Here is a 288,358-nt window from a genome sequence, read left to right as displayed (position 1 = left end):
CTGAGAATATATGTCTATATATAATATAAAGAGTAAATCAGAGGAGGAAAGAGAGGCAAGAAAATAACTGTGTATAAAGGGGCTTTTTAAAAATATGATGGGATGGCAGGAGGGTGGGGAGAAATTGAAGCCACGAGTTCTATCCCTGGTGCCACCCACACACACTAAGTGTGATCATGACAGCTCTGCTGCTTGGAACCCTTGCACCCCAACAGTGTGCAATCTCTGACACACTGCAGCCAAGCACCACACCTAGAATGTGTACCACACTCAGAATGTTCACAAGTAACACAACTAAAGCTGCACAACTCCCATTGAGCACCAGCACCAGGCAGGTACATGACTCCTGGCCATCACAAAAACAGCAAAGGGAGAGGAGGGGAAAATTAAATAAAGAGGGAAAAATAAAATAAAACAGAAGTTTGATTTTGGTCCTGAAGGAGATTCAAATCTTCTGGGAAGGATACATGTGCAAATGAATTTATTACAAAAAAAAAAAAACAGAGCTACAAGGAATAGAAATGAAAGAGTGAAAATGAAGAGGAGATGTAACCAACTCTGTAGAGGAAAATGAAGGGTGGTTCTCCTAGATGACGGCTAGAATTAGGAGACTGAATGTGGTAAATTTGAAATAAAGCCATGCATTTGGGATACACCTCCTTCTTAGGGATGGAATTAATTACACCCCTCATGAGTTTGGATGGAATTAGTGACTCATCTTGTAGTGACATTAATAGAATATGGTGGAAGAGACTGTGTGGGCTGCACCCAGGAATAAGCCATCAAGAGCATTGTGGTCCTTACTTGCTTACTTGCATCATTCACTTGAGGGAAGTCAGCTGCCATGGCTTGGGGACACTTTTTAAAGTGTCCTATGAGGGACAAAGAGGGCTATGAAAAGGTCCACATGGGCAAGAAGGCAAGGCCTCCTGCCAAGAGTCAGAGGAATGAGTCATGTTGGAAATGGCTCCTCAACTCCTAATCAAGTCTCCTGATGACTCAAACAACATCCTAACTGCAATTGCATGAAAGACCCCTGACCTGGACCACACAGCTAAGCCACTCCTAGATTCCTGACTCTAGAAACTGTGAGATAATAAATGCTCATTATAGTGCTGGAGTCACTAGTTTGGATATAGCTTGGTATTCAACAAATTCCTAATATGCATTTTAAGTGTCAGCATGGCATATTGGCAACAGAAGGCATCCAAGTAGAAGTACTTAAAGGACTGTAATGAGAGGTTGAGTGTGGTTGGCATATAGGACATGTGTGGTGCTTCCGAGCTTTTTAGTGTGCTGAGAACTTCCTCAAGCCACCTTGAACATGGAATATTTAAAAATATACTTTATTGATTAATTTTTATAGGGGTTATGCCCAGGAGTGTTTTGGTGGCCACCAGGACCATACCCAGAGGTGACTGGACAGGAACCATGTAGTGTGGGAATCAAACTCAGGCCTCACACATTCAAGGCACGTATTCTACCACTGAGTCACTAGGCCCTAAAAATTTTGCTGTGGGGGGGGGGGCACTTGGGGGCCACACCCAGAAATGATCTTGGATCTGTGTTTAGAGATCATTCCTGAAAGTTCTTAGGAACCATATGTAGTGTTTGAGATCAAACTCAGGTGGCCACATGCAAGGCAAATGCTCTACCCACTGTACTATCTCTCTGACCCCTGGCCCTGGAATATTTTTCAAGAAAGAAATCCTATTGAATATGAATTTCCATTACATATAGGTTAAAAAAACTAAATTCCTTGCTAAATGACTTAAAGATAATTTCTCTGGCTTATTCTGGTAACAAACAGTGCCCTAGGCTCATTACACCTTAATCACACTGCTTCCATCAGTTCCCTGATCCCAAGAAAATTCCCCCTCGCCCTCCAGTAGTTTCCTCTACCTAGAATTTTCTTTTTTTTTCCTCTTTCACCTTTGGCTGATTCTGTCTCCACTTAAAAGACTCAGTCTGAGCCAAAAAACTTCCATTTTGACCATCGAACCATTGTTCTCTTTCATAGCCTTTGTTTCCATTACGGAAAAGTTAGTCCTATTATGTTATTTGTATCTATATTTTTGTTCCTCTTTCTCTCAAGGAAATACCTTCCACCGTGGTGGGAACCATATTTATTTTGTTGTATCTCCAACACTTGGCACAATACTTTGTGTGTATAGGTGATAAAGCAATATGTATTGTGGTTATCTACTCTTTAGGTAACATCTGTATTTGCTTTTCTCATCTTAAAACCATTTGTCCCTGTTGCAAATGTTGTTCTCAAAGAGAAACAAATGACATTAATATATACAATAAACTTTGTGAGGGGGAAGCTGTTTTATCTTATGTAGCATTTGATTAGCTCATCTCCCATATATTAAACACTAACTCATGTATTTAAGAACAGAAGATCATAAACACTTTTTATCCTTCTCCCAGTGAAAGCATTCTCTACATAATGATGAAATATTTTAAATATATTAAATAGTATAAAATAGTACATTGAACACTGATTGGTCTCTGATAAATAAAAACATTCTTCTGTGTGACACACTTAACAAATTGTCAGGGTCTCCCTAGATCCCCAGTTTTCCAGTAGCTTGGCAGTCACACCCATAAACTGCCCCCAGTACTATGTAACCTCATCAACAGCAAAGATCCAGAGACTATAAACTAAAGCTCCTGGAGGAGAACAACACAGAATTTCCTGGGCATTATATTCTATCCATAACAAACAACACAAAACAAATTGTCTAGCATTGCCTTTTGGGCAGGTTTGAGTGGTGGTGGGACTGGTGTTGAAATATCGAATGTAACCAAAGTAGAGAGAGAGTATGGGGGAAATTGTCTGCCACACAGGCAGGGGAAGAGTTGGAACAGGGGTGGGGTAGGAATACTGGGGATTTTGGTGGTGAAAAATGTGCACTGGTGAAGGGATGGGTGTTTGATGATTGTGTGACCGAAGCTCAAACCTGAGAGCTTTGTAACTGTATCTCAAGATAAATCAAAAAAAAACGGGGGGGGGGGGAGGGAGGAAATAATAATAAAACAATAAAATAGAATTAACATTCTGAATAAAAACAAGTAAAGTGGAGTTCATGCCCAATTCAATCAGCTTAATCAATGACTGAATAAATAGCAGTACTCCTACATTATAAAAAAAAAAAAGAAATTGTCAGGGTACACTCATTTGTGGAATAAAATTACATAATATGAGACTGACACCCAAGGACAGTAGACACAAGGGCCAGGAATAGTGTTCCATAGGTGAAAGCCTGTCTCATGAGCCGGGGGAGAAGGAAGCTGAAATAGAGAAGGGACCACTAAGTCAATGATGGTTGGAGGAAACGTTCAGGATGAAAGATGTGTGCTGAAAGTAGATAAAGGATCAAACATGATAGCCTCTCAGTATCTATATTGCAAACTATAATGCCTAAAAGTAGAGAGAGAATAAGAAGGAAATTGTCTGCCATGGAGCCAGGAGGACTGTTGGAAAGAGGAGGTGTACTGGGGACATTGGTGGTGCACTGGTGAAGGGTTGGGTGTTGGATCATTGTATGACTGTAACTCAAACATGAAAGCTTTGAAACTGTATCTCATGGTGATTCAATCACTTCACTTAATCACTTAATCCCCATTATTCATCGATTTATTCGAGCGGGTGCCAGTAACGTCTCCATTCCTCACGGTTGCGTGCTAGCGTAGCCCAATGGTATCTGTTCGTTTTAGGAACATGTAGAGCCTCAAACCGATCATTTAGGGTCTTGACGAAGAAGTCTGACCATCTTATAGGTGGGCGTCCACGTGATCTTTTGATGTCTCGTGGAATCCAATCAGTAATGGCTCTAGTCCAGCGGTTGTCTGTAAACCTCATTACATGTCCAGCCCATCTGATTTTTGATGTCTTGGCAAATGAGACAGCGTCTCTGATTCTTGAGCGTTGACGAAGATCAGAACTCCGGATTCTATCTCTCATTTGAGTGAATCGTGATATTCCAAGCATAGTTCTTTCGATTCCTCTTTGAGAGACCCGAATAGTGTTCTCATCCTGTTTTCGTAGGGTCCAGGTCTCTGAGGCATATGTTAATGCAGGAAGAATAGTGGAATCAAAGAGATGTGCTCGTAGTTGGAGGTTCTTTGTCCTTTTAGTTATTTCTTCAATGCTCTTGAAGGCATTCCAAGCCGCTCTCTTCCTCCTGCGTAAGTCAGGTGCCAGGTCATTCATCATGTTGATTTCTCGACCTAAGTATATATAACTGTTGCATTCGGAGATGGTGGTTCCGTTGAGAGCGAATGGAGCGTCAGGAACAAGGCTGTTTCTCATAAACATTGTCTTCGTAAGATTCAGCTGTAGTCCAACCTTTCCACACTCACGGTCAAAGTCCGCAAGCATTTGTGCTGCTTGGCTGATGTTTGGTGTTATTAGAACTATGTCATCAGCAAAGCGGAGGTGGTGTAGTTGCCGACCATCTATCTTCACTCCCATGTTTTCCCATTCTAGTTGTCGCATGATGTTCTCGAGGGTGGCACTGAAGAGTTTTGGTGAAATGGTATCACCCTGCCGAACCCCTCTCTTGATATGGATGATTACTTCTTTGTAGAATGGTGAGATCTTGGTAGTGAATCCGCAATAGAGCTCACGAAGGATCCTGATGTATTGAGTTTGTACGCCCTGATTGGCTAGAGCTTCCATGACCGCTTCCGTCTCAACAGAATCAAAGGCCTTCTTTAAATCAATGAACGTTAGACAGAGCGGCATCTTGAACTCCCGAGATACCTCAATGAGCTTGGTTATTGTGTGGATATGGTCGATGGTACTGAATCCTTTTCGGAATCCAGCTTGTTCACATGGTTGTCCTTCATCTAGTGTTCTGCTAATCCTATTCAGGATGACTCGAGTGAATAGTTTGTAGATGACAGACAATAGGCAGATTGGGCGATAGTTGCCAATGTCGTGGATGTCTCCTTTCTTGTATAGTAGTACAGTCTTGCTGGTTTTCCATTGGGATGGAACCTTGCATTCAGACAGGTAGCGTGTGAAGAGTCGAGCTAATGTATTGATGAGTACTGATGGTAAGTTCTTCAGGTGTTCAGGTCTGATCTTGTCTGGGCCAGGTGCTTTTTGTTTCTTTACCGACGAGATGGCATGTTGGATTTCGGAAGGGAGAACATTGGGAACGACATATCCATCATGTGGTATGTGGTATGTGGGCAAGTGGATGTGGCTATTAAAGAGATCTGAGTAGAATTCATGAATAATCTTCTCCATTGCCCTTCTGGAAGATGTGATAGATCCATCATGATGTCGGAGGGCAGTCATCTTGGTTTTGTAGTTGGTGAAGGACAGGCGGGCATTACGAATGTTTTTCCCAGCTTCTGCTGCATCTACCAGTACTGCTGCTCTCCTGTTTTTGAGGTCATCCTTGATGGCTTTTCTGCACTGTTTTGCCAGTTCGGACGTTTGCTTGTGGTTGCCTGAGGCACGTGCCACGCCACGTTGGCGAATAAGTTCAAGAGTGTTCGAAGAAAGACGGTTCTTTGTGGTTATCTCTCTCTTGGCATTCCTTGCACAATCATGGAGGTGCTGAATCATTCGATCGTATTCCTCATCAATGTTGTCAATGACGGCATCTTCCCATGTTGCTGCAACAGAGCCAAAGAGTTCCCAGTTGGTGGTTGTTCTGGGAGTCTTCTTCTTAAACCTTGCATTCTTTTCTCCTCGTTCTGTGAGGTAGAATTTTGCACGAAGAAGACGGTGGTCTGATCCCGTTTGGAATTTTGGGACAACAGCAACATCGGTTAGGCAAAACCGCCGATTGAATATGATGTGGTCTATTTCATTGTGGAACCGTCCATCGGGAGACTCCCATGTCCAACGTTTAGATTCAGCCTTTTGGAATTGTGAGTTACCATGGAAGGTTTTGGTTGACATGATGAACTCAGACAGTCTGTCACCTTGTTCGTTCCATTCCAGGCCATGGGTTCCGATGTGGAGTTCATCGACTGATCTTCTTGGTCCTATCTTGGCATTAAAATCACCAACAATGATCTTGTAGAAGGTGTGATCTTCTTTATAGAATTTCTCCAGCTCCATGTAGAATTTCTCAGTTTCTTTTTCACCATAACTGGATGTTGGTGCGTAGACAACAAAGATAGAAACTGCCGGTAGTGAGCCACATTTATTCAAGTGTAATCGTCCGATTCGGGTTGTTAGGCATTCAAATGAATCAATGCTTGTGACTAAGTTTGTGTTGACAAGGATACCGACACCACCGACGCCTCTTTTATCACATGTTCCAAGGAACAGTTCTTCTCCAGTGTCGAAAACAGCATGATGGGATTGATGTCTTCTCGTTTCGGTCAGACCAATGATGTCGTACTTGATCTTTCGTGCTTGTACCATAAGGTCTTCAATGGATGCAGCAGATGCCAGCGTACGAGCATTAAAAGTACAGACAATCATTTTTGTTTTTCTGCGTTTTGGCAGCCCATGTCTGCCTTGGTGTTTTATCAGCTTCTCCTTCCATATCCTTCTCGACTCTGCATAATCAGGGCTAGGGGAATGAGATCCATTTATTACTGGATTTGGCATATCAATTTGGTCTATTTGGCATAGATCACGGATAGCTTGCCAGGCTCTGCCGTGTGGGTTGGATATTTAAGGATATTTAAGGTATCCGGAAAATTATTAAATAAATAGTCGCGCGGCCGCGAATGCGGCCGCGCGCTCCCGGGAGCTTGTTGTGATAATCTTTGGATCCTGGCCTTTGTTGGGGTTACACGGCAGTTGGAGGGTGTAACTGTTTAGCTACTGACAGGTCCAGTCCCAAACCGTGCAGGCTTAGAGATCTCAGTCCCGGGTCCCACACACCTGGGTTCCTCTGCCAGTTCGGTTATGTCTGAGGCTTATCCAAGTGTGTGGAGAGTGGCTCCAGTAAGGCCTTGGTTGGGGCCTGGAAGTCTTCAGCTGTTGGGCCCTGGCGAGGATAGTCAGACACAGGGTAGGAGACTCTGCCTTGTGCTCTCCCGGGAGCTTGTTGTGATTCAATACAAATAAATAAATAAATAAAAGAAATTGTCAGGGGGCCAAAGAGGTATTATAGCAGTAGTATGCTTGCCTTGTGCACAGTGCTTCTGAGTTTGAGCTTTCATACAACCCAGCAATTTCACTTCTTGCAATATACCCTAAGGGACACCCTCTCCAAAATGCAGAAAAAATATTTTTGCTCTCCTCTGTTTATTGCAGCACTGTTAACAATAGCCAAAAACTGGAAACAAGTACTCAAGAACAAATGACTGGATAAAGAAACTAACATACATACACACAACGGAATACTACTCAGTTATAAGGAAAGATAAAGTCAAGCGATCTGCTGCTACATGGATGGATCTGGAAAATATGATGTTGAGTAAAGTGAGTCAGAGGAAGACAGACACAGACTGACCTCTCTTGGTCACTGTCACTGTCCTCCCGTTGTTCATCAATTTGCTCGAGCGGGCCCAGTATCGTCTCCATTGTGAGACTTGTTACTGTGTTTGGCATATGGAATACCTCATGGGTAGCTTGCCAGGCTTTGCAGTGCGGGCAAGATACTCTCAGTAGCTTGCCGGCCTCTCAGAGAGGGGCGGAGGAATGGAACCCGGCTCGGCAGGGCTGGCTGTGCGCGAGGCAACTGCCCTACCTCTGTGCTGTGGCTCCAGCCCAACCTCCAGCCCAATCTCATATGCAGGATATAAAGAAACATAACAGACGAATAACAAATCCCCAGAGGAAGGGTACAATAGGACACTAGTGGAGGGAAGTGGTCACTCTGAGGAGAACACAGCATTGAAAGGATGTATAAAGCACCTATCATAGAGGCAGACTGGGTGCAACGGTGTAAGGGCATTGGTGAGGGAAGTGGACACCGATGAAGGGCTTGGTTTTGGAACACTGCATATGAAACTCAATCATGAAAAACTTAATAACTTTGTTAATTTATGATGGGTGATTCAATTGATTTTAAAAAACAAGTATCTGGAAAAATGATAGTGCAAGACAAAGTAAAATGTTTCAAAAACAAAAATCATGAAGAAAATATGAGTATGATAAAATAAAATATATTTTTGTTTTAACCTTTCAGGCTCACTTTATTTCTTGTATGTTTGTTTGCTTATTTTGGGGCCACACAGTGAGTTTTGAGGGTTACTCTTATCTCTGTACTCAGGAATTACTCCTGGCTGTGCTTGGGGTACCTTAATGGATGCCGGGGAGTTGGTGCAAGCAAACCCTACTCTTTGTACTTTTGCTCTGTCCCCTCACTTTTATTTTTTATGTTGACATTTTAAAGACAAATTAGAGACATAATGATATTCCACTTAAAAATAATTCCACATTCATCAAAAAGGAGGACATTTCTCTTCGTACTTAAAAATAACTCGCTGAACAAAGTTAACTCCTAAACAACACCTAATTTTTAACTCATGCTCCAATTTTTTTCTAATAGTTGAGTATATACTTTGAAGAGTACTTTTCCAAACCACAACATAAACTAGAAAAACATGTCTTTAAAATCTTTTGCCGAAAAAAAAAATAAAAAATAAATAAAATCTTCTGCCAAAAATAATCCCAAACTCTAAAATAGTATACTGTCTTAGATACAGGCTTTCCCTTTTAATCTTACTAATTTAAAGAGAAATATTCTAGTATAGTTATTGCAATAAATAGCCATCACATTGCTTATGATTAGTGTACTTTCAAGTTCTTTCAGTTCTGAAATTTGCACACTGGCAACATCTATAGTTATATGATCTTAAAGTCCTTACTAGAAATAAAGAAATTCGGCCTACCTGGGTTTGATTCCTCCGCCCCTCTCGGAGAGCCCGCCTGCACGGCAGAGCCTGGCAAGCAACCCGTGGCATATTCGATATGCCAAAAACAGTAACAGCAAGTCTCACAATGGAGACATTACTGGTGCCTGCTCAAGCAAATCGACGAATAAACCAATATAAGATATAAATATGCTTGCTGATAAACTGAGTCAGGAGAAAATCCTGCTCAGTAACTTCTATACAGAAGCAGAATCAACAGCCCAGCAATAAGTACCATCTCCAGAAAAGAAAGAGCAGTTTTATAGTTAAATACAGGAGAAGGCCTCAAGGATGAAAGAAACAATTTATTTAGATTTTTCAGGCAAAGAACTTTTATGTAAAGACTTGCAAAATTGTTCTCTCTATAGTGACACTTTTACCTTTCCACTCCAGGAAAGGCATGGATCTGATTGCTCAGAATCTATTCACTTTATAAAAGAATAAAAGAGTATTTATTTCTCAACCATTTGCTGTCAGTGTATGAAAATTTGCAGGTCAATGATAATATATTCAGGAGCCAGAGCAATAGTATAGGGGAGAAGCCATTTGCCTTGCACACAGCCACCCTGGTTTGATCCCTGACATTCCATACGGTTTCCAAGCCCACCAGGAGTGATTCCCAAGGGCAGAGCCAGGAGCACCTCCTGAGGATTACCAGGTGTGGCCCAAAAAACAAAAAGAAAAAAAGGAAAAACAAAGATGTTATATTCAAAGGGCAAAAACATGTATTTTCCATCACTCTATGTCCTAAAAGATTTGAGCTCTTAGAAAATAGTAAGCTGTGTTTTTATTTTCCTATTATATTTGATGAATAAGGAAACTTTTTTATTTGAAATGTTTTCATCTACTTTTTAAAATATCAAGACCTGTGTTATTTAAAAGAAACAAGGTAACTGATGCACAATTTTTTAATTTATGTCCTTTTGATCTGAATGTTTATCATTTTCTTGATCAGGAACATTGAAATATGTCGTGATCATGTTTCTTCAATGTAGATCTCTAACTATAGAAGGTTTTTGTAAGTTTTATTTGTTTACATTTAATATTGGTCACTTTGAGAAAAGAAGTTAAGGAGTGAAAATTAATGATACACTAAAAATTCCATGAGTCAAAATCAAATCTGGGGGCCACAGAAATCATACAGGGGTAAGGCACTTGCCTTGCTCACAGCTGATATGGTTGAATCTTTGTACCATAATCCTCCAGGACTGATGCCTGAGCACAGAGCCAGAAATAAGGCTGATCTGGACTAAATTTTGATCTAATCAAGATCTCAATAGTCTACTTTAAATCTTAAAGACCCTTTGTTCTTCTTATACCACTGTTATTGAACTACAATGTTTGAGTGTCTGACACCGAGGTACTGAGTCCTTATTTCTTATTATATAATTTCTTATGAGTATAAGAATGAATGAATAAAAGGTATGGATTATTTGCCTGTTATTTTTGTGGTGTTGGCTTTTTTTTTTTCCCCTTTATTTTATTTTATTTTTTTTAAAGTTGTAGATTTACAATTTTTTGTGCTTTGGTTTCAATTATACAATGATCAGATACCCATCCCTCCACCAGTGCCCATTTTCCACCACCATGGATAATATCCCTCCCACCCCCATCCCCCCATCCCCCCTGTCTCTGTGGCAGGGCAATCCCCTGTGTTCTCTCTCTCCTTTTGGGTGTTGTGGTCTGCAAAAGAGGCATTGAGTGGCAAACATGTTCAGTCCATAGTCTACTTTCTACATGCATCTCCCCTCCTGGGAGGATCCTCCAAACATCCTTTATTTGGTGCTCCCTTCTCTATCTGAACAGCCCTTTCCTCTAGGATACCCGGCTGGCCTCTAAGTTATGGAGTAATCCTCCTGGTGCTGATCTCAGCTATTCTTGGGTATTAATCTCATACTTTGTTACTTTATATCCCCCAGATGAATGCAATCTTTCTATGTCTATCCCTCTCTTTCTGACTCATTTCGCTTAGCATGATACTTTCCATATTGTACCACTTGTATGTAAATTTCATGACTTCATCTTTTCTAAGGTGTTGGCTTTTTTTTTAGTGATTGGAAATACCTGGAGACATCATCAAGAACCACAAAATAAATACACTGATAATTTTTATCATTTATTGTTCTTTATTTAAATTTAAAATTGGTAATAGTCTTCAAAACTCATAGGAGCTCATGCCCACAAAAGTATAACACAGATTACTCCTTCCCTGCTTCTAGATAGCAGCCTCTATTATATTGATTTATCTTCAGAAACATCTTGTAATATAGGTGCATCTCAGCTATTATCTAAAATCTGTCTGTAAAGATGCAAAAAAAAAAGTTTTCAGCCCCCATTGCAGGTCTGTCAAAAGTCCAATAACATCCTGACTATTTCTTTTTTTTTCATGCATGATAACTTTTTCATTATATAGATTAATACACGTGCTTTTTAAAATTATTTTGACTATATAAATAAGCAAGTAATGACAGGTCTTTTTAACATATGTTAACATAAATTTGGCCACCCATGACAAAAATTTTACCAGCATGCAAATACATATGCTTCATTGTGATATCTTTTTTTTTTAAATTTTTTTTTTTATTAGTGAAACACCATGAGGTACAGTTGTAGATTTACAATTTTTTGTGCTTGGGTTTGATTATACAATGATCAGATACCCATCCCTCCCACCAGTGCCCATTTTCCACCACCATGGATAATATCCCCCCCACCCCCATCCCCCCATCCCCCCCTGCCTCTGTGGCAGGGCAATCCCCTGTGTTCTCTCTCTCCTTTTGGGTGTTGTGGTCTGCAAAAGAGGCATTGAGTAGCAAACATGTTCAGTCCATAGTCCACTTTCGACAAGCATCTCCCCTCCTGGGAGGGTCCTCCAAACACCCTTTATTTGGTGTTCCCTTCTCTGTCTGAGCTGCCCTTTCCTCTAGAATGCCCGACTGGCCACTAAGCTATGGAGTAATCCTCCTGGTGCTGATCTCAGCTATTCTTGGGTATTAATCTCATATTTTGTTACTTTATATCCCCCAGATGAATGCAATCTTTCTATGTCTATCCCTCTCTTTCTGACTCATTTCGCTTAGCATGATACTTTCCATGTTGTACCACTTGTATGTAAATTTCATCATCCTGACTATTTCTACAAATTTTTCCCTGGTGGCAGGTGAAGGTAAAGGGTATTTGGAGGGAGTATTACGTGGCTACCCCAACTCTTTTCTAGCCTCTGCTAATACTGCGCTCTGCTCTGGCAGCCTCGGTGTGTTTTGTGCGGTCCTTGCACAAGAGCCAGGCATTACTCTAAGTTGTAGGAAATGGCGACAGTGATAAATGTTTTACTTCAATGTAAAACACTTACATTAGAATATTTAATATCCCTGTGCTTTAACTCTTTTAACTTTTTTAAAAAACGGACTTTCCGTTTGCTGAACTTTTACCATTTTTCTGAACTCTTTTTACCCCACTCACTGGCCTACCCTATACAATTATTTTTTAAAATTAATTTTATTTTTATAATACTTACTATTATAGGGGCTGGAGCTATAGCATAGCGGGTAGGTCATTTGCCTTACACGCGGACAACCCGAGTTCGATTCCTCTGCCCCTCTCGGAGAGCCCAGCAAGCTACCTAGAGTATCCCGCCCCCACGACAGATCCTGGCAAGCTGTGACATATTCGACATGCCGAAAACAGTAACCACAAGTCTCGCAATGGAGACTTACTGCTGCCCACTCAAGCAAATCGATGAACAACGGGAGGATAGTGCTACAGTGATACTATTCATATTTATATAAATTTCTAATTTGGGGAGATGACCTAAATTAAAATCCAGAATATTGACTGAGAATAAGCTATCTAAAGCTAAGATTTCTTGCTTGCAAGATATTGAAAGAAATCTCTTTAAGGCCAGAGAGACAGTACAAGAGATAAGGCATTTGCCTTGCATACAGCTGATCCCAGTTCAATACCACCCACCATATGTAGCTCCTCAAGCACAGCATAGGGTTACTCCTGATCAGAGTTAGAAGTCACCGAAGTACTTCAGAATGTAGGTGAATCCTGGAATTCTTTGCCCCCACCCCACTCCCCCCCCCCAAAAGAAAGAAAGAAACTTTTTCACAGGCAAAGCATTTAGCTTTGGCACATTTGATAACTATGAACTTCTTTCATCTCAAATGTACAAGGTATGGAGCCAGAAAAAAATGGTCTAGACTTCTGTTGACACATCTTTTTAGTAACCAGAGCACTTACAAAGAAGACTGAGGTTTGGAGATCAAGAAGACAATTGAGGCAACAGCGCGATAGTACAAGGATTAAGGTGTTCACCTTGCACATGGTTGACCCTGGTTTGATTAATCCCCAGAACCAAAGTTTCATAACCCCTCTGGGAGTGACCCCTAAGTAGAGAGCCAGGAGTAAACACTGAGCAGTTTCAGTTGTAGGCCATAAATAGAGAGAGACAGAGAGAGAGACACAGAGAGAGAAGAAGAAGAAGAAGAAGAAGAAGAAGAAGAAGAAGAAGAAGAAGAAGAAGAAGAAGAAGAAGAAGAAGAAGAAGAAGAAGAAGAAGAAGAAGAAGAAGAGGAGGAGGAGGAGGAGGAGGAGGAGGAGGAGGAGGAGGAGGAGGAGGAGGAGGAAGAAAGAAAGAAAGAAAGAAAGAAAGAAAGAAAGAAAGAAAGAAAGAAAGAAAGAAGCAAGCCCAATTTAGGTGCACTCCATCACTCCATTTCAGCTCAGTGTATCTAATGTATCCTTATTACTAAATTTATAGGATTCTCTTTCTTTCCCCAATATTTTAGAGTCCTTTTTAAAAAGAAAATAACAAGAAATAGTTTAACATTAGAATGCTCATCATCTACAGTATAATGGGGATACTGTCACATGTAGTATTCTCCGGATACATACACTGAGCTGAAATTTGGGGTACTAGTATATATTAGGAACAAGCATCTGTGGAAGGAAGAGGAGAAGAGTGTGGGATTGGACTGAAGTGACCAGCCATCTGGTTTGCTTAGGATGAGGATTTATTGGGACACAGAACTTTCTGTGCCAAAAGCACAACAGTACCAGGAAGACTCAGATGGTTCATCACCTAAATGGGGTAGAAGCAGAAACGTGATACAGATTCCTCAAAGCTCTGCTAACAAGGCAGCCAGCTCTAGAGTGATCATCACTTATCAGAATTGTCCCAGTTGGGTCAAGGTGGCTGAATCTTTCTATTTTCTCTCCCTGTCACTCTACACAAGCTACTTGGGGAAGACCATGAGCTTAGGTCTAAGTGCAGATGCAGATTCTGAAAACACTGACAGACAGAGGCAGCTACACAGAACTTACTTCACAGGAGGAAAAGTCTGTGATTCCCTTCAGCAACATTTGTACCTCAGTGTCCTTATTTGCAAAGTGAGGTTAGTAATGGTAAATATCTAGTAACTTTGTTGTGAGGATTTAATGACTTCAGCTTTGTCAAATGATTAGAATGACATCCAAAACACAGGTGTTTCGGGTTGGAGAAATAGCACAGCAGGTAGGGCGTTTGCCTTGCATGCGGCCGACCCAGGTTCGATTCCCAGCATCCCATATGGTCCCCTGAGCACTGCCAGGGATAACTTCTGAGTACAGAGCCAGGAGTAACCCCTGTGCATCGCCGGGTGTGACCCAAAAAGCAAAAATAAATAAATAAATAAATAAAAGCACAGGTGTTTCTGAGTATTAACTTTTTCACCAGATCAAGTGTCTTTCTGGTGTTACTATTGGGTCATGAATTGTTGTGTCTCCTTTGTCAAGCCACATACTAGCATTCATTATTACCTGTTTGGATGTAATACACAGTACCAATCTATAACTTCCTTTGTTGTATCGGATTGAATTTGGTTATGTTCTTTTTTTTTTCTTGATTACATAAAAAAATAATGGGGGCACTAGAGTTTCTCACTTCCTAGTTTTGGCTTGAGTTAAGCAACCTCTTCAGTTCCTTGAGCTATTCTATTTCTGTGACTGAATAATGGGAAGGATTAAGTGGGAAGGAAAGTAAAGGCAGAAGTCGGAATTTTTAAGTTAAAATCATCTTTCACAAGAATCAATTTTAGCTTAAGAATTTAGAAACAAAGGAGCATAGTATTATTGGCTGAGTGACAACAAATAGTTTCAGCCTAGGTAAGTTTTCTAGTCTGATAAAATAAAATAAATAAAATAAATGTTCCTCAGCCTAACTTCCCTTTTCCTCCAAAATAAACCATGTTGTATAATTCTACTGTACAGCCACTGGCTTGCTGGTTCTTCCAATCTGGAGAAGCTAATGATACTAAAATTCACATGAATCATTTTATGAGTGATAGCAGGAAACATCAGTAAGTTAAAATTTGGAGTGTGACATCTACAATGGTAAAACATTTCCTGCTCCCAAGAGCTGGACTCAAACTACTTTTCATAAATGCAGTTGGCTTTTCATTTACCCAGAAGGGAGATATGTAGTAGCAAGTTTCCACACCCTTTTTTTTTTACCTGGATGATGACTCTCTGTGTCATCTAAACTGATGCTACTCAGAACAAGAAGACGGGTTATTTATTCCTTCATCTCATCATACGACCTAAAAACAAGAACGCTAATAAACCAAGCAAAAGGGCAATCTTAGACGCCATTTCAAAAATGCTTACAAGATCTCTCTTGGCTTGTTCTTTCACTGAATTCCAGGCATTATTTGTGTAGATTCTCTTGACCTAACTGTTGGCACAAGGGGTGCAATTTTATCCTCAAAGCAGGGTGTTCCTTGGGCACGGCGCCAGTGCAGTTGGCTCATTTCACTTCCTTCTCTGCTGCTTTTCTTCAAGGCGTGCTACATGTCAGAAGCCCATTATAGTATGATTCAGGAGGGGATACAGGAAGCATTGTTCTTACTCTGAGGTTAGTTGCTCACCTCTTTCTAGCTGAAACTGGTTTGCTTCACCAAGAAAGCCACAGAGTTTCCTTCACCTAAGTTCCTTTTTGATTGCATAATTATCACAGTGGAAATTCAAAATACAGAAGAGTCTTTCTTGCAAGAAAGGTGACTGGAACTTGCACCCCATAAGGACTCGGGGCTGTTTACACTGGAGTTTACCGAATTTTGAATACTTGTACTACTGAACTCCTGTTATATAAGGTGACCCAACTGAGCCAGGTGACCCAGCTGAGGACATTCCCTTGTGTCACTAGTGGAAGTAACTGCATCATTCCCACCAACATTCTTACTCCCCTGGACCTCCTCCAGAACTACAGCATTCATCTTCTGTTGTTCTAGAATTTTATGATGTGAGACACCTGGCCTGAGCTAAGGATACCCACTCTTTTCTCTTTCCAGGAATCACATGATGACCTTGGTCTCTGGGTACAGCTAACTGCACAAGCCATTCCCAGGAAACCTGAAGGTCACATTCCTTTGTGTCATAAAGTGAAACAGAAACAGGCTAACCTGCCTGTTACAGGTCAGCAGAGACTCAGGGTTCCCATCCGAAAGGCTGAGGAGGTCTGCACTGGAAGCTTGCAGGCAGAATCACAGCAGAGGAACTCTTGTGTACAAAAAGAGTTCAAGAAACAAGAGAGGGGAGAAAGGGAGGCCAGGCTGCGGGTCCAGCTCTCCCTTTCATCACACCACTCAGTCATCATACGACTCAAGGATCTTCTTACCAACCAAGGGAGGCCTGGCTGAGGCTTATTCGTGACACATGAGATAAAATGCATGAACTGGTGCTTGAGAAAATGACACAGTCATCTTTTATCACCGGAAAAACAAAAAAAAATGTGTCTTTCTATGCATAATGTGCTTTGTCCTTTCATTTTTCTAATAAAAAATGGCAAAAATGAAACAGAAAGTATAATATCCAGGAGATACCTTGCTTTTATGTGCCTCAGATTCAAATTTTATTTTGTGGGGTAAAAAATCAAAATCACATCTAATATTATTATACACTTCTTGAGGTTCACAAATGCATGCATTTTTAGATTGCAGATTGACCATATATCACAAGACTTTATATTTTTTTAGCTGAATTATTTAATATTATTTTCTTTCACTTTTTTCACTACACACGTTCAACAATCACTGCTAATATGCTTTAATGATGTGCTTTATACACTTGAAAACATGATGCTATGTTTATATTCTGTTAGTACAGATTTGTATTTGTATATAGCCCTCCCTCTGGAAGTTTTTTAAAAAAATGGTTGCCAGTAATATAAGAAATGAGTATACTTGATTGCAATGAGGCAAACAGATAGGGATGAAAGAACCATCTTGTCCCGGTAAGTCAAACTAACCCTCATGTACATCATGAGTCATATACCTCCTCTAATCATGACTCCTTATCCCTTCTCATATAGCTTGTCTTCCTACCCATACTAAAAATATGTCTCCTTTCTCCTTTAGGATTCAACTGGAGATAGGAGAAGTAAACTGAGATTCTGGAATCCTGTTTCAAGGGTCAGAGCTCCCCAGAAAGCATATTTGCATATTTACTTGAAATTATGCAGAGGGTTTATGTCTTTCTTGGTTTATCTCTTTCCCTTCATTCCTTTTGGATCAGTTTGGCAACCTGTAAAATGTCTCTCTCTCTCTCTCTCTCTCTCTCTCCCTCTCTCATTGAATGTCCCCCTTCACGTTCACTATACAGAAGCAAACTGTTTCCTAAAGGAATCATAACACAGATTCAAACTGCAATGGAAATCTTGTCCATAAGGAATTCTGGGGCATTTTTGAAAAGTTTTAGAGGAAGGCATTTTGGAATATGATTTTTAGGACTCAATTTGTGAGCATAATATTGCTTTGTGATCTTTTATGAACCATAAGCAAGAATTGTTAAAATGACTACAGGTGGACAGGTGCCAAATGGCAAAGCTAGACTGGAAAGCAGTGGCAAGAAGGGATTTTTTTATGGCTCTATTTACTCACACACACAAAATAACTCCACCCAATAATTTCTGCAAAGCAAGACTATCATATACTGAATCCTCTATTGATCTCTAAAATTTTGAACCTCTGAGTTAGGGCAAATAAAATATTCTGAAATCATTAAGCTAAATGCTGCACAAGTTCCCAGGGAAAATTGGCAGAGGTACTGCTGAGAAATTCCTTAATTGTTCCATTTTCCTAAGACTCAGAGCTTGTGCTGACATTCTGAATCTATTTGCCAAAGAAATTGTCTATGTTCTGTTAATAGACAAATACCCGAGGTTTCAGGGAAGAAGACATCTGTAAGAAAGTAGCCTGGCAAAGACAGGCTGTGTCAGCATAAATTTCACAAAGGAAAAAATAAACTTTTTGGGGTAATGCTTTTCTACTTGTTGAAAAATAGCAAGATAGCAACTGTAAAATGTTGGAAAATAAAAAGAATTCTTCAGCAGTCCACCGGTTTGATGCTAAACTGTGTCCCTTTGAGGAGATGGAACAAAGCTTAAATGATGAGTTAAAATTTGACAGCTATTTGCAGATGTGTATTTGCATGAGTTTATTTGCATATCAGGAGAGGAAATGAGAGGAGAGGAGAGTCTGTATATAGGAGATAGACCAAGGAAATAAAAAAGACTGATTCCTCTCTTCCATCTCAGGTATTCAGTGCCAGCCTTAGGAAGAAGGATTTTACCTAGTCACTATAGGAATTATTTTCATATAGGACACCTGTAAAACAAACGGACAACAGCTGTAGTGTTTTGGGCCCATGAGTTACATAGAGTCAAAAAAGCATTTGAAGCAGCAAGATTCTACATGGGTATTGGTCTTATCCTGATTTATATGCAGCCACAAATAGTCTCTTAGTTCACGGCTAATAACACAGGAAACAGTAGAGAAGAACATGAGAGAACCGTGAGCTTATCAGAAACAACCCGAAAAAGTCTGTAGAGGAGGCTGGAGCAATGCACAGTGGGTAGGGCGTTTGCTTTGCATGCAGTCAACCAGGGTTCAATTCCCAGCATCCTATATAGTCCCCTCAGCACTGCCAGGAGTAATTCCTGAATGCAGAGCCAGGAGTAACCCCTGTGCATGACCAGATATAACCCAAAAAGAAAAAAAAAAGTCTGTAGAGACTCAGGATGAGACTGGAAAACTGACGTTGTACAGATGTGTAGAAGAGCCCATAAAATTGCACTGACTTCTTGGGACTGGAGAGACAATACAATTGGTAAGTTTGGCCTTGTATGAGGCCAATCCAAGTTTGATCCCTGGCACCTCACACTGTCCTGAAGGAATAAGCTGAGAGCACCACAGAGTATGGCCCTCAAACAAAGAAAAGCATTTCACTAATCTCACCTGAATTTTATCTACAGTCTGGTGAAGTGCAATGAATATGGAAAATAAATTATTTATAAGTCACTCTACATAATAAAAAATCATGAAGGATGGTTTCTGGTTCACAATCTTTGGAGGCACACAACAGAACTCACGCTTGCTGGTTTAAAAACAAAAGACACCAGTGGCTAGGAATGGGAGGGGACATTGGTTGGAGGGAAGCAAGCACTCTGGCGATGGGTGTTGTTGGGTGTTGCATGTGATGTTGCATGACACTATCATTAACATATTGTAATTTATGCCTCATCAATAAAAGTGGGAGGAGAAAAATTTTGATACAAATAAAATACAAATACAAATAAAAAGTAGCAAAATAAACTGGAGGATGAAGGACAAATAATATATGATCTCACTCATTTGTGGAATATAGAGAAACAAAACAAGGATGCAGACTATATCAAATGTTATCAAATCCTTGGCTCTGGAACACAAAATGGAGAATACCAAGAGGATGGGCATGGGTGGAGCAATGATAAAGTGGACTAGAAGTCACAGAAGGACATTGGTGCATAATTTGGGGCACTTTGGTGGCAGTGAGGTACAGTAACTGTATATCAAAGCCATAAACATTAACACGATTGTAAACATGTGACCTAACTATAATAAAAGGTAAAAGGTAAAGGTAAAGGCCCTCCCGTTGATCGTCGATTTGCTCGAGCGGGCCCAGTAACATCTCCATTGGAGACTTTGTTGTTACTGTGTCTGGCATATCGAATACTCTTGGTAGCTTGCCGGGCTCTCCGAGAGGGGCGGAGGAATCGAACTCGGGTCGGCCATGTTGGCTGCGTGCAAGGCAGACTATAATAACTTTTTAATTTTAATTAAGTCATGCAGCTTGCTGCTTCATGGATGAATGTAGAGGGTATCCTGTTGAGTGAAGTCAGTCAGAGAAAGAGGGACAAATACAGAATGATTTGTCCCTCACATGTGGGATATAAGTGGCCTGTAAAGAAAGAAAATAAAGGAGAAAGAGTGAGAGAGAAGAAAAGTGCCTGCCATAGAGGCAGGTTGGGATGGGGGGAGGAGGTGGGAGGTAATGGAAGGGAAACTGGAGACATTGTGGTGGGAAATGTACACTGGTGGAGGGTTGGGTGTTGGAACACTGCTTGAATGAAATCTAATCATGAATAGCTTTGTAAGGGTCTATCTCTCAGTGATTCAATTTTTTAAAAAATCTATTTAAAAAGAAGAAAAAAGATATTGGGAGATTATCAAAATAGTTTCAAACAAAAGTGTAAGATATAACCTCATTATGTAGCAGAAGATAGATTTGCAGCTAATTATTGTAATTTCAAAGTCATGATGAGCTCTCAAAATATTCTGAAATCTCCATGACAACCATGACCTTGTATGAAAATACCTGTGCTTAAAAAGAAAGAAATATAATAGAGGAATAGCAAAGGGTTATTGAAAACAGACCCAGACAATCAGCCTGCAAAACTGAGTTTGCCAAGAGGGTTGGGTGGGAGGCCTGGGAGGGGACCTAGAGACATTGGTGGAGGCATGTGGGCCTTTGTGGTGGGTGTGGAGTTGCGATATTGTAACCTGAAACTTTATCATTAACAGTATTTGAAATCACAGTGTCAAGATAAAATATATGGAATGTTGTAAAGGACAGTTTAGATAACATGAATTGTTACACTAGAGAATCACACACTCTGAGGCTATTTGGCAAGAAGTTACAATCCAAAGACAACTGCTGGGCTCTGCAGCAGGAATTGCCATGGCTATGAATACTGTGGGGCTGCCCTCACTACCCCATTTCTGTCTCTTCCTACCTCTAAAACTAGCACAAGAAACTGAATTTTCCTGACACTGTGAGAAAACTGCTTTCTCACAGCTTTCTCCTCTGCTTTGTCATGTATATGTAGGCTGCTGGGCCATACCTGGAGATTATAGGAGTTTACTCCTGGCTCTCAGCTCAGGGATCTCTTCTGATGGGGATTGGGGGGGACCCTATATGATGCTGGAGACCAAACCTAGGTCAACTGCATGCAAGGTAAATGCTTTACCCATTGTTCTATCTCTTTGACTCCTGCTTTGTCATCTTACAGGACTGCATCTGACTGTGGAACCTAGATCAACTGTTTGTACTCTGGTCAGAAAGAAAGCTGGAATCACGAGTTCTAATTTTATCTTAAGCAGGGCTGGAGCAAGAGTGTTGAATGGGTACGGTACTAACCTTGCATGCTATAGATCCGAGTTTGATCCTCAGCACCCCAATATGGTCCTCTGAGTCTTTCAGGAGTGTCCCCTGAGCACAGAGCCAGGAATAGCTCCTGAGCACTGCCAGGTCCACCCCCCAAAAAGAAAGGAAAGCGGGACTCATAATGTGTACATCTCCTTAATATGGGACGAACATTCAGAACTCTTCAAGAGTGCCCACAAACATAATGAATGTACGCATGCCACCATTAGGCAACCAAACTCTGTAAAGAAGCAAGAGACTGGAGCTGGAGCCATAACAGAGCAGGTAGGGCATTTGCCTTGCATGCAGTTGACACTGGTTCGATTCCCAGCATCCCATATGGTCCCCCCCGAGCACCGCCAGGAGTAATTCCTGAGTGCATGAGCCAGGAGTAACCCCTGTGCATTGCTGGGTGTGACCCAAAAAGGAGAAAAAAAAAGGCAAGAGACTAATGTTTGACTTCTGCTAACCAAGGAGACTAGTCTTAGAACAGGAAAGAGAGTCTGGTGGGATTTAATCTATCCTTCTTTTTCCCTATTCCAACACAAGAAAAATTGTACTATCTCTCCCTGTCACTTTGGAAGAAAACAGAAAGAGTAGATCGTGAAAATAATCTGAACAAGCTATGTGGTACAATGCAAAGGTCTTCATAGAAGACTTTAAATAACTAAAGATAGAACAATAAAAATCCTTCCATAATCATGAGGGTCATGCCAGTTGAGAGTGCACAGAAGTGGGTCAGCACAGAGCCAAATAAACACGAGAAAAAGTCAGGATCTGAACCATGGGAGCAGCTTTTTATAGTCAAAATAATTTACAATAGAAATGTCCTATAAATTTTATCTTACATTCCAAGATTTGCAAATTGGTTGTGACCCTCAATTATCCAGTTGAGGGCTATATTAAAAAAAAACATATGAAATTTTTTCACATAGTTGAGCCCTATAACTTTGTATTCTTTTCTTCTCATATCCAATCATAAATATCTTTCCACATTGTTTAATTTTGATAGTTATATTTTCAAATACTTAGCATTTCATCAACCGTGGAATCAAAGCTTAATTACTTCTCCGTTATTTTATACTTAAATTTGTTCTAAGAATTGTAGAGGATATGCTGGAGTGATAGCACAGTGGTAGGGCGTTTGCCTCGCGCACAGCCAGCCCTGAGCCAGGTTCGATTCCTCCACCCCTCTCTGAGAGTCCAGCAAGCTACCGAGAGTATCTCGCCCACGTTGCAAAGCCTGGCAAGCTACCTGTGACATATTCAATATGCCAAACACAGTAACAACAAAGTCTCACAATGGAGACGTTATTGGGCCCGCTCGAGCAAATCGATGAACAACGGGAGGACAGTGTGATGTTTTTTTAAAAGACCTTTCCATTATTCTAAAAAATTAATGCATGAATAGTACTTAAACTTTTCTGGATATGGCCCCTTTCAAGGTCAGTTGACATTGGATTCTGCAGATTTTACATATATATCCAAAGGAAAAGAAACTTTATAGCAGAACAAGCTAAACCCTCAGAAAATTTAGGTGAAAAGACTTCAAGAAAATCTTGACATATATTCCCAAGGTTGCATCTACTTAACTCAATTAAGGACCTTATTCCTGGAGAGAATTTTTCTTGAATACACTGAGAGAAGATCCAAGTAGAGTTAACTCCCATTTGAAGTTCTAGAAACTACTCACCTGGAAATCTTGGTCCCCAAGAACTGCATGGTGATAAGAAATTGTTAAAAATAAAAAACCACTCAACCCATGATGAGTTTGAGATCACAATTAAATTCCCAATATTTCATAAAGAACAAAACATTATTTCCATCTGAAAATATGTCCGCTATAAATCGTGGAATATCTTAGAAAGAAAAGAATAGAAATAGATGAAAAGAAAAGAACTCCACTTAGCTCAAATGAAAAGAGCATTGAAAGCCAGCAAGATACAGAGGTTAAAGTGCTTGCCTTGCACACAGCTGACTCCAGATTGATACTCCGCAACACATACAGTCCTCCAAGCACCGCCTCAGGAGTGATCCCTGAGGACAGAACCAGGAGTAAGAGAGAGTACAGGTACTATAACCCCAAAACCAAAAACCAACAACAACAATAACAACAACAAAGAAAATGCCCCACAAAGATTGATTGGAACTAGAGAGATGTGTTGGAGACTGTGACTTACCTGCAGGAAGCCCAGGTTTGATCCCCAGCACAGAATGGCGTATTGAGCATTGTTGGAATTAACCCCTGATCATTGATCTGGAAATATCTCCCAAGCATGGTAAGTGTGCTTCAAAAAACAAAAGGGGTTTATTGAAAGACAGAATTTATTATGGGGTGGCAAGAGATCATAACAAGAGATAGAGCTTGAAGTCATAGAACCAAAGGGAGAACTATGCAGATCTCTGTCTTTCTATCGCTCTACCTTTAGAGATATGCACAGTCTCTATTTCTGGGCAGCTGCCCTGTCCTGCTCTTCTCTCTGCAGACTGTCTTTTTCTGCTGACTCATAGTTTCTCAGCTTCCCCTCACTGGTTAGCATGAAGCCTTGGCTTGCTATGGCAGTCCAGATGGCATGACCTTGCAGTTTAGCTCTGCACAGTTCAGTGACTCAGACCTTTTGTCCCTATTCCAAATTCCTGAGAGAGAACCAATCAACCCAGCTTAGATGAGATGGTTCTGTGACTTGGATCTGTGACTGAGGCTGGCAGAGCCCAGTCACATGGTATGTAGAACCATCCCTCCCTGAGCTATGCATAGGACAGTATTCCAGGTAGAATGTAGATAGGGAGAAAAGAATGTTTGGCATCTCTGAGCTAGACATGGTTCTGAGAAAGACATGCCAAGCTTAATAAAAAGAGCAACAGCTTTGTATAAAAGAAAAAAAAAACCCAAAACCTCTGCCATTCCTTAGTGAAACTAAACTAGACAATACTCCTAATCTTTTGAAGACTCATTTCCTCATATGTAACCCAAGAGATTTGAACAAGATGACCTTCAAGCTCTTACAGTCCACGATTATTAGTTTCATCTTCAGAATCTCATAATGTAAGAAACGACCAACTCTAATATCAACGATTTGGCAAGTTTTATAGGAACAATCATTCAAAAAGCTGTCTTTGCAATAAGTCCAGCGGTATATTATCCCCAGCATTACCATTACTGTAAACATTTTTGGAAGGCCATTATATGCTCTAGCAATGTTGAAGTCCCTAGGTAAGCATTCAGCAAATGTTTCTTGCTTAGAATGAAATTCTAAAAGAAGAGAAGAAATAGACTTTGTTCTTAAATAGTTTGCCTGTCAAAGTGTTAGAGTACTGAAAAAGTAATATGCTAAAATTCACTCAATTGGAATGCTGTTGGTGAACAATGCTTTCAAATGCATTATTGGTGAACTGCCACTGCAAATAAAGACAAAAGATTCTGTTCGCTGAAATTGTTTTACATCTATGTCAAATTAATACAGCTATCCCACAGTGCATAAAATTGAAGAATTCGTGGAAATTGCACACACAGCAAGATGAATTTTCCCCTATTTAAATCCACTGTGTGGTGAAAAAACAATGACTCACATTTATTTATTTGGGGGGCTTTTGCTGTGGGGTCCACAGCCAGCAGTGTTCTGAGGCTATCAGAGTCAGGGCTGGGGATCAAACACGGAGGCTCATATATGCTTTGTACACGTGAGCAGCATCCCTGGGACCACAGCTGACTTTTTAAATATTGATCATGTTACCATTTAAAAAGGGAGTAGCACTGTAGCACTGTCCTCCCATTGTCCATTGATTTGCTCGAGCGGGCAATAGTAACGTCTCACAACAAATTGTGAGACTTGTTTTACTGTTTTTGGTATATTGAATATGTCACAGATAGCTTGCCAGGCTTTGCCGTGCGGGCAAGATACTCTCTGTAGCTTGCCGAGCTCTCCAAGAGGGACAGAGGAATCAAACCTGGGTCAGCTGCATGCAAGGCAAACGCCCTACCCGCTGTAGCTATCGTATAGCTCCAGCCCCAAAAAGGGAGTATCCAAAGGAAAACATTTCGAAAGTAATAACAGTCCTGGGGAGGATTCAAATTTCTCAACCAATTCATTTCTTTAAAATGTTCCAAGCACACACAGATAAAGTATAAAAACACACATATAGTTATGTACATTTTGTATGCATACTCTAAATACTCCAAATATTGTATGTAGTTCAGTGTATATATATAATATTTACTTATGTGTTTAACAAACTCAGGGTATTATCTTTTTTTCTGTGGATGTGTTTAATTTATAGTTTTCTGTGTACTTCTTCTATTTGTTTGTTTTTGCTTTGTTTTGAAGCCACACTTGAAAATGCTTAGGGGTTACTCCTGGCTCTGTACTCAGGAATTACTCCTGGCAGTGCTCAGGGTACTATATGGAATGCCAGAGATTGATTGAACCCAGGAAGGCTGTGTGCAAGGCAAGCACCCTTACCTGCTGTATTACTTCTCCAATGCCTTGTATACTTCTTACATATGAATCTTTCTCATGCTTCATAAAATGACCTCTCAGCATTCCTTGAGTGATATTTATGCTCTATTAGGAGCATTTATGATGTTATAAGTTGTTCTTCTACAATATTAAAAATACTGCAATAATGCACATATATGCCTGTGCACATTCTAATTATCTCCTTAGGATAAATTATCTTCTTAGGATAAAATGACTGAGTTAAATGTGCACATTTAAAACACTAAAAAGGGCTGGAGAAATAGCACAGCGGGTAGGGCATTTGCCTTGCACGCGGCCGACCTGGGTTCGATTCCCAGCATCCCATATGGTCCCCTGAGCACTGCCAGGAGTAACTCCTGAGTGCAGAGCCAGGAGTAACCCCTGTGCATCGCCAGGTGTGACCCAAAAAGCAAAATAAATAAATAAATAATTAAAACATTAAAAAACTTGTGCACATTTAAAACACTAAAATACTACAACATAATATAATATCCCAAGAGTACACCAGAAAAGTCCTATTTTCCTGCAATTGCCTTTTTCATTATTGCCAATCTGATGCTCTAAAAAGAAAACAAACATTATTTCACATTGTATGCTCCTTTTTAGTTTTGTTTGTTTGTTTTAGTATTAATGAAGATGTGTATCTTTTCAGGTGTTTTGCTAGCCATTGAATATTCTGTGAGCTGTGTGAATCTGTGTCCATTCACACAAGTTCATTCCTCTTCTTCCTACCACCCTCTACGTACTTTTGGTTGATAACAGCAGGTATAGATATGTGAAAGGGGCCAGGTACAAGAGGGAATTTGGATCTGAAAATAGGGCACTTCTAGGCTGCTGATTTAACTCACAAATTGATGAAAAGTCAGGCAAGATCAGCCATTTTTGGTTATGTTCACCAGAAGGGAAAAAACCATAGATATGCAGAGAGAAAAGAAGAAAGTAGGCATACCTTACAAGCAGTGACAAGCACCTGTGTCTAGGTCTTTCAGAAGACTAATATCACAACAAAGCAATTGCCCCTGAGGAAAAAAAAATAATGGACTGGAACAATAGTGATGTTGGTGGATCCTGCGGGTGGCTCACATGAGTTGGGAGGAGAAAGATGGTCACTTTCTCCCGATCTGCCTCTTCCACTGGAGACCCAGGGTTACTGGGTTCTTGTCTCCCTCACAGTAAAGAATTTCAGGAGTAGGCAAACAGTGAACTAAAACAGATTTTATTTGGAGGGTTTTTTGAAGAGAAGGAGGGAGAGGAAGTGGGAGAGAGTGGAAAGAGAGACAGAGTAATGCACTCAAGAGAGAATGTGAGCTTCTCCAAGGGCGGAGAGAGCTTCTACACACACCCCAGCATTAAATAGGAAAGCATAAAAGTACACATCTCAAGTGGGGAGGTGTGGGTGACATATGTGCTCAGGCACCACATGTGCTCGGGAACGGGGACACAAGCAGCACATGGACTCGGGCTGGATCACATTTTAATCAGATTGTGGGAGAAGTATGAGGGTTTGAGGAACTTCATGGGAAGGGGTCCAACCTCCTCAGATATTGCTGAAGGTCTTGTCAGGTCTGTTTTTTTGTATCCACAAGGTGGATCAGTCTTAGGATTTTCCTCCCAGAAGTTCTGTTGACCTAATTTTTGTTGCCAAGGGCCTTTCCCTAACTACCTGCCTATATCAATAGTACCATGCAGGAGACCGACCCGGGTTCGAATTTCTAGCATCCCCAACCACTACCAGAAATAATTCCTGAGTGCGGAGCCAGGAGTAACCCCTGAGCATCGCCAAGTGTGACCCAACAAGAAAAAGGAAAAAAGAGAAAACTAGAGGCCAGATTTCCCTTAACTGCAGTGTTTCTCACTTCTTGTGGGTGATTGTGAAGAAGAATAAAGACAGAAGGAGATTAGAATAGAAAGGCATAAAACCTCGAGCTGAGACATAACATAGGGGATAGGGCCATCCTTTTACACATTGCCACCCTGTTCAATTGGCAGCATCCCATATGGTCCCTGAACCTGTCAGTTCTAATTCCTGAGTGCAGCAACAGGAGTAACCCCTGAGTATTGCCCTGCCCTGTGTGTGCCTCCCTCCAAAAAAAAAAAAAAAAAAAAAAAAAAAAAAAAAAAAAAACCTGCCAGGGTTTTTTTATTATTATGTAAAAATAATAATAAAGGAGAAGTTTGGCCTGAAAGGGCTCCAGGCTTTCAATTGGGTCATCTTCCTCCCATGATTCCCTGCTAAAGCAGAGAGTGTTACCATGGCTTGGAGGTCAGCCACGCATGCTGAGGGAGAAGGCAGCTCATAGAGAGGGAGCAACAAGTAAAGGGTGCTGAGAGGAGTCTCCCAGGATGAGAGATGCAGGCTGAAAATAAACTATAGCCACTCATTGCCTCTTTTGCAAACCACAGCACCCAAAAGGAGAGAGAGAACAAAAGGGAATGCCCTGCCACAGGCATGGTGTGGGATGGGGGATGGGGTGGGAAGGATGCTGGGAGCATTGGAGGTGGGGAATGGGTACCAGTGGAGGGATGGATATTCAACCATTGTATAACTGAAACCCAAGCACAAAAATTTCTAAGTCTACAACTGTACCTCATGGTGTTTCACTAATAAACATTTAAAAAAATAAAGGTGTTAAATAGATGAATATACATTAAAATGTTTACTTAAAATAACAAAAGCTAAAGAGATTGTTCAATGAGCTTCTTCTCTTTCTTTCTTTCTTTCTTTTTTCTTTCTCCTCCTCTTCCTCCTCCTCCTCCTTCTTCTTCTGGCACACTTGGCAGTGCACAGGGATCACTCCTGTCTCTGTGCTCAGGGATCACTCAAAAGACACAGGGAATCATATTGAACAGGGATTGGCCTTGTGCAACCGTGCAACGAAGTGCCTTAACCCCTGTATCATCTTTGTGGCCCTCAGTAGATTATCTTCACATACACTCAGACCTGGTTCAATCCCAGGCACCTCATGGCTTCCTGAGCATCACTGGGATCAAGCCCATGTGCAACATGCAATAAAATTGCCTGAGTACTGCTTCGGCAGCACATATACTAAAATTGAACCAAAAAAAACACAAAATAAAAATGACAAATTCATTATGTTAACATAGTTTTTAAATTTAAAAAAATTGCTTGCAAGTAGTTCAGTAAAATAGGGAGTGAGTGAGGTACACTTGAGGAAAGAGTGCTTGCTCCTCTGCTTGACTCACCTCAGCCACCAGTGCTCAGGTAGCCTGATCTAGATCAGGTCAGTCCTAATCTCAACACAGGCCTTGTGAGTTCAGGAGGAGGTAAAATGGTAAAGCAAGAAAGGTTTCTATTGAGACTTACTTAGAAGGGAGGAGTGGAGAAATACGTGATCAAGAGAAAACACACGTTTCTCCAGAGTCTCCAGAAAATAAGTAAACAAAGAAACAGAGGGACAAGCAAGTGAAATACACGTTCAAGGGAGAACATGGTCTTGTAGAGCAAGCCCTGAATGGCTTCAGGAAGAAGCTTTTTTTTGTTTTTCTTCAAATTTTGCTTTATGGGTCACAGCCAGAGATGCACAGGGATTACTCCTGGCTCTGCACTCAGGAATTACTCCTGGCTATGCTTGGGGGACCATATGGGATTCTGAGAATCGAACCTGGGTTGGCTGCATGCAAGGCAAACCCTAACTTCTGTGCTACTGCTCCAGCCCTAGGAAGTACCTTTTATACAGTTATTCCAAATGGATTTTTCTGGATTTTTGAGAACAAAAGAGTTAATCTTGGGCATTGTCACAGGAAAACCCTGCATTGTTGAGGGTTTTCTCGTAATCTCATGAATTCTTTTTTGGCTTCTCCTTTTCTGAGAGGTCCACCCTTCTCTGGGTGGGTCCTTGGGTTTCTGCCTCTGGGTGGTGCCTCAGTTTCTCTTCTCCAAAGAGCTCTGGATTTGCATGTCAAAGGGATTGTGGTCTTTGTGCCTTTGGGCTACTTCAGAGTTTAGAAATTTCTGCAGAAGTGTTTATTATCATTTATTATTACTGTTTCCCAGGGCCCCCCTTTCTATCTATCTGCCTACAACAATCCCATGTTTTTTAAAATATAGCTTTGGATTTGTTTGGGTGTTTGTTTGTTTTAGTTTTCATTTGTTTTTTACTTTGGGGGTCACAACAGTGGTGCTCAGGAGCTACTCCTGACTAGGTAATTCAAGGATCATTCCTGGTGTTACTCAGGATTATGCGGTGTTAGGAATTAAACCAGAGTCTCCCACATGCAAAAGAAGTACTTCAGATCTAAGAGCTATCTCTCTGGTTCCTGAAGAAGGATTTAATGGATAGAATGGCATTGTTTAAGTTTTGCAGGGACTCTAGAGATAGCTCAAAGGGCTAGATCCCATGCTATGGATGTGGGTTCAATCCCCAGCACTGCATAGTTCTTTAGCACCACCAGGCCTGGTCCATGACCATTGTGCCAGGAGTAGACCACCCACCCCAGCACCAACAGGTATGGGTTTCCTTCAAATCTGATTTTGGAAACTTTTGTTAATGTCTTGCTTAATAGAAGGCAGCTGGCTTCTCATGCCTGCCTTAGTATTCAGTGTGTTATGATCTGACATGTCATGTAGCCTTTAGAAAACTACATATGGGAGTAAAGGAAAGTGAGAGACAAACAACATACTAATATTATGATAAAAATCTCTGTACCTGGAGGGTATCCAGAAAAAAAACACACTTTGAAAACTGCTATTTTAGACTCTGAAGTACTGTGAAAGAGAGCTAAAGCAAGAGAGATATGCATGGTTGCCATCTAAAGAGGGTAGTGTGTACTAGAAAAAGACAATCATCCTGATGATGTCGGTGGATTCCACGGATGGCTCATATGAGTCCGGAGGAGAAAGACAGTCACTTTCTCCCAATCCGCCTCTGCCACCTGGGACCCAGGGTTACTGGGTTCTTGTCTCAATTGCAGAAAAGAATTTCAGGAGTAGACAAACAGTGAAGTAAGACAGATTTTATTTGGAGGGTTTTTGAAGGAAAAGAGGAAGTGAAAGTGGGAGAGAGTGGAGAGTAAGAGAGACAGAGTAATGCAAGAGAGAACGGAGGTTTGTCCAAAGGCAGAGAGAGCCCCTACACACACCCCAGCAATAGATAGGGAAGCATGAAAGTACACATCTCAAGAGGGAAGATGTGGGCAACACATGTGCTCAGGTATCACATGTACTCAGCCACACGGGCACAAGCAGCACATGGGCTCGGGCAGCATATGCATGCCCTTCCTTTGTTCAAGGTGGCTTTTATAGGCTCTTTGTAGGTTGTCTTGATCCGGAGCAGGCTTGGAGATCTCAGCCCCGGGACCCGCATGCCTTTGTTCCTCTGCCGGTACCTTCATGCGTGTGGAGAGGGGTCTCAGCATGGTTGTGACTGGTTCTGGAGGTCTTCGGCTGCCGGCGCTCTGCTCGGAGCAGGGAGGGAAACTCAACCCGCCCCCCTTCAAGGAGCCCTGGCAAGGACAGCTAGGTGCGGGGGCAAGATGGGGGCTGAGCATCCTCCACCCAGATCTTCCATCTTCCAGTAGGCAGGGGTCACACCCACCAACTGACCCCCAGCACCGTGTAATCCCATCAATAGCCAAGATGCAGAGACTATAAAACCCAGCATTTGCGGCCGCGTGACATCTTATTTTCTCATTCTTACTTTGGACAACCTGGCAGGCTACCGAATGTAACCTGCCCACATGGCAGAGCCTGCAAACTCCCCGTGGCATACCCAATATGCCAAATACCAGTAACAATGATGGGTCTCATTCTTCTAACCCTGAAAGAGCCTTGAATATTGCACTTTTTAAAATCTCAGGGCTAGGATGAAGGAGACTTTACTGGTGCCTGCTCGAGGCAATCGACTACCAACAACAGGATGATCGTGATCTTGATCTGGAAGTACTGGAGTTTCCCTGAGGCTGAATCACTAAAGTTGATTGGATTCAAGGAGACTTCTGAGGATTTTTGAGGAGAAGAACTTCATAGGGAGGGGTCCAATCTCTTCAGGGTCTGCTGAAGGTCTTATCAGGTCATTGTTTTCCATATCCACAGAGTGGCTCAGTCTTAAAATTTTCCTTCCCAGAAGATTTGTTGACCTAAATTTCATTGCCGAGAGCCTTTCCCTGTCTACCTGCCTACATCACTGGGACAGAACACCTCAGGTTTTTCTTCACCTTTCTAACGTCATTAGTCATAACTTTAGCCAAGTTCATGGAAGACCTTTAACCTTTTTTTATACTTTACTTTTAAAATACACTTATAGGGGCTAGAGAGATAGTACAAAAGGTAGGGCGTTTTTCCTTGCATGTTGCTGATCCAGGTTTGATCCGTGGCACCTATATGGTCCCCCAACATTGCCAGAAATAACTCCTGAGCATTGCCAGGTGGGGCCCCAAAACAAAGAAACAGGCAAAATTAAAAGAGGTTTTCAAAATTAAAAACTAAAATACGCTTTTAAAGGAAATGAATAGTCTTATTATAAATGGGTGACAATTTGCCAAACATGGAGGTTTAATAAAAATTAAAAATATGTTATTGCCAAAAAATGTGTTGGCTAAGACCTGGTCTAATTTTATAATAAAAGAGGAATTAATGTTTGAAAGGTATTTAAGGCCTGCACCAAAGGCAGACTCTGCCAGATGTGATTCAAAGGAGTCAGACCTACACAAGAATGACTTTATCATGATGTGATGCAATTTGATTTCTGCCTGCCCAGGCACCATTCTATTATCTCCCAGCTCCCTGAAATCATTTATTGTATCACCTCACACTTAGGACACACTGAGGTCATGCACTTAGCTCAATGCCTGGCACAAGATAAGGACTCCACAATGTGGGGTTTATTATTTTTCCTCCTCATTCTTCCTTTCCATCAACCCTACAGAAATTTAGTGATTCAGTCAGGTCCATAGTTATTTGTTGGAAGACTTTGACTATGGTGCCCATCTGTGACTACAATGTCCCCTTACAGTAAGAGAATGGAATACAGAACTGGACTTTGAAGTCATCACACCTACATTTTCCTATGAGAAAGAATTGATATTTGACACTAAAACCTAGCATAGGAGTTAGTACATATAAAACATAAGCATGCTGAAAGTCGACTATAGACCAAACATGATTGCCACTCAGTGCCTCTTTTGCAAACCACAACACCCAAAAGGAGAGAGAAAACAAAGGGGAATGCCCTGCCACAGAGGCAGGGTGGGATGGGGGGGATGGGGGATGGAAGGGATACTGGGATCCGTGGTGGTGGAAAATGGGCACTGGTGGAGGGATGGGTATTTGATCATTGTTTGATTGAAACCCAAGCACAAAAATTTGTAAGTCTACAACTGTACCTCATGGTGTCTCACTAATAAAAATTTAAAAAGTAAAAAGAAAAAAACCCACAAGCATGCTTGGAAGTTATATACATGCTAGCTAATAGCAATCTTTTTTTCACGACACTGGTGTTGACACAGCAATAATTAGTCATGGGCAAGTGACCCTAGAGAAATTTCTCTCATAATGTTTAAGGTGAAGAAGCAGATTTCCCCCCTAACTCATGTGGATCAATAATGTACACAGAACAAAAATGAACTGCAAAAAAGTATATAATGTGGCTCACACTTTAATTGGATTCAATAAACATATGTCAATAAATGTAATCAAAAAAAGCACAGAAAAAATTATCAAAATGTGTACAGTGTATATTAAAAGGCCTAAGTTAATAGTCTTAGGCCTCTAATTTCTTTGTCATTCACATTTGTGATAAAACAAAAATGTATAATGGAAATAGAAATCCATATTAAATGTTGACATGCATATTTGAAACAGAAGTCTTTGTATATTAACATTGAAGTTTTATGTGATAAGTGAGCTTGCTTTTTGCTAATTAATCTAGATTGGATAGAAGACAGCATTCCTACACAGAAGAGATCATGTACCTCAAAAGCAGCTTTTATGTTTGTTGTAATAACATTCAGAGTTGAGCAATAAAAATTAAAAATATGTTATTGCCAAAAAATGTTTTGGCTAAGACCTGGTCTAATTTTATAATAAAAGAGGAATTACTCCTGGCGATGCTTGGGGGGCCATATGAGACTCTGGGAATCAAACCCGGGTCAGCCAGGTATAAGGCAAACGACATATGTTTATAAGAGCAACTCTGAATGTTATTACAACAATATTATAAGAAAAAGAAAATAATTTATAACAATTTCCTGGGGCTTGAACAATAGTATAGTAGGTAAGACCTTGCACAAAGTCCACCAGGGTTTGATCCCAGCATTCCATATGGTTCCCTGAGTACCACCAGGAATAAACCCTGACCATCGCCGGTTGTGACTCCAAAACAAAGTCAAACAGAACAAACCAAAAACAAAACAAAACAAAACAAAACAAAAAACCCAACAACCAACGTCTGCAAGCACCAGACGTACATTTTTTTTACTGTTACTGAAAATGAAGCACATGAAGTATATTCAACATTTAGTTTCAGAAATAGTACAAGAGTTAATAAGCTTGCCTTGTGCATATGACAAACCATGGTTTGATCTCTGCCACCACATATGGCCCCAAGTTTCATTGGAAGTGATTCCTGAGCATAAGATCAGGAGTGTAGTCTGAGCACTACCAGATGTTACTAAAATAAAACAAAACTGATCCTTGAAGGTTCAATTTTGGATCAAAGAGATAGTACAGTGGGTAAGGTGTTGGTCTTATATACCACCAGCCATGGGTTTCTTTGATCTCTGGCAACACATACAGTCTTTCAAGAAGTGTCATGAGTGATTCCTGAGTGCAGAGCCAGGAGTAAGCCCTAAACACAGCGAGTGTGGCCCCAAAACAAAAACAAAAAGATCAACTTAAAAGGGCTGAAGAGTTAGTGCACGAGTCACTTTCACTTGCCTTGCACGTGGTTCAAATCCCAACACCTAAGAAGTTATGGGCACCTAAACACTGCCAAGCATCACACATTAGCACAGAGCCAGGAGTAGCTCCTGGGCATTGTCAGGTGTGAACTTCCAAAAGTTCAACTAAAGTTATGTTTGATTTAAAAAAAATGAACAAGGGGCTGGAGCGACAGCACAGTGGGGAGGGCGTTTGCCTTATACCCGGTTGACCCGGGTTTGATTTCCAGAGTCTCATATGGTCCCCCAAGCACTGCCAGGAGTAATTCCTGAGTTCATGATCCAGGAGTAACCACTGTGCATTGCCAGGTGTAACCCAAAAAAAGAAAAAAAAGAAAGAAAAAGAAAATAATTGAACAAGATAAATTTTGGATTGTATACTCTATATAGTTTCAGTTGATAAATTGACCTTAAAATATCTATGGGGAAAAAATATCTATGGGGAAAAATATCTATGGGGAAAAAATATCTATGGGGGGTGGGGCAAAGCAATAATAAAGCAGGTAAATCACTTAATGCCTTTCACATGGTAGATCCAGAATCGATCCCCAGCATCTGATGCATATGGTCCCCTGAGCACCTCAAGGAGTGATCTCTGAGCACAGAGCCAGGAATATGCCCTGGGCACTGTTGGGCATAGCCCCCAAACAAATAAAATCTATTGGGATATCTAGTATACAGCTTGTATCACTTATACTTTTCAGCTCAAGACCCAAACTCCCCCTATGTCTAAGTTTATTTAGGTACTATTATGAAATGCCATAAGACAAATACCATGAGTGGATTATACACAACAAACATCAGAAAGATACTGAACAGATTAAGGCACATATTTGAATGTCGCAAACCCTGGTTTGATCATAGGCACTATGGGCTTCGTGCCCATCACCAGGATCATCTCTGAGCATAGAGCGAGGAATCATCCTTGAGCATCAGTTGCTGCTTAAACTTCCCCCTCAACCAAACAAACATAAACTGGAGCAAAAAGGAAAAAAAAAACCCACAGTAGAGAGGTTAAGGCACATGCTTTGCGTGCAGTTGACCAACACTGCATGGTTCTCCAAGCATTGGCAGGTGCATGCCTGGAGATCTCTGAATACTGCTTAGGAGATTCCTCCCCAAACAAACAAAAAATTAAAACAAACACTGGAGTCAGAAATACAGCTGGGAGGCCCAGACTTAACCCCCTGCACTGTAGGATCCCCCCAAAACTGCAGGGAATGAGTTTGGAGCATACTGGCATAGCCCCCAAGATTCAGAAATGACCTGAAAAAAAAAAATACTCATAGTTCTTTTTTTTTTTTTTTTTTTTTTTTTACTTTTTGGGTCATACAAGTGATACACAGGGATTAATCCTGGATCATGCACTCAGGAGTTACTCCTGGCAGTGCTCAGGGGACCATATGGGATGCTAGGAATCGAACCAGGGTCGGCCGCATGCAAGGCAAAAGGCAAATGCCTTACCTGCTGTGCTATCACTCCAGCCCCAATATTCAAAGTTCTTGAGTTGAGTTAATACTTTTTCATACTTGTGAAAGAACAAGGAAGATCTCTGGGTTTCTTATATCAAGATGCTAATCATGTTCATAAGGGTTCCACTCCCCAGAACCTAATCACCTTCCCAAAGCCATCCTCCAAATACCATCAACATAGGGACTGGGTTCCAACCTACGAATTTTGGGGAGACACAAGCATTTCACACATAACATCCTCCTATTCAATTCCTGGTCATCCAGGAATACCCTTGTATACAGTGACAGTTTGCTATAAAAGTTTCTAAGCCATCATTGTTGACTTCTATACTTATCTTGCTGTGGCTGGGAACAAACCCACAGACGACACTTGGAGTAGCACTGATACAAGGAGCACAGTGCTGGGAGGATGAGTTGCACAATTTCAAGAGAAATATTATTTGGATGACAGATGATGCTGCATTTTTTGATCAAGACTATTTCCACTTTCGAAGAAAGTAGCATAGATGCTAACAGAGTTTTAGAGAGAAACCTTTGAGCCACAAAGGTAATATTACAATGTTTGCAGTAGGAAAAAAAAAAAAGCAGTGAAAATTACTTTTTTCTTCTCCAACTGCAAATCTGGTCTTACTCATTACTTGAGTAGTAATTGTTCATCCTTCCCTCTAAGCACCCTGAAAGCTGATAGCACAAAGTTTTAAACTATAACAGAAGATCCTTCCACAGATAAGAAGGTATTACATGTAATCATTGTTCTTTAAATGAGAGAATTCTCTGAAAAGTTTAGCTTTTTTCCCTCTTCTCTCTGTAGGAGTGTTCTGGAGGGATAGTTACTTAGGAGGAGAGAATAGTTTAGCAGTAGGGGTGATATATGCATCTTTCCTTTCTCTTTCAACTACTTTCCTGGAAAAGCAAACTTTTCTTGAAAAGCCAACACACCATTTAGGGGTATCTCCATTAAAAAACATTCTGATCCAGGCAAACACTTTTAGATTTCCTAGACCTTTTTTTGTTTCTTTGTTTGATTTAAAATTCTACTTTCTATTATAGGACCTTGTCTTTTTTAACTTGGTTTGACTATAGCCTTACAAGTGGCCTGGCACACACCTAAGGCATAGTGTTATTAGCACATCTGCCAGGCAAAAGCAAATGATCTGGATCAGAGCTCTTAAATTCTAAGTGTTTGAGGGGAGGGTATAATCTTACTTAAAACATCTGAAGCAATTTTGTGAAATTCAAATTTAAATTTTATATCCCTGAGGCTAGAGAAATAGCACAGCGGTAGGGCATTTGCCTTGCACGCAGCCAACATGGCCGACCCGAGTTCGATTTCTTCGCCCCTCTCGGAGAGCCTGTCAAGCTACCGAGAGTATCTCGCCCACACTGCAGAGCCTGGCAAGCTACCAGTGATGTATTCGATATGCTAAACACAGTAACAACAAAGTCTCCAACGGAGATGTTACTGGGCCCACTTGAGCAAATCGATGAACAACGGGAAGACAGTAGAGTCACAGTAGAGTCACATCTCTGGGTAGGTATCCAGGTGATGGCAAGTCTTTTATTGTTCATGGGTCAGATCTGAGTAGCAAATGAGGGGAAAAAAGAATAAAAGGAACCTGTATTTCTATCTGATTACTTGTCAAAGTAACATGTCAAAGATGTGGTCAATATGATTGAGGGATAATTTTTAGTTATCTGTAATTAGCAGTTTTAGAGATAAAAGGAAACATGTTTTGGGTAAGAAAAATAAGTCATATGGGTCACATGTGATTCCCTCCAATTCACTGGGACTTTCAATTGCCTTCTAACAGAAAATAACTATCAGTCATCTTTAAAGATTGGTACTCATGTATCAGGTTCTAAGGGGTAAGGGGATGCTGGACATTTGCTGGAACATAGTTAACCCTCTCCTTTAGTACATGTGCTGCCAAAACATGATACTTTCCTTTTAAAATTTTGTTGATTAGCTGTTTACTATTTATTTCCATGTGATGTGTTATAAAATGTAAATTGATCCACTCCACTCTTTCTGGATTTCTTCACTGCCCAAGTCAATATAGTAGAATGTAAGGACATATATTTGGGTGGGATTTTATTGTCTTGAGTAATAGTCCCAACTCTAGCCCATTTAAAATTCTGTGACTTCGGGCATGGATATCAAGTTCAACAGTAAAATAGAAATAACACTTTTATTCTTCCCAAATATTGCTAACCTAGGCTCTAATTCACCTTAGTGTTTCTCAGCGGGCTTAAAGTGAGGCATGACCTTTAATTCAACTTCAGTGATTTAGAACCTAGATCTTCTATGAGTTCCCTCCCAGTGAAAGAAGGACAGTGGGTGGGGAAAGGTTAGCATCCAGTAAATTTAGCTTCGGGCAACCTCAGGACAAGAAGATAATTTGAGAGATTCTTCCAACCACCTCCTTGGCCTTAGAAGAAGCTTGGTCTTAGCCTCGGCATGATAATAATTCTCTCTCTCTCTCTCTCTCTCTCCTTTTAAAGGGAAGAGAAAATGATTTACTTAAACTTTATTCATTCAGACTTTTTTTTTTTTTTTTTTTTTTTTTTTTGCTTTTTGGGTCACACCCAGCAATGCACAGGAGTTACTCCTGGTTCTGAGCTCAGGAATTACTCGTATCAGTGCTAGAGGGATTATATGGGATGCTGGGAATAGAACCTGGGTTGGCCGAGTGCAAAGCAAATGCCCTACCCTCTGTGCTATGGCTCCAGCCCCAAGACATTTCTTGTAAAACATCTCTATATTAAGAATTCAATGCCAATGCATGGAAACAAATATTGATACATATTAATCAAAATATAAGCCTAAATTTTACTGTTCTGTGCTGTAAATGACATATTTACATCAAATAATTATAATAATAGCCTCTTACTATGGATTGGGCTGGAGTGATAGCACAGCGGGTAGGGCGTTCGCCTCACAAGCGGCCAACATGGCCGACCCAAGTTCGATTCCTCCGCCCCTCTCGGAGAGCCCGGCAAGCTACCGAGAGTATTCGATATGCCAGACACAGTAACAACAAAGTCTCCAATGGAGACGTTACTGGGCCCGCTCGAGCAAATCGACGATCAACGGGAGGGCCTTTACCTTTACCTTTTACTATGGATTTATTATGTACTAGTACTTTTAAAAATTTTTAAATCTTTCCTTTTAGACTAATGGTGTTGAAGTGACTTATTCTTTCCCCCCAAATTTTATTTTATTTTTCAAATAGTTTGTAAAGGAGATTTTGGTAAAAGAATCTTCAGACCACCACATAAGGTAAAAAAGTACGATTCTTTGAGGTTGAAAAACTTTAAACATTTATCTTGTTTCCATAGGCATTTTTAGGGTTCCACTGCTCAGAGCTAAACTCTGTTAAGACTTCCAACTGTTTTCTTTAAGTCTAAGACAAGAACAATTCCTTGAACTAATCATGTCAAATAAAATAACTGGAATATAAGATAAAATCTAGAAGATTAGTTGTCACTGTCCCCTTCATAGCAGCCTCAAGGGCTATATAATTCAACAATAATTGTTCCCGGGCTGACACTTGTTATCAGTGGGTACAGCTGAAAAAAAAAATCTGCTTCTAGGGGAAGATGAAGGCCTGTGTCTTCATTTTCTTCACACATATATCTGACCCATATATGAATGAATTTACAGAAGGAAGTGCAAAATATTGGGCAAGTGTAAGCATCATTTCCTGTTCTCAGAAGGCCTCAGCAGAGAAGGTGCTGGGTGGCGTCATAGGAGCTCAGGATATAAGCACACAGGGAATGAGAGTCTGACATGGACGATGACACCAACTCTGAGTCACATTTGGGTTCAAGTAGGACAATAGAAGTGACCTGCAGTGTGAAGAAATTATAAGATTCAATGATCATGAGGGGACAGGCTTTCAAGACTTGAGGTGCCCCACCACTGGGAAGGGAGGAAGAGGTGTGCTAAGCTTTTCACAACTCATTTCATGTTTATTAAGTGTTTATTTTATGCCCAGTACTTTGTAGAAATTTTAATTTTACCCAAAGTATTTCATTCAAATTAACTTTCCTGACCACTAAGAGGTCGTGGTCTTCTTCTTCTTCTCCTTCTCCTCCTCTTCCTCCTCCTCCTCCTCCTCCTCTTCCTCCTCATCTTCATCATCATCATCTTTTTTTGCTTGTTTGTTTTGAGGTTCCACTTTGCTGTGCTCAGGGATCACTCCTGGGGGGGAGGGGTTCTGGGGACCATATGCAGTGCTGGGGATCGAACCAGGGCCAACCATGTACAAGGTAAGTAACTTAACCCCTGCAACTATTTCTCAGTCCTATTTTTCTTTTATCAGAGACATTGAGCAGAACATTTTGTAATATCATATTTGTGACAGTTTTTGAACTGAACACTGAGCATAGTTTGTGCTGCGTTGATACCTTGAGGGTCACAGTCTCATTTAGGGTTGCCAGAGAAAATACACATAGCCAGTAAAATCTGAATTTCAGAAAAGCAAAGGCAATATCTTGGACTCACTTAGATAAACAAATTATTCTTGTTTATGTGAAATTCAAATTTAAATGGGCATCTTCTACTTTTATTTGTTAGACTGGCCACCCTACCATTATTAAATGCTATAATCATAGAGTCAAGCCTCAGGTGTGGTGGAACTGAAGGAGCTCATTGTCTTGATATTTCAGTGCCTTAATGTTGTGCTTTCTGAATTTTGTAATTATGTTTCAGTCACTCTCCTTATTTTTTAATGAATGTATTGCTTGTTGTTTTGGGGTCACGCACAAGCAGCGTTCAGTGGCTACATCTGGCACTGTGCTTAGGAGTTGTTCCTGGCAGGGCTTGAAGAACTACGCAGTGCCAAGGATCTAAGCAAGGCTTCCTACAAACCACACTTGTGCTTACCCCTATTGAGCTATCTTTGGGGCCCAAAATGAATTGCTTGTTGTAGCCAGTGTAGAGTGTCTTCAATTCCCTCACCATCTACTTGATTTTTTTCATTGGACTGGATTGGGTAATAAAATTCCCAACTGTGATTGAAACTTCTGAAAATAAAGAGCCCATCATTTCCTAATAAGAATAGAGGTAATTTAAGGGGACAAGTATGCAAATTTCAAGGTAAGGGCTTAATAAAAAATGTATGTTGAATGCCCAGGGATTATGCTGTGGTTTTATCAAAGTCTCTCAGTATAAGTGAATAATGGCTTATTTTCCGGAACACACAGTTTTTGATAGAAAATGATTCAAGTAGAAATCAGCTTCTGATGGAGAAGAGGTTAAACGTAGATATATGAGAATGGGCAGTCACATTTTTATACTTGAACAGGACTTCTGGATGTTGTTTCCCCCAAGGCTGAAAAAACTCAAGTAAATACTGATTTGGCTTAGGAAGTTTACATCTAATAATCATATATAACTTAAAGCTGATGCTCAGACCTGACTACATCATCTCTTTATTTGAATAGGGTCAGCATTGGTGGGGCGGGGTGGGGGGGGTAGGGAGGGGCCCCCAAGTAATGTTCTGAGACCTGGAAACCACTCTCAGCTATCCCCAGGGATTCAATGTATAGCACGCAAATTCAGCCCTTTCAACTATCTCCCCAGTCCCTTCTTCTTTTTTTTTTTTTTGCCCCTTCTCCTTGCCCTCAATTTGCCCCACGTTTCTTGAAATCATTCACAAATTATGACTTTTCTTATTTCATGATCTATCCAATCAATCCAAAATAATGACATGTCAAAATGAGGAAATCAAAGCAACACTCAGGTCATAACTATAAAGAAAAAATGTGCAGTCTACAAATGACTTTTAGAAGATTCCAGCCAGCCTACAAAATCTTATGTGGAAGGAATTACAATGTCTATTCTTCTCTACTGCACTCATTTGCACAATGGTTAAAAAATTTCCCCCCACCCTTAGGCAATGCTTGTTCTGAATATAGATTTGAAGTGACTCCAGAATTAGCACTGCTGTTTCTTAATGCTGAGCCTATGATTACTCAAACACAGCATGCAAAGTCAGCAACCATCTCTTCACACCTTTCAGGTTTGCATTTATCTTTATTGATGTCACAACAAATTGTTTAAAAGTGATTAGAGTAAAAAAAAAAGATCTTCAGGTTCATCATGATGAGATTTTTTTTTTTTTTGCGTGTCATCCAACTATGTCTAGTTTTACTGGCTTTATTCAAAGAATGACTCATCAAAATCAGATGCTGGGGAATATTTTGGGAGGTGTTAACAGTCCAATACTCAGCAAAGACCAGCATGCTTCTTCAGTAGTTTGATTTTCTTCAAAGACATGTAAGATTTTGCAAATTAGAAAATAGTTGCTGGATTGTGACAAACCTATTCTAAATATGTCAAGCCTTTAAAAGCTGTTATGGATCTTGTGGTTATAAAGAGTAATTTGGATCTGTGCAGGTCACTGGAGTCATTAGCTCTACTAAACACTTTATATTCACATGATTTGATTCAATTTGTCAATGTGTTTTCTTTTCTTGATCAATAAAATAAAAACTCCTAAACTGTGTTAAGACTTAGGGCTTTGAAATATTATTTTTATTTTTAAGTTTAGTCTAAGAAATATTTTAGGTTACTTTTTTCCCCCAACAACTTTCTTCTAAAAGTGTCACAATCCTATTTTAGCATATGTCTTAAAAGTGAAGGATAATGTGGACTGTATACCGGTTATATACGGTATTTAAAACATGTTTTTAAACATTAATTTGTTGGAAAGTGGCAAAGAACATATGGTGAAAGAAACGGAGTGAATTACAATACGATGAGGGTAGTGAAATATAAATCTCGAGCATAAATCTATAAAAATAAATTTACCTTTGCAGCATTAGGAGTCTTCTGAGAGGCTATAATAGCTAATCTGAAGATAATTTATAATCTATAATTTATAATCTGAATTTTAAAAGGTAAGAAGTCAGGTGGGGAATGGGAGGATTAACCTGAGAGAGTACAAAGAGGTGACTAGGAAAATTTTTCTTCCCCTTCTTCTGGCCAGGCTCCTAAATTATTGGTAGGAGAGCTAGCCCCATCTCTGTCACTGCTAATCTTACAAAAGCCTATGTGAGTATGCTATGCTTGGTGATCACATGGGCAGCCATTATGACAAATGTTAAGTCTCCTAGCTATCTCCCACTGCCTTTAAACATAACTCTTTCCTCATTTGCTATAAGCCAGTATATCTCCATAACCAGAAAATACCTCTAACTTGCAAGGTTTAAAGAACAGAACTTTATTATCTCAGTACAGGAGACTTAGAACTCTGAAAAAATTTATCAGCAGGATTATTCCTTCTGTGGACTTGAAAGGGAGATTCTGCATCAAGTTTTTTAGTTCCTGATATTTTGCTGGCAATCTTCAGCTTTCCTTGGCTATAGGCCAACATTTCGACCTTTCTTTTCATGTTCATATATTATTCTGCCTAATTGTGCTCCAAATTTTCTTTTTCATAAAGATTCGCCCTACTGCCATATGACCTCATCTAAACGAATTATATTTGAAATTGTGCTATTATCAAATATAGTGACATTCTGAGGTACCAGGGGTTATTTAGAATGTATTTTAGTACATAAATTTTGAGGAGACACATTTCAACTCATAGTACTCTCTGATATAATTCCTACAACTTAAGGTCAGGTCTTAATATCAGAAAAGATTTACTAGGAAAATAAATTACTTATATTCTATGGGGTAAGCTTACTTTTCCTACTCACACAAAAGGTGTGTATTTGTTCATTTTACAATGCATTTCATGAAAAGTTTAGAACCTAGTGAAAATGTGTCAGACTTAGGCTGATATAACATTAAAAGCTGATTTTTTTCAAAATCAAAATTTGCAATTGTACTTCCTAAAATAAACATAGCTTAGTCTTTGATACTAAATGTGATCAAGATTGCTGATATGTGAGGTGCTGGGCAATTCCATAAAATGAGAATAAAAATACACTTTCCGTCCAAAATTGTAGACAAATTTATTTTTTTATTTTTGGCTTTTGGGACTCTCCTACTGGTGCTTAGGAGCTGCTCCTGGCTCTGCACTCAGGGATCACTCTTGGAGGTTTTAGGGACTATATAAGGTGCTGAGGATGAATTGGCCTCAGCATTGGCCAATTGCTGAACAAGTGCCCTACCCGCTGTACTATCACTCCCTCCCCAATAAACAAATTTATATAACAAAAATAGCTTTCAGCTAGTGAGTCAACAAAGAATAAGCACTGGAAGCCAATGTTTGATTTCTACTATCATTTGATAGTATTGGCTGTTTTGGACTGGTGGAGGGCTTCCATAGACAGAGAACTGTAACATTTTTATATAAATTTTAGCTTTAGTTAGATTTCTATTTTAGGGACATGAATAAAATAACAGCTTTGTAGAAAGTTTTATTATTTTCTAACAAAATGGGTCTATATCCTCTACATGTTTTATTGTCTTTTTACCACTCATAAGCTATACACTAATCTTCATCAGAAATAGTTCAATTTCTGGTATCACTCGCTTATTTATCCCAAACAAAATACGATTTCATGTGCATCGTACATGTCCAATTCATTTATAGGAAAGAGCTGGCTTTCTAGAATGTACTAACTGGGCACATTCAATTACCTGGGAAGGGCAAAGCATCGAGTTTCAAGGATCCTAGCTAAAACCAACTATTATTACTGTTACTCGCTCTCGTTGTACTGAATAGATTCCATCATCTCTATTTCCTAGCCCCTCCAGGAGAAAGGTTTTGTTTTTGACACTCCTATTTACCCAAATTAACCGGCACTGGACTGTGAAATTGGCTTAGTTTTCTATTTCTCGGTTGTTAAATCACTGTGGGAACGTATCAGCTCAGCAACGTCTTGAATTTTAAAGGTCTCTCTTTTTTGTCTTCTAAGCCGGCTTTCCCCACGGTCGGCTTTCCTCTCTCACTCCCGGAGCCCTTTCTTTTTTTCTTTGGCTTAGTTCCTTTTCCATACAATCTGTGTAGGGGGATTTAAATTCCTACCCGGAACTCGGAATCACACGCTGTGAATGACGGGAGTCGTAGTTTCCCTGGGTCGCTCTTAGCCGCCTTTCGAGCGCAGGCCTCCCTGCAGCGAAACACTACAACTCCCAGAATGCACCTTCGGGGAGGGCGACACCGCCCCCCTCCTGTGCGCACGCGCCTTGAGGCCGCAGGATTTGAATCGGCGGCGTTGTTATTGACGCCATATTGGGGCCGGCGGCGGGTGGAAGAGTCGTCTCGTGGAGGGGGAAGCGCCCGGACGTGCCTGCTGCCGCTCCTGCCGTCACCACCAGCCCTCGCCGCCTCTCCGCACTGGTCGCCGCTCGCTAGCTTCCGACGCTCCTGGAGAAGTCTTCGGCAGCTGCGTCCCAGCCTCCCGGTTGGCGGGGCCGCTACCGACTTCCGAAGGGAGCGGGGTCCCCGCGCCGGAGCCACCTCGGGCGCGGCGCCGAGCTCGCTCGGACGGCGGCAGCGGCCGGAGCCTCCCCCGGGGGAGCGGCGCCCGAGCCGGCGGAAGAAGCCCCCCCGCCCCGGACGCTGTCGGGCGTGCGCGGCCGCCGCCGCCGCCGCCCCTCCCGCTCCTGCTCCCGCCCGGGCCGGCCTCGGGCCACTGCCCCTGCCGCGAAGGCAGCAGCAGCCACAGCGGCGGCCGCGGCGGCGTCGCCCCTCTCCGCGCCCCGCCGGCCCGTTGGCGGCTCTCGGCTCGGGCGCTCGGGCGCTCCGTGCCCACCGCGGCCCCGGCCATGGCGTGCGGAGCCACGCTGAAAAGGACTCTGGATTTCGACCCGCTGCTGAGCCCGGCGTCCCCGAAACGCCGGCGATGTGCGCCATTGTCGGCGCCCGCCTCGGCCGCCGCCTCCCCGGCCGCCGCCGCCGCCGCCGCTGCCGCCGCCTCCTTCTCGGCCGCCGCCGCCTCGCCCCAGAAGTATCTCCGGATGGAGCCGTCCCCGTTCGGCGACGTCTCCTCCCGCCTCACCACAGGTGGGACCGGGACCGGGACCGCGGCCGCCGGGAGGGCGGGCGGGGCAGTTCCGGGCCGCGGGATGCGGTCGCCGGTGGGGCGGGTTGTGGGGTACAGCCCGGGCGGTCTGGGGTGCTGCTCGTTTCCTCGCCGGCCGAGCCCGCAGGAGCCCCGATTCGCTGCCGGAAGCACCCCCGTGTGTCCCTACCCCTCCTCCTCCTCCTCCGCCTCGGAGGCACAATAGGACCGTCCCGGGGTCCGCGGTGTGTGTGGGGCTGCGGGGACTGCGGGGAAGGCGGCAGACGAGCGTGTGGCTCGGGGCGGGGTAGGGGCGGCGGGGGGCGCGGCACTCGGAGCCGGAGGTGGCCCCCCGAGACGGGCGGCGTTGGTGGCTCGAACGTCGCTGGCCGGGGCCCGGCGGGAGGGGGCGGGCGGGGCGGCGCTCGGGGCCTGTCATTAATCAGCCGCGGGAACGCCGCTGGGGCTGAGTCAGGACCCGGCTCCCCGGCACGGGCGGCAACAAAGGAGCGGCGGGTGCGGGCGCGGCGCTGGGAGCGCGCGGCGCGTGCGGGACCTCCCCCCACTCCCCTGACCCCCCCCCCCCCCACTACCGGACCCTGCGGCTTGGGGAGGGCCGGGTCTTCCTTGGCTGCGGCTCCGCGCCCCCCCGCCGCTGTGCCTCCCCCCCCCACCCCGCCCCCCGGTGCCCGCCGACTGAGTCCGCCCCGGGGGCCCTGCAGCATCTCTCGCCCGCTCTCCTTTGTGCGCCGCCCGCCGAGGTGTGGCTTGCGGGACCTGTAGACCCGGGTTTGTCCCGGCTCGTTTTGATACTGGGGCTAGAGAGTTCGATGATGATGATGATGATGATGGTGGTGGTGATGGTGGGTTGGGTGACTGATTCTACGCCGAAAGCAAGTGTCCTTCCTTCTACCGGGCTTTACCTTCCCCCTCTTCCTCCCCCCCCCACACCCAGGTTAAGAGTTTTCACGTAGTCTCCAGATGCACCCTGGGGGGAGGGGTTTCGAATGCCTATACTACTAAATGGGTTCTTTTATATGGTTTTTGCTACTGGTGTTTGGTCTCACGAGCCACTGTCAAAGAGTGCGAGTGTTCGGAGGAAATTTCCCGCATGATTTCAGTACCCAGACATTCCTATTGTAAAGATTCTGATTTAACGCTTTACATTAGACTTTTTTGGAGGGGAAAAAAGCGACCAGTATTAAGCATTGGTGACTTGCATTGTAGTCGTTTTGATGTAATTGTATAAATGAAGATTGAAATGATGGCATGGACTCTTATTTTAAGAAGGCCACTTAAGTAGCTCTAACCAACCAGCAGTAAATTTCTGTGGAGGTGGTGAATTCAGAGTTAGGTTGGGAGTTAGAGTTACCAAACTAAAATCTTGTGAACTTATATGAAACGAGCTGGGGTCTATAACACTTCTATTCACGTCCCAGGGGACTTCCCCAGAAAGAATTGATGGATTTATCTTTGCATTGATTATTTGTAGGATTGGTTAACGCAGCATTTTCTCCAATTTCAGTTAAGCTGACACAGTAGTAAAATTTTAGACTGGGATTATTTGAGTTTAAGCCTGATGATTCAGATTTACATTTTTAAAAATACAGCAGTATTCTCTTTTTCTTTCTTGCAGTATTCTCTTCGAAGATTTTTTTATAACTGCTCTGGAAGTTTGATCATAACTTGAATTGTAACATTTTATATTGATTGAATCTGGTAAAAATTAGTTATTTTTCGTTTAATAGCATAAAATTTACTTCCCACTTTTTATGTCACCAATCTTTAAAAAGTAATTTTCTCATGCAACTAGTTTATAGATTTCTGTTATGACAGTGGTGACTCTTAAACCTGAAAACAATGGCTGAGCCATACTTCCTTTGCTGATATAAGTAGCTAAGGATTGATTGAAGTGGAAAGTAATTTACCAAATTGACTTGGGCTCTGAGGAAACTCATTTCTGTGAGTTTTAATTTTACAATATATACATTATAATTATTAATGTTCTCAGGGTACTTAAAATTAAAAGTCCTTTGATCTGTAGCTAAGGTCATGTTTCAGTATTACTAGAAGTTTCAGGAACTTGGGCATGCTTTAAACCCTAGTTAAAGTTTGACCTGATAACTCTTAACTGGTGTTTTTCAGGTGGGGGGGGGCGGGTGTCAGTATTTTATTGAAACAGCGTGCTTTTTTCTTTTTTTCTTTTTTTTCCTCTATCGTTCATTGGAGTTTTCAACAGACTTAAGTAATGACAGACTTAATTTTCCCAAATATTTACTGTCTGTCCTTTACAGAGAGATTTGCCTGTCCCTGGGCTAGAGGTCTCAGCAGTGAGGTTTATAATATTCCTGGAAGTGAAAGGGAGAGAACCAAAGAGGAGGGTAGACACAAGAAGCCCTGAAGCCCTGACCTGGAAAATAGATGTCTCAGTTCTGTCAGTACTCAGTATTCATTCTGGTTAGATTAGTTGAAAACAAGAGTTTTCAGTTTTCATTTCTCAATTCTTTATTGAAACATCTCAGATTATTGCCATTTAGTCAGAAGATTGTCATGACATTCCCAGGAGCAAAATTAATTTTAAAAGATTAAAAAATATTTGTCAGGAGAAAACATTCAAACCGTACACATTGTTTTTCATTATAATATAGTGAATTTGGTCGGTGATAGTGAATTTGGCTGAGATCGTTTTGTCCCGGACAACCTTTTTGAGTTTATGAGGCCCTTTTTATATATTGTTTATGTTTTGTTTGTTGCCATTGCTCTGGTCTTAAGAATTGAGTTGTATGAAGAGTTAAAATTCCTTTGTAAGGACTCATTGTATTTGCTGGAAACTTGCCATTAAAAATGGAAATTGCAGCTTGTGAATGGGGAAGGGTTTACAGGAACTTAGATTGTTCTGTCGACATTGATGCATGCCTGCAAACAGAGACACCAGCTGGCTTAAGTGAAGTATAAATGGTTCTAGGCAAACAAATGAGATGTCTGTTGGAGGAGGCAGCATTTCAATTTCACTTAAGATGTCATTTATATTGAGCCAGAGTGTTTTTAATATTTTGGGCTTATTTAGACAGCTGTTAGTTGCTTCTAGCTTCTCAGTGGATTTGGCAAATAAGCTGTAATGGTCTTAAAATTTTAAAACCGATATTTTATTTGTGCCTATATATGTAAGTTGCAGTTATTTTATGTCTGTTAATTACCCACTTAAAATTCCTGTAAGTTTACATTCATTTGAAAACTGTAGCACTGTCCTCCGCTTGTTCATCAGTTTGCTCCAGCGGGTCCAGTAATGTCTCCATTGTGAGACTTGTTACTGTGTTTGGCATATCGAATGAATACTTCACGGGTAGCTTGCCAGGCTTTGCCGTGCGGGCAAGATACTCTTGGTAGCTTGCTGGGCTCTCCAAGAGGGGTGGAGGAATCGAACCCGGGCAGTGTAGTTATTTGTTACTATTTTGTTTTAAAAATAGAAAAGTTAAGTCTTTTTCAGAAACAAGGGAAGAGTGAGTAAGCCTCTCTTTATCATAGATGGTTGCTACAGAGACATAATCTGTCATGTAAAGCAAAATCATAAATTCCTTGAATAGTTTTCAGAGGAAAAATAAGCTGTGTGTAACTTACATAGATCTTTCTTTAGTGTTTATATAGACCCACGGAAGGGAAAGGTTTTTTTGTATACTGAAAGGTTGAAAAGATTCAGGTGGAAAGTTCAAGTATTTTTTATATTTGAATAGGAAATTCTCCTTTGTTAGAAGAATGCAGAATAAAAGCATCGGTTTAAGTTCAACTTCTTTAAATTACAGTGTTGGGTTTTTTCAAATACCTATAACTGAATTAACCACCAACTTGTGCTTTCTGCAGTTTTTGTTAGCACTGTGCTAATAATCTTGACTCTTGGAGTGTTCTCTATAAGTGAAACCACAGGGAACTTCTTTCCTTTGAGAAGACTACCTACTTTCAAGTCTATGAAGCCAGGTGTGATACTGGTACCACAGAATGATCACTTAATGCAGAGCCAGGGGTAAAATCCCTGAGAGAAACTGGGTGTGGCCACAAAACATAAAAATTGAAGTCATCAGTAATTGTCATAGGCAGATATCCTGATAAGTACTTGTGCTTCGCAACATTTTGAGTTTATTTAAATTGTAATTTTTTCATTCATTGATAGACTTGTTTAATTTTTAATTTCTAGGACTATATATGCAGGCTTTTGTTTTGTTTTGGATGACATCAGCCAATGCACAGGGCTTACTCCTGCTTTGTGCTTTGATGTCATTCCAAACCAGTCTTGGGCACCCTAAGTGGTACTGGGGATTGAACACAGGTCTGTTGTATGCAAGGCAAATCCCCTACCCACTGTACTATCATTCCTGTCTCTGTACAGGCTTTTCTTAACACTTAACAGTCTACATACCTATTACAAAGTCACACGAACCTCATTTTAGTACTAGATCCTTAACTGCTGATTAGATAAGGAAAAAGACTAAACTGGGTGATACTGTCACTGTTGACAGTATCAGGCAATTGAATAGAAAAAATTGTAACCTTTATGGTTTCTTTGTATACCTTTTTTTACTTGCGAACTTTGTTTACATCACTATTGAAATGGGCTGATTAAAATCATAATTTGGCTCCTTGAAAATTTAAAGAAAAAAATTTAAATGGTTATTGAAATGTACTGGCTCTGATGAAGCTGAAGTCTGTGTTGTCTGTGGTTTAGCATTCATTGTCATTTCATGTTAATTCTTATACATTCAGGAAAAAAACTGAAAGAGCTGGCTTTTTTTTGTTTGTTTCTTTTTCAAAAGGCGGAAAAAAGCACTAGTTGAACTTTATACAGGATAATAGGATACAGTGGCGTTTGAAAGATTGCAGAAAAACAATTTTCAAACATTACTGGCCTTAAAATTTTGCTTTTTTGTTGTAAATTGCTTGTTCCTATTGTGGGTAAGGCATTTACCTTGCACCTGGCACACCTGGGTTCTATCCCCTGTATACCCCATATGGTCCCCTAGTCTGACAGAAGTGACCCCTGAGCGCAGAACCAGGAGTAACCACAGCACCACTAAGTGTAGCCAGAGCATACAAACATGGAAAAGCTTAAGTGGCAAAACCAGTTCAAAGTATTAAACTATATAGTTTGAAGTGTATAGCTTTAAGTTTTAAGTTACAAAATGGGAACCTGATGCTCACTGTAAAAATTCCATCGGTGACCCAAAGTACATGTACATTGTTAGCTCAGATCCTCATCAGTTCTATATGGATGGGGATGCTTACCTAACTGCTTGCTTGCTTGCTTATTTGTTTATTTTGGCTTTTTGGGTCACACCTAATTATGCTCAGGAGTTACTCCTGGCTCTGCATTCAGGAATTACTCCTGGTGGTGCTCAGGGGACCATACCGAATGCCAGGGATCAAACCTGAGTAGGCCAGGAGCAAGACAAATGCCCTGCCTTCTGTATTATCACTCTGTCCCCTTACCTAACAATTGAGAATAATTCTTCTGATTAGATACTGATGCCTAGCCTAAAAGGAGGCGGTTCCTTTATATAAGTAAATGGATAGAGCATGAAGATTTCTTATGACTGGTTATAATCAATTATTTTAGTTTCAGGACTTCACTGCCTTCTTGACGGTCATAGTTTGGAAGTTTTTTTTTGTTGTTGTTGTTTTTAATTTTTATTAGTGAAACACCATGAGGCACAGTTGTAGACTTACAAATTTTTTTGCTTGGGTTTCGATTATACAATGATCAAATACCCATCCCTCCATCGGTGCCCATTTTCCACCACCTTGGATCTCAGTATCCCTCCCACCCCCTAACCCCCCCATCCCACTCTGCCTCTGTGGCAGGGTATTCCCTTTTGTTTTCTCTCTCCTTTTGGGTGTTGTGGTCTGCAAAAGAGGCATAGATGCATTAGCATCTGAAGTATCAGTGTCAGTCATCCCTGTTTTGTAACATGTTCTTTTAAAACTTAGCTTTATTGTGGTTTGACTTTTGGTACTTGCGGAATACTGCCTAGATGTGAAAATAGTACTGGAAAAGACAGTTGATAGATGTTAGGTCAGGCTTTGCTGAGTTACATCTATGTGACATTTAGGAGACAAAGCAAAGCCTAATTTTTCTCACCTAGAAATTGATACACATAATGACAGCATCTGTCTCCTATTTTTATTATGACAAAAATGTTGCCTTCTAAAATATATAGAAGCCATCAAGTAATGGTTTTTATTTAAAAAAGGAATTCTTAATTGGATCTTTACCTATGACTTTAAATATTTTCAGTTTCCCTTTGTATTTAAGTCACTCCTATTTTCCTCTCAAGTTGCCCAGATTTCTCCACTTTAAAGTCAGAAAGTTTCTAATTATATTTGCTTCCATTCAGTTCTCAACTCATTCCTAGAGTTTGTGCCTTAAACAGTTGTCAGGTCACCCATGCCTTCCATGGCAACATAGTCAATAGTCAATCCTCTTTTTTTTTTTTTTTACAATATTCATTCTGCTGGCTCACTCACTTTTTCATTTTCAAATAATTCCTGGGACAGTACTGTTTTCCCCTGCTCTGGCTACTCTTTGCTTCATCTGATCCTTAAACTTATGAATTCCTTAGTTTTTGTTTGTTTGTTTGTTTGTTTGTTTTAAGACCACACCTGGTGCTCAGGGTTTAGACCTGGCAGGCTTGGGGACCATATTGGGTGCCAGGAATTGAACCCAGGTCAGCAAGTGCTCCACCTACTCTACTATTGCTGCGACCCTAAATGTTCCTTAAATTTTAGATTCAGTTCCACAACTACTAAATAACTTCCTAAGCAGTCATGCATGCATCTGACTTCAGTTTCCACTTAGAGATGATGCTCTGAAACAGTCTTTCCCAATGTGGTGTGATACTATCCCATCGGTAGAAGGAGGGGTGCTATTTGTTTGCTTAAAGAGATTTTTCAGAAGAGCATTTAACTTTTTTTTGAAAAGGGACAGTGGGTCAAATAAGTTTGTTTTATTTATTTTTTTTATAAGTGAGACATCATGAGGTACAGTTGTAGACTTAATAATTTTTGTGCTTGGGTTTCAATTATACAATGATCAAATACCCATCCCTCCACCAGTGCCCGTTTGCCACCACCACAGATCCCAGTATCTCTCCCACCGCCCATCCCCCCCCATCCCACCCTGCCTCTGTGGCAGGGCATTTCCTTTTGTTCTCTCTCTCATTGGGTGTTGTGGTTTGCAAAAGAGGCAATGGGTGACAATCATGTTTGGTCTATAGTCTACTTTCAGCATGCTTCTCCCATCCTGGGAGGATCCTCCCAACACCTTTATTTGGTGTTCCCTTCTCTATCTGAGCTCCCTTTCCCCCTAGCATGTGTGGTTGGCCTCCAAGCCATGGAGTAAAATTCCTGGTACTAATCTCGGCCATTCTTGGGTGTTAGTCTCCTATTTTGTTGCTTTATGTTCCCCAGATGAATGCAATCTTTCTATGTCTATCCCTTTCTTTCTGAGTCATTTCGCTTAACATGATCCTTTCCATGTAGTACCACTTGTATGTAAATTTCATGACTTAGTCTTTTCTAACAGCTACATAGTACTCCATTGTGTAAATGTACCAAAGTTTCTTTAACCAGTCATCTGTTCTCGGGCACTCAGGTTTTTTTCCAGATTCTGGCTATTGTAAAGAGTGCTGCAACGAACGGGTTTGTTATTTTTTGCTCTAGTTCATTTATCTTGGTTATGGCAAAGGGGAATATGAACATTTTACTATTGCATTTTTTCAGGATCCTTTTCTGCCAAAGTCAATTTTTTGTCCTATTTCTTGACTTCTATTTTGGTTTCGGGGACACCTGGTGGTGCTCAGGGCTTTACTTCTTTCTGACTTTGTGTTTGGGACAACTGGCAGGGTTTGGGGACCATATGCAGTCCCAAGGATCAAATCTGGGTGGTCCACATGGGAGGTAAATGCTTTACCTCGCTGTATATACTATATGTACCCAATCCCATATCTCAAATTTTAAATATAATTTTCAAAATATGTAAGATAGCAAAAGATCTGAGGGGGTGATCATAGTGTTTTCTGCAACATATGTGCATTTTGCTGCAGTATGTGAGAAGTGATCTTAATTTAAAGCAAATAGTGAAGCACACAAATTTGTTCACTGTTACATGATGACGGTCATGAATTTTGATATTTTTTAAAAGGATAAATGAATGTATGTTAATGTCATATGCTGAGTCTGCTAGTGTAGGTTCATCAAGATTTTAAATGAATTTATGGAATATTTTCTGGCTTGGGAGGGGTAACATAGAAGAGGCATGCTAGTGAGAAAAGGCAGAGTGAATTTAAATCACTTTTTAAGTTCTGGGCTTGGAATAATGCCAACTCTTACTGCTTTAATTCTTCTTACCTCCATTTCCCGGTATGCCCTGTAATCAACCAACCTACTAAAATAAGCTCATAGTTGTAGTATGAGCTAGAAGTTAAAGGAGGTGGTGGCTACAAGTAAATTATAGCCATGCTAGTGACTGGCAGCATCTCCTGCACATTCTTGAGAAACTTAAATGCTTAGGCTCTATCCCCCAGAATCTACATTTTAACAGCTCCCTAGTGGTGCTGTGTACTAATGAGTCTGCACTAAGGTTTACAATGTTCCTCAGTCTTTTTTCCTACCATTGGCCCTCTTTCAACCTTGTTTCTGGTTCCTCATCCCACCAATTCCCACCCCCACTCCAGTCTTTTACCATAGCCCTCTGCATTTATAGTATTCAAAACTGTTTCCCCTTGGAATATCCTGGGGTTCCACAGGATGGACCTATTAACCATATGGCCCACAGGGTGTTACCAGTTCAAAAACACGTTTAGAGCACTTAAAAACTTACAGCCACTCGTCAGCTGAAGAGTTTTACCACTTTATGTAAAATCACTTAATTTTTTTGGTGGTGTGGAGTCAGGGAGGGTCCCAGACTCAGCAGTGCCCAGAAGTCAATAATGGTGATACTCTGGGATCGTGTGGGGAGCAACCTGAGATCTCTCTCATATAAAGCCTCCACATCAGGTGTGGTCCAAAAACTAAAAGAAAATAGCAAGAATGAATGGAAAATGTTGACAGCTGATTCTCTGAAAAATCAGTTCTTGTCTACGTAAGAACTGTTCAGTTTTTAAACAGATGATCCTGGAAAATGGTCTATTAACAAAGATGGGTTTCAGTAGCAATTCAGTTGAGTGTTTTCAATTTACAAAGTAGATATCCTCTTACTGTTTGGTATTTGGGCCACATCCCACAATGCTCAGGGGTTTCTCCTGGCAGTGCTCAGGGGACTGTTTGGATGCTGGGGATTGAACCAGTTAGCTATGTGCAAGGGAAGAACCCTATCTGCTTGCTGTATTATGTCTCTTGCCCAACATGCCCATGCTTAAGAATTTAGTTCAGAGTTCTAGATTTGGAATGTTTTGTTTCGGGTTGGGGGACCACACCAGTGCTTCTAGAAGAGTTAAATCCTGGTTCTGTGCTCAGCGGTCCCTCCTGGGGATTTGGGAGATGTTAAGCTGATCAGGTGATTGAACAAACCTGGGTTGGCTGCAAGGCAAGCACCTTACCACTATACTTTCTCTTTGACCCTAAATTTGTTTATTTGGAATGGTTTCTTTGATTTTCAAAGATACTATAAAGAAATGAATAGCATAGGCATATAAGGTATTAGGAAATGGTTTTATACCTAATTTTAAAACTGTTAATGTGAAATTAATGTTTGCTCCAGCAGTTATATCAGTAAGAACTCCAAGGCTGTACAACAGGTGTGGAACAAAAGTTCATTTTCACATATCATTTTTTTAGACATCTGTTTGTGCTCAAGGAAGGTTTATTTCCCTTTCCCCCTTATACCTAATATTGTGCTTTTCTCTTGAAATACATATTTTCAGTAATCTTGTATTGTCTGGGCTTCCTGAATCAGTGACAGCTAAAAAGTAAGAAAGTTTGGAAATGGGCTTATTTCTATTGTCTTAAGCCAGAAATTTTCTTTCTAATTATTATTTTTTTAAATTTCAGTTTAAGTGATATGTTTAGAATGGTAAAAGTTTCTGGTGCTGATGTACAATGCCCACCATTGCCACCAAAGGGCCCACAACCCTCCCTCATTACTGTGTCCACTCCAGTTCAAAGTTCCTTCCCTCCCATACATGCCCCAGTTAAATGACGGCTATGGGTTTGGTGCTACTGTACTTAACCATTGCTTACCATACAGTATGTATTTCTCTGGCAGCCTATTTGTGTCATGTGTGTATTCGTCCCCATCTCCGCCCCTTCCCAGCATTCCCAGGTCTGCATTCTCTTAACTTAAGGTCAAGGTCAAACCAGGGCTTTCCTTTTTACTTTTTTCAAGGCGTTTTCGTTGATTTATTTTATTATTTTATTAAGAGAGTGAGTGCTGACATTGATATTTCCTGTTTAAGGTATTGGATTTGGGGGAATTATTTTGGTTCTTAGGTTTTTTTTTTTTTTTGCTTTTTGGGTCACACCCGGCGATGCTCAGGGGTTACTCCTGGCTCATGCACTCAGGAATTGCCCCTGGCGGTGCTCAGGGGACCATATGGGGTGCTGGGAATTGAACCTAGGTTGGTCATGTTGGCTGTGTGCAAGGCAAACGCCCTACCCGCTGTGCTATTGCTCCAGCCCCAGGTTCTTAGGTTTTGAAAGTCCAACCATTTCTGAGTTTATTTTGTTTGTTGCCAATTCTAACTGCTTCATAAGTCAAATAGGAAGATGTATGACTAAAACCTGAACGCACAACTGATAATATAAATGAAATACTTTTTTTTTTCTCATAGACTACATTTACAAATGGTGTAATACTATTAGGTGTAATGGATGGAATGAATAAGTTACTGTTTGCTAGTTTTATGAGAGTTGGTTAGATTTAAGTAATTTAAGCTAAAAAAGATACAGAAAACTTTGATATGGAAGGCTGTATTACCTAGAATAGAAGCAACTTAGGTCAGCCTAAAATGAGGTTGTGTTTAGAAATGAATTATGGAATATAAGAATTGGGGAATTCTTTAGTTACAATCTTTTAAATTGCTTATTAAAAACTGAACTGAGATTGAGGTTTTCAGTTAACGCTTTGTTACTGAGTTCTTAGTCAAATCAAATTGAACCCTTCATCTAACATTGCTAATATCATGTTAGGGACATTTCCACAGTATAAGGCACACTAAGGCTTAATAAAAAGCAATACAGCAGTACATTCACAATCTTTAGTTCACAGTTTTAAATGTTGGCAAAGAATTGAAGCAGGTGCAACTTCCATGTCGCTAGTGGGGATAAAAAATGGTAAAACTATCTGGGAAATGGTTTATGAATCAGCATTTAGCATATTACCAGGCCATCTAATACCATGCCTAGAAAATTATTAAAGAGAAACAACTTGTCCACTTAAAATTTTTCTTGATTATTAATAATAACCTTATATATAATAGCCCCAAGAGAAATAATCTAAATTTCATTTTCAAAAAAGGATGGGGGTGCCAGAGATAAAATATGACATGTAGTACAGCTATAGTATAGTATAGTTCTGCCTTTTGGGTTTGATTCCTGCACGGCATCTGAACCCTTGATCCCCTGCTGCGGGGGAGCACTGCTGAGCGTGGCCTCAAAACTAAATGATGATAATAACAATAATAATGATGAGTAAAGGACCAAAAGATAGCTAAAGGGGTAAAACTTAGCTTGAGGCACTGCATGATGTAGGCCTGGTGTCTCCCAGGAAGATGAGGCTCAACCAACACCATTATGCACACACATGGGCGGAATTTCACTGGGAGTCTTCTCTGGGGCCCTAAAGCATTACTGGTGTGGAGCTCACCCCCCCAAAAAAAAACAGTGGGGAAGATAAGTTTTGTGAGTTTTTTATCTGTGTACTTATACACTGGCCGCAGTGATACCATAGTGGGTAGGGTGTTTGCCTTGCATGTGACCAACCTGGGTTCGATTCCTCTGTCCCTCTCGAGAGCCCGGCAAGCTACCGAGAATATTCCACCCGCACAGCAAAGCCTGGCAAGCTCCCCATGGTGTATTCGATATACCAAAACCAGTATAAAGTCTCACAAAGGAGACGTTACTGTTGCCCGCTCGAGCAAATCGATAAACAATGGGAGGATTTATACACAATAAATAAAAATGTGATCATAAATGTGATTTATACACAGAGTGGAATGACACTAATAAGAATGGGATTCGATTTTTTACAACATAGTATGACTCTCAAACACTGTTACTTACACTTTGATTCCATCTGTATGAAATTTTAGAAAAAGAGTAGTGACAGGATATGGTTCTAGTGAGGGTGGTGTATTGTAAAATTAGCAAACTCCTTGGGATGATACAAATTTATAAATGCCATTCTGATTCAATATGTATATATCTGACATTCATCAGATTGTACTTTGAGTCAGTGAAATGTTTCTAAGTTTTATCTTAAAGAGTCTACTGGAAGGGGTAGAGGTTTATAAAACTAAATTTAAAAAGTCTCTTAATTTTAGGTTAGATCTTGTTTGAGGATATCAGTTTGTTACCACCATTCTTTAGGTACATCTTTGTTGTGCTTTGGTTGATTTTTGTAAAGCACAAGGAAGACTTAGTTATTTGAGAACAATGAATAATTTACAAAAGATGTAAGAGTTAGATTACTCTTGATGTTAGAGTTAGATTACTACATTTATGACATTTGAGTCAGGATGGTGGTATCAGTGAAAAGAAAGTGATAAATGAGTGAGACTTATTACCTGTAAGCTCAGAACTCAAAGCCTTTTAGAATGCTTGTTTTGTTAAATTTCTGTAAATGTTATATGTTTGTCTTGATTGCATCTGATACTCTACTAGTTTTATCAAACCATGCCCCCCCCCTTTTTTAAAAGAAAATTGGGTGATTGGAATCTCCCAGGAGGTGTGCAGTAGGTCATCCAGCCATTCTAGTGACCTCCAGGGCCAAACCATGTGGTGCTTGGGCGCAGGGGCACCATACAGTGTGCTGAAGATTGAACTCTGGGGTATCTACTTCATGCATGCAGTTGCCTTGACCTCTTATTTTCAACACCTCAAAATCTTTGGAAACCTGTTTGGAACGTGCTTAACTGTTTGAATAGCTTTTTCATTTTCACTGATAGAAACCACTTAGTGGTTCTTAAGGGTTACTCCTGGCTCTGCACTCAGGAATCATTCCTGGCAGTGCTCTTGGGATCATAAGGGATGTCAGTGACTGAATCCAAGTTGGCATATGCAAGGCAAGCACCTTACACTGGTAAAGTTTTTAAATCACAAACTATTTCATAAAAGAGATCTGAAGGTGATTGTTAAATAATAACATCCTCAAAAATATTGAAGTGTGGAGTTCATGCCCAATTCAATCAGCTAATCAGTGGCTGAATAAATAGCAGTACTCCTACATAAATAAATAAAAACAAAAATAAAAAAATTGAAGTACTCCTCATCATGATTAAAAAATTTTCAACATGCCCCCTTTGCCTCTTACCTGCTCCCCATCTCCCTTCACCACAGCTAAAATAGTGCATATTCTGGAATATTTAGGAATCTAGTTGATGGTCCCCCAGAGACCCTAAAATCCCTAAAGTTATTCTGTACTAGGGAAACAGCATAAAGTGAGGAAAGAATCTTGAGAATGAAGTATACTAAGGAAACCACTATTATTTCTAAAGAGGATTGTTGTAGCCCTCAATTGAATTTTGAGGTGGCTATTTGGGGGTGTTGATTTTGGGACCACACCCAGCAGTGGCAAGATGGGTAGGGGAGGGAGATATTCCTAGCTCAGTGCTGGGAGTCGGGGAGGGTGAGAGGGGGATCATGTGGTGACAGGGATTGAACCAAGCCTCCTGCTTGTGAAACATGAATTTAGCTGTTTGAGTTCTCTCTCCAGGCCTTGAGTTCATTATTAAGTGAATAATATCACTATAGAAGTGATAAAATTCCACCTCACTTCAGTATGCTTATGAATCATTTCATTGCTTGGCCTGTTGGTTCCCATCTTAAATTTAAAAAAAAATTATTTTCATGGTTTTTGGACCACCAAGCTGTGTTCAGGGCTTCCTACTGGCCCTGCACTCAGGATTCACTTCTGGTTTGGGGGTCTATTAATCGTTATTGGGGATCAAACTCTGATCACCTGCATATAAAGCCAAGCACCTTACGAACTGTACTCTGTCAGACCCACTGAATTTTCATCTTTAATCTTGTTTTGGATTTAGTTTATATCAGCACTTGAGTATCTTGTATACCACGCATTTTCTTTTTTCTTTCCTTTTTGCTTTTTGACTCTGTGGGCTGGAACGATTGCACAGTGAGTAGGGCGTTTGCCTTGCACAAGGCCGATCGGGGTTTGATTCTTCCACCCCTCTCGGAGAGCCTGGCAAGCTACCTGTGACAGTAAACAAGTCTCACAATTTGTTGTGAGACGTTACTGGTGCCCACTTGAACAAACTGAACAACCCGATGACAGTGATACAGTGACAGTGATTTGACTCTGCACTCAGAAATTAATCCTGGCAGTGCTCCGGGGATCATATGGGATGCCGGGGATTGAACCTGGGTCAGCCACCTACAAATTGAATGCCCGACCCGCTGCACCATCTCTCCGCCCCACCCCATACCAAGCATGTCATGTGCACTTTTGCTCCCCAGTTCACTTTGCTATTAATGATACAAGATTCGTAGCTTCTGTTGAGTTTAATGTTAATGATCATGTAATGTGGTTCTCCCCCACCCCCCTTGATCTACTGTGTGCTTATATGTATATATTCTTCCCTTTCTTGGAAAATATTTCTACATATGTTGTGATGAGTAAAAATGGAGCCTTAAATTTGGGATTTTCATGAGATACCTGTTTTAATCCACAAATTACCTTATTTTTAATCAGTGCTCAGAAAATTGTGTAATAGCTGGCAAAATGCTCTCAGAATCTCCATTTTCTGGATATTTGAAGATAATTCTGGCAAATTAGCTCTTAAATAATTGTAAACGCAGTATCATTTTTTTATATTGAAAATTCTTATTTTGCTACATTAATTTTTTTTTTCTTTTAGAACAAATTCTGTACAACATAAAACAAGAATATAAACGCATGCAGAAGAGAAGACATTTAGAAACTAGTTTCCAGCAGACTGATCCCTGTTGTACTTCTGATGCACAGCCACATGCATTTCTCCTAAGTGGACCAGCTTCACCAGGTAATAAGAAACCTCAGTAAGTGGAAGAGTCCCTTACTGTGGCAGGGGAACAAAGTAATCCAAGTGTGTTTTGTGTTCAGTGGTCCAACATATAAAGTATGCGTACCAGCCTTCGAGTCATCACCGTGGCCCCCAAGTTGCTTGTGTTTAGTACCAAAATAACAAACACTGTACATATCCGCAAATGATCCCCTCCAACCAAAGGTAGAAAAAGAGACTTTGAATCCGCTCGCGCCCCCATCCCTTCCCTTTTTTTGGGTGAGGTCTGGTGGCTTCTGATCCACCTCTGAATCAACTCGGTATACTCCTAGCTTAGGACTTTAGGGTAATTCTTGGTTGTACCATGCATTCCACATGCAAAGCATGCATTCATCTCATTGAACTATCTTATCTGGTCCCTCTTCTGTTGTATTATAAAACAAATTGTATGTGGTGTCCTATAAATATTATGCTTAAAGACCTTTATATAATACTCCCTCAATGGACTTGTAGAAGTGTTAGTCTTAAAACCTAGATTAAAAATTTCTTAGTTAATACACACATACCTTGCTGTGTACTGCAAACTGTTTTATGGATTCGCTGTAATAATAATTAGGACTCAGATTTCTCATTAATATATAGAAGAATGTCCCTGAACAGATGTACTCATTACTTGATAGAACAGATGCCTAAAGTATGGATTATTTTAAGTCCTGTTTATGTCTTTTTTACCTTTTGTTAGAGGGGATCATTTGCATTTATGTATAGTGTTTGTTATTTTGGTACTAAATACAACATAATTAACTGGTCCTAGCCATGCATGTTTTAAAGAGGAAGTGAGGGGAGGAACTGGGGTACCAGAGGCAGGTAACAGCAGGACAAACAGTTGATAGCAAATGGGTGTGTTTGCATAGAGTGCTGCCAGTAGTCTCTAGTAATGATTAGGGTTCTCAGGGTAATTTCAATTTCCTTACTGAGGATGTTTTTTGAAATACAGCATTTTATGTTCAGAGACAATATGTTTTTGAAGAAATTGTGCATGAAATGGCTCACTGATAGTGACAGGTAGATTTATGATTTGTATGAACTCTGAACTGTTAAAATTTAATGTTGAATGTTAGTCATCAAAACCCAAATTGTTAAGATTTGTGTTTTGTAGTTCTTTTCACTCTTAGACATTTTCTTTGTATTTTAGTGGATTCATCTTACTGTGTTTTTCCAGTCATAATGTGTATTGGGAATAAGCCTTAGACAAGACTGCTTAGACAAGATAGTAAGGTGTTACGACATTTACCTACTATGCAGCACCGTGTATGGTCCTGAGCACAGAGCCAGGAATCCCTATGTACCACTGGATGTAGCAAAAAACAAACAAACAAAAAAGAACCACAAATGGAAAGTAGAAAAACTTTAAAAAACTGGTTTTATATTTTGAACATTGAAGATTCAGATAAAAACTTCATCAGTTAGGAGATGCTTTCTGTGATGGCTCTAAATTGAGGGATTTCCCCCCCCCCCCCCCCCATAGGGACTTCATCTGCTACATCCTCACCATTGAAAAAAGAACAGCCCTTATTCACCTTACGGCAGGTTGGGATGATATGTGAACGTTTGTTGAAAGAACGTGAAGAAAAAGTTCGAGAAGAATATGAAGAAATACTGAATACAAAACTTGCAGGTATGAAATCAGTCTTCCAGAAATTTCATGTAAGAAATGCATTATTCTCTGGGCTACATCATGTCAGTTACATTCCATGTCTAGGGACTGGAACAATTAGTACAGTGGGAAAGTGGCTTGCCTTGCATGCAGTCAACCTGGGTTCGATCCCCAGCACCCCATATAGTACATTGAGCATCACCAGGAGTGATTACTGAGTGCAGAGCCAGGAATAACCCCTGAGCATGGCTGGGTCTGGCTCAAAAACAAATTCCATTTCTGTACATTGTATCAGTTGTTTTCTGAGAATTTTACTAGTGTCCTCAAGAGTAGTATTAACTTTGTAAGTCAGCAGCGGTATTCTTCATTTTGATGGAATTCATTCTTAAAACTTGGAAATTTTGCTGATCGCAGTTTGATGTGGATTTTATTCTTTAACTTTGCTATTGTATTGGTCCAAGTCACTGTTTCCCAGAGCAGGTGATCCTGCTCCGTAGTGCTTGCTGGATGGGTAGGGGTGGCTGGGACGTTAGTAGACTAATTAGGATAGTCTACTGGCTAGCTGGTGTAGTCTGTTTCTTTAAGTTGATTTCCTTTTTCTGAAAAGGGGCAAGTATGCCATTCAAGTTTTAGACTTGAGGATCTCTGGTCTAAAACTTAAATGACCCAATTATGTTGTGTATGTCATTTTGGAGTATTCTCTTATTTTGTCTCCAATAGTAAAGGTTTACAACTTGAATGCAGGAAGTTTTGTTATTCTAAACTTTTTGGCTAGTGAGGAGTAAAATCAAGGTGCTAATGTAGACAAGATAATTTGCTTATTTATAGAACATCTTTACAACATCTGAATAGCCTCTAGGTGGATCGCCCCTCTCCCTCCAACACACAAACACACAATTGTATTATTTTTAAATTGCAGTTGAGGTAATATGGTTACAGTAGTGTTAATAGTTGTGCTTTTGGTATAGTTACTGCTTCTCTGCCACCCATGTGCAAAAGACCACCTTCCACCATTGTTCTTTGAGTGGGGGAGCTAAGCAGGGTTGTCTGGGCCACACTGGCGGTGCTCTGGGCTTATTCCAGGCTTTGCTCAGGGCTTGGGGAACCCTATGGGATGCCGAGAATTGAACTTGGGTCAACCACAAGCAAGGAAGCACCTTTCCTGTTTCATTCTCTCTCTAGGCCCTCAGTGTTCTTAGTGTCACTTCCAGTCTGCTCATCTTTCCTCCTCACATCCCCACACTCACCCCAGCTGCTTGGTAAACTTGGGTTTATCATCATTAGTTTATGTTCTCTTTGCATACCTAACCTCTGAGATTATCCTAATTTCCCTTTTTCTCTCTGACTTACTTTGCTTAAAATGTTTGTTTTTAGCTTTGTCGTAACTAAAGGCAAGATTTTATCTTACAGCCAAGTAGTATTTTATTGTATGTAATAGCACAACTTTATCCATCTTGTCTTGGCTTTTGTAACAGTACAGTGAACACACTTAATGCATATATTTTACAGAGTTATGCATTTATCTTATTAAATGACGGGCTGGAGCGATAATACAGCGGGTAGGGCATTTGCCTTGCACGCAGCCAACATGGCCGACCCGAGCTCGATTCCTCCGCCCCTCTCGGAGAGCCCGGCAAGCTACCGAGAGTATCTCGCCCTCTCCGCAGAGCCTGGCAAGCTCCCCGTGACGTATTCGATATGCCAAACACAGTAACAACGAAGTCTCCAATGGAGATGTTGCAAATCGATGAACAATGGGAGAACAGTGACAATGATGGGGTCATATGGGAGTATTAGTTAAAATTCTTTGAGAAGTTTCCATACAATTTTCCATGGAAGCAGACCTATGTATATATTCTACCAGTAGTAAATGGAGGTTTTTCACTGCAGCCCTACCAACGACTGGTGGTTTCCACTGGGGGAGTGGGGGGGTGGTATAGGCTATTCTCACAGGTGTGGGGTGATTAAAAACCTGTTAGTTTCGATTTGCATTTCCCATAGGTGGATGTTTCTGAGTATTATCTTGTTAAGTTTTTGCTGTCTGATTTCCTCTCACTGTAGTAAATTTCTATTTTTTTATTTTGATCTATAAGGAAATAGGACTGCAGCCTTTTAAATTTTCCTTAGATGAAAATTAAGCCCTAAACTCGTTTTTTTCCTCATTGTTCTTCAATAACACAGGTTTTGTGAATTCTGATGAGGATTGATTCTAAAGTATTGCCTTTTTCAGAGTTTATCTGGTTCTAATATTGATTTTTGCTAATGATGTCATTGATACGTACTTTATTTATAGAACAATATGATGCATTTGTGAAGTTTACACATGATCAGATAATGCGACGATATGGAGAACAGCCTGCTAGTTGTAAGTATTTCATCTTTAACTGAAAACAAAAGAATCTTTTAAGGAGAAGACATTAGAATTATATTCATGCCCAAGAAGAGAATTTTAGTAGACAGCTGTAAAGAAAAAGCCCAGAGAAAGTAGGAAGAAAATAGTTGTTCCTCTTTACCTGTAGTTATTTAAATGCCACAGTAGTATTGGGTTTGAAGATGTTAAGGGTTGACCTCTGACTTGAACTTGACGCTAATTTTGTTTTTTTCCCTTCCCCTTTAGATGTCTCATGAATCACGTTTTCTGCATTTCTGGGCTGCCTTGTTCCTTGTTGAGTTGTTGCAAGAGGTCCCAATTATGACATGCAGCAATGCCAATACCCCCCTGTGAATACAGGTTATTTCAAGCTTTGTCAGTGGCAACCACTCTAAGGCAGCAACTGGTTTTGGAAATTTCCCTGATGTTAATATCGCCTGGATGTGGACCTTTGCTACCTGTATAATACCAGTGGCCTCATTTGCTGTATCATTACAATTTGGCTTCTTACGTTGATATGTTTGAAAAGGATTAAAGCTGGTATTCTAAGAACATGCCCTTCACTGGTTGTGTAAATAAAACTGTAGAATGACACTTCGGATGAAGTTAGTGTGATTTTAATTGTGCACTACAACCAAGCTGTAACCAGTTATTAATAATTTAGACTGTAATCCCAGGACTTTATTAAGCAAATAGCCTACAGTGCTTCCTTTGAAATAGTGAAGGAGGAGGGCATTTCTGTATTCCAGGACTTCTTGGGGTTTCAGAATGGGTTTATATGATTTTTTTTGGGGGGGGTAGTTTTTATTTATTCTATCGGTCTTTTTAACAAATGTTTATTGCTGCATTTTTTTCCCAGTGTATCATTGTTTTATTGCCCTTGTAGTACTGGAATTTAGTTGAAAGAATAAAACATTTACTTCTAATCTGCTTGGTTTTTAATGTACAGATGGATTGGTGTTTGAATAAAGCAAGAGTTTTTTTTTTTTTTTGTAAAGCATAAGCATTCTCCGGACATTTGAAGGATGTCAGTGTTCTGATAAGATTTAACTTCAGTCTGAAAAGATCTAACTAGGATAGCAATCTGGTAGTTCAGTGGTGCAAGAGCACAAATGTTGCATCTGATGAGAGGCCTAGGCTTTTGATCTACATTCCCCACCACACTATGATATTGGAGCCATGGATAGTATGCTCAGAGCTGGAGCATATGCCTGGCATTTGGAGGATTCAGGTTTGGTCTCTTAAGTGTACGGTGTCTAACCTTCCTCCCCCATATATGTATTACATATTAAAAAACATTAGTCAGACATACTGACATATTGAATACTCTCGGTAGCTTGCCAGGCTCTCTGAGAGGGGTGAGGAATCGAACCCGGCTCGGCCAGGCTCCAGCCCCAGTTCTACTACTTTAAACCAATCACAAACATAGTAGACTGTATAGTGGCTAATGGGTACAAAAGATATTTACACGACATGGGGCTGGAGTGATAGCACAGTGGGTAGGGTGTTTGCTTTGCACTTGGCCTACCCGGGTTCAATTTCCAGCATCCCATGTGGTCCCCTGAGCACCGCCAGGAGTGATTCCTGAGTGCATGAGCCAGGAGTAACCCCTGCATCGTCAGTTGTGACCCAAAAAGCAAAAAAAAAAAGATATTTACAAAACAAAAAATGCTAATTTTACCAAGGCCAAACATTTGTATGGAGACTTTTGATGCTTAGATAATTCATGCATATTGAGGAACATTGGTAAAACAAAGTAGCAGTAATTTGAATATTGCCTTATTTTGTTTTGGGCCACACCTAGGTAACTCCTGGTTCTGTGTAGTGGGATTTGGAGGACCATATGAGATGATAGGACTCAAACATGTGTCCTACCTGCTGTACTGTTTCCAGTCCCCAAACTGTTCCACCTTTTTTTCTTTCCTTTTTTTAAATTGGTTTTTTTTGGCCCACACTTGGCAGTGCTCAGGGCTTACTCCGGGCTCTGCAGAGATACCTCCATGTGGAGTTTGGGGGGGCATGTGGGATTCTGGGAAAGGAACTGGGTTTGACCACATGCAAGCTAAAGTGCCTTACCTGCTATACTGTCGCTCCAACTCCTGATGCTGCCTTGTTTTAACAAAATAAAAATTCTGAGACCCTGAGGCACTATTTATTGGCAATTTGTGCCAGATCATTCTTGCACCCATTTTTATTGAATCACTGAGATATACAAAGCTTATTTGTGATTGGGTTTCAGTGAACTACAATGCTCAATACCAATCTCTTCAGTGTACTGTACATTATTAGAGACGGTCCTTGGCTTGTACATTGTTCAGTGTTTCTGACCCTCTACCGGTCAGAACCTATACTCTTCTCCTTCACTCCCACCCCATTGTATTTTCCTAATGCCAAAGTCAGAAGGGGGGAGGGGTGAAAATAGTTTCCAGTTGAGAACTATTAGTATTGAATAGATTTTTAGAATATAAGCAGTTAAGTATGAAGGTGTGTAGTGTAAACTAATTTTTATCTTTAGCGAAACAGTAAAGGTAAAAGAAAGTTTTAGTAGGCATGTGAACTTCCACATACTTTATTGGAGGGCAAGATATTAAAAAGACTATCAGTGATGGCAATATGAATAGAATTTGTACAAATTTAAGTGATGTTTTGATTATCTAGATTCATTTTAAGCAAATTTTTCCCATAAGTTTTTGCCTATCACCTTACCAAAATCCTACATTATGGAATTTTTAACTGGTTTTAAGCAGTGATGTAATTTTAGGAACAGAAAATTATAATGACTTCTGAATTTGTAGTAACATGGGCCCACTAGTTAATTGATGAGGACGCCATCTCAGTTTTGGTATTAAATCCCCAAATACCTCTGAAACTTTTTATTAATACCTAAAGAACTTAGTGTGCTTATGATCATCTTACTCTTAGTAAAAGTCAGTGCCAGTGTAGTGCTGTATTTCGGTCACTGTAAAGTGTACCTTAGTACACCTAGCTAGGTATTTAATTACATATTTCTGGGGGAAAGTAGTCATAGGTAACCTGGACAAAAATGGTTGTTCTAAAATGTCAAAGCTTCTGGCTATTGTGAATAGTGCGGAAATGAATATAGAAGTGCAGATGGTGTTTCTGCTGTGAGTTTTTGGACCCCCAGGGTATAATCTGGAAACAACCTGAGTGCCCAAGAACAGACAAAGGTAAAGGTAAAGGTAAAGGCCCTCCCGTTGATCGTCGATTTGCTCGAGCGGGCCCAGTAACGTCTCCATTGGAGACTTTGTTGTTACTGTGTCTGGCATATCGAATACTCTCGGTAGCTTGCCGGGCTCTCCGAGAGGGGCGGAGGAATCGAACTCGGGTCGGCCATGTTGGCCGCTTGTAAGGCGAACGCCCTACCCGCTGTGCTATCACTCCAGCCCAAGAACAGACAAATGGTTAAAAAAAATTATGGCACATCTACACAATGGAATACAATGCAGCTGTTAGGAAAAATGAAGTCCTGAAATTTGCCTACAAATGGATGGACATGGAGAGTATCATGCTGAGTGAAACGAGTCAGGAGAGGGACAGAGAATGTGGTTTATGAAAAATAGAAGACTAATATGCATGGCCAGGGAAAACGACCCAGGAGGTCTGGTCAGTGTTTGGAATCAACCACGAGTGTGTGTGGGACCAAAGACAGGTGGAAGACTGAGAAGAGACCAGTATGAAAATAGCTGGGAATGATCACGCCGGACAAGATGAGTGTTAATAGTAGTAAAGGTATAAGCACTGCACTGTCTTCCCGTTGTTCGTCAATTTGCTCTAGCAGGCCCAGTAATGTTTCCATTATGAGACTTGTTACTGTGTTTGGCATAGTGAGTATGTCACTTGCAAGGCTTTCGCACAAGATACTCTCAGTAGTTTGCTGGGCTCTCCAAGAGGGGCGGAGGAATCAAACTCAGGTCAGCCAAGTTGGCCATGTGCAAGGCAAACACCCTACCTGCTCCAGCCCAGTAAAGGGATATTCTTGATAAACTTTCACTGTAAATATTATAAACCAGAAGGAGAAAGAATAAAAGTGCCGTCCTTAGAGGCAGGCTGGGGGATGTGTGTGTGTGGGGGGGGTGATGGGAGGGAACCTGGGGACATTTGTGCGGGGAAAAGTACACTGGTGGGTGTTGGAATATTGTATGACTGAAATCCAATCATGGACAGCCTTAGTAATGGTCTATCACAGAGATTCAATAAAGTAAAATAATTTTAAAAAAGTCAAAGCAGTCTTTGACAAAGATAGCAAAAACGCATCTCCCAGATAAGTGGTTTCTAAGAGACATTGTAGTACCTAAGAGCTTTTTGGAAAGATTTCCAGGTCAGGTCCACTCAGGAGACTGCTGTAGTAGAAGGGTGGAGGTGGGGAGAACTGCTGGAATCTATTTAATACGCTCCTTAGGTGATCTAAACAACTTAGATCTAGATCTCTAGACTAAACAACTAGAGCTGGGAATGACTTTCACCTCAGATTTTCTTTATTCACTTCAAAATTATATACTGGGTGTTAACTGAAACCACTCTAGCAATCAGTCTGATCCTATATTTGCCCTAGGTAAGAGGCATCATTTCTGAAACCCATCTTAGATATGGTTCACTCTGATAGTCCTCTCCTGCACTATTTTTCTCTCTACAAGAGCATTCTCATAAACATAATAAATATGCCATTAAGAATCTTTTGATTATCGCACACTATTGCCCTATTTTTTTTATTTTGCTCTAAGTTCTATGGTTCTAAATCTATTCTCATCTTTGCCTCTGCTCCAGTTTTTCTTAGGGAAAAATTCAGACACAGTCCAGTAATACACAAAGTGAATTACTAATTGAACATACAGTCTATATTCAGATTTTCTCATTTGTTCCTAAAATATATCTTGTACTTTCCCCTCTTTGTAAAGTAGGATCCAATCAAATTTTTCTGATTTGAACAAGGTCTATTGTCCACTTCTGTCACTTTGAACTAAGAAGTGAGGGCTGAAGTCTTTGTTTTGGGGCTACACCAGCAATGTTTGGGGGTTATCCCTGGCTCTGAATTCAGGAATTATTCCTGGAGGTTCTTGGGGGACCATGTGGAATGCTGTGTCGCCCTCTGCAAGGTGAGCATCCTATCCACTGTACTACCATTCCACCCCAAGACTGAAATTTTTAGTAGTTTCAATCTGAGGCCTTTTATGCAAGTTATGCTATATCGTCTTCAATCTTATGCCAGCCAAGTCTGCATTTTTCTGAACTTTAAAACAGGAATACCCCAGAGTTCAACCCTTGGGCTCCTTGGCTACTTATATACCCATAACCTACAATCGCTCTTACCCTTATCCAAGATAGCAATTACCTTTACTCCTAATTGGTCTCCTAATGGGTCTTTCTTTGTCTTGCTTCACTTCCTTCCTACTATCCAGCCTTATCTCAAAGCAGTCAAACTGAACCTTAAGTCAAAAAGCCTTACAAAGACCCAAGAACAAAATGCATGTTTGCACCTGGTCTTTGTCTTGCTTCACTTCCTTCCTACTATCCAGCCTTATCTCAAAGCAGTCAAACTGAACCTTAAGTCAAAAAGCCTTACAAAGACCCAAGAACAAAATGCATGTTTGCACCATGTAGCTGACTTGGTTCGGTTGACTTTAAGTTCAGTCACATGGATCAGTCCTAACAGTCCTCCAAACATAGGAGCAAGCCCTAAACATCGCAGTATGCCCTGCAAAAACAATATGAAAAACCTTACAAAGGTCCATAGAGCTTTGTTACTGACACTTTACCCACCTCATTCAATTTTCTTTTGCTCACTCTACCTATCCTCTAATTAGACTACCTTCGTGGTGGTGCTTACCTAATTTCCAAGTTGAAAGCTTTTTGCATGTATGTACATTTGCTGTTCCTTCAGTGCAACTTGCATAATCTTACCTTACGGTCAATCATTTATCAAAGTTGGCTTGAGTAGGCCTACTGTAATAACTTTAAAATTGCAGCACCATATCCTGGATAGCCCCTCTGCCTTTTAACATTACTTCCTCTTGGAAGAATACAGTGAAGACAAGTTCCTGGAACAGTGGCTGGTACATAGTATGTTCTCAGGAGTTTTTGAATTTCAGAGATGAATTTAAAATTGGTATTTAAACCAAAAACTTGGTGGATTTACATTTGTACAGTAGATAATGAAATTTTACTGTAAAATAATTTGGTTGAAATTATACTGTAAAGAAAATCTTAATATAGGTGTGTATCACTTAATATAGTGATGATACAGCAGACAGGATGCTTGTATGTGGTCAAGCTAGGTTCGATCCCTGGGACCCCATATGGTCCTCCAAGCACCACCAGGAATGATTCCTGAGTACTTGGTTGCTTGGTGTGCCCCTCAGCAACCCCCTCCCCCCAGGAAAAAAATCTGAACACAGACCTGAGCTGTTAGGCTGGTTTGAAGTTTTGTGCTCCACAAGTGAGCTTTACGTATAAATTTTACGGTATTCAGTGTGAAAAAAAGGCAGTTTGTGTCTCATAGTTTAAACCTACAGAAGGAAAACCATGGTGGTTTAGTGCAAGACATGTAGTTAGCATGAATTCATGTTATGAATTATCTACAGCCAACTATAGATAAAAGTAGGACTAACATTCAGGGAACCTGGACCTCAGAGAGGCATGAATCTACTGCTCTGAGGTTGGTACCTTTACAATGTAATAAGCATTTTGCTATAAGAGTCTCCATTTTTTTGATTTGGGGGCCACACCCAGCGATGCTTAAGGGTTATTACTGGCTCTGCGCTCAGGAATCACTCCTGGTGTGCTTGGGGGACCATATGGAATGCAAGGGATCAAGGGATTGATCCCCTGGTTTGTGTGTGGCATGAAAGGCAAGCACCCTATCTGCTGTACTATCACTGCAGCCCTTGTTACTTTTTTTTTTTTCCCTTCTTGGGTCACATCAGGCGATGCACAGGAGTTACTCCTGGCTCTGCAGTCAGGAATTACTACTGGCGGTGCTCAGGAATGCTAGGAATCGAACCCTGGTTGGCCGCGTGCAAGGCAAATGCCCCATTTGCTGTGCTATTGCTCCAGCCCCTTGTTACTGAGTTTTAAAAGCAGTTTTATTTAATGCTTGTCTACCTTTTTGAAAGCTAATGGAACCATACATACCAATGGTGTCATTAACAGGATGGAGATTATCAGAAAACCTTTCCCACACTGCTGACTGCATCTTTAAAAGAAGACAACTGATAGGAAAAAAAATCCCCCAAATCAGCTACATATTTTACCCGAGATTTTATTATAGTTGTCATATATAGTTATGATTAGTTGTCATATTATTTCCAAAGGGGTCATATCCCATTTTGTAGACTGCTCCATCACTTCATAAGATGACAGACTGTGTTTGAGAGGGAGGTTTTGAGCCACATCCTGCAGAACTATTCCTGCAGGAGTGTGACTTCTGGCAGACCATATGCAGTAGTAGCGACTGAACTGGTGTCACCACGTGCAAGGCTAGCAACTTACCTCTGTTATTATCCAGCCCCAGAGGTGCCTTTGATACGTGAATTCCAAGATGTTGTAAAACTTATATTCAGTTTCTCATGGTGGTGTTTATCATAAATTACCCAATTTCCAAGTTGAAAGCCTTGTGTGCATATGAGCATGTGCCGAAATTTTGAATAAATCCTGGTATCTTTCAATGAGAAATTCAATCTGCCATAACTATTTCTCTAAGGTCTGTCGACTAGGCAGTTTCTGCTCTAGCTTGCAGTTAATTGCTTTTGGCACCTTGGGATTTTCCATTTTAACCTCACAGCATCTTGACAATTTGTTGAGGATATATATTTCCTAGTATTTTTTTGGATGGGGGAGGGTTGTGAGGGATAACAATCCACAGGCTCAGTGCTTATTCCTGGCTCTACTAAGGCATCACTCCTGTCTGTCAGTTCTTGGAAGACTACATGGGGTGCCAGGAATGGAACCAGGCATAGCAGCATGCAAGGCAAGCGCCTAAATCTCGACTATCTCTCTGAACCTCATCTAACATTTTTGTTTTCAGAGGGGAATAAGAGCCATTAGTTACTGATTCAGTGTCTCTTCTTTATACTCCCAAATTAACAAGGTTTAAGTTATATATCAATTTATATTACACTGAAAAATAATTTAACATTGGTCCTCAAGGTATAAAGCCTGATATTAGGAAGTGGCTGGGGTACCATAAGGAATGCCAGGGATCAGAGCGAGTCCAGTTGCATGTACCCTACCTACTCTGCTATCTATCTGGCCCTTGTTTAGGTTTTACTGTGAAGGGAATTGAACCCAGTGCCTTACACATGCAAGCTTGTATTCTACTGAGCCACATCTCTGGCTCCTGTTAGTGAATAAAGACAGCCCAGAAGTCTCTGAGGAATAGGACATTCAATAATGAACTTGAGATATCTTTGTTTCATTATGTCTTGGTGAGTTTTTGTCAGGGAAGAGATCTGAATGTCTGGACTTTACAATTTCATCTGGACTTTACTTTCCCTGTCTGGGTTATAAGATTGAATTGTAATTGGCAAAGACCATGAGTCTCCAAGCTAGGTCATTCTGAAAAAATGTTTTTTGCCTCCAAATGTAAAAGTCAAACAACTTAGTTGTTTTTAATTTGTAAGACTAAAGGAAGTGCAGCAGAGCAGTTTTTGAACCAAAATAGTACGAGGAGAAATAATCCTACATATTTAATTTCACAGTTTACAAAAGAAACCAAGAAGCAGAATAAAGGAACTTATTACATTTATACATTTTTGTATTGCCTTGCAAGCGGCGGCCAATACGGCCCACCCAAGTTCGATACCTCCGCTCCTCTCGGAGAGCCCAGCAAGCTCCCCAGAGTATCTCACCCTCAGGGCAAAGCCTGGCCAGCTACCCATGCCCTATTCGATATGCCAAACACACAACAAGACGTTACTGGGCCTGCTCGAGCAAATCAATGATCAATTGGAGGACAGTGACATTTTGTATATTCAAGAACAACTTACTCATAACTTAGTAATGACTGTGAAAATCACAGTGATACCAGGAAAGACAAATTTTAATTAAATGTAAGCGTTTTATTTGTTGGATTCAAACTACTCCAAAGGTTTTTAAATATTATTTCTGTGGTCATCACTCTAAATTCCTGGTTGAACATCCCATGTAGATTCACAGTTCTTGCAAACCACATTTCCTCTAATGGCAGGTAAACAGAACTGGTCTTGTCTTTCTCTCAAGTTAAATGTGATCATTTCGGCTTCCTTAATTTACTTTCTAGCAGCCTCCCCATGTTAACCTTGCCACATGGTCAGTCTTCTGTTTGGTAGGTTTTATAAATCCTAAAAGTTCTAGTTCAGAAACTGCTCTGATAAATCGAGCACTGGAGACTATAGCTAAGGAAATTCATCATGTAGGTTCTGACAAAAAATTTTTAAATTCCACTGGTTAAAATGTTAGTTGGTACACATAGTATAATAGACATTCCTCCTAAGTAAAGCTATAATTGAAAACATTAAGAATTAGAATCTACTGTAAGACATAACAAAAAAGTAATGCTTCTCTAATTGTTATCAAGTAACATGAAAACTGCTTCCCCCTACATCTACTAATAATTTTACCAACTTTAGTAAACTTTTAATCTTAGAAGTTTTAAACCAGATAGTTTAGATTTAGTGTCATTTAAGACTAAATTCAGAGTACTTAGAAATGAATTCTGGGTTGATGTAGTTACAAGTGTTAAGGTTGTGTGGCGCTTTTTTTTTTTTTTACAAAAAAACCTTTTAATGTATTATCAGGAGAAATGACAAACTTACATTCTAAATGTACTTCAAGTGTCTGAGAACTTGAGTAGTCAAACTGACTTTAAAAGGATACTGGATAATTTCATTCCTTTCTTCTGAGGTTACAGAATTTACATCCATTTGTTCAGCAGCTGTCACAACTGTTGCAAAAGCCTTTTAAGAGAAAAGACAATAAAAATCTCCAGTTGCCAAACATCTTTTATTACACTACCTTGATGGCTGGGTTAAGCCAGACTAAGCAATGCTATTCCTGATAGTTGGTACATTTTGTTTATTAGACCAAACTTCAAATTCTCAAAACTGCACTATGCTACTTTAAATGAAATACGTATTAAAGAATAATGGAACTGTTCCTGAATAATCATGTTTCAGAAAACCAAGATGCGTGAAGAGGAAATCAAGAAACAAAACTGGTGAAGGCTAAAGGTCCTCCATTACAGCAGGAAAAAGCTCTTCCTAGAAGCAGTTGATTACGCATTTCCCCCCCAAAAATCAAAAAATTAAAACCCCAGAATCAACCCATTTTCCCCCCCTTGGAATGAACTAGATTATGAATATTTTTTAAATGGTGACAAGACATCTGTTAAATAGGACTTTCTGTGAGTTGTGATCTTTTTAACAGTCTTCTGAGGGAAAGAATAGTTATTTAAAGAAATTAACTGCAGTTGTCGATTGCCTTGCCAAATATTCTTTGTACTTCCTGACTGCGAAGCCTGTTGTGTAGTCATTCCAATATCCATTTTTTTCTTTTATGTAATAAAAACAATAATACAACTTTTGGGGGCAGGAGGTGAAATAACAAAGAAGTAACTTAAAACTATTTAGCTTTTGCTTACTGTTGTGGAGTTAGAGCATATTCTGATCTGGCACGAAAAGTGAACTGGCTTGGTTGAGGAACGCGTGCACAGGGCATAGGAGTGGGAATATCCAACAGTTAGCTGCTTTTCTGGAAGAATTTCTCAAGTATAGTATTTCTCACTTTCCAAAAGGCAGGGCATTAGAAAGTAAAGCATGAGTTCCAAAATGCAAGAAGTATAAAAACATCCTAAGAAAGTTGTTAACGGGTGATTAAATACACAGCCTGTTCTTTTCCCCTGACCTACCTCTGACCAGTCCACAAGGTTGATTAGCCTACTACATTCTAGGTGCAGTTTATATGCTATACAGATGTCTGGGGCAACATTTGGAATGCAGCCTTCTTCAGTTTTCAGTGCTTCATTCTAAAAATAATAAATTAATGTTCAGAAATGATTAGGGTCTTCTAGAAATAATTAAGAATAAAATTAGTCATTCATGAATTCTCTAACCTAATGTTAGTAAGTCAGTAAATGCAACCTTACACTTCTTTTATTGAGATGCATTTATTCTTCAATTAATTAGTTCTTATTTATTATTAATTAGGTCTTGAAGGAAAAGCACAAAGTGCTAGAGTATGTGCTTTGCATCCTGGAACACTGGGATCAATCCCCAGCTCCCAGGGGTCCTTGGAACAACACCTAAACATCATCACCATGTGTGGCCCCCCCCAAAAAAACAGAACAAAGGTTTGGTTCTGATCACAATCCCCTTGGGTTCTAAACATTAGCCATATGATTAATCATTACATGCATTAATGCATTTCTGGTTTCCATTAAAAGTTTAGCTATTTCCAGTATCTATAGTTATGCAAATTCTATCATATTCTCTAATATCAACATACCACTACCAGGATTATCTCAAATACTGTGTTGTGTACCCTGAAGATCCTAACCCGTATGAAAACCACCAAGTGGTTTTTCAATCTCTTTGAACTATATGGTACTTATGGAGAAACAAAAATAATTTGTTATCTCCACATCAGCAGAGAGATTACATTTCCCATAATCTAATACTGTCGCAGCAGGGTTCTCTGGTAACATGACATCAAGCATGAAGACAGATTTTTAAAAAGATTTTAATTTGTGGTTTCTATCATAAAACTAATGTTTTTAAATAGGATATAATTTAAACTCACCACAATCACCATCAATGAAAATCACCAGTCCAGTGATTTTTTTAATCTTCCTAATTAGTATCTTTTGTTTTGCCTAATCTGTTAAGTCTGTAAACCTCACTGGAATGCTCTTCATAGGTTTTGTGAAGTTACTCCTTAATCATCCTTTGTAGAAATAATTCTAGGAGCTTAACTGAGTTAATAACAAATTATTTTATGTATATGTAGCTTACTGAAATATCGTATACTGAATGCTTAAAGTGGCTATTTTATAAGAAAGCTTTAAAATTCTGACTGTAGAACTCTATTCAAAGAACTTACTAGAAGTACAAATTTGTCTAGATTTCAGTTTTATCCCCCAGTGTTGGTTATCTTCCAAACTCTAACTCTGAAGACAGTCTTTCAAAGTAGATCTTTCTTTTTTAAATCCCAGATAAAATCCCAATGTCTGTATTTTGCCACTGAGAAACAACTATTTGGAGCTTTTAAGTAATTTTATTAGGCCATCTGACCTATTTATTTGGTCTGTAGGAAACATTTCCTTAACTTTAACAGGAGTAATAGTAGAATCTCAACTTTCTGTGTCCTTCATCTGGTTTTAATACATTAAAGCAGACACTGACCATGTGGACAAGAAGTGGGCAGCATCAACTAGTTGCTGATAAGTATTTTGACTAGATTAGGAAATAACATGGAAAATCAAAATAATTTTTAAAAATTGAAAGAGGTAAAAACCTGAGATTCCAACTCTGTTCATTAAAATTACTAATGTACCATATCTTTGTGACAAATGAAGCCAGAGACCTGAACATAAACTCAGAGAAATGACTGCTTCTTACCTTGAGATAATAATAAGGGTTGTTGAGTGCAGTGTGGAGGGCGATTCTCGGAGCAGCATTCAAGTGCTCACGAAGGACATGAGCTGCACTGAAGTATACAACCTCGTGCAGAGGCTGAGTCTCGGGGGGCACAAGGTGTTCTCTGAAACAGCAAAGCTATGAATCAGCTTTTAGATAAGAAGAGATTTATTTTCAATGCAATATTTTTGTCACTCTGGGGAGAATTGAGCAATTTATTTAACAAGCAAAATCAACAATGAGTGGGACGAACGGAGGGAGAGAAAAAGAGGGAGGGGAAGAAGGAGGGAGGGAAGAAGAATGCAGGAATGGTTTCAGTGATGCTGTTTCCAGGATGGGCAATTATCCAATTGTAATTCTTAGTATTTTTGTTGTTGTTTTCGGTAACACCTGATGGTGCTCAGGGGCTACTCTGTTCGGGGTTATTCCTAGTGCTACTTCGGACCTTGTGGTGTTGGAGGTCAAACCCTCCATATTAAAAATGCACCCAAGGGAGCTAGAGTGATAGCACAGCGGGTAGGGTATTAGCCCTTGCACACGGCAGACCTAGGTTCAATTCCCAGCATCCGATATGGTCCCCCGAGCACCGCCAGGAGTAATTTCTGAGTGCAAGAGCCAGGAGTAACCCCTGTGCATCATCGGGTGTGACCCCCCCCCCAAAAAAAAATTATGCACCCATGCTACCTCTATAGTATCCCCACTTATAATTCCTGACCGTAACTCCCTCATACGCCAAATTCATTAAAGATCATACTGAAATTCCTACTAAGCATGAGGACTGGAAATCTAACAAGGCAATTGATAGTAAACTGCAGGAAAATTATTTTCATTAAAATCTTATTACTCTAGCACAACGGAAGGGCATTTGCCTTGCATGCTGCCGGCCCGGCCGATTCCTCCGCCCCTCTTGGAGAGCTCAGCAAACTACTGAGAGTATCTCACGCGCACAGCAAAGCCTGGCAAGTTACTCGTGATGTATTCAATATGCCAAACACAGTAACAAGTCTCACAATGGAGACATTACTGGGCCCACTCGAGCAAAATCAATGAATAACGGGAGGACTGTGTTTGTATATTTAATGTTTACAAATTCAGATCATTTTCAAGGCAAAAAGCACTTTTAGGATGTCTTTAGAGACCATCCACCAGTGGAAACATAAAATCTGCCTGAACTTTATTTTCACTGGACTACATTGGTTGAACAGTGACAAAACATCATATATTATTAGCATTTTTGTTCAATATTTTTGTTCAGATATATTTCTTCACCATACATTTTTATTTACATATTAGCAATTTTGTTCAAATTATTATTTCAATAACTTTATTTCTACTGGCACAGAAAAGTACTTCTGCAAATTATTTGCCTAAATCCTAATCCAAAGAAAGCCCCCTAAACTATGGTGATAGACAGTGCTCTTCTGGGTCATAATCCAGAACCAATGTTCTCTGGGAAAATGCATGACTTTTAGCTTTAAGTTCAGCACACTCACCTCACTAGGCTGTCAATGAAGTTCACAACTTTTTCTCTGAGTACTTCAAACTTGGTCTGTTTCTTACTTGTTCTTCTTAACTCTTTCATTTCCAGTAGGGACTATGGATGAAAGAACATACTTTTTCTGGTGATACTGAAACAGAAAAGCTCTCAGAGGGGCACTCTGTTGCTCGGGCAGAGGCAACCTAAATTCTTTCCAGGAGAGAAAATATGCACAGAAAGACCACATCAAAATAAATTCAGGACTGCTGACTTGTAGAGTGCATGCTTTGATTTGCATGTACAAGGTCCTGGGTTCAACCCTGACACCCCCCAAATAAGTTTATTATTTGTCCTTAAGATCTAACACACAAAAAATGAGTTTATATTTATTCTTAAGATCTGGAAAGAATTTTTCTTCCCATGCACCGAACTTGAAATACATATCAAGTGTATTTTCAGGGAAAGAGGAAGAAAGCAGTTCACTTCACTACTAAACTAGATGGTGACGTGTTCACTCTCCAATCTACTTCTTCATTTAAGAAGGAGAAGAAAAAACTACTCTTGAGACATACTAAAAAATAGATTCTATGAGTTTTGCTTTGATGGGAATTTTATTCTACATTTATTGTAATCTGATATTACAGTACAAAGAAGGTGCTGCTACAATCAATGACAATCAAGAATTTAATAGAACAAGTGAAAATTTGCATGACGTACTGTGGCTCATTTTTTTTTAAAACTTTTTTTAAAAAATTTTTGGGCCAGGGTGTTGCCCCATTCGCCCTCTCCTCTCTGGAAAGAAAGATGGCGGCCACATGGGAGCCTTGTGGACAGCAGGTATGAGCCGGGAGTGTGGGGGCAACTAAAACCTCATGGGAAGGGGGGCGTTCCGGTCCGTCCTTCACGCCCTACCGAGGTCACCAGTTGCCCCCCACGAGCGGCTCTCCAGCACGGCCACAGCCCCAGAAGCACAAGGGCTTAATGCAGAACCCAGCAGCTTGGAGCAGAAAAGTGAACGGACTATGCATTGATCCAGGCCATCAAGTCTGCCGGAGGGGAAAGGGTGTTGCCCCATTCGCCCTCTCCTCTCTGGAAAGAAAGATGGCGGCCACCTGGGAGCCTTGTGGACAGCAGGTATGAGCCGGGAGTGTGGGGTCGACTAAAACCTCATGGGAAGGGGGGCGTTTCGGTCCGCCCTTCACGCCCTACCGAGGCCACCAGGTGCCCCCACGAGCGGCTCTCCAGCACGGCCACAGCCCCAGAAGCACAATGACCTAATGCAGAACCCAGCAGCTTGGAGCAGAAAAGTGAAAGGACTATGCGTTAATCCAGGCAATCATTTCTGCCCAGAGGGGAAAGGGTGTTGCTCCCTTCCGCCCTCCTCCCTCTGGAAAGAAAGATGGCGGCCACATGGGAGCCTTGTGGACAGCAGGTATGAGCCGGGGGTGTGGGGGCGACTAAAACCTCATGGGAAGGGGGGCGTTCTGGTCCGTCCTTCACGCCCTACCGAGGTCACCAGTTGCCCCCCACGAGCGGCTCTCCAGCACGGCCACGGCCCCAGAAGCACAAGGACTTAATGCAGAACCCAGCAGCTTGGAGCAGAAAAGTGAACGGACTCTGCATTGATCCAGGCCATCAAGTCTGCCGGAGGGGAAAGGGTGTTGCCCCATTCGCCCTCTCCTCTCTGGAAAGAAAGATGGCGGCCACATGGGAGCCTTGTGGACAGCAGGTATGAGCCGGGAGTGTGGGGGCGACTAAAACCTCATGGGAAGGGGGGCGTTTTGGTCCGCCCTTCACGCCCTACCGAGGCCACCGGTTGCCCCCCGCGAGCGGCTCTCCAGCACGGCCAGGACTCCAGAACACAGAAACCAATTTCTTAACTATCTGACTTTCAGTAGAAATACTTCCAGGGTCAATAGGTAAAAGAGCAGAAATCCAAAACCAACATTTAATTCTTGAACCCAGCCGTAGAAAGCAAATCACTTCACAATGCTTTTTCAGCATGTCTGATTTGGGGGGGGGGGGTAAACTCTAAATAATAGTGGTGAATCTTTTATTGAAACAATGAATCTAATCAAAGCAGATAGAGTGTTAACTAGAATTCATCTGCTTCACAGGGACGGGGAGGGGTGGGGGGTGGGGTTTTATTGGGGTTCTTCATGGGAAAAAATAAGTATTGGTAAAGGGAAATGTGTTTGATATTTGCATGACTGAGACATAAACCTGAAAGCTTTGTAACCTTTCCCACAGTGATTCAATAAATAAATTTAAAAAAAAAAAATTTTTTTTGGGCCACATCTAGCAATACTCCTGGCTCTGCACTTACTCCTAGCGTGCTGGGGGAATCATATGGGATGCTGGGAATTAAACCCAAGTTGGCTATGTGGAAGGCAAGCACTCTACCTGCTGTGCCATTTCTATGGCCACTCACTTAATTTTTACTTATGCAGTTAAAAAAATCAAGAAAGGGGCTGGAGTGATATAGTACAGTGGGTAGAGAGTTTGCCTTGCACATGGCCAATCCGGGTTCAATTCCCAGCATCCCATTTGGTCCCCCAAGCACCGCCAGGAGTAATTCCTAAGTGCATGAGCCAGGAGTGTTGGGTAAGATCCTGTGCAGTGCTGGGTGTGACCCCCCCCCCAAAAAAAAACAAAACAAAACCAAAAAACCAAGAAAGTATCTAAAACTTAGTTGCTGAAACAGAAGAAAAACAAATACCTCAGATAAATAATTAGATTCCTTTTTGTAATCTTTTCTCATTTCTTTTCTAAGCTACAAGAACACTTTCCACCTATGCCAGCAGACTGTACACATGTGAAGGAATGGCAGTGGGACTAACATGTTTGATTTATAAGTGAGTTCCCAAATCCACTTTGTTCCTGGTATTGTCGTTTAAAACTGAAAACAAAACACTGAGATAGAAAAATCTAGAGCACAAACACTAAAACATGGGATTGCCACCGGACCAAGCTGGAAGGAAAAGAAAGTGGCCTGACCTTCTGAAGATGATAGAGGTCTGTCCTCTGAAGCCCCTTTGACTGTGACCCAGAAGAATCTTCTTCCTCTTTGGCATCTGCTTTTAATACAAAACCAATAAATAGTAACTTGAGTGAGCCCTTTCAAGTCAAGAGAACAAACATTTCTACTACTCTTAGGGGAAATATAGTTTCAGAGTACTTATTTTTTAATGTGGCAAGGGACCAAGATTCCATCAGATAAATGATTTCTTCCAAAAGCTGAAGGTCAATAAACATTACATGAATTATTTGCAAAAATGGCCTTCAAAAATGAACTCTAAATTTTAAAAATCTGACAAGGAAACAAAATTAAATACAAATTTTTGCCAAACAAAAAGCCACAAATCTTGTGGTTATAAAAAGCATTCATTTATAAAACAGCCAAATATATTTAAATTGTGTTCCTTTGACCAGCCCAGATTTTTAAAAAACATAAACCTAGATCTCATCTTAGTTTTGCAGATCATGATTTTTGTCACAGTGCTTTTACATATGAAGATGGTAATGTGTAATAATTTTGGGAATAATTTACTAAAACAAAATGCATCATGGTTCTTTAGAAAAGGGAACAGAAAACTATCTGGTAAAACTTGTAGCTGTAATATGAGAGAACAAGTGGCTTTAAAATTAAAACTCTCTTCTTAATGCAGAACAAGTTTAAGAAATGTCACAATCAAAGTCCTCTTTGACCGAAACAAGAGAACGCAGCTCAATAACTTGCAGCTTTCAAAAGAATTTCCTTTTACCATGAATTTGTTCAATAAAGACACAAACTAAAGTTAAAAAATGCTTCTTAAAAATCTTATTTAATATCCAAGAAAAAAATCTCATTTCATTTAATGTAGTAGAGCCTTAAAAATAAATCTGGCCAGGGGCTGGAGTGGTAGCACAGTTGGTAGGGTGTTTGCCTTGCACGCGGCCAACCCAGGTTCGGTTCCCAGCATCCTATATGGTCCCCAGAGCACCGCCAGGAGTGATTCCTGAGTGCAAAGCCAGGAGTAACCCCTGTGCATCACCAGGTGTGACCCAAAAAGCCAAAATAAATAAATAAATAAATCTGGCCAGACACAATGATCTACTTTACCACAATATTGTATGTAATTTTGTTTGGTTTCTGGGTTATACCCAGTAGTGCTTAGAGAATATTTCTGTTTCTGTGCTCAGGTGTTGCTCCTTACAGTCCTGGGGATCAAACCAGGATCAACTGCATGTACAGCAAGCAACTTAACCTCTGTACTATCCTTCTGGTCCCTAAATAAAAATTTAAACCCAAATTATTATTAAATGTTAAGGAACAAGACATAACATGTAATCAAATTATTTCTATTTGTCTACTGCAGGAGATTTTAATTTTGTGTTATTAGTAATGTATCACCTTTAGAAATAAGAGAATTACAGACCACTCTTTAGATAACTTCAATTTGTAAAAATTTTTAGGGTGTTAATTATCTTAGACTCCAACCTTGTATTTTCTAAAAATGAAATTAATATTTAATACCAGCACATTATATATTTAATATTAGCATATCACAGAATTTATTCTCTAGCTTGTTATATAAACTAATTAAAAGTCAGGGCCAGAGCATAGTAGAGCAGGTAAGGTGCTTGCCTTGAATGTGGCTGACCTGGTTCAATGGACCCACTTGTGGATATGATCCCCAAGCCCACTGAGTGTTACCACTGGGTATGGTCCCCAAATAATGTATTTCTTTTTACAAAAATCAAAATCTAACTTGGTAAAGACTGAAATAAATAAAAATACCTATTTTATCATATAAACTTCTAAGTCTTTTTTTTTTAAATTGAGTCACCAAGAGATACACAGTTAAAAAGTTGTTCATGATTGGGTTTCAGTCATACAATGTTCCAACTTCGCCAGTACACATTTCCCATCACCAATGTTCCCAGTTTCATTCCTGCCACCACCCCCTGCCCATCTTCTAAGTGTTTTATTCTATTTTTATCCTAAAAGTATCCTTCACTGTCCTAGCAGCCATGTTTAAGAGGCACTTAAATTTTAAACCAGTGAGAAAAACAAAACATAACATATAAAGCAGGTGATGAAGGGCTCCAGCATGGTTACTACTAGTAGCCAGCTCTGGAATCATTATCTAGTTTCTCTTCTGGGACTTTAGTTTTTGATTTTAGCTGGATTTTTTAGTGATGTCTATTTCTAGTCCTTCCTAAGCATAGTAAAGATCAATGTGGACATTCCACGTGCAAATATTCTTTGTACCAAGATACCTCTGTACCAGACGCCAATAAAATTTTTCCTAAACAGGAAACTAAAAGGTGGACACTTAAAAAAAAAATTCCACACTTCAAACTAAATACCCCCCCCCCCACACACACACACATACAGCAAGCGAAAAGGTTCATAGTCTGTATTGTTCCATGATGCTCCATTATAAAATGAAGCATTAGGGATCAGAACATGGTTACCTATACACAACAGGGTTCTTGAGCACTTGGTGAATATAAATGACCCTGTGGAGGTCATGTAAAATAAAGGAAATTGTAACCTTTCAATCCAAGCATTTCTCAATGTGATTAAAGCAAACCTTATACAATATTTCGGGAATCAGCATACCAATGAGCCTGACTGTGAAAGTCGTTCACTGCTATTAATTTTTCAGACTTATAAATGATTAATGCAGTGTTTTTAAATCTATAAAGAACTTGATGAAGAGCTTAAGATACATAAAGGAGTCCTTAATATGATTTCTTCCTAATCTTTCCAAAAATTCTTTTGTTGCCATTTCCCTCTCAATAAGGTAGTTTCTTTAAACTGTCCATCTAGAAAATGAATTTCTTTCACATCATTTGGGATAGAGGCAGGAAAATCTGGAATGAATCATTTTGTCTATTTTTTATTATACAGATGTGATATTCTAGGACTCGGTATAGCGGACTAATTCTGAACTCCATCTATCTCTTTATTTCTCATCACTTCAGAAAGAAGGGGTCTTCCAACCTGTTTTTTTGTTTTTTTGCTTTTTGGGTCACACCCACCGATGTTCAGGGGTTACTCCTGGCAATGCTTGGGGGACCATATGGGATGCTGGGAATCGAACCTGGGTTGGTGGCGTGCAAGGTAAATGCTCTACCCGTTGTGCTATTGCTCCAGCTCCTTCCAACCTATTTTTAAAAACTGCCTCTCTCAGTCAGTAGCACAGACAAGAAAGTGGTTGATTCTCACCATCAAGGCTCTGAAACTGGGCCAGAAATTCTTCTATTCTCTTTGCTGTGCTGTCAAGATGCTTTTCAGAAGACAAGTTAAAAACCTCGGAACATTTCTCAAGTATGGTCATCAGTTCATCCTTTGCCAACATCCTAGAATAGAATCAGTGACGAGACATAATGTGACAAGAAAATTAAAAAAAAAAATAACACCATCTATCAATATTGCAAACCACAATGCCCAAAAGGGAGGGGGAGGGAGGAGGGGAGGGAGGAGGGGAGGGAAGGAATAAAAGTGCCTGCCAAAGAGGCAGGCAGGGAGTGGGGGTGGGGGTGATAAGAGGGAACCTGGGGATACTGGTGCTGGGAAATGTATACTAGAGGAGAGATGGGTGTTGGCATACTGTATGACTGAAATTCAATCACGAATGGCTTTGTAATGCTCTAAAAAAAAATAAAAAATGAATCAGGAACAAAATTTTAGTTGCTACAAACCTTTTTTGCACATAATTTTTATTTTAAAATGAGGTATTCATTATTGAAAATGTATTAAATTCCCTTAGCAAGCTAGGAGTTAACATACCTTTTTAAAATCTGGTAGAAGTTTACCATATGCACCATTAGTAAGTGCCATGCTCAATGCCACGTTGCTACCAACTTTTTAAAAGATTTTCTTTAGACTGGGGTGATAGCCTTGCATGAGGCTGACCTGAATTCAACCCCCAGCATCCCATATGGTCCCCCAAGCACCGTCAGAAGTAAATCTTGAGTGCAGTGCCAGGAAGAACCACTGAGCATTGCTGGGTATGACCCAAAAATTAAAAAAAAAATCTTCCTCAATATATAGAACATTTTTTAAAAATATTCAGTAGAGGAGCCCAGGAATTAGCTCACTGAAAGACTACCTCCATGAAGGATTGGGCTATATCGTGGCACTGCTGCACATCCCAAGTGTAAACACACGAGTACTGCAGTTTGTGATTCCTGAAGCCACAGAGTGACCCTTGTTATAAACAAATATCACAACCAAGCATGTGACCTCCTCCCCCCTCCAGTTAGTACAACAAAAAGAAAGGAAGGGTGGAAAGTATTTAAAAAAGCTCCCATGATAAGACTCAACTAAGAAAATTTTCAAAGATCTGGGTGCACAGCCTAGTTTCTACACTATACTTGTATTAAAAGACCAGTTTTCTAAATAGATCTGGTCCTTGGTTTCCTTGTCTGTACAATGATTACAGGAATTCACATTATTTCGCAGGTTAGAATGAGACCTTAAGAGAAGATGCAGGGCTGAAGAGATAGGGCACACAGACTGACCAAAGTTCAATCCCTGCCACCCACCTGGGAGTGATCCCTGGGAGGGGTGGGGGGGGGGGGGAGGGGTTGGAAGGGAGAGAGAGAGGAATAAAAGTATAAATGTCACAATCAATTTTTAATTATTACTATTTTAGTTATGTACATATCTATGGACTTTACAATTATCAGTCAACATCTCCACTGAACTTAAAACAACAAAAACAATTTTACTTGTTTCACAAAATAGTTAAAAATGTTCTTTAACTCATTTAAAAATTATGATGGAAATCTATTAGAAATGAAGCTGGCTGGAGTGATAGTTTGCCCTGCACGCATAGGATTGAGTTTGATTCCTCTGTCCCTCTCGAAGAGCCTGGCAAGCTCCCCGTGACGTATTTGATATGCCAAAAAACAGTAACAAGTCTCAGGATGGAGATGTTACTAGTGCCCACTCGAGCAAATCGATAACAATGGGAGGACAATGCTACAGTGCTACAATCATGTTCTCAGAATCCTTATTTACCAGATCTTGCCCCTAAGATCATATTCAATAACACAGAGAACTGAAATTAGATCAATATAAGGAATAATTCAGAGTACACAAATTATTCCTATCAAGCAGACCTGAAGACTGAAATGATTCAAAGTTCTTATACTGATTATGAAAGACAAATCCAAAATGTGGGACATTATGCAAGATTAACTGCCACATATTTTATATTTTTCCTAATAACAAATCTGGACAAAACATCAAAATTTATTTTTTTAAAAAAGATATAGGGGCTGGAGCAACAGCACAGCGGGTAGGGCGTTTGCCTTGCACGCGGCCGACCCGGGTTCGATTCCCAGCATCCTATATGGTCCCCCGAGCACTGCCAGGAGTGATTTCTGAGTGCGAAGCCAGGAGTAACCCCTGAGCATCGGCGGGTATGACCCAAAAAGCAAATAAATAAATAAATAAATAAATAAGATATAAAACTAAGTAGACTATGACTACTAAGAAAATAAACTGGCTACTTTAACTTTATTTTTTTGGGGGGGGTCACACCTGGTGATGGCGATGCACAGGGGTTACTCCTGGCTCATGCACTCAGGAATTACCCCCGGCGGTGCTCAGGGGAGCATATGGGATACTGGGAGTCGAACCCTGGTTGGCCGCATGCAAGGCAAACATTCTATCTGCTTTGCTACTGCTCCAGCCCCATATTTTCCTGGTTTAAAAAAAAAAAGTATAAAAATCTTAAAATTTTTTAAATTTAAATTTTGAGGTGAGACCCAAATAGTGTCTGGGTCATATCTGGCCTGGATGTGCTTGGCGAACCAGAGCTTCCTGCAGGCAAAGCATGTGCTCTAGTCCTTAAGACCATGTCCACCACCCCAAAGTACAAAAATCTTATCTTCCTTTATCTTCAATAATGAGACAATTATTCAAACTGTAATCTTTACTTGGAATTGAAAGGCAAGTAACATGTCAAAGAAAACTAATCCTACACATAAAATGTTTCATTACAATTGAAAATCTAGTTTCCTGTTGGCCAGATTAAGTTACACTGAACTCAAAACACCCAACCAACCTGTGACCTTTAATCCTATTCACATGGACAAGATCAGCATTGCCAGGATCTAAGGGATCATTGGATAGTGCTGGCTATTGAAAAGGGGCTAACAGTAAGGAGGGAATGTTGGTAGATGTCTAACTCACATATACAGTTCCCTGTAGACTAGTTTTCTAGGTAAGAGGCAGCCACACTTCACATCTATTTGCAGCCTACATAATTGGAAATTGAGAAAGCTGAAGCCAACCCTATTCATTTTTATACTATAAGAAAAAAATGTCATGGGGCTGGAAAGATAGTACAGGCAGGTCACTGATAATGCTGACCAAAACAGCTTTGATGAAAGACAAAAGACATAAAAAAAAAAGCAAGGAATTGGAGACAGTGTGATTATATTTTAAAATTTGGTTGATTCATACAGCATTTTTTCTTTGCAAGAAAAGGAATGAAACTAAAAGAATGTCAGATTAAAAAGCTTGAAAGTCACTACACTAAATTAAGGACAAAAGGAAAAAAATACAAAACCTAGGCTAGTTGCATTATTGTTAAAAAGAAGTGGTTTTCTTTAACCAACCTAAGTGATTATGTCACTATATGGTAAATGACTAAAAAAAAAAACCCCGTTAATATTTAAATGTATTAAATACTTTATAAATTCTCATAAAATATAAATGTTTCCTTAACTAAGACAGAAAGACAATCATTTAGTAATCATTAAAGGCAATCATCCGGCAGGTCAATAGAGGGAGTGTTCTGCTTCATCATGCAGAAAGCCAGTAATTTCTGGTTAAGAACTGATTACATAAACGTGTGACTGAGACAGGCTATAATGACAAGCTGGTCAACCCACAGCTAATACAAAAATCTTCGAAGTAAGTTCTCAATTTCTAAACCAACATTACAACTATAAAGCAGCATTAAAAATTAATCAGAAATGCAAGCCCGCATTTGTATGGCTTTATCAATGAAGGCAAGAATTTTAAAAGCATACAAAATTATTCAGATTGTCTTCTTCAAAGACAGCATAAAATAAGCCTTGATTGTAAGTGAAAAAGAAGCCAATTAGGCATAATTCCAAAGCCTTGGTATTTCATCTTAGACACACCGCTTCTGAGAAACTATCCTATCTCTCAAATGGAAGTTCATCGTGCAGTCTATTAGCACCTTAAATCTCACTCTTCACAGCACTTATTATTCTGTATTGAAATTGCCTGTCTACCTGTCCACCTTAATCTTTCACAGGGTCTAAATTCACTGTAGATAGGGTCAGCCTATTGTCACATCAATGGTTCCATATATCAAGCACCAAAATTTTTTTGAAAGGACAAACAAGCTAATGGTTATGCAATGAAATGTTCCAACTAAGTACAGAATCATTTCTCTGTTCTCCCACTGGTTTGTGTGAGGGGAGCAACTAGAAATCAAGGTTCCTTTTGTGGAATACCATGCTCTTTTCAGTTTGTCAAAATGGATCAATTTCATTCTATCATATAGTTAAAAATGACTTGAGTAAGATCAAATATATGCATATTTTAACTGATGCATCATATTATCTTGAATTACAAGAAAAAATGTTGATAATACATGTCAGAGTTGATTCTATTTGTGGGGAGAGATTTGGGCGACACTTGGTTGGTGCTCATGGGCTCTTATCTTCAGTTATTCCTGGCAGTGGTCAGAGCTGATTCTTTTTTTTTTTTGGTAGAGAAGAGTCTTTTTAGGACTACAAGTTTTTTTGTTTTTTTGTTTTTTAAAGACAAACCTGAAATTTTTTGGTTAAGAACACAGACTCCAAAGGCACTGCATGACAATTTACAGGAACTGGGCTTGTGAGAAATACAACGGCTCCTTTAATGATATCATTTTGTTTCATTCAATACTGTTTCATTAAGATCATGAAAGAATCATTTCAATGTTGAAAGAAACTGCGTTACTCTAGGACCTGCTTTGTTATTAAGTGGTTTAACCTAATTCCTGTTTCTAGAACATATTGGATTAGGATTTACTAAGTACTTATTACTTATTTATTCTTTGTTTTTGATGCTTAGTGGTAGGACTTATGAGCTGATCTTGATGCACACTAAAAAAGCCTTAAAGCTCACTAACCTAAAAAACAGTCATTCAGTGTCTTTTGTTTTAAAATGAGTCTTAACAACTCAAGTTATTGTCTGATTTTACTGAAAACCCACAGAACTCTATGTTGTTATTGTTTTTTTTTGGAGTCACACCCAGATTATTCCTGGTGGGGCTCAGGGGAACATCATGTTCATCAGGGATACAGTTTTCTTGTGGTGTCTTTGTTTCCTTTTGGTATTAGAGAGATATGGGCTTCATACAAACTGTTTGGAAGAGTTTCTGTTTCTTCAACTTCCTGGTAAAGCTTGAAGAACTGGCAATAGGTCCTCTTTAAATGTTTGCAAAAATTCGCTAGTGAATCCATCTGGACCTAGGCTTTTGATTTTGGGAAGACTTTTGATTACAGCTTCAATTTCCCTGATGTTAATAGGACTATTCAGGTATTCCAGATCTTCTTGACTCAGCCTTGGGAGATTATAGGAATCCAGGGATTTATCCATTTTTTCTAGGTTCTCTTGTTTCGTGGCATCCAGACTTTCAAAGTAGTCTCTGATGATCTTTTGAATTTCTTTGGTTTCTGCTGTGATATCCCCCTTCTCATTTCTGATTCGGTTTATTAGGGTTCTCTCTCTTTCTTTGTGAGTCTTGCTAGTGGTTTATCTATCTTGTTTATTTTCTCAAAGAACCAGTTCTTGGTTTCATTGATCTTTCGAACTGTTTTTTTGTTTTCCATGTCGTTGATTTCTGCTCTAAGTTTTATGATCTCTTTCCTTCTGCCTGGTTTGGGCTCCTCTTGCTGGTCCTTTTCTAAGATCTTGAGCTGTGAAGTCAAGTTGTTTATGTCAGCCCCTTCTTCCTTCCTGAGAAATGCTTGCAGAGCTATAAATTTTCCCCTTAACATGGCTTTAGCTGCATCCCATAGGTTCTGGTAGCTCGTGTCTTCATTCTCATTTGTTTCCAGGTGCAAGACTACATTTTTAATAGTATCTTACCTCATCTTTCCAAAGTGACATTCAGGGACCATTTTAAGTTTACTTTCTCTGATGATCTGACTTGTTCCACATAAGAGAATGTTTCAAGATAGATAAAAACCTTATTTTCTAAACTCAGATAATGCCTATTATGAGCACCTAAAACCAAGCAACATCCCTTGCTCCCCCAAAGTCGGAAATCCAGTGTAAAGGTTCTCAGATTCCTTTCTTCTGCTGTGGCTACAATCTAGCTTGTCCTTACTTAGGTGCTTAATCCTCAGTACCATTTTTTTTTTGCTGGGGGAAGGGGAGAAGCGCAGTGCACAGGTTGTCACTCCAGCAAAGTTCTGGGGTTACTCCTGCTCTGCACTCAGGAACACTACTGGTAGTAATCAGGGGACTACATAGAATGCCAGGGGTAGAACCATGGATGGCCACATGCAAGGTAAGTGCCAAACCTCCTGTATTCTCTATCCCCCCTTCTCAGTACTTTTTATTTCTGACCTCAGCTTAGCAAAATCACTGAAATGTTACTATCAACTTCTTTCTTCTGCATAATTCAGACGTGCCAAATCCAGACTGTACCTTAGTAAAGAAGTGAAAAGTATCATAATTTGAAATTAGACCTGGATTTGACTCCTATACCATCCTAATTTAAGAGATCTTAGGCAAATCAACTTAAATCCTCACTATACATAGCTTCCTCTGTGTAGTGTTTCTAACAGTATCTACTGCAAATATGTTCTTTATTGCAGAAAAATGAAGTTATTAACATAGTGTGCTGCAAGCCTCCATAATAGGAAGTCACTACTGTCACTATTACTATTATTGGTCCTGTTTCCCTACCCTACTTTAGATTGGTGTGTGTGTGTGTGTGTGTGTGTGTGTGTGTGTGTGTTTTAGTTATTATAACACTGTGATTTACCAAGCTGCTCATAATACAGTTGTTCCAGGCATTAATATTCCAACACCAGTCCCACTACCAGTGTTTCCTTCCCTCCACCAATATCCCCAATTTCCCACCCATCACCGCAGACTACCCCCTTGCAGGCACGATCAAATTTACTTTATAGTATTTGCTGCAACACAAAGACAAACAGAATTATCAAATCTTAGATCAAAAAGAATCAATTTGTGATCATTGTTACATGTCATAAATGATGTTACTAAAGTCACTGTACAATGTTGGTTAGTGCAGGTTGAGCCTCTATATTATTGTTTAGGTTCATTGAGCTAGGTGGTCCTTTCCAGTCAGATTTTCTGTGATCCTACTGGACTGACAGAACTATGAAATTTTGAGGTGTTTATGTTGCTGCGAGATTCTGGAACTTTAGATCTGGAATACTCTGGTGTATTGATGAATGCTTGGCAGTTTGATGAGATTCAGTAGTGGATCTGGGCCCTTTCAAAGTCAGAGGCTGTGTGATGCTGGGCCTTCAGGCAGAAAGGGGAATCAGCCTGCTCCCATTCTGAGTTCTCAGCTGGATTAGTCTACCTAGGAAGATTTGGGAGTCTCATGTCCTTTCGGAGACAAAATGCTGGGCCATTTCCTAAATTGGTGTACTATCCCCTAATTTGTACACCAGGGATACCAAAATCAAGAAGCAGAAAGAGAAAAACAAGTTCATTCCTGAAGAAGAAATCTATGAATTTGGGAATATCCAGCTAGATAAGGAAGACAATCACTAATCATAAAGGTTAAAAGAAACCCAGCAAGAACCAATGGTGAAATATTTATAATGACTTAAGTGAAAGCAAAAGGAGTCTCAGAAATATTTCAGCTGAAACATACAAATACATAGAAACTGACATTTAGAAAATGAAATGAAGCATGGTTTTCAGTGGCAACTAGTTTCCATGGGGAATAGCATGAAATTAGTTTTCTATCTTAAGCTGCACCTGCTTGATCACTTTGTATTATTAATTCACTGAACTTAAAAGTGTTTTCCATGTGCATTTTCCTCCTACTGTGTCCATCTGTTCTTTTCTTGTGGGCCCAGGGAAAACCAAGACTAAATATTCAGTTCTCAGATTTCTTTATAATACTTTCATATAAGCACTTACATCAACTGGGAAAAATTTAAAAACTGTAGGCAGATATTTAGCTCAAACTAAATTTCCCTTTACTCAAGATCCAAGCAGTCAATATTTTTAATGGAAGACTAAAAAGTTACCATATACATAAGTTAAAGTCAAGGGGTTACAATAGATTATAACTTTGATAATAACACAAAAATAACCCCAAGATAGTTTATTCCTATAATATTAATTTATGAATTATTCAAAGCTAATGTAAACAGAGTTAGCCCATGTAGGGTAAATCATCAAGGCAACTGCCTACTTAAGGATGCTATTCATCAAGGTCAGCAACAACCTCCTTCAAGGATGCAGTCCATTCCTCCATAATTCTGTAGAAACAGGATTATTTTTACTCAAACAGATCAAGGTCATGATCAACTCCCTTTCTGTGACTAATTCCCCTGCTATGTCAGGCTGGCTGAATTAAAATGATCCATATCCCAAGCTCTCTTACTACCACTAGATTTTACACTGGTGGTATAGGGCTATTCAGACCCAGTTGTGCTAGGAGACATCAGGGCAACACTGTTTAGTGCTGTGAGAGGACCATCTGGAGAATTCAGTGCCTCCACATACATAACAGGCAGGCACTCAGCCCACTGAGTCATTTCCCTGGCCCCGTTTTCAAAACTTTTTAACACTCAGAATTCTGGAGGAAGGTGTTACTTTGGCAGGCTTAGAGAAAACCAAGAAGAAAAAAATAAAACAAAACTTACCTCAGCAGCTGTAAAGCTGAAGCATATTCTTCTGATTCCCATATGTTTTTTTCTAAACATGTGCAGTACAGCTCTCTGATCTGTAAGTAAACAGCACATTCATGAGGAACCATGAGTGATGCAGTGTTTGCACATTACTGGTTTGGCAAATAGTTAAGACAAAAAATAATGCTATTAAGACAACCATTTCTTTCAGATGACAAGAGCTTTAGCATATGACAGAAGGTTCAAGCGTCATAAGAACTATTTACAAAGAAGCAGAATGAGACCCCTAGGACTGGCAATTATCAGTTACTTTATAATATGAAAATGGTAACAATAAAAATGTAGGAATTATTGAAAATAAGCTTTAATGTCAGAAATAATCTAATAATGGTATCATTATTTTATCAATCCTTAACATAATTTTATCTATCCTTTAAATCTTTGGGTGAAGAGGAGTTAGGCTTATAGAATTCTTCTATTAATATCTACTCTTCAGATATTTCATACATTTATGGTATGACGCAAATGACAAAAGCATAATTTTCAAAGGAGACATACTAATTTCCTTTTAGTTCTTGGTGTATTGCAAGGTTAATTATTAAGCATATTCCTTTTCCCAAACACTACAGTGGAGAAGCAGCTCTCAGTAAAAAAGATAAAGAAATATTAAACTTAAAATGCCTTAGTGCAAGTACACTGTAGGAGAAGCAATACCACCAGGACTCTGGTTCTTTCAAGTTGTGGACATCAAAACAATAAATACTATTTCAATCATCAATAATATGTGTTGCTGAAAGGGACCTAATTTGTGGTATTATTACAATTTTGGATCCATTTCAAATTCTGTTAAATCTAAGTACAAAACTACTAATATTCTCATTTCATAGATTGTAAATGAGGAAGTTATGTTTACCTGTCGACCTAATGGGTACTTGGGAAGAGAAGAGGTGAACTTATGAAGACATCTCAAAACCAGGAAGTAATTTGTATGGTAAACATGCAGATTTTCTAGTAATAACTGTGTTTCCTCCTTTAAAAAAAATCACAATATATTACAAATATGCAAATCAGTAACAAATATATAATAAAATTCACATATAATTTCTGAAAAAAAAGTTCAAAATTGCAAATTATTGCAAATTAGCCTTCATATGCCCAATACATAAGGTTTCAGTTGGCCATTTATAATTTAGTATCAAGTCTGCGAATATTTTCCACATCAGATTTAATGTGAATTTTCTCCTTTATAGCATTGTCACAGCAACTCAGCCCCTCCCCCATAAAGATGTGCAAAAACCTTGTTGGATGCATACTGATGTCAGTCACCCTGAAGAAAGCCCATTATTAATACCCTCACTTATAGTCCTTGCAAAGATGTGGAATTCATCTGAGAGCTCAGTACCAATGTACTTAAGAGTTGCTGAGGCACTGCTTATATCTATCCTTAAAATACTACTCGAGTTTTAACTGGGAATAGGAAAGATTATAGAAGAAACATCACAGATATTCTAACAAATGCCTGTCCTTTTTTTTGGGGGGGGGGAAGGGGAAGGAAGAGTCATACACTTAAATATTGGATGTTGGTTTTATTCACTTTGCCACTTTAAAAAATTTTTTAAAAAATCTGCGGCCAATAAGCTTTATAATTTAAACTCTACCAAGTAAGATATGAAAATAGTGAATTTTCTCCTTTACAGCATTATCACAGTAACTTAATTTGTATGTTAGAAATGTATAAATGACCACTATAAATGAATCAATATGAAGAGTACTATTATCTTTTTTAGAACATTCTAAAAGAATTAACTTTTTTGGTGGGGCACACCCCACTATGCTCTGGGATCTGGGCTTACTCTGTTTCTGTGCTCGGGATCACTCCTAGAATTGACCAGGGGACAGTGTCAGGACTCAACCAGGGTTTGTTGCATGCAAGGTAAGTACCCACCCCTATACTATATCTTTAGTCTCAAAAACTTAAGAAGTTATTTTAAAACACTACATCCCACCGAGTACTCAAATACTTTTATAATTGCTTATTTCTATAAACTTTTTAGAATTATTTCTAGAAATGTTTTTAAAGTGGGTTTCAAACACAGCAAAGAGTTAACTGCTATTGTAGAGATCTGTGGCAAGGTCTTCAACTTTTTCCTCCCCTGGTCAAATAAAAGAGTATTTAATTTAGGGGCTGTCTTGTTTTTGGTATTTCTTGAGTAATGGCTTGAAGAGATCTTTTATTTTTAGCATTAAACCATGTAGAAAATAATCTCAGCTATAAATAAATTTCAGTAAATCTAACTGATATAAAGTAACAAATCTGATACATTTTTCTAAACTCTGACTTATAAATCAATGCCTTGGTTAACCATCCATTAGTCATTACTTGAAAGTATAGGGCAAATGAAAGAAATATTTTTAGTATTGAAATGTTTTTTCTCCCATTATTTGAGTTGGCTAGTAATTTGAAAAATTTTGGTCTCCTAACAAAATAATAGTAGTTACGCTCAGGTCCCAGAGGACCGCAGGTACTGCCAGGGCAGTTCAGGTAATCCCTAGCACTGCAGGGTCAAAGTAGCACTGCATCCTTGGGGAACTGCCAGTCCAATTGGCCAAAAAAATCACCATGAGGACCCCAGGCCTCCTTGAGCAGTGTTTGGAAGATTCCAGTCCCAGCCCCAAGGTAATCACATCAAAGAATAGTTTAAACCACCTCTATTTGGTTTGTTATTGTTTGTCTTGGTATGTGATTAAATAGTTTTTCAATATAACAATACTCTTAAAGAAAAGAATTTGGGGATGGGTGTCAGAGCAATAGTATAGCAGGTAGGGTGTTCGTCTTGCACACCGCAGGCCTAAATTCAATCCCTGGCATCCTATAGAGTCCCCCAAGCACTACCAGGAATAAATTCTGAGTGCAGAGCCAGGAAGAACTCCTATGCACTGCTGGGTATGACCCAAAAAGCCAAAAAAAGAAAAAAGAATTTGTTACTGCATAATTATGACAATTCATGCCACTTATCCTTTATAATATCTATTACTTTAGTTTTGTGGAGCAATTATACAAGTAAGTGGTATGCCAGAAATCGAACTCGAGTCAGTCACATGCAAGACAAGCACCCTACTCGCTGTACTATCACTCTGGTGATAGTTACTCTGGAATTGGACTTTCTTATAATTATTCTGGAGTAGGTTTCAGAAAGAAAGGAAAAATTCTAAAGATACAATTTACAGCTATTTCTTCTCTATACAACATAGATTATTATATATTTTATATTGAGTATATATAATACACAAGATAAAAATTATCTGCTTGTAGTTCTTTATTAATCTTTTTTTTTCCCTTTTTGGGTCACACCCAGCTATGTACAGGGGTTACTCCTGGCTCTGCACTCAGGAATTACTCCTGGCAGTGCTCAGGGGACCATATGGGATGCTGGGAATCAAATTCAGGTTGACCGCGTGCAAGGCAAACTCCCTACCCGCTGTGTTATTGCTCCATTTATTTTTATCAAGGTAAAAGAAATACATGTTACAATGTCATAAAATATAACAAAGTTTGGTAAAGGTAAAGGTAAAGGCCCTCCCGTTGATCATCGATTTGCTCGAGCGGGCCCAGTAACGTCTCCATTGGAGACTTTGTTGTTACTGTGTCTGGCATATCGAATACTCTCGGTAGCTTGCCTGGCTCTCCGAGAGGGGCGGAGGAATTGAACTCGGGTCGGCCATGTTGGCCGCTTGTAAGGCGAACGCCCTACCCGCTGTGCTATCGCTCCAGGAGCGATAACAAAGTTTAGGCATTATAAAATTTTTATTGTTCTTATTAATCTTTTTGCTTTTTGAATTATGCCTGGCAATGCTCAGGTTACTCCTAGCTCTGCACTCAGGAATTACTCCTGGTGGTGCTCAGGAAACCATACAAGATGCCAGGGACCACACCCCAGTCGGCCGCATGTAAAGCAAACCCCTACCTACTGTATTATCACTCCAGCCCTTTATTGTATTTATGTAAGGCAAGCTCCCTGCATTTTATACTATCTCTCTGGCCCTAACCTCACTTGCTGTATAGATAACTACTAACTTTCAAGAGTCTCATACTGAAAAATTCATTCCATTTTAGAGAAAGGAAATTGAGGCTTTAATACAGTGAATTTCTTAAGTAGATATAAAGTTGGAAATCAAATGCAAGACTTCTGATGTTGATAGTATATTCCCTGTATCACGCAGTGCTACACTTATTACCATATAGTCTTTTCCCCAATTAATCTTCTGTGGTAAATTACATATAGAATTGACTACCATATGTTTTTCCTAAAGTACAGAAAAAAGTTATAAAAGTTATACTGGGAGCAAGAGCAATAGTACAGCAGGTAGGGTAGGGCATTTACCTTGCAAGCAGTTGACCCAGGTTCAATCCCCAGCATCCCATATGGTCCCCTGAGGACAGGGAGGAATGATTCCTGAGTGCAGAGCCAGGAGAAACCCCTGTGCATTGCCAGGCATGGCCCAAATACCAAATAAATCCTGTCCTGTACTGTCCTGTCCTTCCGTTGTTCATCGATTTTCTTGAGCGGGCACCAGTAACATCTTCATTGTGAGACTTGTGACTGTTTTTGTCATATGGAATACGTCATGGGTAGCTTGCCAGGCTTTGCTGTGTGGGCAGAATACTCTCGGTAGCTTGCCAGGCTCTCCGAGAGGGGCGGAGGAATCGAATCCAGGTCAGCCACGTGCAAGGCAAACGCCCTACCCACTATGCTATCACTCCAGCCCAAATAAATAAATAAGTAAATATTAAGTAGTTGGAGAGAGTACCAAGGGTAGGGTAAAACAGCATGCTTGCCTTGCATGCAGCCACCTATGTTCTGTCCCTGGCATCCCATATGATCCCCCAGGGAAACGCCAGGAGTGCAGAGCCAGTAGTAACCCCCCAAGCATTACCTCGTGCGGTCCAAAAAAACAAAAAATAAAATACATTAAAAAAAAATTAAAGATACTGTCACTCACAACTAGAAAAATGAGTCAATACACTTGTTTTTTCATAAACATCTTCTGCCCTTTGACTAAGGCAGGCATCCTCAGGAAACCTTTTCAGAATAAGGGAGCAAATTTGTGTGTTCTTTCACCTTTCTCATTTGTTAAATCAAATGTTATGACTTTACATTGTTGGTGCATCCTGAGCCTTCTGGTGGTGTAGTAACTAATACCTCAATTTAATCATAAATGTTAACACTATTATAAACATACTACTTTAACTACAATAATCAAGTATAAAAAGAAACCATGCCTTTAAAAATATATGCAATCCTAAATGAATATGGCAGACAGTAAATAACAAATAGCTAATAAGAGTAACAAGAACAAACACTACGTAAATAAAGGCAAAAACACAGAATAAAAAATGTAGAAAGTCACTGAAAAGTTTAGAAAAATGTCAATCTCTTTCTTGAAGTACAGTCTAAAATATAAAATCACCTTTTTTATTTTTTGGTTGGGGGGGAGGTGGAAGGACACCCACTAGTGCTCAGAGCTTATTCCAGCTCTGAACTCAGGGACCATCCTGGTACTATTCAGGGAGACATATGTGGTGTTGAATATAAAACTGTACTTGGCAGCATGCAAAACAAAAGTATTATCTCTTCTGCTCCCTCTCTCTGTCATCTTAAACGTTAAAGTGCATTTAGAAAATATATTTCTGGCCTTTTACTCCTTTGAGTCAAGACAAACTCATGCTTCTTGTGATCATCGTATGACTTAATAAACTCTCTTTCCATCTTGAAAAAAAAATCTATTCCTGGCTTCTAAAAATACACTCTTGACAGAAAGCCCTGGCAGGAAATGCACCTGGCAACCAGCTGACTCAGCCCTAATGTATCTAATCTTAAATGACACAGTAAACAAGCACACAACCATTTCCACTGATTTCTAAGTTTTCTCCCTACCAAAATTACCCGCATTAGGATTTCAGGATTTTCTATATTACTCTCAAAGGTTAAAGATAATAAAAATGATTATTAAACCAAATAACATTATCGCCCAGGACAGATTCTACATTACAAATAATATTTGATTAAAGCTATTCACACATGAAAAAAACAATCCCGTTCACAATTGTGCCCCAGAAAATCAAGTACTTAGGAATCAGCTAAACTAAGGAAGTAAAGGACCTGTACAAAGAAAACTACAAAACGCTACTTCAGGAAATAAAAGAGGACATGAGGAAATGGAAAGATATCCCCTGCTCATGGGTCAGGAGACTTAACATTGTCAAAATGGCAATACTACCAAAAGCATTGTATAAATTCAATGCAATCCCTATAAGGATACCCATGACATTCTTCAAAGAAATGGAGCAAACACTCCTGAAATTTATATGGAACAATAAGCCCCCACGAATAGCTAAAGCAATTCTTGGGAAAAAGAAAATGGGAGGAATCAACCTCCTGAACTTCAAACTGTACTACAAAGCAGTAATAATTAAAACAGCATGGTACTGGAACAAAGGCAGAGCTGCAGACCAATGGAACAGGGTTGAATACACTGACATCTCCCCTCAATCATATGATCATCTAATCTTTGATAAAGGTGCAAGTAATGTGAAGTGGAGTAAGGAAAGCCTCTTTAACAAATTGTGCTGGCATCACTGGACGGCTACATGCAAAAAAATGGGCTCAGAACTCTGCCTAACACCATGTACAAAAGTAAGATCAAAATGGATTAAAGACCTCAACATCAAACCAGAAACCATAAGGTACATTGAAGACAAAGTTGGCAAAACCCTCCATGACATTGAAGCTAATGGTATCTTCAAAGATGCCACGCCACTGACTGAGCAAGTGAAAACAGAGATAGATAAATGGGACTATCTTAAACTAAGAAGCTTCTGCACCTCCAAAGAAACAGTGACCAAAATACAAAGACAGTCTACAGAATGGGAAAGGATATTTGCCGAATACACATCTGACAAGGGGTTGATATCCAGGATATACAAAATACTGGTTAAACTCCACAAGAAGAAAACATCCAACCCCATCCAAAAATGGGGCAATGAAATGAACAGAAACTTTCTCAAAGAAGAAATCCGAATGGCAAAAAAGCACATGAGAAAATGCTCTACATCATTAATCATCAGGGAGATGCAGATCAAAACCACAATGAGATACCATCTCACACCTCAGAGACTGGCCCACATTCAAAAGAACAAAAGCAACCGATGCTGGCGCGGATGTGGCGAGAAAGGGACACTTCTTCACTGTTGGTGGGAATGTCGACTGGTTCAGCCCTTCTGGAAAACAGTATGGACGATTCTCAAAAAATTAGAAATTGAGCTCCCATTTGACCCAGCAATACCACTCCTGGGAATATATCCCAGAGAGGCAAAAATGTATAGTCGAAGTGACATCTGCACTTGTTTGTTCATTGCAGCACTCTTTACAATAGCCAGAAACTGGAAGAAACCTGAATGCCCAAGAACAGATGACTGGTTAAAGAAACTTTGGTACATCTACACAATGGAGTATTATGTAGCTGTTAGAAAAGATGAAGTCATGAAATTTACATACAAGTGGTACAATATGGAAAGTATCATGTTAAGCGAAATGAGTCAGAAAGAGAGGGATAGACATAGAAAGATTGCATTCATCTGGGGGATATAAAGTAACAAAATATGAGATTAATACCCAAGAATAGCTGAGATCAGCACCAGGAGGATTACTCCATAGCTTAGTGGCCAGTCGGGCATTCTAGAGGAAAGGGCAGCTCAGATAGAGAAGGGAACACCAAATAAAGGGTGTTTGGAGGATCCTCCCAGGAGGGGAGATGCATGTCGAAAGTAGACTATGGACTGAACATGTTTGCCACTCAATGCCTCTTTTGCAGACCACAACACCCAAAAGGAGAGAGAGAACACAGGGGATTGCCCTGCCACAGAGGCAGGGGGGGAAGGGGGGATGGGGGTGGGGGGGATATTATCCATGGTGGTGGAAAATGGGCACTGGTGGAGGGATGGGTATCTGATCATTGTATAATCAAACCCAAGCACAAAAAATTATAAATCTACAACTGTACCTCATGGTGTCTCACTAATAAAAAAAGCAAAAAAAAAAAAGCTATTCACAGTATTTTTTTAGAATTTATTTAAAAAAAAGGTCATTAGTATTTAGAACTAAACAAATGCCCTCTAGGAACAAAAATTATTTTATTCAAAATCTAAAAATAGTATGTTACCAGCAAAATTCATATTTATCATTAGGGTTTACTTTGAATCTCTATTGTGCTGGAGCGATAGCACAGCGGGTAGGGGGTTAGCCTTGCATGCAGCAAAAATGGCTGACCCGAGTTCGATTCCTCCGCCCCTCTCGGAGAGCTTGGCAAGCTACCGAGAGTATCTCGCCTGCACAGCAAAGCCTGGCAAGCTCCCCGTGACGTATTCGATATGCCAAACACAGTAACAAGTCTCACAATGTTACTGGGCCCGCTGGAGCAAAATCGATGAGTAACGGGAGGACCATGACCGTTGAATCTCTATTAATTTTATTAGAAATTCATAACTACTTTTTCCTTAAAAATGCCTAAAGAGTATGAAAATAAGTGTGGCCTTTTTCTAATATTCTATCAGTGAACAACTTGTAAAATAAAATGAAGATAGCCAATAGAATGCTATGCCAGTCAATCTCTGGTTCAAACACAGAATGTTTCCAAGATAAAGTGCATAACAAAATATAAGAAACCAGTAACACTGGCTACATCCCAGGGAGGGGAAGTAGGCAATGGAGGCAGAAGGGATGTGGAGGCAGTCTCTGTACAGTATAATGTCTTTGCTTCTGAATTATGTACATTGTCCAAACATTATTTATTCAAAAAAGAAAGAATATCCATTTGATAGTCCTTTGTTGCAGGTATAACTCATATTTTCTGAGCCTATTACTTCATTTTCTGGAATTACCAAGTGTAATTTTTTTTTTTCAAGTCAATATTTACTTAGCAGTGGGTCTCAAGCTGCAGGGTTTCTATGTGTTTTTATTTATGACAATCTTTAAAAGAACATTAAAATGAGATTGCACACAGATTCTGAAATGCTACATGAAAAGACGAAAAATAAAAGTGCTTTCCAAACAGACCTCAGGAAAAAACCAGTGTTCTAGTTAACATTTTTTCCTTGATTTAAAAAAAGTCTAATATTTCAGAACTAGACTTTGTGTGTCATCTTTTAAAAGTAACATTCTGTAATTATGAGACCTAGAACCTCATAGTTCAAAATGTGTCTCAGTAATAGAAATGTTTTATATGATTAATTCAATATGCAGTATGTGCATATTATTTTTCATGAAGGAAAACATGCAAAACAAACATAATTACATTCCTACCTTCAAAAATCTCTCACCGGTCAATAGTGCCACTTGTTTTTCTGTAGCTTGCATTTCCACGTGCCTAAAATTTTTACCATCCCATAAACAAAAAGAAAATTAAACATTCTAAGTATTTGAACGGCATAAAAAGGAGAAACCTAGATTGGTTGCCACATTCTTTTCTTATCTTCTCAAACATTATTCAAAATTACAGTCATGATTAATGGTAATTTTTAATTATGTCTATCAGCTGTACTTTATAATCCAAGAGACTAGTCATAAACAAAAGCCAAAATCCCCAGACTATTACCTACAGAAGTTAATAATGAACATTATATCCCCTTTTAAAAACACTTCTCTTTATGCCAAAATTTCAAATACAACAAAAAAAATTTCACAAATACAAAAGAAATTAAGTTTGCTCCAAGCAAAATAAAAAGGCATTTCTACTTTCCTTTGCCCCAAACTCTATTAGAAAATGTGTAAAATGTGCACTTCTTGTTTTACCTTCTGAATGATGGAAGACGTCGGATATTTTCACATTGATTATCTGATAAAAGATTTATTCTCCTTTTGGCCTCTGGAAGATTACAGCACAGAACACTGAGGGGCTGAGAATAGAAATGCTCTAATAGAGAAAGCTGAAAGAAATGTGAAAATTAAATATGTTATGTTTTTATCAGTATATCTTTCTTTTTTGGGGAGGAGGGGCCACATCTGGCTGTGCTCAGGGCTTACTCCTGTTAGTGTTCAGGGGACCTATGTGGTGCTGGAGATCAAATCTGGGTCAGCTTGCGTGAAAGGCAAAATGCCTTACTCACTATAATATCTCTCTGCACCTCAGTAAGTCTTTTACACTATGTTTCAATATTTTATATTTTGGGGTTTTTGTTTTGGGGCCACACTCTGGAACACTCAAAAATTACTTTACCTTGCACACGGCTGACCTGGGTTCAATTCCCAGCATCCCATATGGCCCCCTGAGTACCACCAGCGGTAATTCCTGAGTGCAGAACCAGGATTAACCCCTGTGCATCGCCGGGTGTGATCCGAAAAGAAAAAAAAATTACTTGTAGCTATACACTGAGAAATTACTATGGACAGTGCAGGGGATTGAACCTGGGTCAGACACATGCAAGGCAAGTACCCTACCTGCTGTACTTTGCTCTGGCCCCTCAACATTTTTTCTAACAGCAAACATTTAAAGTACTAATGTATGTAATACTGCAAACTAATGTATAAACAGCTTTTCTTGTTTTAAGACTGTACCTTTATTGTTTTAAGACTATAGTTTTGCAGACAAGGTCAGAAAACTATAATAGCTTAAGTATAATTAAAAAAATAAAACAAAAATAAATAAATTAGTCACCTGCAGAAGCAATTCAAAATCACTGTTAATGTGGCAGTGATCTAGGACCTAACAGGCGACCTTCTTAAATTATGGTAGCAAATCTAAAGGGGATCATATAACTGAATGTAGGAAGCTCCTGAAACATTTGGCAACAGTAAAATGTTTATGAACATGTAACAACCAAAAAATAGCTCAAAATTAAAAGCACAAGGAACCAGAGAAATTTCTGGAAGCATTCACCAATGTTGCCCTTTTCAGGGTCATCAGTAGACAAGATTTAAATAGTACTGGTCAAATATATATTCAAATACTCATAAAATCCTGATCCAAAAATCATTGTAAAATTAAACTGCTAAATAATGTTATGATGGTAGAAGCTTCGGCTACTTGTAAAAGCACAAAGATAAGTGAGAAATGGTTAATAAAAATGTATTCTTTTAAATTTGGTTTTATCCCAGGGAAAAAATATCATACAGTATCTAATAAATGTATTCTAGTTATTAAAATGTAGTCTCTATAGTTTAGGAGGAGATAGCTTTCCAGATTTGACCATAATTGGTAAGATACACCTTACACAACTGTCCGAATGTCAAAAAACTCTGATGAGCAGTTTAGCTTTTCCATATACCTAGATACTGATGAGACATTTCTTCAGATTGTGTGTGGGTAAATCCTAGTCACTTCCTCATTTCAAATTTAACAAAATATGTTAGGGTATATATAGACTTAAGAATCTGGCTGACAAGAATCAGCAATCTTGAATTTTACCTTTCCTAGGTAACCTGATAATGAATTACTGTACTTGCGAAAGGACCAGATAGCCAGAGAGAGGGGAAAATTATCCCAAAGAGTCTATTCTCTAAGGCTGTAGGGCAAAAAAAGTGATAGTCTAATCCCAAAATAAAACAAAGGACAAAACAGAAAGCAAAAGTTCATTTGCAAGAAATGCATTATTTTGGGGCTGGAGCGATAGTACAGTGGGTAAGGCATTTAACTTGCAAGCAACTGACTGTGTTCGATTCCCAGCATCCCATATGGTCCCCTGGGCACCGCCAGGAGTAATTCCTGAGTGCAAAGCCAGGAGTAATCCCTATGCATTGCTGGGTATGACATACAAAGAAATGCATTATTTCTGCACAATTTATCATCTTATTATGTCTTCAATTTTATTAATGTGGTAATATTTTTGCAATGTTAGCACTTTGGGAGGGTCTTCCAACCAGTACTTAGGGGCCCTGGGGACCATTTTCAATGACTCATGGCCTTCAAACTGACAGTTCAGGGCCGGACTGATAATACAGCAGGAGCGGTGTTTGCCCTGCATGTGGACAACTGGGGTCGATCCCCAGCATCCCATATGGTGCCCTGAGCAACGCCAGGAGTAATTCTTGAGTGCAGAGCCAGGAGTAACCCCTGAGCATTGCCAGGTGTGACCCTCCCCCCAAAATAACAAAAACAAAAACAAAATAAAAAACCTGGCAACTCACTACTTGGGCAAGAGGATGTAGTGCTGCTTGTCCTAGGACCACTAAGGCCACCCCAGCACTGCTCTAGATTTACACAGCAACTGCTAGGATTATACGGTCTAACATAATGATCTCTCTGATCTTCAGTGAGAAGTTTACCACAGGGAGGGGATGTGGTGTGGATAGAACTGGAAGGCGGAGGGATACTGAACAACAGTGGAAGATGGTGGAGGGTGTGGTGCTGGAATGTGTTATTCATGAAACCCTGCCATTAGCAATATTGTAAACCATCAATCCTAAAATTAAAAAAAACTGTATTGTCCAAGTATGTTCTCATTTTTTTTTTTTTTTTTGCTTTTTGGGTCACACCCGGCGATGCACAGGGGTTACTCCTGGCTCTGCACTCAGGAATCACTCCTGGCCGTGCTCAGGGGACCATATGGGATGCTGGGAATAGAACCCGGGTCGGCCGCGTGCAAGGCAGATGCCCTACCCGCTGTGTTCTCATTTTCTAACAGGATAATTAACAAGGTAGTTGCCAAATATGAAACCAGGACTCACATATATCTCCCACTAATGATTAGGAAAGATGGATGAGAGGGGTCTAAAAGCTCTGCTACTTGTTAAGTATGAAGTCTTGGCCAAGCTACTTTACCTAAGTCTCTTCTTCAAATACAAAGTGAGAATAGAACATATTAATAGAACAGTGTAAACAATTGTTTTAGTGCCTGGAAAAAGCAGGGAAGTCTTTGTCAATGATCAAAATCTATAAAATCATCTAATCTTATCCCTTACTTTACAAATGAAACTAAGACCAACAAAGATTAAGACATCTGGTTAATGGTCCTTTTCTTTACTCACTTCCTCAATATTTGAGATTACAGACTTACATTTCCTGACTCTTTTTTCACTTTACTTCTAAAGTGATTTAAGTTAAAAAAGATATTCTATTTTTTTATTGGCTTTCTTATTGACTTTAGCTTTTTATATAGCTCACTCCTCTACAGCAGGGTGACCTTGGGATTCCTTATTTAATCAATTTTTTATTTATCTGGGTGATTCATCCACATAACATCAACAACCATCTTTGATATTTGTAGTACAGATCTTTCACCCAAATACCAAGATTTTATATCCAACACAGCCTTAAATTAACTATGCTCAAAGAGAAACTCATCCTTTCCTAACATTCATTGGCATTGTAAAAGTAGTACACTTAAAAAAAAAAACAAGTGTCAACTGCTAATAAACCTGTCAAGCTACTGTGTGTCTAACATCCTCTTACACAGTCTATCATCCCCTTAATCTCAGGTTCTTCTGACTTCACATCCTTAAATTTGTTTCATCCTCTCTAGAATAATTATCACTAGTTTAATTTAGCCTTTTTCGTATTTTGTCTAGAATTATAGAATTATTACAAGAGTCCTCTAATTGAGGCCAAGACTGTTGTCCTAAATTGTATACCTCTTGTGTGAAGCCCTGGTATTAGTCCCAAACCCCCATCCCTCCTCCCACCTCCCCATCCACCGATTCCCCAACACACACACACACACACACACACACACACACACACACACACACACACACACACCCCCCACATGGGAGCCTTCTAATACAATAGAATTCTCCTTCTCTGTTATTGCCTTTGCCTGGAACGCTTTTCTAGTTTCAACCTGCTGGCCAGCAGGTGTCAGACACTTTGTGAAACACTGTTTTACATACACCATTTCTGCTGTTCTTTTGCAGCAGAATGTAGAGAACACATTATTTAGGATATCAGAATTGAAAAAAAAGAGCTATCTCTACTCCAGTGATTCTGTTTTTTTCTTTTTCTTTTTTTAAATAGAGGCAACTACCTGTGGTGCTAGAGGAAGGGAAGGGGTCATTCCTGGGGCCTGATATAAGTGTTCAGCCTGGTGGTGGTGTTTAGACTTGGCCATCTGGTCGAGCAGTGCAGAGAGAACACCAGGACTGTACACTTCTATTCTGCTATGGAATTCCCAGGTAAGTTATCTTCAAAGCACTGACAACTGAGAACTATGAATGTGGCCCCCAGGGCCCCTAAGTACTGGTTGGGAGACCTTCCCAAAGTGCTAACATTGCAAAAATATTAGCACATTAATAAAATTGAAGACATAATAAGATTATGATAAATTGTGCAGAAATAATGCATTTCTTTTTATGTCACACCCAGCAATGCACAGGGGTTACTCCTGGCTTTGCACTCAGGAATTACTCCTGGCGGTGCTCAGGGGACCATGTGGGATGCTGGGAATCTTTTGTCTCCTTCAATGAATCCGCTTTGCATATTAGAAGTTCAGGTCCTACAGATCCTCAGTATTGTATGATTACCAAAGAACCACTGGTAAACAGAAAGCCAGGGCTAGGCACCAAGCACCACTGGCTATGTCCTAAACACCTCCCCCCCACCCTATTAAAAACAAAACAAAACAAAACAAAAAACTTTTACTCCTTACTGATAAAATAATCAAGAGCCTCTACAGTGAGGGCCTGAGAGATGGTGCAAATGAAAGAGCACTTGCTTAATATGTGAGTTTCTGTATTTGAGCCCTAGCACATTGTACACCACCCTGCTTCCCCCAGCAATTCTAAACATCAATGGGTACAGTCCTGGTGTTCTCTCTGCACTGCTCGACCAGATGTCCAAGTCTAAGCACCACCACCTGGCTGAACATTAAAATATTAGGCCCTAGGAATGACTATTTCTCCACCATCACAGGTGGTCACCTTTATTAAAAAAAAAATCACTGGAGATAGCTCTTTTTTCAATTCTGATATCCTAAATAATGTGTTCTCTACATTCTGCTGCAAAGGAACAACAGAAATGATGTATCTAAAACAGTGTTTCACAAAGTGCCTGATACCAATCCCCTGGTTGGGAAGGGCCTCTGTAACAATCCAGGGGCACAGGAGTCATCTCAGGTGCAATTGGGGGATGTCTGTTCCCTTAGAGAAAGTAGATTTCCAGGGGGTTGCTTAGTCTCTCTCTCTGTCTCTCTGTCTCTCTCTCTCTCTCTCTCCCCACCCCTTCCCTGAAAACAGGGTGGTAGGTCAACTAAGTTTGGGAACTTCTGAAATGAAAAACAAATTTACTTAATTGTACACATGCCATTTACAATAACTTAATGATCACAGTTAGGATAGAGAAAGGACCAGTATAATAATGAAAACAAACAAACAAAAATCCCCAATAACTTAATGATCACATGAAATAACTTGTATATGCTACTTAGAATTAGTTTGTGAAATTTCAAGTCCATTAATGTCTTCTTACCTGAAGTCCTTTTATAAAATTCTGAATTGAGAAATCATGATACAAAAAAATGTTGGTCAGAATCTGTAACACTTTTTCACTTAGTTTAAAGGGAAACTGAGTTGTAAGAAGTAACTGAAAGAGATAAAAGGGTGGGATAAGAATACTCATTTTATTCTTCAAAAATTAGGCATAAACAAGATAATACTATGACACATTAACTATAAAAGCTATAACAGGGGCTGGAGCAATAGCACAGTGGGTAGGGTGTCTGCCTTGCACATGGCTGACGCGGGTTCGATGCCCAGCATGCCATATGGTCCCCTGAGCACCGCCAGAAGTAATTCCCGAGTCCAGAGCCAAGAGTAACTCCTGAGCATTGCTGGGTGTGACCCTCCTCCCCAAAAGCTATAATAGTTGCTTGTTCTTTAACGTATCAACCAATTTTAATTTCAACAATAACAAAATATGTCATCTACATTACATCTTCAGAATCAAAGACGGTTATCATTCTCACTCGATGCTTGATGCTTAATAATCTTTTTTAATCCTTAATAAGTAATCCTTTCTTTTTCCACCAGAAGAGACTAAGTTACAGATTTGGAGGATGGGGAAGGAGGCTGGCCAGGGCAGGCAGGGGGTGGTGGGGACATACTATGGTGCTAAGACTTCTGAGCCTGGGTAGATCATATGCAAAGCAAGAGCCACCTCCATTTTCTCTTTGGCCCCAGAAGCTACAGATTTTGATAGTTCTTGTTATCCCACAAAATTTTCATCCATAATTATGCACATTAATAAAAAGTAACACATTTTGTACTGTATCCTGAGAAACCCAAAATTAACAGATGTCTACCTAAAAATATATAAAGCAGTTGAGTTTGGGACTGGAGAGATAATTTAGTGGGTTAGAGCATATGCTTTACATTCAGTAGGCTTGAGTTTGATCCCTGCACTTCATGGCCCCCCAAACATTCCCATGAGTGACTTCCGGCAATGAGCTAGGAACAGCTGCTGAGCAGGACCAGAAGTAGCCAAACAAAACAGAACAAAGTTGAATTTGTATTATTCAGCTAATTTCCATAGCTAAGAATAATGGTTTTACAACAAAACAGTGGAAAAAGGTTAATAGAATTTGGCCATGATGAATAAATACTATAAACAGACTTTTTCTAAAATATCAGTAAAATGATAGATGCCACTTTTATAAAACACACACACATACACACACATTTTTAAAAGGTAGAAAAAAATTAGTAAAACGAGGGAAGGTCGTGATTATTTTACCTAACACAAGCATAAAGAACACCTCAAAGGAGTCAAGACTAGCAACAACTTATGGAATACTAAATTCAATACTAAAGAATCGTATTTCTGGGCTACAGTGGTAGTATAGTGGGTAGGGTACTTGCCTTGCATGTGACCTACTTAAGTTCGATGCCCAGCACCCCAGATTGTTCCCTAAACCCTCCAGAAAAGATCCCTAAGTGCAGAGTTAGGAGCAAGTCCTGAACATCACCAAGTGGCCCCAAATCTCTCTCTCTCACACATACACACATACACACATCACACTTCTGGGGCTGAAGAGATAGCCAAGTTGTTTTGCTAGCATGATGTCAGTTTGATCCTCAATGTGTCATGGTCCCCCAAGCACCAGTGAGAGTAACTCACAAGCAGAGCTGGGAATAGCTCCTGAGCATCTTGGGTGTTGCACAACCCCCCTTATCCACTCCCAGCCCCATATCATATTCTATTGAAGCAGAAACATAAACCCACATTGTAGAAAAATGTTAGTATGCATTTTTTACCATTAGCAGCATAACAGGAAAGAGTCCACCTAAAACTTCTAATCATTTTACATGAAATAGAACATTAAAACATCATTATAGAAATTAAATTCTATAAATATTTATTTAAAAAAGATTTTTTAACCAAGTACTGATAAGTAGATGTAGACAGATATGATGATTCTTTTCAAAAAGTTTATTATCTTAAGAGGAAATACTGTATTACTATAAAAACACTAAATAAAAATATTTAAGCATGGAGTAAATTCAACATATTATGGAGGAATATAGTAATCTATCACCATGATTTTGTTTTGTTTTGGGGCCACGCCCAGTGTTACTTAAGGATTACCTCTGCCTCTGTGCTGAGGGACCACTTCAAGAGATGCTTGGGTAAGCAATTGTGGTGCCTGCCAGGAATCAAACCACAGTTGTCCATGTGCACCCTACCCTGTTGTATTACCACTCCAGTCCCGTATGATTTGTTTTTACAACGTATTCTAGACACATTTCATCTTGTTTCACTGGAAAATTTTTTTCTTTTTACCTTATTAAGAATTGTTGTCAGGTGCTCCTTGCAAGACAATGACTGAAATAATTCTATACATAAGAGAGATGACACTGCATGAGGAAGCAAACGGTGGATGATAATAGGAGATGTAGCAATTCCAAATATGAGTACTAGTGGAAATTCATGTAGATGCTGACTAAATTCCAGAGAAAGATACAAAAGTGAAATTTCTTTAGGAAATAAATTTCAGTTTACTATATTTCCAAATAAGACAAACTTCATTTTAATGCTTACTTTATAAGACACTGCTTAGTTATATCATTGTAAATATTAAAAAAAACTTTTCTAGGATATGGAAAAAAAGTAGTTTCTCACTGTAAATACTGTAACAGATATTACTACATAGAAAATACTCTTAGTAGGGTTACATGCAATTAAGTCTCTATAGAAGAACAGGTTTGAAATATGATTCAGAAAAATATCTCAACCTGGAACTGATTCAGTTATAGGTAAGTAAAAGACAATCTTGGTAAGAAATATTACATTTTATACTACCTCATTATGCTTCTAAAATTTGGTTAACTTTTGGGTTTAGAATTAATATTCGTTTTCTTCAAAGAAATAAAAATGTGATAGGTCTCCAAATATTCAATTACAAATAACTAAAAATCATGTTATCTGTCACTCTCTGAAAAGGATGGCCTAATAAGAAAAAATTATAGCTTTTTTTAATAAAAAGAGAATTGTGTGCAAAAGTCATATGGCAATACCATGTACCTGACAATAATTATGAAATCTTGCAGCACTTTTGTGGTGAAACTTTCCATATCCTTTAAGATAAGCACAACAGGAGGAGACTGCCATTGGCTAGATAAAGTTCTTTTTTTTCTTGGTACTTTTAGTTCTGACTTCTTTTATTCCATGTGGAGGGAAAAAGAAAAAAAGAGTTAAAATTAAGCCTTGGAGCCGGACCAATAGTATAGCATGTAGAACATTTGCTCTGCATAGTGGTCAACCCAGAGATCAATCCCCAGTATCCCATATGGTCCCCCAAGCACCATCAGGAGTAATTCCTGAGTGCAAAGCCAGAAGTAACCCGAGTTACACCTGAGCAATGCCGGTGTTGAACCAAAAAGCCAAATTAAAAAAAAAATTAAGCCTTATCAAGCAGAATAAATGTTATATTGCAGTATGCTATTATTTGTCCTTTCATATTTCACAGTAAATCTTTATTTCTTTCCCTCACAGGATAAAGAGAAATGTTCCAAAAATTGTTCAGAGTCTTTCCATATTTGACACAGAAATTATCATTAGGAAGAAAATAAGGTTCAACAAAATCTGTAGCTGATAAAAATACTTATCATTTTCTGTTGAAGAAATGTTAGGGAAGCATTTGACCCAGCAATACCACTCCTGGGAATATATCCCAGAGAGGCAAAAATGTATAGTCGAAGTGATATCTGCACTTGTTTGTTCATTGCAGCACTCTTTACAATAGCCAGAATCTGGAAAAAACCTGAGTGCCCAAGAACAGATGACTAGTTAAAGAAACTTTGGTACATCTACACAATGGAGTACTATGTAGCTGTTAGAAAAGATGAAGTCAAGAAATTTACATACAAGTGGTACTACATGGAAAGTATCATGCTAAGCGAAATGAGTCAGAAAGAGAGGGATAGACATAGAAAGATTGCATTCATCTGGGGGATATAAAGTAACAAAATAGGAGATTAATACCCAAGAATAGATGAGATCAGTACCAGGAGGATTACTCCATAGCTTAGAGGCCAGCCGGGCATTCTAGGGGAAAGGGCAGCTCAGATAGAGAAGGGAGCACCAAATAAAGGGTGTTTGGAGGATCCTCCCAGGAGGGGAGATGCATGTCGAAAGTAGACTATGGACTGAACATGTTTGCCACTCAATGCCTCTTTTGCAGACCACAACACCCAAAAGGAGAGAGAACAAAAGGGAATGCCCTGCCACAGAGGCAGGGTGGGATGGGGGGATGGGTGTGGGAGGGATACTGGGATCAATGGTGGTGGCAAATGGGCACTGGTGGAGGGATGGGTATTTGATCATTGTATAATAGAAACCCTAGCACAAAAATTTGTAAATCTACAACTGTACCTCATGGTGTTTGACTAATAAAAAAAAAATTAAAAAAAAAAAAAAAAGAAATGTTAGGGGCTGGAGCGATAGCACAGCGGTAGGGCGTTCGCCTTACATGCGGCCAACATGGCCGACCCGAGTTCGAGTCCTCCGCCCCTCTCGGAGAGCCCGGCAAGCTACCGAGAGTATTCGATATGCCAGACACAGTAACAACAAAGTCTCCAATGGAGACGTTACTGGGCCTGCTTGAGCAAATCGACGATCAACGGGAGGGCCTTGAGGGAAGTATAAAACATTTCCTTTAAAGTTAGTTTTTTTTATAAGGTAGAATGATATATTATGATTCAGGGTGAAAATTAATGTTATTAATTGAAAAGTACAATGATTTACATTACTTCTGGCTCTGCTATGATTAAATACAGCTGAAAAGCATTTTAAATATCAAATGAGTCTATCACAATCTTTTAAAAATATCTATCATAAAAAACTTGAAGGATCTGATTTCTAAAGTATCGACACTGAACCAAATCAAGATCATATGTTAAGTATTCGACTCAATTAAATTCTTACATGATATAAAATAGAATTCATTTATAGTAACCAGCAAGTATGTACATCAGAAAATGTCAACTTTTTTCACAAATCCTCGAGGCAGTAGTTTTATGTTTAATATTCATTATTCCACTATTCTTTTTAATTTGGGCTACACCTGAATATACTCAGTGCTTACTCCTGACTCTGCACTTAGGGATCACTCCTGATGGGGCTAGATATCATATGGGATGTCAGGGATCAAAACTAGTATGAGCTGCATACAAGACAACAAACCTACCCATGAAACTATTGCTCTGGCGCCACTACAGATTTTTAATAGAGACTGTCATGGTAGACCAAAACTTTTTTTTACTTATTTAGTATAATTTATTTACAGAGCATTCCAGAACACTATAGAAGAAACTTTCTTATATGTATATATGACTATTCCTCATATATATAAAATAGCTGACAATGGGTAGCAGCAAAACATTTTGCTGACTATCTGACTATAAGCAAATACTGAGGAACATAAGGCATGTTAGAATCATAGCCACTGTCAAAGACTCTGCAGTAGAATGGATTACTAATGCAGGTTTTGTCAATAGCTGATATCTCCCACAAACAAAATAGCCTTGTAAGATGATATTCTCCCACAAACAAAACAACTCTGTAAGAACGTAAGCACTTATTAGAAATTAAGATGTATAACAAAAGAATTCTAGCAGGTATTACAAAAATAACTATTAATAACTCATGCTACATTAAGATTTGGTGGGGTAAGGGAATAGAGAGGGGATCTGGGCCACACCCTGCAATGTTCAGGGGTTGCTCGGGGGACCATATGAGATGCCAGGGATTGAACCCGATTTAGTCATGTGCAAGGCAAGCAAGCACCCTACCTGTTGTAGTATCACTCTGGCCCTACATAAGAATTTTCTAAGAACAAAGAGTACTATGTTTAAATAACAGGAAATCTCTTTAATATTTTCATTTTCTGTTAGAAGATTATTATTTTATAATTACCTGTGTGACATTCATGTACCAACTGGTAAGAAAATCCATTGAACAATGTGACTTTTTCTGGGTGACCTGAATACTTCCCCCTTCTCTGGATTCTTTATCTGCACACCAGTTCATTAACTGGGAAACCATCTTTTGCAAAATATGTTTTACATCTGTTGAAAATAAAAGATAAGAGAGCTAATCTGTCCTTAAAACAAATCTAAAATCTCTGTAATTTATTCATCAGTATGGCACATTTTTTGGATTCAATGTGTCATTCTACACTTAACATTGATACAACAAAGTATTAAACATATTAACAATTAATGTTCATTAGTATACTCTCCTTAATATTTAAATTTCATTAATTTCAACCAATGAAGGCCAAAGTTTATGTGCATTACATATAATTTTTTGTTTTGTTTTGGGGTCATATTTGGGTGCTGTGCTTAGGCTAACTCCTGGCTCTGTGGCTCAGAGATTACTCCTGGCAGTGGTTGGAGGACCATAAGCAGTGTCAAGGATCAAATGAGGGTTTACTACATGTAAGACAAATGCCTTACCCACTGTGCAATCCTGTACTATCTATCTCTCCAGTCCAAATACTGTCTACAATTAAAGTGTATTTAAATTACACAAGTGTATAAACATAAAATATGTAAGTTATATTAAAAATAATATGCATTTCAATTATACCAGACAATAAAAAAATTTAGGGCCACTAATAAAAGATTAGAAGGGCTACTTAAGTTACTGGTTTTCCTGATAAGTTAGTTTTAAAGATACGCTAAATCTTTTAGTTACAATCAGTTCATGAATGAATGATAATGTGGGTCCACATGCTTTTGTATCAACTAAATCTAAACACATTTGTCTGTCAGTGCCCACATCCTTTGTGATAGAATGGCTTCAGAGTCTGACAGTAAGAAGTTCTACCAAAGGACTATTTTTACCATGGTGGCCTTTCAAAATGGGACAATAAGATAATTTGAGACTATAAATATATGACCTATGTATTCTATTCTCCTTTTGAATTAAATAAGAGCTCCCCACAGTTTCCTATAAGGCTTAGTTTCCATAAGCCTTCCTCGATACTAAAATTCCATTGAATAAAGAAACATCCCATATAAGATGCCTGGACTATTCCTGGAAGTGAAAATGACAGGTTGAAAGAAAGGTCGCAGGACACAAAAATCAAGACCACTTACTGAAGAACCTTGCAGCGCTTTAAAGTGCCATGGTCACCTCACAAGTTAAAGAAATTAGGTGGAAAGGAGGGGGAAGGAAGCTGGGGTAGGAGAAATTTTAAATGTCTCAACAAAGTTATGATGGCCTTTATACTTTACCTGGACAATCTTTAGCTTGCAATGAGACTACATATGGTGTCACATTATGCTGAAGGGCTTCTGTCAGACTTCTGAATGTTAAATCATGATCTGTTACATTCACACCTAAAGAGTAAAACATCAGTATTATACCATCATTTGTTTGTTTGTTTCTGAGCAATGCCTGGTGACGCTTGGGGTTACTTCTTGCTCTGAGCTTAGCAATTACTCATGGTGAGGTTCAGGGGACCATGGTGTGCTAGGGATAGAATCTGGGTTGCTAATGTGCAAGGCAAACATCACACCCTTTGTATTGTATTGCTTTGGCCCCACTGTCATTTCTCTTAAAATTTAACACCAACAAAAAGTGATTAATGTTAAGTGAATTATTCACTGTCACTGTCACTATCCTCCCATTGTTCATTGATTTGCTCAAGCGGGCCCACTAATGTCTCCACTGTGAGACTTGTTACTGTGTTTGGCATATTGAATACATCATGGGTAGCTTGCCAGGGTCTGCTGTGCAAGCGGAATACTCTCGGTAGCTTGCCATGCTCTTCGGGAGGAGCAGAGGAATTGAACCCAGGTAATAATATCTACACAACGCAATACTACGCAGCCATTAAGAAAAAATGAAGTTATGACATTTGCTTGCCCATGAAATGAATGGACATAGAGAATATAATGCTAAGTGAAATTAGTTTGAGGGAGAAAAGCAGACATAGAATGATGGTACTCATTTGCGGAATATTTGGGGAAAAAAAAAGAATGAGAATAACAATACCCAGTAGAAGCAAGGTACAAGGAACTAGTCCATAGCAGAAAGCTTGCCGCAAATTGTGGGGGAGTGCAGTTAGGACAGAGAAGGGAAAACTGTGACAATGATAGTTGGAAATGATCACTCTGGACAAGAACAGAGTGCTGAAAGAAGGTAAAGTGATACACATAATAACCTTTCAGTAACAGTATTGCCAACCACCAGCTGGGATCATAGGGGAGAGGGAAGGGTGGGAGGGCAACTAGGGACATTGGTGGTAGGAAATGTACAATGGCGAGGGAATAGGTGCTGGAACACTGCATGACAAAAATCCAATCATTGACAATTTTGCAACTGTGAAAAAAAAAAGCACCTCTTGTAGAAGCAGACAGGTCACTGAGAAATAAATGGGTATGATAGGGGGACTGGTAGAAGCAAGAGAACTCAGAAGAAGATACTGGTGTTGAAACATCGTATGCCTGAATCCCAACTGTGAATAACTTTGTAATTTAATGGTGACTAAATAAACATAAAAAATTAAAAATACTTCAGTAAGAGAAAAAAGTATGATTAATAACAGAAGTCAAGACATAATGCTGCATAAATGAAGAGTTCCTCATTAACCTAGAAGCACAATCTATATTCCATTTTCATGATAGGTATTTGACACAATTTATCTAATAAAAAACTACTAGAGGAGCCAGAGAGAGTGTTGCAGGTAAGGCACTTGCCTTGCACATGGCTGGCCTGGATTTGATCTGCATATGGTCCCTTGCTGGAGCGATTGCACAGCGGTAGGGCATTTGCCTTACAAGCGGCCAACATGGCCGACACGAGTTTGATTCCTCCGCCCCTCTGAGAGAGCCCGGCAAGCTACCGAGAGTATCTCGCCCGCACGGAGAGCCTGGCAAGATACTTGTGCAGTATTCGATATGCCAAACACAGTAACAAGTCTCATGATGGAGACGTTACTGGGCCCGCTCGAGCAAATCAATGAACAACGGGAGGACCAGGACCAGGAGCAGGATCATGGTCCCTTGTGCCCACTAGAAGTGATGCCTAAGCAGAGCCCGAAGTAAGTCCCAAGCACTACTAGCTGTTGCCGCAAAACCAAACAAAACAAAAAATTACTAGAGATGTGTAGATAACTCTGGAAAACATCTTAGGAATAATCTGATTATCTTATTATTCATAAAGAATTCTTTAAAAACAATTATTCCAAAATAGGTATTATGAATTTCTGCCTTGCTGTTACCTAAATTTAACTGAAGAGAATTCAATCTTTAAACCTAATAATGATCTCAGTACAGATACAACAGAGAAATTCAGTGTACACGAAGCTGATTTCTACAGAAAGAGTCTAAAATTATTTAACAAACCCCTAGTTCTTATGACACCTATCAACAAGTAAATGCTCTGCAAGCACTTATCAGTTTAGAGAAAATCTCCCTCACTTTGGAAAAATTTCTATTAATTTATATAGTTCCTAATTCCATTATCTAGAAAGTGTTTAGGCATGTATCAGCAGTGAGCAACTTGAGCTTTGCTACTTTAAAATGTGCATTACGGGGTTGGAGTGATAATACAGTGGGTAGGGCATTTGCCTTGCATGCGGCCAACCCGTGTTCAAGCCTTGGCATTCCATATGGTCCCCTAAGCACTGCCAGAGGTAATTCCAGAGTGCAGAGCCAGGAGTGACCCCTGAGAATCACCAGGTGAACCCAAAAAAACAGAAACAAAAACAAAATAAAATAAAATAAATGAAATATAAATATATTGATGGTATGGATGATTCGGAACCTTTTCCTTTTCTTTAAAATAATCTTGAAAGGAAAAGGGAAGGTTCAGAATCATACATGCTATCAATACAATTACATATCCCCCCACCCCCGAACAGAAATATAAAATGTTAGCAGGTTATTTTTAAATAACAAATGCCAGGGCTGGAGAGAGATTACATTGGCTAGGGAGCTTGCCACATGCCCCCCTACCCCCAGCACTGCCAGAAGTGATTCCTTAACACAGCCAGGAGTCAGCCCTGAGCATTGCTGGGTGTGGCTCCAAAACAAAAATAAATGAACAAAACCCACACACATATAAATGAACAAGTATCTTGGAGACCAAAAAGTGTGTAACTGTGTAGCTGCAGTGATTTCCCCTCTACCCTTCACTGCTGTGATGCCTGAGGTATTACTTGTGGTGCTTACACACACTTGACGCACTGTTCACGTACTTGGTTGCAGTACAACAGGAATCACATACTTGTGGTTTCAGGGACCTTAAGAGCAGTATGGGTATTCATTCTGCACTGTATGGCAGTCCATGGGATCAAACAAGGCTTCATAAATATAAGGTAAGTATTCTACTGAGCCACATCCTCAGGTCACAGAGATGTTTCTTATAGTGTCGCCACTATATATATTCTAGCAGGCTTTATGGTTTATGATTATGATACAAAGCACCTGTGAACAAATTTGGTACTCTGATAAAACACATCTTTCATTATTATATAAGCTAGTTAACACTATATTCCTTAAAATGATCAATTTGTTGCTGAAACAATAGCTTCAACAATAGTTTCCATTAGAAAATGATCTAGATCACTGACTTCTTAAAAACATAATTTCTATTAGCTTCTTTTTGAAATTTGGGTAGCAAGAAGAGAAGGGATTTAAATAGTGCTCTCACAATAAAATATCAGGTCATTATCCCTTTTGATGATATTTGCCCTGTTTCATCTCTAATAGCTAGAATCTGGCAGTAATAGGAAAAAATACAAGAAAGTCATCCCTAGGCCTGTTTCTGATCCATAAAGAGAAGAGGTTTAAAAATTAAGGGGAGGGCTGGAGAGTGTTAATCAGGCTGTCCTCAGGCTTTGCATGCAAAGGACCACTTTTGACCCATAGCACAATGGTCCCCTGAGCACTGTCAGGAGTGACCTCAAGCTCAGAGCCAGAACATGCTAAGTGTGGACTCTTTCATCCCTGCCAAAAAACTGAGTAAGGGCAGGGGGTATTGTAAAGCTCATCCAGAGCATTATAAAACCCATTCGCAAGAGTCTTACAACTTAAGAGTGATCCTGGAATCAGCAGTGTTGGCATTTCCTAGAAGCCTATAAGAAATGCAGTTTTAGGCTCCAGCCAAGATATATTAAATAAGCTGATATTAAGAACCCCTAGAGATCACTTGTAGGCATATTAAAGTTTGAGAAATGATGCCCTAAGTAACAGAATTGAATAGCAGGATTATTACAGTATTAAATAGCACTGTCCTCCCGTTGTTCATCGATTTGCTCGAGTGGGCACCAGTAACATCTCACAACAAATTGTGAGACTTGCTGTTACTATTTCTGACATATCAAACACGTCACAGGGAGCTTGTCAGGCTTTGCTGTGCGGGTGGGATACTCTGAGTAGCTTGCCGGGCTTTGCTACCTCATAGCCTACCTGTAAAACAAGCCTTAAATAACAGCTTGGAAGTAAAAGAATATATCTGAAATTCAAATAAATTGTTTTCTTTTCAAAAGAAATGAAGAAAATGTTAAAATTCTGAAGAAATTTTTGTTATCCTTTAATTCAGATTTAAAAAAATTAGGATACTAAGGGTCAGAGGAATCTCTCAATGGGCTGGAGTGCACACTCTGCACACAGGTAACCCTTGTTCAACTCCAGCACATATGGTCCCCAAAGCACTGAGGCAGGAGTAGATCTGAGCACTGCTGGGTGCGGCCCCCATCATCCACTCTCAAAAAGGGTTATTATATTCAACTATATAAGAAGTTGACAACTGGAAAGCAATTTATACATAATTCATCCAACTCTTCCACTAATAGTTAAAAATAGTTTTTAAAAAACCAAGATTGATAAACTAGGCAAATGAAAAAATAATTAAGATCACAGAGCAATTCTTAGGAAGATCTGCTTTTTTTTTTTTTTTTGTAAGTATAAAAATTTAATTTGTCAACATACTGGTAGTTTTTTTGCTTTGTTTATTTTTTAGGTTTTAAGGCTACACCCACAGAGCTGTAGGATGGCAGTTTCTTTCTTACTAAATAAATCTCACATAAAAGAAAGAGCAGCACAAATACATCTCCCTTTTTAAACGCTAGATGAAATTCTTTTTTTTGTTGTTTTTTGGACCATACCCAGCAGAACTATAAATTGATAGTTTCTTTCCTATAGATTTCATATTCTCATCATTAAAAAGGGTACCATAAATACATTAGCATAAATACAACATCCTTTTCCATTTTTTTGACAAAAAGGTGAAGAATGCACAAAGCTTAGGGTCAAATTCTTTTTTTTTTTAATTTTTGTTTTGGGGCTACACCCTGAGATACTCAAGGGTTACACCTCACTCTGCACTCAGAAATCACTTCTGGCTATGCTTGGGAAACCATATGGGATGCCAAAGCTTGAACCGGGGTCAGCCATGCTTTACCACTGTACTATGTCTCTCCAGCTCCTCAGATTCTTTTAATTTATAGATGTCTGATCAGTAAAAGGAATTTTTGTTAGTTTGAAAGTATGCAAAGTCAACTATAATTGGTTTAATTTTATAAGAGAAAAAAAGTTTATCAAAACTGGTTATTCCAAACTATTCTAAAAACAAAACAAACTACAGCCCCATATCTAACAGACATACCTAGAACAATAGCTGCAGTTGGAATTTCTCTGGTTTTTATTTGACAGCCCCAGTCTTTTGAGTTCTTCTTGTAATTAGAATGAGACTTGTGCAGAAATTCAATTAGATTGTCAAACAGGTTTTTATTTAGTTGCTCTTGTAGTCGCTACAAAGAAAACGGAAGTTTATGAATCATTGTTAGTAGTAACTGATGCTCCTTTCCAAGTTCAGAAAATAGTATTGTCATACCCTCTATCCTAAAGACCACATGAAAAATAATGATGAAATTAAAAACATTTTTTCCTTAAATATCCAGTAATTAGTGCTTCCTCTCCTCCTTTGTTTATTTCAAATTTGGTCAGTGGTGCCACATAGGCTAGTGACTGACCTGAAGGGTCTGACATGGGAGGAATATCAGTTAGAATCAAAGTTAAAAAACACAGAACTCCATTTATCCATTCAACATTTACTACCTCCGAAATGAAAGATAATCACTAAAAACAAAGTGAAGAAAATTAGAAAAAACACTAACAATTATAATGTATTACACAATGTGCTATAATAAAAAGCACAGATTAGGATCACCAAGTTTAAGGTCAGAAATGTACTTGAGTCAAAGTAAAAGAACATAAGATGTAGATGAGAGTAGGTTAAAAAAAAATTAAAAGGAATGGAAAATGAAGGAGGCAAAGAAGATAGAAAGCACCAAACAACTAAACACATACAGTTAAGCATAAAAACATAAGAGTTTGAGGAAATGTAGACAAATAAGCATGGTGCTAGACCAGCTGTTCTATTTAGGGGGCTGGGGGGCAGAGGTGAGGGGAAAGAGCATTCACTACTTCCTGGAAACCTTTTTATCACCAGGTTTTGGGGTTATACATGGCTATGCTCAAGATTACCCTTGGCTCTGTGTTCAGGAATTACAACTGGTAGTGCTTGGGGAGCATACTGTGCTACTGAAATCCAACCCAGGTGAGCTGTGTACCAGGTATTGTTTCTACAACCCACACATCTAACTTTTTTTGGGGGGGGTGTCACACCTGGCGATGCACAGGGGTTACTCCTGGCTCTGCACTCAGGAGTTACTCCTGGCGGTGCTTAGGGGACCATATGGGATGCTGGGAATCGAACCCGGGTCGGCCGTGTGCAAGGCAAATGCCCTACCCACTGTGCTATCTCTCCAGCCCCACATCTAACTTTTTTAAAGGGAATAAACAGAAAGTTCCCCCAATTACATATGAAGTACTATCATCTCCCTCAACAGGGCTAACATCCCAAAGGGAAACATTGGACTAGACACCAACCCCCACCCCCATCACTATCATGATCATCCTGCTGTTCGTCGATTTCCCTGGAGCAGGCACCAGTAACGTCTCCTTCTTCCTAGCTCTGAGATTTTAAAAGAGCCATTTCAATGCTTTTTCAGGATTAGGAGAATGAGACCCATCACTGTTACTGGTATTTGGCATACTGAATATGGCAGAGTCTTCTGCCCCCGCGCCTGGCCGTCCTCACTGGGGCCCCTTGGAGGGGGGAGGGTTGAGTTTCTCTCCCCCCCACCCCCTGCCCCAAGCAGAGCCCCAGCAACTGAGGACCTCCGGAGCCAGCCACGGCCATGCTGGGACCACTCTCTACACGTCCGGATGGACCTCATGCATGAAAGAACTGGCAGAGGAACCCAAGCATGCGGGTCCTGGGGCTGAGGTCTCCAAGCACACTCGGACTGGGACTGGGCCTTCTCCACCTAGACCCTCCATCTTCCAGTAGGTAGGCGTCACATCCACCAGCTGCTGCCAGCGCCAGGTTGGTTCCATCAACGGCCAAGACGCAGAGACTATAAAACCCAGCTCCTGGAAGTGTGCGGCCGCATTTGCGGCCACACGACACCTTATTATCTGATTTTTTTCTTTGGAGAACCTGGCAGGCTACCAAAAGTATCCTGCCCACAAGGCAGAGTCTGGCAAACTTCCCGTGTTGTATTCAATATGCCCCACCCCCATAAAAATTCATGATGCTAGCGGGTTTAGATTTTAATCTGTGAGAACCACTGAAGGTATCTGAGATATAATTAAATTCAGGTTAATAAGGATTAATCTGGCAGCACTATGAGGCTTGCTTAGAGGAAATCAAAGAGGTTGTACTGGCAGAGGTTGTAGCCTGGTATAGGGTTGAATCACCTCACAGAACTTTTCAAATTTGGTCAGTGGTGCCACATAGGCTAATGACTGACCTGAAGGGTCTGACATGGGAGGAATGTCAGTTCGAATCAAAGGTAAAAAACACAGAGGGCCTTAACTACAAATTCAAACACCTTCACATGAAATACATGCCACTAAGTGTGAAGTAATAAAAAGTGGTAGGAAGAAGCAATAAGCTGTTGAGTGTGTGAGTCTCCTGAAGGTACTTAAAAAAATACAAATACTTGTTGAACAAAGCAAATCCATTCAAAATTCTATCTCTAGAGCTATAATTTTACTATAACAGAAAAATTACCCACTATGTATCTCTACAGTCCCAAAATCTTATAAAAGATTTTAAACAGAAAGTTCGCTGGAATCTCAAGGAAGGTAACTATCCATGAGGAAAAGAAGTGATTTCTAAAGCACTTCATTTGTTAAGTAACTGAAAGCATAATTTAAAGAGTTTATCCTTTAAAAGCTGTGAAGTTATTCAAAGGGTCTCTTATTTCAGTAGCTATTATTATAAACAACTGTTCCAGTATTTGAATGCTTAATACAGGGAACACAATGTATTTTTGGTTCTTTTTTCCTTCTTCTTAAGAATATACAGTTTAACAAGATTGACACCCAAGCGCAGTAGATACAAGGGCTAGGAAGACTGCTCCATAGTTGGAAGCCTGCATTATGAGCGGGGTGAGAAGGCAACTGGAATAGAGAAGGGATCACTAAGAAAATGATGTTTGAAGGAATTGGTCTGGGTGGGAGATGTGTACTGAAAGTAGATAAAGGACCAAACATGATAACCTCTCAGTATCTGTATTGCACACCGTGATGCCCAAAACTAGAGAGAGATTATGGGGAATCACGTTTGCTCTGGAGGCAGAGGGGAGTGGGAAGGGGGGGGTATACCAGGGATACTGATGGTGGGGAATGTGCACTGGTTGAGGGATGGGTGTTTGATCATTGTGTGATTATAACTCAAACATGAAAACTTATAACTGTATCTGGCAGTGATTCAATAAAAAAAAGTGTTCTTCTGAAAAAAAAAAATATATACAGTTTATAGTTAAAGAATATTATACAGTACCTTGAAAATTATTGGAAAGAAAAGTGGAAAGCAAAAAATATGAGATTAATGGTATTAGAGAAATGTTAAATTATTTTTCATATTTACCTCAATTTCAGATTTCATCTGCTGCCACATCAACTGGTAAGTTTCAAATCGAAGTTTACTGTCCTCAGATTCATTTTTCCCTTTATTAAAATAGTCCTCTAAAAGCAGAGAAAAAAATAAATTATGCCCTTTTTTATAACTTTTTTTTTTAAAAAGTCACATAGTAGTGGCAGAATTTTTTACAAAGATAAGCTTGGAAAAAGCAACATTCAATAATCTTTTAGTTAACTATATAATTTTTTCATATTAGTTGTATTCTTGAATATGTATTAACTATGTACTTTTAATTTTTAGGTTATATTTCCAACACTTACTTTTTAATACCTAAGTTTATTGGGTACTGGAACCCCATCCACCAATACTCAGGGCTTACTCTTGGCTCTGCACTCTGGAATCACTCCTGGAGGAACTTAGGAAGTCATACAGGGTGTTCAGGATTGAACTTGGGTCAGGTGTGTGCAAGGCAAGCACCCATTCCACTGTACTAACACTCTAGCACCTGAATTTCTAAGTTTTTATTTGATCATTTTGCCTAAGGTATATATGTTAACTAGTAACGTATTTTCATTATTTGCTCTTATTCTATGGCCTTATTTCTAACACTGTTTATATTTTTGTTTCACTGGGGGCCAGTACAGCAGGTAAGACATTTGTCTTGCACGCGGCTTACCTGGATTTGATCCCCAGCCTCCATATGGTCCCTTGAGCCCACCAGGAGTGATCCCAGAGTGCAGAGCCAGGAGAAAACCCACTCTGAGCACTGCTGGGTACCAACCCCACATCGCAAAAAAATAATAATAAAAGGGAGTAAACCAGGGTTTCACACATTCGGGACATGTATCTCATTCACAGAATTACATACCTGGTCTCTCTAGTCTGCTGTTTTAAAACTACTAAGATGACCTATTAAACTAATTTCACAATTCATAATTGGATTAACATCTTAATTTTCAAAAAAGGCATTTATTGAATACATTTCTGATTTAAGATATTATTTCACTGTCCTGTCACTGTCCTCCATTTGTTCATCAATTTCCTTGAGCGGGCCCAGTAACGTCTCCACTGTGAGACTTGTTGTCTCTGTGTTTGGCATGTCGAATATGTCACGGGTAGTTTGCTAGGCTTTCCCATGTGGGCAAGATACTCTCGGTAACTTGTCAGGCTCTCTGAGAGGGGTGGAGGAATCAAACTTGGTCTCCTGGGTCGGCCATGTGCAAGACAAACACTCTACCTGCTGTGCTATCACTCCAGCCCATATTATTGTTTAAAAACTAATATATACTTGAACTATTTTTAAACTGTTTCTTTTATTCTTCTAAATCCAACTTTATTCCTGTACCAGTACCTAAATGTTTCCACTACTATAGCTCTATAGTGGGCTAGAGCTATAGCACAGCAGGTAGGGTGTTTGCCTTGGACACAGCCGACCCGGCTCCCCCAGATTCTATTTTTCTGGCCCTCTCAGAGAGCCAGGCAAGCTACCGAGAGTATCTCACCTACACAGCAAAGCCTGGCTAGCTACCCATGATGTATTCGATATGCCAAATATAGTAACAAGTCTCACAATGGAGACATTACTGGGCCGCTTGAACAAATCGATGAACAATGGGAGGACAGTGACAGTGACAGCTCTGTAGTAAACTCTAATATTGATGAGATTCTGGTCTTCCTCCAACCACCACTAAGCATGTCATTCAGATTAATTTTGTCAAGTCCACTAATATTTAACTGAATAAAATTAATTTGTAGACTGATTTGAAGAAAAATACTCTTTAAATTTTTTGTTATAGTTTAGGTTATACATTTACTTAGTGTTGACATTTCCAGTTTGGGTACATCTCACCTCCTACCACCAAAATGCACTAGACTCTCCCCACTACCTTCCTACTCCATGATCGGAGTCACTTTCTGTTCATCTACTCCCCTTTTATGGGGCTGTTTTATTCTAGTAACTAGGGATTATAAGTAATACAATCTGCCCTTCCTTTGTTTCCCTAAGAAATGACTCATTTAATACAAGAAAATTCACATTCCTAAGCACTACGTGTTTCTTGCTTTAATCAAATAGTTTACATTGCTTATAGTTTCCTATTTTCTTTCTTCGTTCTTATTCTTTATTTGCTGTGTATGTCACTGCAACAGAATTTCACACTATTAAATAACTAAAAGTACACATCTACTTCGGGCTTGCTCTTCAAGTGTACATTCTCCTTTGAACATGTTATCTTTGTTGGCTTGCTTTTTTATTTTTTTTCCCTCCCACTTTGGAGAAGCCTGTATTCTTCTTGGAGACAGATTTCCTCTTTCTCTATCCTATGTCTTTCTAACTAAATTTCAATAAAAACTATCTTACTTCACTATTTTGCCTAAATTCTTTTCTGTGAGGAAAAGGTGACAGACCCAGAATACCTGTGACAAGGTTAGGACTCACTTTTCTTTCCTACAAGGAACAATTCCTCCCTTCAGCCTGAGTTCACAACTGCCAGAGAAATCAGGCAGCGGGGATGATCTCCCATACCGTGCAGAACAAGCAGACTCCAGGAACAGCTTGATGGCTGCCTCCTGGGACTGGTGGAACATAAGCAACATTGCTGTGTAAGTACTCATAGCAGACTTAACTAGTCCTGACCCAAATAAGAATTTCCCAGGGTGGCCGAAGTGGTCCTGCTGAAAAGTGGAAGCACTATTTTCTCAAGGCTATCTACCTTCCCACCAACTTTACCAAGCCACCAGTGACACAACCAGGCATGTGCAAATACCAATCAATTCCTGGGCAACATGACAACAGAGAAGGGATAGTGTGGGGGTCAGGGAAAATATATACATTTACTTCTTCCTTTGCTGAGATATTGCTAGTTCTCTACCATGGTTTTATTTATTTTTGCTTTTGGGGGGGGGTCACACCCGGCGATGCACAGGGGTAACTCCTGGCTCATGCACTCAGGAATCACTCCCAGTGGTCTTTGGGGGACCATATGGGATGCCGGGAATCGAACTGGATCATCTGTGTGCAAGGCAAATGCCCTACCTAGCCCCTCTACCATGATTTTTATGTTAATGCATAGTTTGGAACAGAAATTCTCTTTTGTGTTAAACAATTCCCCGTAAACTCATATTTGACTCAATATTTTTAAAACAAATATTACATTTTACCCAAAACAATGGGAGGGCCTTTACCCAAAGCCTCACATGTATGAAACAATGGTAGGTAAGATTATAAATGAGAAGAGGGAAGTGAGGAGATATAATATTACTGGCAAAAAAGCTAAACAGGCTGATTTAAATATAAACAATCATTTTTACTTTGATAATGACTAAAATCATAGTAATGTTATTAGAAGAAAATCAGCACATAAATTTTTATCTACTGAATAAAACTACCAAATGTATAGTAAAAACAATTATTAGAAAGTGGGATAAAAAAAAACTAGCATGTTACTTTTCTCAGTCACTAATAGAACAGATGGGTCAGAAGCAGGAATACATGGAGGAGCTAAAGAATGTTGTCTCACTATTGTCAGGTCTCCTCTGGCTCGCAGCTCACAGTGCTATATAATTCAGTGTGAACCCCTACAGTGCCTGCGCTACTTGCTGCCAGTCTCTCCCCAATACTCCTACCCTAGCCCACTAGTTCCTGCCCAGCTGTTTTCTAAAATGTGCAATCAATCATCCACAGTACATTGAGAAGAGGGAGTGTTATCAGTAAGTGTTAAGTCAAGGCACAGATGGTAGACAAAAGGCAGAGTATCTTCCTACTTCTTTGGAAAATCTGGCTAAAAACTGAAGTCAGTGAAGGCAAGTGATAAAATCTGGGTATGTTTTTCTCGTTTCTGCTCCATCTGTCTTATAATCAGGGTCAATTCCTCTAAAAATCTCCTAACAACTTCTGCTGGTCTTAAGTGAACACAACGAAAATTAAATATATATGTGAGTGTCAAAGTATACATTTTTATTAATATTAAAAACAGTCAAACAAATTTTAATACATTACAGGTGAAATTCAATATAGTAACTTTTTTTTTCTTTTTGGCTTTTTGGGTCACACTTGGCGATGCATGGGTTACACCTGGCTCTGCACTCGGGAATTACTCCTGGCGGTAGCTCAGGGGACCATATGGGATGCTGGGAATCGAACCTGGGTCAGTCACGTGCAAGGCAGACGCCCTACCCACTCTGCTATCACTCCAACCCCCTCAATGTAGTAACTTTATAGCAAAACGAATTATCTCATATTATGAGAGAAATTATTAAATAATGATTAGAATTAGACCCTGGACTCCAGAATCAGGCAACCTGGATACAAATACCAGTTCTGTAATTTATTATCACTATTACTGACAAAGTTCTGTGAAGTGGCCAAGCAAAAGCCCACAAAAAGAATTCCCTAATCTAAAATGCCTGACAGCCTAAAACTGTTCCTGCTAGTACAATCAGTTGTACTGCCCCTGCTCACATATCAGCTGCATTTAGAAACCCTGCTATAGCTCAATTTGGTAGTTCAGTTCCTAGAATTGGCCCATTCACTCTCTTCCTGAAATAGGCTCAAAACGGTTTATGTACATATTACTTTCTTCTCATGACTGGCTCAGAACATTTCATATCTTTGGTGGTGAGGGTGTTGACCACACGTACTGGTGCTCACGGTTTACTCCTGGCTCTGTGCTTAGGGATTCATATACGGTGCTGGGAATAGAACCCAGGTCATTCAAATGCAAGGCAAGGGCCTTAGTAAGACTGATCTGTATGAAGAAATCAAGAACTTATTAACTTGATAATATTTGGAGATAATATTTATTTCTTGGAGATATTTGGAGATAAGTGAAGAAAGTGTCTTTAAAAAAACCAATTCAGTTCTTTAAAGTTTTAATAAAATATTCCCATCTTAACAGATATATGTCCTAACAAAATTGTATATTCAGGTAACCACTCTAAATCTAAAACACATTTCTATCTTGCCTTCTGCCTTTTTCCTTTTGCCTTTTGTAGGCAATTTCCACACTTGACCCTGTGAAATTACTGAGATTTTAAAGATAACCTCTTTTAAAGAATGGTGACATTATCTTTACAGGAAACTTAGTTTCTGATTTGTCATTTGCAAAATATTTGAATTTCCTATTAGATCAGAACCCTGAGTTACTGTTTCTTTCACCAAACAAGAATTAGAACATTCTTTGGCCAATACCTGCAACATTAACATAGTAAGTCAAGCTTAGACAAATTTATTTTGTCTAAGTAAATTCAACTAAGATTAGGTTAGTTCTTAAGACTTGGGCAAGAAAAAGGACAAAGTTGATATTAAGAAATTTTACCTAAGGGAACAGATATCTTTCTCTTCTTGAAGTTTGGCCTAAACACAAAGCAGCCCTAAAAACAGAAAGGGAAAAAAAAAGCATTATGTCAGAATTGTCATCAACCAGGGCATAAAGCTACTATAAGGTAAAGGTAAAGGCCCTCCCGTTGATCGTCGATTTGCTCGAGCGGGCCCAGTAACGTCTCCATTGGAGACTTTGTTGTTACTGTGTCTGGCATATCCAATACTCTCGGTAGTTTGCCGGGCTCTCCGAGAGGGGCGGAGGAATCGAACTCCGGTCGGCCATGTTGGCCGCTTGTAAGGCGAACGCCCTACCCGCTGTGCTATCGCTCCAGCTATCGGCTATCGGCTGGAGCGATAGCACAGCGGGTAGGGCGTTCGCCTTACAAGCGGCCAACATGGCCGACCCGAGTTCGATTCCTCCGCCCCTCTCGGAGAGCCCGGCAAGCTACGGAGAGTATTCGATATGCCAGACACAGTAACAACAAAGTCTCCAATGGAGACGTTACTGGGCCCGCTCGAGCAAATCGACGATCAACGGGAGGGCCTTTACCTTTTACCTTTTACCTTATGTCAGAATAGTCAATAAGAGAAAAATAATCAAGTAGATGCAGATTTTTAAAAGTTCATAGAAATCACATCTGAGAAAAAAAATCTAAGACACAAGGGAAGAATTCATTTCTTTTGTCTATTTCCTATGTGAATGGTGGTAGGGGTAGCAGGGGATGCATAATGGTAGGTCCAAACCCAAAGCCTCACACACGCAATGCATGTACTGAATCTGAGTTGCATACTCATCTTTAATTTTGTTCGTTGGGACCAGATTTAAGTAGCAAAGTAAATAAAGCTGATAAAATTTAAACCCAAAAAAGTTTCATTCTTTAAATTTTTTTTATTTCAGATAAAAACGAACATTAAAAATACCAAATGTGGGTCAGAAAGATAGCTCTAAAGGTCGGAAAGCATACTAGCAACCTGGGTTCAACACCTCTATGTTACATGTTAGAGCTCCAAATTTGATTCCCAGCACCACATGGTCACCTGAGTAGTACTGATAGTAACACACCACACCACCACATGCCCTCCCCCCCCAAAAAAAAACCCCAACTATTTAAAATTTCAAAAATAGTTATGGCTCAGTGGTAGAGCACTTGTTTTCATGTTCGAAGTCCTGGGTTCAATTTTCAGCACATCTTGGCTCTACACTCAAGAATCACCATGGTAGAGCACTTGTTTGCATGTCTGAAGTCCTGGATTCAACTTCCAGCATCTCCTGGGATGACTCTATACTCAGAGATCACTCCTGGGAGGGCTCAGGGGACCATACAGAGTGTGGGTGATCAAACCTGGGTCAGCTAAATGTGAGGAAACCATCCTTACCCACTGTACTATTGCTCTGGCTCATCCCCATGTTTTTTATTTTAAAAGGGAAAAAAAGGGGTGGCTGGAGCCAAGACTAATCCCTGAGCACAGTCAGAAATACCCCTAAACCAAAAAAGAAAACAAAATATAAAGAAAGAAAAAGAAAAAAGGAAAATTCTGAGTAGGGAAGGTAGAAATTAGGTTAGGTTTTAAAAAGTGGTTGTTCTTCTATGAACTACTGATACAGCCCTTAAAGATATATAAATGTTTTCATAAAGGCTACTTCATAATCATTTCAATGTGTTAAGATCTCAGAAATGTTTTGGGGGGGGAGGCATTTCTGAAATAAATACAAAGTTAAAGCATATGAAACAAAAGGACAAGAGCACAGACTACTCACAACCTATGAAACATGTAACTAGGCAAAACAAAGCCCCCAAATTAAAAAAAAATACTAGCTGTGTTATATCTCTTCTGAAATTTGCACCAAGCATCACATAGAAACCTTAAGTACAATGGCTTGAATTTCTCCCCAAATATATAGTTTTGGAAAACATGCTTCTTTTCATTGTAATCAAAACTAAAAAAATCAAATTCATTGTACTTTTTTTTTTTTGGATAAACAACTGCAACACAAAGTCTTGCTGTTTCTACATTCTACATTTATTACAGAGCTACCAACTAACCCCAGGGCTTTCTGAATTGCTCTCATTAGTATCAACAGTTGGTTTATAATAACATCAGCCAACAGGACTTTCATTACTGGTGAAATACTACCAACTTGCTGGTATGGAGGGTGGTGGTCAGCATGTGGTCATGTGGTCAGAGTGACGAAGACGCTGAATTCTAAATGTCATTCAATTTTGCTCTACTTCAACTCAAACTTCAGTAGTCGCCTATTTCTGGTGTCTCTGGGGCCTGCTGCTTACCAACTACACGGGCAATCTTCACTAGACTTCTAGAGCGTCCGCGCTAGGTCCTTCTCTGCACCTTCTCCCGTTCTCCCTCTCTCTCGAGCCCCTGCACGACTCATTCGTTCTCATTTTTCTTAAGAACCGCTTCCTGTCTCGACTAAAGAGACTACGTTTCCAGCTCCTTTAATGTGCCATTTTATTTCTATCTTCTGGGCGAAAAGATATTATTCCCTCTGCCCAACCAACCTCCCTTCCTCTCTCCGAAGTAGCACTCTTTTTTTTGTTTGTTTGTTTTTCCAAGTAACAGCTAAAAAAAAAAAAAAAGTCCTTTTTCTCCCTAACGCCGGCCCTAGGTAAAGTGGCGTGTTCGTCTCTCCGCCAGGTACTCCTTTCCTGCTAACCCTTTGGACCAACGTGACCATCAGGAGCTATCCATTGCTTATTCTCTTTTGTCAGGCACAGGGATCGTGTCCGTTTTTGTTGTTTACGATTGTTGCTCGGTGGTTACAGGGGTGCTTGGCGCACAGTAAATTGGGAGGGAAAAGAAAAGCGGAAAAAAGAAAAGGCTGGGCAACATTCTCGGGGAATCCGACCTCCACAAACCAAAACCTAAAAAAAAAAAAAAAAAATCCCCCTGAAAACAGATCTGCATCTCCGCCCCGCAAAAGGTGGCCTGGACGGGACCGGGGTTGAAGACGCCCGCACTCTCTCCCTTCGAGACCTAACACCGACGCCTGCAATTTGTTCCTCCTTCCCGGAAGAACGACACGCGGCGGAACCCCGCTGTGCGCCGGCCCCCCTCACGTACCTTGGACACCGAGGAGGTGGCCATAGTCTCAGCGGCCCGCCAGCTTCCACACGCCCTCACGATTTCCCGCGCACCCTCGCGGGAGCAGGGCAAAGGGGTCGGGCGGGCTGCTCGGCCCCGTGATTGGCCCGCGGCCCTCTCCGGGGCGGGCTTCCGGCGCGGGGGGGGCGGGGCTGCCGGGAGGGCGGGGCGACATTCCCGGTTCCGCGGCGGGAGCGCGCTTCGCGGGAGCGGCCATGGCGTGCGGCTTCCGCAGGTCCATCGCCCGGCAGGTAAGGAGCCGGGAACTGGCTCGAGGCGCGCCCCCTCCACCCGGAAGCCTTGTTGCCCCTCGCGTCGCCTTCTGGCTGTGCTTGTGGAGGCTTCCAACGGAACCCTGGTGTGTGCCGTCCGCTTCCCCGCCTTCCACTGGCGGGGTTGCTGAGGCAGACCCTGTCTAGGGCTGCGCGTTTCTCAGAGAAGAACGGCGAGAGGCACGCGCTGACCCCGGTCACACAGCTCGATGTGTCCTACCCTGGTGGATCGGCCGGGGGCCGTCGTCAGAACCTGACCTGGAGAAGTTCGCTCCTGGGTGAAGTCCAGGGGGAATCAGATTTTATTCACGGCATCGAGTTGTTAAAACCGGCCCAGGCCACAGCAGCCAGCAGGATCGCCAAGGACAGCAAGAGCGCCGGGATTCAGTCAGATCCGACCGGCTTTGTGATGAGGAAGGGAGTTTAAAACCAGAAACAATCACGACCTAAGGCCATAGACATGATACCGCGGGTAGGACATCTGCATGCACTGCATGCAGGCCTCCCATATGGTCCCTGAGGCCGCCAGGATGATCCCTGAGCACCGCCATATGGGACCCCCCCCACACACACCCGATGCCGTCCCTCACAACAGCAGAAAGCTACGCCATAGAATCCAGAATTCACCAAATGAGTGCCCACCTGTCCCCGTTGCGCCTTTGCAGGGAAACTTTCCTTCCCTGTTAGCTCTTTTTCCTTCCTCTTGGTGACCCCGATCGTCCCAGAAAAGCACAGGCACGGCCTGGACAGCCTTTCCTGGTAGTGGCACGAGGACGTCCACCAGCGCAGGCCAGAGGACAGGAGGAACGATGGTACATCTCGTTCCTGCGCTCGTCTTTCGGGGCGCTCGTGCTCAGGGAGCAGCCAGCATGGGCCATAGAGTGGTACACAAAGAACATGGGGCGCATGTAGAGAAGGTGGTGGAGAAACATCTTTGCCGTGTGTTTAGTAAGGTGAGGAGCAGAGACTGAAATGGGCCCTACCGCCCACTCGGTGGCTGGCTGGTGCTGTCCGCTGGGGTCCAGCAGCGTTCTGCTTTGGCCTCACTGAGCCCATTAACACCAATAGATTGCAACAAACGGATAGAATGCAACAGGGGCAAACTTGTCGGGAAGATGTCATGCCCTTCCAACTACATACCCTGAGCTAAGTGATTTGAGCTTTAACTAACCCCAGAGAGTCTTGAATTGTTTAGGAAAGAGAAGGGGCAAAGTTGCAAAAAGCTTTGACAATGTACCTGTTTTATCTGATACTTTTCTGCGGTTGGTACAGTATGAGCTTTAGGGGAGGTATATCTTAGGCAATGCCTGCTTCTTCTACATGTACTGCCCCGACCACTGCTGACTTCCCAGATGTCACCAACAGGACCTTTTGATAATGACAAACCTGATTTTACAGTTTCTTGGGGGTAAGGAAGAAGACCTGGACAGACTTTTTGATAGTGTTGTGCATTGGGAAGGCCATGTCATATTTTTATTGAGAATTTGCATTGTTAGCCCTTAAAGTTCAGGAGACTATTGAAATATATGCTCATTTGGAATCAAGAAATTGTAGTTGGAGTGCAGGTTCAGAAGTAGAAGTCTTTTTTTTTTTTTTTTTTTTTTTTTGGAGGGTGTGAGTTTGGTTCCTTTCCCTTTCTTTGGCTTTTCATTCAGGTCACATCCAGCAATGCCCAGGAGTTAACTCCTGACTCTGGGCACAGGGATTACTCCTGGCGGTGCTTGGGATATGGGATGCCAGGAATTGAAACTGGGTTGGCTGCGTGCAAGGCAAATGCCCTACCCCACAGGTTTAGTTTAGAAATCCAATGTACATCAATAGAAAGGTCCCAGAATCAGGAATAATAGAAAATAAAGGAAGAATGAGTTAGTGATCATGTGAAGGAGTTTCAAGATAAGATGATAAATTTAACTATCAGCTTTTCAGACTGAATATTCTCATTGGTAACTCTTGAATGTCGGCTTTATTAGCCTAGTCAGGGAGGAGATTTGGGGAATGGGGACAGAGTGTGTGTAAATTCTTACCCTGAAGAATGACATGGGCAATCCCTTGGTTGGGGGCTTTAAAGATTACATACACAGAATTGGAATGCAGTCAAGCTGGGACTGGACCACTGCTAATAAATTTTATTGTAAAATTTCATTTGTAACCTCAAGGAGCAATTAACATTAACAGTTGTCAGCTGCACTATTTATATTGGAAAGACACTCCTCCACATGCAAGTGGACAGTAGTATTCACTGAAGCTATTTGATTCATTTCTGACCTGTTCTCAGACACATCAGCATTCTCTTTTGCTTAATGCCACAGGTTCTACAACAGATGTGCTAAATGTCTAATTGTAGATAATAATATGGCTTTAAAGACATTTGTGAAATTCTTTTTTAAACTCTGAAGTTTCCATTGTTGCTACTTGGGCTAATTGCAAACCTGTATCTGAAGAAATCTTATTCAAATGTTCTTTGCCTCTTGGTGATAAAAAATTTATAACCTGCCCTAGTTATATTAGGGAGTCAGAAATGAAGAATAACCAGAGGTAAGTGACAATTTAAGTTTAGATCTGGAAGAGTGATTGATAATCTTTTCAAACACTTAAAGCTCAGACCACAGGGATGGCTGGGTAGTCACCTACATTGTTTGCATAAGACTAAGTTAGATCCCCTGTGCTGCTCCACACATGCAAGTGTTGACCACAAATCCTTTTCTTAATTCACTGGCTTTCTTTATGGATAGAATTTTCTTTTCCCTTCCTCCTACCCACTCACTGCTTTGTTGTTACTGTGATGATTAGGGTTCACATACACACCTGATTGTGTTCACATACACACCATTGAGAGTCCCAAGCAGCATATCTCTTTATCATAAGGAGTAGTATGGTCATAGGATGGTCTCTGAAGACTAATGTTGCACTTTAAAGTAGTAGACATTCATATCTATGAAGGCAGTCTCCAGTATGTGTTATAAACTCTTACCAGGGAAGAAGTAAGGAATATAACTTGCTCATTCTTGTGGAAAGCACCAGTGTCTGAATTCTGTTTCATGTTTGCAAGAAGGGCACTTTTGCCACTAAGCCATCTGCCAACCCCATAAGTAGGTTTTACAAGGATTTAAAAAAAAAGACAATTAGATAATTGGCTAGAACCAATAGTTAGTAATTTTAGCTGAATGATTAAATCAGTTTTCCTTTATCCTTCTTAGAGAATCAGTAACCAACTTTGGATAGCCAAGCTAATTAAGCATGTTAACACTAAACCACTTTAACCACTTTTCTCTTACTCTTCCCATGAAAACCACTATCCCTTCAGGGGTACATTTTAGGTTTTCTGTCAAAAAAAGGTGTGTGCTTGAGTTTGATCCCAGATGAATGCACCTAACCTTTTTCATTGCTTACTAGATTGTTGACAAGAGTATTATTACTGAAGTATTATTACTCCTCAAGACACTAGTTTTATTCTTTTCCTTTTGGACAGTTGCAAACACTAGAAAATTTCTTTTTTGTATCTTATACTTTTCCTTTTCATACCTACTTTGCTCCCTTTCCTTTGCTTGTTAATTGTAGAAGGTACATAAAAATTAACCATAGAAGAAAGATCAAGATAGTTTTAAATTTATTTTATCTTTTTCATGATTTCATTTTCATACATTTCTCAGAGTATATAAATGTGACATTAGGAATTGAATGTAACCTCTGCTTTTATTTATGTTACTTTATTGGGCAGCAGGTGCTCCCAAGCAGTTGTCAAGGGTATAAAGGACCCCTTCCAATAATTCTTAGCCAATACCAGCAGCTCAATGCGGGGTCCAAGGTGCTGTTGGATCCTGAAGTGCCATCGATTACTCAGTCCACTCCAGGAGTACTTGTGGACCACATGATATAGGAGATAGAATTGGTATTAGCTCCATGCAAAGCATGTACCTTAACCTTTGTTCTACATTTCCAGCCTCCTGACTCTACTTTTGAGATTTCAGAGGGGTCAAAATTTGCCACCCCAAAGTCTCTTTATCATAAGGAGCATTTCATAGGACGATCTCTGAAGACTAATGGAGGTTGCCCTCTAAAGTGGTAAACATTCATATCTATGAAGGCAGTTTCCAGTTATGTGCTATAAAATCTCTATCAGTGAAGAAATCAGGAACATAACTTGCTGTATTGTGGTCATATCTTTGTGCCTTTATTCCCTACCCCAGCATTCTTTGTCTTTGAAGTTATTTAAGGTGGTAACATAAGCCATTTGGTTGAGTGGCTGTTTTATTGAGTCTCTACTATGTATACAGGAAGTATATGTTATTAACTTCATTGTTCTTTCTCTTTGTAAATCTGCCCAGTGTGAGTTTTGACTTGCCAGCTTATAAGAATCCAGAGGAGAAGTGTAATCAATGTTCCCTTTCTCCCCGTGTTTACATCCCAGATTTTCCATTTAAGCAAATTAGATAAAGTCTACTTCAGTTTTATCCATAAAAATTTAAGACATGTTAGGTTTGCCTGGTATATTAAAAACAATATCCAAATGTCTCCTCCAAAGGACTTTAAGTTCTTTTTTTCCTTCTTTTGTTTTTGTTTTTGATTTTGTTTTGGGACCCATATTGCTTAGCGCTTACTTCTGGGTCTGGGTCATATACAGTGCTGGGGTCAAACCCAGGTTGCTGCATGTAAAGCAAGCTGTTCTATCTCTCCAGCACTGAACTTCTGATCAGAGTAATTGTTCCCAATATTGACTCTGCATCGCAATTATTGTAGGAGGTTTTAAAAATATAATTGTTGCTCTCCTCAAGAACTGGTGCTGAAAAGAAGTGGAGTGATATGTATAATACCTTTCAATAACAATATTTCAAATCACAGGACCTAAAAGAAAAAAAGAAGAGAAGTAACTGTCATCGAGGCAGACTGTTAAGGGGGTTGATGGTGGTAGTGCAGAGATGCAGGGAGAGAGAAACTGGGGGCATTGTTGGTGGGAAATGTACCCTGGTTAAGGGCTGGAATTGAAACTCAATCATGAACAACTGTAATGTAAAAAAGAAAAAAAATCAACAGGATTATTTTATGGAAATAAAAGTGTAGAGGCCAGAGTGATAATATATTGGGTATGGGTTCAATCCCCAGAATCCCATTTAGTCCCCAGAGCACCTGCAGGAGTGGTTCCTGGGTGCAAATCTAGGAGTAAGCCCTCAGCACCACCGGGTGTGGCCCCAAAACAAACAAAAGTGCCCCCATATCTGCTGATCTAAATTACTGGGCTTGGGGGTCACATAAAATTTATCATCCAGGGGACAGCGATAGTACAGCAGGTAGATCATCTGCCTTGCATGCGGCCAAAAAAAAAAAAAAGTAACCACCCAATAAATAGTTTCTGAGTAAATAAGATGAATTAGTCCTTGGTCCTTTAGTGGCTGGCTCATTCATAAAGACGGTGTTTTGTTTCACTTTGCTAATTTGAAAATATAAATGCTGGGGGGGGGGAATGGAGTGATAACACAGCGAGTAGGATGTTTGCCTTGCATGCAGCCAACCCGGGTTCGATTCCCAGCATCCCATATGGTCCCCAAGCACCACCAGGAGTAATTCCTGAGTGCATGAGCCAGGAGTAACCCCTGTGCAGCACCATGTGTGACCCAAAAACCAAAATATATAAGTAAATAAATACTTAGAGATACAGTTTAAAGAACTGTGTATAAATCTTACTTGACTATGTATCATTTTAAAAATTACACTGTTTTTATTTTTTCCTTTCTCTACCTTTGTATTATTGAATCACTATGAGATACACAGAAAGTTGTTCATGAGTGGATTTCAGTTATAAAATATTCCATCACCCATCTCTTCACCAGAGTACATGTGCCACCACCAATGACCCATTTCCCACCAACCCCCCATCCCTTCTCTAGTCTAGCTGTTCTACCCCCCACACCACTTGTGGCAAGCTTCCAATTGTGGACCATTCCTTCTGGCCCTCCTTTCTACTGTCCATGGATATTAGTCTCATACTATATTTCTTTTGTATCCCACAAATGAGTCCAATCATTCTATGTCAGTCCCTCTTCCTCTGACTCATTTTATTGAGCATGTTACTTTCCATGTTCATCCATTTATATGTGAATTCTATGACTTCATTTTTCCTGGTGGCTGCTTAGTATTTCATTGTGTAGATGTACACTAGTTTCTTTATCCTTTCATCTGTTCTTGTATACTCATGTTGTTTCCAGATTCTGGCTATTGTGAATAGTGCTGCAATGAACAAAGAATGGCAGATAGCTTTTCTGCAGTATGTTTTTGGGCCCCCAGGGTATATTCCCAGAAGTGGTATTGCTGGGTTATATGGAAGCTCAATTTCTAGTTACTTGAGGCATGCCCATATTGTTTTCCAAAAAGACTGGACCAGTCAGCATTCCCACAAACAATGGAGGAGAAACTCTTTCTCCCCACATCCACATCAGCACTAGTTGTTCTTGTTCTTTTGAATGTATGCCAGTCTCTGTGGTGAGCTGATATCTCATTGTTGTTTTTCATTGCATCTCCTTGATGATTAGTGATATAGACCATTTTTTCATGTGCCTTTTGGGCATTTGTGTTACTTCTATGAGAAAGTTTCTGTTCCTTTCTTTTCCCAAATTTTTGATGGGGTTAGATTTATTTTTTTGTAAAGTTCTACTGGTCCCTTGTATGTCTTGGATATTAACCCCTCATCAAATGGGTATTGGATAAATAATTTTTTCCATCTGATGTCTTCTTGGGCTGGAGCGATAGCACAGCAGTAGGGCATTTGCCTTACAAGCGGCCAACATGGCAGACCCGAGTTCGATTCCTCCGCCCCTCTCGGAGAGCCCGGCAAGCTACCGAGAGTATCTCCCCCACACGGCAGAGCCTAGCAAGCCACCCGTGATGTATTCGATATGTCAGACACAGTAACAACAAAATCTCCAATGGAGATGTTACTGGGCCTGCTCGAGCAAATCGATGAACAACGGGAGGGCCTTCTTCTTCTTCTTCGAGATGTCTTCTTGGTCACTGTTTCTTTTGAGATACAGAAACTCCTTAGGTTAAGGTAGTCCTGTTTATCTTGTTTCCACTTGTTTGACCAGTGGTGTGTCATCTTTAGCTTTAATGTCACGGAGGGTTTTGCCCAAAAGTTCTGCTCACATTTTCCTCCATGTACCTTTAGGTATGATATAGAGGTCTTTAATCCATTTTGATCTTTTGTGCCTGGTGTTAGAGAGGGGTCTGAATTCTGGGGGGTTTTTTTTTGTGTGTGTTTTTTTTGCAGGTAACTGTCTGATTTTCCCAGCACCATTTGTTAAAAAGGGTTTCCTTGATCCACTTCATATTTCTTGTTCTTTTATCAAAGATTAGGTGAGCATATATTTGAGAGTCGGTGTCAGGATATTACACTCTGTTCCATTCAGCTGAGGGTCTGTCTTTATTCTAATACCATGCTGTTTTAGTTACTACCACTTTGTAGTACACTTTGAAGTTGGGGAAGGTGATGCCTCCCATCTTCTTTTTTCCCAAGGATTGTATTAGCTATTTGTGGTGGTTTATATTTCCATATACTCTTCAGGAATGTTTGATCTGTTTCTTTGAAAAGTGTTGTTGGATATCCTTACGTGCATTGCATTAAATCTGTATAATGCTTTGGGGAGTATTGCCATTTTCACAATGTTAATTCTCCCAATCCATGAGCAGGGGATGTGTCTGCATTTCCTCATGTCCTCTTTTATTTCTTGAACTAGAATTTTGTAGTTTTCTTTGTACAGGTCCTTTGCCTCTTTAGTTAAGCTAATTTTGAGGTACTTGATTTTCTGAGGCACAGTTGTGAATGGGGTTGTTATTTTAATGTCACTTTCTTTTTTATTATTTGCACATAGGAAAGTCCTGAGCATTGGGGTACTGATTTTGTAACTGACCGTTCTACTGTACAAATCTATTCATTCTAGAAGCTTTTTGGTAGAGACCTTAGGGTTCTCTAAGTATAGTGTCATCTCATCTGCAAATAGTGAGAGTTTGACCTCTTCCTGTCCTATCTGAATGCCCTTAATAGCAGATGAAGTTTTAACTCATGACTGAATCATTGTTTTACAAATGTCAAATTAAGTCAACACCATATAAATTTGTGTGTCTGGTTTATGTCACAGCATAATATAATTTTGATTTATTCATCTTATCAATGATTTATTATTATTAAAAGTAATCACTCAAATACTTTTTTTTTGGTGTGCCAAAATTGAACCCAGGTCAGCTGCATGCAAGGCAAGTGCCATACCTATTGTACTATCTATTGTACTATCACTCTGTTCCCTGTTGTTTGAATGAATAAAAATTATCACCCCACTGTATTTGAAACAAATATATTAATGATTTGCTCTATTTTATCTTCTCAATGCAGCTTTCCAGAGTGTTGGATCTTCCTCCAGAAAACTTGATCAAGTCAATATCTGCAGTTCCAATTTCAAAAAAACAGTTAAGTAGACATGCTGTTAATGTTAATGTTGGGGTTCATGGAAATACTTTACCATTCTGGGTTCTTCTCGGGCTGGGCAAAACAGCATCAGATAGATTAGCAAAAGAAAATTCAATTTAATAACACATAGGAGAGTACCAGTGAATATGTAGGTCCCCACTTCAATCAGGCAAGAGTATAAATCCTGTCTGAGGTAAGGGGTCCAGGGGTCTCAGGAGAAAAAAATAGGATTTCACATGACAAGGAATGGGTGGCTTCATGTGATAAAACCTTGCCTCTGGATACTCTGCTTTAAGGTGGGTTAGTTACTCCCGTGAATAGCTTATTTCAAGAGAGTTCCCTAGATAATTTGCATTATTTAAGTAATGATAACAGGGCTTCAGTTGACAATTATTTTTACTAAGGTACAAATTGGAAATGGCCACTTGAGCATTTTGGAAAAGACCAATCTAATCCCCTTTGGAGAGACCAATCATATACTGACCCTGTCAGTATATAAGAAGGAAGAATAAATTGTTACCCCTTCAATTTATTGCGTTTTCATTTTTTGGGGAGGGGGGATGGGGCAGGACACCTGGCGGGGTTTGGGTCATGGCTATGCACTTGAGGGGGTCACTTCAGGCAGGGTGAGTGAAGTCCAGAAGGGGTGCTAGGTTTAGAATCCAGGTAAGTACATGTAAGGCAAGTGCCCTGCTGGTTGTACTCTCTCCCCAGCCCAGAATATTCCTTTGAAATAAGTATTTTAGGATTGAGGATTAAATTTAATCTGGATTACAAATAAAAGAACTAAGGTTGTTGTTAGAATGTCAACTTTTTTTGTTAGCTTTTCTCTTTTTTCTAAATTTTATTTGGTTGTTGTTTTGTTTTGTTTTGTTTTGGTTTTGTTTTGGGGCCATACCCGATGGTGCTAAGGATTTATTTGTGCTCAGGGATCACTCCCGGTGGGACTCGAGGAACCACCCCATATTGGAAATGCTCAAGTGGCCATTTCCAATATGGGGTGCTGGGGACCGAACCCTAATCAGCTATGTGTAAGGCAAAAACTTACTAACTGTACTATATATTTCTACCCCTTCGAATGTCAAAGTTTTTGATGGGATCTTGAAGGTTATATACCTGTCTGATACTTGAATAAAGGTACCACCATATTCTCCAGGTGGTTTTTTTGTAGTTGGAGGAGGCAATGTTTATTTTCCTTTTTGAGGAAAGCTAGTGATAGAAACAACTACATACAACAACTAGTTCCTTTTTTGGATGAAGTTCCTTTCTCTTTATGTATTTGCTTATCGTTTTTTTGTGCCCAGAACTTGAGTACTTGGATAAAAATGTTTAATTAGTATGGAAAGAATTTAACTACATAGTTGACATTTAAGCCATAAACCTTTAGAAATATTTTAAAAAGATGTAATTAACAGTAACATTAAACCATTTGGGGATTAACTATTAAGTTTGGGGCCAAATTTAATAGTGTTCAGGGTCCACCGCTACTGGTGCTTAGGGGGTCATATGCAGTGGCAGGGTTTTGAACTGGTCTTGGTTCAGAATGTAAGGCAAGTACCTTAACCCCTGTACTAACTTTTTGACCCCATAGTTCTCATGTTGTTTCCCCTTAACTGTTTCAGGTCTTTAAGCTAAAGTAAGATGAGTAGTCATGCTTCCAGAAAGGAATAAAGTGGTAAATCAAAAAGGGAGAGAAAGGCTATATATAAGATCTTATGAAAGAGAGCACTTTATAATGGCCAATTGAAACAACTCATTGAAAGAATAAGTTTTAAAATATAAGACTTGGGCCAGTTACATTGTCAGAGGAAACACCATTGAGAGTGATAAAAGTTTTAAAATTAGCTAGACCCCAGTTTTGGAAATGGGCAGTTGCAGTTTCCTCGAAATGAAACAATCAGTCATCACAAGACAAATTTTGGGACCCAGTGGGAGAACCCGGCCAACACCATGCCCCGTATCAGCACCTTGTGTGCCAAGAATAATGACTGTTAGACCACAAAGTATGTGCAGCTTATGTAACCATATGCTATATAATGTGTGCTAAAACTAGAGTCGGGGTCCTTGTCCTGAGACCTGTTTCAGTGGGAACTTGGACCCTAGCTCAAGCTAGCAATAAAATTCCTTTCTTTTGCATCATGAGAGTGGTCTCTTTCCTTATCCTGATTCCTTGCGTAACACTGTATTGAGTTCTAAGAACTGAGGTAAATATTCATTTGGGAGAACCTCATAATTATATATAAGTTGATAATGTTTCATACGACTGACATATTCAATAAAATCTATACATGATATTTTGCATAAAGGGCATACATTCGTTTCAGAGGTCTTTATGTAAGAGTCCTTTACAAAAGGCCTGACCCTTTTTTTTTTTTGGTCACACCCAGTGATGCTCAGGGGCTACTCCTGGCTCTATACTCAGGAATTACTCCTGGCTCCTGGCAGTGCTTGGGGGACAATATGGGATGCCGGGGATCAAACCCAGGTCAGCCACATGCAAGGCAAATGCCCTCCCCACTGTACTATCACTCTGGTCCCTGACCCATCCTTTGTTTTATTTGTTTGTTTGTTTGTTTTGGGGGGGCACACTGGTGATGCTCAGGGGTTACTCCTGGCTCTGCACTCAGGAATTACTCCTGGCGGTGCTTGGGGGACCATATGGGATGCTGGGAATCAAACCTGGGTCGGCCACATGCAAGGCAAATGCCCTACCGCAGTGCTATCATTCCAGCCCCTGACCCATCTTTTGAATACAATTTTCTTCACTTGCCTGGAGCCCTTGAGCTGCACCAATAGTCTTAAATACAGGTATTAAATAGTCTTAAATACAGGTTTATAGAAAATATGCAGAGACCTCAGTTTCTTTAGTCTACAAGTCAAAAAATCTGTATGTCGAAGCCAGAATGATAGAACAACAAGTAGGGTGCTTGCTTTGCATGGGCCAATACAGGTTCACTCCCCAACATCCCATATGGTGCCCCTAGTTCCTCTGGAGTGATCCCAGAATGCAGTTAGAAGTAATCCCTGAGCACTCCCGAGTGTGACCCAAAAACAAACAAAAAAGTACATTAAATTTCTGTAAAACAAACAGAATACACCACCATAATAAAGTTGAGAATGCTTTATAATACTAAGAACAAGCTAACTTGTATTTCTAACTTTATTCTAAAGTGCTGTGCCAGTAGAATTAAGAAATACTATTTTTATTAGTTTCATTTATTTAATATGCTGTGAATAATTTTCTCTAGTTTCCCAATTCTCTTGAATAGGTTATAACTATGGTGAAATTTACACATAAAACTGATTAGAATAGACAAGACTAATAACTTTGTTATAAGACAGTAATCCTCAAGAGTATGGGATTCACTCTTTTGTTTTTTAATGTAGGAGTACTGCTATTTATTTAGCCACTGATGAGCTGATTGAATTGTGCATGAACTCCACCTTACTTTTTTTTATTTTTTATAATTCTATTTATTGAATCACCGTGAGAGCAGTTACAAAGCTATTGGGTCTAAGTCTCGGTCATCAAATGAAACACCCGTACCTTCACCAGTGCCCATTCTCCACCCCCAACAATCCCATTATACCCCCATCCCACACCCTCCCCCTAACTGTGGGGCAGATGATTTCCACATTACTCTCTCTCTACTTTGATCACATTCAATATTTAGACACCAGACCCACCATTATTATTTGAGATTTTACCCCAACACTCAGATATACTGAAAAGGCAACAGGAGACAGTGCTACAGTGCTACCCCACCAGGGAAATCTGTCCTTTAAGAAAAACAACACAAAGTTATTCCCCAATTGTTTCCCAGGCTACTGCCATCCCCTTGGATCATTCCAGCACCCCCCAAAGAATGGTGTTTGCCTATTCTGGGGACACTGTAATCTTACTCTAGAAGAATATGTGATATAAATAAGTTGTGTTTTTAATCTTTCTCCTTAAATCTTTGAAACCTTTTTTAAAAACATGGTAAAAAACTACCATCTGGGGCAGATTGGGTAAATCATTTGCCTTGCATGTGTCTGACTTGGATTTGATCTGATCCCTGATACTATATATGATTTCCCCCAAGCTCCACAAGCTGTAGCCCAAAAAACAAAAGCTACTGTCTATGATTTTTCAACCCTTTTCCCTTGACCTTGTGCCTTTTTTTTTATTTTGGCAGATTCTTTTAGCAAAGGATAAATGATAAAGGTTAACAACCTCTCCTCCCCCTACATTGGTGATCCTATAAGTAATTTTCAGTTCTGCTTTTATATATAATTTACACTCAAGAATTCTTTAAATTATCAAAAAAAATCCCTTGTGAATATATACTTTAAAGCTCTGCAAAGCAAAAACTGTGAATTCACACATTCAAAAGAACAAAAGCAACCAGAGCTGGCGTGGATGTGGGGAAAAAGGGACAGTCTTTCACTGTAGACGGGAATGCCCACTAGTCCAGCCTTTCTGGGAAACAATATGGACAGTCCTTCAAAAGCTAGAAATTGAGCTTCCATATGACCCCACAATACCACTTCTGGGAATATATCCTGAGGATGCAAAAAAAGCACAGTAGAAATGACATCTGTACCTACCTCTTCATTGCAGCACTGTTGACAATAGCCAAAATCTGGAAACAACCCAAGTGCCCTAGAACAGATGACTGGTTAAAGAAACTTTGGTACATCTACACAGTGGAATACTATGCAGCTATTAGGAGAGATGAAGTCATGAAATTTGCTTATAAATGAATAGAAGTGGAGAGTATCAAGCTAAGTGAAATGAGTCAGAAAGAGAGGGACAGACCTAGAAGGACTGCACTCATTTGTGGAGTATAAAACAACATAACATGAGGCTGACTCCTAAGGATAGTAGATACATGGGACAGGAAGATTGCTCCATAGCTGGAAGGCTGTCTCATGAGCAAAGGGGAGAAGGCAGCTAGAATGGAGAAGGGATCACTAAGAAAATGATGGCTTGAGGAACCAGTTGGGAAGGGAGATGTGTGCTTAAAGTAAAGGACCAAAAATGATAACCTCTCAATGTCTGTATTGCAAGCCATAGTGCCCAAAAGTAAAGAGAGAGCATGAGGAATATTGTCTTCAGTGGAGGCAGGGGGAGTGTGGGAAGGAGGGGGGGTGTACTGGGGATATTGGTGGTGGGAAATGTGCACTGATGGAGGGATGGGTGTTTGATCATTGTGTGATTATAACCCAAACATGAAAGCTTTTAACTATCTCATGGTGATTCAATAAAATGTAAAAAAATACAAAAGTGGGAATTAGGTTAAGTCAGTTGATTTTCACTCCCAATCCTGAAAATATTTGCTTTTCTCTTTGCCTTTTTTATTGGCAAATGCATCACATAATTTCATAAAACATACTTTAACTATATCTAGCTTAATAAGTTGGTATTACTAAAATGGGAAAAAATATTTTCATTCAATGCATCAGGTAAATGTTTAATATTCAGGATATATAAAATACTCAAAAAGATCATCAAAAAATAATTGAAAAACCCTATTAAAAAACTGGGGAGAAGAAATTAAGAGACACGTCTCAGAGAAGACAGGTGAATGACCAGTAGGCACATGTAAAGATGCTCAACATCACTTGTCATCAGAGAAATCTAAATCAAGACAACAACAAGATACTACCACACATCAGTGAGAATGGCACATATCAAAAATTGTAGGAACAATCTGTGTTTTTCACAATAGTGAAAAAGGAACTCTCATCCACTGCTGGTGGAATGTTGTCTGGTACAACCCCTTTAGAAAACAGTATGGAGAATTTTCATTAAACTTAGAATTGAACTGCCATATGCCTAGCAATTCCATTTGGGGGCATCTACCTCCAGGGCATAAAAACACTCTTAACAGGAGATATGCACACAGTTATTCATTGCTACACTCGGTGTAGTAGCTAAGATATGGAATCAACCAAAGTGTCCAATGACAGATGAATGAATCATGGAGATGTATTATATATACACAATGCAGCTGCAGGGAATGATAAATTCATGCAATTTGCTATAATGTAGATGGAACTAGAAGACATCATGTTGGATGAAATAAGCCAGAAGAAGAAAAACACAGGATGATCTCAGTTATCTTCAATATAGAGAATACTGAGTTAGGAAATGTACTACAACAAAAGAGGGATGCCTGGATCACCCTTCACCGTAGTGTTTAGAGTGAAGAAGGATAGAGAAAGAAAGAATCAAGGGGGGAAAGAGAATGGAAAGTAAAGGATAGTATGCATCAGTACTTCACTTATACTGGTGATATGGGTAAGTGGTAGAGCCGTATATCCAAAATACAGACTCAGCAAAAGTGAAAACTTGAGATCTAAGCTGCAGACACTGAAACTTTGTAATGTGCCTGTCAAGTTGACAGGTGGGGATAGGGCAGGTGTTGGGTAGGGAGGGAATATGGGAATACTGGTGGAGGAAAGTTGACACTGGTAGTGGGATTGGTGTTGAAGTACTATATGTTTAAAACACAGCTATTAGTAACTGCAAATTCGGTTCTTTAAAAAATAAAATACTAAAAAAATAAGTTGGTATTAGTCATTATTAAGAGATTAAAAGAAAAATTTTCACTTGGTCCTTCAAATACTGAACTGATTGGAAATAATGTGATTCTGTTGAAATCATAAAAATTTTTAATTGAATTAGTTTCATTTTTCTTTTTCTTTTTAAATTTGTATTTTAAATTTGGGGTTTGGCGCCACACCCCGCGGTGTTAAGGGGTCACTCCTGACTCTGCACGCAGGAATTACTCCTGACAATGCTTGGGGAACAGTATTGGATGCCAGAGATTGAACCTGAGTCAGCTGTATGAAAAGCAAACACCTTACCTGCAGTACTGTCTCTTCAGCCCCTATATTTCATGTATAATAAATTATGTGTGCCTTCTGCTATTTACAGTTTTTTAAGTTGCTTGCAGAAAATCATTTTGCCACATTGTGTTTCCTGGATATTTGAAAAACCTGTAGATCTAGATGTTTTTTCTCTCTTATAAACCAATATTTTCTCAGTAAATGAAATTTTTTAAAAATAGTAATCCTAGAGATACCGAAGAGTTAGTTCAAAGCATATTTTTTATGCAGAAAATGTCGGCTTGATACCTAGCACTGCATCGTCCCCCAAGCAACAAAAGCCAGGAATAGCCCCTTATTGCTGTCTAGTGTGTTCCTGTCTCCCCCCTCCCCATTTTCCACACCCACCTCCCGTGAAAGAATTTTCGTCAAACAATAACAAAAAACGTTTTCTTATATTGAAATTCGAATAACATTGCAATATTTAAAATATCTTTGTTTTGATCATTTGGAAATCAGTAGAAAAGATTGAGAGGAATCAAGTATTTAGTGGAAGAATCATAATTTAAAAAATCAAGATCTGACCTTTTGAGTCTGCTTATTAATTGTGGTAGGATTTTAAGGGAAACATTGAGCTTTTCGTATATTGATCTCTTTAAAATAAGTTGACTACTCTAATTCATGAATTTCATAAAGCTACAGTTGGGAAATAAATATGTAGGAAGATTTTGTAAGATGATACAAGATAAAGTTTTAAATACATACAAAAGTAACATTTCTAATTTATTTGCTTAATATTTTGAAATAATAGAATATTCTACTGGTAAAATTGTGGAGAAACCATGTGATTAGTTCTTTTTTTGTTGTTGCACTAGTAATGTTTTTAATGTAACAATAACCTTTCCTTATTTCAATGTCTGTCTAGAGAAGTAGCTGATTTTCAGCTTTCTGTGGATTCTCTATTAAAAAGCAGTGATGACCATTCGAGACCAAACATTCAAGATCAAGCCATTAGATTGGCAGAGAAGGTACTTTTAGCACTGTTTCTATTTTGACATTACAATAAACTTATTATACAGAAAATAATACTCTGCAGCTAGCTTTGCCATAATAGCTTAATAATGTTCTTTGTTCAGGACACTCTGAAAAATATAATTTAAATTCATTTTAACCATGTATTGAAAGCTTAGGATGTTATTTCAGATTGGTAATAAAGGCATTCTTTTTCAGCTGACATTATTCAATTTTTAACAGCTTGCAGGAGAACTGAAGTGTTAATTAAATTTACAGATTGAAGCTGAATGAAGTTCTGAATTTAGGAGAACAAGCTTGATGAATAAGCACTGGGTTGCAGTTTAAAATGAGTTTCTGAGATGAACATTAAATATGAGTAGCAGTGATTAGATATAAATAGAACCATGATTGCAGAGAAGTGGTTAAATGCTTTAATAAATCTCTCCATTTCTAATTTCTCTGATGGATTTATCATCCAAGAGTAATTGAAAGGATTATGGATAATGACCAACTCTAACTTGTTAGTGTAATACCATCAGAAAAGGCAGATGTTGGCTCAAGTATTTCTTCATAAATTGTTATTACATGGGATAGAGGAGGTCTCTGGGTATTCTGAAGAACTTGAACAATAAAAGTTATTATCAGAAAAATATGTAGAGAACTAGGGTGTGGCCCACTGGAAGACTGCATGTGTAAGGCCCACAAGAGCAGTCCCTTGCACTGGGGGAGGTGAGGAGTGGGGGAGGAGTGTGAACAGGGAAGGGGCTAAAGATTGAGCATGATTAAATAGAGTGGTTAAGTACTAATTTGATTGCAAAATTACTACAGATTTGTAATAAGTACACCAGAAGTCAAATTATTTACATTATTCAAGGAGAATTATCTTGATTATAATATTTAATTTTCTTTCCTTCCACCTTTTGTGTGTTCTCTGATATAAAGACCAGGGGCTGGAGAGATAGTACATGGGTTAAATACACACCACCCCTACACATGGCCTATCCCTAGTTTAATCCCTGGCACTACAAGGATTGATACCTGAGTACCACCAAATATAACCCAAAGCCTTCCCTTAAAACTTTTTTTTTTTTTAAGGAGAAGACTAGTGACTCTTTACTGGAAATAGATACCTCTTCAGGTTCTGCAGGTTTATTTGCTGCTTTGAACGTTTTATTAAAATTCTAAGGCATATTCATTAAAGAAAAAGCACTTAAATTATTTACATTTGTGCCAGAGAGATAGTACAGGGAGTAAGAGGTTTGCCTTGCACTCAGCTGACCAGGATTTAATTCCTGACACTGCTTGTTGTCCCCTGAGCCCAGTCTGAAGTAATCTTTTAAGTGTGGAGCCAGGAGTAAACCCTAAACACAGCTGGGTGTGGCCAAAAAAATCCCCCACCCCCTGGGAAAAAAAAATCTCAAAGTAAATTATTATTTTAGACACAATCTAACAGACTGCCATGTTCTGTGGTTGGCATGAAGGGTGAATAAGGTAGAGTTTATTACAGGTCAGGGTACATAGGATAGAGATGAAAACAAGATCAAGAATTTGAGGTGAGAAAAATGAGAAAAGGGGAGAGAAAATTTGCCTTCTAGTCAGAAAAAGAAGAGAACATGTTTCCCTAAATAGAATGAATAGAACAGTGGCTGGCCAAAGAGGCTGGCTGTGGCTGGGTCAAGACAGAATGGGAGAAAACACATGAGACTGAGATGAATATGAGATGCTTCCTTTTTACCCAAATTGATATTAGAACTATAGATTTCATAGGATCTATTTTCAAACTCACTATTTTGTTTGATATCTTTTTAGCTAAAATGTGATACAGTGGTGAGTGAAATAAGCACTGGTGAAGGAACTGTAAATTTCAAAATAAACAGAGAACTATTAACAAAGGTAAGAATGGATTATTTGGGGTCTCAGACAATAGTACAGGAGTTAAAGCACTTGCCTTGCTCACAACTGACCCCAGTACAACCCCCAGCACTTCATATCGTCCCCTGAGCAGTTCCATGAGTGATCCGTTGGCACTGGGCCTGAGTGTGACACAGAAACAAAACAGCAAAACCCAAATATTAACAGGTTGTTTGATTCCCCATTCTGCATATGGTTTCCTAAGCTCTGCCAGAAATGAATGAGCTCTGAGCACCACTGGATGTCACCCCCCAAAAAAAAAGCAAAAACAAAAAAGGTTGGATTATTGGATACCCAGCATTGCGTTTGTTATCCTGAACTCTGCTAAGAGTAATCTCTCAGGGTAGAGCCAGGAGTAAGCTCTGAGCATCATTGGTGTGGCCAAGCCCTGCCCTCACCCTAACAAGAAAAAGAATGTTATGTTCCAGCTGTTATATCGTAGTTCACTCTCTGCTTTAGCTATAAGTGGTCTTCCTCAGTTCTTCAATCTGTGTTGTCTCAAAAATTTTTGCACATTCCAGTCCTTCTGCCTGTAGTTCCACCCAAGTCAACGCTTAACTCATCCCAATAGTGCTTTTTCCTTAACATTCTTTTCTAACCCCTTCATTTGTTTGCCCACAAAGCACTGTTTCCCTCCTTGGCAAAACTTACTGTAATTACAATGATCTTACATTGTTTTTCATTTAATTAGTTCACCAAACAAATCACAGTGACAAGATAGAAGCTTCCTTTTTTATTATTGGTTTTCTTTCTTTTTTTCAATTTTTGCACCACACCCAACAGTGCTCAGGGCTTACTCCTGGCTTTCCACTCAGAGATCATTCCTGGCAGGGCTCATGACCACATGGGGATTGAACCCCAGTTGGCTGTGTGTAAGCAAGTGTCTGCCTGCTGTGCTATCTCTCTGGCCCCAAGGGAAGCTTATCTTGAAGTTATTGAAATGTATCTACAGGTTGTCTGCTCTTGATCAGATTTCATGTCAACTTACTAAACAACTGAGTCGAATTAAGTATTTTGAGATTAGTGACTTTGCCAGTTGTTATCTCAGGTGTTTTTATTTATTTATTTATTTATTTATTTTATAGCCGTGAAATGCAGCTTGACAAAGTGCTTTTCAAACTACTCGTAGGCAGCGGTATTTTTCTTGAAATAGGAAAGTGCCTGTGATAGTTTTTTCTTTTTAGTCTGCTTAATTGAGAGAGCTATGGCTTATATTTCAAGGCGTGGCATTTATATTAAATTTTTAATTGACCGTGAATTTTTATGCTTTTTTTTTATTTTAAGGATACCCATAGCTCATTTTTCAAATATATTCACAATCCTTCTATGACAACAGAAGAGCAGAAGTCAGAATTGCGATTCTTTTGCACATGAAAATCTATTTTTAACTGTGTCCTTGATTATCTGAATCTATTACTTTCATTGGGCTGGAGCGATAGCGCAGCAGTAGGGCGTTTGCCTTGCACACAGCCAATATGGCCGACCCGAGTTCGATTCCTCCGCCCATCTCGGAGCGCCTGGCAAGCTACCAAGAGTATCTTGCCCCCACGGCAAGGCCTGGCAAGCTCCCCGTGACTATTCGATATGCCAAACACAGTAACAGCTGTCACAATGGAGACGTTACTGGACCCGCTCGAGGAAATAGATGAACAACGGGAGGACCGTGACCGTGACTTATATTACTTTCATTATAGGAACAGATTATCCACTGTGCACTCAGCAGGGCTACTATGAGTAAAAATACATTCCAGAAGCAGTGATGACCCACTGTTTGAAAAAGGAGTATTAAATGTGCCTCTATTATGTGTATATGTATATGTGTGTGTGTGTATATATATATATATATATATATATATATATATATATATCAACATATATGTATGTCTATAAAAACCATGTATATATGGTTTTGGGGGGCCACACCTGGTATGGCTCAGGGCTTCCTCCTTGTTCTGCACTCAAAGATCACTCCTGGCAGGCTCAGGGGACCAATGAGTTGCTGGGGATTTAACCTGGGTTGACCATATGCAAGGCAAGAGCCCTACCCACTGTACTTTCATTTCAGCCCCAAGAATGTAACTCATGGGTAGAGCATATTTCTTACATGCATGAAACACTGGGATCTATCTCTGAAACCATAAAAAAACAAAAAGTATATGCTATAAAACAAATACATGCATAATTACCTCATCACTATTACCAGTAAGTAAAATCATGAACTATGTGAACTCTATAGTAGTTCTGTCTCAACAATTAATATTAATCTGCAATGTATTCCGGCAGTTCTGTGACATTGCCTTGGTTTTTCACTTATTTGGCCAGCTGACATATTTTTTTCTACCATTGTTTATGACTATTAGTATCATAAAAGTGGCAGTAGTAGTATTAGTTAACAGATGAACTTCAAAGAAGTGAGAAAGATTTTTTTGACATGACTTAAATAGTTTGACCTTGGATCTTGAGCAAGTTATTTAACTTCTCTGTGTGTCTGTCTCCTTTTTTAAAAACAAAAATAAAACATCTCTGAGTTGTTGTGGAAATTAAATGAGTTAACATAAACTATTTACAGTAGTGCCTGGCACCTTTTGTTTAATAAATACTATGTGCTGCTACTGGTTTTACTGTTAATACTTGCTGTTGTACTGGTGTTTACCCTCTTAAACTTCAGTTTCTTCATCTTTAAAAATCTGTTATCTTGGGTTTTTATACAGATAAATAGACATGACATAAAAGTACACAAATACCTCCCTCCATTGATTAGTTCATTACTACCATTTTGACTAACATTAACAACAGAAGGTAGTGCAGCTGTCAGTAATGTAAAGTTCTTAGTTCCTTAAATTAGGGTGAACATAATTAAGAAAATTTAAATTGACTGTCATTAAATTCCATGCCTTTTGCTTTTTCAGACTGTGTTACAACAAGTAATCGAAGATGGCTCAAAATACGGATTAAAAAGTGAGCTTTTTTCTGGTCTTCCTCAAAAAAAAATTGTGATTGAATTCAGGTAAGGGTTTAGCCATTTTATGTGTTGGTTAATTGAGCTGGCTGAGTATGTAAATGCATTCATTCATCATTATTATCTGGAGTCTCATGAAGCTACATGTAGAAAATTGAAAAGCAGTGAAAGTGTATTTTCTTAAAACCACAGAGAATTGATTATTAAACTTTAAATTAAAAATTTGGGGCATAGTTAAAATTTGGACTAAAATAATTATGTTTCTTTTTTCTTTTTGGCTTTTATTCCCTCACCCCTGCAGTCCTGGGAATTGAACCCAGAGCTTCTCATAACATGTAATGCAGGTGCTTTACAACTGAACTTACATCCCTGTCCAGTTTTCAAAGTTTTAAATTAGATATTTGACAGTCACTTTGTTAGAAAAACTTCTTCATTTTGATAGGTGTTTGCAGAGAGATAATATATACTACAGGATTTAGAATTTTAATTTGATAATCAAAGAATACCACTTTGTATTTTTAATGTAATTTTTATTTCTTTTTGGGTCACACTCAGCAATGCCCAGGGGTTACTCCTGGCTCCTGCACTCTGGAATTACTCCTGGCGGTGCTTGGGAGACCATATGGGATGCTGGGAATCAAACCTGGGTAGGCCACATGCAAGGCAAGCACCCTACCCACTATGCTATCACTCCAGCCCCCTGTAAATATTTTTTTCTTTTGTTTTTCCCTGTAAATATTTTTAATGACCTAAAATACACCTTTAAATAGTCTTCATTGGGACTGGAGTGATAGCACAGTGGGTAGGGCATTTCTCTAGCACAGCGGCAGACCCGGGTTCGATTCCCAGCATCCCGTATGGTCCCCTGAGCACGGCCAGAAGTAATTCCTGAGTGCATGAGCCAGGAGTAACCCCTGTGCATCGCCGGGTGTGACCCCCCCAAAAATAAATAAATAAATAGTCTTCACAACAAACGTGTAAATTAAGTCTGGGGACAGGGGCAGCCACAATCAGCAATATTCAGGAATACTCCTGACTCTGCACTGAGGAATTACTCCTGGCATTGCTCCGGGCACCATATGGGATACTGGAGATTAAACATAGGTCATTCATGTGCAAGGCATGCGCCTTACCCTCTGTACTATCTCTCTAGCCCAAATTTAGTCATTTTTTTAATGAGCCACGAAAGAAAAGCAAACACTTGCATAGTATACTTGGCAGGGTATCAGCTCATGAAAATTATCAGAGTTATTATATTTGCCTTCCTAAGAGCTGAAGAAAAGTCTTGATGAACTTATTCCACGTTAAAAAAGAGAATTTGTCTTCAATGTACCTTATGGTTTCTGGTCTGATGTGGAGGTCTTTAATCCATTTTGATCTTACTTTTGTACATGGTGTTAGGCAGAGTTCTGAGCCTATTTTTTTGCATGTAGCCGTCCAGTGATGCCAACACAATTTATTAAAGAGGCTTTCCTTACTCCACTTCACATTACTTGCACCTTTATCAAAGATTAGATGAGCATATGATTGAGGAGAGATGTCAGTGTATTCAACCCTGTTCCATTGGTCTGCAGTTCTGCCTTTGTTCCAGTACCATGCTGTTTTAATTATTACTGCTTTGTAGTACAGTTTGAAGTTCGGGAGGTTGATTCCTCCCATTTTCTTTTTCCCAAGAATTGATTTAGCTATTCATGGGGGCTTATTGTTCCATATAAATTTCAAGAGTGTTTGCTCCATTTCTTTGAAGAATATCATGGGTATCCTTATAGGGATTGCATTGAATTTATACAATGCTTTCGGTAGTATTGCCATTTTGACAATGTTAAGTCTCCCGACCCATGAGCAGGGGATATCTTTCCATTTCCTCATGTCCTCTTTGATTTCCCGAAGTAGCGTTTTGTAGTTTTCTTTGTACAGGTCCTTTACTTCCTTAGTTAAGCTGATTCCTAGGTACTTGATTTTCTGGGGCACAATTGTGAATGGGATTGTTTTTTTTCATGTTGCTTTCTTCTCTCTCACTGTTTGCGTATAGGAAAGCCATGGACTTTTGGGTATTGATTTTATAACCTGCAACTTTACTATACGAGTCTATTGTTTCTAGGAGTTTTTTGGTGGAAGTTATTGGGTTCTCTAAGTAGAGTATCATATCATCTGCGAATAGTGAGAGCTTGATTTCTTCCTTTCCTACCTGAATGCCCTTAATATCTTTTTCCTGCCTAATCGCTATTGCAAGTACTTCCAGTACTATATTGAACAGCAAACCCTCCATGACATTGAAGCTAATGGTATCTTCAAAGATGCCACGCCACTGGCCGAGCAAGTGAAAACAGAGATAGATAAATGGGACTATCTTAAACTAAGAAGCTTCTGCACCTCCAAAGAAACAGTGACCAAAATACAAAGACAGTCTACAGAATGGGAAAGGATATTCACCGAATACACATCTGACAAGGGGTTGATATCCAGGATATACAAAATACTGGTTAAACTCCACAAGAAGAAAACATCCAACCCCATCCAAAAATGGGGCAATGAAATGAACAGAAACTTTCTCAAAGAAGAAATCCGAATGGCAAAAAAGCACATGAGAAAATGCTCTACATCATTAATCATCAGGGAGATGCAGATCAAAACCACAATGAGATACCATCTCACACCTCAGAGACTGGCCCACATTCAAAAGAACAAAAGCAACCGATGCTGGCGTGGATGTGGCGAGAAAGGGACACTCCTTCACTGTTGGTGGGAATGTCCACTGGTTCAGCCCTTCTGGAAAACAGTATGGACGATTCTCAAAAAATTAGAAATTGAGCTCCCATTTGACCCAGCAATACCACTCCTGGGAATATATCCCAGAGAGGCAAAAATGTATAGTCGAAGTGACATCTGCACTTGTTTGTTCATTGCAGCACTCTTTACAATAGCCAGAAACTGGAAGAAACCTGAATGCCCAAGAACAGATGACTGGTTAAAGAAACTTTGGTACATCTACACAATGGAGTACTATGTAGCTCTTAGAAAAGATGAAGTCATGAAATTTACATACAAGTGGTACAATATGGAAAGTATCATGCTAAGCGAAATGAGTCAGAAAGAGAGGGATAGACATAGAAAGATTGCATTCATCTGGGGGATATAAAGTAACAAAGTATGAGATTAATACCCAAGAATAGCTGAGATCAGCACCAGGAGGATTACTCCATAACTTAGAGGCCAGCCGGGTATCCTAGAGGAAAGGGCTGTTCAGATAGAGAAGGGAGCACCAAATAAAGGATGTTTGGAGGATCCTCCCAGGAGGGGAGATGCATGTCGAAAGTAGACTATGGACTGAACATGTTTGCCACTCAATGCCTCTTTTGCAGACCACAACACCCAAAAGGAGAGAGAGAACACAGGGGATTGCCCTGCCACAGAGACAGGGGGGATGGGGGGATGGGGGTGGGAGGGATATTATCCATGGTGGTGGAAAATGGGCACTGGTGGAGGGATGGGTATCTGATCATTGTATAATTGAAACCAAAGCACAAAAAATTGTAAATCTACAACTTTAAAAAAAATAAAATAAAATAAAGGGAAAAAAAAAAGAGAATTTGTTAGAGGCTTTATTTTTGTATGGCCTTTCTCAGAGCTTACCCCTAACTCTGCTCAGTGTCATTCCTGGCAAGGCTTAGAAGGGATCATATGTGATGCCATGAATAGAATGTAGTTGCCTATACACAAGGTAAGCATCTCACCTGCTGTATTCTCCAACCCCTATATGTTTGTATTTTTGTGTAGGATTTTTTTTTAATTCACCGTGAGGCACACTAACAAAAATTTCATGTTTGAGCTTCGATCATACAGTCATCAAACACCCATCCCTTTACCAGTGCACGTTTTCCACCACCAAAATCCCCAGTATTCCCCCAACCCCTCCATTCCACACCTCCCCCTGCCTGTGTGGCAGACAATTTGTAAAATACTCTTTCTGTACTTTAGTTACCTTCGATATTTCAAAACCAGTCCTCATACCTGCCAAAAATGCAATGCTAGACGGTGTGTGTTTTGTATTGCTTGTTACGGATTTAATATAATGTCTCTAGGAATTCTAAGATTTAAATACTTAGGATCTGAAGAAATCGCTGCAGCAAGTTGCTCAGGTCCGAGATTCATTTGTGTGTCTCTGGATCATGGCTGTGTGGGAGCTTAAGTAGAACATGGGCGGATGTGGTGTCATCTCAGAGTCCCATCTGGGCGGGGGGTAAGAAGTGCCCACTCCTACCCAGTCCTATGAGACTTGGAATTTGTAGTCACCACGACTCATACCTGGAGCTTCTGGCTGACTTTTAGAAAATGGCAGCTGCCAGAGCTCTTAGAGGGCAGGCAGGGGAACAACATCTGCCCCCCTCTGGAGCAGCCTAGTGGAAAAGGCCTATTGCAAACTCCCGGACCATCTCTGCAGAAAGTTGCTTGTTGTGTAGGATTTTAAAAATGGGTATGAGAAATTATAATTTATACTCATCATAATTTTTTATTGCTAAAATAAACTTGAGCCATGATTACCACCTGAATATTTGACCACCTGGATATTCAGAAGAATATGTTTTATGGATTTTACATTCACACTGTCTCTGCCATTGACTTCTGTTCTCGGATAGGCAGGGCTTCCAAGGCTTTGTTAATGTACCTATTTTTTTATAAGAACCAATTGCTGAGTGAGCTTATTCTTCTGTAGAGCAGAGAGATATTATGAATATCTATTATGCAACTTGTGCACCTCAACTGTGATACCTATAGTTGAGTTTAAAATTACGTATTGCATTGGAACCAGAGAGCTCAATGACTGAGTACATGCTTCTTATGCCAGAGGCCCTGATTTTATCTCTAATACCTCATAGTTCCTTGAGCACTTCTGGGAGCAACAGAGTTGGGAATAGCACCCAGCGCGCCAAGTATGACGCAAAAAGTCATAAATATTTTTATAACAGTTTTACTAGGCTTGTAATATTTTCTATATATTATCTTCAATTGTACTTGAATACAATTTAACAGTTAAGATGAAACTAGATAGTCTGCAAGTCTAAAATATTTTCTTACTAAATAGCTCTTTGAGAAGATATTTAGAAACTCCTAAAAAGTGTCTTGAAACAATAAACATTTTGATGTTGATAAGTTTAATGAGTAATGAAATAGGGATGTGGAATAATGAAGATGTAGCTCATTGGTTTGTTTTATTTAGTTGGTTTTTGGTTACCTGTGGTTGATGATGCAGCTTTGGTAATGTAGAGACGATGCTGGATCTTGAAATTTAGATGGCTTATATATTTGGTGGTTCTGACCATATTTCTTAGCAAAGCAAGATTCTCACACACACACACACACACACACACACACACACACACACTCACTCTCACTCTTTTTGTTTTCTCTCCTCTCTCTCTCTTCCTTCTCTCTTCTCTCATCTCTTTGTAAAGATGCTCAAGACTCCAAGCAAACAAAAAAATAAAATATTTGATTTTGAAACAGTCATAATATTAATTCTGATAATTTCTGTTGGTCAAAGAAAGTCATAAAATTACTCTAGATTCAGGGTGAAGAAAAGTAGATTCCATTTCATAATGGCAAGACTGGCAAAGAATTTGTGACTGTCTTTAATTTCTCATAATTTACCTCTGTATATTGAAGGATGCAACTCTTAAGGAGGATAATTTATACTATAATAGTCTTATGTTCCTTTCTATTACCTATCCAGCAGCTAAGGAAAATCAGGAAGGGAGCATAGTATCTGTTGCCTTGCACTCATCCTTACAATAATGCCATTACAAGTTATGAAAATTGAAAAGCTGTAATCAATGTTTACTTTTAACACCTTACCTAGTTGTTTCACCCTCACCCGACTGAACTTACACCACTTAAGACCTCTCTCTGTCTTCCTTATCCATTCATCCATTGATTCTCTGGCTTTCTCCCAAGATTTTATTTTCCATGTAATATTTTATTTGCTGATCTTAAATGTTTTTTAAAAAACTTTTTTTGGGGGCGGGGGAGCCCAGACCTGGTGGTGTTTAGGGCACCATATGGAGTGCTGGGGATTAAATCCGCGTTAGCCACTTGCAAGCCAAGAACCTTACCTGCTATACAGCTTTCTGACCCAAAGGGTTTTATTTTTTCATTATATGCTTTCGTGTATGGGATGGAGCGATATCACAGCAGGTAGGGCATTTGCCTTGCACGTGATTGCCCCAGTTTCGATTCCTCCACCCCTCTTGGAGAGCCCAGCAAGCTACCGAGAGTATCCCACCCCCATGGCAGAGCCTAGCAAGCTCCCCGTGGCGTATTTGATATACCAAACACAGTAGCAACAAGTCTCACAATGGAGACGTTACTGGTGCCCACTCGAGCAAATCCATGAACAGCGGGAAGACAGTGCTACAGTACTATAGTGCATAATTTCGTGTGTGTGTGTGTGTGTGTGTGTTTATATATGTATTAAGGCTTTGGAGACAAATCAAAGTTAACTCTAAGTTTTGCACATTTCGCTAGTATTTTAAGTTAATTTATATTTTTAATACTGAAAAACTTTATAGATTTTCATACATAGGTAAACTCATAAGAATAGTATAATTTCCACCGACTAGCACCCATATTCAAGGGTGATAAGGAAATTATAGCATTTGCTCCAATATATTTTCCTTCTTACCTCGGTTCCCTCATCTGTAAGATAATAAATGAGAGATTTAATACATTTATCAGAGATGTGATAAATGTATCATTTGAGAATTGGAATAGTGAATCAGTTTTCTCTGATACTATAAATATTGATAGACATTAGCATATAAACAAAATTTGAAGGGTCATCAAAAGTTTTTAAGAGGATAAGAATTTGAAAATTGGTACCCTAAACTTTATTCTTAATAATTAACATTATTTGTTCAGAACAGTAGCTGAATTATTTTATCTTTATCAACCCTTAAATGTATCTGCTTAATAGGTATACTACTTTTGTGTATGGCACTACTTCATAAGTCACACAATTAATTTCACTAAGGATATCTTCTAACTTTTATTTCACTTTTATTCTAAATTTCTCATTTTTAACTTATCTTTACCCTAATTAACAAAGGCCTTATTGCCAATTATATTAAAAATATGGAAGTATGACCTAGTTAATTCCAGAACTCTTATTCTTCTAACAAAAATAACATTTTCATTTATTTGTAGTTCACCTAATGTTGCCAAGAAATTTCATGTTGGACATTTGCGTTCTACCATCATAGGTAAGTGAATTTAGTTTCACAGAAAATACTAAACTTGCCTTTGGGGTACTGTGTAAGGATAACGAGCAATGTGTACTAATATAATTAAGTAACAAAAGAACAGAAACCAGAAAAGTTTTAATGTACATGAGTTTGATGTAAGTAAATGTAATTAAATGTTACATGAAATTGGGAAATTGTTTTAGAAGTGGAAAAATTAATATTTCAAAACTGAAAGATTATCTCAGAAACCAGTTTCAACTGGTGTATATAATGAATCTAACTTTTAAGGAATATATATGCATATGAAGAACTGAAAGTTGTGAAAATCTGTCATGTAGTGATGATAGTAATTCCCTTATATTTTTCATTTTTGTTTTTTAAAAATTCTCTTATCAGTCATTTGTGAACTGAATATAGTGATCAAGAATGGAAAGTGAAATGACTATTTTAATAAAGAGAGATTGCTCCAATACTTAATAGTCCTAATACTTTAGTTTTTATACACACTTAATATTTTTATTTGCTTAAAACATAGCATTATGCAACTGCCCAATTTAAAAATCACAGGGACAGGAGCAATAGTACAATGGTGGATGGCGTTTGCCTTGCACATGGCCACCTATATTCAATCTCCAGCACTCCATTTGGTCTCCAAGCATGTCAGGGGTGATCCCTGAGCACAGAACCAGGTATAAGTCCTGATGTCCTCCCACCCCCCAAATGAAAAACACTCTCAGGGCCCAAGTTCGACAGCAGTTAGGCATGCACCTGACCCGGTTTGATTTCTGGCATTATATGTTACCCTGAGTATCACCAGATGCAGCTCTGTAGGTCCCATGAAGCACACCTGGCAAAGCGTGGCACCGAAAGAGCCCGGCATCAGCAGAGTGGTCCAGATGTGTCCAGCACTGAAGGGCCAGAGCAGTATTGCATTCTTGAGCCCTTGTATTGAACTACCAGCCTGGTTGGCCACGAGTTGCTGATGGTGCCTATGGTATCACCTGAGTACCCACCCCACCCTAACCCAAAAAAGGAGAAGTGTACTGTATAAAATAAACTGCATGAGTTAAGATAAATTGCAAGATTGACTTCAGAAAAATGTTTAGTGGGGTTTGATAAAAAGTTGTTAATAAAAAATATTGGAACTTAGAATTAAGAATATTTATTAAATACATAATACTGCCTATTTATTATCTACCATGTTTTTAATGTATTATCTGTTTCACAAACAGCTCTGTTTCACAAGTATTGTTAACTCTTACATATGGGCAAGGAAATTTAAACACAAAATTGTCTTTGCCTCAGAGGTAAAGTGATATGCATGAAAACCTATCAACAGTATTGTAAACCACAGTGCCTAAAAGGAAAATAGAAAAAGGGCAAAGTTTCCCTCCTAGGGGTTCAGGAGGGAAACTGGTGACATTCAGTGACACTGGAAGTGGAAACTGGTGAAAGGATTGGTGTTGGAATATTGTATACCTGAAATCCAATCGTGAATAGCTTTGTAATTCACAGTGATTGAATTTTTTTTAATTTCTTTTCCTAAGTGGCAGATACAGAACCAAGATATGAAATTAGTCAGCCTAAATCCAAAAGTCCCAGTTAAGTCCTTCAGCTGGATTTGGAAGATAATAAAGTAACAAGACAAAATAGAAAGACTTTCATGAGTGCCAAATAAAGTAGTTCCTATTAATAAGAGGTGTTTATTTTTCTTTTTTTTAATTTGCTGGAATGGTATATTGGGGAAAATCTAGAAATAGGCAGTCTGGAAAATAAGTTGGTGCATTAATTTGTCAGCTATAAGGAGCCAGACCCAAGTTTGAACCCTGGCATCCCGTATGGTCCCTGGATATGGAGTGAGATTCCTGAGCACAAAGTCAGGAGGAACCCATAAGCATTGCCAGGTGTGGTCACCCACAGATAAAAGAGTAATTGTCAGCCTTGTATATTGGTGAACAATTATTAAGAAAAAATTTAATTCATTCTAGTAAAATAAGGAAGAGATTCTTAGAAAGTATTGAATAGTGTATAGAGTTTGGAGTGTTTAGGAATCCCTAGATTAAATGAACATGAAATATCCAAAAGTTTGCCCTAGAATTTCTTGTTAATTACTGAGATCTATCATTTTTTTCCTCCTTGGACAATTGCAAGGATAGCAGCTTAGAATAGCAGCAATTTCTTGAACTCCATGTTTCCAATTCCCATTAACTTTGATGAAAATTCTGTTCCATAGGATTCTTTGAAATACCTGGTCCAAGAATAATTTCTTACTCCCTTTCCCCAATATAAATGAAAATACAATATTGTTTGTTTAAAAAATTATTGCATTTTCCAAAATAATTTTCTGTTATACCTTGATAATAGAGCATCATATATGGTCTTTATACCAGAACAGATCAAAAATGATAAACTCTTTTATTAATTCCTAGGAAATTTTATAGCAAATCTCAAAGAAGCTTTAGGACATCAGGTAACAAGAATGAATTACCTTGGAGATTGGGGTATGCAGTTTGGTAAGATTAAGATTTAATTTGTTATTTTATTGTTAAGCTTAATTTCTCTTAATATTTTTTGGTTATCTGGACAGATTATAGATAGAATACCATTGGATGAAGTAGTGTCTCGTACTTTTTTCCCTATTGGTTCCTTTGCATAAATCTTTTATTTATTAGAATAAATTTCACCACTTTACTAAACTTTAGAGGAAAAAAGACTTGATGCATTCAGAAAAGAATCTGATAAATAAAGGATTCTTTTTTTTTAAATTGAATCACCATGAGATAGTTACAAGCCTTCATGTTTGAGTTGCAATCACACAATAACCAAATACCCATCCCTCCACCAGTGCACATTCTTACCAACATCCCCGGTATACGCCCCCTTTCCCACACTCCCACTGCCTCTATGGCAGACAGTATTCCCCATAATCTCTCTAGATAAATATAGGATTTTGTGATTTAATTAAAGAAAATTGTTGTTATATCTACTAGTTGAATGTAGAAATGAATATAATAGAAAAAGTAAGTGTTGCTCTATAACCTATTCTAGTTTGGCATCTTCTTAATAGTAACTGGGGTGGGAGTTAGGGGCTAGGGGGAGCCAAAGGGGTGTCAACAGAGAAAGAGGAGAAACAGCCCAGATAGTTGTGTGCCACGAAATATTTCTGATGTCATGAGTCCTCAGCTATATGCATCAGTCTCAGTTCATGTACACCAATAATCAAGCTAAGAAAAGGCAAGATAAGTCAAGTTTCTATGGTAGTAAAAAACTAGTAACATATGAGATATAAATGTTAGGTTTTCTAGCACCTACTTTGTATATTTTAAGATCCAGACTAAGGTTACCTCTGGAGAACATTTATATACATACACATCTTTGTCCACTTTCTCATATCACCAATTGGTAGCTCTGAGCTCTACCCAAATGGGCCTTAGTATTGTGCTTATTCATCCCAGTATGTGGTATGTTTCTTGGTGGCATGGACTATGCTTTAATTACTTTGTATCTATATGCTTGGCACATAAGATGCACTTAAAGTGAATGAATAAATAGATCCTAGAAATGTTTTTTTTTAAATGATTATTTGCTTATTATTGAGGCAAAGTTGTCTTCCAAAATATTTGTATGGATAATATAGTTGAAATATAGTTATACTTATATGGCATTGGAGAAAGAGAGAGAGAGAGAGAGATACATAGATAGATAGATACATACATACATAGATAGATAGATACACAAATATAGAAGGGTTGTATATATTTAAGTTGGATAAAATATAGTTACAATAAAGTACTATTCTAAAGCTTACTGATGTTATTTTGTTCACTGTCTAGTGAAATGAAATCAAAGTTCCCAAAGTTATCATGAACTTTACTCGAGAATATTTTTCTTACTCTAAAAGAAGCAGATATGAAACCTTTTAACAGTAGTTAATAGTCCTTACTGTTCACTGTTATCAGTCAGTAGAAGAATCAGAAAGCATGCCTTGCATTTAAAAAATCTACTTGCTGTTGGGAGCCAGAGTGAAAGTACAATGGGTAAGGCACTTGCCTCACATGCAATCAATCAGGGTTCAATCCCTGGCATCTCAAATGATCCCAAGTCTGCCAAGAGTGATCCCTAAAGCATCAAGCCAGGAGTAAGCCCTGAGCACCACCAAGTGTGGTCCAAAATTCAGAACAAACAAAGGATCTTCATGCTTTTTCTAGCAACTGATAAAGGATTTAGGCTCTGGGCGAGAGATTCATAAACTTACTTGATCTATAACCTTCCTTTTCAGAAAAAAGATTATTCAGTGTCTCCCTGGAAATCCTTCCTCCCCCTCCCACCCCCCAGAGGAGGTGTCAAACAGGGGAGAGATCACGCGAAGGGCCACACCAAGCTATGTTCAGGGCTTATTTGTGGATCTGTGTCCAGAAATCAGTCTTTGTCATGCTCAGAGGAAATGTGCTTGAACCGTGGTCAGCTGAGTGCGAAACAAGTGCTCTACCCACTATGCTATCTCTCTGTTCCAATTCACTTTGTTTAAATAGAAAGAGCCCTTAGCTGCACCTAAGACTTCCACCCCACCCCATCAGTTCAAACCCCACCTCTACCCCACATACATACGCCTATAGCCCGAATAAGAGTGGCATCATCCACTCTGGGAAGCACTGTTCTAAACGAATAGGTTTAATATGTGGCATTTGCTTTACGTTAGTTTGACTGGTTAGCTATATCTCAGGCACTTGCAAATATATAATTGTGATATTCATTAAATTTTAGCTACAGGATTTTACTACAGCAGTATTTCTCTAAGTGGCCACTGAGTTAATAATTTATTCTTCTAAATTATTTTCTTTAAAATGGTGATTGTGGAAGAGGTTTAATTTTGGTTGTTTCAGCTATCCATTGTTAAAAGCCGGCAAAACCAGATCGTAAGCATAGAATTAGTTTTAAAAATGTAATAGATTGAGTGTTAAATGAAAGTGGCCTTTGTTTTTCCCATCAGTTATTTTGGACTATTCTGGGCATCTTTCCACAGAGTACCCAAGGTTCTGAAGCATAGTCACATCTGCTTTTGCTTGAAAATGAGTAAAGCTGGTATATATTTCAGTTGACCTTCAAGTTTCTGTCTAAGCTCTTAAGTATTATATATCCCTGTGTTCAGTACCTAGCCCACTTTATGCTGAGCCTTATACAAAAGAACCTACATCAGCAAAGCCCAGGGACCACAGCTTCTTTAGACCGAAGCTTGATGATAGATATAATTGGAGAAACACATTAATTTTTTAGGATAGTAAAACTACCTCTTATTGCTCTTGAAACTAGGCTGTGTGTATATTCTAATTCTGTATTGCTTTATCACTAGTTTGTAATATTAGGGATTTCAGGGGTTTAGCTTCACACTTCTCTAGGTGCATAATACTCACCAACCCCACCACCAGACTCTAGTGTCATCCCTCCATCCAAAAGACCCCTGCCCTTTCTTTTCTAACCACTCTCCTACCACACCTCATTCCTTTGCCTTTCTCCTTCTAAGAACCACTTAGTTTTTACTGAGTCTAGAAGTTAGTTTTGCTGGGTGTTTTTATTTTTAGGAAAATATCTTACATATGAAGAATCAAAGTTTATACTAAGCACTTTTATTGCTAGTTTTAAAGCCTCAGTTATTAGTTTAAAAATAAATTTTCACGTCCTTCACGCCCGACCGAGGTCACCAGTTGCCCCCCACGAGCGGCTCTCCGGCACGGCCACGGCCCCAGAAGGAAGCACAGAGACCAATCTCTTAATTATCTGACTCTCAGTAGAAATACTTGCAGGGTTAATAAATAAAATAGCAGAAATCCAAAACTGCGTGGCCGCAATAGCGGCTGCGCGACATCATTTAATTCTTGAAACCAGCTGTAGAAAGCAGATCATTTCACAATGCTTTTTCAGCATGGCTGAGTTTGGGGGGGGGGTAAAGTCTAAATAATAATGGTGCAACTTTTATCAAAACAATGAAGCTAGTCAAGGTAGACAGAGTGTTAACTAGAATTCATCTACCCCACAGACATTGGGGGGGTTGGGGGGTGGGGGTTTATTGGGGTTCTTCGGGGTGAAAAATAAGTATTGGTAAAGGGAATTGTGATTGATATTTGCATGACTGAGACCTAAACTCGAAAGCTCTGTAATTTTTCCCGCAGCGATTCAATAAATAAATAAATTTTTAAAAAAAATAAATTTTCAGATTAATACAGTCCCCAAACTCTGAACTTATTTCTATTAGTGTCCAAGAAAATGTTACAGGAAAAATATATATGGCCAGATAAAATAATTTTCTTTCTTGGTTACCTTGAATGGGATAAGCAATGAGGGATATTTATAATTTTATTATTTTTTTCCTTCAGTTATCTGTTTAAAGAGCTCATAACCAAATCCATCTCTAACTTTGATTTTTAATATCTACAAGCTTTATTTCAACACTTTTTTGAGATTGTTTCCCATCAGTTTGTTCTCACAAAATTCCAGAGTCTATTGCCTAGCATCATGAATATCCTTCCACAGAGGAGCTGCTCAGTAAATGCTTGTTTTATTATTGTCTGCTGGGTCATGCTTGGCACCCCTAGTACTAAGATAGGTTAGTCTTAGACTTTGCCTTTGATGCTTTCATGTCTGTTGGTTTCTGTAAAGTTAACTTAAGCAGTCTAGCTGCAATTGAATTTTTGACTTAATATATTGATGTTGACATATGTCAGTTTATGGTGTAGCAAAGGATTATAGCATTTAAAAATAGTTTTAAAATATAAAATTTTGGTAAGTTGATCTTTTTATAAAATTTCTTGTTTTTATAGAGCTATAATGTTCTCTGTTGTTCGGTTTATAATTTTTTTCATTTATGAATTATTTTGATAGGTCTTTTGGGGACGGGCTTTCAGCTATTTGGCTATGAAGAAAAACTGCAGTGCAATCCTTTACAGCATCTCTTTGAAGTAAGTTGGCAAGAAACAGTATTATAAGATGTTCAACTTTTTTAACCAAAATCATTTTTCTTATAAATTTTATCCATTAAAAATTAATATTTATAGTTGTATATAAATATGTATAGTATATAGCATGCCAACCTTATGCTAGAACCTTTTACTAGATTTTTAAATTTTTGAATAATGGCAAGTATTTTTTATCACAAGATTAGTAAGTGCTTCATGAAATTTAGGCCCACAGAGACAATCCTTAATGTAGGAAAATACAAATGCCTGCTGGTGTAATAAGACTTATTTTTTACTTTGAGGTACATATATAGGGAGCCATCTCCTCGGGTTGGAGTACCTGCCTTGCTTGCAAAAGGTCTGAGTTCTATTCCTGACACCACATTGGTTCCTGAGCACCACCAGGAGTATCTTTGAGCACTATCAGGTGTGACCCAAAAGCAAGCAAACAAAAGGTAGATTTTTAATGCCTCGATCTTGTGGATATAATCTATTAAGTATAAGCTATGATGCCCATAGAAGTCTGTGGTCCCAGTTACTCTCCAGCAATAATTTTTGTCTACATAATTGCTGCTATAGTGTCATTTTGATACTACTGTGTAAGTAGGAGACTTCATTTGTTCTATAGTTTATTTGATAATTTTCATTACTTTCATGCTATTTTAAGAGATTTTGGTAAATAGTATGAGGATAGTAAATTTATTGTTCATATTTTAACCTGGGAAATGACTTAAAATTTATGTGTATCCCATGGTTCAGACCATATTTGAACCCCATCAAATATGGTGCGGTAATCTTGGAAGATGGGTGTTAAGTGTCTTATGATGCGTCTAGAAAGTGGCCTGGAGTGTGGCGGCGGCTGGGTAGTGGAGGTGGTGGAGATCTGCTGATGAGGTGTTTATTTGGTACCGGTAGGGTGGGGCTTCTGGTTGTGATCCCTGGGTCCCTGGAGATTGGTGGCAGCAGGCAGAGGATCTCTGTTTCTGGGTCCCATTGAGCCTGGAGTCCAAGGTCATAGAGTTCCGCTTACCTGGTTCTGTGGGGCTTCACTTGAGCTTGAGTCTTGGCCCGAGCGTCTGGAAATTTTTACGCACAAAGAAAATGTAAAAAAATGCATTTTGAAATCATTACTGCTATAAAAATGCATGGCATATTATTTTAGATATGATAAGTTTACTAAAAATATTTTATAAATTCTGAATAAGACTTTTTTCTTTAAAAAATTTATGTGTAAAATTTTTATAATAGATATATACATTATATATATATAATATACACATATATACATACATGTTTTAGTGCTATCAAAACCATAGTGATATTTTAATGTCATTATTAACATTGTAATAATGTAACTGAAAGAACCCTTAGCAAATGATCCAACTTGCACCTGTCATTAGGTAGGTGGAAAACTAGAGTAGCAAGAGAGATTGTGCAGAAACACTTTAGTGAATAATGCTCCATGCAAAGACCTCTCCATACAATGTAATTAAACCTCACTATCATAAAACTCTTAGATCACCGTGTGTGTTTATGTCTGGAGAATCTGTTTTGACCTTTTCCACATTGAGCAATTATTGAGCAGTCCAACTTTTTTTAGCCCTTTCTCATAGAATTTGTACAAATAACATTTTTGCTTTTTTTAATTTTTTTAATTTTTTTTTTTTCACTTTTTGGGTCACACCCAGTGATGCTCAGGGGTTACTCCTGGCTCTGCACTGAGTAACTCCTGGCGGTGCTCAGGGGACCATATGGGATGCTGGGAATCTAACCCGGGTCAGCCACGTTCAAGGCAAACACCCTACCCACTGTATTATTGTTCCAGCCCCTATTTTGGCTTCTTTCAAACAGTCGTAAGTAGAACTTCCTTAACCTTGAGAATTTGAATAGGAAGAAAAGTCCTGTTTTCTTCTACTTATTTTCTTCCACATAATCTTCACTAAGCACTATACAAAATTTAGTAATTTCCTTCATTACTATATCAGTACTTTGTAAATTTAGATGAATATTTCAGTGTCATTATTTCACTTGCAATGCTATATTTTATGTTTTGCATTAAAAACTACACATTAAAAACATTTTGAGAGGGAATCTGTTTGATTCACTAAGGGCTGATAGAAAAAGCTAAAGGAAAAAAGTGCTTTATGATAAAATGATAAACTTTAAATGGAAATCTTAAAGATGTGTGTTGTTTTTTTCTGTTTATTGAAGACAATAGTGATCAGTGACGTACTGTTGTGCTTTTTAGATTTACGTACAAATTAATAAAGAAGCAGCAGAAGATGAAAGTATAACAAAGTCAGCACAGAAGTTTTTCCAGCGATTGGAAGTGGGTGACTTGCAAGCACTTGCACTGTGGCAAAGATTTCGGGACTTGAGCATTGAAGAGTATATTCGAATTTACAAGGTATTCACCCACCCTTGCTACTTATGTTTTAAGAACTTTTTCCAAGTGTCTGCCATAGAGGCAGGCAGGGTAGGGAGAAGGATAGAGACTGGAGAGGTAGTAGGGAAACTGGAGGCATTAGTGGTAGGACATACACCCTGGTGAAGGACGGGTGCTAGAACATTGTATGGCTGAAACCAAATCAACTTTGTGACTGTGTATCCCACTGCGATTCAGTTAAAAAAAAATAATGATCATCTCTTTCCAAGGCAATGAAGAATATTTCCTATAATTAAAAATATTTCATAAACAGTTTCAGAGAGAAAAATTATTTTTCACGTGTTTAATTCAGCCTCTTTTTAAGGTTCATACAGCACAATAAACTCATTGAAGTCTAGTCAAAAAACCAAACTCAGGGGCCCAGGGAGATAGTATCGAGGTAAGGCAGTTGCGCTGTACATAGTACATGTAGTCCCCCAAGCACTACCATCAGTGATCCCTGAGTACCTAGTTAGGAGTAATTCCTAAGCACTGCAAGTGAGATCAGACCCTGTCACCACACCCTGCCTCCCCCCCAAAACACCCTGAAATCTATAAAACACTTAAAATAACTGCTGGCGGCAGAGGTGGTGGGGGGAAAGGGAGCGCGGGTTGCAGAGCCATAGTACAGAAGGTACACAGCTGACTCAGTTCAGTCCCCAACACCCCATATGGTCCCCCAAGCCTTGCCTGGAGTGATCCCTTAGCACAGAGCCAGGAATAAATTCTGAGCACTGCCAGGTGTGGCCCAAAATCCAAATAAATGAGCAAAGGAATTGTTTTTTATTTCTAACAATGGCCAAAAATGGAAGAATTTGTTTATGTGGATTGAAATTGATCACTTGACATCCCGTTACTCATTGACTTGCTCAAGCGGGAGCCAGCAACATCTCCATTCATCCCTGTCACATGCTAATGTAGCCCAATGGCACCTGCTCATTCTAGGAACACAAAGAGCCTCAAACCGATTGTTAAGTGTCTTGACGAAGAAGTCTGACCATCTCATAGGTGGGTGGCAACACAATCTTTTTGATGTCCTGTGGAATCCAGTCGGTAATGGCTCTAGTCCAGCAGTCATCTCCAAATCTCATTACATGTCCAGCCCATCTCATTTTCGACACCTTGGCAAACGAGACAGCATCCCTGATTCTTGACCGTCAATGAAGGTCGGAACTCCAGATTCTTTCTCTCATTTGAGTGAAGCATGATACTCCAAGCATAGCTCTTTCAATTCCTCTTTGGGAGATCCGGATCGCATTCTCATCCTGCTTTCGTAGGGCCCAGGTCTCTGAGGCATATGTTAATGCAGGAAGAACAGTGGAATCGAAGAGATGTGCCCAGAGCCAGAGGTTCTTTGTTCTTTCAGCTATTTCTTCGGTGTTCTTAAAGGCGTTCCAAGCCGCTCTCTTCCTCCTACACAACTCAGGTGCCAGGTCATCCGTCATGTTGACTTCTCAACCTAGGTACACATAACTTGCATTCGGGGATATTCGTCCCATTGAGAGTGAATGGAACGCCAGGAACGAGACCATTTCTCATAAACATTGTCTTCATTAGATTCAGCTGTAGTCCATCCTTTCCACACTCATGGTCGAAGTCAGCCAGCATTTGTGCCACTTAGCTGATGTAAGAAAGATGTCATCAGCAAAGTGGAGGTGATGTAGTTGCCGACCGTCTAACTTCACTCCCATTCCTTCCCATTCCAGTCGCCATAGGACATTCTCGAGGGTGGCACTGAAGAGTTTCGGTGAAATGGTATCACCCTGCTGAACCCCTCTTTTTAACGTCAATGATCACCTCCTTGTAGAATAGTGAGATCCTGGTAGTGAATCCGCAATACAGCTCACGGAGGATCCTGATGTATTGACTTTGAACGCCCTGTTTGGCTAGGGCCTCAATGACCACTTCCATCTCAACAGAATCAAAGGCCTTCTTTAAATCAATGAACGTTAGAGAGAGCGGCATCTTGAACTCCCAAGAAACCTCAGTGAGCTTGGTTATCATGTGGATATGGTCGGTTGTGCTAATCCTTTTTGGAACCTGGCTTGCTCGCATGGTTGTCCTTCATTCTAGCATTCTGCCAATCCTATTCAGGATAACTCAAGTGAACAGCTTGTAGATGACAAACAACAGGCAGATCGGGCTATAGTTGCCAATGTCGTGGATGTCTCCCTTCTTGTACAGTAGTACAGTCCTGCTGGTTTTCCATTGGGATGGAACCTTGCATTCAGAAAGGTAGCATGTGAAGAGCCGAGCCAGTGTATTGATGAGTACTGACGGCAGGTTCTTAAGGTGTTCAGGTCAGACCTTGTCTGAACCAGGTGCTCTTCACTTCTTTACTGACAAAATGGTGTGTTGGATTTTGGAAGGAAGAACTTTGGGAACAAAATATCCATCCTGCGGAATTTGATATGTGGGCAGATGGCCGTGGCTTTCAAAGAGATCCAAGTAGAATTCATGGATAATCTTCTCATTGCCCTTCTGGAGATATGATAGATCCATCAGGATGTCGGAGGGCAGTCATCTTGGTCTTGTAGTTGGCGAAGGATAGGCGGGCATTGCGAGTGCTTTTCCCAGCTTCTGCCACATCTGCCAGCACTGCTGCTCTTCTCTCTTTGAGGTCTTCCTTGATCGCTTCTCTGCACTGCTTTGCGAACTCGGACGTTTGCTTGCAGTTGCCTAAAGCTTGCGCCACGCCACGCTGGTGAATAAGCTCAAGAGTTTTCGAAGACAGTCGTCTTTTTGTGGCTGTCTCGGCATTCCTTGCACTATCATGGAGGTGCTTAACCAGTCGATCGTATTCCTCGTCAATGTTGTCAATGACAGCATCTTCCCATGTTTCTGCAATAGTGCCAAAGAGCTCCCAGTTGGTGGTCGTTCTGGGAGTTCTCTTCTTAAACTTTGCAGCCATTTATCCCCACTCTGTGAAGTAGAATTTTGCACGAAGGAGATGGTGGTCCGATCCCATTTGGAATTTGGGGACAACAGCGACAGTCAGGCAAAACCGTAGATTGAATATGATGTGGTCAATTTCATTGTGGAACCGTCCACCAGGAGACTCCCATGTCCAATGTTTAGTTTCGGCCTTCTGGAATTGTGAGTTACCATGGATGGTCTTGGTTGACATGATGAACTTGGACAGTCTTTCAACCCTATTCGTTCCATTCTAGGCCATGGGTCCCGATGTGGAGTTCTTCAGCTGATCTTCTCGGTTCTACCTTGACATTAAAATCACCGACAATGATCTTAGAGAAAATGTGGTCTTCTTTATAGAACTTCTCCAGCTCCATGTAGAACTTTTCAATTTCTCCTTCATCATAATTGGATGTTGGTGCGTAGGCAACGAAGATAGAAACTGGTGGCAGTGAGCCACATCTGTTCAAGTGTAATTGTCCGATTCGGATTGTTAGGCATTCGAATGAATCATTGTTCATGGCCAAGTTTGTGTTGACAAGGACACCAACACCACCGACACCTCTTTTGTCTCATGTTCCGAGGAACAGTTCTTCCCCAGTGTGGAAAACGGCATGATGTGTTTGACGTCTTCTCGTCTCGATCACACCAATGATGTCATACTTGATCTTTCACGCTTGCACCATCAGGTCCTCAATGGATGCATCCGATGCCAGTGTACGTGCATTGAAAGTACAGACAGTCATTTTTGTCCTTCTTTGTTTTGGCAGCCCAGGTAGGACCTGAGATTTTATGAGCCTCTCCTTCCTCATTCTTAACGCTGCCATATTGGTGGCTCTTACACGGTCAGGAGAGTGGGACCCCTTGTATTTACTGGTTTTGGCATATCAAATACAACACGGATAGCTTGCCAGGCTCTGCTGTGTGGGCAGAACACTCTCGGCAGCTTGTCAGACTCTCCGAGTGGGATAGACGCTTTTAGGGTGACCTCTAATCGCCCTTACAGGTGTTCCCATGCTTCAAACCACATTTCAACGCATTCAAATATGGTGCAATAATCTTTTATTAAGTGTTTTATGATGTATCGCGTGGCCACGGTTCAGAAAGTGTTCTGGAGGGTGTCTGCAGCTGGGTTGTGGGGGTAGTGGAGGTCTGCCAGGCTGCTGGGAGCAGGCAGAGGATCTCTGCTCCCGGGTCCGTTGAGCCTGGAGTCCAAGGTCACAGATTTCTGCTTCCCTGGCTCTCTGGGGCTTCACTCGTGCGTGAATCCTGGCCTGAGTGTCCAGAAAGTGTCCTGGAGGGCATCCGCAGCTGAGTAGTGGAGGATTGAAATCAGAAACAAATATTTTGAGAGCTGAAATTTAGAGCTATAAAATAATTCTAAGGCTGTGAGTTTCATGGATTGAATTCCAGAAGCCGTTCTGGTGACTTCAGTCTGTTTTCTTTCATTTCCTTAGGTGTATAAGCAATGACCAGAAATTCATTTAATAAACACTTTAAGGGGTGTGATGGAATACAGCAGTGAATAAAAGAGAAGAAAGTATTTCTCTCATGAACTTTATGCTCTAACCTAAATAAGGAGAGAAAACTAAGAGCAAACTAAATAAGGACAGATATATAGCCAGTTAGATATAGTAGTAACGTTGTAAGAGAAAAACAAAGCAGGCAAGGTCAGAGCAGGTGTTCTGTCTTTTGGCAAAATGAGCTTTGGTGAAGAATCCACATGGCTGAATAAGTGAATGAGATGAGGAACTATAGGAGACATGGTAAGTAGAGTATGGCATGATGTAGAGTATTTCTCCAGGACTTCAAATCTAGTTTTCTGCTGTGAGGGAATTGTTCTATGTATATGTTAATCTGTATGTAGCCATTGGCAATGTGTAACTATTGAGTATTAATAATGGGAATAATGACTCAGAAACTAAGATTTCAGGGGCTGGAGAGATAGTACAGCAGGTAAGGCACTTGCCTTGCACATGTCCGACCTGGGTTTGACCCCACATATGGTCCCTCAGCCCCACCAGGAGTGATCCTTGAGCATTGCTGGGTGTGGCCTAAAAACCAAAAAAAGAAAGAAAGAAAGAAAGAAAGAAAGAAAGAAAGAAAGAAAGAAACTAAGAGTTTCAATTTCATTCTATATTTGGATAGCCAACTATGACTTGGGAATATGTTAGACAGCACATACTTTTGGTTTGGGGATTTGGGATTTTGTTTGTTTGTTTAAATTTTAGCACCATGGTTTACAAAAACTGTTAATGGTAGGGTTTCATGCATAAAACATTCTAATACCCTCCAGCTACTTCCCTCCCTCATTGTTCCAGTGTCACCCCCAACCTCCCCTGTGGTATGTTTCCTACTGAACCAGTTTTCAGTTTCTGTCACCTTTGATTACTTTGTTATCCCTTTCTGCATTTCTTATATCCTGCATGTGTGAGCAATTATTCAGCACAGTGCTGGGGTGGACTTGATCAGGGAAGCAGTGGAGTGAATTGACCTGATACTTATATCCCTTTCTGTGTGACAGACTGTAGAGCAGCCTATTTTATCATCAGATAATAGGACTGTTTTTTTTTGGGGGGGGGGGTTGTTTGTTTGTTTTTTGGTTAAATTTATTTATTGAATCACCGTGAGAAAAGTTACAACGCTTTCAGGTTTAAGTCTCGGTCATACAATGATCAAACACCTCTTCCCTTCACTAATAATTATTTTTCACCACCAAGAACCCCAATATACCCCTTCTCCCACCCCTCCCGATGCCTGTGAGGCAAATGATTTCTACTTAACTCTCTCTCTCTATTTTGATTACATTCATTATTTCTACAAAAGATGCACCTTTATTGTTTGGAATTTTCCCCCAACGATCAGAGCTGCTGAAAAGGCGTTGTAAAATCATTTGTTTTCTATTGCTGGTTATGAAAACCATATGATGTTATGCGGCTACTATTTTGGATTTCTGATATTTTACTAATTAAGTCAAGAGGGATTTCTGCCAAGAGCCGGATAATTACAAGATTGTTTTCTGTGCATCTGGTGTCATGGCCGTGCCAGAGAGCCGCTCATGGGGGGCAACTCATGGCCTCGGTAGGGCGTGAAGGACAAGCCGGTTCCGCCCCCCCATCCCATGAAGCTGCAGTTGCCCCCAATACTGCTGGCTCATACCTGGCTTTCCAATAAGCTCTGAGGCAGTGGCCACCGTGCTGCGGGGGGGAGGGAGAGGAGGAAGAGACAGACACCCTTTCCCTCCTGGGGGGGGGGGGGGGCACGGCACCATAGTTTAACACACAGTCCATTCACATTTCTGCTGCAAGCTGTCAGGATTAGGTCTATGTGCCTCTGGTGCTGTGGCCGGAGAGCCGCTCGTGGGGGGCAACTCGTGGCCTCAGTAGGGCATGAAGGACCACGATGATAGGACTTTGAAGTAACACTTTTTTCTTGTTTTTGAATTCTTTTAGCGTCTTGGAGTACATTTTGATGAATACTCAGGAGAATCATTTTATCGTGAAAAATCTCAAGAAGTCTTAAAATTGCTGGACAGTAAAGGACTCCTGCAGAAAACCATGTATGATCAGGTTACTAGAGTTATTTGTTCTGTGAAATTGATATTTATGTATTCTTTGAATAAGGACAAAACTATGTCTTTGTGTGACTTTCTTGATTTTTGCATAGTTCCTTTTGCCTAAAAGTACTTTACTACATGCTTTTTTTTTGCTGCCATAGCAAGATCCTGGGATCTGGGTAACAAGAAAGGATGTGTCCTCTTTGCACATGAGGAAACAGAAGCACAAAAAGTGCTTGTGACTTTAAAGGACTTGCCTTCGGTCACTCTCTTGGTAATGACATAATTGGAAAGAAGGACAGAAAACTCTCAACTTTTTGCCTAATCCTGCAATTTTAAAAACAAAGGCAGTTGATAAAAATACATTTTTTTAAAAATAATTTTTGAAAGAGGAAATCAGCAAGTAGGAACAGAAAAAATAAAATGGAAGTCAGGGAAGGGGTTTTTACATTATTTAAATTTTCTTAAGAGGTATTTTTGTATGTTGGGTTTTTTTGTGGGGGGGAGGGCAGAGGGGTTTTTTGCTTAAGGTAGATTTACCTTAGCTCTAAGCTTGTCAGCTAAACAAACAGGAAAATGGTTCTAGTCATAGGAGCCCGGGCATCTGTAATGAAGCAGATCACTTGTTTCAATAATACCAATTTTAGAAATACCACTTTTGTTTGTACCAAAAAGCAATTTTTCCATCATACTAAGAAAGATATAGAGAATGTAGATTGTGCATCTTTATTATGCCTCTAAGGAAAAAAATTAGGTCACCATAATAAATTCTAATTTTAGGATTTAGGTAATAGATAAAAGATAATAACATTTCATGCCTTTTTTTTTTAACCCAAGGATATTTTCTGGCAAGTTAAAAAATTAACCTAGTAATGAATTATAATATTTTGAGCTAGAAGAACATAGTTAAACTGCAGTTGAAACCTTATTTTTCAGTGGAGTATATTAAAAGATTTTAATTACCTAAGTATTGTGGGCATAGATTTTTTAAAAGATTGGATAGCCCAATAGAACTTATAGGATACTCTTTATAGATTCCTGGTTATATTCTCTCCTGTTTTCTTTGTTAAATAACATTATGTAATAAAACTATCCCATTTTGTCAACCACAATGTTCTAGAAAAGGAACAGCTGTAGTAGATCTGTCTGGGAATGGCGACCCCTCCTCCGTCTGTACTGTAATGCGAAGTGATGGGACTTCTCTCTATGCAACGAGGTATGTGTCATCTGTAAAAATCAGTAATGGATGATATATATGATTCCATGTTCTTTGTTCTTGGGTTAATGTTCAGATCTTATTTTATCCTCAAAACTCTTATCAAATCCTAGTGCCTGTGTCTTACTCTCATTGTCACTGTCACTGTCACTGTCCTCCTGTTGTTCATCGATTTGCTCAAGCGGGCCCAGTAACGTCTCCATTGGAGACTTTGTTGTTACTGTGTTTGGCATATCGAATACGTCACGGGGAGCTTGCCAGGCTCTGCCGTATTACTCTCATTAATTTGAAAATATTCCATTTCTTTTTATTGACAGTTATGGTTTAGATCGATTTGAAATGGTTTGGTATTATCCAAAAAAGAGACCAAAAATGGTTAATAATTAGTTTAGTTGCTGAAAGCATTGTTCTGTAAACTATAAGTTTGAAGTAATTTGGGGACCCAAGAGAGAGCTCAATGGGCTGAGGAGGAGGCCCCGGTTTCAGTCCCTGCCTGGCACTGCATATCCCCTGAGGAATGCAAGGAGTGAGCCCCCAAGAGATAATACATAGGGTAGGGTACTTGCCTTGAATGCAGTCAGCCTGGGTTTGACTCAGGCACCCATATGGTCCCCCAAGCACTACCAGGAGTGATCTCTGAGCCACAGCTAGGAATGAACCCTGAGCACTGCCAGGTTTGACCTCCCACAAAATAAGAACAAAAACAAAAAACATCTGGTTGTTTATTGTCCTATAACTTAGTTTCTGCCCTTTTAGTGGGTTTTCTTTACAATTCATCTCTACATATGGGTATGCCTTAAAGGAATTATTTTATGCAGAAATTCAAGAGAATGCAAAGGAAGTCATAGGGTGAAGCTGGACTTTGGACTTTTTCTTCTGTGACCCAGGCCTTCACTTAACCTCTTTGGGTCATGGTTCCATTTTGTGAAGTGAGACTAAATGTACCTAAATGACATGGTATTTCTTCTAACTTTCAAATTCAGTTTTCACAAGCAAACTAATTTTTCTCTTTTATTTGCATCTTTTCTTTGGATGAGAATTTTTTTCCTTGATTAAAATTTAAAAAATGCTTGTATAAATTTTTACTTATTTGGGGTCATAATGTTTTTCATAATATTCTGTACCAGTGTTTTACAACCTTTCGTTTTTGTAACTATTTAGAAGCATTTTTCTCTTTACTTTTACTACTTTACTACTTTACTCATGAGATTTTAGTAGCACATATATATATATGTATATATATACTATATGTCTGTATTATTATATACTTGTATGTGCTTTATATATAAAAAGTTCAATTTTGTCCCTTAAGAATAATCTTCTACCTCCATTGAGAAAGCCTGCTTTATTGTCTCGGTATCTTGACATTGGGTACTAATAACATTTTTATGATCCCTCTCATTTTTAGGGGCCAGGAATTTTTGTTTTGTTTCTAGTCCGCATCCCAGAGGTACTCATGGACTCAGCCCAGCATAATGCTTGGAGGTTGGTGGGAGTCCAGATTCCAATGGTGCTCAAGGGACCATCAGTGCTGTGAATTGAACAAAACTTCTCGCCTGCAGAGCAGGCACTCTAGCCCTTTGCGATATCTCCTGGCCCTCTTGAAAATGTTTTTAATTCTCTAAGTATCTTGCATTATTAATTAAAAAATCTTAAATTTTTATTGTAACTTTGAGGTCTGGACTTGAAATTCCATACTTTAATTTCTTAACCTAGATTTTTTAAATTTTATTGCACATTTATGTAGGCAAAGTAAGACTTTTGTACTATCTGATAAATGGGCTATTTTAAGTCTTCCATTGTCTTTCAAAATGTTTTCGTGGGACCATAGTAAATTTTATCCTCCAAACTCTTATCAAATCCTAGTGTCTGTGTCTTACTCTCATTAATTTGAATTATAATAGGTAAGGTCCTTGCCTTCATGTGGCCAACCTAGGTTAGATTCCCAGTATTCCATATGGTCCCCCTAAAAACCACCAGGAATGATTTCTGAGCACAGAGCAAAGGAATAACCCCTAAATATTGTTGGGTGTGGCACCAAAGCCCAAAGAAATAAAACATGTTTTAGAGGGTATTGCTTTATGACTGTCAAAATTATTAAGACCCTCTAAAAGTAGCAAGAGACTTGTTTAGCTACTGCTTTGCTTATGCTTTAAGAGAGTGTGTTGCAAAACAGTGATAGTGATTTTTTTTTATTTTAGATTTTTATTAGTGAAACACCATGAGGTACAGTTGCAGATTTACAAATTTTTGTGCTTGGGTTTCAGTTATACAACGATCGAATACCCATCCCTCCACTAGTACCCATTCTCCACCACCACTGATCCCAGTATCCCTCCCGTTCCCCGCCCCCCCCCCCCCCCCCATCCTACCCTGCCTCTGTGGCAGGGCAAGTGATTTTTTTTTTTAACCTAGTAGTGACTTAATGAAAAAACCCTGAAAATTTCCTATGGACTCTTTGCCCAGAGTTAGCTAAAATATCATTAGCAATAAAGTGGCAAAACAGATATTAATAACTCGTACACTTTTTTTTCCCAGAGATCTTGCTGCAGCTATAGATCGAATGGACAAGTATAATTTTGACACAATGATTTATGTGGTAAGTAGTCACAACAAAGTACACTATAGTATGAGCATTATGAATACTACAGAGATAGAAATTGAGTGCCATCGGGGCTGGAGTAATAGCACAGCAGGTAGGGTGTTTGCCTTGCACACAGCCGACCTAGGTTTGATTCCCAGTATTGATATGGTCCCCCAAGCACCAGCAGGAGTGCCATGTTGAAAAGATAACTCTGTTATGCTTTTATATTGAGGTGTTTGACATATGACATTGTATTCATTTTAGATATACAATGTTAATATGTGATATTTCTAATATTATAAAACTATTGCTATAATTTAATTGACATCTATAACAATTTCATACTCATCACAATTTTTTTAATTTTTAAAATCATTTTTATTGTCAAAACTTTATTAAAGATTATATAAAGAGAACATTGATTATAAAAACTGTGAAATTTTAGAACATGTTTCAATATTGTATTTTAAATGCCATTTTTTTTAATTATTTAAGCAAGCTGAGAGAAGAAAATACAGTACCTGAAATAAATACATCAAAATTTTATTACTGCAGCTTTGTTATCTAATCAATTTTAATTCTAGAATTTTATCAACAGCTGTGACTTTTATCTACATTAAAATATTTTTTATTTGTTGAATCACCGTGAGAACAGTAACAAAGCCTTTCAGTTCAAGTCTCGGTCAGTCATACAATGATCAAACACCTGTCCCTTCACCAGTGCACATTTTCCACCAACAAGAACCCCAGTATTCCCCCCTCCCACCCTCCTCCCACCTGTGTGGCAGATTTCCACTTTCTCTCTACGTTGATCACATTCAATATCACAACAAAAAGACCCACCACTGTTATTTGGAATTTTCCCCAACATTCAGACCTGCCACAAAGACATCATTAGAAAATTTGTTTTCTAATGCTGATTATGAAGAGCATATGATGTCATGTGGCCACAATAGCAGCCACGTGAATTTGGAATTCTAATATTTTAGTAATAAACCTAGAGGGATTACTGCCAGAAGCTGCTGGGTTCCAAGATTAGTATGTGTGCCTCTGGGTTCATGGTCAGTCAGAAGCCGGAGAGGCATTTGAGGGTAGCAACCCAGAGCATTGTCATGGCGTAGAGCAGGGTCGGTTCCACCCCCCATCCCATGAAGCCCCACATGCGTCGTTAATGCAGTCACATACCTGTCTGTTTATTAGGCTCTAAAAAATGCAGAACACCATGTCACTGCCACAGAGGGGGACAGGCGGAGGGACAGACACCCTTCCCCTCCCAGGGTGACATAGCACCATAGTTGAATACACAGTCCAGATGCATTTCGGTTGGGCATTATCTTTTGCTCAGATTTTCCCACCACCATTCAAACCTGATTTTCAGGGAGAAATGCTGGATGATTTACTTTCCATCGATCACTTTGTTGCTGTATCTGTAAGATGGCACTGAGGGCAAGTTGTGGGCATGACTTTCAGAATCAGAGGTTGCCTGGGAGCCGGGGCGGCCCCATTGCAGTTCAAAAAAAATGTCCTGATACCCGCATGCCAGAGCCATGCTTGTAGAAGCTCATGGTCACCGGGATTCCATCTGGAGAAGATGGGGAGACAGCACCTACCCCAACTGGGACCTCCTGGTGATATTGTCTCTGTTTGGGGCCCAGAGCATTCTCCAGGAGCTGTGGGGCCCTCCAGCTGGTTTTCTTCTTTGTTGCTGTGTGCTGTAAGATGGCACTGGTGGGTGAGTTGTGGGCGTGACTTCTGGAATCAGAGGTTGCCTGGAGCCGGGGCGGCCCCATTGCAGTTCAGAAAAAATGTCCTGATACCCGCATGCCAGAGCCATGCTTGTAGAAGCTCATGGTCACCGGGATTCCATCTGGATAAGGTGGGGAGACAGCACCTACCCCATCTGGGACCTCCTGGTGATATTGGCTCTGTTTGGGGCACGGAGCATTCTCCGGGAGCTGTGGGGCCCTCCAGCCGGTTTTCTTCTTTGTTGCTGTGTGCTGTAAGATGGGGGGGGGGGGGGGCTTTAAAATCATTTTTAATATTCTTCTAGCAACTTAAAGAGTTTTTATAGTGACAGTCACATTAATTTTGAAATAAATCCACTTAAAAATGAAAAAGTGGGGCCAGAGTGAAAGTTTAGTGAGTAGGGCATTTGCCTTATACCTGAATAACCCCCGGTTCAGTCATGGCATCCATATGTTCTCCTGAACACCACCAGGAGTAATTCCTGAGTGCAGAGCCAGGATTATCCCCTGAGTATCGCTGGGTGTGACCCCAAAAGCCAATGAATAAATAAAATTTATAAAAAATAAATTTTTAATGAAAATGTTTAGGCTCAGAACGATAATGTAGCCTAAAGGGCATTCATTTGCTTGCATATGGCCCACCAGGGTTCTATTCCTGGCAACACAGATGGTCCCTCAAACCCACCAGAAGTAATTCCTGAGTGTAGATCCAGGAGTAGTCCCTCAGCACCAATGGGGGTACCCCAAAACAACAAAAAAAGTTCACATTTTGCTTTATAATTTAAAATTTTACAGTAGAATGGTTATATAATACACTTTGCCCCTTCTCTTTTCCTTCCCTTTTACTGCAGTGACCAAAGTCAAATACACTTTGTTTTGGTGATGGCTAGGACTATGCTGTTGTTCACATGTACTTGTTAACATGTGTAGGAGATTGAACACTTGACAGTGGTGCCAGGAATCCCAAATGGCAGTGCCACTGGGATTGTATTTGTCATTAAGGTGGTGCTGGGTATTACCTTAAGGTGATGCTGTCTTGCCTACAAGACAAAGAGGAGCTCTACCATGGAGGTATTCATGGGCCCCTAAAGCTCACTTTAAAAAAAAAAAAAAAACTTTTATAGTTTGACACACTAGAAGCTTCAGAATAATAGTTTCCATGAATCTTTCCACCAGCTTTCCCCAGAGATAGTATCTTCCCAAACCTTAGTTTATTGTCAGTACAAAAAGAAATAAGTAAATTTGTATGGGCTGTTCATGTTTGTATGTCTGTGTGGTTGTAAGAAATGTCATCGTGTATAGATTCACATAATAACCATGACCATAAACAGAAATCCGAACTGTGTATTTACAAAATTATTTACCTGATAGCAACCACTCCAGAATCATAGCTTACCCCTCTTCCCACCACCATTCTACCTCTTGGCAGCAGCTTCTCTGTTCTCCATCGGCACAGTTCTTTATCATTTCTGAAAAAGCACCTAACACATATTTTTTTATCTATATTGTACTTATCATTCATCAGACTTTGAGATCTTCCTAAGCTCTTGTGTTATCAATAGTTTATTCCTTCTTTGTTTTGTGATTTTTTTTTATTATTGTGTAGTTTTCTATTCCTTCCCTTTTCTTCCTTTCCATGTACAATCTCTCTTACCCCTAAGCAAAATCATTGTCACTGACTATCTTTTTTAAATGATAATCTTGGGCACTTTGGTGGTGGTGGTGATGGGTGCAAAAACTTTGTATATCAAAACCATAAACATTAACATTATTATAAACATGTTTTCTAAGCTATAATTTTTTTTAGAACTTACCATTAGGCTTATTGGAGATAATAGCTGAGAAAGAAGAAATTTAAATCAAATATTTTGAACATTAAAGTTTTCATTTCCTCCTGACAAGATGGAATACTGGCTTCTTAGCTACTCTTGTAGACCACTCAGTTTAGACTTTCTTTAAAAAACATCTTATTTAGAACAAATCAATTTACTGAATTTATCTGTTATTTACTGGCTGGGGTGGGGAGTGTGGGGGATTGGTGTTTTCGGCCACACCCAACTATGTTCAGGGCTTATTCTTGTCTCTGTATTTAGGGATAACTCCTGGCAGGGCTTAGGGGACCATATGAGGTGTCAAACCCAGGTCAGCAACATGCAAGGCAAGTGCCCTGCTCACTGTACTATCTCTCTGGCCCCAAAACTTAGATCTATTTTAATTTTATTTATGCCCAATCCATTTTTGTATATTAACTTATCACGGTTCTTTTATCATAAGTATATTTTCTTTCCAAGACAGATAAAGGGCAAAGAAAACATTTTCAGCAAGTCTTCCAAATGCTGCAGATTATGGGATATGATTGGGCACAAAGGTAATGTCTTCCTTACCTGGTTCTTAATCTACCTGCTCAAGGTCCTTAAAGGTATGTTAGGTGAGTCAAGTCCAAAAAATATATCAAGTTTTTTTTTTTAAACTTTAAAAAAAAATTGGCAGCCTCCAGCAATGCTCAGGGGTAACTCCTAACTCTGCTGTGAGGAATTACTCCTAGTAGTGCTTGGGGACCCCGTGAAATGCTGGGGATTGAACCCAGGACAGGCTCATGCAAGGCAAACACCCTATCCACTGTGCTATCTCTCCAATCCCAAATTTTTATTTAAATTTTCTTCTGTTTTAAGATATCAGTGTGGAATGCAAGTTTGGTTTTTTGCGTTAATTTATGTCCTGTTTATATTAATTTCTGACTTATAAATGTTGAATGTATTTTAAGTAGACATTTTCAAAATGTTTAATCTACTGTTTTTCAAAAAGTTAGTTACATTTTAGTAATTCGATAATAGCAATTCTCTAGAATCTATTAAGTGAAGTTTCACATCTGAAAAATCTTTCCTAGCATATGATCATACTATGAGAGCTAACATCCAAACTATACTCTTAAGAGGTATTATATTGTATTATTACATATATTATCATGTACTTTTATGACAGGCTTTATTTTATTTTTTCAGTTTTTATCCAGCTGTATTTCCACTCCATTTTAGGTGCCAGCACATACCGTTTGGAGTAATTCGGGGTATGAAGACGCGAAGAGGAGATGTTACTTTTCTAGAAGATGTTTTAAATGAGATTCAGTTAAGAATGCTACAGAACATGTCTTCTGTTAAAAGTGAATTCCCTTTTTTTAATAGTCATAATTTGTGTGCCACTTTTAAGTTTTGCTGGTCTTTTATGCAGTGTGATTTATGACAGTTCTTACCCTAAACTTCACCAATACTGCCCTAAACAGCTTGCACTAATTAGAGCTGCCAGAATCTAGACTTGCTGATTGAGTGAGGTTCAGTAATCTGAATAGATACAGCTGCGTAGCCCCCGTATTGCCACTGCATTTGTCGAAGTAGTTTGCAAAGTTTCTGTGCTCTGTAGCAAGTCACAAGTCTCTGTAGCTTTGTTTAATCCTCAACTTTGGCCATCCAGTACCAGCTATTTGCAGTGTCTTACAGGGAATATTTTTTAGGAAACTAAATTTGTATTTCTTCCCCTTGCATGTAGGCAGATGAAATGTTGTTAGGAAAGGTAAATTGCTAGCAGTGGATTCGTTTTGGTGCTATCTTATATTATTTGACAGATTTTATCTCCATTTTTCAAAGGCTGGTGCTATATATTTTTCTGCAGGTGAAAAGTAAACTGCCTTTGTCTGTTTCAGCTACCAAAGAACTGGAGAACCCAAAGGAGACAGCCGAGAAGGTTGGGCTTGCTGCGCTCATTATTCAGGTCTGTTCAGATGCCCCTCTGTGATGCCCTTTGGTTTGGTACAAAAATAGCTCCCAGTGCTGAAGATTTACTCTTGTCATTTTAGGACTTCAAAGGCTCACTCTCTTCTGACTATCAGTTCAGCTGGGATCGTGTTTTGCAGAGTCGTGGGGACACTGGAGTCTTCCTGCAGTATACACATGCCCGCCTCCACAGGTGAGAAGTGACTCGGGATGCATGTGACTGGAGTGAGTCTAAGATCAAAGGCCCTGCTTCTAGGCTTCTCTAGCATCTCATATTCAAAGCTACCTAAAATATAGTGAATTATATCTTTGGTTTGGAGGATTTTTATTTGGAGGTTTTTCTGTTTTTAAAAACATACTTACTGAGCACCTAGATGATAAATGTTTTTTAGTGCCCCAGAGACATAGTATAGGGGTGAAGTTGCTTTGGGTTTCATCCCTGCACCAAATAGTCCCTTATCCACCACCATGAGTAGCTACAAGTACTGCTGGGTGTGACCCACCCCCTCCAAAGGCAAAAAAAAAAAAAAGAATGCTCTTTTTGTTTATTACCTTAGTCTTTTTTTTTTCATTTTGTATAATTTTATTTATTGAATCACTGTGAGAGCAGCTACAAAGCTTTTGGGTCTAAGTCTCAGTCATACAATAAAACACCCGTACCTTCACCAGTGCCCATTCTCCACCCCCAACAACCCCATTATACCCCCATCCCAAACCCTCCCCCTACCTGTGGGGCAGATGATTTCCACATTGCTCTCTCTCTACTTTGATCACATTCAATATTTAGACACCAGACCCACCATTATTATTTGAGATTTTACCCCAACACACAGATCTGCTGAAAAGGCAACAGTAGAAAATTTGTTTTCTATTGATGGTTATGAATAACATATAATGTTGCGTGGCTGCAATAGTGGTCACGTGATTTTGAAATTTCGAAATTTTAACACTTAAATCTGGAGGGATTTCTGCCAAAACCTGCTGGGTTCCAAGATTTGCTCCTGAGTCTCTGGGATCATGGCCGTTAAGCAGCTTGATCAGGAGCCAGAAAGGCCGTTCGTGGGCAATGACTTGGGGTCTAGTTGGGGTGGGAGGACAGGACCGGCTCGACCTCCATCCCATGAGGCCCAAAATGTCTCATCAGTGCGGGCCCAAACCTGACTGTGGCCTCTGGAGGATGACAGCCACCGAGCCGCCAGGGGGAAGCAGGCGAAGGGACAACACCCTTTCGCCCCTGGGGTGGCCTGGTGACAGTAATCTACTGCATGGTCCAGACGCATTTCTGCCAAAAGCCGTTGGGTTTCGCAGTTTACTTCTGAGTCTGGGATCATGGCCATTAAGCAGCTTGATCAGGACCTAGAGAGGCCGTTCGTGGGCAATGACTTGGGGTCTCATTGGGGTGGGGAGGACAGGACCGGCTCCACCCCCATCCCGTGAGGCCCAAAATGTCTCATCACTGTGGGCCCAAACCTGACTGTCCAGTGGCCTCTGGAGGATGGCAGCTACTGGGCCGCAAGGGGGAACTGCCCAAGGCACAAAACCCATTCCCCCCACCTCCAAATGCTCTTTTTGTTTATTACCTTAGTCTTAAAAATATCCATCCCAAAGAATAAACTGAATCTCTGATGAAGATAGAGATTAAGGCAAAATTGAAGCAACTTGTCAAGCAGTGTTAGCCTCAAAATCTAGAGCTGCATTGAGGAAGGCCAGATTGGGTATTGTGAGTTGGTGTTTATTATTTACTTCTTTGTGTCCTTAGACACTTGTAATCCTTTCAATCCTTTAACTTTTATTACAGCTTGGAAGAAACATTTGGGTGTGGTTATCTAGATGACTTCAACACTCCTTATTTACAAGAGCCGCAATGTATTTCAGTTATCCAGCATCTTCTCAGGTATGAAAGTTTTCTAGTATTTTTATGTCAACTTCTTCCAGTAAAATGACTGCTGGCTGTTTCTTGAGCACTGTAGTGTAGTGAACATGCCACTAGCTGGCCTGTGTCCCCACCTCTACGTGGCACATATTACGCTAGAAGTGTGGTAAAAAAGTGATTGTGTAACTTTATGATAGACTGGACATACCAGAGAAGTCAGTTGTACTATTACTGCTAAATACTAGCACAAAGTCATGGTATAACAAGGTAAAGTTTAATTAAAATACTACCTTTTCAGTTTTGAAAAAGATCTCTTCCCACCCATATTAAGTGAAGGAATATCATGCAATTATGTTGCTTCCCTGAAAGTTCATTCCTCTTAGTTTCAGTTTAAACCCTCAAATATGTATCTGCCGGACACCCCAGGTTGGCAGAAGACCACACCTTTTTAAATTTCTTTTTACTTTATTTAAACACTGTGGTTTACAAAGTTGTTCATATTACACTCATTATGGGCATTCAATTCTTCAACACCAATCTCACCACCAGTGACCTTCTCTCATAGCAGGCACATAATAATTTATTTTATATTGCTTGTTACAAGTAAATGGCTAATAGAATTATCAAAACTACTTAAGTAAGAACATTTGTGAAAATTTGTTTTATCTCACCGTGGGTCTTCAAGTCCTCGGCTAAGGATTTACTAAGTAATTTGCTGCAAGTTGAGCCTTCTGTGTCATTGTTTTTGTTGAGTTTAGCAGGCTTCTGTGTTACTTTCTAACATCTAATCCAGTGTGCTCCTATTGGATGTAAGTATTGTGGAACTGAGAAGTGTCACACAACCGCAAACCAGAATTTTGGAGTCTGTAGAACTGGGTCAATTAGTTGACTTAGAGGCAACTATGGGATGTGGGTGTGATCAGCAGGGCTCCCAGGAGTATAGGAGTGGGCAGAGAGTGGGTAGAGGCTGCCTGCCTCCACTTCAGGAAGACCTCTGAGTTCTCAGCCTGCAAACCAGCATATCTGGAATTTTCACAGCTCGGTGTCTCTGCAGAGATTAGTTTTGAAGCAGTGGAGTTAGGCCATTACTGCAGTGGCAACTGTGGGGTGTGGGTACAGCTACTTGGGCTTTGGCAGGGTGGGGACTCAACCCAATCACTCCTCCCAAGGGCACCTGAGTTTCCAAGCAGGATGGATACCAATGTACCCATGCGTTCCAACAGCGTTGTTTGCATCTCTTCAAAGATTTAGTTGTGAATCTGTAGAGTAGAGCAAGAGACCACACCTTTGACCTCTCACAGCATGGGTGAAGCGGAATTTTGTCACAAGGAATTAGCTTCATCCCTTACAGGATGAGTGGTTAACAAGGCAGTTTTCTCTGCCACACTATTGTTGGCTCTTTCTTGGGATTGGGAATAGGTTTACTTGAATTTAGCTTATTTGTGGGGGAAATAAGACCAGGTTTTCTTAGTATTGAAGGTAGACTGATATTTTCTAGGTGATAATCCAGAACATGACTACAAGCTTTGTGTATATGTTTCATTCACCATTTTTTGAGTCAGCAGTGGACTAGACCTATGGGATAGCAAGTATCCTATAGTGTCCCTTTAAAGAATTTAGCAAGTACTGGCCATTAAAGAATTTGTGGTGGGGCTGGAAGGGAGCGGAGTAGGAGGAGAAAGTAAAATGCCTCTAGCTTCAGATGTGCACAAGACATTGTTTCAGGGTCTGGGGTGACAGTACAGTGGATAAGGCTCTTGCATTCCATTTGGACCCCTGAGCCCACTAGAAGTAAGCCCTAAGCACTGCCAGTTTGGCCCAAAACCCAAAAAAAAAAGAAAAAGACATTGTTTCATATATATGTTCTTAATTCTATTGTCAACCTACACCCAAGATCTTTATCTTAACATCTAGTTTACTGTATGATATGAAGTCATTTTTATCCTGGCAACTGTTCCTATCTTTCAGATTCGATGAGGTGCTTTATCGATCATCTCAGGACCTTGAACCCAAGCACATTGTCAATTACCTTCTAACTCTAAGGTATTTTATTTTATATGACATTGTACCTGATTTGAAAAAGAATCCTTTTATCTATGGTTTTCTGTAAATAAACCTTGACCTTAGAATTGGTTGCACTTAAGTTACTAGAATTCTTGCTTCACCCGCCATTGTTTATCTATTCATTCATCTGTGCATTTAGTGATGTAAGTAAGCATACAGTCACTACAGTCTAGTGCATTTGCTTTTAACCTTTTTACACCTGTGGAGCAATAAAAATAGGAGAACTATTTCACAAACCACTAAGACTAAAATAGAAAGTTATTTATAATGCTGTCATAACATGACTCAGGTCCACGCCCATTTTAAGCAGCAGTAACTTTTTCACATTCTGCAGAAAATTTCTGCAGACCACCTCTAATCCTTGAACTGGCCATTGAAATCCCTGGCCAAGGGAGTGGGGACCGCCACCCCCCCCAGCTTCATCACAGATAATTTTAGTACAGTGTAGATGTGTGATGAGAGTGCAGTATTGTGACATTCAGCTCAGCCTTAAAGGATCAGAAAGAATTTATTAAAGGAAAGAAATTAGATGTTAAACATGAGAAACAAGATGACAGAAAAGGAAGAAAGCAGCCCAGAGTTAAATAAAGAGATAATAAGTTAAAGCAGAGAATCCCAAAATTACTTTGTGGGAATAATTAATAAATAACTGCCCCCTTTTTATTTATTTTTACTTTTTTTTAAAAATTTTTATGAGTGAGACACCATGAGGTACAGTTGTAGACTTACAAATTTTTGTGCTTGGGTTTCAATTATACAGTGATCAGATACCTATCCCTCCACCAGTGCCCATTTCCCACCACCACGGATCCCAGTATCCCTCCCACCTCCCATCCCCCCCAATCCCACCCTGCCTCTGTGGCAGGGCATTCCCTTTTGTTCTCTCTCTCTACTATTGGGAGTTGTGGTTTGCAAAAGAGGCAATGGGTGGCAATCATGTTTGGTCTATAGTCTATTTTCAGCATGCTTCTCCCATCCTGGGAGGATCTTCCCAACCCGTTTTAGAAAAAATAAAATGGCTCAGAGCCACACTGGAAACCTACCTTTTTTTAAGTATGAAATCAGTCAACTCAAAGGTAGAGAGTAAATTGGGAATTCAGTGAGAATTTGCAAGAAATTTAATGGTAGCTTTTTAAGAGCTTTGTCTAGAAATTAAGTCTGCTCGTCTATAGCAAAAGCTATATCTTCTCATAAAGCTATTTAAGAAAGGAAATTCTTGCTTTTATTAATCAGAGGTTAGGACTATTTCTTTAATTATGCTTTTTACCTATTCTTCCCCAGATTGAAAAAAGATTATTTTCCTTTAAATTTTACTTAGGCATACAGAGAAATCAGAAAATCTAATGAAATGTCACTTTATCATTAAAACAATGTGATAAGTATCATTTCTCTAGCACATTTTCTACATTCTGTCATACCTAAGCAGAAAAGATCCTTTAAAAATAGCCTAGATTGTGCATGCAGACTTGGATAACTTGTCTCTTCATCACCTCACTTTACAGAGGGAGAAAGGCCAGGCTTTGTTATACTTTTTTCTTAAAGAGTACCTAAATGAGGGGAAAATAGCCATTAGAAAGGAATGTCCTATACTTATAAAAATGAATAATCAATAATCTAGTTATAGTCAACCTAAGACTAAAACCTTGAATTTCGTATTCTATTTTGCCGATAATAGAAAAGTTGTAAATCTCTTGTCTCAATATTCTAACTTCAGCTATAAATTCATGCTTATATGGCTCTAGGCTTCCTATCTTTATTAAATTTTTACTCCTGAGAAGTGGCTATTGAACCCGGAGCCTCACACATGGAAGGCAAGTGCTTTACAGTTAAGCTACATTGCTGGCCCTTTAGTTCAGAGAGTAAGATTAGAGACCTGAAACTTAGATTTTACAAAAGAAATTACTGCTGATTCTAATCGGATGTCTCTCTTCCCATTTCAGTCATCTTGCAGCTGTGGCACACAAAACATTGCATATAAGAGATAGTCCTCCTGAAGTGGCCGGGGTATGTTATATTTTCTATGTGATCTGCAGCATCCTCAGACCATTATTACCAAATTAGTATTGTAAATGTTTCTAAACTAGCATTCTTTTGTTCAATTCAGGTAATTAGAAGTCGATGCTTGCTTTTCAACACATTACAATTTGAAACACATTTTCAGAAATCAAATATTTAAGTTCCCCGTATCTGAAACGGTGCCATTTGCTGAGACTGCCTTTTCTCTCACACAGCTCTGGGTGCCAGTATAAATAAGGGATGCTAGGCACATATCTTCTGTTGCAAAACCTAGGGCACTTGGATATTGTTCCTATTTTAATTTAGAAGAAAGTTAGAATTAATTTTAACAATTTTCTGATTTATTCACTTACAGTTGGCTTGTTACTGAACATTTCATCATTCTTTTTCTTATTTTCTAGGCTAGACTTCATCTTTTCAGAGCTGTTCGTTCTGTTCTAGCCAACGGAATGAAACTTCTTGGAATAACTCCTGTATGTAAGATGTAAATTCTAATTTAAGAGACTTTTAAAATATTAAATTCTGGTTATTGTTTACTGTTTAGAATTTAAATATTTTTCTGTTCCAGAATCTGTATATTTTGTTACATAAATGTTATTAACTGATCCACCTTTTTTTTTTTTTTGGCAAGGGCAGAGTGGGGCAGTTTGAGTCACACCTGGCAGTCTTCAGGGATCACTTCTAGCAGTACTTGGGGAACTCTATAGGATTTCAGGGATCAGACCAAGGTAAACCACATGCAGGGCAAGTGACCAGCCCACTGTACTCTCTCTCTGGCCTCTATCCATCTTTTTTAAAATATATTTTAAAATTTTTTAAATTAGGTGCTGGAGTGATAGCACAGTGGGTAGGATGTTTGCCTTGCACGCGGTTGACCCAGGTTAGATTTCCAGCATCCCTTATGGTCCCCGGAGCACCGCCAGGAGTAATTCCTGAGTGCAGAGTCAGGAGTAACCCCTTTGCGTCACTGGATGTGACCCAAAAAGCAAAAAAATATTTTAATTAAATCACCCTTATATAAACAGTTACAACGCTTTGTTGTGTAATCACGAGGACCACTGGGGAATCCTGACTCTCTTGCCGCCTGCGTCTGGTGGTCTCATGCCACTTCCCCACCCGGGATGGCCAATGTCATAGGTGGATGAAGTTCCAGGAAACGAGGGCCAAGCTGGTAGGTGATCAGTTGCTGTTTATTCCATTCTCACGCGCCTGTTCCCGTCTCACTAAACTGCTGATTCTAGTCTCACATTGCCCCTCATCCTCATTCCAGTCTCCTCCTGTCTCTCCCACTCATTTCTCTGCCCTCGATCTCAAAGCCTGGTCTCTCTCTAGTCTCCCACCAACTACCCACATTGGAGGTAGCCACCACACCCTCTCAGGTAGCACAATCAACATATGAAAGCCCTTCCTGACCCCCACCCCCATCATGCTCAAGGGCAAAATACCACTTAAGGGTGTTTCTCCTCTCCTTAATCCAATAACTTAATTAACATCTTAATTAATATCTTAATTCTACTTCTTAATATTAGTTATTTTGTATGGACACAGTAAGAGAACATTAAACTTGTAGGGTGGCTCACCTGGGGACAGCTTGCTATAGATCTCAGACTACAATGTTCAGGCCAGATTAATATTTCCTAACCCTATCAGGGTCCTAATCCAGCTGTTTTGGATCATGACAGAATTTGTTCAGAACCATGATCTTAATTTATAGGTAAGTATCAGGGCTCTTTGGTCAGGCCCATTTTGATGCCAGGGTAGTTCACAGCTTGCCCTGGGTCCATCTAGTCCCTCGTCCGGACCCAGCTTTTGGGGTGCTAGGAAGCAAGGGCAACTGAGGCTTAAGTTAAGAAAACAGATGCCCAGGATTGAATATTATTCGGAGTCAATTAACTCCCAATTTATAAAAGTATAGCATTAACTGTCTTCTTGTGTCTATTCAAAAAGGACATTGCTCTGAATTAACTATGCAAAGGACTTAAGGAGAAGAGAAAAGCAATATTTACAAATTAATAGAGTCTGATTAGGAGATAAAGGTGATTGACTGGTTGGGGAAGCAGAGCAAAAAGGGAGGTTACAAGTAAACACAAAGGAATGGGAGCACTGTGATGGGACTAACCCAATAAACCTAAGCTCCCTGTAGCAAGGCAGAAAGGACAAACCAATGTTACCCTACACTGTGTTGTCCATGATTGGGGCTAGAGCAATAGTACAATGGGTAGGGCATTTGCCTTTCACACAGCCGACCTGGGTTTGATCCCTGGCATCCCATATGGTCCCCTGAGCACCACCAAGAGTAACTCCTAACTGCAGAGCCAGGAATAACTCCTGACTATTGCCAGGTGTGACCCAAAAAGCAAAAAAACAAAAATGTTGTCCATGATTGGGTTTTAATCATACAATGTTCCAACACTTGTCCCTTCACCAGTATACATTTCCCACCACCAATGTCTTTTCTTTTTATCATTTTAAAAAGTCATCTGTGTAATAGACTTCTATGAGGCTATGCTAAAGCTTTCTTTTTTCCCCAAATTTTATTTTATTTTTATGAAGTTGTTCACAATAATTTATTGCATTTAATATTCCAAAACCAATTTCACCACCATTACAACTTCCCACCACCATTATTTCGAATTTTACCACCACCACCACCCAAGCCTATCCCAAAAGCAGGTCCTAAATAATTTATTTTGTTGCTTGTTGTGAATAATCTGTTAAAAATGATCCAAAAAAAGTTTTCTTAGAGGAAAATGTGAGAAAATTATTGTAACTTACCCTGGAGCCATTAAGCCCTTATATAAGAGGTTATTAACATGTTACTACATGTTGAGCCTTGTGTGCTGATATCAATTTATTTTTTGATGAGATCGGTTACCTTCTACCTTACACCCCATCGAATGTGGTGTGCTACTCTCGGAACATCAGTGGCATCGAGTATGAGATGTCACATCACCGCAAATGCGGTCGTGTACTCCAGGAATTCTAAAATTTGTAATAGGGTGATAGAACTAGAGATGAGTTTGGGGTCTGGGGGCATCTCTGCAGCTCGTCACTCTTCCAAGATTTGTGAGTTTGAATCATGGCCATTAATGAGCTTGTATGGTACTGGAGGTAGTTAATGGGCATGGCTGCCAGACTCCTAAGAAGACAGGGAAATGGGGGGGGGGGGGGGGCGAGGTCACCCATTCCCAGCTCTATGAGAGCCTGGAGATTTCCATCACAAAAGCCACAACCTGAGTTTTTCAGCAGATTAATTCTCATGGATGAGGCTTATCCTAAGCCTGTTGGGGATCAGCCATGAGCATGGCAGCAATTGGGTTCTGGAGGTTTTCGGCTGCTGGGTCTCTGTTGGGGCTGGTGCTAGTCTAACCCCCCCCCCCCCAGGTTGCTTCAGCCTGGCACAGTGTCCAAAGGCTTCCCTGCAGCTTGTGGCTCTCTTCTGAAATTTCCATGTTAAACCTTTTAAAATTTGGTGTTATCTAATGAAAAATACAGATTGAGGCTTCATTCAGTGTCATTTTTCCTGAAAATGAAACTGAGATTCATTCATAGTATTTCCATGGGGCAGGGAGGGCGGGGGGGTTATTGATACGTAAAAAAAAATTAAAAATCCAAAGTTTCTTATAATTATGGCTGCTTTCATTAGGAAACCTAAGTCTCCCATTGATAAGGTATATTTTATAGAGTAACAAATATGAATAAGGTGTGATTTGGTTTTGAGCATTATGGCTATCTACCAGCATTTCCATTCAACTCCGATTTGGCTACCAGAAATGTTGCTACCAGGTATCTTCTGAATACTAATGATAATGTATTTTTTTACGCATAGAGTATTTTAATATCCTCTTTATGCATAGAGCATCAAATTAAAGAGTTTTCCAAAGTTTCAGAAGAGAACAGATTTCGTTTGCTTTGTTTTTGTTTGGGTGCCACACCTAGCAGTGCTCAGGGCTTACTCCATGGCTCTGTACTCAGAGATCACTGCTGGCAGACTCAGCAGATCATAAGGGGTGGCCAGGATTGAATGTGAGTCAGCTGCGTGTGAGGCAAGCTCTTTACCGTACTATCTTATGGCCCCAAAAGATGATAGTTTTATATTTACAGACATGGTGTGTCTTCTTAGTCCTTCAAAAGACTCATGCAATCATAATTGTGAAACAATTTCCAGATTTCTATTTAAAGTATCATTAATATTATAAACCAACTATGGAATAAAAATATACAACTGAGACATTGTTTTTCATGGCTTCTTTGAAGAAATGTTCCCCTTCACTTTTCTGTGCAGTCTCTTAGTATTTGACTCTTGAGTGAAATGTTATAGTGACAATTGGTGGTTAACAGCTCTTTGAGAAAGTTGCTCCTTACTCCTATAGCCTGGAGCTCTAAATACAATTCATACACATTACATTACATTTTGTGTTTAAAAGCAAACCCAAGTTAGATTTATAGCTATTTGTATCCAGGAATCTAGTGTTCAGCATGAGTGTTAAATTATAATTGGAAGGGTTGGTTCTGAATTATGTTAATAATCATACTTGCAATACAAAAACGATCAAATACATTTCATATAAATTAAGTTTATTGCTGAATTTTCCTGTTAACATTATAATTTTTTTTAAAAAACATTGAAATTCCACAAATTATTGAGCCCAACATTTAAACATACTTTATAAAAAAAAGTATAAAAGTGACATTAGAAATATTTTTGAAGAAAAAAGTATATCATCTAACAGCAAAGAAATATGAAACCAGACAATGAATGGCACAGTTACAGCACTTAAAGGAGTACTCAGTTACCATCCAGAAATCATTGTCTGAGTAGGATTCCCTTTAAGAAGTTACACATTCAGTTTGTTTCTGAACCAGTCAGTCTTATTTTTGCCTCACTTTTGTAAAAAAAAAAAAAAAAAAGAAAAGAAAAGAGCTAGATCTTTACTGCTGCTGGAATAAAATACTGTACATGAATTGAGAACAAGGAGGGATCATCCTTCTCCCCTGGTGTCCGAACAAGAGACAGTACAGAAGAAATGGCTTTGGCACTTGTAACAACTTTGTCCCAAATCTTGTTACTTGATTTTTGTAGCATCACATGATTTTTTAAATACCATTATCTCCATACTTGGTATGTACATTATATATACAATTATAAAATTCCTTCATTCTAAAAACAGGTTCATCTCAGGCAGACAAATCACATTATGTTTGTAGCAGTTCATTCAGCTTTCTTCTTAGTTTTAATGGGGTGAGGTGTGATTTGGGTTCTTCGGCCACATCCAACAGTGCTCAGGGCTTACTTCTGGGTCTGTACTCAGTACTCCCACTGGTGCTCAGGGGACCCTAAGTGGTGCTAGGGGTTGCCTGCAAAGCAGGCATCTCACTCCCTCCTCTTCTCTCCGGCCCTTCTTAATTCTTATACCAGTTTCTATGCTACTTTCTGGGATTGACTTAAGGCTCTAGTTTACTGCAGATAATTTAGTCTTTATAAGAATCATTTTGAGGTTGAAATCACACGCCAATCACTCTCTCTTTTGGTGCCGTTTCTCCTTGTTGGATGGATGTAGTGTCTTGTCTAGGTAATCCGTAAAGATATATAGAAACACATACAAGAAGAGTTCCCAGAGCAAAGGTGAGTGCTGTAAGAGGGAAGAGGGGAGAAATATTAATACTCTGTCCTAAAATTTTGAAGTTTTGACTATGACAGAAAATAAATCTGAATGGTCCCTTTCTTCAGCCTCCCCCTCCCAGCCCCTCTTCAAAGTGATGCAATCAAGGAAGTAACAATCATTCACCGTAACTGACATTCCAGGAATACAAGTATGCCTGTCCTGGACCTCTAACAGAGAGAACAAAATTTCCCCATATGCTGATAAAAAAGAAAAGCAGTGGAAGTGAAATATTCATATTATGGAACCTATGACGTCTTATAAGGAGTGCCTTATATGCATATTATGGAACCTATGAAAGTTTCATAAGGGGTGCCAGAGATTGAACCCCAGTCCTCTGTGTGCAAGGCAAACACCCTGCTTTCTATACTATCTCACCATCCCCATTTTTTTCAGTTCTCTTGAGATATAATTGACAAATAAAATTCTAACATATTGAAGTGTACCATGCAAGATTATATATACACATATGAACTCTGAGGGGCTAAAGTGATAGCACAGCAGGTAGGGTGTTTGCCTTGCACACTGCTGACTCTGTTTGATTCCTCCATCTCTCTCGGAGACCCCGGCAAGCTACCTAGAGTATTCTGCCCGCATGGCAGAGCCTGGCAAGCTCCCCATGGCATATTCGATATGCCAAAAACAGTAACAACAAGTCTCACAATGAAGACGTTACTGGTCGAGCAAATCGATGAACAACAGGAAGACAGTGCTAGAGCGCTAAGAAAGTAAAAATGTTTAGTAAAATGAAAACCATTTAGATAGTAAAGTTCCATTTTCTGCTAGCCTATTCTTTTTAATGTTTGTTTGTTTGTTTGGGGGCCACACCAGTGGTGCAGGAGCTACTCCTGGTTGCTCAGGGTGCTCAGGAGACCATGCAGTGCAGGGGATTGAACCTCAGTCTCCCACATGCAACGCATGCACTCCAACTCACTGAGCCCTTAATCTGGCCCTGTCTTTATCTTAATTCTAAAAACAGGACACAAGAAACTGAATCACAACTTGTCCAAACTTGACAAATAGGTATCATGTATCATGTTAAAAATGCTATCTCACGGGGCTGAAACAATGCTAGGAGGTAAGTGATCTTAGCATCTTGATGTTACAGATGAAGAAGCTGGGGCTCAGGTTAAGCAATTTCCCCAAGGCTACACAGCAAATAGTTTTCTAAGAGTTGTACAAGGTATTAGTGTTCCTCTGTCTGCATTATAATCAGTTTTTTAATCAGATATAATAGATAAGATCTATTCACATTATTTAACTGGCTTTTCCTCATGTATTAGTTTATGGTATACTTGATTAGTAAAGAAAATAGTATAGCATAAAAGCACTCTGAAGTATTAACACCATTGCTCACGTAATGCAAAAGCTATTATAATGCTCTGTGTGGGATAAAGAAAATTATACTAGAAGAAATAACACAGCAGTATTGTCAGATGCCTACTATAAGACTGGCTTTCTATGTAATGAACTTTAATTGGATGTTAAATAAAACAAAGGTATCTCTTTAAAAGAGCAAATAAAATTTAGATTTGGAATGTCATTTCCCAACCATTTCCATGTTCAAAACAAGATGGTACAAAAAGATATTTGTACGCTATGTTCATCACAGTATTTAGTACAATAGCCAACATATGGAAGCAACTCAAAATTCCCAGCTGCAGATGAATGAATCAGTAAGTTGTAATGCAGATACATAATGGAATACTGAACCACTCTTAAGAACAAACAAAATCATATAGTTTACCATGACATAGATGAGCATGACTAGAGGTTACGCTCAGTGAGGTTAGAAAGAAAAGGTGGAACAAAGGGATAAAGTTAACACAACAGGAAAATTGATCCTCAAAACTGAAGAAGGGGTGGGGCACTTGAGGAGCTTCGGGGAGGAGTGGGTGCACTGGTGATGGGTGTAGTGTTAGAATTATGTACATGGGAAACTGTCATGGGAAACGTATCAGTAATGGTATTGTTAATCACAGTACCTCAAAAAAAAACCTTTAAAAAAAAAAGGATGGTACGGGGGCTGGAGTATCATTCTGTATCTATCCTTTTCTTGCTGACGTCAATGAATTGGTTGATTGCTGGCACCTGCTTTGGTTCCCTAAGCCTGCCAGGAATGAGTAACTCCTGAGCACAGCTGCATGTGGCTCAAAGACACAAACAAAAAAACAGGGTAGTATAACTTCTGATTTTTCCTCAAAATAATAACCCTGTATAGTTGATTACTAATTCCCTGCTGAAAGTAATCATTTCTTGATGTACTTTGTATTTGGTTCCTTGCATACCTAATAATCGAACTATAGTATCTAAGTTGTCTTATGTAGGTTGTCTTATGTAATACAACGGCAATTAGGCACCTTGACAGAAGAAATGTTCCTTTTAGTAACTAGCCCATTACTTCTCACATAGACTTGAGCACTCCTCAGATTAAGCTCTAGGATCATATAAACGGTCCAAGTGTCACTGATCCACATGCCCTAATCTATATACTGCAATACCTGTAGAATAAACTGAAACAAAATTTGTTATTTTTATAAACACTATAACTACCTGCTATATTTATAAAAATGAAATGAATCAAAGAACTGAGATGGTCTTTTGTGTTAAAAATATAACAAAATTAAGACTTACTTATCTGTAATCCAAACAACATCACCGAAGCAATAGTAGAAAGAACAATGGCTGCTGCAGCAGAAAAACCTTTCATGATATTGTCTGTGTATTTGACCACAACAGAAGTATAGAGGCCTCCAACACTTGCCAAAACTTGTAAAGAAAAAGAAATAAAATTTTTCAAACAAACAGGTCATGAAGGTGAGGCAGTTTTCATCCCAGGATGCCTTACTAATTTACCTAGGAAAATGCTATTTCTTAGAAGCAGTCATCTGACAATTCATATGAAAACTGAATCATAGTTTCTACAAAACAACATTGTTCTTGAGATGCCCAAGGGCAACATGGATCTACTAGTAAACTGTACACATTCATTGCTAACACATTAGATACTTTTGATTGTGAAGGAAATATTGCTTTGGGATAGTTGTAGCAAACTCACATTTTCAAATTGATGTTCATTCACAAGTATCAAAGGAACAATTTCAAAATGCTATAGACTTAAAATGGACATCAAACTTTAAAAAGAAATCTACTCAGAACCCTTAATTCCTAGATACTTACAGATAACAAACCAGACATAATATGTGTAACCATAGAAAAATCCTTTTTCTTTAATTTCAGCTCCATCAGACAAGTAGACACCAATTAATGTCACAACGATTCCTGATAGGTACATTTGAATGTTTCTCACCCAAAGAGAAGTGTCCGAACTCTTTAAAACTTTTTCAAAATACACTCCTGGAAAAAATTGAACATGCAAATACAATATAAAGATGATTTTAAAATGTCTTTCTTTGAGTAATCTAGAGATAGAAAATACATAATTTTGTGACATAAATTTTATATTAAAAGCATTTCTTGGTTATAACAAGTGACATACTAATTGTTTCAAAATGCACTGTAAAAAACACAGAACTGGACCGAAGAGATACTACAGTAGGTAAGGTGCTTGCCTTGCATGCAGCTGATTCGGTTTCGATCTTCCACATCTCATATGGCTCCCCTGCTCCACTAGGAGTAATTCCTCAGTGCAAAGCCAGGAGTAAGCCCTGAGCATTATGGGGTGTTGCCCAAAAATAAACAAAACAAAGGCTGGAGCGATAGTACAGCAGGTAGGGCGTTTGCCTTGCATGTGGCCAACCGGGTTTGATTCCCAGAATCTCTTAGTTCCCCTGAGCACCACCAAGAGTAACTCCTGAGTGCAAAGCCAGGAGTAACCCCTGTGCATCGCCAGGTGTGACCCAAAAAGCCTAAATAAACAAACAAATAAATAAAACAAAAAGAAGACTCTCTGATCCACACTGAAGTAGACTTAAATTTTTGTTAAAAAGAATTCTTTCCTTTACTACAGTAGTCAGATCAGAATAAGCTATTCACTTGAATAAAGCCATTTTCCCTCTTTCTACCTGACTGTGCTTACTTTTGGCTCTGCACTCAGGGATCTCTCCTTGGTGGGTCTCAGGAGAACATATGGGACATGATCAGGTTGGCCCCGAGCAAGGCAAGGCTCCACTATTTTCCTTTATAGCTGGGTTCCAGGCCAGGGATATGTGAGGTCCATGGTTCAGTTTTCAGCATCACAAAATAAAGCGGGATTCCACCAGTCAATTTCATAGACAAGTGTCTGGTCCATGAACTCCCAAATCAGATGAATGTTTGTGAACATATTTCTGGGACTGAGGATTCAAAGCTCTTTTTAGATATTCCAAAGGCACACATGATACTACCACTTCCAAAAGTCAGAATCTAGTATGAGGCTAGTGCTCTAAATGCTCTAAGGTTTGAACTAAAAATGCATTTTTAAGCACTGCACTGCACTGTCCTCACATTGTTCATCGATTTGCTCGAGCAGGCACCAGTAACGTCTCACAACAAACTATTCTTGGCATATCAAATACATCACAGGTAGCTTGCCAGGCTTTGCCGTGCAGGTGAGATACTCTCAGTAGCTTGCCAGGCTCTCCGAGACGGGCGGAGCATTTTTAAGAAGACATTAAAAATCTTAGTTATAGGGGGTGGAGCAATAGCACAGCAGGTAGGGTGTTTGCCTTGCACGCAGCCAACCCGGGTTCGATTCCCAGCATCCTATATGGTCCCCTGAGCACTGGCAGGAGTAACTCCTGAGTGCATAAGCCAGGAGTAACCCCTGTGCAACACCAGGTATGACCCAAAAAGCCAAAAAAAAAAAATCTTAGTTATAATCACCATGCTAGAGATCAGAAATTTGTTACTAAAGTACTAGTAAAAATGCAAATGAAAATCTTGATTTTGATGAACCTATGTTGAAAAGAACCAAAGAACAAAACTAACATGATGGCTATAACTGCCTTCCACCTCTGATTTTACTACGTAGGAAAACCAATTATTTAGTGCTCGGTTACTCAGGGCTGGGACGAATGGAGATGTTACTGGTGCCCACTCGAGCAAATCGATTTAACAACAGGATGACAGTGATACTCTAAGCAGAGATGGTATTAAACCATTATCATTTCCTCAGTTACTTATTGGAAGGTCGAATTAAAAATAATGTTGGACATAATATTTGTTTAAATAAATAGAAGTTATATTAAGGGTAACTTAGTATTGTTAATTTGCTGGCTCCTAATTACAAAAACTGTATGATATCCAATATTTATCAAAATTTTGACTCACCCTTATCACTTTTTTTATTAGCAGTTATTTTACTTTCATGTCCAACCTAGTTGTAATCCAAAAATGAGTTTTAAGTCCTGAAACTGCATAAATTCTTTTATAAAGGTACACAGCTATAACTAATATTCTCTACTGACTCTTCTCTGTTGGAAATATTTGCAAGATAACAATTCCTTGTATTGCACTTAGTTTTCACGCTTTGTCTTCTAGTTCAGTGAAAGATTTCTCTCTCAATACATCATTCCAAATATTACTTTATATTAGTGATTTTGATTCTCATCCCTCCCTGTTTTGCAATGTTTGCTATATTGTTTTCTAGGTCCTCATCTCCCTACTTCCTACCCTACTCCATAGTTCTTAGTATGCTTTAGCAGAGAAAGAACTGAAGGTTACTGGACAAAAACAGTTATGAAGCTGGTAACAACCCCCTAACGGAGCAAATATAAGCCTGAGCAAATATGGCCGTTCAAGGAAGATGAGATTGGCACTGAGCTTTCTGATGAGTGCTTTTTCTCTTATCTTCAGAGGCTGTCTCTTCCCCCGGCTGTACCAAGAATAGAGAAAGCAAGCTCAGTGGGCTGGTGCACTTGCTTTGCATGCAAGAAACATGGTTATGATCTTCAGTACTGCAAGGAGTGATTTAAAAAAAAAAAAAAGACAAAGCAGCATACTCTTAGTTCAGTGTAAGTATAAATAAGGACTGAACTGAGTATAACACTGACACCTGGAAAAATCCAAACATAAAATAATAAAGGGCATGAGATAAGGCTCACTGATAAGAATTTGTGTGTTGTAGAGGATCTGGGCTTGAGCCCCAGTGCTTCAAAAAGGAAAAGACAGAGCCTTGGGAATAAAATCATTATATGATAAAGCAAGATGAACTAGACTCTTAGATGTTTAGTTTTAATTAACAAAACAATGCTTTTATGGTTTACCTGCAAATCCTGAGCACAAAACAGCAATAGCTATAGCCACAAACCCTAACAATGGATTCTGTTCCACCTGCAACAATAATGTTTTAGGTTAGTTTTATAAATAGAAATTCAAATAAATCAAACAAATAAATACAAAAATGTGCTATAGTTCTACTGAAAGTAGGTGCCATTATCAGATCCAGCTACAATACAGAATAGATAGAACCAAAGGAAAGATCATATCAGAGACTAGCCAAACACTTTAGTTACAAACATGTCCTCCCAGTTACAGGTATAGTCAATACTTAATATAATATCTGTGACTATTTCCAAAGCATAAAATTTTGCAAGGGCTGGAGTGATATGATAGCACAGCGGTAGGGCATTTGCCTTGCACGCAGCCAGCCCGGTCAAGCCGCGTTCGATTCCTCCGCCCCTCTTGGAGAGCCCAGCAAGCTACCGAGAGTATCTTGCCTGCATGGCAAAGCCTGGCAAGCTACCCGGGACGTATTCAACATGCCAAACACAGTAACAAGTCTCAAAATGAAGACGTTATGGGGCCTGCTCGAGCAAATCGATGAACAACCGGAGGACAGTGACAGTGTTTCACAAGATCATTTACTGGTTACACTATATATGTTCAAAGAAAACACCAAGATTTGGGGCTGGAGCGATAGCACAGCAGGTAGGGCGTTTGCCTTGCAAGCGACCAATATGGTCAACCCAAGTTCGATTCCTCTGCCCCTCTTGGAGAGCCTGGCAAGCTACTGAGAGTATCTCGCCCACACGGCAAAGCCTGGCAAGCTCCCCATGGTCTATTCAATATGCCAAACACAGTAACAATTGTCACAATGGAGATGTTACTGGGTCCGCTCGAGCAAATCGATGAACAATGGGAGGACGAGGACAGTGACAGTGAAAATTTTGCAGAATCAAGGCTGGAGCAATAGTACAGGGGGTAGGGCATTTGCCTTGCATGTGGCCTACCTGGGTTCGATTCCTCCGTGCCTCTCAGGGAGCTCTGCAAGCTACCAAGAGTATCCCGCCAACACGGCAGAGCCTGGCAAGCTCCCCATGGCATATTCAATATGCCAAAAGCAGTAATAACAAGTCTCACAATGGAGACGTTACTAGTGCCCGCTCGAGCAAATTGATGAACAATGGGAGGACAGTGCTACGTGTGGCAGGGTCTTTATTTGTGCCACCATCCTAAGTCAAGTCCTACCAACATCAATCATGGAAAAGCTATGGTTTAACTTGGTGGTTTTCAACCTCTGGTCTGGTACAAAGGTTGTGGATATCCTAATCAACTACAAGAAGCAGTACTAACTTTTATGTTACCTACTGTTTTTGATATCTTGCTGAATATTAGTATGCTGTGTTCCAGATATGCTGTGTTATATACACAAGTTGATAAAGACCATATAAAGCTCTGATTCTTTAACAGTTCACAAATGAGACAGGAATCAGTCTTTTCTTGGAGATGAATACTGTAATACAGAGTGAGACATGGCTGCTATGATCATCAGATCACTGTCACTGTTCTCCCGTTGTTCATCGATTTGCTCGAGCGGACCCAGTAACGTCTCCATTGTGACAGTTGTTACTGTGTTTGGCATATCAAATACATCACAGGGAGCTTGCCAGGCTTTGCCATGTGGGCGAGGTACTCTTGGTAGCTTGCTGGGCTCTCTGAGAGGGGCAGAGGAATCGAACTCAGGTCGGCCATGTTGATCGCTTGCAAGGCAAACGCCCTACCACTGTGCTATTGCTCCAGCCCATGGAAAAAGTAATAAAGCAAAATGAGCAAAGGTTCAGAGACCCATAGGGCATCCTCAAGAACATGTATGTATAATGGACACCACAGAAGGAGAGGAGAAAACAGAACATAGAAATACTTAATGAAATCTCTGAAAACTCAAAGTTTAATGAAAAGTCACTAATAGAGATGAGAATTCAGATGTCAAAGAGCTTTTGGTTTTCAAGAATCAGAAATTGCAGGAAGGGAATTTTTATATTCACATATGGGGTGGAAGTATATCTACTGTCAGCTGTCTCTAGTTAGCCAGAGAGAACAGGGCCCCTTTCTGGGCTAGCTGAAGCTCTCACAAATTCCGAAATGGAAACTAGAGTTGAAATGTTAGTGTGGGAATTTGTATTCTATTCTCTCTCAAGATAAAAATTTTGGTTGAGGGGGTATAGTACAGCGGGTAGTGCATTTGCCTTGCGCGTGGCCGACCCGGGTTCAACTCCAGCATTCCATATGGTCCCCCGAGCACCGCCAGGAGTAATTCCTGAGTACAAAACCAGGAGTAACCCCTGTGCATCTCCAGGTGTGACACAAAAAGCTTTTGGTTGAATATAGATGGAAATCTGAGAAGTATAGGGTTTCCTCAATCCCTCTGTAAGGTTGGCGAAAGTGCCCTGGAACTATATGTGGGACACAATGGAGAACCGGTGAGAGGGTGTGAAAGAGCTGACGTATTCTTTTCTTCTCTTTGCCCTAGCCCATAGCACTGGAACCAAGATGAACATTTGACTCGTTTTAGTGAGAATGAAGTTTGTAACTGAGAACTAAGGAGGTCTGTTAGAGAATCACCAAGACATCTAAAGAGTATCACAGAGTAGAAGTTATGAGACAGAGTTCAATACAGGAAGGAACAATTAGTGTGGCTAAGTAGTAGAGGATCTGAGTGGCAGTTTTCTGAAGGGGCAAAAAATCTCTAAAAGTATCTAAAAGTAACTAAAAAAGGCAACTGACAAGAAAGTTGTAAAAAGGAATGGACTTCCTTCCTGCATGCCAGCTGGTCTAGATTTGTAAAAGAATCATGATAATCTTGTATTTGTTAAAAATTGTAGGGGAGGGGCTGGAGAGATAGTACAGTGGTTAGGGCATCTGCCTTGCAAGTGGCCAATCTAGGTTTAATCCCAGGCATTCCTTCCACATGGTCCCCAAACCTCACCAGGAGTAATTCCTGAGTGCAAAGCCAGGAATTAACCCAGAGCAGTGCTGGGTATGGCCAAACCCCACCCCCTAAAAAATTGTTGAATGATTATGTAGAGGGATCCCAAACTTTCCGGTCATTCACTGAAGATCGTTTCCTACTTCTCTTTAGAAAAACAAATGATGAAAGCACAGAATAAACATGTCATTTTAACATTTACTCAACAAACTAAAAGGTAAAGGTACTTTTTGCTCTATTTTAGGTAAGTGAAAAAACTACTCCCATGGGCCAGAGACATAGAAGAGCAGTTAAGGCCTTACTTGTAGCTAACTTGGGTTTAATCCCTGGCACCACACAACCACTACTGATTCACCTGCCCAGCCCTGCCAGGAGTAAGCCATGCGTACCACTGAATGTACCTCACCAAACCAAAAATAAATAGAGAATAAATATTTCCTATAATCATTGTCACTGACAGTAGGAGTATATACAAGTGGATTTAAAACCTGCTGAGTGAAGAGGAGGATTACATGGAGAAACCCTGCCCCTTAAAAAAGTTCAACTTTAAAAGGAAGGAAGGAGAGAGAGAGAAAGAGACAGAGAGGGAGAGAGAAGAGCTGTCATGGCGGCAGGCTGGGGGTGGGTTGGGTACACTGTTGCTAGGAGATGTACACTAGTGGAGGGATGGCTATTGAAACACTATATGACAGAAACCTAATCATGAATAGCTTTCTAAGGGTCTATCTCACAGTGACTCAATTTAAAAAAATGGCCAAGTTTTAGTATATACATTGTTTGGAGGTTAGCACTTTTTTCATCACAGATTTACTATTAAATACATAATTTTGGACAAGTTACTTCAACAACTTGGTCTTTAATTTTTTCATCTATAAAACAAGGTGCTTAAGTTTAAAGCACCTTGGGGCTGGAGCGATAGCACAGCTGGTAGGGTGTTTGCCTTGCACATAGCCAACCAGGGTTCAATTTCCAGCATCCCATATGGTCCCCTGAGTACCGCCAGGAGTAATTCAATTCCTGAGTACAGAGTCAGGATTATCCCCTGCGCCTCACCCAGTGTGACCCAAAAAGCAAAAATAAATAAATAAATAATAAAGCACCTTACATGTGTAACGTGTTTCCTGAATAAATCTAATTATTTGTTAACATCCTTAGGGGATAAATGCCTATCTATAGACCAAAGTGATAGCCCAGCGGGTAGGGCATTTGCCTTGCACATGGCAGACCTGGCCAACCCGGGTTCCATTCCTCCGCCCCTCTCAGAGAGCCTAGCAAGCTACCTCTCCTGCACGGCAAAGCCTGGCAAGCTGCCTGTGACGTACTCAATATGCCAAACACAATAACAAGAAGTCTCACAATGGAGACGTTCCTAGGACCACTCGAGCAAATCAATGAATAACAGGAGGACAGTGCTACAGTGCTACAGACATAATATGCTGCAGTTGTCAGTGACATTTTCTGCAGCACATAAAACTTAAGGGAGTTTACTATTTTAATTAGAGTAAGCATTATTTCTTACCATGACTTTTGTAGCTTGGGCTGGTTTCCACTGTACAAGTGTGACTCCACCACAAAGCATAAAAACTGAAATCCATTGTAATTTACTAAGTGTCCGGTTTAACATTAAAACTGTACATAATGCAGTACAGGGAATCTTCAATTGGTAGGTTACCTGAAAAGAAAAGAAGTAACTCAGCTAACAGTAGTCTCTGATATAAATACAATTGACCCCTGAAAACCCTGATTATGGAGCTTTAAGTAAACACCCACTTAAATGTGGATTTTCTTATAGAAAAAGTAAAATTTGCATATATTGCATAATATTGTAAATATTTTCCCTATGATTAACTTTTTTCTAGTTTACTGTAATACAGCATCTGATATATATATATATATATATATATATATATATATAATCACTTAATCCCCGTTATTCATCGATTTATTTGAGCCGGTGCCGGTAACGTCTCCATTCATCCCGGAATAGGGGAATGAGATCCATTTATTACTGGATTTGGCATATCAATTTGGTCTATTTGGCATAGACCACGGATAGCTTGCCAGGCTCTGCCGTGCGGGTGGGATATTTAAAGGTACCCTGAAAACTTAGAGAAAAGTAAATAAATAGTCGCGCGGCCACAAATGCGGCCGCACGCTCCCGGGAGCTTGTTGTGATAATCTCTGGATCCTGGCCGTCGTTGGGGTTACACGGCAGTTGGAGGGTGTAACTGTCTATCTACTGACAGGTCCAGTCCCAAACCATGCAGGCTTGGAGATCTCAGCCCCGGGTCCCACACACCTGGGTTCCTCTGCCAGTTCTGTTATGCCTGAGGCTTATCCAAGTGTGTGGAGAGTGGCTCCAGTATGGCCTTGGCTGGGACCTGGAGGTCTTCAGCTGTTGGGCCCTGGCGAGGATAGATATATATATATATATATATATATATATATATATAGTGTCAATCTACCAGGTGAGGCATAAGGTAAACAGCAAGCTTATGGTCTTTGTTTTGAGTATGTTGAAAATTTTGTGGATTTTTGACGGGGAGGCAGGTCCCCCTAGGCTCTGTATTTTTCAGAGGGTAACCATAACTGCCAATCTAAAATTTTAAACAATTAGAAACATGAAATTCATAAAGAAGTCAGAAAACAGATGAGCAAGTAGAAACTGACTTCAGAGACCCTAGACCGAACCCTTGTTTAGCAGTGGGGTAAGCTAAGAACTCATTACCTAAACACCACCCATAGGCTCAGGAATCAATACCATCAAGTTCTTCGTCAATGAGGTGTGTATCAGAGAGTTGCAATAAAGCGTGAATCCCTACATACTACTGCTTCTACTCAATTCATGATTTTACCCCAATCCATTTAAGCTTAGAGGCTGTTTGCAAGAGAAGAAAAATTTGAGGAACTCTGAACTTGAAGATAAAGCCAAGGAGATGAAGGAAGATTACACAGTGATTTTTGAATATGGATATCCACAGCTCTCCACTACTCAATTTCTAGGCACAGTTCAGCCACCACACAGGAGTTGAACTACTCTCCCCTGGGAAATTTGGTTAGCTTGATGATAGGGGACTACCCCGCCAAAGGTCCACATGGCCCATGTATAGCATTCAAAGGTAACAAATCCTAACAACATTCTCAGAACTTACTATTAGCTTGTGTATCTCCCATTAGTAAACATGATTTCTTTTGCATTATTTCCCATATCACTAAGAAATTGTTGCATTACTTCCTATATCACTAAGCATTATCAATAAAAATCTGAAAGCAGTAAAAGGCTGATAAAAGTATTTTCACCATAAAATACATGTTTTAAGATTTTATACTTTTCAGGGCTAGAGAGATAGTACGGGAGTTAAGGTGCTTTCCGTGGAGGTGGCCAACTCTGGTTCAGTCCCTGGCACTGCAGACTCTGCTCCCTTCTCACAGCTAGGAGTAAGTACTAAGCACAAACAGATGTGACCCCAAAAACCAAAATCAACAAAAAAAAAAACAAGAATTTTCCACTTCACACTATTATTTATCACCACTCCACTCACCTGGTACACTGCTGCATCCAGATTGCTAAGTGCTAGGAAAGCCATATTGTTCTGAACAGCATACACTAGCGATGGCACACTTAACTTCATCAGTTCCTTGGGGCTCCCCAAGACATTTTCTCTTAAAGATGCCTTGAATCTACCCAGACTACCAGTTTCTCTTTGAAAACAAAAAGGAAAATGATAAGGGGAAGAATGAGTGGAGAGAACATCAATTTAATAGAATTGTATCACATACAGGGCATTGTAAAAACATGGCAAAAGGCCATTATGTCATTTAAAAGAATGATTTAAATAATTTTAAGTGAATTTTAGATTTCTTAAATACACCAACAAAACATCCTCATAAAAGAAAAATGATAACATATTCTCTTACCAAAGATTCAAAAGATTTTCATTAATGAAATTAATGTATTATTGTTATTATGTGTAAAATTACCTCCTATCATTTAATTATTTTATATAGTTCACCCTGATCATTTTTTAATCAAGCCATAATCCATTTAAAAAATTAGATTTAAACTATGAAGAAAAGACTTTGGTATCTATGGAAGCTATTTTGGATGGGAATTGAATGCTTTGGGTCAATTAATTTATAACTTATGAAATGTGATAGACAAATATTTAAATAACCATATTCTCATAAACCCAAGTATATATTACATAGTCTTACAGAAATTCTGAATAATTTATTTAGTACCAACAAAAAGAAACTATATTTAAAAGCTAGCTACTTGACTATATTGATTATGCATGCTCTTTATTCTTTTTTCCTTCTGGAGGAACTAATCAGTATGGCTCATTTCCCCCTGTTGTAAACTGGCTCGATTATTTCTGAAGGAAAAATTTTTTATAAACACAAAATAAGGTGCTTAATCAAAAGGGTCTTAAATGTAATTAATAATTCTCTTTAGGAAGGCCATTATATTTTGGGGGGAAGACTGACCCATTCCAACTCAAAGTTTTATGATAATCACAGTGAGTCCCCAACACCACTCTGCCCCCCCCAAAAGAATATAAAAACATTGTAAGATAAAGAGATTTAAGAGATATAAGAAAGATTATGTTGGAATCTTACCACACAAATAAAATTTAAAAGAGGAGGTGAATGATTTCAGTATTAAGCAGATTAAACACTACTCAGTTTAACCTATCTTTGAGAAATTACTTATATCATTTAGCTTTACTCACTAAAGAGAAAAAAACCTTAATAGTAGCCAATAGATCTTCCAGGAAATACTAGTAATCATCTATCCTTCTTACTATTAGTGGAAAAAAATTACATGATCAATTATAAATACACTACTGGCCTTGATTACCTTAAAAAGTATCACATAAAAACCAAAGGACATTTTTCCTTCCATTTTCCTGACATGTTACTTTCTTGAAAATAAATTTCATGTATTTTGTGTTTGTTTAAATCAAGTTACATTTAATTACATAAATTAGATCTTAGGTAAAAGAATATGTATAATCAAAAAGCACATACTAATTTTTAGATATTATTACATTTATTTTCCACTAACTTTTCTATTTAAATACTGGAAATAAACTCTATGTACAACTTTTGTTACCTGACACTCCATGTTATGACAGAGATTCCACTGTTACCTCAACTGGCTCAAACCAATAATTTCTGACCTATGCTTGGTCAGAAGTTGGTCTCATTCTTTCATCTCCTGATCTGACAAGAACTACTAGGAGGCATGAAATCCTTGGCTAGGTTACTAAGGCCCTGTGCAAAATGGAACACAGCATAGGTTGCTCATGAGCTTAAGATATTTACATTTTATTTACAATTTTTAAACATCTACAAAACATAATAAACACACAAAAACTTCAGGCAGTTAGGTATAAAAACTAACAACAAAGCCACTGGGAAAGATTATTTTAAAAATACCCATCATATAAATATATATTAAACTCTTACTTTGTCCCCATGATCCTAAAACCATTACTCCAGGGGTATAACATTTCAGACAAAATGGAAACTCAGCAAGAGAAGGGGAATAGAGCAAGATAAACTATATTTGACAGCTATATTAATTATTCTAGATAACCCTGAAATATTAAAGTTTTCTCTAGTCTTAGATGGATAAGTAGTTCAAAGAGTTAAGATATGCTTGTCTTATTACTGACCACACCTTGCATATATGTAGTCATACATCCTGCTAGATTTACTTAGGTTTTATAGTCTGTAGATAACAGCAAATAATAAAAAGGGTGACATTAAGACACAGTAACAACAAAGTCTCCAATGGAGACGTTACTGGGCCCGCTCGAGCAAATCGATGATCAACGGGAGGGCCTTTACCTTTACCTAAGATAATGTGAAAGTGTTCACTTCCTTTTATTCATGGCACAAATGACAGATTTTTATCAAAACTGTCAGTTTTCATAGTTTTAACTAGGCTTAATATAGCACACAACTAATCAGTGAATGAGCTAACAGTGTCTCAATACTGAAGTCTCCAATTTAGAATTTTTTTGTGATTATGAAGATAATTTCCCTGCTTATAGGAAAGATACACTAAAGATTTTGAGCACTATGGGCTATGTGACCCTAGTGGTCCCTAGCACCAAAAAACCCTGCTCTGCCCTGAAAGGCATTGGGGGCGGGAGGTTCTGGGGCCTCTAGGCAGTATGGGACGCCACCTGGGGCTGGGCAGCTCAGCAGCAGCATCTGAGGCCCTAGGTGTCATCCCTGGCACTAGGAGAAAAAGGGGAGGATTTAGGGACAAGTCATCATGTATAAAACTTTTAAAAGGTGTAGGGGAAAATTCCTGTTAACACAAATACGTACAAAGAAAAGACTATAATAATGAAGACATGGCAAAATCTTAATATTCAGAAACAAAAACAAAATTTAAAAAAGCTGAAATTGTATAATAATGAGAACTGCTTATTTAACCAATTTTTAAAATTATTTCATTGTTCTGAGGATTTACAATTTGAAAATTGGAGACTGGGTGACTTGTTTTTAAGGTACCTTTGGAAAATTAAAGCTTCCTTCACAGAAGATAAATCTTAATGAAACAGCTGAAATAGAAATAGAAACAGGAATGAAGTGGGGGGGGAAAATTAGCTCTTTTTACCTGTTTCCCTCACCAATTACTTAAGACAAGGGGGAAAAAAATGTTTTCTTAACACCCTCACTGGCAACCTGCCACTCTTAATAGCAACAATCCTGAATGTCTGAAGGCAGCAACTTAAGTTGCTGTGATTTTAAAGAGGATGTTTGGCACTTTACAAAACACATGTTGACAGCAACTAACAGCTGTGTAGTTAACTTGTTTTCCAAAGAAGTCAGGTGTCTGCTTTTAGAAGGTCACTTTTCATAACCTACAAAAGAGGCATGTATCTTTGGCTTCTTTCAAAAAGTTTTATAACTTTACTTATCAAACAGATAATGAATATAAAGTATTTTCCTCCAGTTCTATTTACTTTCTAGTTTCATTGGAGTTCCACACCAAGGCATACTGTTCTCTGACTTGTTTTTTTTACAACCTGAAAGATGTTTTTATCATTTTCTGAAGAAATGTGTATCAAGTACTTTTAAATAAAGTCCATGTTTCTTGCCAGTAAGAATTTATATATGTATACAATGTACATATACATATATATCCTAAACATATAAATTTATATATTAAAAATTATACATACATATTCTAAACATTTGAAGAAACATTTCAAATGAACTACATTAATAATGTCTGTTACTTGTTTCCTGCCCCCGTGCCTGGCTGTACTCACCGGGGCCCCTTGGAGGGGGCAGGTTGAGTTTCCCTCTCCGCCCTGGCAGCTGAAGACCTCCAGGACCCAGCCACAGCCATGCTAAAACCACTCTCCACATGCTCGGACAAGCCTCACACATGAAGGAACTGGCAGAGGAACCCAGGTGTGCGGGACCTGGGGCTAAGCCTACTGGACCTCCTCCACTCAGATCCCCCATCTTCCAGTAGCTAGACAGTTACACCCACCAACTGCCGTGTAACCCCATTAATGGCTAAAATCCAGAGACTAAAACCAAGCTTTCAAAAGCGCGTGGCCGCATTTGCCACCACACGACCTCTTATTGTCTCGCTCTCAGAGAACCTGGCAGGCTACCGAGAGTATCCTGCCTGCATATATGCCTGACTGGGTACACCTGTAAAGGTGATAAGAGGCTGCCCCAAAAGCCTCCATCACTGTTGGAGAGCCTGGCAAGCTACCGAGAGTATCCCGCCTGTACGGCAGAGCCTGGCAAGCTACCCGTGGCGTACTCAATATGCCAAAAACAGTAACAGTGATGGTCCTCATGCCCCCGACCCTGAAAGAGCCCCCAATATGCCATCAGGCTACACTAGCACATGACAGGGATGAATGGAAATATCACTGGCGCCCACTCGAGCAAATCAATGAACAATGGGATGATAGTGATAGAGACAGTTACTTGTTTACTGCTCTCAATAAATACAGCAAAGATTTAGGACTGAAAGTAAGAAATATACACATAATACTTTTTTAAGCCAGCAATACCCTACAAAAATTTTATTGTTTTAATGATGGGTATGAGTTTGTGACCATACCACCCTTGAATGCTCCTGACTGCATCTAAAATGGGAATGTTTGGATACTGTAGTCTCCAGAGATATAATTACTATTACTCAGACCTTAGAGAAGGAGACAAATAATACAAAGTTATGTAGTGATTAGTGGAAACTGTGACCAGAGGCTCACAAGTACCAAACTCTATAAGTTACCCTGAGAACAACTGTTCTGTTACATTCACTAATGATTTGCTATTGTTGGTGGTGAGTTTATAGAATACAACTACTGCAAATGATATGAGTCAACTGTGTACACAAACCAATCCCTAAGTAATAAAGATTCTACTTTCAGAACATAACTTAAGTTTTATGTTAACTCCTCTTCATAACTCTTTAAACACAGGCCTAGAGTAAGAAGCTTCCCCACTTTCAACTCTTATACCCTTATAATCTATTCTCATAGGTTTCAGAGTGGCTCTTCAAGCAAAATGGATTCCCTTGCTAGTTATTGATATAAATCATTCAGTGGTTTCCCAATGCACTACAGAAAAAAACCCAAATCCTTAAAAGGCCCATAAGATTACTCTAAACGGGTTGCAGAGACAGTACGTGTATTAAGGTACCAAGCCAGTACCTTGCATATACTGGCTCTGGTTTAACCCCCAGCACAGCATATGGTCCCCAAGCACCGTCAGGCATGAACTTCGAATACAGAGCAAGTAGACCCTGAACACTGCCCTGAACACAGGCTGGAGGAGAAGGGTGATTAAGGGATTACCCTTACTAGCCTGCTGGCGTCCTCTACCTCATTTTAGCTTCAGTCCCTTCTCAAATCACTGAGTGAAGCGAAGGACCACCAGGGATATACTTGGTAGTGTTTGGAGGGTAATGAGATGCTTTTGATCAGGGCCTTCTGTTTTTAAGCCAGTTGCTCTGCCACATCCCTGGCTCCTGTGTTTAAATTTTTTTCAAGATTCTTTACCACATATTAAGTGGTAAACATTTTAACTTTATATAAGTTAAAAAAATGTGATGCTAGGCTTTTCATTTTTCATTTTAAAGGTAACAGCAATACATGGCAAATAACTGGAATATGTTCTGGTTCTTTACAAACTTCATACCAGTAAATCCAAGACACTAAAATTCTGTGTGTGAGAGGCAGTACAGGGATGACAGCACATGTGGTCCAGCCCAGTTTGAGCCCAGCAAACACTGCTGAGGTACCCATGGTGGTCCTCAGCACTAGAGCCTGCAGCATAGCAGATCTTTGAGCCCTTGCATGGAACCACTGGCCAGTTTGCAGAGAAACACTGGGAGTGGCCCCCAGGTCTCCTGAGTGTACTTGGGAGGACCTCCCCCCCCCAAAAAAATATTTTACTGTAGCTCTTTTTTTTTTTTGAGAGGGTGAAGCAAAATAGTTTTATTGAAATTTATTTAGAAAGATATGAGGGGAGAGAAAGGAAATACAGGCTTCTCCAGAGTGGAAATAGGCAAAGATACATAAAGTAAAGTGAGATACATGCTCAAGGGAGAACAAGGGCTTGAAGAGTAAGCCCCAATGGCTTCCAGAAGGATCGTTAGTACAGTTCTTCCAAATGGGTTTTCCTGGAGTAATGGATATATAAAAATTAATCTGGTTGTTGCCACAGGAAAGCCTTGCTCTGCTGAAGGTTTTCTCATAATCTATTATAGGTTTTTCCATAATCTCTTGAATTTTTCTGTAGCTTTTCCTTTTCTGAAGGTCCACCCTTCTTCAGGTGGGTCCTTTGATTTCTGCATCTGGGTGGTGCCTCAGATTCTCTTCTTTTAAAAAAGTTTTTTAAAATTGAATCACTGTGAGATACATAGTTGCAAAATTGTTCATGATTGGGTTTCAATCATAGTTTCTCTTCTTCAAAGATCTCAGGATTTTCTTTCATTATAACTCTTCATTTAATTCATTCTTAGTGGCCTAATCATAGTCAGGTCACGTATTTTATTCAGATTTTCTATATTCTACACTGCTTTATAGAAATTATGGATTTCTTTAAATTTCCTTTCAATACTTAGAACTCCGCCCCTCTCGGAGATCCTGGCAAGCTACCAAGAGTATCCTGCCCACACAGCAAAGCCTGGCAAGCTACCCATGATGTATTCGATATGCCAAAAAACAGTAACAAGTCTCACAATGGAGACGTTACTGGTGCCCACTTGAGCAAATCGATGAACAATGGAGGACAGTGCTACAGTGCTACTTAGAACTAGTTTTCAATATTTCACTAGGTATCTTGCCCAAACTGACAACTCATCCATAATTTCATTACTGTCTTACCACATATAGACATGCAAGCTGAAGAAGCAACACAATGTCATTTTATTTCACTTTATAGCTATCAAGCTGTGACTTCATACTTTGAATTGTTTTCTTTCACTCTTTTTTTTCCTTTGGCTTTTTGGGTCACACCTGGCAATGCACAGGGGTTATTCCTGGCTCTGCACTCAGGAATTACTCCTGGCGGCACTCAGGGAACCATATGGGATGCTGGGAATCGAACTCAGGTCGGCCGCGTGCAAGGCAAACTCCCTACCTGCTGTGCTATTGCTCCAGCCCCTTTTACTCTTTCATTATCTGAGAGATTAGTATTTTCAGATGCCCTCTTAAAACTTCCTTGTTATAAACAGCAGTGAGTTTTACCAGTGTGCTTTGAATAACATTACTAACCTATTTTTCCATAAAAATTATATTATTTTAAAAGCCTAATACTTCTAACTGCATTTCACTTATTTTGTGGTTTACAAATTTTTCCAATGCTTTTCCTATTTAGAAACTATTTCTACTTTAAATGATTTGTCTTCACAGCCAAATTCTTGTTGGCCATATAACATCAAATACCAACTATCAAAATTCTGCATATCAGAATTCTTTATTTTTTCCAATTTCTAATTGTCTCTGGTCTTCGCATACTCTGCAGGTAAATATTCTTTATGCTAATGACAGAAAACAGCAATGATGATATGAATGCAGTTTTTATTTTTTTTATTTTAATTTTAATTTTTTGCTTTTTTTGGGTCACACCGGCGATGCACGGGGGTTACTCCTGGCTCTACACTCAGGAATCACCCCTGGCGGTGCTGAGGGAACAATATGGGATGCTGGGAATCAAACCCGGGTCGGCCGCATGCAAGGCAAACGCCCTACCCGCTGTGCTATTGCTCCAGCCCCAGTTTTGATTTTCTTTAGTGTTACAATAATGCCATTATTTGATTAGTCTTCTAAAATTCTGCATATTTTTGTGCTTTTATTCTAGATATAACTTTCAAAAAACTTCCAAAAACAAACTACTTATCATACCCAAACATTAAATACATGAAAAATTAAATACACACATACACACACACACACAGGAAATGCATTCAAATAAAACATCTCTTGCAAATGGATTGATGAAACACTGAGTTCAATTGCTGAGCTACAGCAACTCATTTGAGTTTTGTTCTGGGAGTTTTTTATTATCATTTTGTTTTGCCTTTTGGTGCTTTTGTTTTCATTTGCTTATTTTGTTTTGGGGTTTCTTAGTATAATACATAGCACAGCGGGTAGAGCGTTTGCCTTGCACGCAGCCAACATGGCCGACCAGAGTTCGATTCCTCCGCCCCTCTCGGAGAGCCCGGCAAGCTACCGAGAGTATTGGATATGCCAGACACAGTAACAACAAAGTCTCCAATGGAGATGTTACTGGGCCCGCTCGAGCAAATCGATGATCAACGGGAGGGCCTTGAGCAATAAACATCTATAATAATTAAAAACCAAATGAACTATGACTTACAAATTTAAAATCGTTGATTTCAGGTTTTGAAATAGTGTAGTAGTGAAAGCACATGCAGGCTCCTGACCTGGTGTGATTCTCAGCACCACCTGGTTCACCCACCCATTCCCCAGAATCGTTGGGTATAGTCCTAGAGGGCCCCCAGCACCCCTATGTAGGTCCAGATGTCTCTGGCACTACTTGGCCTAAACAGCACATCCCTAGGCCCATGTCCTGCACCTAGGCTTGGCTGCAGAGTATAGGTGATGTCCCAGACCTCCCTTGGACCACTTTGGAGGCCCACCTCCCAGCCCCACCCCTCACACACACACAAAAAAAAGAAAGAAAGCAAAATCCCAGTGAGTCAGATTAAAATTACGTCTGTCCCACTCAAGGATCTGTTCTGAATCCTCTCATACTGAAAAATTATTATCAAGTGGTATTGGTGACTCAAAGGCCAGTGCTGACATATATTACCTATGAGATATTGAGGAATCAGAGATGTACAGATAAAATGATACTTCTTACCTAAGAGGGGGTATAGATTAATAATTCATGAAGTGTCTAGCAAAGGAGACATATATGAAAATACTAACTTTACCTTTATACTCCTCTAAGTCAGAGGTCAACAAATTTTTTCCTAAGTATCAATAATAGTGTATAGGCTTGTGAGTCAGTCTTTGTTACAACAAATAGGCCTCAAGATGCATTTGAACCACAGGTCACAGTTTGCCAGTCCCTGATTTAGAAAAGAGTTCTTCAACCTTAGTACTGCTGGTAGTTGGGGCTGGAAAATTCTTTGTTCTGAAAAAAGTAATGAGCACTGTAAGATATTTAGCAACATCAGAAACTTCCACTCACCAAATACCAAGGACATCTCCCTAACTGCGATACCAAAGACCCTCTCCTTGAGAATAGAATCACCCTGGTTATAATACATTGCTCAGAAGCCATCAAATACAGACACAGCTTCAAATTCCTCACAAAGAAAATACCTTAAACAAGTGTAAAAGTAACAAGTGAACACATTAAAAGGTATTTATACTCACTTAGCTAAGATCCCCACACTCAGGAATAACTTTATAACTTCTGTGATACACACGGCTGTGGTTGAAAAGTAGAGTTCTTTGTCTGCTGTCCTGGTGTATCTTAAAGCTATGGTATATGCTGCGGCCACCAGGGTCATCACGGTAAGGCAGTACAACTTGAATAACAAACTGACATTTTCTGGAAAATAAGTGCAACAAAGATAGTATTTTTTAGGCAATATTATATATATGTGTATGTTAACATACATTGTATCTCAATGTTTTCTAACTTCAAGCAAAAACTACTTATTTTATCTTTTTTTTTTCTTGGTCACACCCGGCAATGCACAGGGGTCACTCCTGGCTCTGCACTCAGGAATTACCTCTGGCAGTGCTCAGGCGACCATATGGGATGCTGGGAATCGAACCCGGGTCAGCCACCTGCAAGGCAAACGCCCTACTCGCTGTGCTATCACTCCAGCCCCAACAAACTACTTATTTTAAACACATATTTCAATTATTTCAAAACAATGCTTTCCAATCGCATGAACACAAACACAAAACAGATGACACAGTGACTCAAGTGCAAGATTACGTGGCACACTGTTTAGTTTGAGGAGTTATAAATTATATATTTTATACATCTTTACCATGCAAACTTATGAAATCTAAGTATGAGAGCAAAATGAAGTAGTTGCAGCACTGTATATCCTAAATTTAAAGCCAACAGAGGGAAAATAAAAGTAGCAGAGATAAAAATGGGATTTAGAATAGATCTTTACCATAGAAACAAATCACCTACCTTCTCATTTCATAAATTATACAGAAAAACTATTTTATACCAATGTAGTAAGAATGAAAATGTATAAAATTTGAAATACAAGAAATACGTAAACTTACATATGCTCAATGTAAAAAGTGACTGCAAGTTTATCTAAGTAGCAGCCACCATCCAGGATCCAAAGCTGTCTCACACCTTCAAATGACAGGCTGACAGATACAGTTTTCTCTGCTTCCTCCCTATTCCCAACCCACTCAGTAGTGCCATCACCCAATGCTCTGACTGCTTCCACTCTTTATTCATCTCCCACTTGTAATTAACCAGCTCTTTTAACCTTTCAAATCTTTAGGCTCAGTGTAAGAAGAAATTAACAGCAATTCTTTTTCCCCATAAAGAAACAATAGTAAACACTTAAGGCTTTTATAGGCCAGAAAAAAAGTCAAGGTTTTCACAGGGGGTCCCTACTGGCTAAAGTGTCTGCCTCACATAATTTTCTCCCTGGGCTCAATCTCAAGTACCACCCAAATATTTAAAAAAAAATTTTAAATCAAGAGCAAAGGAGACAGCGCAAGTTATGGAGTTGAACCCCCATATCCACTACCATGTGACCCTAAAGCCCCACCCCAACACTGCCCCAAGTGTGGTCTTATATAAAAAGAGAAAAAGAAAATGTATGTTTTAAAAAAGAAATGGAAAGAACGAATAATCTGTAGGTATTTAAGTAACAAGAAAAAAACACATTTTCATATTTTTTAAAAAACATTCAAAATTCAGGGTTACTACTGAGAACAGAAATCTCTTGGGAGGGTTACAAATTTTGTCACTGGTCTTCAAAGTTAATATTCCATCAAATCAATAGCAAATATTCATCTCTAAAAACCATTCTTAGCTCCTGTGCCATACAAAAATAAGCTGCATTGGGCCAGTCTGACAACCAGGAAGAATTAGAGGTACAGGGATGACTCTGGGCTACTACATTATACCCAAGTACTTTCTTCCTTACCATTCTGGAAGCCTAACCACAATGCAAATACAGCTTTCACAGGAAAATAAGAATTTGAAACAGTTTTTAGCTATGGTACAGGAGGACTGGCTGGAGTGATAGCACAGCGGGTAGGGCGTTCGCCTTACACGCGGCCAACATGGCCAACCCAAGTTCGATTCCTCCGCCCCTCTCGGAGAGCCCGGCAAGCTACTGAGAGTATTCGATATGCCAAACACAGTAACAACAAAGTCTCCAATGGAGATGTTACTGGGCCCGCTCGAGCAAATCGACGATCAACAGGAAGGCCTTTACCTTACAGGAGGACAACAAAACTAGTATTTTAATGCTTTTTCCTGGATGTGGCAAAAAATTATTTGGAAAACAATCAATTTTTTTAAATTACATTGTCTTAATTAGGTGGGGGTCACACCCACCAATTGGCCCCCTGGCACCGTGTAATCCCATCAACGGCCAAGACTCAGAGACTATAAAACCCAGCTCCCGGAAGCTGTGAAGCTGTGACATCTTATTGTGACATCTTATTATCTCATTCCTACTTTGGACAAACTGGCAGGCTACCGAATGTAGCCTGCCCACACGGCAGAGTCTGGCAAACTCCCCGTGGCGTACCCAATATGCCAAATACCAGTAACAATGATGGGTCTCATTCTCCTAACTCTGAAAGAGCCTTGAATTTGGCACTTTTTTAAAAAATCTTGGCTAGGATGAAGGAGACGTTACTGGGGCCTGCTCGAGACAATCAACGAATAACAGGATGGTCGTGATTGTGACTGTCTTAATTAAAATGTACTATGGAACAACAGAAAAAATGGCTCTTATCTCTGCCTAGACATTCTTTCCAGAAGACCTGAGAGAGTTAAAAAAAAAGGCAGTGTTTAAGTAAAAGGAAGTAAAAGAGAACACTAAATCCTTCTTTTGTTCTAAAACTTTCCTCTTGGATGGAAACATGTTTGATTTCAAAACTAACTCACAATAACCTTAACTACAGTGGTAAGCACTTCCCTGCAGATTCTAGATCATTAATGAGCAAACTACAGCCTATTCTTTGTTTTTCACTAGTCTATAAAATAGTTTTACTTATGTAATGGTTGGGAGAAACAGTTTTTAAGTAACCTTTGTGACACAAATATTATAAGAAATTCAAGATTCAAGATTTATTAATGAAGTTTTATTAGAACACAACCACAACCCTGTTTCTGAATTGTCTGGGGTTACGTTTTCGCCTGCAACTGTATGATTGGGTGGTTATAATACAGATCAATCCAGTCTTTTACAGAAAAAAGTTTGCCAGCCTGAATCCTAAATAAGAGTTTAACACTCAGACTAAAACTACGTTATTTTAATTATTGCATAGGTTCCTGATTAAAATAACAATAAAGTGAATGTTTAAACATGAAACCAAATATTTATAGCCGACAAAAACATTCTGACCTACAAATATCATGAGCAACTTTGAGAGTCTATTTACAGAGTGATACTGTAGCACTGTCCTCCAGTTGTTCATCAATTTGCTCAAGGGGGCCCACTAATGTCTCCATTGTGAGACTTGTTACTATGTTTGGCATATCGAATATATTAAGGGTAGCTTGCCAGGCTTTGCAGGGCAGGCGAGATATTCTCGGTAGCTTGCCGGGTTCTCCAAGAGGAGCGAGGAATCAAACCCAGCTTGGCCAGCACAAGGCAAATGCCCTATATATGTATATGGAATATATTTTATATTTTATATTCTTGGCAAAAACAATGGGTTTAAATAAAAGTAACCAAATAAACTCAGATATTTGTAAAACATATAGGCTTTGGCAATAAATATTAATTTAAAGCCATATAAAGGTTTATTTTACTATAAAGGTTTATTTAAAGAAAAAAAAACCTTCAGCTTAACATTCAAATGTATTTTTTCTTCAAACCACAAATTCTTCAGTATGAAGTTTCAATGATTAGCAATTCCCTTTTTTTAGGGTGATATCAAAAGCAGTATCAATAGATTAAGTCATATATAATCCTGTAAATTTTACTGAGTATTCAAATCATACCCCAAAACAGAAATTATAAATCTAGCCAACAACTGAACTCCATTTTTGACACACTGTCATGTCTGTATTTTCCTACTTCTCACAAAGTTCCCATTATTTCTCAGGAATATTTCTACGTGGAAAAATTCCCCCAAATGAAATCTATAGTCTAAAATTAAGATTCTTTTCCATATATTAGAGAGGACATTATTTTTAATTCCTGAGACAGTGGAAATTCAGACAGTTCCAGATGAATCATTATGAAACCGAAGTTTTTTATTAGTCTTTTTGTTGTTGTTGTTGTTGTTGTTGTTGTTGAATCACCATGAGATACACAAAATTTAATCATTATTAAAGAAAACTGCAATTTTTCAAGGATTGTATTTTTCTGAGAGGCCAAAACATAACATATATGTGTTAACAATAAATCTGTAAATTTTCAGCTACTTCGGATGACTTCCGGTCTGTGATGCTTAAATTTTGCTCAATATCTTGTAGTGCCCATTCTGTTAATTACCAAAACAAATTCAACTGTTCCCTTTACTTGCTGTATTGCTACAAATCTTAAGACTAGACTAATTAGGGCTGGAAACAGCACAGCAGTAGGGCGTTTGCCTTGCATGTGACCCCGGTTGGATTCCTCCGCCCCTTTTGCGGGGTAGAGCCCTGCAAGCTACCGAGAGTATCTCCCCACCACAGCAAAGCCTGGCAAGATACCCGTGACCAGGCTAACCATGATGTATTCTATATGCCAAGCACAGTAACAAGTCTCACAATGGAGATGATACTGGGCCCCCTCGAGCAAATCCATGAACAACGGGAGGACAGTGCTATAGACTAACTAGAGGGACCGAAGCAATAGTCCAGTTGGAGTACTAGGTAATATTTCAAATAAAGTAGTTTTCGTTTGAGAGGTCTAAACTCTCAGTTCTGTGGATGTTAAGAATTCAGCTGGAGTGCTCTTGCCTTGCATACAGCCAACCAGGGTCCAATCTCTGGCACTCAGGGCCCTGCCAAGAGTGACCCCAGAGCTCAGAACCAGAAGTAAACCCTGAGCACCACCAGGTTTGGCCCGAAAACAAACAAAGGGGGACTTATTTGAAAAGGGAGAATGAGTAAGAGAAGCGTGTGCAAGACAGTGAGTGATCCAGCAGGGCTGAATGACAGGTGGAGCAGGCTACCAGGAAGAAAAACTTAGCTCCCCAAACGGAACGATTTTGTGTAAGCTGATGTGCAATATTTGCTGAACAAGGTGCTCTTTGGGGAAAGGGTGCGGTGAAAACGGATGTAGCCCGACCTCTCCCAAGACACTGTTCCGTCCTCCAGCAAGGCAGCCGCAGTCCTGACCCCAACTTCGGGCCCCCAGGGAACCGCTGAACCAGCAGCGCGTTGCGGGGCTGGAGCTCAGCCCCCTGAAAGGGCACCGGGTCCGACACGTCCTTACTGTGCGCTGCACCCCGCAGCGTGGTGGTCCTCTCCGCCCGAGTAGCACAGTCACTGTGACCCCACAAGTTGTGACCCGCTATGACACTTTCCTGGGAAGCAGCTTCCTTAAACCCTGCCTCCTGAGTCTCGCTTTCTGGGGGGCGGCAGGCACGGCCCAGGACTGTTTTTGGGGCGCTGTGACACCCGCCAGTCTCCGCTCGTTCTTTGTCCCTGGAGCACTGCCCCCACCCCCGCCCCCACCCCGTGCCATCAGCAAAAGGGGAGACGCAGAAAAAGAGGGCAGCCGCCGCGGGCACCCAGTGAGCGCGCAGAGCGGCGCTGCGCCCCCCACCCCACCTCCCCGCCGCGGGATGCGAGTGCGACCCGGGACCGACGCTGTCAGCCCCGGCCCGCGCGCATCCCGGCTCCCACCTCGCACTCCCCGCGCATCCCGGCGGCGCCGGGTCCGAGTGTCCGCCGCAGGGCTGCGCTGGCGGCCCCGCGACGCAGGTCAGACCTCGGCCGCCTGACCCCGGCTCCGCGCTCCGGAGCCAGAGCGCTGGCAGCCTCCTCGCGCCGACGCGTGCCGCCGGGAGCCCCGCGTTCGCAGGTCCCGGCAGCCCGAGCCTCTCACCTCTCGGGGCGGCCATGGTGCCCGGGCAGCTCCGCGAGACACTGACGCGCACCCTCGCCGCGCGCCCGGAGCCCGACGCCCGGGCCGCCTCCTGTGGTCATAGAGACGGGGAAGACGCGGCCTAGAGCGCCCCGCCGTCCCGCCGTCGACCCGAGCCGTGAGCCCAGAGGGCTGCTCGGGCCGCCCGGAAATGGGAAGAACCCGGACGCAACGGGGTCGAAATTAAAGGCCAGAATCGGCTCGTGAGTGCTTCGGTCTCGACTACAGGACGGGGAAAAAAAAAAAAAAGTCAGTCTGGGAACTACAACTCCCGGCAAGGGCGAGACGCGGAGTCAAAGGGGAAGGCGGAGCGGAGCCTTCTGGGAATTGTAGTTCCCGCTGTGGTAGTTGGTAGGCGGATGAAGACTTGGGTTTAAGACTTAGGGATTTGTTGTAGCTTGTGTGTGTCAAGTAGGGCATTTAAGATACCTTACTTTCTGCAACGGTTTTGGTTTCGACTTCTCTGCTCTTCCAGTACCACCTCTCATTTAAACTTGATTTTTCTGACATACTGTTCAAAAGTCTGGTCTCTGTGCCCCTGTGTCAGTCAGCCCAGCAGCCTCCAGCTTCTGTCGCAAAATCTTTCTCTAAGATGACTTTCTATAGCCTGCCTCTAAGACTTTCTTTAAGTGGCTGTTATGCTAACGTGATGGTAAGAAATACCATTTATCAGTAGATAAACTTATGGTTGGCTTATCAGCATCAGTAGAAACTTACATCCTACTAGGATCACCTTCATATGAGACAGGGCTCCCAGAGAACAGAGTTGCCCTTGTCAAGTCAGACATTTGAACCTTTTGGGAACAAAGTTGGACCTTCTCCCTACCTGGCTGATTGTGTGCTCACTGGTACTCTTTACCTCTTGCCGCGATGGGAAGTTTCCAGTTGTAGAATTGTTTTGTTCCCTACTGTGTATGTTCTTACACATTTTAGCATACATAGTTTAATCATAAACTAAATAGAAAAACTTTCAAGAACTAAAAAATATGCAGATAAAAAACTTAGACGTAAAGTTGAAATTAATTTTGTGAATTAAAATCATTCAAATATTCCATCTTTAGTACTATACTACTATTGCCTTGTACAGTTCATCTCTTCTTCTTTTTGAGTACCACTCTATGCTCCATTTATAATTTTCATTACCCACAAACTTTCTCTTCCAAACACATAAACCTTTCTCTTTTTCCTGTACAGGTACAGGTTTCTTTACCTCCAACCATGTTATGTAAAAGGTTGAAAATTGATTGACCAATCTGTAGACAAGCACCTCAGGAATGACATTGTTCTGGGGAGAGCACCACATAAAATAACAGACTTTAAAACAATTTTTTATTTTTTTTAATTTTCATTAAAGAGCCATGATTTGCAAAGTTACGGATAGTTGTGTTTTAGGCATACAATAATCCAAGACCAATTCCTCCACCGGTGTCATCTTCCATCGGCCGAGTGTTCCCAGATTTCTCCTCATCCTAACCCCACGTCACCTCCACCTGTCAACTTGTCAGGCACATTACAGTGTTTCAATGGTTGCAGATTAGATCTAAGGGTTTCAGTTCTATTGAATCTGTGTATTGGGTATATGGCTCTACCCTTCAATCATATCACTGGTATAAATGCAGCCCTATTGCCTATTAATTCATTACTTCTTGTTCTCTTCATCCTCTCTTAATTTTTTTTCCTTCTCTATCTGCCTCCTCTCTAAACACTGGGATCAAAGATGATCTAGACATCCCCCTTTTACTACATACAGTTCCTCATCCAGTAGTCTCTATTCCACAGATAAGTGAAATCATCCTGTTTGTCTTTCTTCCTCTGGCTTACTTCACTCAACATGAGATCCTCCAGTTTCAACCATGTTGCAGCAAATTGCATGATATAATCATTCCTTTCAGCTGCATAGTATTCCTTTGTGTGTATATACTACATCTTCATAATCCTTTCATATCACTGGACATGTAGGTTCATTCCATATCTTAGCTATTGTACTGAGTGCAGCAATGAATAATGGTGTACATAATGTCCTTTTGACAAAAGTAAAACTTAAGTCCTTTTTTAAAAATCCAAGTCTTATAAGAATTCTATACTTCTGAAGGTCAAAACTCCACGTCTTTTTTTTTTTTTTAAAAAGTGCAGCTTCTAAAACCTCAATAAAAGATATTACCTCTGGAAGATCACTTAATTGAAAAAAATATTATTTGGGGAGTCAGAAGTCATGGGGTCAGTGGAACCAGGAAGGGATATATGTGTGTGTGTGTGTGTATATATATATATATATATATATATATATGTGTGTGTGTGTGTGTGTGTATACACATATACATATGTGTATATATATGTGTGTATATATACACATACATATCACGGTCACAGTCCTCCCGTTGTTCATTGATTTACTCGAGCGGGCCCAGTAACATCTCCATCGTGAGACTTCTTGTTACTGTGTTTGGCATATCGAATATGTCACAGGTAGCTTGCCAGGCTTTGCTGTGCAGGTGAGATACTCTCGGTGGCTTGCCGGGCTCTCCGAGAGGGGCGGAGGAATCGAACTCGGATTGGCCATGTTGGCCGCTTGCAAGGCAAATGCCCTACCACTGTGCTATCGCTCCAGCCCACACACATATATATATATTATTTGGTCATCATGAGGAGTGAAATGAGCCAGGAGAAAAATAAATATTAGATGACCTCTCTTATACGTGGCATGTAAAGAAACAAGTCCAAGTACAAGCAATGGCCAAACAAGACAAACTCACAGATGCTGCCAACAAAACTGAAGATGTCAGAATGGAAAAGGGGGGATGATAAGGGACATACGGACAGTGGGAAGGATGTTGACAATGAGGTGATGGGTGTGGTGCAGTAGAAGTGTAAGCCAAGAAAAGCATTGATAAAATAACTATTGTAAGGTATAGCACCTCATTCTGAATTATCTTGATAAAAATAAGCATACCCTTCACTTGAAAAGTGAGTTCCTCACAGGCAAATCTTTGGTTAACAAGCAAGAGTGGGAGTTTACTGACATAATTTTCAAAACAGTTTTTTAAAGTGTATGATTTCAGAGAACAAAATTTTTCAGTGAGTGGCTTTCTCCACACACACGCCCCAGGTGTCCTCTAGGACCCTGGGATGCTTAGCATCCCTGAGCCTCTTCCTGTTCATACCCAATGCTGTGCCGATCTTCTTTCCCCCCTGGTCAGTTAATCCATCAGTATTTGAACCCAGGACTTGGCTTTCTCTGCACACCTGCCCCAGGCGCCCTCTAGGACCCTAGGACACTCAGCATCCCTGAGCCTCTTCCTGTTCGTCCCCAATGCTGCGCCAGTCTCCTTCCCCCCCCCCCCGTTGTACCCCCCCAGCCCCTAGGTACCCGTGGGGGCGTGGCCTCTTCATAAGTGGGCGTGGTCTAATTTGGGGCAGGTGGACACTCACGTGGCCGCAAGTAATCTACTCATACCCAGTAATCTCAAATAACACCTCAGTCTCCATACCTCCACACCAACATGAAGAAACAACACAAATCCCCACTATGTGGGGAGGACGATGAAGAGTCTAGAAGCCTCAGTAGATGCTACTCACCTAAGGGACCTCTCTGAAAAAGAATTCAGATATGAAGTAATGAAGATGTTCAGTGAACTCAATGAAGCTGTCAGACAGATATCCAGTAAATTGAAGGACATGAAAGAAACAATGGATCGGACAATGGAGAAAATCCAAGAGGAAATGAGAGCAGAAATTGGAAAGCTATGCACAGAAATGTCACGAATCAGAGATTTCGTAGATGAAATAAAAAATTCAGTCTGTGCCCTCAACATTAGAATGGCCACAGCTGAAGACAGAATCAGTGAGCTGGAAGATCAGCTGCACCAAGCCAACAGGCAAAAACAAACAATGGCAAGAGACCTCAAAATAGCTCTAGAGCGAATCAGAGTCCTAGGAGATGATTCCAAATGGAACAACATTAGAATCATTGGAGTATCAGAAGGTCAGGGAAACAATCCCAATGAAAAAGCCATGGCTAAACAAATCATTGCTGAAAAATTCCCAGAGCTGGAAAATGCAGCCATTCAGATTCAAGGAGCCCAAAGGGTGCCAGCTAAAAGAGACCCTAACAAAAACACTCCAAGACATATCAGAGTTAGAATGATGGATGCCGTGGATAGAGGCACAATACTGCAAGTAGCAAGGTCAAAGAAGGAAATCACATACAAAGGAGCACCCCTTACATTCACAGCAGACCTATCAGAGGAAACCCTCCATGCCTGAAGGCAATGGTGGGATATAGTAAAAAAAAAAATTCACTGAAATGAACACTTCACCAAGAATTCTCTATCCGGCAAAACGCTCACTGAAACTTAAATGTATATGCACATAATGAGAGAAAAGCTAAATATTTAAAACAACTGCTAACAGATTTTAAAGAGGACATTTCTAGCAACACAATAGTAGTCGGAGACTTCAACATGGCCTTATCACCTCTGGATAGATCAACAAGAACAAAACTCAGCAAGGAAACATTGGCTTTGAAGGAAGAAATAGAAGAGAGAGGGCTTATAGACCTACACAGGGCTCTATACCCCCAAAAGAAAGAATACTTCTCCAGTCTTTTCAGACCACGGTGCACTGAAGATAGAAGTGAATCACACAGAGACATGGAAAAACAAATCAAACACCTGGAAATTAAACAACTCATTGTTGAAAAACAAATGTGTCAGGAAGGAAGTCAAGGACAATATGAAAAGATACCTGGAAACAAATGAGAATGAAGACGCAAGCTACCAGAACCTATAGGATGCAGCTAAAGCCATGTTAAGGGGAAAATCTATAGCTCTAAAAGCAATTCTCAGGAAGGAAGAAAGGGCCCACGTAAACAACTTGACTTCACAGCTCAAGATCTTAGAAAAGGATCAACAAAAGGAGCCCAAATCAAGCAGAAGGAAAGAGATCAGAAATCAACAACATGAATACCAAAAAAAAAAATCCAAAAGATCAATGAAACCAAGAGCTGGTTCTTCAAAAAAATAAACAAGATAGATAAACCACTAGCAAGACTCACAAAGAGAGAGAGAGAACCCAAATAAACCAAATAAGAAATGAGAAGGGGGATATCACAACAGAAACCAAAGAAATTCAAAAGATCATCAGAGACTATTTAAAAATCTGTATGCCACGAAACAAGAGAACCTATAAGAAATGGACAAATTCCTGGATTCCTATAATCTCCCAAGGCTGAATCAAGAAGATCTAGAGTACCTGAATAGATCTATTAACATCAAGGAAATTGAAACTGTAATTAAAAGTCTTCCCAAAAACAAAAGCCCAGGTCCAGATTAATTCACTAGCGAATTTTTTCAAACATTTTAATGAGGACCTGTTGCCAGTTCTTCTCAAGCATTTCCAGGAAAAGGAAGAAAGAGAAACTCTCCCAAACAGTTTCTATGAAGCCCATATCTCTCTAATACCAAAATGAAACAAAGACGCCACAAGAAAAGAAAACTGCAGGCTGATATCTCTGATGAACACGGATGTGAAGGTTCTCAACAAAATACTAGCAAATAGAATTCAACAACTCATTAAAAAGATCATACACCATGACCAAGTGGGATTCATCCCAGGGGTGCAAGGATGGTTTGACATTCAGAAATCAATCCACATAATCCATTATATCAACAATAGAAAAGATAAAAAACTTATAATCATATCAATAGATGCAGAGAAAGCATTTGACAAGATATAGCACCCGTTTATGATGAAAACCCTCACCAAAATGGTATGTATAGAGAGGACTTTCCTCAATATAGTTAAAGCCATCTACCACAAGACTACAGCAAGCATCATCCTCAATGGGGAAAAACTGAGAGCCTTCCCTCTAAGATCAGGGATGAGACTAGGATGCCCATTCTCTCCACTGCTGTTCAAGATAGTACTGGAAGTACTTGCAATACCGGTTAGGCAAGAAAAAGATATTAAGGGCATTCAGGTAGGAAAGGAAGAAATCAAGCTCTCACTATTTGCCTATGATATGATACTATACTTAGAGAACTCTAAAACCTCTACCAAGAAACTCCTAGAAACAATAGACTTGTATAGTAAAGTTGCAGGCTATAAAATCAATACCCAAAAGTCCATGGCTTTCCTATACACAAATAGAGAGAAGAAAGTGACATGGAAATAACAATCCTGTTCACAATTGTGCCCCAGAAAATCAAGTACCTAGGAATCAGCTTAACTAAGGAAGTAAAAGACCTGTACAAAGAAAACTACAAAACGCTACTTCAGGAAATAAAAGAGGACACGAGGAAATGGAAAGATATCCCCTGCTCATGGATAGGAAGAATTAACATTGTCAAAATGGCAATACTTCCCAAAGCATTGTACAAATTCAATGTGATCCCTATAATGATACCCACATCCTTCTTCAAAGATATGGAGCGAACAGTCCTGAAATTCATATGAAACAATAAGCCCCCACGAATAGCTAAAGCAATTCTTGGGAAAAAGAAAATGAGAGGGATCAACCTCCCTAACTTCAAACTCTACTATAAAGCAGTAATAATTAAAACATCATGGTACTGGAACAAAGGCACAGCTGCAGACCAATGGAACAGGATCGAACATACTGACATGTCCCCCCAAACATATAATCATCAAATCTTTGATAAGGGAGCAAGAAATGTGAAGTGGAGCAAGGCAAGCCTCTTTAATAAATTGTACTGGCAAAATTGGACGGCTACATGCAAAAAAATGGGCTTATATCTCTGCCTAAAACACGTACAAAAGTAAGATCAAAATGGATTAAAGACCTCAACATCAGACCAGAATCCATGAAGTACATTGAAGACAACATTGAAGAGAACAGTATCTTCCAAGATGTCACGCCAGTGGCCAAGGAAGTGAAAACAGAGGTAGACAAATAGGACAATCTTAAACTAAGAAGCTTCTGCACCTCAAAAGAAACACTGATCAAAAAACAAAGACAGTCTACAGAATGGGAAAGGACATTCTCCCAATATTAATCCAACAAGGGGTTGATATCAAGGATATACAAAGTTCTGGTTGAACTCCACAAGAAGAAAACATCCAACCCCATCAAAATATGCAGCGATGAAATGAACAGAAAATTTCTCAAAGAAGAAATCCAAATGGCAAAAAGGCACGTGTGAAAATGCTCTACATCCTTAATCATCAGGGAGATGCAGATCAAAACAACAATGAGATATCATCTCACACCAGAGACTGGCCCACATCCAAAAGAACAAAAGCAACCAGTGTTGGCGCAGATGTGGCAACAAAGGGACCCTCCTTCCTGCTGGTGGAAATGCCGATTGGTTCAGCCCTTTTTAAAACAATATGGACGATTTTCAAAAAATTAGAAATTGAGCTCCCATTTGACCCAGCAATACAACTCTTCGAATATATCCCAGAGAGGCAAAAAAAAGTATAGTCAAAGTGACATCTGCACTTTTTTGTTCATTGCAGCAGCACTGTTTACAATAGCTAGAATCTGGGAAAAAAAAAAACTGAGTTCCCGAGAATAGATGACTGGTTAAAGAAACTTTGGTACATCTATGCAATGGAGTATGTAGCTGTCAGAAATGATGAAGTCATGAAATTTACATACAGTGGTACTACATCAAAAGTATGCTAAGCAAAATGAGTCAGAAAGAGAGGGATTGACATAGAAAGATTGCATTCATCTGGGGAACATAAAGTAACAAAATAGGAGACTAACGCCCAAGAATAGCCAAGATAAGTACCAGGAAGTTTACTTCATGGCTTGGAGGCCAGCCACATATGCTGGGGGGAAATGCAGCTCAGATAGAGAAGGGAGCACCAAATAAAGGGTGTTGGGAGGATCCTCCCAGGATGGGAGGTGCATGCTGAAAGTAGACTATAGACCAAACATGACTGCCACTCAATGCCTCTTTTGCAAACCACAGCACCCAAAAGGAGAGAGAGAGCCAAAGGGAATGCCCTACCACAGAGGCAGGGTGGGATGGGGTGGATGGGGTGTGGGAGGGATACTGGGATCAGTGGTGGTGGAGAATGGGCACTAGTGGAGGGAAAGGTACTCGATCATTGTATAACTGAAACCCAAGCACAAAAATTTGTAAGTCTACAACTATACCTCATGGTGTTTCACTAATAAAAATTAAAAATGAATTTTTTCAGTGAGTAAAATAATAGGCACTAAAAAGGGGGGTTTATTGTACTTTGTAGCTGTGGTATATCCTTGGGAGAAATATTTTTATTAACTTTGCAGCCAGCAGATGTATGTTATCCCTGCCCAATATTTATATTTTCAGTTCGATCTAATTTGTACATTCTTATGGTGGATTATTCCAAATCTTATATATTTTTGGGGGGGAGCAAAATATTTATTCATAGATCAGTCTCACCACTTACATTTTATTGAACTATTACTTATTGGACAGTTTTCTTACTCTTTTAGAGCTTATATTTAGCAAAAATAACCAAATACATATTTCTTTATTGGAGGACCATCAATAACAGATTTTATAAACACACAAGTAATTCTTAATATATGTATTACTGTGTAACTTGTTTTTTTTACATGTTAGTCTTTTTTTTTCCACCACCAAAACCCCAGTTTACCCCCCACCTCACACCCTCCCCCCACCTTTGTGGCAGATAATTTCCATATTACTTTCTCTCTACTTTGATTACATTTAATATTTCGACACCAGACCCACCATTATTATTTGGAATTTTACCCCAACACTCAGATCTGCTGAAAAGGCAACAGTAGACAATTTGTTTTCTATTAATTGGTTATGAATAACATATGATGTCATGCAGCCACAGTAGTGGCCACACGATTTTGGAATTTCAAAATTTTAACAATTAAACCTGGAGGAATTTCTGCCAAAACCTGCTGGGTTCCGAGATTTGTTCCTGAGTCTCTTGGATCATGGCCAATAAGCAGCTTGAGCAGGAGCCAGAGAAGCCATTCGTGGGTCGTGACTTGGGATCTCATTGGGGTGGGGAGGAAAGGGCTGGCTCCACCCCCATCCCACGAGGCCCTGCATGTTTCATCACTGCGGGCCCCAACCTGATTGTCCAATGGCCTCTGGAGGATGGCAGCCACTATTCCAAGTCTTTTCAAGGAAAAATGCATTGTGCTTATTTACGTATGCCTAACTTTTTTCTTTTTATGCTTCATTGGGGTAACATTGGTTTATAGCACTATATACATATCACAGATTGTTTTTCTCCTCACCATTATCTACTTACATCTATATATTCATTTATTATATATGTCTATTATAAATTATATATGTCATGTATGTGTGTGTGTGTATCCACATGCTACCCACCACCAAGTGCCCAGTTACCACCATCCATACCAATTAATTGGTTCCTCTACCTTATTAGCCCCTCCCGTATGGTAACCACCACTCTTTTGTGAGCCTAAGGGTTTAGTTTTGCTTTTGTTCATTTGATTTCTTTCTTTATATTGTAAATTGTATTTATCTTTTTCCTTCTGACTCTTGCTCTTCTGATTGTTGTTCTTTCCATAACCACCTCAGAGTCCATCCATGTTGCCAAAAATAGCAGCACTTTATTTTTTTTTATGACTGAATGTACCATATCTTTTTTTTTTTGACAGTCAATAACTGACAGTGTTAAGGCTGAAGGTTGAACATGGGCCTTCTACAGACAGAGCATTAGTGTGTACAGTCTTCTTTGCTATCTCTGGCCCTAGCACATTTTTAAAATATAACCAGTCATCATCAAGCATTTGGGATGTGTCTAGGGCTTGCATATTGTAATGGTGCTGATCATAGGGGTTCGTATACCTTTACAAGTTAATGTTTTCATAGTGTTAAGGTAAACACTCAAAAGTAGGGTTATTAAATAGTATAGTAAATATACACATATGTGTGTATATATTTTTTTAAGTAAATGTACTGTTTTCCATAGTAATTGTGACAATTTATATTTCCACTAATAACTCACTAGACTGAAATTTGAGCTGTTGTTGATCAACAATGTCCGGACTTCTATCCAGATCTGGTTAGAGTAAGAAGCAGCGATATTCAGCACATGAACCACAGGTCATTTGTCAAGAGTTCATTTATACTTCTTTAAGTAGCTATGTGGTTTTGGTTTTTCATTGTTTTTATAGTGTTCTTTGTTTATTTGGGGGCCATACCTGGAAATTCTCAGGGCTTACTTCTGGCTCTGTACTCAAACTTATCTCTTGAGAGATCTCAGGGGACTATGTGCAGAGCCAGGGATTGAACCTGGGCTGAGCATGTTCAAGTCAAGCATCTTGGGGACTGGAGCTATAGCACAGCAGGTAGGGCGTTTGCCTTGCACGCAGCCAACCAGGTTCAATTCCCAGCATCCCATATGGTCCCTTGAGCACATCCGGGAGTAATTCCTGAGTGCAGAGCCAGGAGTAACCCCTGTGCATCGCTGGGTGTGACCCAAAACAAACAAACAAAAAAAACCACACAAGCATCTTAACCCCCTGTACCATCTCTCTGACAGAAATTATTACTACTGTGTGCAATCCTACTAATGCTCCTGATTATCATTACCAGGTTACAGTTTGTGTCTCAATGCCTGTCCATTTAGGCATAAGAGCTACCTTAGTCTCTACTAGGCAGAAGAGCTACCCTAGTCTCAATTGTATAGAAGGAATTATGTCTATTAAAAGTAAAGTAAAACTACGATAAATTTATTTCATTCTTTTGGTGTGGGGGATATATCAGCTGTACTCTGGACTACACTCAGCTCTATGCTAGAAGATAGCTCCCTCAGTGCTAAGGAGACCATGCAGAACCAGGGTACAAACTCAGGCTTCTGCATGCTAAAGACACACCCTGCCCCTTGAGCTATTCATCGGCCCCATAAGAATGAATTGATTTAAAAAGTTCCAACATGGTAGCTATAATTATTAAATCATTAATAGTATCAAGGGGTAAGGTATAATAAAAACTAAATATGTACAGACAAATGTAAATATTTAGACAAAATTCTGTCCATGGGAAAGTTTATTACACTAATTTTGCTAATAAGAAATGCATCTAATAGATTTATTAGGTTAGCCATTTTACCAAATTCTCCCTGTGGATAAAATTATCAAAAATAAGTCAGTAGAACTATTGCATTTTATGACAAAAAATACAAATTGATTATGTAAATTTTAGTGAGTTGGTCTAGGAGGATAGTTAAGAGTAAATTATCACCAGTATGTAAATATTTGAGAGGACAAAGAGAAAGTATAGTAGGCAAGATACTTCCTTGTACACTGCTGATCCAGGTTCTGTGCCCAGCACTGTATGTGGTCCTCCACACTCATGAGGAGTGATCTTTGAGTACAGTGCCAGGAGTAAGCCCTGATTATAGATGGGGATGGCCCCAGCCCTTCCCATACCCCAATTAAACATTTATTTGAGCTTAATTCTCCTTTTCCTCCTTTTCCTTTTCTGGTTATAATTTCTTTTTTCTTCCCTCCAAAGCAGTCATTGATCTGCAATCTGTACTTATTTGTTCCACTTCCTGCATAACTTGCATGAATCTTTCTACTTGACTCTACTGACCTTTTCTTGCCAGTTCCCTTGTCTATTCATCTGACATGTGTGAAAACCCATAATATGCCATGCATTAATCTAGGCACTAATTGAAAGTCATAAAATTTTTAAATGGAAAAAATGAAACTAGATCTGCAATAGAGATGAAACACAAGAGATTCTCTCCTCTCTGCTAACATTGTCCAAGAGAATTTTACCATAGAAAGACTGTAAATGTATTAACTCACTTACCCTCTTGACAGCACAGTGATTTGGAAACTTTTGTCTCAATTTTTAAAAACTTTTGGACTACACCCACCAGTGCTCAGGGCTAACTTCTGGCCCTGCACTCAAGGATCACACCTGGCAGGGCTCAGGGGACCATGTGGCGTGTGGTGATCAAACATGGGTTAGCCACATGCGAGGCAAATACAATCACTATGGCCCCGCTATTACCTTAATTTTCTTGTTAAAGAAACTGCAGCAGAGAGAAACTCGGTAATATAGCTAGTATCTAGTGGAAACTTCCAAGACTGCTGGTCGGGTATTTCTAGACATTCTTTATTTTTTTCAAGTGGTTAGAAATCCAGATTTGATGTAAAGTTTAAAGGTGTAAAGAAACATTATATGGATCTTTGCTCTTAGAGTAGTATACTATATTAAATATCAATGTAATCTGGGTTAACAATTCATAGATCAAAATTTTAAAAATTATCAGGTTTTCATTTTTACTGTTTCACATTTAACATGATTTTTAAAAGTAAACTATTATAGTCAGAATATCCTTAGAATAATATCTGAAGGGAGTAATAATTTCAAATTTAATGCTACCAGTTTTTTAATAAAAAATGAACGGATAATTATTTTTATAGGAGTACTGCTATTTATTCAGCCACTGATTAGCTGATTGAATTGTGCATGAACTCCACCTTACTTTTTTTTTCATTTTTTATAATTTTATTTATTGAATCACCGTGAGACCAGTTACAAAGCTTTCGGGTCTAATGAACTGATAATTTTTCACTGTTCAATTTTAATAGGATGAAAAATGATCCATAACAAGTTTCACTTCATATTTTGCAGTGATGTAAAAGTGAAAATACATGACAAAAAATTCACCCAACCAATGAATATGGCAACCCCACAAAATGAATTAATTTTCTTGAAGACAAAAGTACTTTAACACATTTGCCATTGTTCTGAAGTTGGTGCTATCTTTTTTCTTTCTTCCTTTATTTATTTATTTATTTATTTATTGTGCTATCTTTCTTTATAACAGAGTCTCCAGCTATGTTTCATCCACCGGTCTAGTTAAATTTACCTTGACTCCTTGGGTCGGCTTTCCCTGTCCTCCTCGGAGACCAGCTATGAAAATCTGGGGCCTGGGTACTTGGGTACTGCTTTCCCTAGCACTTTGCGTGCTAGCATCCCGCGGAGGGTATACCTGGGAATAATTTTCTCTTCTCATGTGACTAAAATCAGTTTGCACAGAATGAGTAACTTTCTGACGTAAATTTGCCTAAATGAAAAAAAAGAACACACATGAAATAACACTTCTCAAAAGAAAAAAAACACTCCCCCCCAAGTGCACAAAGGAATTAGGCATAGTATTTTCTCCAAGCAGACAAACACTAAAAAATCTAGAATATAAAATATCCTTTGCCAATTCAAGACCAAGCAGAGAGTCATTGTGCTCGCAGCAGCCAACAGCTGTGAGGCCCAACTTTTCCACTTTCTGGTTTATCAGAATCAAACACTCTGCCCCATGCTTCTTTTCCCTGCCTGTTTTTTTTCTTCTTAATTTATCTCACTTTGTAAAACAAATTTATTTATTAAGTTGAATCACAGTGAGATACACAGTTACAAAGTTGTTCATGATTGGATTTCAGTCATACAATATTCCATCACCATTGCCTCCACCAATGTCCCCAGTTTCCCTCCCACCCGTCATCTCTATGGTAGGCACTGTCTTTCCCTTCCTCCCTCCTTCCTTCCCTCCCTCCTTTCCTCCCTTCCTCCCTTCCTATTCTTATGGTTTGCAATACAGATACTGAAGGGTTGTTATATATCATGTAGATCCCTTTACCTACTTTCAACACTCAGACCAGTATGACAATAATAATTGGAAATTATCATTCTTCCTTGACTTGTCTGTCAAACACAAATGGGGCCATAAAGATAGTACAATGGGTAGGGTGATTGCCTTGTACAAGGCCAACTCATATTTTATCCCCAGCACCTCATGTGCTGCACAGCTAGAGTTATCCTGAGCACAGAGCCAGAAGCAAGCCCTGAGCATCACTTGGGCATGATCCCAAAACAAAACAGACACAAGTGAAGGTGCCTGGCTCCTGGTTAAAGTAATTTCTCACTATAGCCTTTGTATTCATGGGTCAGGCTCATTTCTTCCCACATCTTATTTCAATGAGAGACGAATAAAATATATATTAAAAAGAAGTTTGCTTCATACTAGAAATAGGTTTGTTTTAAATAACAAAATATTGTTAAATAACACTACTACTACTACTATTAGTTGTTAAATAACACTACTACTACTACTATTAGTAGTAGTGTTATTTAACAATATTTTGTTAAATAACTATTAGTAGTAGTAGTAGTAATAATAATAGTAATAATAATAATAATAGAAGTAAGGAGGGAGAAATTAACTGAGTAGACCAGAGATGAGATTTTCCAATCTAGGCTTGTAGTATTAAGTGACTGAGGATGACAGAACCTTATATCTTGAGAAAATATGTTGAACAAAATTGGGGAGGTAGGAGACGAATTTTACAATATAACAGAGGTAACATTCAGCTTCTCAAAAAATAAATAAATAAAGAGGCACCATAGAGTTAGTACAGCAGATAGGGCACTTATTTTGCTCTTGGTCAGCCAGGTTTGATCCCCACCACCACATAAAGTCTTCTGAGTCTACCATGAATGATCCTTGAGTGCAGAGCCTGGATTAAGTCCTGAGCGCAGCCAGGATTAAGGTGTGCCCCCCCAAAAAATACAAGAAAGAGAAGGGTCTGAGAATGCTTTAGCACCCCACAGCATAGCACAATAGATTAAATTATACAATACATGATTAGGATAGAGAAGGATCCAGTAAGACAATGATAGTTGGAAATGATCACTCCGGGCAAGAACTGAGTGCTGAACATAGGGATATACACGATAACTTCTCGGTACCTACATTGCCAATCATAATGTCCAGAAGGAAAGAGAGTCAGAGAGAAAGAGAAAAGAAAAGTGCCTGCCAGAGAGGCAGGCTGGGTTGGGGCATGAGGGTGGGGGCAAGTTGGGAGGACTGAGGGAGGGAAACTGGGGACATGTGTGATGTACACTAGTAAAGAGGTGGGTATGGAAACATTTTATGACTGAAACCCAGTCATGAATAACCTTGAAACTTTGTATCTCATGGTACATGAGAGGAAACAACAGAGAAAGGGGAAGGGAGAGGGGGTAACAACTATTATTGTTCAAGTTATCGGCAGATATAATTTAAGATTAATTTTATGCTTCTGTATTTCTATAATATGCTTAAATGAGAAAATCTTATAATGTAAAGCTGGAAAATAATAACTGATTCTAATCATCTTTATACTAGCAAAGAATTTTTAGAAAACATTTTATATAAATAATTTAACTTACAAATTCTTTAGTAATAAAATATTAAAATTCCCCCAAATAACTATAGAAAATATTGTTACAAACCAATTTTATTGCTTTTCTTCTTAATTCCCATTCATTCCATTCATATGATCTCACAATTGTTGGTGGCAATATATGTGTATCTGTTTGTGTGCCAATTTCAGCCTTTGTAATTGGTTTTATATACTGTTTCTCAACAATTTTCATCTAAAATATATTGATCAAAATAGTAGAAAAAATAAGATTTTCTTTAACATGGAATATTTTTATAAACACCAGCTGTGAAAATAAACTCATAATTATTGAGCAAACTGTATTTCTTTTTCTGGACTAATGTTTATGGCTCTGACTGATTTTGTGAATTTAATATAGACAGAGGAAAACCTCCTCTACAAAGAAGAAAATCTAATTCTGTAGATCTCATTCATTGCCCTCTTCAGATGTGAATCCCTTTCAGATAACCTTTAAAGGCCCTCATCTGAGCCATTCTCTGCCTTACTTTATTTTTTTTATTTTTATTTATTTATTTATTTATTTATTTGCTTTTTGGGTCAGACCCAGCAATGCTCAGGGGTTACTACTGGCTTTGCACTCAGAAATTACTCCTGGCGGTGCTTGGGGGACTATATGGAATGCCGGGGATCGAACCCGGGTCGGCTGAGTGCAAGGCAAACGCCCTACCTGCTGTGCTATCACTCCGGCCCCCTCTGCCTTACTTTAAACCATTTAATAACATCAAAAACAAAGCATATAGTTATAATGTATAACTTTATATATAACTAGAGTATAAAATTAAACCAATATATAACTTTATTTAATTGACAATACTTACTGTTTTCAGAACACAATTGTAGTGTCCAAGAGTTACTACTTACTTTTGTGCTCATTCTTGGCCATGCTTGGGGGTGCCATGTGGTGACAGGAATTGAACCCAGGCCTCCCGCATGTGCTCGGTATATTAAGCTACTGATTCATTCCTCAATTACATTTTTTAATGTCATAAATTCTTTAAAAACCAAGTGTTCTCTGGGGCCATAGCAATAATACAGCATGTAAGGGCATTTGCCTTCTGCATGGCTAATCTGAGTTAAATCCCCAGGACCCCATATATTCCCCCAAGCCCTACCAGGAGTGATCCCTGGGCAAAGAACCAGTAGTAAGCCCTGAGCACAGCAAGGTGTACCCCAAAACAAAACAAAACAATCAAGTGTGTGCTTACTTGAGAATATGGAATGAGAGTTTCAAACTGTTGATGAAGTTCTAGTAGTTGAATTAATTCTGCATTTTTTTTGGCCTTTTCTTTAATTGCATCAATGTAAATTTCAGGATTATCTGAAAACAAATATGCAGCCTCCTTGGTATTGAAAGTATAATACATATCTTTATATTTCAAAATTCCAATTGCTGGATTTCCTGAAAACAAAGAAAAGAAATTGACTTAAGTTTGAAATATTAAGTGATTTTATATTCATAATACATTCACAGAATCATTCCCTATACATTCCATTTTTTACATGTAACTTAGGCTTTTATTTTATTAAAATAAAAGAAAATAAATATTTTATTTTCTTAAAATGTTATGGGCTGGAGCAATAGCACAGCAGGTAGGGCGTTCGCCTTACAAGCGGCCAACATGGCCGACCCGAGTTTGATTCCTCCGCCCCTCTTGGAGAGCCCGGCAAGCTACCAAGAGTATTCGGTATGCCAAACACAGTAACAACAAAGTCTCCAATGGAGACGTTACTGGGCCCGCTAGAGCAAATCGACGATCAACGGGAGGGCCTTTACCTTTACCTATAAAATGTTATGATTAGGGCTGGAGTGATAGCACAGCGGTAGGGCGTTTGCCTTGCACGCAGCCAACATGGCCGACTCGAGTTCGATTCCTCTGCCCCTCTCAGAGAGCCCGGCAAGCTACCGAGAGTATCTCGCCTGCACGGCAGAGCCTGGCAAGCTACCCGTGATGTATTCGATATGCCAAACACAGTAACAACAAGTCTTATGATGGAGATGTTACTGGGTCGCTCGAGCAAATCGATGAACAACGGGAGGACCGTGATACCGTGATACCGTGTTATGATTAGGTTGGGGTTGGAGTGACTATAGTACAGCCAGTAGAGCACTTGCCTTGCACACTGCTAACCAGAGTTTGATCCCTGGCACCCCATATGGTTCCCTGAATGCAGAGTCAGGAGTAAATCCTAAATACTGCTAGGTATGGCCAAAAAATATATAAATTTTATATATAAATTATATAAAATATATAAATTTTATATATTAGTATATCTAAATTTGAAAGTCAGTAAAATTATAGTCTATGTAAAATTACTATTAAATTATGTATTCTCATTTTTAGCTGTGATTTTATTTTTTAAATATTTTACTATCCAGATATAAGACATTTAAAAATCTTTTGTAAGAAGCACTAAGTCTTCTAGCTGGTTTTTTCAGATCTTCTTAAACTAAACTGTTTCAAGCACTGTTTAATTCCTTAAGACCAACAAAAATGAAGCCTCTTTTCCAAAATACAAATTTATAAATTAGAAAATATTTCACACTCTTAAAAATTTCTTCATAAGTAGTTAAACATCACAGCTTGTGAAAATTATATGGGACAGTAATATTATATTATTAATATGCTTTATTTATTCAAAATTATTGATCAACTCCTGGCAAAGGATATAATATAGAAGAAAGCAAAGCCCTTGATGTCAAGCAATCAGCAAATATACCATAGGCCAGAAAATTATCAATGGCGCAGGCCAGAAAATTACCAGTACCGCAGGACAAAAAATAAACAATTCAGGTTAAACACAGAGTGAAAGAAAGGAGGGTGAGATTGGAATTTTAAACTGGCTGACCAGGGAAGGCTGAAAAAAAAATGAGGGACAAAGGTGTGACTCCATCTGGAGGTAAAAATGGGCTTAGAAAGTTCAAGAACAGGGCTGGGATGGGAAGGGGGGAGAGCACAGAGAGTACAGAAGGTAGAGTACTTGCTGACACATGGGCAACCTGGGTTTGATCCCCATCCATCCTATATGGTCCCCAGAGCACTGCCAGGTGTAACCCCAAAACAAACAACAACACAAAAGAATAGGAGACTGAAAGATAGTACAGCAGGTAGGGCACTTGCCTTGCACACCACTGACCCTCGTTCAATTCCTGGCATCCTATATGACCATATGGGATGGTCGCATGGGAGTACTGCCATGAGTAATTCCTGACTGCAGAACTGCAGAGTCAAGAGTAACCCTTGAGCATGAGATTGGGTGTGGCTCCAAACCAAAAGTAAAGATATATATATATATATATATATATATATATATATATATATATATTCAAAAATAGCTAGAGGGGCTAGAGTGATAGTACAGCGGGTAGGGCATTTGCCTGGCACACAGTCGACCTGAGTTTGATTCCCAGCATCCCATATGGTTCCCCCGAGTACCATAAGGAGTAATTCCTGAGTGCATGAGCCAGGAGTAACCCCTGTGCAACCTGGGTGTAACCCAAAAAGCAAAAAAAAAAAAAAGAGTAGCTAGAATAGAAGGCCAGTCAGTGGGGCTGGAGTAATGAGCAAGGCACAGTGGTGACAATTAAGTCGGTGACATCATCTGTAAAGTGCTAGTGTCACTTTGGGACTTAAGCCACATGGACTGAGGTCCCACATGGAAGGAGAGGCGTCTTACTGAATTCCTCTGAGGCAAAGTTGCTGTGCTCAGGAAATAATAACGCATTAAGTAGAAATAGTGTAAACAGAAACAAAGTAATAAGCTCTTGTTTCATCAGAGGATTCTGAAACCCACAATCCCACAGCCATTCTACTTTTTACTTCTCTTTCACAGAATTATTGTTGGTGGAAGCTAAAAGACACTGGGGTGCTCCATTTTTCTGGTGTTAAACCTAAGTCCATAAAAGGCATGAGATTTGCTGAAGGTGACACTATTACTAGTGGTACAACTAGCATTAGAAACCATGCTCTTCTGAATCCTAAACCTATAGTTTTTCCCAACCACACCAGCTACCACTATTGATATTCATGGTCATTTTTCTCTGTTGTTTCTCATGACAACCTTATTTGGGAAGGAGGAGGGGGTAAGAGAGGACAGGTGAAAGCAAAAGGAAAGGACAGAAAGAACAGCAAAGAGAAGGGGGGAGGGGAAGCACCTAAACCCCATAGCTTTATACTTCTTCATGGCTGCTTATTTTTTTCTCCCCAATACCAGTGACTCTCAAGAGGTTTCCAAATTCTACTCTCATTTCCCCATGATAGTATTACTATCATTATAAAAGATAAAATTTTAAATGAGACAATTTGTGAATTCTCTAGTCTATATACACTAATGCTCTGTAATGAAAAAGATACCCAATTGCAAAACATAAAAAAAGAAATAAATAACAGAAAATGAGGGAGGAGGTTAGTTGTATAGAGGTATAAAAACAGCATTTGCCTTGCACGTGGCCGACCTGGGTTTAATCCCCAGCATCCCATATAGTTTCCCCAGCACCGCCAGGAGTAATTCCTGAGTGCAGAACCAGGAGTAACCCCTGAGCATCGCTAGGTGTGACCCAAAAAGCAAAAAAAAAATAAAAGTATAAAAACAATTGTCAGATAATTCTAATCCTAGCAGTTTCCTCTTATTACCAATTCAACAGAATTTTATTTGATAATAATTTCATATTGATTTCTGAGTTACTCTTTGTTTTGGAGAAGCTTTAATAATGTAGACCTCATAGAGAAATTTTACTTGATAAATTTTGGTTATTTCTTGAGAAATCTTATACAGAAATCCCTACCTATGTGAAAGGAATGTAATCATAAAGTGGTATTTTTAATAAACATGAAAGTCTTGTTTCTCTTTCGATATCATGACACCACAAAGATTGACACACATTCAAAAGAACAAAAGCAACCATTGCTGGCATGGATGTGGGGAAAAAGGGACGCTCTTTCACTGTTGATGGGACTTTCCAGCTTTTCTGGAAAACAATATTGGACTTTCCTTCAAAAACTAGAAATTGAGCTTCCATATGACTCCACAATACCACTTCTGGGAATATAGCCCGAGGGTGCAAAAAAACACAGTAGAAATGACATCTGCACCTATTCATTGCTACACTGTTCACAATAGCCCAAATCTGGAAACAACCCTACTGCCCGAGAACAGGTGACTGGTTAAAGAAACTCTGGTATGTCTTAGACAATGTAATACTGTGCAGCTGTTAGGAGAGATGAAGTCATGAAATTTGCTTATAAGTGGATAGACATGGAGAGTATCATGCTAAGTGAACTGAATCATAAAGAGAGGGACAGACATAGAAGGACTGCACTCATTTATAAAATAACATAATTTGAGACTGATACCCAGTGACAGTAGGCACAGGGCCAGGAATATTGCCCCATAGTTGGAAGCCTGTCTCATGAGCTGGGAGAGAAGGCAGCTGGAATAGAGAAGGGATCACTAAGACAATCATGGTTAGAAGAATCATTTGGGATGGGAGATGTGTCCTGAAAGTAGATAAAGGACCAAACATGATAACCTCTCAGTATCTGTATTGCAGACCATAATGCCCCAAAGTAGAGAGACAGTATGGGGGAAATTGTCTGCCATGGAGGAAGGGGGAGGGTGGGAAGGGGGTATACTGGGGACACTGGTGGTGGGAATGTGCACTGGTGGAGGTATGGATGTTTGATCACTGTATGATTGTAACTCAAACATGAAATCTTGTAACTGTATCTCACAGTGATTCAATAAAAAAATAAAATAAAAAAATAAAGAAGAAAGTCTTGTTTCTCTTTCAAGTAATTGCTTTGAAAGATGCTATATTTTAGTAATGCCATATTGGTAACAGGTTTGGAGTACTTTATTATGATTTGTAAGTCATTTTATAAAGGTCATTCTCTTCTTTTGATTTTATGGCATTCCATCACTTTAATTATCCTTTCCAATTTACAGCAGCCTATCAAATTTTATCATGAGCAATTTAAAGTGAAGATTTATCTGTATCATTTTTGTAATTCCTTTCCTTATTTATGCATCAGAGTCTATAATGCTTGAAAAAAGTGTGTGTGGAATAAAGAGGGTCTGGTGTTGGAGTCTGTGATGTAGCATTACAACTGTAAGACAATACAGAAACTATTATAACCTATGCAATACAAAATAAATTTTAAAAGAATTTTAATAATAAAAATTAAAAGTTAATGTCAGGGATAACACTTCATATAAAAAAAACTTGGGGCAGGGGAGTGATATTTCATTGGCATACCTGGAAGGAGAAGACCACCTTCTGTAGCAAATGTGAAAGGACAAAATCCTCGATACTGAATTACAAGTTTATCAAAATTTGCTGTTGTTTCTGGAAAAAGCCATTCATGTTTTTTGAAATCGGCCAAATGGACTCTCTCTTCTAAAATGAGTACAAGAAAAATTTGTCAATGAGAAGAGTAAACAACTCAAGAAAATGAGCACAAGAGATTAAAGTAAAGATAAAGCAACTTCATTCTTAAATAGTAGGGTTCTTAATAACATACTAGGTACCAAAATAAAAATGATGCGTCAGTATTGGGACCACTGATTTTTAGAACATTTGGGAATGAAGCAGGAAGAGTAAAGGAAGGAATTCTGATTACTTTAATTTTGAAAAGGCATAAATTTCGGTATTGGCTATTTGGTGAGTTTTGTTTTTAGTTTTTGCTTTTTGGTTTTGTTTTATTTGGGGGCCACACCTGGCAATGCTCAGAGATTACTCCCAGCTCTGTACTCAGGAATTGCTCATGATGGTATTTGGGGGACTATATGGGTTGCTGGGGATCAAACCCGGGTCATCCACATGCAAGACAAAGTTCTTTACCTGCTTTATTAGTTTCCGGAAAATTTTTGTACTTTACATTAAAAAAAAAAATTCTCCCTAGTGTTGTTTGGTTTACACCGAGTTAAAATTGATTAGCAAATTGACTAAAATTTTCTACACATGTAAAAATTACATATTTATTTTTAAAAAAACTGTTCCCCCAAGATTCTTGGGTTTTGCCCTCCTCTCGGCTAACCTTATTAGCTTATTAGCTAACCTTTGTACACCTATGGATCAGCACCTGTCTGCACACCAGTCTATGGAAACAGCAGATACAACCAAGGCAGTGGACCCGAGGTTTTCAAACTTTCTATATCTGCAAAACAATACAGTCCGAGAACTGGTGGTTAGAGATGTCCCCTGTGACTGACTCCTATAGCCGAACAGCAAACACCACAAAAAGACTTGTGAGTACAACTTAAAGTAAAGAGTGTGGGGGAAATAGACCTGTACTCTTTTCTCAAGTTATGTCTAGATGCACTAAACAGTGATGGAATGTAGAAATGTAAATTAAATTCAGTGAATATCTCAATTCACTCTAGTAGCTAGACAATGTTCTCATGAATAAAAAGGTTTACTGTATGGTGACAGCTCAACATGTGTAAATCTAAAGAGTTGCAAGTAAACTGTAGCCAACATGGTTGAGTTTAATATCTACTGTTGAAGAGGCCAACTTTTAAAATTTCATTTAGTATTTGCATAAATGTGATTTATAAAATAGAAAAAACTTCAATGTAAGGATTGTTTTAAATGTCTATGTCTTAGTTTTCAAATTTTATGTATTCTAATAGTTTAAGAATAAAAATACTTGAACTGGAGAGAGACTATATGAGTTAAGGCACTTACTTTTCATGTGCAACCAGGTTCAGTCACAGATATCACCCTGAACACAAAGCCAGAAGTAAGCCCTGAACACCTGGCCCCCATGACCCAAATGAATGAACATTCTTAAAATATTTATTCACTTTTTCAAGAATAGAATTAAAAAAGAAAATTTAGAGAGATCTATCTAATTCTACCTACTAGGAAAATTCCTTTTAGGAAACAACTCAAACCCTGGACAATGTTTTCACAATTTTTAAATAAAATTTTAAGTTCTCCACAAGGGATTGCCCTGCCACAGAGGCAGGGTGGGATGGGAGGGATGGGCGGGGGAGGGATATTATCCATGGTGGTGGAAAATGGGCACTAGTGGAGGGATGGGTATTTGATCATTGTATAATCGATACCCAAGCACAAAAAATTGTAAATCTACAACTGTATCTCATGGTGTTTCACTAATAATAATTTAAAAAAATTTTAAAAATAGTGAGTTAACAGTAAAAATAAATTTAAGTTCTCATAACAACAGGCAATATAATGTGATAAATAGCAATAGAAACTGTCTATTGAGATAGAAAAGGTAAAAAAAAAAGTTGTTTACTGATACAGACATCCCAGAGGTCAGAGAAATAGCATAGTGTGGGGGAGTGCTTGACTTTCACACAGACAACCCAGATTACATCCCCAGTACCACATGCAGTACCTCGAGTCCCACCAGGAGTGATCACTGAGCACTATTGAATGTGCCTCCCCATTCCAAAACAGAACAAAAGACTTCCAATCAGAATAAATGCATCTCTTAAAGGGACTATAATTAGCATAATTTTACAGAGAAAAAAATTGACTCAAGTTTCAACCTGAATCTAAAGTAGATATGTAGCAAATTGAATTTTAAATAAATGGAACTTCATGCATTCCACTTATTTGGTAATCAATATAGCAAGGATTAAAATACTTTATACAGCAAATCAATAATAAAGTCACTGATACTATAGTAAGCACAGAAAACCATTATTAACCAAAACATTAACAATAACATTAGGAATAGTTATTGTTGGACAGTAAGAATGCATTTGCGGGGCTGGAGCGATAGCCCAGTGGGTAGGGCGTTTGCCTTGCACATGGAGGACCCGGGTTCGATTCCCAGCATCCCATATGTTCCCCTGAGCACTGGCAGGAGTAATTCCTGAGTGCAGAGCCAGGACTAACCCCTGTGCATTGCCAGGTGTGACCCAAAAAGAAAAAAAAAGAATGGATTTGCATGATTTCTTTTTCTCTATATTTTCTATAATGGACACTAGTACTTTTAGAATCTAGATGCTTGATAGTTGCCAGAAAAATATAACGAATATTTTAAAACAAAAGGTGACTTTGTTCTAGTAAAAATTTTAAGAGAAGAGAAAATAGTGGATTATTTCAATTACCCATGTGTTCTTTCAGTCTCTCTATATCAGTTTTCACTGTAGCTCCATCAAGAAGATTTAGCAAAAATTTCTCAGGAAAGAGTAAATCATGAGTGCCCAGAAATGACTCAAGGCGAGTAGTTAAATTACTGAGGATACTAATCAAAACCGTTTCATCCTGAAAGCAGGTCCACAGATTTGAAAGTGCAATGAAGGTGGGCTGAGGAAAAAGAGGGGAAATTCCAAAATATAACCATTTAATAAAATTAAAATCACTATACTCTTAAAAATAAAGACAAATTTTATTTGTAAGCAAGTTAAATTTTCCTTAAGTTATAACCTCATTAAGAGAGACAATAGGATCTAGATAGAAATTGGTCTCATTAATTATGAGAAAATAAACATTTTTATTTCAAATAATTTTATTTTTAGGATTGTCATAAAGTTAGTCTACTCAAAAAACCCAAACACATTTAGTGTACTCAAAAGAACCCAAACATCATCTAAAAAGTACTTATGAATGCTTACTCCAAAATATCAAAGGGGAATTTTTACTGCTAAGAGTATAGACCTGCTTGATTCAATGGAACCGGGAAGGGGTGACCTTTGCCCATGTCCGCCAGCATTTCAGGGAACTCGCAGTCACACCCACAAGCCATCTCTGGCTGGTGCCAGATAATCTCATCAATTGCCAGGATCCAGAGACTCATTGTCCTCTCTTGGAAGAGAGCATAAAATGACACTGCCATAGCCTTGCCCCTGGAGCCCGTGCCAGGTTGTTTCATTGGGGGTACCCCAGAGGAGGGCAGGTGAGGCCCCTCCCCTCCCCAAGGGACCCCGCCCCAGTAGCCAAAAACCTCCAGAACTCAACTGCCACCCTGCTCACGGCCACTCTCCACATGCTTGGGCTAAGCCTCACCCACAAGTGAACCTATCCCTGGACCGAATAGCTGTGAATTCCTCTTACCACTCATGCTCCAAGAGTAGCGCACCACACTTGATGAGGTTTAAAGTAGAAGACAACCAATCTTAGAGGAAAATATATTTTTCCAGATACACACACACACACACACACATAAAACACACAAGGCTCAACCCTTAACAACATATTAGTGATCTCTTATAGAAGGGCTTAATGGCCCCTGGGTGAAATACAACAATCTTCACACACTCTCCTCTAATGAAAGTTTTTGGAACATTTTCAGTGGTTTATTCATAACAAACAATACAAAATAAATTAATTTGGTTCTGCTTCGGGGCAGGGATTGGGGTTCGGGATGGAAACGTCCAAAATATGGTGGTGGGAAGGTGTAATGGTGGTGGAATTGGTGTTCAAATATTAAATATAATCAAATATTGTGAACTAGTTTATAAAAATAAAATTAAATTAAAATTAAAAAATAGAGTGTATTGACCTGCTCACACTTATGAGTAATAACTTACAGTTATGGTATTCTTTGATAAAATTAATTTTTCCCACTCTTAAATAAACAACCAAAATGTCAAATGGAAAATCTTTTTTATTTTCAAAGTTAAATGTGGTCCATAATTGGATTTATTTGCTTTAATCACAATCAAACTATTCTGGAAAGATAGTTATTGGGGCCTGAGCAATAGTATAGTGGGTAGGGCGCTGGCCTTGCACGTGGCAGAGTCAGGTTCCATTCCCAGTATCCCACATGAGCCCCAGAGCCCCACCAGGGGTGATTCCTGAGCACAGAACCAGTAGTCCAGAGCAGTCCTGGGTGTGACTTAAAAACCAAAACAAAGAGACAAAAATTCTAGAAAGCCTGGAGATTAATCTTGTGAACTACCAGTTACTGATCTTTTTTTATCTCGTAAGAATTAAAATTTTTTAATCTTATTAAGACCACTTGATATGTAGAATATTCAAATTGAAAGTTAATCAGTTTCTCATTGTTAATGAGACAACTTAGCCTTGATTTCCTGGTTTGTAAAACCAAATATTAGGAATGACTATAAAAAATTAACACACACTCAAATGGTCTATATACAATAGTGTGTGAACCTTGTACTTCCTTAGTACTTCAGATTTGTCCATAAAATGGGGCAGATTATAAGTCAGTACAAGTACAGACCTGGTAAACAAAATGATTATTATATCTCTTTAGAAGGTCTCATTGTCTCTTTGCTAAAGGCAATTTCTAAGCAACTATCAGGAACACAGTTTCAACACTGTACTGGAAACGATTTCTACTGCTACAACTGATAGTGATACTATAGTTCTTAGAGATATATATGAATTTGCTTTAATTCAGTAATTGGCTGGGAAAGGAATCAATTCTCTTATACAACTCTATAAATGAAAGCATCAATTTGTATACAACTAATATATATTTAGCATTTTAACATAACTGTAATTACCTTTGATCAAAATTGACAGGATCCAAAAATATGCTGAATAAAGGCAAAGTTAGTGAAAAATACTTACAAAGACTTGTGAAGTTGGGACAGCTGTTTTTGAGTTTACTGTCAATTTTAAGTGTTCTAGCTGGGCTCCAAACTGCTTTTCCATCATATCCAATTCATCACCACAAGCAATTATATCTGACTATGTAGATAACATATTTGCATTAAAATTGTATAAATTCACTACAAAAAAAGTGTTAATTGTTACTTTCCCAGCATCCTCTGAAGGTAAGTTCAGTGAAAACTGGGAATCAGTCTCAATATACCCTACAAGACAGAAATGAAACTGGAGCTCCAGAAATAGTTATTGGGTAGATTGAAACTCTTTTTGGGGAGTGGTTAGGCCACACTCAGCAGTGCTCAGGGATTACTCCTGGTGGGGTTGGAGTACTGCCGAGAGTTATCTCAAGCATAGACCTAAAAGTTGTTCCTGAGCATCCCTCTTATGGCCCCATCAAACTCTCCCACACCCCCACACCCCGCACCCCCCCAAAAAACCCAAGCTAGAATTCTTCTAACATATACACAAGCATTTTATTATAGTATCTAAGTACTATCCTCAAAAATAGATTCAATGATAAAGCTTATCTGAGTTCCTACTTTCCCATTCCTCACCTATTTTGGTAGCAATAAAATCAGATTCAAGGATAAGTAAGTAAAGTAAAGGCCCTCCCATTGTTCGTAGATTTGCTGGAGCGGGCCCAGTAACGTCTCCATTGGAGACTTTCTTACTGTGTTTGGCATATCGAATACATCATGGGGAGCTTGCCGGGCTCTGCAGTGAGGCGAGATACTCTTGGTAGCTTGCCGGGCTCTCCGAGAGGGGCGGAGGAATCGAACTCGGGTCGGCCATGTTGGCTGCGTGCAAGGCAAATGCCCTACCGCTGTGCTATCGCTCCAGCCCCAGATTCAAGGATATAGGAAAAAAATTAAATCACATTGAAAGAAGAACAATAAATTTCTTTCTTCTCTTCCTTTTCTTCTCTCTCCCCCTCTTCTCTCTGTTTCCCTCCCTCCCTTCCCCTGTCATCCCCCTCCTTTCTGTCTCACCCCCCATCTCTCTCTCTCTCTCTCTCTCTCTCTCTCTCACACACACACACACACACACACACACACACACACACCAGGACTGCACAGCTGCACCCAGGGTTGCTCCAGGGATCATGTGGTCCTGGAAATCCAACAGAGCTCAGCCCCATGCTAAGCATGTGCCCTAACCACTGTAAATCTCCCAATCTCCTTAATCTGAAACAACAATCATCATCTGAAAACACCATCTACAACTGTTGAATTTTTTTGGCTTTGGATGACACCCAGCGATGCTCAGGATTTACTTCTGGCTCTGTGCACAGGGATTACTGCTGCTGGGGATTTGGGGGACCATATGTGGAGCTGAGGATTGAATCAAGATCAGCCACATGAAAAGTGAGTGACCTACCCACTGTACTATCACTCTGGCCCAAATTTTAAATGATCACATTTATTCTTAAGAGAATAAATGTTATAATAAATGATTATATAGCATAGCGGTAGGGTGTTTGCCTTGCACGCGGATGGCCCAGCTGAGCCGGGTTCAATTCCTCCACTCTTCTCGGAGAACCTGGCAAGCTACCGAGAGTATCTCGCCCGCATGGCAAACTCTGGCAAGCTACCATTGATGTATTTGATATGCCAAACATAGTAACAAGAAGTCTCACAATGGAGACGTTACTGGGCCCACACGAGCAAATCAATGAACAATGGAAGGACAGTCTTATATAATTATATACTATATTCAGGCTGGAGTGATATGATAGCACAGTGGTTAGGGCATTTGCCTTGCATGCAGACCCCCGGGTTCGATTCCTCTGTCCCTCTTGGAGAGCCCAGCAAGCTACCAAGAGTATCCCGTCGGCACGGCAGAGCCTGGAAAGCTCCCCATGGCATATTGGATATACCAAAAAACAGTAACAACAGGTCTCATAATGGAGATGTTACTGAGCCCCCTCGAGCAAATCAATGAACAACAGAATAGTGCTACAGTGCTACAGTAATATGATATATTACCATATATCATATTAAATATTAAATTAGGTATAGAACTATGATCACGGGGTGCTTGAATTTATACAATTGAGCTTGAATTTATATGCACGGGGAGCTTGCCAGGCTTTGCCGTGCGGGCAAGATACTCTCGGTAGCTTGCCGGGATCTCCGAGAGGGGTGGAGGAATCGAACCTGGCTCGGCCAGGCTGGCTGCGCGCAAGGCAAATGCCCTACCACTGTGCAAAATATAACAATAATAATGATGAGTTCCAACTACCTACAAAACAGTATGTTAGACACTTGCTCTGAATCAAAACCATGCAGTATAACTTTGCACTGCATTAGCACCACTTACAGTACTAACAGTACTGTTTTTGTTGTTGTTGCTGCCACTACTTGGTTTTTGGTTTAGAGGCCTCATCTGATGATGCTCAGGGGCTACTCCAGGCTCTGTCTCTGGGGATCATGAGGCAGTGGGAGGAATCTCCCTTATACAGAGCATACACTCAGCCCACTGAGTGATCTTTCCAGCCTGGCCTGGCATACTGTTGTACATGTAAGACAACTTGACTTCAACATTCTAACAATCAACCCACCAAAGAAGCAATGCTTATAAAACTGATTCCTAAGATATACTCAAAACCCCATTAGCATTTCAGTTCCTAGTCCTACAGATGTAAGAAAATTTCATCAGTTATTTAAGTTGTCTTCTTTGCTTTTTTCCTGGGGGGTGGGGGCACACCCAACAATGTTCAGGGATTATTATTTCTGGATTTGCATTCAGGTATCACTCCAGGTGGTGCTCAGAGGACCATATGGGATACGAGGATTGAACCTGGGTTGGCAACATGCCAGGCAAATATTCTATCTGATGTACTATTATTCCGGCTCCCAAGGTTACCTTCTTATCAGTTCTACCTCTTGTTTGAGTCCTGTAATATACACAGATGATACAGTTTATAGAAAAAGAATCAAATCCCCTGACATGAACTTACCAGAATGATCTTTAAGTAGACCTCATACTGTCGTATATTATATAGTGCTTCTTTCAACATATATGACTTAAGTTCTACACCCAAGAGGGGGTTCTTTGCGACTTTCTCAAGAATGGCTGTGTAGCAGTAAGCCTGCTCCTGGGCACTCTGAAGCTGGTCATTAATATGCTGAATCGTGGCTTCAATCGCTTCCTGCAGAATAGCTGGCACTGTTTCCAAATGTGTATTGAGATGCACAAGAGGGATATAAAAAGAAGTCATATTTTGAGTATCAAACTGAGAGATGTTTATTTCCTCAACCATATTAATAACAGGCATTTCATGGGTTTTAAGAAATAAAGGAAAGAATTAAAAAGAACTTACACGGGGTTTGAAGTGACAGTACAATGGGTAGGGTAATAAAGGAAAGAATTAAAAAGAACTTACACGGGGTTTGAAGTGACAGTACAATGGGTAGGGTACTTGCCTTGCACATGGCAGACCCAGATTTCATCCCAACACCTCAAGTCCTGTCAGGAATGATCCCTAAGCACAGAAATGGGAATAAGCCCTGAACACCACCTGGTGTGGCGCCAAACCAAACAAAACTTGTATAAACCAAAATGTTATCAGAATGGCAACCAAAATATGTAAATGTCAAAGAAAAAGGAGACTTGGGTATTATACGCTTTTCAGGAGGTACTTGTAGAAAAGTTACTATTACCTTTTCTTCTACATACCTTCTTTTCTATTTGTGAAAACAGGGAAAAAATTAGTGGGCAACATAAGAAATCTATTGGGCTTTTTTTGGTGGGGGTTGGAAATTGAGCTCACACAGTAGCTCTTAGGGTTTACTCCTGTCTCTGTAGTCAGGAATCTTTTTCTGGCAGTGCCCAAAGGACCATATGTGATTCAGGGATTGAACTGAGGACAACCATGTGCAAGGCAGGGTCCTTACCCCCTGTACTGTCTCTGTAGCCCAAGGAAGTCTATTGGGATATTGAAAAACAAAATAATCACATAGGTAAAATGAAAAACTACCAGAAGAATGAGAAGTTGAGTTTTTAATCGTTTTTAATCCAAAAATTACTCAATTTTACTAGATTAAAAAGAATTGTTAAAGACTAACACTTTACCAGTGAACCTACATGTGTGCCAAGTTCATAAGAAAAATATTTTTACTTGTAATTCCTAAATGAATATTTCATCAGTAATCTCAAGCTTTAAGTAATGAATGCATTAACTATGTAACTGCATAGTAAGTTCTTCTAGATCTATAAATTAGCAAGTATCACCTCTTAAACCTTTTATTCCACAAACTGCATAAACAACTGTTTTCTTTTCAAGGTGATTATTTGTTTATATATTATTTTTGTGGTACTAGGGATCAAATCCAGGGCCCAACAAATGCAAGGCAAATGCTCTACCACTGAGCTGCATCCATGATGAAATTTATGATGAAATTTATTTTTTCTTTTCTTTTTTTATTTTTGCTTTTAAATTGAATCACTGTGAGATACACAATTACAAAGTTTTTGTGACTGGGTTTCAGTCATACAATGTCCCAACACTCTTCTCTTTACCAGCATACATTTCTCACCACCAATGTCCCCAGTTCCCTTCCTGCCACTTCCAACCCCAGAGCAACCTGTCTCTAGGCAGATTATCTCCCTCTCTCCCTCCCTCTTTCTCTCCCTCTCTCCCTCCCCCCTCTCTCCCTTCCCTTCCCTCTCCTCACTTTCCCTCCCCTCCCCTCTTGTCTCTCGTTTCCTTTCCCCTCCCCTCCTCTCTCCCACTCGCCCCCTCCCCCTCTCCCTTTCTCCCCACCCCGACGACCCCTCCTTCTCTCTCTCTCTCTCTCTCTCCCCCCTTTCCATCCCCCCACCCTTTTGGGGCATTATGGTTTGCAATACAAGTACTGAAAAGTTATCATATATATTCCTTTACCTACTTTTAGCACTCAGTTCTTGTCCAGAGTGATCATTGGCAAATTCATTTTTATATCATTGAGTTTTACACCCTTTGGGGTACATGACTTGGAGTAAAGACTGCAAAGCCCACTGAACTGGGGCATAGCGGAGGGTTTTGGTCTCTGGGCAGTACCTAAGAAACAGTCTTAGCTGAACCTAAAAAAACAGTCAAAACTACAATCCTTAAGTAAAACCCATGGCATGTTGTGTGTTAGTCTTCTTACTATGAAAATTAAGTTTTAAATCATAGTAATCTATACAACTAAACTAACGATATACTTACAGTCATCAATGCCTTCTCCTCCCTTCCCACAGTCTCGGTTAAATAAACGAATTCCAGTTACAATCATGGTGAGTTCTTTCAACTGACGTTCTTTGTCCTTCTTCATAAGAGTTAGAAATGTCACAAGTTCAGCCTGAGGAAAAATACTCTGTAGAGCAGCTAAAACAAACCACCAAATGGACAACAATAAAAGAAATTAGAACTTCAATTCCTTTGAACAGAAATTTAAGGGACTTGTCTTTACAGTTACTTCCATAAATTGTTCATATGTCATATTGGGTTATGGAGTATAAAACTATTGGTTCCTTGGTGCTGGAGAGAGAGTACAATACAGGGGATAGGGCATTTGCCTTGCATGCAGCTGTCCTGAGTTCAATTGCCACCACTTCATATGGTTCCCTGAACCCCAATGAACCCCCTGAGTACAGAGCCAGAGCCAGGAGTAAGTCCCAAACACCAAGAGTAAGTCCTGAGTGTGGTCCCTAAACCAAAAAACACACAAGACTTACCTACAGCTCATTTTCAATAGGTAAGCGTCTATCAGTAATTGTTTCAGCAATGAATTTATCTGTAAGGCTCTGTAGACAAATGTGTCTACAATCTTAGAATATTTAAGGAAAAAAAATTATAGAAAGGCTAGAGATGCTTCCTATTCCTAATCATAAGGGTGAAAATGGACAAGTGTTTGCTGATAAATTCATGTCCTTCTCTGTCACACACTTTAGGTGAAAGGCTTGACCATATTCATGATATGGAATCTCTATTTTCCTCAGTCAGCCTGGCACCCTTAGCTATATCTCTGTAGCACTGTAGCAACTTTCCTCCTGTTGTTCATCAATTTGCTCGAGCAGGCACCAGTAACGTATCCATTTTGAGGCTTGTTGTTACTGTTTTTGGCATATCGAATATGCCATAGGGAGCTTGCCAGGCTCTGCCATGCAGGCAGGATACTCTCGGTAGCTTGCCTGGCTCTCAGAGAGGGACAGAGGAATTGAACCCGTGCAAGGCAAACGCCCTACCCACTGTGCTATCGCTCCAGCCCCGCTATATTTCTAGAGTTATTAATAATCCCCTAATAAGGATTAATCAGTCCCTAGATATCCATAACTTTAAGTAAAATAACACTATTCACCTTGGGTTCTACAGTTCATAGTATAAAAAGAATATGACTAAATTTTAACCTCTTATCTGGGCTTTTCTTTTTCTTTTTCTTCCAGATAAAAGGAAACTTCAGTCTTCAATGCTTGTAATTTAACATCATAAATTAGATACAGCACTCACATATGTCCACTTATAGAAAGGAGATTGTGTATACTTTTCACCTGTTGCCTCTCTGACAATCTTGATATCTGTAGGAGCTCCAAGCCCAGAGCGCAGTAGCACATAGCTGACGATTTTTCGGTAGAGACTTCCTAGCTCTTCTCTGGTGCTAGCTCTGTTATCTGTAATTTCTCTGGTAACAGAGACCAATCTGGACTCCAAGACCCGGTGATGCTCTTCAAGAAATTCCTCTAAAATTGGCAAATAACAACATTCAATACATTTGATACTTAGAATTCTTTTCACAATAAGGAAGTGGGACATTGAATAAAAAAAAAAGCTTTGGTAGACCAGAGACTGGAGTGATAGCACAGCAGGTAGGGCGTTTGCCTTGCATGCGTTCAATCCGGGTTCTATTCCCAGCATCCCATATGGTCCTCTGAGCACTGCCAGGAGTAATGCAGGAGGAATGCAGAGCCAGGAGTAACCCCTGTGCATCACTGGATGTGATGCAAAAGTAATAATAATAATAAAGCAATAATAATAATAATAAAATAAATCAAATTTAAAAAATTTTTAAAAAGAGCTTTGGTAGACCAATTCTCCTGCATGAAAATAATGCTTTCTTGAGATGAAGTACTCAAAAACAGGGCAGGCTGGAGGACTATGAGGTGCTGTGGATTGAACTCAGGGCTCCTGTATACAAATCATGCACTCCAGCCAGTTAACTATTTTCCAGCCCCAAAATATGAGACTTTAAGTTTATCTAGGGGTCTAGGATGGTTCAGTAATAGTGCACTTGCCTTGCATGTGTAAGGCCTTAGGCTTGAGCTATCTGCCAGTAATAAATATTTATCTGTCTACTTATCTATCGAGCCTCACATAGTTCATGCATATGTGCATGCAAATATTCCTGTCAGTTATGTATGCTTTTCTTTGGGTAACACAAAAATCTCTTTTGAGTAATATTACTGTTAATATGATGGTGCATCAAGAACTATGTGCATCCCAAATGTCCCTGCTCATTCCCCCATGATAGAAGGTATAGGCTTAATTGTGGCAGTAAACACAGTCCAAAAATTGTATAATTCTTGCATCAAATTAAGATACTTTATTGTTATAAGGGTATTATTATATTATTATTTATCATATCATCCATGTGTAGGTCCTATGTATGCTCTTAATAAAAATAAAAATATATAATAAAAATAAACTAAGAAATGTTTTCAGAGGTCAGAGAGATAGTACAGCAGGCAGGATGCTTGCCTTGAATGGGCTTGAGCTATCTGCCAGTAATATATATCTTTCTATCTGTCTACCTATCTATCTACCCTCACAGAGTTCATGCATATGTGCATGCAAATATTCCTGTTAGTTATACATGCTAACCTGGGTTCAATCCCCAGAACTCCATATGGTCCCCTGAGTGCACCAGGAGTGATCCTTGAGCTCAGAACCAGGAGTAAGCCCTGAGCACCACTGGCTGTAGTCCAAACCCATACACCCCGGCAGAGAGAGAGAGAGAAGAGAGAGAGAGAGAGAGAGAGAAGAGAGAGAGAGAGAGCTCACGTTTTTAATATAGCAATATGTAATATGATTTTTACACGTTATATAATTGATACACATAAAGGGTTAAAAATGCAATGAAAATCAGCAAAAGGTTCATAATGATTTAATGATTGCATTATCCAGGGCATATTGAATTTATTTTTCCTTTTTTCCCCCATCCCCAATTTGTTTTTGATGTAGGCATTAAGATGTCTGTATAAGAATATTTGTTCTTCATTGTATAATTGAAACCCAAGCACAAAAATTTGTAAGTTTACAACTGTACCTCATGGTGTCTCACTAATAAAAATTTTAAAAAATTTTAAAAATAAAAAATTTTTTAAAAATTTTTAAAAAAAAATATATGTTCTTAAATTTCCCATGCTTTTCTTTTGGGGTATTTATAAAAGTAGGTAAGTATTGTAAAATTAAAATATAAATTAAGTATTTTAAAATAATCAAATTAAAATCTTTGTTAGGTGGAATGGTTTTAATTGTAATGTATTATGTAGTAAATAAATAAGGCAAATTAGACTTAAAAACATTATTATGGAAATAATGATAAAAATTAACTTTTAATGCTCACAGAAGCTATCTTTTAAAATTTATGATTTCCAACGTTATTTCAAAACTAGAAAAAATTTCGAAAGGCACAAAAAGTTGAAATGTTCAGTGTCAACCAAATGAAGCTCCCCTTACCTGAAATACCATATGAATCACTTGTAAAAAAGGTATTAGAGTAGATGGATGTTTACCTCGATTTGTATAATTCATATCAAAGTAGACCTGCATTTTAATGGTGTCCAGGGAGGGATTTTTAGTATCCAATAGCCGAATTGTACAAAGCTAGAAAAGAATAATCCATGAATGTTTCTACTTATATTTTCTGAAGCACTAAGAAGTATTTTCAGAAGTTATTTTAAAAACCAAAGAGAAACACCAGTAATAGTTTCTGATACTTATCTACCAATCCACCCTTTATTTTTGTTCTGTTTGAGGACTTACTCTTGGTAGATCACCCAAACAGCAACCTTTATAAAATAATAATGCATTTCCCCCAGTCAACCAATATCACCATAGCCACTTGGTCTAGTTGAAGCCAAGAAACTTGACACTTTGGTCAGCCCACACAGTCTGAAAGTTGAATATTGTTCCATTAAGCTGATGCTCGGTTCATCTAGAGTTCTTCATTACTATTTGACCCTTGAACACCTTCCTTTTTTGTTACTCTGAGCAGTCTTCTTAAAAGCTACTGCAGCTAATCCTCCTCTGCTCACACATTTGTCTAGCCCTGCATTCTGCTTCAAAATGTTCTCTTTCTCCCTCTTACCTGCATGTAAATAATGTACTCCCTCTCTCTGTTTTGCCCCTTTAGAGAATTAACCAGAATTTCTCTTTTCCTGTACTCTTCTTCTTGTAAGTCTATTTTGTAACTTCTTTTCCATCTCATTGCTGAGCTTTTAGAGACTGCAACCTGTCAGTTGTTCCATGACCCTCTCTGCAAGCAGCCATCCTGCTTTCTGAGCAGGAAGGAGGGAAGAGCAAGTGTGAGGATTGCTCCCTACATGGAGAATGTGTACTTGGGTCCCTAGAGGTAAAAAAGCACTGTTCAAAACACAGACTTTCATTGGCTCTACACAATTTTTAACAGAGGGATAAAAAAGTGTGTGGGGGGGGTGGAAGGACTAGTCATGTATATTATATATATACTGTTGGTTGCTGGAGGCTGGAGCGATAGCACAGCGGGTAGGGCGTTCGCCTTACAAGCGGCCAACATGGCCGACCCAAGTTCGATTCCTCCGCCCCTCTCAGAGATCTCGGCAAGCTACCGAGAGTATTGGATATGCCAGACACAGTAACAACAAAGTCTCCAATGGAGACGTTACTGGGCCCGCTCGAGCAAATCGACGATCAACGGGAGGGCCTTTACCTTTTTTACCTTTTACTGTTGGTTTATATAGATGTCATATTAAAAGTATATTAGGGGGCTGAAGCAATAGCACAGCAGGTAGGGTGTTTGCCTTGCGTGTTGCCAACCTGGGTTCTATTCCCAGCATCCCAGATGGTTCCCTGGGCACCGCCAGGAGTAATTCCTGAGTGCATGAGTCAGGAGTAACCCCTGTGCATCGCTGGGTGTGACCCAAAAAGCAAAAAAAAAAAGTATATTGGGAGCCAGAGAGTATAGAGATCGAAAGATGCTTGCCTTACATGGAGTCACCTGGGTTCAAGTAAACCTAGGATTGAACACAACTGGGTGTGGCTCCAAAACTAAACCAAAAGGACAACAAAAATATTTGGTTTGAATTTTTTTCCATCTTAGTTGAGTTGGAGGGGGGAAAAATCCAAAACTCATGGCAAGACAAAAACTTATATCCTGTCCCCTCCTTCACTGTCCTCCATAGATTTCCAAGAAAAATTACTGACAATCAAAATCAATTTCCTTATGTCAAAAACATGCACTGCACTACATTTAAAATTACCCCGGGAAGAAGTAGCTCTAGACTGTCCTGAAGATTCAGGCTAACAATTGATGCCCCATCTCTCTACTTTCCAGTCTCCTGTGACACCTCCAGTGTCCACAGAGCCCTACGGTCCACTCTGAATTATTGTCTGTATAAGAGGAGGGGGATCAGTTTTCCCTTTCGGAATATAAATTTGAGGACATTTGTTCCATGTCCTTATAATCATTAAGCCCAGAAGAATAAAAATGATGTTGCATTCTTAGGAAATACATATAGAAAAAATATTAATGTCCCTATAGTCAGTGAAGTCAAATTATACATACAAATCAGTAATGGTATCTAAAGATCTTGCTTTCTTTAGTTCTTAAATATGATTTACAGGCACATCTACTTGAGTTCTATGTATTATCTTTGCTTTAGTTTCTGGATTTCCTTTAGAATTGAAAAATTATTATATTGAATTAATAAATTTTATAAATATTAATTTTATGTAACTTCATAGTATAATGAAAGACAGTTAATGTTCCCAATGTAACATTGGATAATAAGTTTTCTCTCCTTTTCTCTTTCTCTATCTCACTCTCCTCTCCTCTCATCTCTTTCTTTCTCTCCCTTCCTCCTTCCTCTTATTCTTTAAATAAAACTATTTTACTTCAAAAATCAATTAATGCCCCTGGATCCCTTACAACTTTATTCTGGTAAATATATGCAAGCAGACAGGAGGAATTCTTGGTGGGGAAATACTGTTTTTCAGATAGAAAATATTCAGTTAGTACACACTTTTTGCCCTCTGTATTCTCCCCGTTATACCTGCCTAGAGGTGAAGCAACTATCCTGTGTCCCTGAGACGGAAATCGTACATGCCAACTGTGATGACGCAGGAAGACAGGAAACTAGTCTCTGTAGTTAGGCTAGTTTTGTTTCTGATATAATGAATGCCTCATTTGTTTGCACCATTGTTCTACTTGGATTATTTTGTTTCATATGGCTGAAAGCAATAATGGTTGATATAAATACTGCATTTTCAACTGAAAATGATGATTTACCTTAACAAGTTTCTGCACATCACTTTTTAGGAGGGTTCTTTCGATGTTAAAACCATTACTTGGATCCAAGACGACAGCTTTCACCTATGATTATGAAAGAATCTGTTAATTTGCTGCATATTTTATGAAATTTAGGTTATGTGCATTCTCTCCCCCTCACTCCCCACTCTCTCTTACTCTCTCATTTTTGAGCCACACCTAGTGGTGCTCAGGAGCTACTGGCACTGCACTCAAAGTTCACTCCTGAACAGGCTCAGGGATCCTCTGGGGTGCCAGGAATCAAACTCAGATAGCCTGCATTCAACACCCTACCACCCTCTATACTATCACTTTGGCCCCTGGTATCAACATTTCTATTTTAAACAACCACCTCTTAATTACTCAGGAGTTAATTATTTAGCTGTCTCTCTTATTCTCCACCTTACCAACACTTTTGCAAGAGAAGTTGAAAAAAGGAAGCAATGAACATGAAAGTTGAATATGATAGCAGAAAATTTAATGGGGCAACATGTTCAGCGTAACAGCTAGTTCTTATGCTGGGAAAACTATTTGCATATTTTTTGATATTTTAATTTTGCATCGATAACCAAAAGCAAGGACAGGAAAACCAAAGTAATGAACAATTTTTACAAGAGCACACAATGATACATGTTTTAAAAAACACTTCAATAGAAACAGCAGGAATACAACAGTGGTAGGGTAGGGCACTTGCCTTGCATGCAGCTAACCTGGGTTTGATCCCCGGCATCTCATATGTTCCCCTGAATTCGCCAGGAGTGAACCCTGAGCAATGAACCAGGAGTGACCCCTGACCATTGCCAGGTGTGGCTCAAAAAACTTCAACACAAAAGTTTTTTGAAGTCTCTAAAACTCATCAAGATAATTCTAAACCAGTATCTGTAAATCTAAAATTGATATACATTGGCAAGAGAGAGAACTCCCCAGAAGTCCTTGAGGGCCAGACACCACCCCAGACTGTAAGTGGCCCTGCTGGAGCCTAACTGTGGTGGGGAGCACTAGGGCCACCCCGAAAGTGTTCAGCTAGAGGCAGATGGCAGGATCCAGTTTGATGCTCACTGCACCTGCTCTCCAGACCCCAAGCTTTCCCTCCAGGCCCTGACATGCCTTGCAGACTTAAAAACATACTTCCACTAACCGGTCAATGATTGCAATACATTCTCAACATACAGAATAACACCTAAGATGGTTTTACAGCATAATAGAGGAAAGTGGTTACCTCTTAAAGACATTTTAAAACAAATAGCAATCCACAGAAGTATTCATTCTCACCATAAAAGCCACCAAAGTTTCAGGAACAGTCTCGCCATGAGCTGCACACTCTTGTCCTATTTCTCGAATTATATTCTTTATCACACTCTCTGCTTGTGTGGGAGGCATTCTGCCTAGAAAGACAAACAATGATGAACTTCTTTAAAAGTTGTATATAGGTAGACAGATATAGATGTATGCATATATATAATTTCTTCCTCTTTAGGTTATTCCTCTATTATATAATTAAGAATTGGATCATTATTAATGTATTGGTATTTGTTGTCTCCACTCCTATTTTTCATTACCTTACTTGATTATTAAGCTGAAGAATTGTTGACAGAGCAATTGTTGACAGAGCAAACGCAATTTCAAAGAATTGACCCCTTTCCGTCTCCTTTTTACTTAATGTTGTTGACCAAAAGTGCACTTAAGTCGTGATTTTTTAAAGAAACTGCATAGTCTGGTAGCAGCTGGAGTGGTAGAATTAATGAAAATTTCTTTTCTACCTGAATAGGCAGAATCATATACTCTAAAGGAGAAATGCTTATTCCACAATTAACTATATAACTTTTCATAATTCTATGAGAATCAGAAAATGATTATCTTTTGTTAGGTTTGTTGTTTAGGTTGGATTATGCCTGGCGGTACTCAGGACTGACTTACTCCTGTTCTGCCCTCAGGGATCATTCCCAGTGGGATTCAGGAGACCAAATGAGGTGCTGGGGATCAACCTGACTGGGTGACACACAAGGTAAGCACCCTACCAACTCTACTATGTCTCCAGCAATCCCCGTGATTCTTATTTGAATCATCTAAATTCTCTTTCCTGCATTTGTTAGAACTTAAGATTCCTCGATTGTAAAGAAAAGCAAAGAAACAAAACAAAGTGAGAGCTAGGCCTGGTGGGGGAAAAAAATGAATTCCCGTTAATTAATTCTGAAAGTTTTTCTAACCAGAAAAAAACGTTTGCTATGGTTACCAAGCGCCCAGATTTACTAAAGTATCATTTACAGGACGCAGGAACTTCTCCAGTAAAAAAAAAACAAAGACAATCCCAGAAAGATTACAGTTAAGGCTTGCTTCCATAATGTTCAGGCAAAGGAACATTTGGTACTTTCCACAATAGGACCAGACTGCCGGGTTGCATCATCCCCTCATCATTCTCTAGCCTCTAAGACGGCTCCTCACCTGAAAAATTTAGTTATTACTAGCCACTTCCCAGACTCACCTTGGAGGACAAGTTCAGTCCGTCCCTGGCATGGGTAATGGTTAAAATAGTCCGTGACATAAGTACGAGCTTAAACAGAAGCTTGTGACAACGACTCACAACGTACGTGGTGTGTGTGTGTGTGTGTGTGTGTGTGTGTGTGTGTGTGTGTGTGTACGCGCACTCTGGGACATTCCGTAAGGACTCCCTATTGCCTTTCCGAGTGCTCGCTCCATCCCATAAACCAAGCACTCAGTATCCATTTCTGGTCTTTGGATTTGGGAGGGTGGGGGTTAGATGGGTAGAGGGGCTCTCTTTTTTGTTGGAGGGGGGTAGAGTTGAGCCACAGCCCGCAGTGCCCGCGATTTACTCCCCATGTGTGCTCAGGGCGCCCCTGGCCTGGGACCCTGCGGTGCAGGGAGGAAGAGGAGCATCCTGCACGCACAGCATGAGCTCTGCTCAACGCTCTGAACTGGCTCTGCACAAGGGCTCGCACCCTGTCGCTACAGTGGGGCGCTGACCTGCGGGCCCGCCGGGGCGCGTCCCTCCGAGGTGGTGGCCGTTTCCGTTAGCCGCCGGCTGCGAGAGTGTCCACCCGAGCCCTTAGAGACGCGGGCCTCCAGGGTCCCGGCTCGGGCCGCGCCGAGTTAACCCTGCGGGGTTTAGGGCGCGGAGCCCCGAAGAGGACCGCCTTGGCCCTAATCAACAGGTAGCGCTGTCAGTCGGTCCGATTCTACCTCTGTTCTGTTCAGTGACTGCAGGGCTCAGTCAAGTCCTTGGGCACGGTGCAGAACTGAGAAGTAACCATGGAGACAGGACGCTCAGAACCTAGGGGCGGGGCGAGGCGAAGGCGAGGGGGCGGGGCAGGACGGGTGGTGGGCAGGGCGAGTTCTAGGGGCGGGGCCAGAGGTCCAGAGCCTAGGGGCGGGGCGGGGCAGGGCGAAAGCGAGGGGCGGCCGAAGACCAATTCTGAGCATTTTTAACCCATTTCACAAGCACTTTCACAAGCTACAAGCACATGGGCTTGCATCCCAAAGACCAGTCTGCTAGAGCTTGGAATCTACATCCCCAAGACAAGTATCTGAGCTTTGCATACCAAAGACTAGCCTGCCTAGAGCTGGGAATCTACAACCCAAAGATCAGGCCTGGCTAGCACCTGAGATCTGCATATCTAAGACCTGCTAGGTTCTGTGAGAAAAGGGAAACTGTCTCTTACAAATTTTTCATAAAAGTTAGCTGAGGCTTGTAAGATAAGTTCTTGCTTTCTCTAAACTCTTATTTCACTTTAGTTTTAGGCTCTAATTCCACAGCTCTTCCTGGACAATATAGATTCTTAAGTTCAAAAGAATTACAACTGTTCATAACCATTAATGTTCTTCCAATAAGAAATTTAGATTGAGAATTCTGCTTTCTCTGTAGGTAACTTTCTGATAAGAAATCTTCGTTTAAACCTTGTCTAGCAAGTTCCAGAAACAACTACACTTCTTAAATCCCTAGGTTGCATATCACTCACTGACTTCTCTAGAATTAGTACTTCTGAGTTCAGCCTGGTTCCAGCACTCGAGTGTTCCACACAGCCAGACAGACAATGAACTGACTAAAAACACGTACATGTGCACCACTCACTGACTTCTCTAGAATTCCTACTTCTGACTTCAACCTGGTTCCAGCACAACCTGTTCCACACAGACAGACAGATAGACAATGAACTGACTAAAAACCACATGTACATGTGCACACGTCTGCAGTTGATCGATAAGCTGGCAAAATAAACTATGACAAAGTTGTTGAAACCTAAGGTGGTCAGATGTTAGATGTTACCATATTTTGGTCAAGGCTAGTTCTGAGGCAGGGAGTTAGTATCATAATCTTGCATTATCCTGCCTCCTCTGCTTTGATAATCCTATTTCTTTTGTTACCTGCAAAGATCTGCAAAGATTACTGACCTGCAGATGTAAAGAAACAATGTACGTTTTGCTGCCTCAAGGTTCTTTCTGTAACTCCTTTTGATGGCATCACTATATTGCAGAGGTACTATGATCTATAGAAATAAAAGAGAAAGGGAAATGTTTAGCTTTGTGATTTTTCCCAAGAAATTTAAAACACGACTTTTCAGCTCTTAGAATATGTGATTATGTATCCTGCTTTTGAGAACCAGAAACAAGGTTAGGGAAAGCACCTGACCTCTTAAGGGAGGAAGTACTTGCATTTTTAGGTGTACTAACTGAAGAAGTGGGGTGCAAGAAAGATAAAGCCAGAAACATCAAATAAAAAAATCAAATAAAAATTATATTTGTACTTGTTCAACTTAAAACTATAAAACCTAGCTCCCAGAACCGCGCGGCCACATTTGCAGCCACGCAACATCTTATTATGACATCTTATTATCTCATTCCTACTTTGGACAAACTGGCAGGCTACCGAATGTAACCTGCCCACACGGCAGAGTCTGGCAAACTCCCCGTGGTGTACCCAATATGCCCAATACCAGTAACAATGATGGGTCTCATTCTCCTAAAGAGCCTTGAATATAGCACTTTTTAAAAAATCTCAGGGCTAGGATGAAGGAGACGTTACTGGGGCCTGCTTGAGGCCATCGATGAATAACAGGATGGTCGTGATTCGTGATTCGTGATTTAACCCATTGTTTCATTTTGTTTCGTTTATTTTTTGTTTTGGTTTGCGTTTTGGGCCACACCCGGCGATGCTCAGGTCTAACTCCCGGCTCTTCGCCCAGCAATAACTCCTGATGGGGCGCGGGGAACCATATGTGGTGCCAGGGATCTAACCTGGGTTCATAAGGCAAGCATCTTACCCGCTGCATTATCTCTCCGTCCCCGTTACCTTCTGTTTTTCAAAAACTTACTGAAATGACACTCGCTTACAAAGTTAAAAATATTTTTTACGTTGGGAGGTGGGGTAAAAATGTGCCGATATTCCTCCACCTCTCCTCTTAGACCAAGAACAACAACAACAACAACAAACCAAAAAAAAAAAAAAAGAAGAAGAAGAAGAAGAAGAAGAAGAAGAAGAAGAAGAAGAAGAAGAAGAAGAAGAAGAAGAAGAAGAAGAAGAAACAAAAACAAGGGACTCCGTGGCTAAAACGCCCGACTTGTAGGTGGGATCGAATACCAGTGCCCAGTTCGAACCCCAAGGCAGTGGGATCCTGGCAGCTTCGCTATCAGTGATCTGGATGCTGCAAGAGATCCTGGTGCAGCAAAAGCTGTGTTGCATCAGAATCAACTTCGGGGAGTGTGTCGCTTCCTGAAGGGTGCTTAAGGGTTCTGTAAGCACAGAAGCTGAGAGCAGAGATGATGCAGCCTGATGAAAGACCATAAGCGAGCAGCATGCTGTGAGACCCCTACTCCATACCATGCCCAAGCCTCTACACCAACAAAATGAAGGGAAGGGCCCAAAGCCAGGACGGAGAAATGGCAGGCTCCCAGTCTTCAGGGTAGCAGACACAAGAGAAGTGCTTGCTGGGATGAAAACTTATGTGGAGGCCTTGAATAGGGCCAGTCCCCAGCGCCACAAAATAAAGAGGATGTAGAAGGGGTGTTGGGAAAGGAGAAGCTAATTAGGAGAGGAGAGGAAAATGCAATTGCATATTTGAGAAATGGAGTTCTTATCAAAGTGCCTCTTTTTTAAAAAATTAAAAATAGAACTGATCAGTGTTTATGTCCTGTTGCTCAAAGGAAGTCTTTCACTGGTTGTTCCAAGAAGCCAGAAGAAAAAACTGAACATTCAAAAATCACCTGGTAAGAATCACATCCTGTGTGCAGTTGAGAAAATAAGCATTTAGTCACAATAATGCTCCTTACATGGGCAGATTTATATGAAGCATGAAACAGGATAAAACTGGTATTGGAAGCAAAACATTGAGCAACTAAGCTTTATCTTTAAGCTGTCTACTGCCAGTAATTTTTCAAATTGCCAATAAATACACAGAGCATACTTGGCTTATGGGCATTCTTAGGTTACTAGGAAATAAATCAACATAGCAATATAAACATATCAACACAGAAACTCAAGAATACACAAATCAAAGTATAAAAGAATTTTTCCCTTCTAGAAAATGTTTCTAATTGTTTAGAGTAGTAAGATATATAATAGCAAAACTATGGGAATCTAGATATCTGGTGTTTAAGGAATGTTGATAAATATGAGGTAGGCGTTAAAAATGTTAACAAGGACCTGGTACCATCACAAAGAAGTGATAGGATTCTCCTGGATCACTTACCTTCTGACTTCCCACAACATGTGAAAAAATAAACCATTATTTTTATTCAGTAATCGTTATTTAGTTTTCTGCTATATAAGACTAAATTCGACTCCTAACGTGTGACTTCAGAAATATTAGCTTATTTCACTACACTGAGTTATTTGACCTAGTTCGTCACTCCTACCTGCATGCACACTCTTGCCATAAACTTGTGTGCTGTTTTGTTTCTCTCCCTGTATGTTTCAGTTTGACTAATGTAACTTGCTTTGATCAATGAGTTGTGTGGGAAGGACGGTGCTACTTTTAATGCTAAAGTGTTAAAAGATCCCATGTTTCTGTTTCATCATTTAGCCTGTATCACGGCCATGAGATTTTTCCCTGGATAACTCTTTGGTCCCAGGGAAAGAAAGAAGTGCATGTGAAGCCAAATTGTCTGAACAAATGTTCCAGTGAGATGCACAACTGTCCCAGTGGTCTTGACCTAGTACAGCCTAACAGCAGCTATAGGCTTAGGATAATAAGTAACCGGTTTTTTTTCTTTTTCTTTTTCTTTTTGGGTCACATCAGGCGATACACAGGGGTTGCTCCTGGCTCTGCACTCAGGAATTACTCCTGGTAGTGTTCAGGGGACCGTATGGGATGCTGGGAATCGAACCTGGGTTGGCCATATGCAAGGCAAACGCCCTACCCACTGTGCTATTACTCCAGCTCCAGTAACCATTTTTTAAAATTGAAGTTTGGTTTAGTTTATTATACAGAATTGTCCGAATCAAACTTTCAGGACATGGAGAAGTGTGGGGGGAGGATTAGCTGTTAATTTCACTTAAAAAGAAACAATGCAAGGGAATCTACAGTGTCCACAAAAAACCCTAGGTCTTTAACTATAGTTACCAAGTGGTAGGGGGAAAGTACTGGGGTAGAGAGGAAGCAGAGAGAACTAAAAGTAACACCAGAACAGGGATAGAAGATCTCTGGCACTTTGCTGGTGGAGAAAGTGCTCTAAGTTTGTACACTGAAAATATAATTATTGATACTGTTATAACTATGCTACCCCAACTATAACTTAAAAAAAGGAAGAATTTTTTTTAAAAAAGGAAAAAGAACTATTCATAGAGCAGGTTTATGATTAAGATATGATTGTATCTTAATTTGAAATCGTGCAAGTCAAATTCCTGGAATTAGCTGACAATTTTTTTTTAGCTTAACTTTTCTTCTCCATCACTTGTATCATTTGTCATCCCTTTGATCTTTCATTTGCTTGAATGGCCACCAGTAACATCTCTATTCGCTCTGTCGCGTGCTGGAGTAACCCAATGGCATCTGCTTGCTCCTGGAACAGGAAGAACCTCAAATCATTTGTTCGGGGTTTTGAAGAAGTCTGACCATCTCGTAGGTGGACAGCCACGCGATCTTTTGATGTCCAGTGGAATTCAGTTCGTAATGGTTCTAGTCCAGCAGTCGTCTCCAAATCTCATAGCATGTCCAGCCCATCTGATTTTTGACGCGTTGGAAAATGAGACAGAGTGCCTGATTCTCGATTGTCAACAGAGGTCAGAACTCCGGATTCCTTCTCTCACTTGAGTGAAATGTGATATTGCAAGCTTATCTTTTAATTCCCCTTTGGGATACCTGTATAGCGTTCTCGTCCTGTTTTTGTAGGGCCCAGGTCTCTGAGGCATATGTTAGTGTAGGGAGAACAGTGGAATCGAAGAGATGTGCCCGGAGCCGGAGGTTCTTTGTCCTCTTACCAACTTCTTCTGAGCTCTTGATGGCATTCCACGTTGCTCTCTTCCTCCTGCACAGTTCTGGTGCCAAGTTGTTCCTCATGTTGATTTCTCAACACAGGTTCACATAGCTGCTACATTTGGAGATGTTCGTTCCATTTAGAGCAAATGGAACGTCAGGGACTAGTTCATTTTTCATGAACATTGTTTAATGGAGAGGGAAACTGAATGTTCTGGGAAATGGATGAGAAAGAAATTGTAGAACTAACAATACAAATCATCTATATTAAGTTTCTCTTGTAATAAGTATGAGCTATTTATACCTATAGCTGATTTACCACTTGTATCAGTCAAGAAGATCACAAGATCGTTTTAAAATTATTCTCCTCACAAATTTATTATAGGTAACATGGGGGGGGGGGGGCTGCCGTGTGGGCAGGATACTCTCGGTAGCTTGCCAGGCTCTCCAAAAGGGATAGAAACTTTTAGGGTGGCCTCTAATCACCCTTGTAGGTGTTCCCATGGTTCAAACCACATTTGAATCCTATTAAATATGGTGTGGCAATCCTGGAAGATGGGTATTAAGTGTCTTATGATGTGTCCGGAAAGCGTCCTGGAGCGTGGCAGTGGCTGGGTAGTGGAGGTAATGGAGGTAGTGGAGGTCTGTCAGTGAGGTATTTATCTAGTACCAGTAGGGTGGTTCTTCTGTGTGTAATCCCTGGGTTGCTGGCAGTTGGTGGAAGCAGACAGGGCAGGGTAGGGTGGGGCTCCTGGTTTTAATCCCTTGGTAACCTATGATTGGTGGGAGCAGGCAGAGGATCTCTGTTCCTGGGCCCATTGAGCCTGGAGTCCAAGGTCTCAGAGTTGAGCTTACCTGGTTCTGTGGGGCTTCACTCGTGCATGAGTCTCGGCCCGAGCATGTGGAAAGCGTCCTGGAGCATGGCAGCAGCTGGGTAATGGAGGTAGTGTAGGTCATATTCGATATGCCAAAACCAGTAAATACAATGGGTCTAATTCTCCTGACCCTGAAAGAGCCACCAATATGGCAGCGTTAAGAAGGATGAGGAAGGAGAGGTTAATAAAATCTCAAGGCCAAACTAGGCTGCCAAAACAAAGAAAGACAAAAATGACTGTCTGTACTTTCTTTCTTTCTTTTCTTTTTATATAGGAGTACTGCTATTTATTCAGCCACTGATTAGCTGATTGAATTGGGCATGAACTCCACTGTCTGTATTTTCAATGCACGTACACTGGCATTGGATGCATCCATCGAGGATCTGATGGTACAAGCACGAAAGATCAAGTACAACATCGTTGGTCTGACCGAGACAAGAAGGCATCAATCACATCATGCCATTTTTGGCACTGGAGAAGAACTGTTCCTCGGAACATGCGACAAAAGAGGTGCTGGTGGTGTCTGTGTCCTTGTCAACACAAACTTGGCCATAAACATTGATTCATTTGAATGCCTAACAACCCAAATCGGATGATTACACTTGAATAGATGTGGCTCACTGCCGCCAGTTTCTATCTTCGTTGTCTACGCACCAACATCTCATTATGATGAAAGAGAAATTGAGAAGTTCTACAAGGAGCTGGAGAAGTTCTATAAAGAAGACAACACCTTCTACAAGATCATTGTCGGTGATTTTAATGCCAAGATAGGATCAAGAAGATCAGCCGAAGAACTCCACATCAGGACCCATGGCCTAGAATGGAATGAACAGGGTGACAGACTGTCTGAGTTCATCATGTCGACCAAGACCACCCATGGTAACTCACAGTTCCAGAAGGCTGAATCTAAACATTGGACTTGGGAGTATCCTGGTGGACAGTTCCACAACAAAATTGACCACATCATATTCAATTGACAGTTTTGCCTGACCGATGTTGCTGTTGTCCCAAAATTCCAAATAGGATCAGACCACCGTCTCCTTCATGCAAAATTCTACTTCACAGATAGGGAGAAAGGGCTGCAAAATTTAAGAAGAGAACTCCCAGAACAACCACCAACTGGGAGCTTTTTGGCACTATTGCGGCAACATGGGAAGATGCCGTCCATGACAATATTGACGAGGAATACGATTGACTGGTTCAGCACCTCCAGGATTGTGTGAGGAACGCCAAGAGAGAAATAGCCACCAAAAAACACCTGTCTTCGAAAACTCTTGAGCTTATTCACCAATGTAGCTTGGCGCAGCCTCAGGCAACTGCAAGCGAATGTCCAAGCTCGCAAAACAGTGCAGAGAAGCGATCAAGGAAGACCTCAAAGAGAGAAGAACAGCAGTGCTGGCAGATGCGGCAGAAGCCAGGAAAAGCATTCACAATGCCTGCCTGTCCTTCGTCAACTACAATACTAAGATGACTGCCCTCCGATGTCCTGATGGATCTATCACATCTTCAAGAAGGGCAATGGAGAAGATTATCCATGACTTCTACTCAGATCTCTTTGATAGCCATGGCCATCTGCCCACATACCAAATTCCACAGGATGGATATGTCGTACCCAACGTTCTCCCTTCCGAAATCCGACACAACATTTCATCGGTAAAGAAGCTAATGACACCTGGCCCAGAGAAGGTCAGACCCAAGCACCTAAAGAACCTGCTGTCAGTACTCATCAATACACTGGCTCGGCTCTTCACACACTACCTGTCTGAATGCAAGGTTCCGTCCCAATGGAAAACCAGCAGGACTGTACTACTGTACAAGAAGGGAGACATCCATGACATTGGCAACTATCACTGACAGTCTGTCATCTGCAAGCTGTTCACTCGAGTCATCCTGAATAGGATTGGCAACCTATTCAAGCAGATGAAGGACAACCATGCAAGGAGGTTCTGAAAAGGATTTAGCATGATCGACCATATCCACACAATAACCAAGCTCATTGAGATTTCTTGGGAGTTCAAGATGCTCCTCTGTCTAATGTTCTTTGATTTAAAGAAGGCTTTTGATTCTGTTGAGACCTAAGCAGTCATCAAAGCCCTAGCCAAACAGGGCATTCAAACTCAGTACATCAGGATCCTTCATGAGCTGTATTGCGGATTCACTACCAGGATCTCACCATTCTACAAAGAAGTGATCATCCATATTAAGAGAAGTGTTCGGCAGGGTGATACATTTTACCGAAACTCTTCAGTGCCACCCTCAAGAACGTCATGTGACAACTGGAATGGGAAGGAATGGGAGTGAAGATAGACGGTCAGCAACTACACCACCTCTGCTTTGCTGATGACATCGTTCTAATAACACCAAACATTAACCAAGCGGCACAAATGCTGGCCGACTTTGACCATGAGTTTGGAAAGGTCGGACTCCAGCTGAATCTCACAAGGACAATGTTTATGAGAAACAGTCTCGTTCCTGACGCTCCATTCCCTCTCAACTGAACGAACATTCTCTGAATGCAACAGTTATGTATACCTAGGTCAAGAAGTCAACATGACGAATGACCTAGCCGGAGGTTGTGCAGGAGGAAGAGCACGGCATGGAACGCCTTCAAGAGCGTAGAAGAAATAGCTAAGAGGATGAACAACCTCCGGCTCAGAGCACATCTCTTCGATTCCACTGTTCTTCCTGCATTAACATATGCCTCAGAGACCTGGGCCCTACGAAAACAGGATGAGAACGCTATTCAGGTCTCCCGAAGAGGAATCGAAAGAGCTATGCTTGGAGTATCATGCTACACTCAAATGAGAGAAAGAATCCAGAGTTCCGATCTCCGTTGATGGTCAAGAATCATGGACACTGTCTCATTTGCCAAGGCATCGAAAATCAGATGGGCTGGACACGTAATGAGATTTGGAGATGACCGCTGGACTAGAGAGAGCTGTTACCAACTGGATTCCATGGGACGTCAAAAGATCGCATGGCCACCCACCTATGAGATGGTCAGACTTCTTCATCAAGACCCTGAACGATCGGTTTGAGGCTCTTCTTGTTTCTAGAATGAGCAGATGCCATTGGGCTACACTAGAACGTGACAAGGATGAATGGAGACATTACTGGAGCCCACTCGAGCAAATTGATGAGTAACGGGATGTCAAGTGATCAAGTGAACATGGGGTTGTGGAGATAATAAGTGCTAAAAAAATTAAAAATAAAAGCAGCAAGGGTAATTTCCTGACTTGAACAAAGTCAAGATTCCTACATTTATTAGTCTTGCCCTTGAAAATCTACACAAAGATATCAATCATCTTTTTTTAAATTTTATTTGTGGAGGAAAGTTTGGTTGGGCCACACCCAGCAGTGCTCAGGGGCTATTCCTATGCTGAGGGGACCTCATGCTGTGCTGGGGAACAGGCCAGAGCAAGCTACGTGCAAGGCAAATGCCTTAATCTCTGTACTATCTCTCCACCCTACATCATCTTTATTTTATTTTTTTCCCTACATAACCTTTAAAATGAAGATGAGCTCTGGAAAGAAAGATGGCGGCCGCACGGGAGCCTTGTGGAAAGCAGGCTTGAGCCGGGCTCGGGGGAGCGGCGGGGACCTCATGGGAAGGGGGGCTTTGTGGGCCGTCCCCTACGCCCCACCGAGGTCGCCAGCTGCCCCCCACGAGCGGCTCTCCGGCACGGCCACGACTCCAGGGCACAGAAACCAATCTCTTAACTAGCTAACTTTTAATAGAAATTCTTCCAGGGTCAATAAGTAAAATAGCAGAAATTCAAAACCGCGCGGCCGCTATCGCAGCCGCGCGACATCATTTTATTCTTAAACCACGTTGTAGAAAGCAAATCATTTCACAACGCTGTTTCAGCATGTCTGATTGGGGGGGGGGGGGTCGTAAACTCTAAACAATAATTGTGCATCTTCTATCGAAATAATCTATCTAGTCAAAGTAGATAGAGTATTAACTAGAACTCATCTGCCTCACAAGAATTGGGAGGGGTGGGAGGTGGGGGTCTATTGGGGTTCGGGGTTAAAAATGAGTATTGGTAAAGGGAAATGTGTTTGGTATCTACATGACTGAGACCTAAACCCGAAAGCTCTGTAACTTTTCCCACAGTGATTCAATAAATAAATAAATTATAAAAAAAATAAAAAAAAATAAAATGAAGATGAATGATAAGCAAAAGCATCAATTCTTCATTTCCCAGATCTTTATCCATCTCATCAATAAGTCCATGTGAAACAGACTTTAGTGTCAGATTTTCACAGGCTGTCAGGGGAAATAAAATATTTATTGCAGATTTCCAAATACGGTATTCTGTTTTTTCATGTAAAGTTAGAATGATAATAGCACAAAAGGACAAAGATGAAATCAGTGAATTATATTATATCTGAAGCTCTCCCTCTGTCTCTTCATAGGGGGAGTGCAAATGCAGTGTGTCCCCCACCCTACCACCGCTATCACAAATTACGGATGGAGATAGTCAAGTTTTCTATACTTGGGGAAATGACAGGGGTCAGCACATCCTGAGTGCAAGGGGTTAAGCCTCACACTGGGAAAACCACCTTTATGATCTTCATGATCATGGTATCTCCCCTGACAGGCAAATATATATCCAAGGCTCTTTAGAAAAATATTAGAGACTGCAGTTGTTAGCAGTTATTTTCTTAAATATTTTTTTTCCTCAAACCAGGTACAATTGAAGATACATCACTCAATTCTGGACAAAAGAACACAAAGCATAAAAACCTTTGCTGCTTATTGCATCTATGGTTGTGCTTTGCCTCTGGAGAGAGAAGAGCAGGAGATAGAAGGGAGGCCTCCTATGTTGAACTCTCATATGCCCTCTTGGTCTATTTTGTATATGTAGTTATTGTAGATAGTGACTGCAATTGATTTATTTCTTGTTCCCTTCCTTTGCTGTTGTCACTGCAAAGACAGGAGTTTTACCCTGGGTTGTGGGTGCTCACACACCAGGTCATGGTGCTCTCTGAGATATTCCACCATCTTGGGGAGAAGCAGGTCTCAGAACACAGAGCTGAGGCTCCCTCTCAGTGGGGAGCATTGTCTGGATTTGGACTTGTTGCCTCACTGATGGAGCTGTCCCCAGGTCAGCTGTCCCCAAGTTTTGCAAAGGTGAATTTCTCCATGTCCTCTACCCACATATTTTCACACACACCTCCTCAGTTTTTAACAAATGGCCAAATTTTCATTAAAATCTCTTCTATCAATGCACTTCTACTCGTCTCACTTTCGAATTAGTTCAAGCAACTGTTTTTCACTGCAGCATTCAGCGAATGGAATTCCCTGTCTTGTGCCCTTCTGGTTTTTTGCCTGCTTAAAACTGCTATTCCGGGGGCTGGAGCAATAGTGCAGCAGGTACTTGCGGCACTTGCCTTGCACGTGGCTGACTTGAATTTGATTCCCAGCATCCCATATGGTCCCCCGAGCACCGCCAGGAGTAATTCCTGAATGCAGAGCCAGGAGTAGCCCCTGAGCAAAGCTGGATGTGACCCAAAAAGAAAAAAAAAGTGCTATCTCCCAAATTATTAATCACCTCATGTTCACTCCCCCACCCCCTGGCTACAGCCATACAAAAACTCAGTGGCCGGGGTTCTTCGTCCTCTTAGCTATTTCTTCTACGCTCTTGAAGGCATTCCATGCCACTCTCTTCCTCCTGCACAACTCAGGTGCTAGGTCATTCATTATGTTGACTTCTCGACCTAGATACACATAACTGTTGCAGTCGGAGATGTTCATCCCGCTGAGAGTGAATGGAACTTCAGGAACGAGACTGTTTCTCATAAGTAAGCATGTTGCCGAGGGCCTCCTGACCCTCAGGTCTGGTCTCAGTTCATCCATTCAGCCTCAGTTCTCACAGCTCCCTGCTACTCTCTCCAGGTTGTACTTTCTGAGTTCTCCTGCTTTATTGAACTCTTTAGGCCTCCAAACCTTTGCACAAAAGGTTACTTCTCTGAATGCCTCCTTTTCTCCTTTGGAAATTCCCTCAAGTGTTCAGAAATCACAGTTCCTAGGAAACGGTCTTTGATCTGTAAGTATAGTTAGAGTGGTAGGCGTTTACCTTTCTCTAATTCCAAAAAACGTTCACCACGCAGAAAGGAAACTCGAAACTCTAGGAAAGTCTATTCTCCTGCCTGTCTGCTCCACAAAACTCATAAGCTCCTCCCAGGCAAAAATTCCAATTTTGTGGAATCCCTGAAATCTAGTAACAGGATCTAGCATGTAATTGTCATGCCAGAATTTTGGGGTTTGGGGCTGGAGCAATAGCACAGCAGGTAGGGTGTTTGCTTTGCCTAGCCAACCTGGGTCCAATTCCCAGCATCCCATAAGGTCCCCTGAGCACTGCCAGGGGTAATTCCTGAGTACAGAGCCAGGAGTAATCCCTGTTCATGGCCAGGTGTGACTCAAAAAGGAAAAAAAAACAATTGTGGGGGTTAAGGAGGAATGGGGGAAAGGAAAAGGGAAATTTTAGAAGCTTTTTATAATGTTTACTAGTGAATCATGATGATTTCAAAAGAAAATATCACTCTCAGAAGGAAAAGCATTTAAAAGATAGATCTCCAAAACAATGTCCTCTCTTACCTTTGGTCTTCCTGCCTTAGGATCTCATACTTCTCCCATCCCCCAAGTGTCTTTTTTTTTTTGCTTTTTGGGGTCACACCCAGCGATGCACAGGGATTACTCCTGGCTCATGCACTCAGGAATTACTCCTGACAGTGCTCAGGGGACCATATGCTGGGAATCGAACCCAGTTGGGTGCATGCAAGGCAAACGCCCTACCCGCTGTGCTATCGCTCCAGCCCCCACCCCCCAAGTGTCTTTTATGTGACATAACTCCCAGGAAGAATTATAAACAGGATTGGAATCACAGTTTCAGGAGTCAGCCTCTGGATTGGGCTTAAGTGGGAACAGAGGCTCAGTTTTATTCATTTTGCATCTCCAGCTCTACTAAACTAATACCTGGCATATAGTGTATGCCCAATAACAAATTTTTAAGTAAATAAATCACTTCACTTGATCACTTGATATCCTGTTACTCATCGACTTGCTGGAGCGGGCATCAGTAACGTCTCCATTCATCCCTCTCGCATGCTAATGTAGCCCAATGGTGTCTGCTCATTCTAGAAACACGAAGAGCCTCAAACCGATTATTCAGGGTCCTGCCAAAGAAGTCTGACCATTTCATAGGTGGGCGGTCATGCAATATTTTGACGTCCCATGGAATCCTGTCGGTAACAGCTCTAGTCCAGCAGTCATCTCCAAATCTCATTACGTGTCCAGCCCATTGATTTTCAATGTTTTGGCAAACGAGACAGCGTCCCTGATTCTTGACCGTCGAAGGAGGTCGGAACTCTGGATTCTTTCTCTCAATTAAGTGATGCAAGATACTCCAAGCTCTTTCAATTCCTCTTTGGGAGGTCCGAATAGCGTTCTCATTCTGTTTTCATAGGGCCCATGTCTCTGAGGCATATGTTAATGCAGGAAGAACAGTGGGATCAAAGAAATTGCTCTGTGCCAGAGGTTCTTCGTCCTCTTAGCTATTTCTTCTACGCTCTTGAAGGCATTCCATGCCACTCTCTTCCTCCTGCACAACTCAGGTGCTAGGTCATTCATTATGTTGACTTCTCGACCTAGATACACATAACTGTTGCAGTCGGAGATGTTCATCCCGCTGAGAGTGAATGGAACTTCAGGAACGAGACTGTTTCTCATAAACATTGTCTTCATGAGATTCAGCTGGAGTCCGACCTTTCCAAACTCATGGTCAAAGTCGGCCAGCATTTGTGCTGCTTGGCTGATGTTTGGTGTTATAAGAATGATGGGCTTAAGTGGGGACAGAGGCTTAAGCCCATCAGCAAAGCGGAGGTGGTGTAGTTGCCGACCATCTATCTTCACTCCCATTCCTTCCCATTCCAGTTGTCACATGACGTTCTGGAGGGTGGCACTGAAGTGTTTTGGTGAAATGGTATCACCCTGCCGAACCCCACTCTTGACGTCAATGATCACCTCCCTGTAGAATAGTGAGATCCTGGTAGTGAATCTGCAATACAACTCATAAAGGATCCTGATGTATTGACTTTGAACGCCCTGTTTGGCTAGGGCTTCCATGACTGCTTAGGTCTCAACAGAATCAAAGGCCTTCTTTAAATCAATGAACGTTAGACATAGCGGCATCTTGAACTCCCAAGAAATCTCAATGAGCTTGGTTATCGTGTGGATATGGTCGATTGTGCTGAATTCTTTTCAGAAACCAGCTTGCTCGCATGGTTGTCCTTCATCTAGTATTCTGCCAATCCTATTTAGGATGACTCAAGTGAACAGCTTGTAGACAACAGACAACAGGCAGAATGGGCGATAGTTGCCAATGTCATGGATGTTTCCCTTCTTGTACAATAGTACAGTCCTGCTGTTTTTCCATTGGGACGGAACCTTGTATTCAGAAAGGTAGTGTGTGAAGAGCCGAGCCAGTGTATTGATGAGTACTGACGGCAGGTTATTTAGATATTTGGGTCTGACCTTGTCTGGGCCAGGTGTCATTCGCTTCTTTACTGATGAAATGGTATGTCGGATTTTGGAAGGGAGAATTTTGAGAAAAACATATCCATCCTGTGGAATTTGGTATGTGGGCAGATGGCCGTGGCTATCAAAGAGATCTGAGTAGAAGTCATGGATAATCTTCTCCATTGCCCTTCTTGAAGATGTGATAGATCCATCAGGACATCGGAGGGCAGTCATCTTGGTCTTATAGTTGGCAAAGGACAGGCGGGTGTTGCGAATGCTTTTCCTGGCTTCTGCCACATCTGCCAGCACTGCTGTTCTTCTCTCTTTGAGGTCTTCCTTGATCGCTTCTCTGCACTGTTTTGCGAGCTTGGACATTCGCTTGCAGTTGCCTGAGGCTTGCACCAAGCCACGTTGGTGAATGAGCTCAAGAATTTTCAAAGACAGTCGTCTTTTTGTGCTATCACTTTCTCAGCGTTCTTCACACGATCTTGGAGGTGCTAAACCAGTCAATCGTATTCCTCGTCAATGTTGTCAATGACGGCATCTCCCCATGTTGCCACAATAGTGCCAAAGAGCTCCCAGTTGGTGGTCATTCTGGGAGTTCTTTTCTTAAACTTTGCAGCCCTTTCTCCCTGCTCTTGAAGTAGAATTTTGCATGAAGGAGACGGTGGTCTAATTCCATTTGGAATTTTGGGACAACAGCAACATCGGTCAGGCAAAATTGTCGATTGAACATGTGGTCAATTTTGTTGTGGAACTGTCCACCAGGAGACTCCCATGTCCAACGTTTAGATTTGGCCTTCTGGAATTGTGAGTTACCATGGATGGTCTTGGTCGACATGATGAACTCAGACAGTCTCTCACTCTGTAAATAAATACTACCATTAAATACCATTAAATATTCATAAGGTCAAGATTCCCATCAGTCTAGGGAAAATTTGAGCAAAATATAATGTCTAACCAAAGTGCATCTGGACTGTTTATTTAACTATGGTGCTATGCCGCCCTGGGAGGGGAAGGGTGTCTGTCCCTCTGCCTGTCCTCCTTTGCAGTGGTGGTATGGTGGCCTGCAACTTTTAGAGCCTAATGAACAGACAGGTATGAGACTGCATTGACGAGGCATATGGGGCTTCATGGGATGGAGGGTGGAATCAGCCCTGCTTCCCGCCATGACAATGCTCTGGGTTGCCACCCTCAAATGCCTCCTCTGGCTTCTGATAGACCATGAACCCAGAGGCACACATACCAATCTCGGAAACCAGGGGCTTGTGGCAGTAATCTCTCTAGATTTATTGCTAAATATCAGAAATCCAAATTCGCGTGGCCACTATTGTGGCCACATGACATCATATGCTCTTCATAATCAGCAATAGAAAACAAATATCTAATGATGTCTTTGTGGCAGGTCTGAATGTTGGGGAAAATTCCAAATAACAATGTTGGGTCTTTTGTCATAATATTGAATGTGATCAACAAAGAGAGAGAGAGAGAGAGAGAGAGATGGAAATCTGCCACACAGGAGGGGGGTGGGTGGGAGGGGGTATACTGGGGTTCTTGGTGATGGAAAATGTGCACTGGTGAAGGGACAGGTGTTTGGTCATTGTATGACCAACTGAGACTTGAACTGAAAGGCTTTGTGACTGTTCTCATGGTGATTTAATAAAAAAAAAATTCCCATCAGCCCATCAGTCTATAGAAATAAAGAACTTAATTTAAGTCATTCACTGACAGGTATAAACTTGAAAAAGTACTTATCTAGTGTCCTTCAGTTCATTAAAATATTGTCTAGCTTCTGGTAAAACACAGCTTTCTGCTAGAGTTACATTTCATTAGAATCAGCCACGAACTTCATGACAGAGTCAGGGGTAACAGGAGATTTCACAGTTGAGGAGAGGAATTCAGAGAAACTGAATGAGTGCTTTCTGAAGAACACTCTTCAGAGAGATAGTACGGTGGATAGAGTGCTTGACTTGCACACAGCCAACCCTAGTCTGATCTCCCAGTCCTGCTAGGAGAGAACCCTGAGTATAGACCCAGGAATAAGCCTTGAGACTACCAGCTGTGGGCCACAACTGCTCCTGCCAAAAAAAAGTCAAAAAAAATTTACTGACCACTTGAATATTTATTAAGTGAACAGATTTAAAAATAGTCATCAGTGTATTTTCCATTGCACGAAACCAACACAGGTTCAATTCCCAGCATTCCATATGGTCCCCTGAGCACCGCCAGGAGAAATTCCTGAGTGCGTAAGCCAGGAGTAATCCCTGTGTATCACTGGGTATGACCCAAAAAGAAAAAAAAAAAAGAAAGAAACATGCTTTTCACAGAAACTTTGGAGGAGAAAATCTCTAACACCTGTAGCTTTAACAAAGATTAGTATTATTACCATGTTTGTGTTCTTTTTCACTGTTTATTTGTGTTTGTTTTTATATATTGTGATCATTTCTGATGTTATTCCTTTGTACGTAACATTACGATACACACATTGCAACATCTCATTTTAATACCTGTAGAATATGCAAGTCAGTGAATAGATCATAACCAGCTGAAGTATTCTAGTTATTATTTCACATTCTTTTTTATTTTTGTTTTTCACTATTAAAAATAATTTTGGGACAAATACCTTTAAGTATACTGTTTATATATTTATATAGTATGCCATATTTTCAGGAGCGGTTTTCATTTATGAACTGACTGAGCCTTTTTTAATGTATGTTAATCAGTTGGCCAAAATCACTTAGTGAATACACTCATTTTCCTACTACTCTGCAGTGCCAGGTGTTTCATTAATAAAATGTTCATTAAGAATGGGACAGATCCACTGGTCAAGCAAGTGAAAAAAGAGATAGAAAAATAGGACTATCTTAAACTAAGAAGCTTCTGCACCTCAAAAGAAACACTGACCAAAATAAAATACAGTCTACAGAATGGGAAAGGATATTCGCCCAATACCTATTCGATAAGGGGTTGATATCAAGGATATACAAAGCACTGGTTGAACTCCACAAGAAGAAAATATCCAACCCCATCAAAAAATGGGGCAAAAAAAATGAACAGAAACTTTCTCAAAGAAGAAATCCGAATGGCAAAAAGGCACATGAGAAAATGCTCTACATCACTAATCATCAGGGAGATGCAGATCAAAACAACAATGATATATCATCTCACACCACAGAGACTGGCCCACATCCAAAAGTACAAAAGCAACCGGTATTGGTGCGGATGTGGCGAGAAAGGGACCCTCCTTCACTGTTGGTGGGAATGCTGACTGGTTAGCCCTTTTGGAAAACAGTATGGACGATTCTCAGAAAATTAGAAATTGAGCTCCCAGTTGACCCAGCAACACCACTGCTGGGAAAATATCCCAGAGAGGCAAAAAAGTATAGTTAAAGTGACATCTGCACTTCTATCTTCATTGCTGCACTGTTCACAATAGCCAAAATTTGGGAAAAAAACCGAGTGCCTGGGAACAGATGACTGGTTAAAGAAACTTTGGTACATCTACACAATGGAATATTATGCAGCTGTTAGAAAAGATGAAGTCATGACATTTACATACAAGTGGTTCTACATGGAAAGTACCATGCAAAGTGAAATGAGCCAGAAAGCAAGGGACAGATGGAGAAAGACTGCACTCATCTGGGGAATATAAAGTAACAGAATGGGAGTCGAACACCCAAGAATAGTTGAGATAAGTACCAGGAGGTCTGCTCCATGGCTTGGAAGCCAGCAGCACATGCTTGGAGAAAAGGCAGCTCAGATAGAGAAGAGAACACCAAGTAAAGGATGTTTGGAGGACTCGCTCGGGATGCAAGAATCGTGCTGAAAGTAGACTAAAGACCGAACACCATGGCTACTCAGTACCTTTACTGCAAACTACAGCACCCTAAAGGAAAGAGAGAGCAAAAGGGAATGCCCTGCCACAGAGGCAGGGTGGGTTGGGGGACATGGAGTGAGGGGTGGGAGGGCTACTGGGATCATTGGTGGTGGAGAATGGGCACTGGTGGAGGGATGGGTACTCGATCATTGTATAACTGAAACCCAAGCATAAAAGTCTGTAAGTCTAAAACTGTACCTCATGGTGTTTCACTAATAAAAATAAATAAAATAAAATATTTTTCACTCTCAAAACTTTTATTTAATCATTTATTTTTATTTGTTCATTTATTTTGTTGTTGTTGTTGTTTTAATTTTTATTAGTGAAACATCATTTGGTACAGTTGTACACTTACAAAGTTTTGTGCTTGGGTTTCAGTTACACAATGATCGAGTACCCATTTCTCCACCAGTGCCCATTATCCACTATCAATGATCCCAGTATCCTCCCACCCCCTATCCTCCCATCCCACCCTGCCTCTGTGGCAAGGCATTCCCTTTTGTTCTCTCTCTCCTTTTGGGTGCTGTGGTTTGCAAAAAAGGCATTGAGTGGCGATCATGTCTGGTCTATAGTCTACTTTCAGCATGCATCTCTCATCCTGGGAGGATCCTTCCAACACCCTTTACTTGGTGCTCTCTTCTCTAACTGAGCTGCCTTTTCCCCTAGCACGTGCAGCTGGCCTCCAAGTCATGGAGTGAACCTCCTGATACTTATCTAAACTATTCTTGTTAGTCTCCTATTTTGTTACTTTATGTTCCCCAGATGAATGCAATCTTTCTATGTCTG

The 288,358-nt window shown here is 39.8% G+C and overlaps 5 protein-coding genes across 12 annotated transcripts; 2 read left to right on the top strand and 3 right to left on the bottom strand.

Moving 5' to 3' along the window:
- Positions 1 to 45,874: 45,874 nt before the first annotated feature.
- On the top strand, positions 45,875 to 66,375 carry AKIRIN2 (akirin 2). The gene is made up of 5 exons (XM_056125090.1): positions 45,875 to 46,158; positions 61,234 to 61,377; positions 62,885 to 63,034; positions 65,307 to 65,378; positions 65,631 to 66,375. The coding sequence occupies exons 1-5, from the start codon at positions 45,921 to 45,923 to the stop codon at positions 65,639 to 65,641; spliced, it is 615 nt and encodes a 204-aa protein (XP_055981065.1). The 5' UTR covers positions 45,875 to 45,920; the 3' UTR covers positions 65,642 to 66,375.
- An 8,074-nt stretch (positions 66,376 to 74,449) lies between these two features.
- Positions 74,450 to 134,301, bottom strand: ORC3 (origin recognition complex subunit 3). Of its 6 annotated transcripts, none has more exons than XM_056125085.1 (20): positions 134,197 to 134,301; positions 131,111 to 131,165; positions 125,802 to 125,899; positions 122,466 to 122,610; positions 117,086 to 117,190; positions 115,761 to 115,912; positions 112,869 to 113,002; positions 112,128 to 112,287; positions 109,818 to 109,931; positions 104,213 to 104,346; positions 103,724 to 103,787; positions 95,278 to 95,394; positions 94,380 to 94,459; positions 85,705 to 85,838; positions 82,485 to 82,564; positions 79,504 to 79,604; positions 77,993 to 78,134; positions 76,285 to 76,401; positions 75,255 to 75,334; positions 74,450 to 74,767 (listed from the first exon to the last, which is right to left on the bottom strand). In XM_056125085.1, exons 1-20 carry the CDS (start codon positions 134,218 to 134,220, stop codon positions 74,734 to 74,736), a joined length of 2,070 nt encoding a protein of 689 aa, XP_055981060.1. In that variant the 5' UTR covers positions 134,221 to 134,301; the 3' UTR covers positions 74,450 to 74,733. The 6 variants fall into 6 exon arrangements, with proteins under 6 accessions (XP_055981060.1, XP_055981058.1, XP_055981059.1 ...); XM_056125083.1 differs by having other exon boundaries at positions 74,450 to 74,760; XM_056125084.1 differs by having other exon boundaries at positions 74,450 to 74,760; positions 82,485 to 82,561.
- Positions 134,302 to 134,399: 98 nt separating this feature from the next.
- Positions 134,400 to 194,592, top strand: RARS2 (arginyl-tRNA synthetase 2, mitochondrial). Of its 3 annotated transcripts, XM_056125163.1 has the most exons (20): positions 134,400 to 134,468; positions 142,867 to 142,940; positions 150,683 to 150,785; positions 152,581 to 152,664; positions 155,592 to 155,689; positions 162,842 to 162,897; positions 165,309 to 165,392; positions 169,756 to 169,832; positions 172,078 to 172,236; positions 178,620 to 178,726; positions 179,844 to 179,939; positions 182,478 to 182,538; positions 186,560 to 186,636; positions 187,304 to 187,428; positions 187,966 to 188,033; positions 188,119 to 188,228; positions 189,834 to 189,929; positions 191,877 to 191,951; positions 193,913 to 193,976; positions 194,390 to 194,592. In XM_056125163.1, exons 1-20 carry the CDS (start codon positions 134,433 to 134,435, stop codon positions 194,474 to 194,476), a joined length of 1,737 nt encoding a protein of 578 aa, XP_055981138.1. In that variant the 5' UTR covers positions 134,400 to 134,432; the 3' UTR covers positions 194,477 to 194,592. The 3 variants fall into 3 exon arrangements, with proteins under 3 accessions (XP_055981138.1, XP_055981139.1, XP_055981140.1); XM_056125164.1 differs by lacking the exon at positions 191,877 to 191,951; XM_056125165.1 differs by lacking the exon at positions 150,683 to 150,785 and having other exon boundaries at positions 134,443 to 134,468.
- Positions 194,593 to 198,891: 4,299 nt separating this feature from the next.
- Positions 198,892 to 227,677, bottom strand: SLC35A1 (solute carrier family 35 member A1). The gene is made up of 8 exons (XM_056125166.1): positions 227,542 to 227,677; positions 221,705 to 221,882; positions 212,342 to 212,501; positions 210,319 to 210,471; positions 205,858 to 205,924; positions 202,832 to 203,008; positions 202,286 to 202,420; positions 198,892 to 199,621 (listed from the first exon to the last, which is right to left on the bottom strand). Exons 1-8 carry the CDS (start codon positions 227,555 to 227,557, stop codon positions 199,494 to 199,496), a joined length of 1,014 nt encoding a protein of 337 aa, XP_055981141.1. The 5' UTR covers positions 227,558 to 227,677; the 3' UTR covers positions 198,892 to 199,493.
- A 12,684-nt stretch (positions 227,678 to 240,361) lies between these two features.
- CFAP206 (cilia and flagella associated protein 206) lies at positions 240,362 to 268,965 on the bottom strand. The gene is made up of 13 exons (XM_056125162.1): positions 268,853 to 268,965; positions 267,143 to 267,255; positions 265,853 to 265,936; positions 263,100 to 263,190; positions 260,859 to 261,047; positions 259,537 to 259,695; positions 257,305 to 257,513; positions 254,307 to 254,426; positions 251,876 to 252,074; positions 249,045 to 249,185; positions 243,997 to 244,190; positions 242,841 to 242,984; positions 240,362 to 240,639 (listed from the first exon to the last, which is right to left on the bottom strand). Exons 2-13 carry the CDS (start codon positions 267,248 to 267,250, stop codon positions 240,409 to 240,411), a joined length of 1,869 nt encoding a protein of 622 aa, XP_055981137.1. The 5' UTR covers positions 267,251 to 267,255; positions 268,853 to 268,965; the 3' UTR covers positions 240,362 to 240,408.
- Between the last annotated feature and the right edge of the window lie 19,393 nt (positions 268,966 to 288,358).

Source organism: Sorex fumeus, unplaced genomic scaffold (assembly GCF_029834395.1).
Source record: "Sorex fumeus unplaced genomic scaffold, SorFum_2.1 ptg000054l, whole genome shotgun sequence".
In the NCBI taxonomy this organism is placed as follows: Eukaryota; Metazoa; Chordata; class Mammalia; order Eulipotyphla; family Soricidae; genus Sorex; species Sorex fumeus.
The sequence above is the reverse complement of the archived record's forward strand: the minus strand, read 5'-3'. Positions and strand labels throughout refer to the sequence as shown.

What these genes read in the sequence shown, in the direction of transcription:
- AKIRIN2 (XM_056125090.1), top strand. Translation starts at nt 45,921, where the DNA reads ATGGCGTGCGGAGCCACGCTGAAAAGGACTCTGGATTTCGACCCGCTG. An exon ending in CTCCTCCCGCCTCACCACAG is followed by an intron (nt 46,159 to 61,233) that starts GTGGGACCGGGA and finishes TTTTTCTTTTAG; the next exon opens with AACAAATTCTGTACAACATA. An exon ending in AAGTGGACCAGCTTCACCAG is followed by an intron (nt 61,378 to 62,884) that starts GTAATAAGAAAC and finishes CCCCCCCCATAG; the next exon opens with GGACTTCATCTGCTACATCC.
- ORC3 (XM_056125083.1), bottom strand. Translation starts at nt 134,220, where the DNA reads ATGGCCACCTCCTCGGTGTCCAAG. An exon ending in GCAAGCTAAAGATTGTCCAG is followed by an intron (nt 115,913 to 117,085) that starts GTAAAGTATAAA and finishes TATTTTCAACAG; the next exon opens with ATGTAAAACATATTTTGCAA. An exon ending in GGTACATGAATGTCACACAG is followed by an intron (nt 113,003 to 115,760) that starts GTAATTATAAAA and finishes ATGGAATAAAAG; the next exon opens with AAGTCAGAACTAAAAGTACC.
- RARS2 (XM_056125163.1), top strand. Translation starts at nt 134,433, where the DNA reads ATGGCGTGCGGCTTCCGCAGGTCCATCGCCCGGCAG. An exon ending in GTTATCCAGCATCTTCTCAG is followed by an intron (nt 189,930 to 191,876) that starts GTATGAAAGTTT and finishes CCTATCTTTCAG; the next exon opens with ATTCGATGAGGTGCTTTATC. An exon ending in GTCCTCCTGAAGTGGCCGGG is followed by an intron (nt 193,977 to 194,389) that starts GTATGTTATATT and finishes CTTATTTTCTAG; the next exon opens with GCTAGACTTCATCTTTTCAG.
- SLC35A1 (XM_056125166.1), bottom strand. An exon ending in TGGATGCAGCAGTGTACCAG is followed by an intron (nt 210,472 to 212,341) that starts GTGAGTGGAGTG and finishes TTTTCTTTTCAG; the next exon opens with GTAACCTACCAATTGAAGAT. An exon ending in GTTGTTTGGATTACAGATAA is followed by an intron (nt 199,622 to 202,285) that starts GTAAGTCTTAAT and finishes TCCCTCTTACAG; the next exon opens with CACTCACCTTTGCTCTGGGA.
- CFAP206 (XM_056125162.1), bottom strand. Translation starts at nt 267,250, where the DNA reads ATGCCTCCCACACAAGCAGAGAGTGTGATAAAGAATATAATTCGAGAA. An exon ending in CTCTCATTCCATATTCTCAA is followed by an intron (nt 242,985 to 243,996) that starts GTAAGCACACAC and finishes AATATATTTTAG; the next exon opens with ATGAAAATTGTTGAGAAACA. An exon ending in GAAGAAAAGCAATAAAATTG is followed by an intron (nt 240,640 to 242,840) that starts GTTTGTAACAAT and finishes TTTTTCATTTAG; the next exon opens with GCAAATTTACGTCAGAAAGT.